Source organism: Paroedura picta, chromosome 3 (genome assembly GCF_049243985.1).
Source record: "Paroedura picta isolate Pp20150507F chromosome 3, Ppicta_v3.0, whole genome shotgun sequence".
Taxonomy (NCBI): domain Eukaryota; kingdom Metazoa; phylum Chordata; class Lepidosauria; order Squamata; family Gekkonidae; genus Paroedura; species Paroedura picta.
Genome location: NC_135371.1, coordinates 77084948 through 77373305, shown reverse-complemented (window position 1 = coordinate 77373305; position 288358 = coordinate 77084948). Strand labels below are relative to the sequence as shown.

General features: G+C 45.9%; 1 protein-coding gene and 1 long non-coding RNA gene across 5 annotated transcripts; one reads left to right on the top strand and one right to left on the bottom strand.

Moving 5' to 3' along the window:
• Nucleotides 1-96014: 96014 nt before the first annotated feature.
• Nucleotides 96015-229861, bottom strand: LOC143832287 (LON peptidase N-terminal domain and RING finger protein 3-like). Of its 4 annotated transcripts, XR_013229184.1 has the most exons (13): nt 229555-229861; nt 194417-194535; nt 162294-162416; nt 148066-148192; nt 147624-147827; nt 144722-144824; nt 142352-142466; nt 138954-139075; nt 137402-137560; nt 132529-132691; nt 128707-128853; nt 119380-122075; nt 96015-96797 (listed from the first exon to the last, which is right to left on the bottom strand). XR_013229184.1 is itself a non-coding variant. In XM_077326496.1 (12 exons), the coding sequence occupies exons 1-12, from the start codon at nt 229859-229861 to the stop codon at nt 121911-121913; spliced, it is 1854 nt and encodes a 617-aa protein (XP_077182611.1). In that variant the 3' UTR covers nt 107544-121910. The 4 variants fall into 4 exon arrangements, 3 of the variants coding, with proteins under 3 accessions (XP_077182612.1, XP_077182611.1, XP_077182613.1); XM_077326496.1 differs by lacking the exon at nt 96015-96797 and having other exon boundaries at nt 107544-122075; XM_077326497.1 differs by lacking the exons at nt 96015-96797; nt 137402-137560 and having other exon boundaries at nt 107540-122075.
• A 1035-nt stretch (nt 229862-230896) lies between these two features.
• LOC143832288 (uncharacterized) lies at nt 230897-234076 on the top strand. The gene is made up of 3 exons (XR_013229185.1): nt 230897-232715; nt 233020-233072; nt 233480-234076. It is a non-coding gene; the product is annotated as an uncharacterized LOC143832288 (long non-coding RNA).
• The last annotated feature ends 54282 nt before the right edge of the window (nt 234077-288358 follow it).

Genomic DNA, 288358 nt, shown 5'->3' with positions numbered 1-288358 from the left:
TTGTGTTCTATTTATTAAAAATAAACTGTTTGTTATACTGTTTTAAAAAAAGGTTCCAGTGTGACTCCTTAAACTCACACACTTTTCACCCCACAACCACACAACACAACCAAACAACACAGTTTAAACCCATTCACTAGAAAGGCCGCTTTTGGCCTGCCCAATGCTACAGTAAGGTACACTGAGACATAAGCAAAAATATAAACTTTATTTATTATACAAAAACCAACAGAGAACTCATGCAAAACCAAAAGCTATTTAAACTAAGAGGGGGAGTACTTGTCTGCGGGCCTCACTTTCCTTTTCCCCAGAACTGTCCTCCTCCGAGTCTGAGTGCCAGCGTCCAAAGAGGGGGTTGGTGAAGTTGGTGGTGGTGGTGGTAGGGTGTCATGGTGACCTTAATTTGAGGAGGGTTGACACTCTCCCTGTCCTCTCTTGCCTCCGTGACCAGAACTGCCCTCTCAACAAGTCCCTTGATTAGGCGCATTTCTTCTACGCTTGCACGTAGGGTGTTGTTGGTCTCTCGGAAGACCTCCTTCATTTGCCTACTCTCCTGGAGCTCAAGATCCAACATGGACTGTTTGAAAGCGGCAGAACGACACATGTCCTGCTCGCATTGCTCCAGGAAACGTTGGCCAACGTTTGTCAGAAGGGAGACACGCCTCTGCCTCGTGCGCTCTGTCTGCAGCCTCTCCTCCGCTGGAAGTGCTCCTCTAGGGACATCATGGAGGCTGGCAGGACCCAGGGGGGCTTCCTCCTCCTCTGAAATAACCTCTGTGGAAAAAAACAGAATTTGAACTATTAGTGTCAATAATACTCCCAACGCCTAGTGAGCACATGGTTACAGGTTTTGTGCTATTTGTAACAATAATACTCCCCAAAAGGCCTACTGAGCACATGGTTACAGGTTTTGTACTATTTGTGACAATAATACTCCCAAAAAGGCCTAGTGAGCACATGGTTACAGGTTTTGTACTATTAGTTACAATCATACTCCCAACAAGGCCTAGTGAGCACATGGTTACAGGTTTGCATGACTCATTGTCCTGCTGTTCTGGCTAGAAAAGGACAGTTCCCAGTCCCGCATGCTTACCCTCTCGAATCTCTCTGAGCCTCCGATGGGTAGGATGTCCATGCACCCTGCGCTCCTCCTCCTTTGTGCCCGGGATGAAATCTGTAAAAACATAAAGAGAAATGGTTTTAGGAACAAAGGGAATTACAGTAAGCTTCCACACTCACCACCAGCAACATAGAGGTACCTTCTTCTTTGTCCTCGCAAAGAAACTAGCATAACAAACAAAGCAGTCCAGATACGGCCTAGCATATTAAGCGTAGCAACGAATACATGCGAAAACAATTCCTAAACATCAGGTCAAAAAGAACACACATTTCTGCAATGCTTCAAGTGCTTACCTGAGGCAAGGGGTGTCTGCTCAAGAATGTTGGTGTCCTCACCAGGGACAATCACCAGCAGGTCCAGCGTTATGAGGTCCACCCCGCGTGGCTGTTTCTGGGGAGGAGGCCGAACAGTCCTCCCCAACGAAGTGCCCTCTCCTGGGTCTTCCAAAATGGCTGATCCCTCCACTGGAGAAGCTGGCCTCAGGATCACCTTGAGGCTCCTTCCGACTCACTTCAGCCGCCCGTCACCGTCCCCCTTGCCATAAATCTCGCGCTGGACCTCGAAATATGGGCAGGTAACACGAGCATTGCCGGACTTCTTGTTGTGCGCCATGGCTCTCATGTATTCTGCCCTCATTGTCTTTGTTTTGGAGCGGCATTCGAGGCTGGTCCTGTGGTGGCTGAGGGCTCTCATCCTGATGGCCACCTGCTCAAAAACCTCCCGATTTCGATGCAAGGATCAAAAGGCGTCCTGGATTCTCTCCTTGCCGAAGATCATCATCAGGTCCTGGATCTCTGCGTCCCTCCATGTTGGTCCCCTGCCGGTTCCCTGGATGGACAACGACTGAGAAGCGGAGTCCATAATGCTTTCGCAAGTGGCTAAGTAAGATGGAGGTGTGAGGTGCAGTATGCCACTGGTCATATACTTTCCCGCACACAAAGACAAAAGGACTTGTTGCCTCCTGATTGGATGGGGTGCAGTCGGGGAGACATACATTGGCCACCTGAGGTCACATGTCACGTTCAAAACTTCTCGGCGCGGGAACCGGAGCCGTCTCTAGTGGCCAGCTTGGTGCTCTTATTGTTTGACTTCCCGCATGCGCAGATTCGTTTACACGCGAGAAGAGCAGTATGGACATGCAGGAGCCATTTTACTGAAATGGCCGCCATTACACAACTGCATGCCGGTGGTCTACCCACAACAAGCACAACCACAGTACACAACAGTTCCCTAATCATATTCACCTGCCCAAGCAAACCTCAAGACAAAACAAGAATATGAACTGTGATCAGCGATAATTCGTTGATATGCAACGATATAATTTTTTTAAATGCTCCGTGAACGGTGACTCTGCCGGACGGAGGTCTAGCCGTTGGTGGCAGGGGTTCTAAGTTGTCGGCAAGCACAACCACAGCACAGAAACGCTCCCTCATTATATTCCCCCCCCCAAGCAAAACATAAGGCAGAACAAGATTATAAACTGCGGTCAGCGATTATTCGTTGTTACGCAACAATATAATTTTTTTTAAATGCTCTGTGAATGGTGACTCTGCTAACCGAAGGTCTGGACGATGGTGGATGGGGTTTTAAGCTGCGGGCATATTTTGGGGCCATGACGGTGTGTGCTACTGTGCTTTTCAAATACTATTGTGCTTTTCGGGTACAATTTTCGAAAGCAATCGTGCTGGAAAGCGAGGCGCTTCCTCTCTTATTCCTTGGTATCGGTGCCCGCAAAGAAAAAAAATGGTGAACAGTTTGCTGGAAGTTCAGAGGAGATAGCCAGGGGGAGGGACTTTGTTGGAACCGCAACAATGTTAATGCACAGGTCTTTTTCGCTAATGTTGCAGATTGCTTGCAAGAGTGTAGCGCTTTCCGGAGGGTGAATCCACTTTTCCCGATTTCCCTAGAAGCGCGACAACGAATCACTTTTAGCGGAACTGTTGCAGATTGTGTGCGACGTCTTGCGGAACTACAAATTTGTAGTGTTTACAATTTGCAACCCTTCTGCTACATTAAACTTGTGCAGAATGGGCCATTGTTTTGTTCAGGGGATAAAGCAGCCCTGGCCACAGATTATTCTTGTTTCCTCCCCAGAAGCGAGATTTATGGCAAGGGGGACGGTGACGGGCGGCTGAAGTGAGTCGGAAGGAGCCTCAAGGTGATCGGAAGTGAGTCGGAAGGAGCCTCAAGGTGATCCTGAGGCCAGCTTCTCCAGTGGAGGGACCAGCCATTTTGGAAGACCCAGGAGAGGGCACTTCGTTGGGGAGGACTGTTCGGCCTCCTCCCCAGAAACAATACATTAATGCATGTTTTCCCCATTCTTAACCAAAAGGGTAAAAGTGTATTCAAGGATAACAGAATATTATGTAAGGAGAAGTGTATTAAACAATCAACAAATATTAACTATAGCATGATAACTAATGCACTCTTATAGTTGAGTTGCTGAAGGCATGATAAGATGCTTCAAGCCTTCTGCCACCTTGAGTTTTGTAGTGCCAAAGGTTGGGGACTTCTGGGTCCTCTGGGTTGGGTTGTGAAGTTCATGATTTCTGTCATGAAGCAGTAATAGGTGACGGTGAACTGACCAAGCTGCAGCTTAGCCAGCCTGTAGATCTGGTATTGTTTTTGCAACCCTGGGTAGCTAATGTCTTCTGAGAAGTAGCCAAAGAACCATGAATAAGTATGTGGATTTGGGGAGTGGTACTGCACACGTCCATGGGACAGAGCCTTGGAGGCAAGCCAAAAGGCTAGAGCCTAAGTGGCTTCTTGGTTTGTGGCTCTTAGCCCACAGATCACAGCCTGTGGTTCCGTGGGATTAACCTGGAGGACGTCAACCCAAAATGCCTTGATCATTTTTTGCCTTTTATATGGAAGCTGCTTTAGGTTTCCTCTGGGAGAAAAGCAAGATAAAAATAAAATAAATAATAAGAAATAGGGATAATAAATCACCTCCTGTGAACATGTCCACCTCTGAACCCATGGATTTAACACTCACCATGTGCCCTTTTGCTATTAAAATGATACACACTTGCACTCCTCCCACTACTTTAACACACACACACGCACCTGGCAATACTTGCTTCAGGTCAGAATTGACTCTCTTCTCCATCCATGCCTCTGACTGTATGTGTAGCTAGCACAATGCAAAAGAGGCAGAAAACAGATGATGAGAAACCAATCTTGTTCCTGAATGCAGGATGTAATTATAGACATTTTGAAAATTAACCTATTCAGACCAGAGGGAAAAATAAACCTGTTTGGCAGCAGATTGCTCTTCAGGCTCTTGTGATCTATCCACTGGACTTAGAGAACACCAGGAATGCATCACCTGCTAGCAGAGAATTCAAGGAGATTAGAATCACTTTCTAGGAAATGAAATTACATTTACCCAACTTATTGTTTGTAGAGCTATTTGGCAGGCAAAGTAAGAAGAGAGTTCTGCTGTTATGAAAGTCTGGAAAGGGCTACATAGCTCTCTGCATCAATTAAAACAAATTAATTTTGGGGAGGGTGAGTTGCATTTTTCATTGGAACACATGTAATGGCATATGTATTGTTCGTGAACTCTGCAAAAACAAATCCCGTTATATGAAGTCTGAAGGGTTAACTATAGCTTGAAAGATATTTCTGCATCCCCAATTTTTAAGCATTTAATAGGACAGTAGCTCTTCTTTATTATTCCAGTGGTATTTATGCCATCCTACTCGTCTGAAAATTGGATCAACAGCCAATTATTAAAGAACATATACCAAATATCCATACCTTGTGTGTGTGTGTGTGTGTGTGTGTGTACACACACACACACACACACACACACACACAAGGTATGGATATTTGGTATATGTTCTTTAATAATTTGCCTTTTTATATAAGAATTTTTAATATAAATATATATTTGTTTCCATAAATAGGAAGTGTGTTGAAGACTAACTTTGTTAGTATCCTTCAAAAAACTCCCATATGAAGGGCTTCAAACATGAGGTTTAGAACCCCACATTTGCAGCCAGGAGGCCACAAGTGTTTTACGCCTCCGTGTGGAAACCGTGTGAGATTCTAAGCCAGGGATTCCCAACCAGGGGTCTATGGCCTTTCCCTTCCTGTCTTGATGGGTTTGGCCACAACCTAGGGAACCTGCTGTTTTCTGAGCCTGAGATTGCATGGTTTCTGAGCAGAGATTGCATGCCTACTCCCACCTTAAACCATCTCCTCTTCCCCCTCTTCAAGTCTGCTTGTTAACACGGGTGGTGATGTCTCTTTCAGTGACATGTCACTTCTGTGGGGTGTAGCAGGGAGGCATAGCTAGCTGACCACTTCTTGACATCCCCAAAGCCTGAAAAATTATTTCATGGGCTCCTCCATGATTGAAAAGTTGGAAAAGATGGTTCTAAGCAATCAGTTCCTACTCAAAATTGATTGTTAATAAATAAGGATACATTCTAATAAAACATATATGCCTGGGTACAATTAGAAGACAGATAATGAGAAGCAGCAAACCAAGCAAAATAGTTAGCAGAGGTAGATAAATAGATTTATTAAAATATGGCTACAAGCCATTTATAAAACTCACACCATTTACAAAACCATAATCCAGTAAATCAAGGTAATGTACAAATGTCCAACAATAAAAACACTTAAAACAATAGCACAGAGGCTTTTAATTTTCCCTTCTTCAGAGTCATCAGGAATCTGGGGAAAGAGGGGGATGATTATTTTATTTTCAATTCTCACATAAAGTGAACATCTGAAGATGACATGTCCTATGGTCTCCAATTCCCCAACTCCACATATACAGATGCTCTCTGCTTTTGGAGACTTTATAGTGCCCTTCAAGCAAAGCAGATGGTAAAGCAGAGCACTTCACAAGCGTAAATGAGTAGTAAATGGGTACACATATCATAATGAGCTTAACCACGCCCACCACCTTGCATACTAATTAACATATTGCATAACCACGCCCCCTGACATCACCGGAAGTGGCGTCATCATGCCCCGCCTTGTGCCCCATGCCCCGGAAGTGCCGCCATGTCACCACACCCCCTTGATGTCACCGGAAATGCCATCAACATGCCCCACCCATGTGCCCCCTGACCTGGATGTGCCACCATTCCGCCACACCCCCCCTGATGACACCAGAAGCGGCGACATCATGCCCTCTGGCCCCTGCTCCGCCCGGCCCCAGAAGTGCTGCCATTATTCCACGTACATCCCCCTCCCTGGAAGTGATAGTGTCATGCCCCCACCTTCTGCCCCCGGAATGAATTTCCACAGACCATGCTCCCGCTGCAAACGCAGCCATCTTTTTACACTCCTCATGATAGTGTTGGAAGTGACGTGCAGCCTAGACCAACCCTCCCTACTGCGTCACAACCAATGGGAATGACCAGGTACAGCCATGTGTTCCCTCTAGCGACACTCCCTGTCACCTCTGACCAATAGCAAAGAGGCTGGGACAGCCCCCCAAAGAAGTGATTTTAGGAAAGAAGCCACTTGTGCTAGCAGACACTCACCACGGCTCTTGCTGAAAACATGGAGACTCCTAGCAGGCCCTTGATGCTCAGCACAGTAGCACCGAGGGTCAAGCCTGATTGGTGCCGGATATTTAACTGTCCACCTTCGGAAAGCCATCATGTTGCCGGCCATGCTACAGATGAGATGGACTTGAACAAGGAGACTCGTAGCAGGACCCTGATCCTCACCACCCCACCACTGGTGTTGAGGCCTAATGCAAAAAGGTAATATATAAGTGATAGTGAGGATGAAGAACTTGTTCCTGCCAAGCTCCATTTTCCATCACCAGTTGTTGACCACGAGACTCAGAGCCGCATGGATTTTGGAAAGGCATCCGCAGACATATTGTCTGGAAGTGAGGAAATGTGGCAGAAGCTGCTGGAAAATTATCTGGATACACAGGCATTGATTTTACCAGAGGATTGCTCAGCACAGGTAAATTGAAAAAATGGCCACTAAAGGTGGAGGTGGGTAGGAGGACGGAAGGGGGGGGGAGAAACCCAAAAGGACAGTATCAAACATTTAAAGTAGATATTATCTTTATTTTTCTAGGCCCCCGCCATCAGCCAGCCAGAATTTCCTTCACCAAGTTCTACAGAACCAGCGCATGGCTTGTTTGTGAGAGATATTTCTGATTCCCAAATGCTAACTTTAACAGAGACCTCTCTGGAACAGGTAATTTTGGAGAGAGAGAAAAAAAGTCATTTAAAAAGTCTGTGGGGGTGAGGCGGGGGGGGGGGATATGTCTAGCATTTACCAAGCAGGATTTTTTAAAATGTGTTTGAAATCCTTTTTAACAGGAACAGCCACCAACCACCACATTGCCTATATGTATGCCAAGCGAGAGAATTGGCGCTATGAGGGAAGCTCTAAAAATGGATATTGAGGAGGTTTTGGACTTTATTCCCCCCAAAAGACATAAGGCCACCATGCAAAGCCTTTTGAGGGCCTCTGTTTATGGTATTTTAAAACATTGTACTGGAGAATATTTGCATCAGTTGTGTGAAGGCTGTTCTTTAATGTTACCTGCCCAACGTGATCACGATTGTCTCACATGGCCACCTAAGTTTTTTGATCAGAAGGTTAAGTTTATATGTGATGAGTTATGCTGTACACAAATTGCAGTTATCATAACATCCATAGGTTATGCACTAAAATGCCTAGCTTTCACTCAAGAAAATATGGATGAGATTTTCACCCTTTTAAGCACTATAGGTGATGCCGTGGACTCAAGAAAAGCACTTGAAAGAATCTGGGAAAAAACTGATAAAAGAATGTTACAGTTTGTTAAAGATTATAATAAGGATAAACACTGCAAGAGTTTTGTAACTCGCCATGGAAAATAAAACTGTGTGACACTGCTGTAATTCATGAGCAAGACATTACAACTTCTTTTACTGGCTATAAATAAATCTGTAAATAAAGAAACCATTTTGCTTAAAACACAGGCCTGTTTTTTCTTGCCTGGGCATGCCCCAGTGGAAGGAGAGGGGAATTGGTGTGGGTTTTACCATAGCTTTTCAATTTGCAAGGGATGTTAGTATAATCCTATTAGCCCCAATTGGGGGTGGGGGCTCTTATGCACACAACAGAGTATTGGAGGGAGGTTGGGATACTCAAAATTGTATAAGCCCCATTTACAGCAATAATCAAAATATAAAGGCTTACCAAAATCCAAACGCAGGCCATGTGGAACTTGGAACACATTGCTGGAGTGAGGGGGGTGGTGAGTGAAGAGTGGGTGGGGACTTGGTGGGGAGGAAGCAGAATGCAGTGAAGAAGAGGAGCATTTCCATGGAGCCTGCAAATCACCTGACGCCATCGGCCAATCATGGGACAGCTTTTATACAAAGGAGATTAGATTGTTTTAAAGGGATTAGCGCTTCTTTAGGCTTCCTCTTTCTCAGTTCCACACAAAGGAGACAGCAACACCATCTCCATAGCTTGGCTCTTTCTGGCCATTCATAGAATCATAGAATCATAGAGTTGGAAGGGGCCATACAAGCCATCTAATCCAACCCCCTGCTCAACGCAGGATCAGCCCAATGCATCCTAAAGCATCCAAGAAAAGTGTGTATCCAACCTTTGCTTGAAGACTGCCAGTGAGGGGGAGCTCACCACCTCCTTAGGCAGCCTATTCCACTGCTGAACGGCTCTGACTGTGAACATTTTTTTCCTGATATCTAGCCTATATCGTTGTACTTGTAGTTTAAACCCATTACTGCACGTCCTTTCCTTTACAGCCATCTTGTGATTTTGATGTGATGCCCCTGTTGATACAGCCCAAAATGGCATTTGCCTTTTTTACCGCTGAATCACACTGCCTGATCAGGTTTAGTTTACATTCCACAAGTACCCCAAGGTCTTGTTCATACACAGAGTTACCTAGAAGTGTATCCCCCATCCATGTTAAAATGGACACTACTGATACTGAATCTAAAGTATTGTGTGACATAAGAGATTTGGTTAACAATTATTCAGACCCTAAGGTGACTTTGGAGGCCGTGCGTAGTCTTATTGGCACCACTTTCAAAAGTTCAGAAAGTGCTGAAGCCAGTATAAGTGCTGATAGGGGGTTCAGGCAAAGGGGAGTTGGGAGGGTCATAGGGCAGCTGCCCATACACCAAAGAAAAAGCAAACACTTGAAATTGAAAAAGCTACGGCAAAGAGGAATTCTCAAATGCCAGAAAAATGAAAAAATGGTTAAGACAAAAAGAATATGAGTCTCTTAACAATGGCAGAAATCCTGATAGACCTCTGAGGAAGAGGCCCCTACTACTTCACAATTAAACATTAACAACACAACCACCCCCGTATGTGACCCTCCTCAGGAAATCCCCTTAGAACGTCCCCCACAAGAAGTTCCCCAACCTCCTGTTATGCCAAGACTTTACCTAGAAAGTCTTGGGCATTGGGAAAGACAATTGCAGTGCTTGCCAATGGATCAACATTCAGAAGTTTTCAGATTTGTTAACTTGGAGCAGTTAGGCCATCGAATGCTAGCACAGGTAGCTATCCATCAATGTATACAGCAGCTTGTGAATGAGATGGGTGATAGAGTGCAGGAGGGTGATTTAGTTCAGCTACAACTTGATGGAGGGGGTCTAACTAATCCTCTGCAATCTATGAGGAGGCCATTGGGTGGATTCCCAGCTGATGCTTTTATTAACCAGATGGCAAACCTCATGCAGAGTAACGCTGAAATCCATCTTCATGGCTCCTTGCACTTAGTTATGACTGTAATTAGAAACAGAGGTAGGAAAGGAAGACAGGTTATAAGTACTGTCTTTTACAGTGAGGTTATCCATAAGAAGAAGCGCCACTTATTAGATCCTGATAATGTAAATGGTAACTTGTGCTTTGGTAAAAGTCTTTTGGGTGTTATGGAAGAAAAACTGGTCACCATTCCAGAATTAGGCCAAAGTGCCCACCAGTTGTATAGAGATCTTAGTTTTTTCTGATGAACAGAAAATATTACCGTCTGATTTGACCGCCTTTGAAAGTCGTTTAAAGGTCAATATACGTGTTGTATTACTTAGCAGAAAAGGCTGGGAAATTTTTAGATCAGCCCCCCCCCCCCAGCATACCCCCAAACATATGTCCTCTTGCTACATGATGATCACTATTATGGGGTGAAAAATATGAAGGGTTTTTTTTTTGCAAAAGAAATTAATGTGCTGTATGTGGTAATGTTTATAGCCACTCACACAGCTTTAAGTATAGATGTCGCTTATGTTTGGACCCCTGATGCAGTCAGCATCAGCAACACCTGCAGCAGCAGGAGGAGGAAATGTGCCCTAATTGTAAAGTATATTGTAAATCCAGAGTCTGCTTAGAAAGGCTCATGGCTTTGTCAAACATATGTAAAACTAAAATGTATTGCAAATCTTGCCTAGCCTATGCCCCAAAGAAACATGTCTGCAGAGTTTGTTGTTGTAAACAATGTAAGGATGTTGTTGGAGATATTAAAAGGCACTACTGCTTCATGCCCTCTATCAAGCATTCTGAAATAACATTGACATACATATTTTATAATTTTGAATGTATGCAAGAAACCGGAATACACATACCGAATTATTTTTATACAATGGGTGTAGAGGAGTGCGATACCTGGGAATTCAAAGGAACTGACTGTGTTTCTGATTTTGTTAAAAGGTTAATTACCAAACAATTCAGGGGTTACACTTTTCTAGCCCACAATGCAAAAGGTTATGTCAATTACTTTATAATTAGACAACTTTTGGCAGAGAAGGTAGATGTGGACCTCATCACACAGGGTGGGAAACTGATGTGTGTAACTGTAAGAAGCTGAGCATCAGGTTTCTGGAGAGTTTAAGCTTTTTGCCTATGAAGCTGGCCAAAATGCCACAAGCCATGGGTTTTGTGGGCTGCAAGGGCTTCTTCCCCCATTTCTTTAACACTGAGGCCAATTCTAACTATGTGGGTCCATTACCTAGGATGGAGGATTATGGTATTGATAACATGATGGCAGGTGAGAGAGCCACATTTATTCCCTGGTACCAGGAAAACCAAGTCTCTATATTTAACCTCCAAAAAGAACTGGCCTATTACTGTCAGCAGGATGCTAAAATCCTGAGAAAGGCCTGTATCCTGTACAGGGGAGAAATTATTGCCATGTCCTCAGTTGACCCTTTTAATTATATTTGTATGTGTTTGTATGTCCATGTACAGACACATGTTTTTAAAGCCAAGCACAATTGCACTGCTGCCACACGGCCATTATCACAGACAAAGAGATTTTCAACCCCCTCTATACAGTGGCTACTGTGTCTTGAGCATAAAGAAGGTTTTGAGATACAGCATGCATTAAGAAGAGGCGAATATCAAATAGGCCCTTATTTTCTTGATGGCTATGCTGTAGTTGGAGAGCAACCCACGGCTTATGAATATGAGGGTTGTTTCTTCCATGGCTGTCAACAATGTTTCAGACCCACTAACAGAAATCCACGGACAGATTCATCCTTTGGTGATTTATACTATAGAACACAAAGAAAAGAAAGTTATTTGAAAAGCCAGAGGTTTGCAGTTAGGATCCTGTGGCAACATGAGTGGATGGACATGGTAAAGTTTGACAGCAAGCTTAGAGCTTTTCTGAGTGAGAATAAATTCCCATCACCTCTCTGCCCCAGAGACGCTCTCTTTAGGGGGGGGCGGACAAATGCTATTTGTGTATATTACAAACCTAAGGGGGGTGAAAAAATACACTACTATGATTTCACCAGCCTGTCCCCGTTTGTGAACAAGAAAAAGAAATATCCAATTGGACATCCGCAAATTATTTTTTTTTATCAAGATTTTTATTTTATTTTCCAAGATTAAAGATGATACAATACAAGTAATCTACATTGTTAATACAGAAAAAAGAAGGTTATGCTCTTCATTTAATACACTTGATTCCCCGTTTCAATCCCCTTTTAAATTATTTTCTTAAATAATTCAGGTAAGGGCTCCATTGTTCTTGAAAGGCCTCTTCTGGTCTTCCATTGACTATCAATGTCAGTTTAGCCATCTTGGCAAAGTCAGCTAATTTATTCAACCAGTCTTCTATCGAGGGTAGTTCTTGCGTTTTCCATTTCTTGGCCAATTCTAGTCTTGCTGCCGTCGTCGCGTAGAAGAATAGACTTTGCGTGTGGGTTGGGAGGCACTGTGGAGGTACACTTAATGACATAGCTTCAGCTTTCATAGGAAATCTAAGACCCCACATTTTCTGCATAATAGTTTGTATTTTTGCCCAGAACTTATAAACTTTTTCACATCTCCACCACATATGAAAGAAGGAGCCTATTTTATCATCACATTTCCAGCATTTATTATTACAGTTTTTGGCAATTTTGGCAATCACTTTTGGTGTCACATACCACCTGTAAAACATTTTATACCAATTTTCTTTAAGTATTTGACTATTAGTATACGTTGGTATTCTAGACCATACTAGCTCCCATTGTTCCATTGTCACATTTGTCTCAATATTTTGCATCCATTTAATCATACATGGCTTAACCCGTTCCATTTCTGTCTCATACCTTAATAGCAATTTGTATATTTGGCCCTGCAAGTATGGCTTGTCTTGGATTACTAAGTTTTCAAATTCTGGTATTGGAGCCTCTAGATTTAACGGTTGCTGAAACTCTGCTTTAAATCTAGATAATAATTGGTTATTCTCTAACCATTGAATTTCTACTCCTTATTTCTTTATTGTTTGTATATCCTTAAACTTGCCGGTCTTTGATATTAAGTCTTTGTACTGGAGACAAGTCAGCCTTTTCTGTTGAGCTTTCCCAAAATATGCCTCAATTGGCGATTTCAATATTGATGGTGCTGGAGATAGTCTCTTATTATATCTTGACCATACGTTCAAAAGTCCACTAATCCAGATGTTTGCTACTGCTTTTTGTTTTTGTTTTCCTGCTGGCCATAGTCTTTCATGGAAGCTGTTACCCATGGATTTTCTTTCAAATACCAATTCTCAGTTCCCGAATCCAGTCCACTATATATGTAAGTGCTGCTGCGGCTTTGTATAGTTTTAGATTAGGAACACCTTGACTTCCTCTCTCCTTCACATCTTGAAGTATTTTAAAAGCAACTCTTGGCCTTTTTCCACTCCAGATAAATTTATTGATCACCGATTGCCATTTTCTCAGCGTTTTGTCCTGGATCTCTATTGGTAACATATGGAACAAAAAGTTAAGTTTAGGCAACAAGTTCATCTTGACCGTGGCCATTCGAGCTGACCAGGACAGTTTCAACTCATTCCATCTTTTGATATCCAGTTGCATAGTCTTCCATAGTCTTTCATAGTTACCAGTGAGGAGTTCTCGGAAATCTTTGTCTAGGTAAATTCCCAGATATTTCACCCATTTGGGATTTATCTCACATCCAGTTTTTCGGTTGATGTTGTGCACGTCAAGATCTGTGGTTCCCTGTAGAACAATTTTTGTTTTATCCTTATTTATTCTATACCCTGAATAATGACCAAAGCCTTTCAGTAGTTCCAGGAGAGGTGGGATTGACGCTTTTGGATTCATGACAGTACAAACTACATCATCTGCGTAACATTTTAATTTAAATTCCTGATCATCGATTTTGATTCCCATGATCTCCTCTGTAGCTCTTATCTTGGTTGTCAGCATTTCTAGTACCAAATTGAATAACAGTGGAGACAAAGGACATCCTTGTCTTGTGCCTTTACCTATTTTGATGGATTGTTTTGTGAGCATTCCATTTATTAATATTCTAGCTTCTTGTTCCGAGTATATTTGTCTGATGAATTCCAGAAAGGTGTTACTACAATCGGTTGCTTTCAATATTTCAAACAGGAAGTCCCAACTACCATTATCAAAAGCTTTCTCTGCATCCAAGAATATGAAAGCAGCCTGCAGATTTTCTTTACGCACATAGTCTGCCACATTCAAAACGAATCTTATGTTGTTCCTCATTAGTCTTCTTGGCATAAATCCAGTTTGGTCTTGGTGTATAATGTCTCCAATACATTTTTTCAGTCTTTCTGCTAAAATTTTGGCTAGAATTTTATAGTCCACGTTTAGCAGAGAAATCGGTCTATACGAATTGGGTGAGTTCGTGTCTCCTCCTTCTTTATGAATGAGTGTTATTGAGGCTTGTTGCCATGATTTTGGAAGGGATTTTTCAGGATTATCTATAATCTCATTCAAAAGTTGAAGTAAATGTGGAGAAACAACATGTCACATCTTCTTATAGTATATTGCACTCAATCCATCTGGCCCTGGGGCTTTTTGAGCTTTTGTTGCCATTATTGCATTATTTATTTCTTGCATTGTGATTCTTTGATTTAGAATTTTCCTGCGATAATCTGTAAATTTGCTCATTGATATTTTTTGGCAAAATGTTCCAGGGTCTATATTTTGTTCTGAATGAATTGGGTAAGACATGAATGAATTTCTGCTTCATTATTATAATTCAGGCCTTCATGTGATAACTTTGTGATACTGTGCTTATGAGAGCTCTTCCTCAGTCTTTGAGCTAGCCATCTTCCCGGTTTATCTGCCCATTCAAAGTTTTTTTGTTTGACATAGTCAAATTTCTTCCTCATTTCCCCCACCTCTATGTTGTCTCTCTGTATTCTTAATAATTTTATTTGTTTTGCTAATCCTCTTGTTTGATGTTCTTGGTGTTGCCTTTCTGTCTGTTGTAATTTTTCTTTTATTTCACTCAAAGTCTTTTCCTTTCTTTTTCTTATTGTGGTGTTAAGTCGCAAAAATATGCCCCTCATATGTGCTTTGCTGGCGTCCCACACCGTGGCCAGTGAAGTGTCTGGGGTGGCATTTAGTTGGAAGAACTCTTGTAAACTTGCTTCACAAATTTGCTGAACCTTTGGATCCTCCAAAAGATAATTATTCATTTTCCACCCTCTTATTCCGACTCTTTTCACACGTAACTTTATTTTTAATGGGTTGTGGTCTGCAAAGGTGTTTGGTAGTATCTCTGAAGTTCTCAATTTGTATAGCATTTGTTTTGATGCCCAACATTGGTCCAGTCTTGAATAAGCATCATGTCTATTTGAATAGAATGTATATTGGCGCGATTTTGGATGATGTTCTCTCCAGACGTCCACTAAAGCCAGATGTTTAAAGTTAGATCTTGCAGAGGGTGGAAATGTTGAGCCTGTTTTCCTTAAAGATTTGTCCCAATATGGATCCTGGACTGCGTTAAAGTCTCCGATTATCATTACCTCATTTTCCAGTGAGTCCGAATTGGACAAAAAAAGTCCCTATAAAACGTCTCTTTAGCGTTATTTGGTGTGTATAGATTCACCAAGACAAAGTTTTGGCCGTCAGGGAGCTTAATCTTTAAAATAGAAAAACGTCCATCTGGGTCCTCGGATATAGTCTTCGCATTTATATTGGGATTTACAATATACGTCACCACCCCTCTTTTCTTTTCCTTTGCTGATACAATACATTCTTTTCCTAAACTTTTGTTTTTCAATAGATTTTGATGTCTTTGTGCAATATGGGTTTCTTGTAGGCATATTACATCACATTTAAGTTTTCTTAATTGATTAAAAACTTTCGATCTTTTGTTCGGTGAATTTAATCCAATGACATTAACTGAGACTATCTTCAAAAGCTCCATTTTTACTTTTTGGGTCCGGCACCTTTTCTTGCTACTCCCTTGTGTTCTTGTTGGCTTGACTGTTTTCTCTGTTCTTCTGCCAGCGCGGAACCTTCGGCTAGGGTATCAGCTAATTCTTGTGCTTGTTGCAGTGTTTTTATGATCCTTCTTCCTCTTGGTAAGATAACTTCCAATGCAAATGGAATTTTCCAGAAGTATCTAATGTTTTGTCCAATCAGAATTTGCCGTAGGAAGTGAAATTGTGCCCTTTTTTTTGTAATATCTCTGGTGGTAGATCTAGAAAGATCTTAACTTCTTGGTCTTCAAGGGTGAATGGATCTTCTCTATGCTTTCCTTGGAGTGCGTTCTTTACTGACTTAGATTCAAAGCCAACGAGAATATCTCTTGGCTGGTTGTTTCCTTTGGCTGCTCTAGAATTTACACTGTATGCTTTCTCAATTTTCACCTCTTCTTCCTCCAAGTAAGCTTCAATCACCTCAGTAAGTTCTTTCTTTAAATCTTCCTTGGCAAAAGATTCCGGGGCCCCTCTAATCTTCACATTCCTACTTCTCACTTCTGACTGCAGAATTTCAAACTTGTCATCTGCTTCTACTCTCCAGCCTTCCAGTTTTTCAATTTTATCGTTGTGTTCTTTTAGTTGTTTTATGTTTCCATCTACAAGTGTTTTTATTCCGTCTATTCTGTCTGAGAGTTCTTTCTTGGTGTCTTGTATTTCTTTGGAAAGTTCTTTGGATTGTTCTTTAAGTTGTTGTTTAAGCGCTTCTTCTGTGTAAGCTTTTAATTCCTTTCTTTGTTTCTCCAGGAGGTGGGCTATTTTTTTCATATCTATGCTTTCTTCTTCTGAGGTTTCTTCCAACTCTTCTTGGACTAGTTGTTGCCGTTTCAATCTTTCTAATTCTTTTTCTTTTTCCTTAATTTTTTTTGCTTTGGCAGCTGTTGACATATCCTTCTTTCATCTCCAGAAAGCTGCCACGTCAACCTTTAGTTTCTTTTTTGGTGATCTATCAGCTTTGGGGAATAGTCTATCTTTTTTTTCAGACATACATCGAATACAGGTTGTATTAGTCAGCAATTGGTTACATCACCTGGTATATGTCACTTTTAAAATTCTGTTATTACAAAATAGTATTAAATCAACATATATTATGGCAGTGGCCCCCAACCTTTTTATCACCGGGGACCGGTCAACACTTCACAATTTTACTGAGGCCCGGAAGGGGGGTAGTCTTTTGCCGAGGGATGTTGCTGCCGCTTGAGTCCCTGCTCCACTTGCTTTCCCGCCGTCCGCTGGGGGGTGGTGCCTGCAGCAGCTGCGCAGTGCCACGCCGAGGGGGAGCCCCAGCCATAGTGGCCACCAGAGAGCACCAAAGGTGAGCTGGTGGCAGAGTAGCAGGGCAGCTCCCCAGGCAGCAGCCAGGAAGGAGGACAAGGAGGAGTCACGGACCGGTACCAACTGATCCACGGACCGGCACCGGCTCCCGGACTGGGGGGTTGGGGACCACTGTATTACGGCATACCCAATATACTTTATAGCCAAGTTAGAGAAAAATAGTTATATCAGTGTTCTACCCTCCGATCCTGCAGTGCCTCCTTGATGTTCCAACTTTACTCCACTTCACTTCTTCAACCCTTCTTGTCTGCAGCGTTTCAACAGCAATAGATGGAGGACTTATCCAGGTTATCTGCACCTGCACCTTAACATGTCAGGTGACCCTAGGAGCAAAAAGAGATAAAAGTGTGTTAGGTGTGGTTTGAGAGTTAAAAAGTACAAAGAAGAAGAAGGGGAAAAAGAAAAAGTGAATCAGAGTTTAAAAAATTGCCAAAAAAGAGGATTTAAAAAGAAAAAGAATAAAAATAAAGAGAAAAATAATTAAAAAATAGAAAATGATGATAACAAAAAGGCAATGTGTTAAAAATACCAGCAACAAAAAAGGAAGAAAAAAGGAGTGTATGCTTTAATCCACCAGATTTCAGCAAAGTCCTAATAGTCTATCAGTCTCTCCGTATAAAACTTGTATGTCAGAAAAAATCTCTGGTGGTATAACTGTAGGAAGATTCAGAGTCCTAAGGGATCAGCCAGAGAAAAAAGAAAAAACCAGTAATAAAAATGACACTCCAGATAAAATTTTGCCTCTTGCACAGCTTCACTCTAATCCCTGAAGCTGTCAGTGGGAAACCGAAACTATTTTCTTCACCAGCTGTCGGTCCGTCGCTTTAATGACGTGTTGAAGCTTTCCCAAGCCTGAGTTCTCGTTCTGGCAAGCAGCTCTCGCGTGGCCCTTGTATCTACATTCCAATCTCCGGTTTGTAAACAGTGGCGAGGGGATGTTCTAGTTGTGTTAACCCCTTTTCTACCTTCTCTCACTTATCTTCCTGTCACTCTAGCTTGCTTAGATTAGAAAAAGCAGCTTTCCACGCCAAGAGTTTGTTCCAAGGGAGGAGGTGCCGGGGGAAACCCCCACTCACTGCTTGTAGGCTCAATCTGATGTCTGCCAGTTGTTTTTACTCCGGAGTTGTGGTGAGTCGAAAGTCTTGCAGGGAAATATCCAATTAGCTTTGTAGATTAAAATAAAGAGCTTTGTAGATTAAAGTGTAGAGTTAAAGAGAAAGAGAAAAGCTTTAAAATGGCGGCAGCACTTTCCTGACTCTGTTCACACTGATCTTGTGGTCCATGGGATATTAAATTCCCTGCGGATCAGAGAGGCCCCAGAGATTCACAAGGAATTCCTGGGTAGATAGTGGGTGGGTTGGCGTACCCAAAACCTGATTCTGTCAATCACAGCAGCGATTGACCCTCAGTGGAACAGGAGCTCGAAGTATTTGACCTATCAAAGTGCCATGTCTCTGCCCACCGTGTTCCCGCAAATTATTTATAAGGACTTTGCCCCATTAACTGAATACTTTGGCATTGCCAAAGTTCAGATGCACCCACTTCGAGGTCTCTTTTTCCCTGTTTTACCCTTCAAAGTGGAGGACAAACTTCTATTCCCATTGTGTCGCACATGTGCTGAGACTAATCAGAGGGTGAGATGTGGGCACTCGGCTGAGGAAAGGGCTCTAGAAGGGACATGGTGTGCTGTAGAACTGTTGAAAGCTATAGAGAAGGGGTACAGGATCATGCCAATGAGTGAGGTGTGGCACTTTGCAGAATCCTCTGAAGAACTGTTTTGAGATTATATTAAGCTTTACCTCCACCAAAAACAGGAGGCTTCTGGTTATCCGAGCTGTATAGATGATGAAAAAAGGCAAAAGACATTGCAGATTACTTAGAGAAAGAAGTGCCACTGCACGCCGATCACATAGCTGTGAACCCTGCAAAGCGGCAAATTGCAAAACCTTTTCTATATTCTTTGTGGGGAAAGTTTGTTCAGCGTTCAGACTTAGTAAACATCAGCATAGTGAGGGACGCAACCCAGCTTTTAGAATATGCCTTTTCTCCAGCCTATGATATTTTTGGTTTTGATATTATTGATGATGCAACAGCAAGTGTCTCCTGGAAACATGCAAAGATACATGTACTTTATCAGGTAATACAAATCTCCTGATTGCCTGTTTTACAACTGCTCATGCCCGCCTAGAACTTTATGATTTACTAGACAGGCTTCAAGATCATTGCTTCTACCATGATACTGATTCTGTGATTTTTGTGAGTAGGGAGAGGGACTGGAATCCTCCTTTAGGTGATTATTTAGGCAATCTTACAAGTGAGATCCCACCAGATGAGCATATCACAGAGTTCACGTTGTCTGGGCCCAAAACCTATGGATATACTCTGTCAGGGGGTAAGGCATGCATGAAAGCCAAAGGCATCACATGCAATTTTTCAAATTCTGAGCAAATAAACTTTGAAACATTGAAGGATCTGGTCCTAGATTATGGCCCAGAGCAGCCTCCTAAAGAGATCTGAGTCCAGCAGCCCTCCATCATAAGAAACAAAAATCAGTTTCTCATTGAGACAGGGCTACTTAAGAAAACCCTGAAAGTTGTTTATGATAAGAGGGTACTTGTGGATGATTACAAAACAGTGCCATATGGTTTTTAGAATGGATGTGCGTTGGAAACATCTATTTTCTGCAGTGGTGGTGTGGCCTAGCAACTGTGGCAAAAGTTTCTTTGTTAAAAACACTTTGGACAATGCCCAGCATGTACTTTCTGTAATGCCTGAAACTATGGTGTATTTTTATGGCCTTTGACAAAAATTATTCGAGGAACTCCTTTGTAAGGACTAGGGATGGGTGATTCGGGTTCGGAATCGCCCGAATCGTGTCCGATTTGGACGTTTCCGAGCCAGAAACGGTCCGAATTCGCCATCTTCCTCTAGTGGACCGAATCCCCGAGATTCGGAGATTCAGACGGCCGAATCGATTCAGGCCCAAATCGATTCGGCTGAGTCGGAGGCTTCAGGCAGTTGTTGCCTGAAGCCTCTGGTTTCCTTTTTTTTTGTGTGTAACTTGATTTTTTGCCACCTAAAATGGCGGCAGGGGGGAGGGGGAGTGAATGGCCAACCAGAATGCCTGTAGCTTTTCAGCTCAGGCATTCTGGCCACTCACAAAAGGGTTTTAATTTTTTTAATCCCCTTGTTTTAAGCCTGCCCAGGAGGAGGCTACTTAAAGCAAGAGGCTGCTTGCTGGAGCTCACTTGAGCATTCTGGCAGGCTTGCTGTGCTGCTCCTAAGCTCCCTGCTTGGTAGAGTGGCCTGCCTGCCTGCCTAGACTCATGGACCTGGCCTGTGGATTGTGGACAACTGGACATCGCTGGAGAAGACAGCGAATAGTTTGTTTTCGGGGTTTTTTCTTCTCCTTTCCTATTTTTCTCTTTTTTCCCTCCCTCTTCTCCCTCTCTCTCTCTCCTCTTTTCCAAAATTTTATGTGCATTTGGGTTTCTGGGGGTGGGGGCCTGGGGGTGGGGGGTTGGGGAATTGTATTTGCTTTTTATTGTATTTAAGTTTACTGTTTGCTGTTTTTCTTTTAAAGTATTTTGGGGGTGGGGGTGGGGTTTTTTGAAGTTGTTCTGTTTCTGGTTGCTTCTTGGGGGGTTATTTGGTTGTTTGGGGTTTTTTTCTATAGGTTTCCTCAGTTGCCACCTTTGGGCTTCATGCCCTGGGTGGCAGCTGATTGTTTGATAGTTGTAGGTGTTTTTTGGTAGGGGGCTAGTTTCAGTTTAGGGGGTGTTGTGTTTGTTCTTAGGATGGTTTAGCTGTTAGGGCCTTGCAGGGCAAGTTTTTCTTGCTAGCCATCTTTGGGGGAGTGCCCTGGGTGGCTGTTGGTAAGGTTGTTTGTTTGTTGAAGCTGTTTCTTTGGTTAGCCTAGGTAGAGGTAGCTTGTTTGGTTAATTGTTAGGGACTTGCAGGGCAAGTTTTTCTTGCTGGCCACCTTTGGGGGAGTGCCCTGGGTGGCTGCTGGTTGTTTGTTTGTAGAAGATGTTTGGTTGGCCTAGGCTTGCTTTGTTTGGCAGTTTGGGCATTGCAGGGCCACTTTTCCTCGGTTGCCACCTTTGGGGGAGTGCCCTGGGTGGCTGGCACCTGGTTGGTGTTTTAGGGATTGTTTCCTGGGGGGAATTGCTGTGTTCTTCTTGGGGTGCCCAATTAGTGACCCTTTAAATAGGCAATAAAATCCATAGTGTTAGCAGAAATTATAAAGTGCAAATATATTTTTAGAATAGATAGTTTCTTTCCTAAGTAGCCAGATAGGATTTTTATAAGAGAACAGTGAAATGGGTTCTAATTTAAAATAGTTTTAAAATAGTTTAAAAAACTTTAAACCAGCAGGGACTGTGCCTTATTGAAGGCCAGCTTTCCTGGTAGAGACAGGAATTGATTTAGAGGCCAACAGGTTTAGGGGTTCTTCTTAGCAGATCAGGTGGGGGCTTGGTGCACAAATCTGCTCCAGCCTTTCTTCTAGCTAGTAACACGCAGGTAGCTTAAAACACTTTAAAAGTGTAAAAACGTTTTTTCTAATTTTTCCCTGCTGTAGGTTAGGTAGGGCCAGTTGACTCGCAGGTGGCGACTAATCCAGTAACGACGCAACCCCAGTTTTTTGGCATAAATTTGGCCGCAGCCGTTTTATTAACAGTAAACACCCTCCAACTGAGGGTTGGCCCGATGCTAGTAAGGGAAGCCTGACCCCCAGTCAGCCATCCGGCTGACAAACTGTGCCGTGGCTCACCAGCTCCACTCCTCACTCCCAGCCGGGAGGATGGGATGCTTTGCCACGGCAACACGTGGGAAGCAGCCGGTCGGGATCCAACGGGCGTCCGCCTCCATTGGATCCCCCAACCGCCTGGTCTCCCGGGCCCCTGGCCTCCCAGCCGGGTAGGCCGCGCCCGGTTACCGACCGGTCCCTTACGGGGACCCCCTGCCCCGGGGATTCCCGTATGCAAACGGGATTCCCCGCCAAACCAGGCTCCCTACTGAGCATCCCGCCTGGCTGCGACAAGAACAACAAGGGGGGGGGTTGGGAGGGTGACCGTCCGGAGCAGTGCGGCACGAGGAATGGGGCCGCTCGCGCCTGCGCACGGCCTTTTATAGGCCGGCGCTCCGCCCCTATTCGCCCCCGTCATGTGACGGGGGCCGCCCCCGTCACATGACGGGGGCCGCCAACGTCACTGGGGCGCGCCGCCTGGGCGCCCCCGCCGCGTCAACAGCTGCCGCGGTTAAAGCCGCGGCAGCGAATTTAAACTTAGCTAGGCCCAGACAGGTTCCTTAAGTTAAAAAAAAAAGAGAGAGAGAGAACAGGAAAACTCCATAGAAGTGAGGTCAGCTCAGGGTTTAAAAAAACTAAACAGTGGGAGGTTTTATAAGTTGCAAGGTTTCCTTAGAAACAGGTGTTAGGGCAGTTAGTGGCAGGGCCTCAAATTTCCCTGTCTCTTAGAGTTAGTAGAAAAAGTTTGTCCAAGGGACCATTATTGGGAATGAAGGTCAGGCTAGGGGCCTTGGGGGAAAGGCCCTACATAAAACTAGAGGGGTGGAGGGGAGTGAGAGAAGAAGAGGCCTGTCTTGGGTTGACCTTCCACCACTCTGACCTCTGGCCGGAGTGGTGCAATAAATAGTGTCCGCAAGGGTCTTTTAATTGAGGCAGCTGCCGGGGTGCCCCCTTCTAAGGTGCATCAGGCAGGGGTCTTTGCTGGCACAGCACCCCATCGTCGGCCACTGGCTGAAGCCCAGCTAAACTCTTAATGGGATGCTGCCTTACTTCTATCTTGGACCATTTGAACCCAGACCTCACCACAATCCGGCCTCCTGGCCAAGAGGTCTGTCAGACACTGCGCTCCTTCGCAATCAGAGCTGAGGTCTATGTCCGCAACTACACGGGGGGGGGGTCCCCGCTGGATTCCGGTTATGATTATGATTATGACTATGATTATGATTATGGTTATTTAGATTTATTTCCTGCCACTCCCCGTAGGCTTGTGGCGGGTCACAACAGTCCTATCCCCATTAAAATACCCATTAAAATACTTTAAAAACAATCCCAACATGGCAGAAGCTCTCATTATTCCCACCCCTGCTATCAGAGCAGCAGGGAGGGTGGCGAGCAGATCTAACTTACTAGGTCCGGGGGGGGGGAAATGCTGGCACTCATTCGCTGACCCCGGCCTCAACCAAAAATCTGGCGGAAGAGCTCCATCTTGCAGGCCCTGCGGAAAGCTGGTAAATCCTGCAGGGATTCTATAGAACATCGGACCGCTGTTATATGAAGTACAGACTGAGGATGTTGTTCTGTGCGAAGTCGTGTCCGACCCATCGCGACCCCATGGACAATGATCCTCCAGGCCTTCCTGTCCTCTACCATTCCCCGGAGTCCATTTAAGTTTGCAAGACTGAGGATAGAAACCTGCTAAATCACCACATCAACTAGCTGTGGGATCGCCTTCCTGCTGTCGACACAGCCTTACCTCAACTCACCAATGCAGCGGCCGAGCCCAATGACAGTGAGCCAGATGACAGCCCCATGGGGAGCAACCCAGAACCAGCACCAGAGGTGCAGGACCCCCCCCCCCCCTCCCAGGAGATTCCAGAGACACTAGCCACGCCGCCTCCAATGTCACCACAAGATGATGCTGTTCCGATGACTTCTCCAGCTGTTCCTGAACTGAGGTGCATCAAAATACCTGGGGGACTTTGTCTGTACCTTGGTGGGTGCCTATCTTAGGGAGGAGAAGTGTTATGTCTATGGGCATTCGGCTGCTGATGCAAATGAGGGCTTCTGCCAGCCAAGGAACTAAACAATAAAAGGAACCTGTTAAGGCCAATCAGATCTCTCTGCTTAGAGCCAGTCGGATTGCTCTGCTTAGGGCCAATTAGAGGCAGCAGTGGGCTGCCTGAAAAGCATAAAAGTGCATGAGTTTGCCTGTTTTTCCCTGTTCAGTATTTGGAGTTTGTTGCTGGAGTTGCTAAATAAAAAGAGCTGTTCTGAAGAATCGGAGTCTGACTTAATAGCCATGGCCGAGACCAGTTTTATCTCCCAGGGGCTGGGCCCCTAAGCATGTTTAAGCTGCCTGATGTTAACATTCTGTGGGGGGTGGGTTTATAAGGGAGGAGGCGTTTCCAAATGTACAGGGGTCCCAGACTGTTTAGGGACTTGAACATCAAAATCAAAACCTTGAATACAATCCAAACTCCAATCTGGAGCAGTACATCTGGGAGAGTGGGAGAGCACTGATGTAATATGCCTTGTCTGTGATTACCACAATTTAGTTACCTGTTGAATTAAAAAGTACTTTGTTTTATCTATTCTGAATTTACTGCCCATCAATTGCATTTGGTGCTCCTAAATTCTACTATTATGGACAAGGAGAGAAAATGTACTCTATCCAGAAAATATTTTAGGGAGCAAATGTAAAAAGCAAAAAAGTAAAAACTAGAAGCAAACTTATGTGAAAATGTATCTGACTGGGCAAAATAATTGTTTAAAATGTTGTTCCAATTAAGAAGCTATTTAACCTACTCAGTACAAAGAAGAGATAAAAATCTAAATGTGCAAGTTCATCTTCTGCACAATAAGCTTATTGGAAAAAATTATATTGATGAGCTTGAACTCAATGATTTCTTGAGAACTGCCCTGCTTTGAAGCATTGCTCAAACATAAAGGGCTGCTCGAGAGTTTACAAATCCTCAAGGTGCAGTTCACTTCATTGCTACTTAGGTGCCTCTTGTGAAGGCCAGGAACAGAGGTACAAGTGATCTGGGTGAAGTACTGTAATTGCTAGACATGAATGGTAATACTCTGCAGGGCTGAAATAAGATGGGTCATTTAAAGTTCATTTTGTATCATTAGAATCACTTTCCTTGCAAACCAGAAAGAATTTTTAAATGAAGATTTGTGCCAGTGGAATTAGCAAACTTTAATGGGTATAACATTTGCAGCAAATATTCAGTTCTATTTAAAGCTGGTCAGCACAGCCAAGTCTCGAACTGTCTGATACTAATTAGCAGTGAAAGCTGCAAAATAATCCAGCACAAAAGCTAATTGATCTGTAGATCACTTTTGGAGCAAAAGAGCATACAATTTGATTTCTGGAGCTCTTTGGTACAACTGCTGTGCACTTATAATGCTCTTGCATTTTAAATGACCACAATCACTACTTACAATTAGGGATGGGCGTTTCGGGTTCAGAAACACGCGAATCGCCCGAATCGGGGCCAATTCGGATGTTTCGGGGGTGGGGAGTTGGGGAATTGTATTTGCTGTTTTTATTGCGTTAACTGTTTGCTGTTTAGTTGTCTGTAAAAGTATTTTGGGGTGGGGGATGGGGCTTGTATTGTTAAGTTGCACTGTTTCTGGTTGTTTTTTGGGGGGTTGTTTTGTTATTTTGGTTTTTTCCCCCCAGGTTTCCTCAGTTGCCGCCTTTGGTCTTCGTGCCCTGGGTGGCAGCTGATTGTTTGATAGTTGTAGGTGTTTTTCGGGTGGGGGGCTAGTTTCAGTTTAGGGAGGGGTTGTGTTTGTTCTTAGGTTGGTTTAGCTGTTAGGGCCTTGCAGGGCAAGTTTTTCTTGATAGCCACCTTTGGGGGAGTGCCCTGGGTGGCTGGCAGCTGGTTGGTGTTTTAGAGATTGTTTCCTGGGGGGAATTGCTGTGTTCTTCTTGGGGTGCCCAATTAGTGACCCTTTAAATAGGCAATAAAATCCATAGTGTTAGGAGAAATTATAAAGTGCAAATATTTTTTTAGAATAGATAGTTTCTTTCCTAAGTAGCCAGATTTTTATAAGAGAACAGTGAATTGAGTTCTAGGTTAAAATAGTGCATTCTTAATAGTTTAAAAAACTTCAAATCAGCAGGGACTGTGCCTTATTGAAGGCCAGCTTTCCTGGTAGAGACAGGAATTGATTTAGAGGCCAACAGGTTTAGGGGTTCTTCTTAGCAGATCAGGTGGGGGCTTGGTGCACAAATCTGCTCCAGCCTTTCTTCTAGCTAGTAACACTGAGGTAGCTTAAAACACTTTAAAAGTGTAAAAACGTTTTTTCTAATTTTTCCCTGCTGTAGGTTAGGTAGGGCCAGTTAAACTTAGCTAGGCCCAGACAGGTTCCTTAAGTTAAAAAAAAAAGAGAGAGAGAGAACAGGAAAACTCCATAGAAGTGAGGTCAGCTCAGGGTTTAAAAAAACTAAACAGTGGGAGGTTTTATAAGTTGCAAGGTTTCCTTAGAAACAGGTGTTAGGGCAGTTAGTGGCAGGGCCTCAAATTTCCCTGTCTCTTAGAGTTAGTAGAAAAAGTTTGTCCAAGGGACCATTATTGGGAATGAAGGTCAGGCTAGGGGCCTTGGGGGAAAGGCCCTACATAAAACTAGAGGGGTGGAGGGGAGTGAGAGAAGAAGAGGCCTGTCTTGGGTTGACCTTCCACCACTCTGACCTCTGGCCGGAGTGGTGCAATAAATAGTGTCCGCAAGGGTCTTTTAATTGAGGCAGCTGCCGGGGTGCCCCCTTCTAAGGTGCATCAGGCAGGGGTCTTTGCTGGCACTTCTGTGGGGCCTGATATCAGGCAGCCCCTCGTGTCGCTCCTTTTGCTAGTGAGGCATGGGGGCATTAGGAGAGGTTGCCTGATTTCTCCCTCGGGGTGAGCCTTGGGGACATGAGTGGCTTGTCCTTCATGTCCCCAGGCATCACCTCGGGGTGCAGAGGCCCGCCAGTCTATTCCCATTTCTCCTCCAGGATCCAGCAGGTTTCATTTGGGGGGGGGAACAGGAGCAGATGGTAGAGGTGGTGCAAGAGGGAGAGATGGAGGTGGTACCCTCTGCCCCGCCATCTCGACCCTTTCCCCCTCTCTCATCTCCTTCTGTCACCACCTCAGGATATGGTGTGTCCGGCCCAAGCTCCTCACAGGAGGCAGCTCAGAGGACTTCACAGGCTGCGAGCCAGACTGCATTGTCCAAAGGCTCCAAAGTCTGGAATTACTTCCAGACAGTGGAGGGAACCCACCTAGCAGAGTGCCAGCTCTGTAGGCAGAGGGTTAGTCGTGGAAGACAAGAGCGTCACTACACGATGAGTGGCCTCATGAACCACCTGAAGAGGCACCACCAGGCTGTCCTGCTTCAGGGGGAGAGACAGGCTGGCAGTGGGGTGCCTACGCAGGGACAACCTACCAGCATGGGGCTGTAGATTCTACCTGGGACCTCGGCCTCCAGAGCTCTCCCTAAGAGTTCTGCTCAGGGGGCGAGTGGAGTTCGAGGGAGGCAAGCGACCATGGTGGAGGTGTTAGTCCGGGCTAGCAGTGGCATGCCAAAAGGGGGGTTTGAGGCAGGGTGTCCGACGACGTGTACTTCCACTGACTATGCCGTCGCATATCCACCTGGTACACGCCTCCTAGTTGGACCATGATTAGCAGGTCAGTGTTGCCCTCTCTTTATAGGGCAGCCAGGTGCCGTATGGAGGTAGAGATGTCCTGAGATTCAGGGACCGTACACTTCACGTCAGACATATGGACGTCATGTCATTCACAAGATGCGTACATCTCGCTGACTGTGCATTAGTGGGATGTACGGGAGGTGCTGGGTGGGGTTGAGCCTGTTAGGCAGGGTGAGGGCTGCCAGGCAGGCTATCACCATGCCTTGCTGCACATCGAGCCCTTCGATGTGCGGCACAGCGCAGACAACATCGAGGGCACCATTCGTAGAATGGTAGATGGGTGGGTAGGCAGTGGATCGGGGGTCACCAAGGGCTTCTTGGTGACAGATGGTGCGCTCAACATGACCAAGGCGGTCAAGGGCATAGGCCTGAAGCACATCTCCTGTGCGGCCCACCTTCTCCACATTGTGGTTAAGGATGCCCTTGGGATTGGCTCCAAGGGAACCAGTTCATCCACCGAAGCCATTGCTTTCTGGCATCTCATCGAGAAGTGCCGGAAGATCGTGGTGCATTTCTCTCACAGCTCGTACGACATCTCGAGGCTGGAGAGAAAGCAGGTCCTGATGGGTGTGCCTCAGCACTGCCTTACCAGAGACATCAGCACACACTGGAACTCCACCTGCGCCATGATTGAGCGCTTGGTGGAGCAGAGGAGAGCCCTTGACGCCCTTGTCCAGGAGACGAGGATGTTTATGCCTGGGGAGTAGCTCACCCACGGAGAGTGGGAGATTATTTCTCAGACCATGGAAGTGCTTGGGCCCTTCAAGACTTTCACAGAGATGCTCTCGTCTGACACGGCGAGTTTGGGTCTGGTCGTGCCCATGGTCCACAAGGCACGTGTAGTGCTGGCCCCCTTCCTGGACCCGGCTCGAGGACATGCAGATGCAGTTCCAGCCATGCGCACACTTGCGAGGAGGCTTCTGAGAGCCCCTTTGAACCCCTCTGCAAGTCTGTGACATACAGGCTGGCCACCATGTATGATCCGCGCATCAAGAGCAGCTTAGCAGAGAGGGAGAGGAGCCTTCCTGAATGGCACGAGCTGCTCATTCAGAGGCTTGCCTGGTGGAAGTGCAAGGAGGCTGAGGTGTCAGGTCAGGCAGGGGAGGAAGCAGCCAGCACGTCTGCTGCTCCTCCCCCCCCCCAGCTTCTGCTGGCACATTAGCCACTGCGGGCCACCCTAGCGAGAAAGCTGAGCAGTGCAACTTCTTGCTGGGTTCCTTCAGCCCACTCCTTCTCTTGAGGGCAGCGGGTGCCCGAGGGAGGACAGTGCATCTGGGATGGTGAGGGCTTACCTCGGTGAGCTCCAGGAGTCCGAGAACGCCTGTCCCTTGAGATACTGGGCCAGGATGGAGGTGGTCTGGCCGGCCCTCTCCTGCCTGGCCCGTGTCTACCTTTCATACCCACCAACGAGCATCCAGAGCGAGCGGGTATTTTCTCATGCGAGCAGCACCGTCTGCAAGTATCGCTCCCGTCTGGCACCCGAAAGAGTCCAGCAATTGGTCTTCCTCAAGGTCAACTTACCGGCTCTTGGCCATCCAGAACTATTCTTGGAGGAGGACTGAGGTGAACACAGAATTGCTGTGACTGCATCCTCTCTGTCTGTTCTGGGTGGTGGGGATGAAAAACGCTCCCCAAAGTAAAAATTCAGACAGGACCAGTGCCCTGGCCAATCTAAATTGCCCCCTTCCCCCACACATAGAAATTCTGCAATCACCAGAGGGCCAGAGATTAAATCTGAGTCCCTCAGTAATGCCACCCATTTGGAAAACTTTTCCCAGTCCCAAAGTGACCTTAGAACTCATGTTAAACCCAAGAAGTAATTGGGCATTTCTCAGTGGGTCCCCAGGAGGAGTTTGTTGTTGTGTGCACACCGATTTGTCTTTTTGCTGCTGCCAGGGCTGTTCTCCCAAAAAAGCTCTGTCAGGGCTCTCTCAGGATGTGGCCTGAGTCGAGCAGGTGGATTAGAGGTGGTTTAAGGTGGTGGCCTGTTGGTGTTAGGTTGTTGGATTCCCCACCAGTGTCCACTGCGCCATGTGTGGACTTCTGGGGGGGGGGATGTGTCTTTTTGCTGCTGCCAGGGCTGTTCTCCCAGAACAGCTCTGTCAGGGCTCTCTCAGGATGTGGCCTGAGTAGAGCGGTTGGATTTGTCGTGTTTGAGGGCTGTGGCCCAAGCGTAGGAAGGGAAAGGTGACTGGAAGCTGCTTTGATACACCTTTGGGTTGTGAAAAGCAAGTCTTCCTCTTGCTTTGTATTTGTTAGAGGGGGGAGGCTGGATGGGAGAGCCAGTGATGAGTCCACAGTATGGATGGAGCATCCAGATTCACCTCTGAGCTCCTCCATTTGCTTTCTGAGGTTCTCCCTGGTTAGTGCGCAGGCGCCGTGAAGCTTTTAAGCTTCACTGGGGGTTTCTGGGGGGGGGTCTCCAGGCCTCCTCTGGAGGTTGACATCCCTGAGCCACTAGTGTTCCTAGTGGTGTAGAGATATCCCCTCTACAGACCAGTGCAGGGCCCCCCTTGTCTTCTGCAGGGGAACCCAGGTGAGAACTCAGTGGACCTTATTGGTTCTGTAGTTCTCACCTGGAGGCTGCTTAGACTGCCAGCCACAGGTTCCCCTGCACCTGGAAGAGAGAGTCCCTTCCTGGCCTACTGTGTTTGGAGCCAATGCAAGTCAATGGCTCCATTGACTTGCATTGGAAATCCTTCCCCCACCTTCCTTGGGGGCTGGGGGGGAGGGGTGTAAGTTGCACACCTGAAACATCTTGGGGAAATCAGGGAGGGACTTCCCTGAGTCCCCTGAAAGATTCAAGAAGATTGGACCAAAGGGTCCAATCCTAGGGGCTCCCAAAGAGGGTGCTGCTATCCGCTCCATTGGTTACAATGGACAGTCAGGTTCTTTAGGCCAGTGGTCCCCAACCTTTCCGAGGCTGGGGACCGGCAGGGCATCGGGCCGCGCCCCCGGGGACCGCGCCCGCGGATCGGGCCGCACCCGAGCCGCACCCGCGGGCCGCACCCGCGCCGCGCCCGCGGATCGGGCCGCGCCCACGTGCCGCGCCCGCGGATCGGGCCGAGCGGGCATGGCCCGCACGGGAGCAGCCTGCACGGGCGCGGCGCGGCCCTGATTCCCTCTCCCCGCCTCCCGCAGTAAGAAGATTTCCGGGCTGCAAGCTTGCGGCCTGGGAAGTTTTTTACTGCGGGGGCGGGGCGGGGAGAGGGAGCCGCGGCCCGGCGCCATGGCCTTTGCGGCCCGTCACCGGGCCGCGGGCCACAGGTTGGGGACCACTGCTTTAGGCTGCACATGTTTCTCCATAGACTTCTATGGGGAATGTTCCTTGGGAGCCCCCAGGATGGGACCCCCTGGTGCAATCTTCCTGAAACTTGCAGGGGACTGAGGGAAGACCCCCTCAGAGCTCCCTAAGAAGTTTCAGGGGTGTCAAAAACGCCATAGACCACCATATTGACAGTGTGAGGCAATGCTCTAGCAAAGCGCACTTCAGCTCGCAGGTTTCTAGTTTTAATCTAGGAATAGTGGTCTGCACATTCCTGATCTGGGGAAAGGTCAAAAGCAAACAGTGTGTAGCCACTTGCAAACTCCTCACGGTTCACTAACAAAGATCTGTCCTTCATGTGTTTGCCAGCTGCCTGAACCAGATTCATGTATTCCCTAATGCAGTTTCCAGCACCAAAGTCCAGTTGCAATGGCTTAGCAGGTATCTGTTCACCATCCATGTAGAGCACAACAAAATTGATGTCATAATGCTTAAAGTTAAATGGATTTTTATTGTGGGCCCCGCTGAAGGAATCATTATCCACCTGGCCAATCACTAACAACTTGGGCAATTGCCCCAAAAAGAGATTCTCCTGGTTGCTGACACGACTCCCTGCAGGGATGCTAAATACTTTCATGCCCACACGGTCCACAGAATATTTTGCATTAGCTGTAAAGAGTGCCTCTGCGTGGCCTAAACGGACACCAGGAGCTACTCGTACTTTCTTTACAAAAAGGGAAGCGGTCAAGATCTGTAATTTGCAAGCCCTGTTCAGATCATCCGTCATGAGGCAAAAGGAATCTTTGCTGCGTGTCAGTTTAATTTTCACACCCATTCCATTTAGCATGATTTTTTCTTGAAAAAACAAGTCACTGTGAAGGTGGCCAAGCAGATCTACTTTTCTGCTTTCAGCTGTGAAGGTGGCTCTTTTAACAAACGCCTTATTATCTCCATCCAGGGCAGTTGATTCATGTTCTCCACGGGTGTCTTTGTAAAATAGGCCTGCAGAGAACTGAGTGGATAGGGTGTCTTCACTATAATTGAGGACAGCTTCTATAAAGGCCCTGTAAGGGTAGCAGTTGTTACTCTGGCTGATGAGACAGTCCCCCAATGTCACATCCAATTGGCTAAAGAGGGCGGCGATCAGGTAATTCACCAGAATTACCCTTGCACCTCTGTCAAGGTTTATCCCATCCACTTTGACAATTTTGCAGCATAGGTAAAGCAGGGTGTTATTTAAATCCAAGTAATCTTCACCATTTCCAGTGATGAAAAACTCGAGTGGTGCTGTTTCTGACAATGTTGCTAGGGGTGGGACTTCAATATAAAGGCACTTCTCAATGCAAGTTTGCGTAAGTGCCAATTGGAAAGGGTCTAATTCAGATTTCGTGCATTCTTGTGACCCGTCATGAATAAAAGGCATTGCAGTTTAAAATATATTTCCGGGGCTCGGAGGCCGTCTTCCTACCCTTTTCTTTGACTTCCACTTCTAAGGTGGCCACTGCTTAACAGCCTTCCTTTTAGCAGGTCGTGGGGGTCTGGTAAGTTGCACACGTGATGCTTTTCTTTTAACCCCTCGCTTTCTTGGAAGGTACATGAGAAGTGACCCATCTTACGGGCAGACTCACTCTATTCAGAACAGCTTCAGAAACATGACCTACAATGTCTTTAGCAAGATTTCAGGCAGCAGATTTCACATGGGGCTTTATGAGCTCAAATCCCCTTCTCAAAAGAGGGGCAGCTTTTCGAAAAAGGCTCCGGAACATGCCCCCTACCCCTGCCCTATACATAACCGGGGCTCCATGGCAACCAGGGAGAGCATAACCGGCTTGGTTCTTGTAATAATTCCTATAAAGTTCTGGGTCTCCATAGCTTTTTAGGATGACCATCCTGGTGAGTTTAAAACAGCAGGCTTTTCCGAGGACGAAAGTGAAGCTTCACAATCACCTTACCAAAACGAAATGACACGTTCTTGTGTTCTGGTCAGTCCTAATTTCAATAGTGATGTTATCTATGTGATGATTATTCACAAGGATATAATGAGGCTTGTCACAGATGTTGTTGATACAGTCACCGGTCTCCCCACAGACAGTAATACAGCGCAGTAATGGTACATATGCATCACCCACAATTTGGTGGTCCACAATGTCTGTGTAAATGTACAATGTGTTGAACCCCCCTGTAATGTCTGCTGTGAAGCGTACTTTTTGGACAGGCTTATGCAGAACTAACCCTAAAATACGGGACAATTCTGTAGTAACTGAAAAACTGCAAGTAGATGGCACTTTTAGAGTGACCCTCCTAAGCACTCTGTCATACTCCAGGTTGCCAGTGAGTCTTTATAAGGCTGTTCATTTTCTCAACCAGATCAGGAATGCTTGAGTAATAGCCACTGGGGAGTTTGAAAGTCCAGTGCTTCTCCTTATCAAGGATTGTAAAGGCGGCATCTTCATTCAGAGCATACCAGCTGTGAGGATATTGTATCTCCACCAACCCTACATCCCAGGCCCCTGATAGGTCAATTGGCCATGCTAGATGGATGGTAAAGGCAGAAGCAGTGTTCTGTGGGAAAACCGTGGCGCACACATTGCTAGGAAGGATGATGTAAAATCCGCTGTCAGCCATTTTCTTCTGGTGCAGGCTCACAAAGGTGAGAAGCAGGAACCCAGCTGTTAAATTTATCAGGCCACCCTAACCACTTCACTAGCTGGTATTTTCTCTTGCCTCGTCCCTTTGATGCTAAGACTATTTCAATTCGATCCACTTTGCCTCCTTTAGTTTTAACTTTCTGTAACGCTTCAGGATAGAATGACCCTAGGACAGGATCTCCAGCATAATCTTTTAACCGGTACAGAGGTTTGTGGCCTCTAGGGATTACCTGTTCCACTATGAATATTTACCCCCGTGTAACTCTGCTCATATTCCTTTGCAAAAAGTCCTTTGCTTTTAGACACTCGAACATGGTCCCCTTTTTTTAAAGAAAGGCCTTTTCATTTGTTCTCACATAGTCTTTGTAAACTGTTTTCCAGACTGTCTGTGCATTAGTTGAGTTTACATCCACAGGGCGGGCCCTGATAGTCCTGTGAAAACTGTGGTTGTAACTTTGTATGAGTAGTGACAGCACGTCAGTGTATCTGAACATATTGTTGGTGGTAAACTACCACCACATTTTTGTTTTTTAGGTCCAATTGAAGCGCGCCACAATGGCAGCTTTGACTTCATTATGGGTGAAAAAGTGGTGAACTCCGTGCTGCTTTAGCACCCTGCTGGCAGCCTGGTTTAAAAACTCTTTCCCTCTATCTGTCTGGAGCTTGGCAGGAATTTGTTTATTCTTCTTAAATATATCCTTAAAGGCTTTGGCCACCCACTCCCCTGTCTTGTTTTTTAAAGGAATGCCCCATGCACATTTTGAGAGTATGTTAACCATTGTTAAGATGTACTTGTAGCCATCATTATATTTAGAAAACTGTTGCATGTCCACTAAATCAGCCTGCCACTGTGCATCCAGGCCAGAAACTATGGTCTTGTTTCTTTTAAAGCGGACCCTGGCCTGCTTATGCAGAGTGTAAGCATCTTGCTCTGAAAGCCAGGTAGTACCATTTTTTCAAGTAAGAGTTTAGCAATGCTTTTTGGCTTCCTGGAATAGTCAGCTCACACTCACTTCTCCAGGTGTATAATATATATGCCTTAAGACTCCCTCTTTGTCATGCATCTCCATCACTGCCCCCTCTTAGCACCAGAATGACCACACAAGGTTAAAAAACAAACACTTTTATTGTAACAAATCTATAGCTTCCTCTTCAGTTTCCCCTTTTTTTGTCTTTTTAGTCTTTTTCTTCTCACGTAGGGTCACACTGGTACAAAAACACAATGTGCGAGAGAGGTTCACATTAACAGGGTTACCGATGTGCAGATTGCCAAAAGCCTGGATAAAGCACTCATCAAGCTGTCCAAACAGAATAATAAACAACTGGTAAGTGTAACAGAACTCCTCAATGGACTCCCTAATTTAATTATACAACCCACAAACAAAAACACTTTTTTTTAACCTGTTTACCTGGGCATTGAATGCTTTGTCTTCCATTTCCATGGTTTCATTAAAAGCCTCGTCGTTTTCTGTGTCCTTTTGAGCCTCCTCATCTCCAGATTCCTCCACAGGATTCCGGTGCATGCAATGCAGAGGATTGGGTATCCCCAAGTCTGCCTCATCTGCAATATGGCCTGCAACAGGATGGGTTCCCCAAGATGGTAGAATTGTACTTTCAATGTTTGCAAGGCCATATACTTCTGCATTTGTAGGGCATTTGGCCATCTCGGCCTCCTCACTGAGGGGCCAGTAAACAAAATGAGTGGGAACATCCCCATCAAAGATACCTATAGTTGCTGAAGGGAGGTTAAATACCAGGCACCTCATCGCAACATTAGGTCTCAGCACGGGTGGTGGGGTTGTGAGGATCAGGGGCCTGCTAGGAGTCTCCATGTTTTCAGCAAGAGCCATGGTGAGTGTCTGCTAGCACAAGTGGCTTCTTTCCTAAAATCACTTTTTTTAGGACAAAGTTTGGGGGGCTGTTGCAGCCTCTTTACTATTGGTCAGAGGTGACAGGGCATGTTGGTAGAGGGAACACATGGCCATACCTGGTCATTCCCATTGGTTGTGATGCAGTAGGGAGGGTTGGTCAATGCTGCACGTCACTTCCAACACTATCATGAGGAGTGTAAAAAGATGGCTGCATTTGTGGCGGGAGCATGGTCTGTGGAAATTGATTCCAGAAGCAGAAGGTGGGTGCATGACACCATCACTTCCAGGGAGGGGGGTGTACGTGGCATAATGGCAGCACTTCCGGGGCAGGGGGGCAGGGGCCAGAGGGCACGATGAAGCTGCTTCCGGTGTCATCAGGGTGTGTGTGGCGTAATGGCAGCACATCCGGAGCAGGGGGTACATGGGTGGAGCATGTTGATGGCACTTCCGGTGACATCAAGGGGGCGTGGTGAAATGGCAGCACTTCTGGGGCATGGGGCACAGGTGAGGCATGATGACGCCACTTCCGGTGATGTCAGGGGGTGTGGTTATGCAAAAATGTTAATTAGTCTGCAAGGTGTTGGGCGTGGTTAAACTCATTATGATATGTGTACCCCTTTACTACTTAAATGCTCTCCTATGGTTCCTTATCTCCAGAGGCAGTGCTAACTAATTCTATCTTTACAAAAAAAATGGATAAGAGACAAGTGTTATCTGGTGTTATTGTCTGTGGACAGGGTAGGGGGAGGAAAAAGAATAATATGATTTGCCATCAAGGAGTATTGTTGTTGTTGTTTTTGTGGGGTTTTATCATTTTATCATAAGGAAGGCTGAGCATCAAAGAATTAAGGTTTTTGAACTCTGGTGCTAGAGAAGACTCTTGCGAGTCCCTTGGACTGCAAGGCGAACAAACCGGTCAGTCCTAGAGGAGATCAGCATGGACTGCTCTTAGAAGGCCAGATCCTGAAGATGAAACTGAAATACTTTGGCCACCTTATGAGAAGGAAGGACTCCCTGGAGAAGAGCCTAATGCTGGGAGCGATTGAGGGCAAAAGAACAAGGGGACAACAGAGAATGAGGTGGCTGGATGGAGTCACTGAAGCAGTTGGTGCAAACTTAAATGGACTCCTGGGAATGGTAGAGGACAGGAAGGCCTGGAGGATCATTGTCCATGGGGTCACGATGGATCGGACACGACTTTGCACCTAACAACAACAACATCATTTTATTGTAAACCAACATGAGCCAGCTGGGTTCGGAAGTGGTGGTGAATAAATCTAAATATAAATAAAATAGATAATAAAAAAGACTCAGACTGCCTTTCCGAGTCTAAAGTTTAGACATAACCCCTCCCCTGCCATTTTGATACCAATAGATACTCTAGTCCTGAACACAAACTCCAATTCCAGGCTGATGGTTTTATCCATTTTTTTGGAAGCCTGGGAGATCTTTGTTAACCCAGGTTGGTTATGCACAACAGGAAAACTCACAAAAGTCTGCAATAAATGATGTTTCAGTTTTTTGATTCTGCATGTGGCGTTGGTTTCGCCATCGAAAAGCCATCCGAGCATTTTTACCTCACAGACATGCCTGGCTGTTAGAGCCAGGCACGTCTGTGACTCCACTGCTCCATGTCCAGGGCTCCAGGTGAGAGGCCACAGGGGTGAGGAGGAGGGAGAGGGGGCACTTCCCAAAGAACTGGAAAGCACACCGTGCTTTCCAGGCCCGCAGGAATCCATCTGGCCACAAGGGGGTGGGGGGGGGGGGAAAGGGAGCGCTTCCCGGGGGCCTAGCAAGCACTCCCTCTGCCCCCGCTCGCCCTCAGCTCTTCCCGGCCACCTGGAAAGCAGCCGGGAAGCTCACAGGGAGGCCCCTTTCAAAGCCCGTTCTTACACCAATGGCTGAACGGAAAACCTATGAACTATAATTCCCCTGACACTCTGCCAGCAACATGTGTCCATCAGGTGACATTGCTTCTGACCACAGCCTACCAATGAGATCCAAAAATAATGGATGAAGTACCCTCCCACTTGAGGAAAGCTCTCTCATGCAGAAACTATAACTTCAATTTTCTATGGTAGGTAAAAACACACACACACAAACGTTTTTAAAAGGGGCAGTTTAAAAAGGAGTGGTTTAACAACATCAGTGATCTGACGACAATTAAAAACTGGGAATGCGTAACCTACCCCAGTCCAATTTGGGGTGAGCCAGTTTGGTGTAGCGGTTAGGAGTGCAGACTTCTAATCCGGTGAGCGGGGTTCGATTCTGCACTCCTCCACATGCAGCCAGCTGGGTGACCTTGAGCTTGCCACAACACTGATAAAGCTGTTCTGACTGAGCAGTGATATCTGGGCTCTGTCAGCTTCACCCACCTCACAGGGTATCTGTTGTGGGGAAAGGGAAGGGAAGGAGAATGTAAGTCACTTTCAGACTCCTACAGGTAGAGAAAAGCAGCATGTAAGAACGAACTCTTCTTCTTCTTCTTCAAGCTTCCAAGGCTGCTCTTAGCCAAAAGTATCTATCTTGGATTCTTTGACAATTGAGCTAAATGGCAGAATATGAACCCTGGAGCCTCCAGCCCATTTGTTACCATGCACCCTCCTGCGGGAATTTTAGGATTTTGTTGCCTCTCCAAACTCACAAGGAAACTTGAGATACAAACCAGGCATATTTCATTCTCTCTTGACAGGACATACTTATTTGTGTACAGAAAAATGACTATAGATACTGGACTCTTCAACAATGAGTCTCAGGGTTTGAGATTATAGTAGAGATACAGTATGTGTGCTATGGCAGAGACTGTTGTTTGCCAAGGTGGATGATCAGGCCTCTTCTCCAGTGCCCTCTGGTGCCCTGTCTTAACTACATCTTCCTGGGCACATACGGCAGCAATTAGGCAGCTTGGTAAGGGGGTGGGTCTTTGAGAGTAGTTGGGGAGGATGGGAGGGGGGGTTTAATGTTATGTTTTATTGACCTTATTGCATTTTCTGGTATGTTGTAACTGGCTAGGGCTAATGGGCTAAGACCAGCGGCATAGAAATTGATGGATGAATAGATGGATAAATTGATAGACTGACAGACAGGTCTGAATTCATAAAATCATAGAATCATGGAATCACAGAATAATAGAGTTGGAAGGGACCTCATGGGTCATCTAGTCCAACCCCCTGCATTATACAGGACACTCACATCCCAATCGCTCATCTACTGTAACCTGCCACCCCCTTACCTTCATAGAATCAGCCACTCTGTCAGATGGCTATTTAGCCTCTGTTTAATTCTTGGACTCCATCCCAAAGCATAGACTCATGACCTCCTTTTCTTTCTCTATTGTCTTCCTAAATTATTATTATTATTATTATTATTATTATTATTATTATTATTATTATTATTATTATTATTATTATTATTATTATTATTATTATTATTATTATTTCCCGCCTCTCCCGACAGGCTCGAGGTGGGTCACAACAATTAACCCCATTAAAATTCCCATTAAAACATAAATCTACTAACATGATGGCTAAAAATCCCATCCCTCCCCCAATTACCAAAGAGGTGAAGAGGAAAGGATAGGGGAGTACTGTACACTCCAAGTCCTGGGGGGGGGGGGCAATGTCCCTGATTTGCTAACCCCAGCCTCAACCATAGACCTGGTGGAAGAGCTCCATTTTACAGACCCTGTGGAAAGCTGACAAATCCCACAGGGCCTGCAGATCACCCGGGAGCTCATTCCACCAGGTAGGGGCCAGGACCAAAAAGGCCCTGGCCCTGGTCGAGGCTAGGCACGCTTCTTTCAGGCCGGGGATGACCAACCGGTTCTCACCTGCAGAGCATAAGGCCCTGTGGGGGGCATAGAGTGGTAGGCGGTCCCTCAGGTATGTGGGTCCCAACCTGCGTATGGCCTTGAAGGTTAAAACCAAAACCTTGAACTGGATCCGGGCAGCAATTGGCATCCAATGCAGCTGACTCAGCACCAGCTGGATGTGGGCCCTCCAAGATGTTCCAGTGAGGACCCTGGCAGCTGCATTTTGCACCAGCTGCAGTTTCCGGGTCAGGGACAAGGGTAGGCCTAGAGCGAGTTACAGAAATCTATTCTGGAGGTGACTGTCGCATGGATCACTGTGGCCAAGTGGTCAGGGGACAGGTAGGGCGCTAGTAGTTGGGCCTGGAGAAGATAGAAAAATGCCTGGCCCGCTACTCTCTTGACCTGAGCCTCCATAGTCAGGGAGGCTTCAATGGTCACACCCAAATTCCTAGCTTGGGGCATGATGGTAAGTTGCACCCCTGCTAGGGTGGGTAGACATGCTGCCTGTTCCCACCCCCTTCCCCACCGCCACAGTATGTCCATCTTGGAGGGGGTGAGTTTCAGGCGACTCTGCTCGAACCATTCAGACACTGCTTCCAAACATCTGGCAAATGGTTCCGGGGCAGAGTCCGGGTGGCCGTCCATTAGGACATAGAGCTGGGTGTCATCAGCGTACTGATGGCAACCCAGCCCAAAGCTTCGTACCAGCTGGGCCAGAGGGCGCATAAAGATGTTAAACCATGTGGGGGAGAAGACCACACTCTGAGGGACCCCGCAAGGGAGTCTATAGGGCCGCGAGAACTCTTCCCCCACAGCAACCCTCTGGGACCAGTTCTGGAGGAAGGAGCCTATCCAGCACAAGGCTGTGCCCCATATCCCCTACCGGCCAGGCGATGGACCAACAGTTGGTGGTCCACAATGTCAAAGGCTGCCGATAGGTCTAAAAGGACCAACATGGCTGACCCGTCTCTATCCAGCTGGCGATGGAGGTCATCCAGCAGGGCGACCAAAACAGTCTCCACCCCATGGCCAGGGCGGAAGCCAGGCTGATATGGATCGAGTGCCGAAGTTTCCTCCATGAAATTTATCTATTGTAAGTAGGGTTGTGCAGGGAGGCCCCGATTCGGACCGTTTCGAATCCGAATTGGCCCGATTCGGTCTGTTTCAGATCCGAATCGGATTGATTCGGACCAATTCGGATCCAAATCGGCCGATTCGAACCGAACCGAATCGGACCAGTCCGAATCGATTCGGGGCCAATGCAAGTCAATGGAGGCCACTGACTTGCATTGGAAAGCCTCCCAAATCGTTTCTGAAGATTTGGGGCCAATGGAAGTCAATGGCTCCATTGACTTGTATTGGAAATCCTTCCCCCGCCTTCCCCAGGGGCTGGGGGGGAGAGGGTGTAAATTGCTGAAAAATGATTTCAGAACAAGGAAATTGCCAATTTACCTGCTGAAATCATTTTTTCTCACGCTTTTGGGAGTCCATAGGATTGGTCCAATCTTCTTGAAACTTGCAGGGGAGCTCTGGGGGGGGGGGTCTTCCCTCAGTCCCCTGCAAGTTTCAGGAAGATTGCACCAGGGGGTCCCATCCTGGGGGCTCCCAAGGAACATTCCCCATAGAAGTCTATGTAGAAAAATGTTCAGACTAAAGAACCTGACTGTCCATTGTAACCAATGGAGCGGATAGGGGCACCCTCTTTGGGAGCCCCTAGGATTGGACCCTTTGGTCCAATCTTCTTGAAACTTTCAGGGAAATCAGGGAAGACCCTCCCTGATTTCCCCAAGAAGTTTCAGGGGTGCAACTTACACCCCCTCCCCCCCAGGAAAGGCGGGGGAAGGATTTCCAATGCAAAACAATGGAGCCATTAACTCGCATTGGCTCCAAACAGAGCAGGCCAGGAAGGGACTCTCTCTCCCAGGTGCAGGAGAACCTGTGGCTGGCAGTCTAAGCAGCCTCCAGGTGAAAACTGCAGAACCAATAAGGTCCACTGAGTTCTCACCAGGGTTCCCCTGCAGAGGAGAGGGTGGCCCTGCACTGGCCTGTGGAGGGGGGGGGGGGATATCCCAGCACCACTAGGAACACTAGTGGCTCAGGGATGTCAACCTCCAGGGGAGACCTGGAGATGCCCCCAGAAACCTCCAGTGAAGCTTTAAAGCTTCACGGCGCCTACACACTAACCCGGGAGAACCTCAGAAAGCAAATGGAGGAGCTCAGAGGTGAATCTGGATGCTCCATCCATGCTGTGGACTCATCACTGGCTCTCCCATCCAGCCTCTCCACTCTAACAAATACAGAGCAAGAGGAAGACTTGCTTTTCACAACCCAAAGGTGTATCAAAGCAGCTTCCAGTCACCTTTCTCTTCCTATGCTTGGGCCACCGCCCTCAAACACGACAAATCCAACCGCTCTACTCAGGCCACATCCTGAGAGAGCCCTGACAGAGCTGTTCTGGGAATACAGCCCTGGTAGCTGGAAAAAGACACATTCACACCCCCCCCAGAAGTCCACACATGGTGCAGTGAACACTGGTGGGGAATCCAACAACCTAACACCAACAGGCCACCGCCTTAAACCACCTCTAATCCAACTGCTCGACTCAGGCCACATCCTGAGAGAGCCCTGACAGAGCTTTTTTGGGAGAACAGCCCTGGCAGCGGCAAAAAAACAAATCGGTGTGCACACAACAACAAACTCCTCCTGGGCACCCACTGAGAAATGCTCAGTTACTTCTTGGGTTTAACATGAGCTCTAAGGCTCACTTTGGGACTGGGAAAAGTTTTCCAAATGGGTGGCATGACTGAGGGACCCAGATTTAATCTCTGGCCCTCTGGTGATTGCAGAATTTCTGTGTGTGGGGTGGGGGGGCAATTTAGATTGGCCAGGGCACTGGTCCTGTCTGAATTTTTACCTTGGGCGAGCGTTTTTCATCCCCGCCACCCAGAACAGACTCAGAGGGGATGCAGTCACAGTAATTCTGGGCTCATCAGTCCTCCTCCAAGAATAGTTCTGGATGGCCAAGAGCTGGCAAGTTGACCTTGAGGAGGACCAATTGCTGGACTCTTTCGGGCGCCAGGTGGGAGCGATACTCACAGATGGTACTGCTCGCATGAGAAAATGCCCGCTCGCTCTAGACGCAACAAACTCCAAATACTGAACAGGGAAAAACAGGCAAACTCATGCACTTTTATGCTTTTCAGGCAGCCCACTGCTGCCTCTAATTGGCCCTAAGCAGAGCAATCCGACTGGCTCTAAGCAGAGAGATCTGATTGGCCTTAACAGGTTCCTTTTATTGTTTAGTTCCTTGGCTGGCAGAAGCCCTCATTTGCATCAGCAGCCGAATGCCCATAGACATAACACTTCTCCTCCCTAAGATAGGCACCCACCAAGGTACAGACAAAGTCCCCCAGGTATTTTGATGCACCTCAGTTCAGGAACAGCTGGAGAAGTCATCGGAACAGCATCATCTTGTGGTGACATTGGAGGCGGCGTGGCTAGTGTCTCTGGAATCTCCTGGGAGGGGGGGTCCTGCACCTCTGGTGCTGGTTCTGGGTTGCTCCCCATGGGGCTGTCATCTGGCTCACTGTCATTGGGCTCGGCCGGTGCATTGGTGAGTTGAGGTAAGGCTGTGTCGACAGCAGGAAGGCGATCCCACAGCTAGTTGATGTGGTGATTTAGCAGGTTTCTATCCTCAGTCTTGCAAACTTAAATGGACTCCGGGGAATGGTAGAGGACAGGAAGGCCTGGAGGATCATTGTCCATGGGGTCGCGATGGGTTGGACACGACTTCGCACAGAACAACATCCTCAGTCTATACTTCATATAACAGCGGTCCAATGTTCTATAGAATCCCTGCAGGGTTTACCAGCTTTCCGCAGGGCCTGCAAGATGGAGCTCTTCCGCCAGATTTTTGGTTGAGGCCGGGGTCAGCGAATGAGTGCCAGCATTTCCCCCCCCCGGACCTAGTAAGTTAGATCTGCTCCCCACCCTCCCTGCCGCTCTGATAGCAGGGGTGGGAATAATGAGAGCTTCTGCCATGTTGGGATTGTTTTTAAAGTATTTTAATGGGTATTTTAATGGGGATAGGACTGTTGTGACCCGCCACAAGCCTACGGGGAGTGGCAGGAAATAAATCTAAATAACCATAATCATAATCATAGTCATAATCATAATCATAACCGGAATCCAGCGGGGACCCCCCCCGTGTAGTTGCAGACATAGACCTCAGCTCTGATTGCGAAGGAGCGCAGTGTCTGACAGACCTCTTGGCCAGGAGTGTCAAACGTAAGAGAACTCACAACTAGCTTCTTAATTAAAGAAAGCTTTATTGAGAAGTACTACACGCATCAAGACTGGAGAAGTCAAATCTGACCTGAATACAGATTTGCTTCTTCTTATCAATACAATTCTCCCACCCAAAACTTGAAAGTTCCCAAGGGAGGGGGGAAGGAGAGAAGAGGCACATGCAATTAAAACAGTGATACATTCTCATGGCCTTGACTGGGTGATAGCAAAACCAGACCCAGCCGAGAGGCCTCAACAAGTGATAAGAGTTACAACAACATATTTCACTTATAATTGTTAGCAAGAATATAGGACCTGTGGCAACCAGGCACCAAGCAATATAACTGTCATGGAAGAACACAGGCTAATTTATGACAGAGATTCTACAATCCTGACAAGGAGGCCGGATTGTGGTGAGGTCTGGGTTCAAATGGTCCAAGATAGAAGTAAGGCAGCATCCCATTAAGAGTTTAGCTGGGCTTCAGCCAGTGGCCGACGATGGGGTGCTGTGCTGGTGGAACAGCCACTCCAATAACCTCTGATGTCAGCTTCCATGCACTATCCTTTTGAGTGCGTCTTTGGTTGATCGCACCATCATTTGGTCAGTCCATTGGTAGATGGATGGAATGGGGTGGAAGTAATGTGTCAGATCAACAGTCTCATGGTGAAGGCACAGAATTCCTCAGAGACAAATTGTGCCCCGTTGTCCAATATCAGCGTGTCTGGCAGTCTCTGTGTTGCAAAGAAATGACCTTAGGATGTTGATGACAGTCTTGGAAGTCATCTAGGACACACTAGCCACTTCAAGCCCCTTTGAGGATGAGTCCACAACTAACAGGAATGTTTGAGGGGGCCAGCAAAGTCCAGGTGAACCCATGATCATGGGGTTCTAGTTGACTCCCATGCCTGTATTGGAGCCTGTGGCATCTGTGGGTGATTTTCCTGGCATGTGCTACAATGCTTGAGACAGTTCTCTATGTCCTTGTTGATGCCTGGCCACCACACATAGCTGCATGCCAGAGCCTTCATGTGGACAATTCTGGGGTGGCTGACTTGCAAATCTGCCAACATCTATCATTGTAGCTTAGGGGGCAACACTATGCGATCACCTCACAGTAGGCAGACAGTTGTGGGCAGACAGTTCATGCTGCCTTGTGGTGAATGGGTCAAAACCAGCTGACGGCTTCTCCTTTGGCCACCCCTTCACACTCAGTTAAAGACATAGCTAACAATCTTGTACCGGACGTAGGTGGTGGTGACATCTGAGGCATGAAGGGAAGGATGAGGGAGCTTCTCCAGCAGCAAGATGCAATATGCAGGTGAGGTTTCAGTGTTGATCCTCGGGAGTAGCAGGAAACTGAAGGCATCAGCATGACCAATGAACTTGCCCGGATGGTGCTGCAGCGTGAACTGGTATCCGTTCAAGAAGATAGACCACCCGAGAGATGACTGAAGATGGCGCCGTACTAGCCAGACTTGTGCCAGGCTCTTAAGCCATGCTGAGGGTCAGGAGCAAATGCACCTGGCAGACCTGAGCAGATATACGCAAATCTTGCTCACCAGTCACCCCAGGAACCGAGGAACGGCATCCTGAGGGTCCTACAGATCCGTGGAGACTGAGTTCTCCGGATTGCCGCGGCATGTGCTCAAGGTCATGATGGCGCCCTTGTCGTAAATAACTTTCTAAGCTTGAAACGACCAGCTGACCCTACATTCTTCCCAGATCATCTTTTACCAGACTGACAGGAGCTGGAGTCTGCAACAGTAAAGACTGTGAGTTTTCTGGTTTTTCCTTCCCCCCCCCCACAAGCTCTTCCCCCCCTCCTCAACCAATTTACAAGTGAATCCTTTCGTTGAGTGGGAGGCTCCCAGCTAAATACTCTCATTAATCAAACAAAGAGAGAGCTTAAAGAAAAGAGAGACTTTAAAGATTTGTTGGAAAGAGTTCAGTTGGGGACGCTGACTTGATACGGAGATCGACGAACTTTTAATTTTGGATCGCTCGAGCTCCCGCGAGACTTCACGAGACTTTCTGTTTATAATCTGTGACTGCCTAGAACTATGGAGAAATTAACTAAGGCACAGCTTTTCCATTTGTTATGCGAAGGGAACTCAAAGATACTGAAAGCAGTCAACAAGGTGGAAAAGGAAATCCAAAAGACTAAGAAAAAGCTTTTAGACAGAACCGACGGTTTGAAAAAAACAGCTGATGAAAACACAACTCAGCCAACAATACATCAAACGAGAATTCAATGTCTGGAAGTTAATCAACAGGAGGGGGAGAGAGCTAGGGACGTTAAAATCAAAAGCACCTTGGAAGAACTTGGGAAAACAGATTTAAGGAAGGAAAGCACCAAAAACCTGGAAGTCTATTTAGAGCAGGAAGTGATTCGGATCAACAAAATAAACAGAGTCTATTCAAAGGCGACAGCATGCAGGAGGCTATCAGGAGATATCTCTGTGTGACTAGAGGAAGAGATCCGGATTGACAAAGTATACAGAGCCTACTTAAAGGCGACTGCAAGCAAGAATCAAGCAAGAGACTTCTTTGGCCCTGACAGAAAGGCAACTAGAAATACTCTATGTAGGAACCATCAGGCGATATTATGAAACAGAATACAATTTCATTTTCTGCGACCACCTGAAGAATGTGATGAACAGTGGAGCACTCTCTTGGTTTCCTGTGGGAAAGACAGCAGCAGTAACTCTTAGGTCAGGGCCAATATATGAAGGGAACTGACTTTATATTACCTAAGACAATAATAGAATATATTCTTATAATAGATTATACTCTCATATGTATCAACAATTACTCTGCCAAGAAAGATGGTAATAACTTCTAGATCAGGATCAATATGTGATGGGAACTGAATATGTATGCTAATATGTATGCTAAAAGAGGATGGTAAACTATACTTCATATGTATTAACAAGACAGCAGCAGTAACTCTTAGGTCAGGGCCAATATATGAAGGGGACTGACTTTATATCACCTAAGATAATAATAGAATATACTCTTATAACAGATTATACTCTCATATGTATTAACAATTATTTCGCTAAGAAAGATGGTAAAAACCTCTAGAGTAGGATTAATATGTGATGGGAACTGAATATGTATGTTAAAAGAGGATGGCAAACCATATCAGCTGGTCGCTTTTTCTCTTTTACTTTTCTGTAAATGCTTATATAATAATAAATAATAAAATTATAATAATAATAAAAAAAAGATAGACCACCCCAGCATCCTAGATGACAGGATTTGCAGCATCTGCTTGTCTAGGGTGAAGAGCCCTAGTAGCGGCTTATGGTCCATAAAGACAAGGAATGGCCTCCTAAACATAAAGTCATGGAACATTTTGACCCCAGCCACAGTGGCCAGGGCCTCCTTGTCAATCAGTGCATAATTGCGCTCAGGAGCCGATAATGTGCGGGAATAAAAGGCGATGGGCACTTCCCGGCAGTCAGGATACTGATGACTCAGGATGGCCCCAATGCCATAGGGTGAGGCATCGCATGCCAAGGTCAGTGGCGGGGCCTCCGAGTAGTGTGCCAAGACATTTTCTGATGATAGTAGGCATTTGATGGCCTTGATTGCAGCTTGGTGTTGCCTGGTCCACGACCACGGCTTGCTTTTGTCTAGTGAACTGTGCAGTGGTTCTGCCACGGATGCCTTGCTCAGCAAGAATGCATGATAAAAGTTTAGAAGGTCGATGGAAGCCTGTAGTTCCATCTGTGAATGGGGTGCAGGAGGTTGCTTGATTGCCTAGACCTTGGATGGTGTGGGGTAGATCCCTGACGCATCCACAAAGAACCACAAAGAACGCATCCACAAAGAACGCATCCACAAAGAACATTAATACTGACCAACAGGCAAGAGTTGGTGGATGAGGTGAAGGAGGTGGGGACCCTAGGGGGAAGTGACCATGTCCTCATAGAATTCCTTTTGAGATGGGGAGCCAAGGAAGGTTGTAGCCAGACGCGGATGTTGGATTTTCGTAGGGCAAACTTTAATAAACTCAGAGACATGATGTCATACCATGGATGAGAATGCTGGAAGGGAAGGGAGCATGTGAAGAGTGGGCACTACTCAAACAGGAGCTATTGCATGCTCAATCAATGACTATCCCAGAAAGACGAAAACACTGCAGGAACTCTAAGAAGCCTATTTGGATGAACAGAGAACTTCAAGAGGAACTAAGAAAGAAAAGGAAAATGTTCAGGAAATGGAGGGAAGGACAGAGTTCTAAAGAAGAGTACCTACAGGTTACTAGGCACTGTAGATCAATCATCAGAAAGGCCAAAGCTGAGAGTGAGCTAAGATTGATCAGGGAATCCCATTGTAACAAGAAAAGATTTTTCAGTTATGTGAGGAGCAAACGTAAAGGAGGCAATAGGCCCACTGTTGGGTGCGGATGGACAAACTCTAATGAAAGATGCAGAGAAAGGCTTAGTGCCTATTTTACATCTGTTTTTTCCCACAGGTCAAAGTGTTTAGGCACATCTAGAGATGGCCGTAGCCAAAGGATAGTGTCTGGGTGGCAGGTTAACATGGATAGAGAGGTTGTCGAGAGGCATTTAGCTGCACTGGATGAGTTCAAATCCCCTGGTCTGGGTGAAATGCACCTGAGAGTACTCAAAGAACTTTCCAGAGAACTTGCACAACCCTTGTCCATCATCTTCGGGACCACTTTAAGGACTGGAGATGTCCCGGAGGACTGGAAGAGAGCAAACGTTATTCCCATCTTCAAAAAAGGGAGGAAGGATGACCCAGGAAACTACAGACCAGTTAGTCTGACCTCTGTTGTTGGTAAGATAATGGAGCAGATATTAAAGGGAGCGATCTGCAAACAAATGGAGGACAATTTGGTGATCCAAGGAAGTCAGCATGGATTGGTCTCCAACAGGTCCTGTCAGACCCACCTGGTTTCCTTTTTTGACCCATTAACAGGTTTGCTGGATCGTGGAAATTCATTTGATTACTTGGATTTTAGTAAAGCTTTTGATAAGGTTCCCCATGATGTTCTGATGGATAAATTGAAGGACTGCAATCAAGTTTGCAGATGACACCAAATTGGGAGGACTGGCACATAATCCAGAAGATAATGGAGCAGATATTAAAGGGAGCGATCTGCAAACATCTGGAGGACAATTTGGTCATCCAAGGAAGTCAGCATGGATTTGTCTCCAACAGGTCCTGCCAGACCAACCTAGTTTCCTTTTTTGACCAAGTAACAGGTTTGCTGGATCGGGGAAATTCGGTTGATGTCATTTACTTGGATTTTAGTAAAGCTTTTGACAAGGTTCCCCATGATGTTCTGATGGATAAGTTGAAGGACTGCAATCTGGATTTTCAGATAGTTAGGTGGATAGGGAATTGGTTAGAGAACCGCACTCAAAGAGTTGTTGTCAATGGTGTTTCATCAGACTGGAGAGAGGGGAGTAGCGGGGTACCTCAGGGCTCGGTGCTTGGCCCGGTACTTTTTAACATATTTATTAATGATCTAGATGAGGGGGTGGAGGGACTACTCATCAAGTTTGCAGATGACACCAAATTGGGAGGACTGGCAAATACTCCGGAAGATAGAGACAGAGTTCAACGAGATCTGAACACAATGGAAAAATGGGCAAATGAGAACAAGATGCAATTTAATAAAGATAAGTGTAAAGTTCTGCATCTGGGTCAGAAAAATGAAAAGCATGCCTACTGGATGGGGGATATGCTTCTAGGTAGCACTGTGTGTGAACGAGACCTTGGGGTACTTGTGGATTGTAAACTAAACATGAGCAGGCAGTGTGATGCAGCGGTAAAAAAGGCAAATGCCATTTTGGGCTGTATCAACAGGGGCATCACATCAAAATCACAAGATGTCATAGTCCCATTGTATACGGCACTGGTCAGACCACACCTGGAGTACTGTGTGCAGTTCTGGAGGCCTCACTTTAAGAAGGACGTTGATAAAATTGAAAGGGTACAGAGGAGAGCGACGAAGATGATCTGGGGCCAAGGGACCAAGGCCTATGAAAATAGGTTGAGGGACTTGGGAATGTTCAGCCTGGAGAAAAGGAGGTTGAGAGGGGACATGATAGCCCTCTTTAAGTATTCGAAAGTTTGTCACTTGGAGGACGGCAGGATGCTGTTTCTGCTGGCTGCAGAGGAGAGGACACGCAGTAATGGGTTTAAACTACAACGATATAGGCTAGATATCAGGAAAAAGTTTTTCACAGTCAGAGTAGTTCAGCAGTGGAATAGGCTGCCTAAGGAGGTGGTGAGCTTCCCCTCACTGGAAGTCTTCAAGCAAAGGTTGGATACACACTTTTCTTGGATGCTTTAGGATGCTTAGGGCTAATCCTGCGTTGAGCAGGGGGTTGGACTAGATGGCCTGTATGGCCCCTTCCAACTCTATGATTCTATGATTCTAACCCCAGGGAATTCAACTGCAGGAACAATCAGTTGACATTTCTCCTTCTTGACTTGGATACATGCACCATGGAACATGGACAGGACGGACTGGAGCCAGGAATCTAGCTCTTCTTCCGACCCACAGATCAGCACGTCATCAAAATATGGAACCACCCCAGGAAGCCCTTGCACCACCCCGGGATGCCCCCAAGGATGGGGGGGGGGGAATGAATGGCGACATGAAAGCAAAGGGCAAAGAAAAACCCATCCTTGGCCAGAGAGCGAAATTGCTGGAGATAAATGCAGTCCATATGTCATTCAGGCCTCGCTCTGCAGCCATCCTCCTGGGCTCATCTCACAATATCCCTCCTGTGCCCCCTAATATGTACCTCACAATTTGGCCTCCCACCCCCTCCCCAAAGGGCAGTCCCAGTACACCAGCTTCTTCCTTCACTGGTGACCAACTCCTTCCCGGCCATCGTCCGGATCATCCGCCTCCATTAAGTTTTGGAAAATGCCAGGGGCTGTGCTGACCGCAAACTGTAACCGCTTGACCTGGAATGCATCACAATAGTTTGTGCTTCCAGTCACAGTGCTGCCATGAACTCAGTGACAGATTCTCCCTTTAGCTGGTTTTGGTGGTAAAAGATGTCAGCAATCTCTGCCGGCTTAGGGTCGAAATCGTCCTGGATCTTCTTGACAATTGTCTCATATGCGGCCTCTCTGGGTTTGTGTAGAGCAAGCCGGTCCCAAGAGAGAGCAAACGTTATCTTTCCCTGAGCCCTTGGGGAGGGCGGTATATAAATATAATAAATAAAAAATAAATACATACATACATACATACATACATACATACATACATACATACATACATACATACATACATACATAAATACGCTGAGGAGCATGCGTCAATTCTCTGCAGGATTGATGATGTTGTTGGCTTCGAAGAAACACTCTAATCTGGAACCTAGGACTTCCTGTCCTCAGTATCATCTTCTAGAAAGGGTTCGAATTTTGGTGCGGTGGCCATGGCATGATTGTGATTGGCTGGAAGTTGGTGCCGATGCCATGACCAATCAGTGGCCCTTGTGGCTTAAGGCTCTGCAGCAAGCCCAGAAATGGCTGGACCCAGTCTCTCGGGGTTGGCATCCAAGCCAAGTGAATCAACGAGCTGAGCCCAATCTCTCTGGGCAGCATTCAGCGGAGTTGCTCCAGTGGTCCTGGCTGAGGCACCACAAGGTTCTCTTTTTCGAGAGGCAAGAGCTGGAACTGCGCTCAGCCAGTTGGCCCTTGTTGGCGGGCACCGGGCGTAGCTGAGTTAGGTCCACCGGTGGCATCAGCTGGACCATCGCTTCCCAGGGCAGCCTGCCTAGGATACCTATCCCACCTTCATCGCCAATATTAAGTGTGGGATCAGTGAACACAGACTCCAATTATTCAGAACAGCTCCTTTTATTTAGCAACTCCAGCAACGAACTCTAAATACTGAACAGGGAAAAACAGGCAAACTCACACACTTTTATACTTTTCAGGCAGCCCGCTGCTGCCTCTGATTGGTCTTAAGCAGAGCAATCAGAATGGCTCTAAGAAGAGAGATCTGATCGGCCTTAACAGGTTCCTTTGATTGGTTAGTTCCATGGCTGGCAGAAGCTCTCATTTGCATCAGTGTCCAAATGCCCACAGACATAACAAGGGCCTTTTTCGCCTTGGCTCCAGTCTGCTGGAACACTCTGCCTGAAGAGATCAGGGCCCTTCAGGATCTCACACAATTCCAGAGGGCCTGAAAAACTTTGTTCTGCCAGGCCTATGGCTGAGGTCAGGAAATGACAAAGTGAAATTCTGGCCTCCTCCCTTGAAACATCTACCAACAGAGACCCCTCCAAACTGCACTTCATGGCAGTTCATGGAGAGTATAAAGCAGGAACGGCTCTTCATGAAAAACAGCTGTTTGTTTTAAATGTCTCAAAACCATTTAAAAGAACAGCTGAATAGCTGTCAAATGATCAGCTGACTGGAAACTTCTGCTTTCTGCTCCCCACAAACAGTTGCAGGCAATAGAAAGCAGGGGGTTAAACTTTAAATGGCTCATGAAATACAAATCCACATCCTGATTTGTATGGGTTCATGGTTCAGTTTGTGGTTCAGCCACAAACCCTGAACCAACTGCAAAAATGTATTTTGTGCCCATCTCTACCTGTGAATACTAGTGCTAAAAGGCAACATCAGAAGAAAATCTTAACCTCTGTACATTGTTTGTTTTCTGCTCTAGGTTACTGTATGAGATGTGATGTTTGACTAGATAGACCAGCAGTTTGATTCATCATATATGTTCTTGTTTTCAAATATTATAAAAACAGCATATTATGAACCATTTTTTGTTATGGGCAAACATAATACATCTCAAAAATGCTACCTTAAAACTGGTGATAATGAGGAATTGCCTTTCAGTATAACCATATACATTCAGAGTTTAAGTCAAAATCTAATTGGGTTCTTGTTTACCACTTTTGCTAGGGTTTACTTTAGGATGTTCAACAGCAGCAAATAGCATGAACTATGGATCACATGTATCTCAACAAACAGGAATGAATCAGTGCCCTTGATAAAATTGCAACAAGAATAATTTTCTAGACATTGTGATGATTTCTTCTGATGTTGCACTGTATCCTCTGAGAGTCTTTCTTTGATTCTGTGATCCAAATACCAGAAAACAAAACAAAACAAAAAGGACCCTTTGGCATGTACTGATGGCCTTGGAAGAAATTATACCAAATGGGATGTTGAAAGTCCATGGGTTTAACCCTCTCAGGATGTCCTTGGTAGGAAGCATGAGTGGAGAAGATGTGGGAGTGAAGGTGGAAAAGTAGGAGGAAGGAGTAAAATCTGCTCTCAGAATAAACTCTTTTTGATTGTCAGCCTTGTCAGCAGTAAATTGCTTGTCAAGCAAGTCACAAGGGAGTAGCTAATGTCAGAAAGACATGAACAATTATTGGAGTGTTGTGCAACAGTCCTCACTTCTCATGTTCTCTGCCAACAGGCTTTGCCCCTTGGCGTCTTGTCAGCAGTCTGGGTAACCTTCAGCTGTTTCTTACTTCTAGATGTGGTATGTGGCCATATAGGTCCCTTTTATAGAGCTTGAAGTTGCAGGGTTTTTTTAGAGAGGATACTACTTTTTAAAAAGTTCTCAGTTCCATAGATAACTTAATCAACTCCTTCTCAGCCCTCCCACCTGCTGAGCAAACTGAGATCACTAACAGACTGGATCACCTAAGACAAAAACTTCTGAATACAAAAAAATGAGTTGTCTCCACAGGCGCCAGTAGTAATGCCGACACATCTGAAACTGTTTGAAATATTCATTTTATGCTTTGCAATTTTATGCCAATAAAGGTACTCTGAATCTGAATCTAGTAATGCCGACAAGTGAAACAATAGACTCTTACCCATCAGATTCAGTTCCCCCACTTCCACTTCCTCTCAAAATAGCTGCTGGAAATATTGGGAAACCCAAAAGTGTATCACTCAATTGTTCACAGACCAAAATGGAGACAGAGATTATAATAAACCAGCAGACTAACCCTGACTCCATAATATCTTCAAAAAATGGCTGTGTTTTTTTAAAATCACGATGGTGACCTTAATACTATCACTAAACTGGATTGACAATGAAAACTTTTATCCTGGAATCTTGGAGGTTGGAAGAACAAGCTCAGATTTTTAAACCTTTTTACAGGGCCATGATATCCTATGTCTCCAAGAAACCTGGTCCCAAGAATCTGATTCCCCCACCCTCCAAGGTTATCAAGCCTTTTCAGTTCCAGCAGTTTGGATCAACCCAAAGGGCCGAGGTAGTAGACGTTTAGCGATATTAGTAAATGTTGACTTAAAAGTTGATGTGCAAGTTTTAGTAAACTGTTGTTCCAACCAATTCCAGACACTTTTAATTAAGGGTCTTTATTCTGGAAATCTAGTGTGTATCAATGTATACATACCACCCAAGAGTTCCTTAGATTATGATGAGGAGAATCCCTGGGACTCCTTGGCCACTATAATGGATTTTTTGATTTACCACTATCCAAAAGCCCAGTTTATTATTTGTGGTGATTTCAATTCTCAAATAGGGTCTGGTTTAAGAGATGTAAGACCAGGCACCAATGCCCAAATTGCTCTCCATGCTACCATTCTGGACCGTTTATCAAAGGATGTAATTGTTAATAAGTTTGGCTTGAGATTTTTGGAATTTCTTTCTTTATTCGATTTACATGTTTTGCATGGTACCAATTATGACACAACCGGTGGTACCTTTACCTATCTGTCAACTTATCAGGCAAGTACAATTGACTATAATGCTATATCGCATGGTTTATTGAATTTAGTATCTTATTTTGAGGTCATTAATTGCCCTTGGAGTGATCATTGTCCTCTGAGACTATTGTTGTATACTAGTGATAATATCCTACTGAAACCAGTACAAAGTTTCCCAGAAGATGCCGTTCCAGGTTTCAGAAGAGCTAAATAGTCTGGACAACTAAACAACAAATTTCTTCAAACCTTTAGAAATTTAGGAGTCCCTGCGATTAACTATTTTACATTCTAGAAATGACGCTATTAAATGCTAAGAGATTACTGTTCATAAACAACAGACCAGTAAAAGCTATACCATATACAAGCAATGGATGGTTTGATCAAGAATACAAAGCATTCAAAAAGCCTTAGAATCATAGAATCATAGAGTTGGAAGGGACCATACAGGCCATCTAGTCCAATCCCCTGCTCAATGCAGGATCAGCCCAAAGCATCCTAAAGCATCCAAGAAAAGTGTGTATCCAACCTTTGCTTGAAGACTGCCAGTGAGGGGGAGCTCACTACCTCCTTAGGCAGCCTATTCCACTGCTGAACTACTCTGACCATGAAATTTTTTTCCCCTGATATCTAGCCTATATCATTGTACTTGTAGTTTAAACCCATTACTGCGTGTCCTTTCCTCTGCAGCCAACGGGAACAGCATCCTGCCCTCCTCCAAGTGACACCCTTTCAAATACTTAAAGAGGGCTATCATGTCCCCTCTCAACCTCCTTTTCTCCAGGCTGAACATTCCCAAGTCCCTCAACTTATCTTCATAGGGCTTGGTCCCTTGGCCCCAGATCATCTTCGTCGCTCTTCTCTGTACTCTTTCAATTTTATCTACGTCCTTCTTGAAGTGAGGCCTCCAGAACTACACACATTACTCCAGGTGTGGTCTGACCAGTGCCGTATACAATGGTACTATGACATCTTGTGATTTTGATGTGATGCCCCTGTTGATACAGCCCAAAATGGCATTCGCCTTTTTTACCCGATTCGGGCAATTCGGACGTTTCTGAATCCGAATCACCCATCCCTAATATGCACCATACAGCCATGATGTACTTGGTGAGTAGCCTAAATTTGGTTTTGGATCATTTGTGAATGGCTGTTACAGCAGGGTGGTGAACACATGTCATATTTCCCCATTTCAGCTCAGAATCACACAGAATCCCAGAATCATAGAGTTGGAAGGGGCCATGCAGGCCATCGAGTCCAACCCCTTGCTCAACGCAGGATCAGCCCAAACCATCCTAAAACATGCAAGAAAAGTATGTATCCAGCCTTTGATTGAAGACTGCCAGTGAGGGGGAACTCACCACCTCCTTAGGCAGCCTATTCCATTGCTGAACTACTCTGACTGAGAAAATTTTTTTCCAGGAAGGGTTTGGTCTCTTGGCCACAGATATTCCTCGTTACTCTCCTCTGTACCCTTTAAATTTTATCTACGTCCTTCTTGAAGTGAAGCCTCCAGAACTGCACACAGTACTCCAGGTGTGGTCTGACCATTGCCGTATACAATGGAACTATGACATTTTGTTATTTTGATGTGATGCCCCTGTTGATACAGCCCAAAATAGCATTCGCCTTTTTTACCGCTGCATCAAACTGCCTGCTCAGGTTTACTTTACAATCCACAAGTATCCCAAGGTCTCGTTCATACACAGTGTTACCTAGAAGCATATCCCCCATCCAGTAGGTATGCTTTTCAGTTTTCTGACCCAGATGCAGAACTTTACACTTATCTTTATTAAATTGCATCTTGTTCTCATTTGCCCATTTTCCCATTGTGTTCAGATCTTGTTGAACTCTGCCTCTATCTTCTGGATTATGTGCCAGTCCTCCCAATTTGGTGTCATCTGCAAACTTGATTGCAGTCCTTCAATTATCCATCAGAACATCATGGGGAACCTTATCAAAAGCTTTACTAAAATCCAAGTAATCAAATGAATTTCCACGATCCAGCAAACCTGTTAATGGGTCAAAAAAGGAAACCAGGTGGGTCTGACAGGACTTGTTGGAGACCAATCCATGCTGACTTCCTTGGATCACCAAATTGTCCTCCATTTGTTTGCAGATTGCTCCCTTTAATATCTGCTCCATTATCTTACCAACAACAGGGGTCAGACTAACTGGTCTGTAGTTTCCTGGGTCATCCTTCCTCCCTTTTTTGAAGATGGGAATAACGTTTGCTCTCTTCCAGTCCTCCTGGACATCTCCAGTCCTTAAAGTGGTCCTGAAGATGATGGACAAGGGTTGTGCAAGTTCTCTGGAAAGTTCTTTGAGCACTCTCGGGTGCATTTCCTCCGGCCCAGGGGATTTGAACTCATCCAGTGCAGCTAAATGCCTCTCAACAACCTCTCTGTCCATGTCAACCTGCCACCCAGACACTATCTCTTGGCTACTGCCATCTCTAGATGTGCCTAAACCCTTTGACCTGTGGGGAAAAACAGATGTAAAATAGGCACTGAGCCTTTCCTCATTCTCTGCATCCTCTGTTAGAGTTTGTCCATCCGCACCCAACAGTGGGCCTATTGCCTCCTTTACTTTACGTTTGCTCCTCACATAACTGAAAAATCTGTTCTTGTTACAGTGGGCTTCCCTGGCCAATCTTAGCTCACTCTCAGCTTTGGCCTTTCTGATGATTGATCTACAGTGCCTAGTAACCTGTAGGTACTCTTCTTTAGAGCTCTGTCCTTCCCTCCATTTCCTGAACATCTCCCTTTTCTTTCTTAGTTCCTCTTGAAGCTCTTTGTTCGTCCAAATAGGTTTCTTAGAGCTCCTGAAGTGTTTTCATCTTTCTGGGATAGTCATTGATTGAGCATGCAATAGCTCTTGTTTGAGTAGTGCCCACCCTTCACATGCTCCCTTCCCTTCCAGCATTCTCATTCATAGTATGACACTCATCATGTCTCTGAGTTTATTAAAGTTTGCCCTACGAAAATCCAACATTGTCTGGCTACAAGCTTCTTTGCCTCCCCATCTCAAAAGGAATTCTATGAGGACATGGTCCCTTCTCCCTAGGGTCCTCACCTCCTTCACCTCATCCACCAACTCTTGCCTGTTGGTTAGTATTAAGTTAGTATGGCTGAACCTCTTGTGGGTTCATCTACCATTTGATAAATGAAATTGTCAGCCAGGCAGGTCAGAAACTTGCATGACTGAGGACGCTTTGCAGAGTTTGTTTCCCAGCACACATCTGGGAAACTGAAGTCACCCATGATGACAAGGTCCTGACGCTTGGATATTTTCTCAAGCTGCTCACAAAGTGAGCAGGACATCCACATCCTCTCGTTAGTCAGGCGGTCAGTAGCAGACACCAACCACCACACTGTTTGTTTTCCCCTCGCTTATTTTCACCCAGATGCTTTCCACTGTAGATATACTCTCCTTCACTAGAATTTCCTGACAGGTAAGCCCTTTCCTCACATACAGTGCCACTCCTCCACCTCTTTGATCTATTCTGTTTTTTTCTGAACAGTTCATATCCATCCACTATTACATTCCAGTCATGAGAATCATTCCACCAAGTTTCTGTGATGCCTACTAGATCATACCTTTCCATCAGCATGAGAAGTTCCAGCTCTTCCTTCTTATTGCCCATGCTTCGGGCGTTAGTATAAAGCAAAGCGCCTCTCGCCGCGTCAGACCGCCCCCGAGGGAGCCTGCCGCAGCAGCGGCGTCCCCCAAGGAAAACCAGCAGAGAGGCGTCGGGGAAGGGGCTGCCCGGCCGCCGCCTCTCCGGGCCTGCGTCTCCTCGCCCATGGTCCTTCGCCTCCACCCACGGCGCGACGAGCGGACCTCAGCGACGGGGTCTGAGCTGCCTTCCCGCAGCCGGACCCACCAGCCCCAGCAGCAGCAGCAGCTACGTTCCCCGAGCCAGCCAACAGCCGCTGAGAAGCCTCGGGGAGGGGGCTGGCCAGCACGCGCCTCTCTAGCCCGTGTCTCCAACATGCTGCCCGGCCTCCTCGGCCACGCCCGCGCCTTTAACGGCCAGGAACAACGCGAAGCCGGTGAGTGTACCTCGCGTTCTCACTCGCCTTCGGAGGGAGGACTGCAGCGCCGCTTTTCGGGGGGAGGCTCTAGGAGAGGGGGTGGGTGGGACCGTGTCCCTTACCCTTCCCCCTTCTCCCCTTTCAAAGCCCCTTTTTATAATGGGGCTTTGAAACTAGTCATACAATGTAGCTGTTTCAAATATCTGGGAGTCACATTTAAAGAGACCTGAATTGGAATGCACACCTAGACACCACCTAGAAGTCATCTACACTGAGGTTAATTGGGTCTATTCTGAGACTCTACTACACAAAGGGAGGACATCTTATAGACCCAGCCCTGAAACTATTTACTAGCAAGGTCATCCTTCACCTCTTGTATGCTGCTGAAATCTGGGGTCTCAAGGAAGATATTATTACCAGCCTAGAAACTAAATCTTTTTCTCAAGTGTATCTTAGTCCGTCCAAAGATAAGATACTGAGATACTGGTCCTTTGAAAGGACAAGAAACTGGTCTGCCCTCAATTAGGGCTTGCATACATTTGGCCATTGTAAAAGTATGGAAGAAATGGAAGCATGGAACATCAAGTTCAAATTCACTTAGTGAACAATCTTTTAAGCTTTTGTTGGCCAAATATCCTTCTCGCTCCAGACTTTTAAACATTTTGTCACATTATTCCATCCCAGACAACCTGTTAAACTCTTCAGGAGATAATAACCAACTCAGAGACGGTATATATCTCAGATGCCTTGATTGATAGATCATTAATCCTGCAATCTAAAAGTTCACCCTGGTACAAACTATTCAAAACAAATCATTTGAGATCTTCCTATTTAGTCTATCTTTCAACTCATAGTCTCAGAGTAACTTTTACCTCCATGCGATTTCAAACAATGCCAACAGCTCTACTGAGTGGGCAATACCATAAAACACCTGTCCATAGAGTTTTCATGGCAAAGATACTGGAGTGGTTTGCCATTTCCTTCTCCAGTGGATCACCTTTTCTCAGAGCTCTCAGCTATGACCTGTCCATCTTGGGTGGCCCTGCACGGCATATCTCATAGCTTCACTGAGCTATGCAAGCCCCTTTGCCATGTCAAGGCAGCAATCCTTGAAGGGGCAGCGATCCTTAAAGGGGTCTTTTTATTAGGACCAACCTAATGGCTATTTCGTAACATGCAAGCTTTCAAGGTTACCAAAACTCATACTCAGCTCAGATGTTATTTTAAAATCAGGTCATGATTTTAAGACTTTGTTGTTTGGCTGCAGCAATCCCACTGTCTGCTTACTGGCTCATAATGGGAAACCAGCAGAGGATTTGAATCTGGAAAACCAGATTTGATTCTCCGCTGCTCCACATGAAGCCTGCTGGGTGAACTTGGGCAGTTCTCTCAGAATTCTCCCAGCTCCACCTACCAGTGGGGAGGGGAAGGAAAGGTGATTGTAAGTTACTTTAAGGCTCCTTCAGGTAGAGAAAAGAAGGGAATAAAAACCTTTTCTTCTTCTGAGGTAATAGCTTTCCTGTGTCCTTGTATCAGTATCATAGCACAAGGCTCAGAAGACCCAAAAAGCAGAGTGCATACTTGAAGGTAGGCAAATACAAGGCCGCTGACAGATTACCTGCACATCTGTTGCCAAACCTGTGCAGAACAAGCTATTATAGAATCAGGCAGCATTCAGCAGACAGAAGAACCTTATGAGCAATAAGTCATGGGTCAGGGCAAATCATCAATGATTCTTGTTATGAAAAAAGGGCGACAAATACAAGAATGAGTCCCAGTCGGATGGATGCTGCGGTGGAGAAAGCCACATGGTAACCTGAGTATGAACGGCATGGTTGGCTACGCTGGAGCAACCAAAGGCAGAGGCCAAAGTGGCAGCAAGGCAGAGCATACGGCATGAGAGTGCAGTCTGGGGTTTCCCGGCTGCGGCCTATCAATCTGGCAGCCGTGCCGGAAACAGGGGACGGGTCCGCCGTAGCAGGTCAGCGGCCCTGTCTGTTGTGGACATGCTGCATGGAGGCCAGCCAGAGGATGCAGCTGCCAAAGAAGGCCATAGTGGCCCAGACAGATCCAGAGGCCAAGAATGGCAGGATGGATTGCAAGGCAGCAGCGGTAGGGGCAGAGTTAGGCGCAACCATCAGCCTGCTAGCCAGAGGCATCCGGGCCATCATGGATGGCAGTCACATGGCAGCCAGGTACCTGCAGCACTGATGGCGGCCCTGGAGGCTACACCGACTCACAGCGAGCTGGGTCAGGGGGGCATATGGCAGGTGGCCTCCGTGGGCCAGAGGCTAGCGGCCAGCCAGTGGTGGCACACCCTGGCCATGGTGCACTTCCCAAGGGCCCGCTGGACAGAACACTGAAGCAGGGACTGGTGGGAGAACTATGTGACAGCTATCTGGAGCGACGACCACTGGATAGCGAATTTCCAGATGCCGCACAACATGTTACAGGAGCTGGTGACAGCACTCCACAGCAGACTGCAAAGACAGGCCACCAACATGTGAATCCCAATCCCTGTGGAGAAAAGGGTTGCCATTGCCATGTGGTACCTGGCTACGGGGGACAAGTACCAAGACATTTCCCATCAGTTTGTGGTCACCCAGTGGTGATGTCTCATCTGCAGGGGTCAGCAGGGGAAATCATCAGCGAGGTGTGTCTCACCATGGAGGCTGAGCTCTACCAGAAGATTGTTTGCCTGGGCAACAGGATCAGCAAGGTATGCCCGGTCGGCTGCAGGGCAGGCCACAGTGTCAGGATCTTTGACTCTGGAATTAAGCAACCTTGTTTTGGAACAAAAAGCCCTTTAATCAGAAGTGAAAGTATCCAGGAACATACATTGTCGGTTTGAGTTACTTCTGAGGAGCGAGGGGTTATACATAATCAAGAAGGACATAGTTAAAATTGAAAGGGTACAGAGGAGAGCGGTGAGGATGATCTGGGGCCAAGGGACCAAGCCCTATGAAGATAGGTTGAGGGACTTGGGAATGTTCAGCCTGGAGAAAAGGAGGTTGAGAGGGGACATGATAGTCCTCTTTAAGTATTTGAAAGATTGTCACTTGGAGGAGGGCAGGATGCTGTTTCCGTTGGCTGCAGAGGAAAGGACGCGCAGTAATGGGTTTAAACTACAAGTGCAACGATATAGGCAAGATATCAGGAAAAACATTTTCACAGTCAGAGTAGTTCAGCAGTGGAATTGGCTGCCTAAGGAGGTGGTGAGCTCCCCCTCACTGGCAGTCTTCAAGCAAAGGTTGGATACACACTTTTCTTGGATGCTTTAGGATGCTTAGGGCTAATCCTACGTTGAGCCGGGGGTTGGACTAGATGGCCTGTATGGCCCCTTCCAACTCTATGATTCTATGATTTTCTGTGGGAATTATTGTTCCTTCCACAGTGGGGAATAGAACAGAACCAGCCCAACAGGAATTTGGGCATCACTGCAACAGGTGGAGCCTGAAGGTTTCTTGCTATTACAATTGATCTCCAGACTACAGAAATCAGTTCCCCAGGAGAAAATAGATGCTTTGGAGGGTGGACTCTATGGCATCCTTCCCTGCTGAGACCCCCCTCCTCTCCAAAGCTCTCTCTCTCACCAGGTTCTACCCCCAAAACATCCACTTCCCAACACAGAGATGGCAAGCCTGTTTGTTACACATTTGTACTGGTCCTGAAGACAGTATGTTTGAGTGCTGATCCCTAACGGATCCCTAACCCTAGCCTCCACCCTCACATGCAAAGGGATGGGACAGAGGTTAGAAAGGCAGTGAGTGCTACCAACTCTGGCACTCCCTGCCCTTCACTTGTCAAACCTTCTCCCCCGTCCATATTGACCCTGACCCATGATGGTCAATATCCTGGTCCGCCTAGGGTCCCTCCAGTAGTCTGTCCAGAGGAAGGGGCCAATCGGCACCCTTCCTCATCACGGACACATCCCGCCTCCCAAGCCCTTACCCTTTTATTTAGTCCGCAGCGCCCGCTCACTGGCCCCAGACAAAAGCTTGGCAGAAGAACTCTATTTTACAGGCCCTGCAGAACTGTACTAATTCTGGTAGGGCCCATCTGTCTTCTGGGAGCTCATTCCACCAAGTAAGGGCCAAGACAGAGAATGTCCTGGCCCTGGTTGAGGCCAGACATACTTTTTTAGGGCCAAGGATCACTAGCCAGTGGGTATTAGCTGATCATAATGCTCTTGCGGGGGGGGGGGCATAGGCAGGAAGGTGGTCTCTCAGGTATGCTGGGCCTTAAAATTGAGTACCCAAATCTTAAACCTGATCCGGAATTCAACTGGGATCCAGTGCAGTTGCTGGACCACAGACCATATATGGGCCCTCCAAGGTGTTTCTGTGAGGGCCCTGGCCACAGCATTCTGGACCACTTAGGGGTTCTGCAGTAGAGATAAGTATAGGCCTCAATAGAGTGAGTTACAGAAGTCCAGTCTAGAGGTGACCATTGCATGGATCACTTTGACAAGGTGCTCCAGGGTCAAGTAGGGTGCTACTAGCTTAGCTTGGCAAACTTGGGGAAATGCCAGCTGCACTACCCTTGTGATCTGCACCTCTATGGAGAGTGAGACATCAAAGATCACACCCAGATTCCTGGTTGAGTGTGCAACTGTCAACTGCACCCTGTCCAAGCAGGGCAAGCATGTTTCCTTGTTTGGAATTTTCAATTGTGGGAAAGAGAAAACCTTTACGTAGTAGGACGTATAGATTGGACTTCAGGAAAGCTGATTGTAACAGACTTAAAGGTATGTTGGGTAGAGTACTGTGGTCAGAAAGACTTAATGAGATGGGAGTCGAAGAGGGCTGGGATTTTCTTAAAAATGAAATACTGAAGTCTCAATCACAAACCATTCTCTTGAGAAGGAAAGATGGAAGGAGTCTAAGGAAGCTAAGGTGGCTCCATAAACAGCTGTCAGATGATTTGAGGAATAAAAAAGAAGCAATTAAGAAATGGAAGGAAGGCCTTATTACCAAGGATGACTATAAACAACCAATAATTGTAGGGACAGTGTTCAAAATGCTAAAGCTCAATATGAGCATAGGCTAGAAAGAAGTTCTAAACATAGCAAGAAAGGCTTCTTTAGTTATATTTCAAGTAAGAAAAAGAGTAGGGACATGGTAGGACCACTGTGAGGACAAGAAAGTGAAATTATAACAGATGATGACAAAGAGAGGGCTGAACTGCTTAACTCCTATTTCTACTCAGTCTTCTCTTGTGAGGGGAATAGTGCTCAATGTGAAAAAAACATAACACAGAGGAGATGGGAATGGTGGCCTAGGATCACTGTTGAGGCAGTCCACAAAAACCTAGTTTCTTTAAATGTAACAAAATCTTCTGTGCCAGATGAACTGCATCCAAGAGTACTAAAAGAACTTACAGATGTAATCTCTGAATTTCTGTCCATTATTTTTGACACTTCTTGGAGAACAGGTGAGGTGCCAGATGATATGAGACGGGAAAATGTTCTTACAATCTTCATGAAAGGGAAAAAAGAGGATCTGGGTAACTATTGCCCTGTCAGCTTGACATCTGTAGCTGGCAAAATTTTGGAACAAATAATTAAACAGTCAGTCCTTGAGCAGCTGGAAAAGTGAGCTGTGATTTCTAAGACTCAGCATGAATTTCTCAAGAAGAAATCATGTCAGACCAACCTTATCTCTTCTTTCGAGAAAGTGACTACCTTGCTAGATCAGGGGAATGCTGTGGACATAATTTATCAGGATTTCAGTAAAGCATTTGATATGGTTCCACATGACATTCTTGTTGACAAGTTGGTGAAATGCGGTATGGATCCTAATTCTGTCAGGTGAATCGATAACTGGTTGACAGATCATACCCAACGGGTACTTGTTAATGGTTCAGCATCCTCTTGGAGAACAGTGACAAGTGGAGTTCCCCAGGGATCTGTCCTGAGGCCTGTGTTGTTCAACATATTTATAAATAATTTCAATGAGGGTTTAAAGGGGATACTTATTAAATTTGCAGACGATACTAAATTAGGAGGGGTAGCAAACACCGAAGACAGAATCAAAATACAAGATGATCTTGATGGGTTCAAGAAGTGGACTAAACTGAATAAAATGAAGTTCAATAGGGACAAGTGTAAAGTTCTGCATTTAGGAAGGAAAAACCAAACTCACCTATATAGGATGGGGGAGATTTGTTTTGGCGCTAGCGTGTTTAAAAAGGATCTAGGAGTCTTAGTAGACCATACATTGAACATGAGTCAACAGTGGGCCTCTGTGGCTAAAAATGCAAATGGGATTTTGGGCTGTAGCAAATGGAGTATCGTGTCCACATAGCAGGAGGTACCTCTTTACTCTGCTCTGGTTCGGCCTCACTTGGAGTACTGTGTTCAGTTTGGGGCACCCCAGTTGAAGAGGGATGTTGACAAACTGGAACGTGTCCAGAGGAGGGCAACTAACATGGTGAGGAGTTTGGAGACCAAGACGTATAAAAAAAGGTTGGGGGAGCTTAGTCAAAGTCAAAGTCAAACTTTATTGCACTAGGCCATAGGCCATTGCAAGATGAGATACAATAAAATTATTAAAAAACAAACACAGAGTAAAAATTACATACATTTACCCATACCTTCTGCTCATTAGCCCACAGTATTTGCCGCAAGGCCAGCTCGAATCTTTCTTGCGGCCAAAGCAAAGGTGGCAACCCTTTGTGACACAAATGGGTCCGTATTGGACCCATTTATCATGAGCTGAAGAAAATGCCCCTGGAATGATTTTATTTAAAAATTTCCTCCTTGGATCTGTATACAGTGGGCATTCCAGTAGATAGTGTGGCAAATCTTCAACTACTGGGTTCCCACAAATACAGAGAAGTTGTAACAGAGGAATTTGAGCATATCTCCCTGTCAGAACAGAAGAGGGCATTGTCTGAAATCTCAGGGCTGAAAATGCTACTCTTAGCTTGCTCACATTTATATTACCCAGATACGGGGCTCTGCTGTGATCTTTTTTAAAGGTCTTAAACCATGGTGCACACCTGGACTGCACAATTAAAGATCTGTCAATTTTTGCGTCCTGGGAGAAAACCCATTCTCTTAGGTCCTTGTTTTTTCCTGATTCTGCTAGTAAATCATCTGGGACAGTGTAGTGTGAAATAATACCATGTGTGCAGGTAGAAAGTGACCCTTTAGCTTCTATGGCAGAGTTAAAGCACTGAAGGCTAAAGGAGTTTGCAGTAGACAATGTATTCTTTTTCCACCATTTTAGCAGGGCTAGATGAGTGCGAACTCTAAAAGAGGGAAGTCCAAGCTCTGCCTTCATCAAGGTGGCCAGGGCCCCTTTGGGAAGATCTAAGACACATCTCATGAAGGTGTTCTGGATGGATTCTAGACACTGAGTGCTTGTTCCCTCCGGCCCCAAAGTTCGATGCCATACAATAAGCTGGGGGATGATTTTGGTTTTAAACAGTTTGACAGCTGGGTCTATAAGGTGTCCCCCCTTTGTATGGTAAAATCTCATGATTGTCCCCAAGGTCTTTATTGCTGATGCTTTTAGGGATGCTATATGGGCATTCTATGACAGGGTCTCAGAGAATGTCACACCTAAGTACTTGAATAATTTGCATTGCTCGATTTGGGCACCCTGTATGCTCCAAGTTGATTTTTTTTTTGTTTTCTTTTAAAGATGATGACTTTTGTTTTTTGATAGTTAATGGTTAGAGCTTCCTCCCTACAGTAATCACCCAATCTATCCAGCAGTCTACTTAGTCCAACTCTGGCCAGGGAGAAAAGGGCCATATCATCTGCATACAGCAGGACTGAGATTTTCTGCTGGCCTATAGAGGGTGCCACAAATTGTGTGCTGTCCAGTCTCTGCACTATGTCATTACTAAATAAATTAAAGAGCAAAGGGGCCAGGACACATCCTTATTTGACTCCTTTTCTGATTGGAATATCCTTTGTTGGAGAACCTGATGGTCCCACTTTAATTTTTGCTAATTTGTCAGTATGTAGTTGGCGCAATAGGTACAAAAGGTGCTTATTCAAAGTTGTCCTGTCTAGTTTCTGCCAAAGTCTCTCCCTATCAATTGAGTCGAAGGCTGTTGCTAAGTCAGCAAAAGCCACATATAAAGCTTTGGTTGGACCATTCATTCCATAAGCAGCCAGATGGTAAAGAGTTTGGCAATGATCTATTGTGGAATGTCCTTTTTTGAACCCCACTTGGTGTGGGAAGATTGCATTATTTTTATCGACCCAGTCTTCCAGTTTTTTAAGTAAATATTTACCATAGATCTTAGAAGATATGTTTAATAAGCTAACTGGATGGTAGTTACATGGGTCTGTTTTATCCCCTGTGTTCTTGATTTGTGTGAACACCTTGACTAAAATCAGAGACCACCAGTCAGGAAAGGCTTTGAAGAAGTCAGAGGGTAGCAGATCTTCCCCTGGTGATTTGCCTGAGGCCAGCACTACAATTATATCTCTGACCTCTGTTCCTGTGACCGGGGCCCATGGGGGAAGCCTTGGCATTTCAGTACCCTGTGGACTACCGTCTGTTCCTGAGAGCTGGCTTACAGTTCCAAAAATGCTTGAAAAGTGATCAAACCAAGTGTTTGCAGAGATTTGAGCTTCCAGTTGCTGATCAAATTTCTTCAGACCAGGAGTTATTAGACCCCAGAAGCGTGCCTCATTTTCCCCCTTAGTGGTTATCTCTAATTCCTTCCACATACTTTTTGCATAATCTGTTTTTTTCTTTTTGATCAGGTTTTTATATTGTACTTTTAACTTAGCTGCCCTTAGCATGTTAGATTCTCTCTTATCATATCTGGTCTGTCTCAGGCACTTTATTAACTTCATTTTGAGCTCTCTGCAATCTTGGTCAAACCAGTTGTTCTTCAAATTTTGTACTGCCCTTATCGGTTTATTGCTACTGAACAGAGGTTTGAAGAAACTAAGTATCTGATCTAAATGCAATAAAGCATCGGAATCGGTCTGTAACAGGGCTGAGCAGGAGGATTTCAGCTCTGCATTATTCAAGACCTGAGACAACCTAAGCTGCATTTGCTCAGACCACTTGGTTTTCATGTGTTTGGAAAAACCTTCATTTGCCAGGCCAGGCATTCTTGGGTTGAAAAAATCGTTATTAATTTTTCAAGATTAGTTTTAAAGCACGGTGATCACTAAATGCATTATCCAGCACCTCAAAGGACAAAACAGATCAGGGGCAACAGATCATGAGAAAGGGCAATATAGTCAACTGTGCTTGCTCGATGAGCAGCTAGATAGGTAAAACAACCTCTAGAACTATCAAGTTCAGAACCGTGCAGAATGTACAGATTAAAAAGAAAAAGTAGCTCTAAAAATCGGAGACCAGCCTTGTTGATTATTTCATCTTGTGATGAACGGTCTAAAAGATTAGCATGTGATGCTGTCTGGATGGTAACCCCCATTTGATCAGAATGCCCACAGGATCCAATCCTTGCATTAAAATTCCCTCCCAATATCAGCTGGGTCCCTGGAAACTGGTGAATCAAGGATTCAAGAAGTACAACTGGTCCCATAGTCACCTGGTTTGCCAACCAGGGTGGGATATACAAGTTTACACACAGAAAAGTTCCTAAATAGTGGCCCTTAACCAATATGACTTGAGCATAATCAAATCCCTCCTGCTTCAGATCTTCCACCTCCACATTAAGATCCACTGATATTAGGAGAGCCAGTCCCCCACTACCACGACCTTTGGAGCTGATCTTTACTGTTGGTTTGGTATAAACTAGGTATCCACTCAAGGACAAGGTATCTGGTTCCCTCACCCATGTCTTCTGTAGGAATAAAATATGAAAATCATTCAAGAGTTTTGGGAAATCTGAATCATAAAATTTGTTTCACCAGCCAGTGTTGTCAATTGTCCTCCACTATTTTATCTAATTCCCCCTCATGGTCTGAAACTATACAACCATTCCTAGGCCTGCTTTCCTGTTCAGTGCTTTCCCCGATATTAGCCATCATGCATAAGTCCTTCGGCATGCCTGGCATCCAGTAATCAGCTAGTGAGCTGCCAGTGAGAGTTTCAAGGGTGGATGAAACTTTACAGAGTGTTGAGGAAACTGTAAATGAAGGTTTATTATCCAGTGGATTGGGATTTGTAGCGGGGGGGGGGTTCCAGAGTTGGGAAAAGGATACCTTTAGGTTCATCCTGGGTGACATCCTGTGTCCGCAGGAGCTTCAAGCTTAGTTTGTTTAATCTGATGGTAATTGCTTGTTGTTCACAATATGGTAAACTGGCAAAAGAATTAAGGAGGTCCTCCTCGACACAGTTGTCTAGCTGAGCCGGCTCCAGTAAGGCTGGGCATTGCTCCATCGGTTCAGGGCAGTCATTCATATCCTGGGTAGACACTCCTTTTAGAGACTTTAGAGTCTTTCCACTGCTTGCTTTGGTTCTCCTCAGATGTAAATTTGGGCACATGGGCAATACAGTCATGTTGGCAAATACTCTAACTGGGTAAATCCCTTTACATCCCAAGTTAAATTTGGAGCGTAAAATTAGTGAGGGTATCCTTGAGGAGCTGAAGGTAAGAATATTTTTTTCCTTGATGCAAATAATTGATGGTATCAGTATTGAGGAGGTCTATTGAATCATGGTTCATCTTTAGTAAGACTCTCAGGTGATTAATTACCTGGTATTTTGAATTCCAGGGTACAAGTAGTCCTTTATAATGGGAGATGGTTAGGCAAACTTTATGTGGTTGTTAAATTAAGTTCTGAGATTGTTTATTGCCGCATGAGAGCTTGTATTCCATACCCATATTACTGGCGACATTAATGCAGTTCCCCACACTGTCCTTCTGCATGCCATCAGATACGGATCCTGAGAATTGGCCTCTTGTGGTAGGAGGGTCCTGGTGTTGTTTATTACAGGTCAAATTGCCACTGGTCAGTTGCCCAACTTGCTGGGAAATACAATTCAATTGCTTAGTTATCCAATTAATTCTATCAAAGATGAGTTCCACAGTTCTTGCAATCAGTGCAGATTGATCTCTCTGCAGCTCCAACACTCCCACTCTTCTCAGTTGCATTCTCCAGCTGCGTGTTGGTGGTAGCCTCCCTTGCTTCTTCCTGTAAAGGGGCCGCTTATCCTGGGGAGGGGATATCAGCAGCAGTCACCTTCAAATTCCCAGCTTCCTCAGATCCATCACCCAACAAGGGGAGGTAGCGATTAGTTGTTTGTATGGTAAATATGTTGTTGTTATTGTTAGTATTTGAAGTGCAAAAGTCCTCAGTTCTCATCTGCTTGCTCACAGGTAAATATCCAGGTTTCTCTGCCTCTCGATGGCGTTTACTGGCCCCCATTATTTACTGTATGCAATTTATAAAAATTATCCAAGGACTTCAGTACAAATTCGGGGCAGATATTGAGTAGGTTTCTTCACAAATTGCCTGATGCCACTCCCTGAGCTCCCGGCAAGCTGTCCCCTATCCTAACCAGGATTAGCAGTACTTACACAAACAAACTGAAGGTCAGCAGATAGAAGGTTCCTCGCTTCCCAAATGCTTCCCGGGGCTTGTAGAGTACACAATCGAGTCCTTGGGAGATAGCACACGATAAAAGACCCAAACTTGGCTGAAGAGACATAAATTACTTCAAGTAACTGCTGTAATAGTGGGTCAGACAACCCAGATAGACTTCACTGCTAAAAGATAAAAGCTGGTTAAATAATAAGACTAATTTAAAAATAGCATATGCAGACCTCTAACGATGCTGCTGCTGCTCTGATGCCATCTTACCCTCAGCTTAATCTGTTTAGCCTGGAGAGGAGACGACTGAGAGGGGCTTTGATAACCATCTTCAAGTATTTAAAAGGGCGCCATATAGACGATGGAGCACAGTTTTTCTCTCTTGCCCTGGAGAGACAGACCAGAACCAATGGGATGAAATTAATTCAGAAGAAATTCTGTCTAAACATCCAGAAGAAGTTCCTGACAGATCGGTTTCTCAGTGGAACAGGCTTCCCAGGGATGGGTTCTCCATCTTTGGAAATTTTTAAACAGCGCTGGATAGCCATCTGATGTATAGGCAGATTCTGTGAAGGCTTAATGGGGTGGCAAGTTACAGTGGATGAGCGATAGATTTGTGAGTGTCCTGCATAGTGCAGGTTTTGGACTAGATGTCTCATGAGGTCCCTTACAACTCTATGATTCTATGAGCTTTTAGCTCACTGCCTTGCTGATGTTGGAATACAGGGGACAGCCCTCCAATGGCTGATCTCCTTTTTCCTTTCTTTCAGAAACAATCTTTTGCAAAGCATTTCTATTGCAATTTTTAACTTTCAGCTTTTCACTCTTCCATTAAATGCATTTGGAAAAGCCATGAGTTATAGCAACATGTGATACCTATTCTGGGTTAATCTTTATTTGTGCTGATCTATGTCAGTAATATATCCTTAGCCCCAAGTGGGTAGCCTTGTTGGTCTGGAGCAGCAGAACAAATTGAGAGGCCAACACATTTTCATTGAGAGTATGAGGTTTCATGTGCACACACATTTCCTCAGATACAATGTCATGGAATGGAAGTAATTCTCAACTGAATATAAACAAATCCAAATTGCTGTTTTTTTCCTATTTATCTTTGGAACCTGCTAGCCATTTTCATTCTGCTGTTTGTTAATTTATTCTCACACTCCCCCTATAAATATGAATGGATTACTTCCATTTCATGATATTGTATCTGAGGAAGTAGGCAAGCACACGAAAGCTCATCTTAACTATTAGTGGATCTTGTATTTGTCAAAGAGTCATGTAGGCAGTCCTGTCTGGCCCTGGACAGCTAGCTACCCTGTGGTGGTGTCCGGGTGGTCAGCAGGCCAATCTGAACATGCCCAGCAAAGTTGGGTGCGTCCAGATTGGGCCAGCCCCTGTAGCGCCTGCCTCCAGCAGCCGGCCAAGAGGGCCAATCCAGATGCGCTGGCCCTTGGAGCTACCACCTGTAGCAGCTGCTCATGCTCCGCCAGGCCCTTCCCCAGCGACCGCCACACCACCCGAACACAACACCAATGACACACCCACCTGTGAGATCTGCCACCACTTACTGCCACCTGCACCTCCCCCAAGTCCCTGATGCGGCCCCTTCCACCACAGCATGGTCCCCCACTCCCCACGATCCACCCTCTCCCTCCTCCACATACCTGGGTGTTGCCTTCTTGGCCCAAGCTACCGCTCTTTGCCCGTGCCCCTGGTGGCAGGGTCCTCTCCATGGCCCTTTGGTCTAGGAGGTCCTTCCGCTCCTTCACACGTGCGCCGAAAGGACTCCCAGGGCCAAGGGGCCACTCTCTGCTGGCGCGCCTGGTGGTGTGGGCCTCTCCACGGCCCCTTGGCCCAGGAGGCCCTTCTGCCGCATCGTGCATGTGCCGAAAGGCCTCTCCAGGACAAGAGGCCACTCTCCACCAGTGTGCCTGGCGGGGAGGGGCCTCTCTGTGGCCCCTTGACCTGGGAGGGCCTTCCGCCACATCACAGCCATGGTGAAAGAGCTCCCCAGGCCAAGGGGCCGCTCTCTGCCAGTGCACCCATTGCTATCGCAGCAGGAAGCCTTTCCGGGCCAAAGGGCTGGTCTCCGCTGGTGCGCCTTCCCTCCCCCCGTGGCATGGCGCTGGCTGTGGCGGGAGCGAGCAGCTGTTTTGGGCGCTGAAGCACCCAACCCTAAGCCTCATCTCTGTCCCTTGATGTGGTACTCAAATAAGTAAAGGTTTATTTGATTATTATTATTATTATTATTATTATTAGATTTATAGCCCGCCACTCCCTTGCGGCTCGTGGCGGGTAATAATATCGCAAATCCCCATTAAAACCCCATAAAACAATAATAACATTGCCAATATTGCCGGCATGGCAAGAATGGCAGCTCAACTCCCCCCCTCCCTCCCACTACTAGCGGGTGGAGAGGAGGTCCTGATGATGTTTTGCTTCGGGTCCAGAACCCGAGTCCCCGGGGGAGGCATAGATCTATTATCAGCCCCGGCCTCAACCATAAACCTGGTGGAAGAGCTCCGTCTTGCAGGCCCTGCGGAACGTTGAAAGATCCCACAGAGCCCGCAGCTCTCCCGGGAGCTCATTCCACCAGGTCGGGGCCAGGACCGAAAAGGCCCCGGCCCTGGTCAAGGCCAGGCGTGCTTCCCTAGGGCCGGGAACGACCAACAGATTTTCACCCGCAGAGCGCAAGGCCCTGCGAGGGGCATAGGGCGATAGGCGGTCCCTCAGGTATGTGGGTCCCAACTCGCGTAAAGCCTTGAAGGTTAGAACCAGAACCTTGAACCGGATCTGGGCAGCAATTGGCAACCAGTGCAGCTGCCTCAGCACTGGCTGGATGTGGGCCCTCCAAGATGTGCCAGTAAGGACCCTAGCAGCTGCGTTTTGCACTAGCTGAAGTTTCCGGATCAAGGACAAGGGAAGGCCCGCGTAGAGCGAGTTACAGAAATCTATTCTGGAGGTGACCGTTGCATGGATCACTGTGGCTAAGTGTTCGGGGGACAGGTAGGGCGCTAATAGTCGGGCCTGGCGAAGGTGGAAAAACGCCTGGCCCGCTACTTTTTTGACCTGCGCCTCCAAAGTCAGGGAGGCATCAATGGCCACACCCAAGTTCCTGGCCTGGGACGTGATGGTGAGTTGCGTCCCTGCCAGGGTGGGTAAGCGCGCTTCCTTGTCCGGCCCCCTACATCCCAACCACAGGACCTCCGTCTTAGAGGGGTTGAGTTTCAGGTGACTCTGCTCGAACCATTCTGTCACTGCTTCCAAACATCTTCATGAGGAGATAGAGCTGGGTGTCATCAGCGTACTGGTGGCAACCCAGTCCAAAACTCCATACCAGCTGGGCCAGAGGGCGCATAAAGATGTTGAATAATGTGGGGGAGAGGACCGCACCCTGAGGGACCCCACAAGGGAGTCTATAGGAACGTGAGAACTCATCTCCCACTGCAACCCTCTGGGTCCGGTCCTGGAGAAAGTTCGTATCCAGCGTAACGCTGTGTCCTGTATCCCCGTGCCAGCAAGGCGGTGGACCAACAGCTCATGGTCCATGATGTCAAAAGCGGCCGACAGGTCCAGAAGAACCAGCACTGCCGACCCGCCCTTATCCAGCTGGCGACGGAAGTCATCCAACAGGGCGACCAGCACCGTCTCCACCCCGTGGCCAGGTCGAAAGCCAGACTGATATGGATCGAATGCCGAAGTTTCTTCCAAGAATGCCAGGAGCTGGTCTGCCGCGGCCCTTTCAACCATCTTGCCCAGGAACGCCAAGTGCGATACTGGGCGATAGCTGGCGGGGTCCCGCGGATCCAGCGTAGATTTCTTCAGGAGAGGGTGAACCACTTCCCCCCTTCAGCTGCTCAGGCAACTCCCCGGACTCCAGGGAGAGGTTGATAATGTCCCTGAGCTGGCCTCCTATCTTCTGGCCGCCTCCTTTGAGGAGCCATGATGGACAGGGGTCAAGGGGGCAAGTGGTCGCCCTAACCGAGCCTAGCAACTTGTCCACTTCGGATAAAGAGAGCCGTCTGAAGCCATCAAACGTCACCTCCAAAGGCGGCCAACAGGCCTCCAGTTCGTTTACTGTATTAACTGTGGCGGGAAGATCGTGGCGGAGAGACGAGATTTTGTCCGCAAAATAGCTCGCAAATGCCTCACGGCCGAGTTCCAATTTACTATTATTTTGGCGCCCCTCAAGGGCGGTAAGGGATCTAACTACCCTAAATAATTGGGCCAGGCGAGAGCTTGCAGACGCGATTTCCGTGGCAAAAAATTCACGTTTTGCCACTTTCACCACCATCTCATACGCCCTCATAAGCGTGCGATAAGATGTTCTCGTAGCTTTGTCGCGAGTCTTCCGCCACACTCGCTCCAGTCGTCTCACTTCCCTTTTTTTCTCCCGTAGCTCCCCGGTGTACCAGGGAGCCCGTTTGAGTCGAGGGCAGAGAGGACGTTTAGGGGCGATCTCATCTATAGCAGCTGTCAGGCGGGACTGCCAGTCCGCCACCAAAGCCGCTAGTGAGTCGCCAGGAGGCATCGGGTCCCACAGAGCATTCCAGAATCCAATTGGATCCATAAGTCTCCGTGGGCGGGCTAGAATGCACCCGCCGCCCAACTGGGGGGGGGGGTGGTATCCTGAGCTGGGCCCGCAGGGCATAGTGGTCTGACCACGGCACAGCTAAAGCTGTATCCAGATCCACCTCTATCCCAGCGCCGAAAATCAAGTCGAGTGTGTGGCCGGCGTGATGGGTAGGCCCAGCAACAAATTGCGAAAGCCCTAGTGTCACCATGCCCACCTGAATGCTACAGCTCTTCTTCCATGGATGTTTCAGGGCACTCACTGACTGTCCCATCCATCCCATAACAATTGGCCCAATTCCTGCCCAACTAATTATAGTTTACCCAGTCAAAAACAGGCTGAGTTTCCACAACCTCCAGAAATCATGCGATGAGGTTAAAAAAATGCCCCCCGCCCAAATCTTCCTCAACCCCAAATGGTAACCAGTTAATCCCATATTATTCCACAGGGTAGATGAACAGGCCAACAGGTGGGAAAGTCTGCTACAGGGGGAATGTGCTGGCTGAAATAGCCACTTAATCCCTATTGTTATCTGATGTGAGAAATAATAGTTGCTTTCACCCCATCAGGGTCCCATGAAAGAGGATCGATATCACAGCCAAATAGGCCATGAACTGGCTTCTCAGCTTTCCTCCCAAGGAAAGCCTTGTGGCACTTTAAAGACTAGCATACCATTCAAGTTTATTGTGTTGTGGATTACAGCCAATTTTGTCAGCAGCATTTGATGAAACTACTAACAGTTTAAACTAGAATCCAATTTTGACATTTTTTAAGGTGCCACAGGGCTTATGTTTGGTTTTGCTGTAACAGATTAACATGGCTGCCCCTTGGGAAGATTTGTCAAGCTATTTAAATTTCTTTGATCAGTCATTTTCTGACATTTCCCCTGTTTTTCCCGTTTAATGAAGTATTCATTAAAACTGACCTTCATTCTACAAGCTTATGAAATCTCTCACTTAAAAAAGAAATAAAGCACTAGGAACTGGAAAGTGAGCAATATTGCTCCCTTTTTGTTTTAAAATAAAGTTATTTTATATTTTTGGAGAGACTGAAGTAGACCATAATAGCAATATATAGCAGCAGTTCAATAATGTGTAAGTAGTGAGCTATTACGGAACAGTTGCAGATTAATTTGACTATACTTTTAACATGGAAATGCATCTCCTAACTCCCTTATCTTTTCTGGAACACCTGGCACTGTGTCCTATTTAAATTTACAACTTCAAAGCCCATGCTGGGTAGATATTCAGATTTCAATCAAAAGGATAAAAGGAAAAAAAATATTTCTGCATTTGGTCTTGGGATTTGCCTCCCCCCCCCCCCTATCCCTAGCCACATATGCATGGGCTGTCAAGTGCCTATAGATTTTGCATGCAAAATGAAAGGCATGTTTCTCAGTAATCCTCATAGCTCTGCATTGGAGAAACAGAAAAATGGTTATTCTGCTTTAAGCTGAGTGTCCTGCTGTTTTTTTAAATGCTTTTTAAAAGAAAAAGGAGAAGCAGCGCCAATGATTTGGGATGTAAATCAATTTGAAAAGGCATTTGCTGATACTGGGATGGCATGAAAAGGTTCCTGATCACAGTCAGCTGTTCACTGCCTGTGAAAAGAGATTTTGGGGACATTTTCAGCATTCCTCTGGCCTTCCTCCTTCTCTCTTCTCTGCAGTTTCTTTCTGTTGAACCACATCCTCCCAGGTCTTTGGTTCAAGTCAGGCACAATGATGAGCCAGCACCCACCCAGCTAAGTAGGATAGGTGGGTGATGTACATAGTACTACTGCACAGAAGAGTCAGGGAGCACACACAGATCAGAGCAGGTAAGCAGTGCTGTGGGAATCATGCCTATCAAGTAGTTCTGAGAGTCACAAAAGGAGCTGCGTGTTAGCCTTACCCAGACTCACCATTTAATAAGCAATCACTTTTAGCAGAGTTCAGATAATTCCACTAGCAACCTGAAGCTGAAGTGCTCTTTCCTTGTTCTGTCATCTATTTTTCAGGATTTTGGACATAATCACAGCTCTAGCTTGCTTAGGGTGTATCAGTACTGAATCACCACTGATGTACTTGACAGGGCACAGAGACATGTAAGTACATACCTGCCATTTCCAGGTTTTATTGTCTTTTTAAAATGCTGGCAGAGTGCCTATGCAGCTGTGAGGACACTGAATTGATTACAGAGTAGAGAAAGCTTTATTTATGGAACTAACAAACTAGAAAGGACAGCACAAGGATCAACCTAGCTGCCTTGATAGCCGAGAAAGAGTTCTAGACAGCTTTAGAAGAAAACCCTAAAAAACCAACAAGAACCTGTTCAGCCAACAGAGAGGTGTTAGCACATCAAAAATTGACATGTTTTCACTCTTGGCTGTAAACTATGCCATCTGGCAAGCTAAGGCTTTGTGCAGCTCCAATATGACCTCCAAGTTGGTCAGTCTTCATAAGTGTCCTGCCCCATCTGTGCTCACCCATACTTTGGAGGTATTAGATAAAAACAGAAGATGGGATGTTAAGCTCCTGTCCCCAAAGCCAGGCTGCAGCCTTAATCCTCCTGCCCTGCACCTGTTATTAACTGCAGTTAAAGAAATAGGTGATCTGATCCACTCTAGCTGAGTTAAGTGCAGTACAGACTGCCTTAGAAACTGACTAGCTTGGAATTCTTCCTCTGCTTGCTTCCTTCTAATCCACTGGAGATATCACCAGTTACATTTCTATCTTTGAATTCAGCAGACTCTTGTCTTCCCCTAGATTTTCCTCTCTGCCATGTTTCCAGAAGTTAGACATCACCAGAAGTGACATCACCCAGAAACTCCCTCTGGATGTGTTATCATGCTCTACCCCCACCTCCAAGCCAGAAATGGCCCAGCGGCCAATCCACTGGGCCAGAAACAGGGCTCGGGCAGGCATCCATGGCCCCCTGCCACCCTTCCAACACAGTTAAGTCAAAATGAGAGTACTTTCCTCTCCAGTTGATACCATGTGCAATGAGCCTCAGTCAACAAGGATTTTTATGACTGGGGCCCCTCCCCTTTCTCCATTCCATCATTGGCCATTTTGGAAGGGGGGGCAGTCATATAACCCAATAGATTTTTTAAACATTTTAAAATATAGAAAAAGTTTACTCTCACCCAATCAGCAAAACCCTTCTGGGGCTGTCAGGAAACCCCAAGTTTTCACAAAATCCCTGTCGAGAAAGCTTGCTCTGAAGTGACCAAGAAATTCAACTCAGACTGGAGCTATGCAGCTCAATAGAAAAGGCTATTCAGAGACCAGAAAGCCTATTCAGTTCTAAGTGGTTGCCATGGAATTATAACGGACATGGTAAGTGGATGAAGGGCAGAGTCATCCCCAGCCATGGCATCTGAGGAGGGCAAGCTGCATATTTTGCTTAATCTTCTTTGGGTTCCCAGTTGCAGCTTGCCTAACTTTCCTCCATATATAACACTATGCTGCCAATTACCTTGAAGGTTGCTGTTCCCGGCCCAGGAAAGAAAATGAAACAGTCTGGACACATGCAAATGCAAAATGCAAATCTAAATGCTATTGCTGGTGTGGGAACAGTCTGGACACAGACTGTTCCCACATCAGCAGTAGCATTTAGATTTGCATTTTTAAAGAGCCAGATTTTCCGCCCATTTCCACATTAAAATTTGCCTGTTCAGGTGCAGCCCTGAATTTCTGTCTGTTTTGTGAATTCCTGGTTACAGTGATTTCATCAGTCAAGGCAGAGTCTAATTTGGGGCTGGCCAATGTGGAAATGCATGCATTCAGGTTTTTCCCTGCACCTGCCATTCTGAGTCATTTGGGCATATCCCTTTCCTAATTGCTGTCCTCCCTCCTGCCCCTTCCTCCCTCTGTTCCAAAAACTCTGTCTTTTTTTTTAAGGGGGAGGGGAGAGTGATTGTGTTACAATTCTGTTTCTAAGGTGTCTTTTTTTAAGCAGTCTTACACAGCAGTGTTATGTTATTTATTTTTTATTTTGTTTATTTAGATTTCTATACCGCCCATTTCTTTGCAGCTCTGGGCGGTTTACATTGAACATTATATAATACAAATTACATGGAACGATATATAGTACCAGCAGTATGTAACATCAACTTTCAAATAAGGCATCAGAGCATTGCAAAACCACATTATAATATAAATAACAATTAACAGTAACATTGGGGGTTGATTCTTTCAGTCATGGGTTGGTTCTTTCAGTCTGGGGGTTTAGCAGCTGTTCTACGTCAGTCAGCCTCAACTGAATACCTGGTGTAAGAGCTCCCTCTTGCAGGCCCTGCGGAACTGTGGAAGTTCAGGCAGGGCTCTGATCTCCTCAGGGAGCGCGTTCCACCAGGTGGGGGCCAGGACCGAGAAGGCTCTGGCCCTTGTTGAGGACCGACGTGCTTCTATGGGGCCAGGGATCCGCAGCCAGTTGGAGGTGCCGGAGCATAGGGCTCTTTTGGGGGTATAGGCAGGGAGGCGGTCTCTCAAATACACTGGGCCCAAACCGCGTACGGCCTTAAAGGTGATTACCAGAACCTTAACCTTACCCGGAATTCAACTGGGAGCCAGCCAAGTTGTGGGAGTACTGGCCAGATGTGGGATCTCCACAATGTTTTCGTGAGAATCCTGGCCGCAGCATTCTGCACCAATTGCAGTTTCCGGATCAAGGATAATGGTAGGCCGGAGGAAGGCGGAGCCATGGCACTTGGATAGCTCGAATACTTCGAGCTCCTGTTCCACTGAGGGTCAATCGCTGCTGTGATTGACAGAATCAGGTTTTGGGTACACTAACCCACCCATAAATCTTCTCAGGAATTCCTTGTGAATCTCTGGGGCCTCTCTGTTCCGCAGGGAAATTAATCTCCCACTGGAACGTAAGCTCAGTGTGCACAGGGTCCAGCAAGCGCCGTCCGCCATCTTAAAATCTTTTTTCCTTTTCCTCCTTTTTCAACTCTGCAATCTACAAAGCTTATTTTAATCTACAAAGCTAATTGGATACCTCCCAGCAAGACCTTCGACTCACCACAACTCCGGAGTGAAAACATCTGGCAGACATCAGATCGAGCCTACAAACAGTGAGTGGGGTTTCCCTCGGCACCTTCTTCCCTGGAATGAACTCTCGGCGTGGAGAGTTGCTCTCGCTAATCCAAACAAGCCAGAGTGACAGGACTATTTATTACCACTGAGGGGGTGAAGCTGCCAAATTCCAAGATATTGAGTCATTAATCAACGCAGAGATGCAAGTGCTTTTCCGCTTCTCCGTCTTTACTTTTCCCCCCGTTTCTGGCTCTGCTTGATGCCACCTCATTTTGAGGCAGGCTAATTTTCTTTTCTAAGCAGAAGAAGGACTTAAATCAACTCAAACTAATAAGTAACAGCTCTTATTGTATCTGTTTTTTGTCTTCGAAGATAAGAGAGATTAGAGCCGTGGAATCTCGCGAGAACTAAGCTTTAGAGACATTCCTTTAATTCAAAACAGACTGTTGCTTTCGTTAGGACTCTGTAGGACCTCTACTGGCTATTTGCAAAATTGCAAATATATTTTGGAAACAACATATGCATAATTGATTAAGTCTAACAAAATTCCAAACCTGGAACATGTTTTCGTTTAAAAAATTTGCATATCTTCTAGATAAACAAACACAAGACCTGAAAGAATCTATAAATGGTTCACTTAAAAATATGCTCATGGAGTTTAAAGGCATTAAGGAAGAAGTCTCTAACAGGAATGATGAACCAATAGTAGTGGCTGATGATAGCTCTAAACAAGATGGAAAATTACCAGCAGAAGAGGAATCTGAAATTATGGAGATGGAAAAGGGGATGTCAGAGTCTTGCAGCTCAGATAAGGACACCCTACCTGAGAAGATATATAGCCACTCCAAAGCAACAATACACAAGAAAGACATATGGATCTGCGGTGAAAGCTATCGATTGAAAGGAGCTTCATGGAAAAACATCTGTACTGATATTGGAGTCCAGGAGGTACAACTGCTTCAAGATTTATCGATGTATACTCCGAGGGAAAGACTACAACTGTTCTTTCCCAGCCAAAGACCAATAGGACAGAACATTAGTCAACGGGAGCCACAAGACGTAATAAGCCTCGAAATGAGACCTCCTTAAGAAGCTTGGGGAATGGAAATGCAACACAGTGGTCGAAATTCTTTTCCTCTTTTACCTCCTTTATGTAGCCATATAGGCAATATAACTAGTTAAGAAGTTAATCTGGGGTCTAAGATCTTTTAAGTAAGCTGAATTTGTATTATTAAACCTAATTTCGCAGTGTCTACCAGCCCAAAATCAAAGCATAACTAAAAGGAGACACCTAATGGAATGGGCTTACATTATAGTGTGGGGTTTTAGATTTCCTATGATAGCTGAATTTGAATTATCTAACATATCTCTGTAGTGACTTTCAGCCTAAATTTAAAGCATAACTAAAAGGAGGTTTCTAACTGAGGAGGTGTAAATATAACTAACGAAAAATCTATTCTATTAATTAATGAAGACTCCATTTTATTATTTCTGGTATTAACAATGTATACTTATATATATTTGTTTCTCTTCTTTCCGTACAACTAAGCAGGCTTATTTTTTTTTCCTTTTTCCCTTTTTCTAGTGAAAATGTGGAGGGCTCTAGGACTACGTTAAGTATAAACTGTTTATGATTGTTAAAATTATCAGAAACTATGCAAACAAATGTTGAAATGATGGTAACAAAGTAGACTTCTCTTTTTAAATGTGGTGCAAACGTGAAAAAGTCTATAAAAAGTCTATAAGCTTTGGGTAAAAGTCCATAATATTGTAGCCAGTCTTATAATCTTAAATGGAGAGAAGAGGGTTTTTAAGATTGAAACAGGGAACCAAAATGTTTTTCCACAGTGCTTCCTAACCCACATACAGAGCTTCTTCTTCTATGCGACGACGGCAGCAAAACTAGAATTGGCCAAGAAATGGAAAACGCAAGAACTACCCTCGACAGAAGACTGGGTGAATAAACTAGCTGATCTTACCAAGATAGCCAAACTGACACTAAGAGGCCTTTCAAGAACAATGGGGCCCTTACCTGAACTATTTACAAAAGGGATTAAAAATGGGGAACCAAGTGTATCAAATGAAGAGCATAGCTCTCCTTTTCTGTATTAACAATGTAGATTGCATGTATCTCACTGTCTTCAACTCTGGAAAATAAAATAAAAACTTTCTATAAAAAAAAAAAAAAAAGGATAATGGTAGGCCTGCGTAGAGCGAGTTGCAGAAGTCCAGCCAAGAGGTGACCGTCATGTGGATCACTGTGGCTAGGTGCTCTGGGTCCAGGTAGGGCACTAGTAGCTTGGCTTGGCGGAGGTGGTAGAATATCAGCCATGCTACCTTTGTGACCTGGGCCTCCATGAGGAAGAGTATCTTTAAGCATAAGCATTGCTTTGCAGACCAGAAGAGTCAGCAAGTTTTATAGCAAAAGCACATGTGGAAAATATTGCTTGACAGGAGGGCAGATAATAGCCCGCAGGAAGAATAACATCACACCAATATTTGGAAAAGTAAGGCCACAGCTTTATTTCTCCTAGCACAGAGAATTGGCGTGGCATGAGGAAGAATCCATCCCACGCTTGCTCAGCAGACCAAGGATAATCAAGGTCTCAGATGGCGCCCTGGAGAACCAGCCTAGGCATAAGCCTATAGCATGCAAAGCTCCTTGCCATCTGAAACCCCACCCCGGGACGGCAGCTTAACAGGGATCCATCACGCGTAAGCCTCTGTCTGTCTCCCCAAACCACCTGGCAATGCGAGCCTGCCTACCCAGCCGGGTTGACATTTCACTCGCATACGTCCCGATCTCTTAATGAGACCCCCAAAGACCGAGGGAAACAGAGACGCAAACCTGTTTCCCCCCAAAAAGGATTCTCCCCATGCCAACCTGCCACTTTGAGAATAAACCATTTAAAAAACCCTAACAATAACCTCTAATACATTTGTTCGCAACAAACCCAATATAATAGGGAGAGAGGGTGGGATGCTTCTTGCTGCCGCGCTCCGAAGGAGAGAGGCCAAGCCATGCATGCCCGGCCCCTTAAATAGGCGTTGGAGACGCCCATTCTTCCCCCTGCCCGAGGAGTGCGAGGCGGCTTTATAGCATTTCCTGTAAGGCGTGTCTGAATAGATGCGCCTTATCTTCATTGCCGGGCTCGCTCGCGGGCAGCAATGAAGAGCCTGGAGGTAAGTCCCAGCTCTTAAATTGCTTGGCAGGAAGGCAGATAATAGCTTGCAGGAAGAATAACATCACACCAATATTTGGAAAAGTAGGGCCGCATCTTTATTTCTCCTAGCACGGAGAGTTGGCGTGGCATGAGGAAGAATCCATCCCAAGCTTGGTCAGCAGACCAAGGATAATCAAGGTCTCAGATGGTGCCCTGGAGAACCAGCCTATAGCATGGAAAGCTCCTTGCCATCTGAAATGCCACCCTGGGAAGGCAGCTTAACAGGGATCCAATGGGCGTAAGCCTTTGTCTGTCTCCCCAAATCACTTGGCAATGCAAGCCTGCCTACCCAGCCGGGTTGACATTTCGCTCGCATATGTGCCGACCCCCAAAGACTGAGACCCCCAAAGACTGAGGGAAACAGATATGCAAACCTGTCTCCCCCAAAAAAGGGTTCTTCCCATGCCAACCCACCACAGAACAGAGGCCATTAAGGCTCCAGTTCCCGCCAACCTCCTAAAGCTGCAGCCACTCTTCCAAAGCCGACCTCACGCTGTGTAACCATAAGTCACAGCTCCAGTCGGATAAGTGCACTCCATCTGAACGATAGAGTGCCTCAAGCTGGTGGGAAATATCAGGATGTTTAATTATAGGAACACCCCATCCCCTAAAGATTTTTGCCAAGGACTTGCTGACCCTACGCCTCCATAGGTCTACCTTTGCAGGATCAACCGCATCCCTCCAAACTCTGCGTTCTAACAACGCGGACCATAAGATCTGAGTTCCTGGCAAATGAAAACGCAATACTGTAAGGTCATCAAAAAACATCCTTATCAGTTCAAGCCCTTTTGTATGTCCCAAGTCATTTCCCCCTAAATGTATAAGTAGGATAGAAGGAGGACCCGAATAAAAAACTTCTTCTGCTACAACAGTCAGCAAGGTTGGCCACTTCGTGTTGCGATGTCCCGACCAGCAAACATCAAGGTGTTGTCCCAGTCCAAGGTCTTTTCCCCAACCAGATCTTGTAGCATACCAGCCAGCCCAGAAGACGATGCTATGCCCGATGATTAGCACCGAAGGTACCTTTTAAAATGAAACTGAAGAGAAGAGATACTAGTGACTAAGATCTGGATGTACGTATGTTTTATAAGCGGCTGACTTCCAACGTCCAACTGCCATGATCTGAGCAGGGGACCCTCCACTGTGGAAAGCCTGAGTAGCAGCACTTATGCGGAATGAGTGAATGCAAAAAAGCTTAGGTTCTAATCCAAGATCCTTTAATCTAAGGATGGCTGTAAATTGAAACCGCAGAAGGCAAGAACCGTTTTCATGAATGAATAAAGGGCCAGGAACATCGAGCCTCAGTGCTAAAAGCTCGTCTATGTTGTGCATCGGACAAGGTAAGTTGTAAGGAGATGAAGCTAAAATAACTGATGCCCCAACACCAAATTGATCAGTCTTGGACCGATGTAACCGGATGTGTAATTCTGATCCATAGGATTGAATATCATCCACAGTCAGAGCTGACCCATTCTTTTGTAACTTGGAAGCTGCTAAAAACTCACAGCATCTGAAGGCACCGTAAAATACCAATGTGAAGGAAGCACGAAGCAATACTTCTTCATAGTGGGAAAAACAAACCTTATTAAGGGCAACGAGCAACCCATTAAGCAACTGTAAAGTTATGGGTCTCCTGGAATCGGAGGAACCAGGGGTTAATCTCATCCACCCTTCTACCACCCATTTTGCTAGAAATGAAACACTTGGATCCCAATGGCCCATAACTTTACTAAAAAAGGAAAGACTGGCTAAATGTATTCTCATAGATTTTGGTGGCACGCCTTCCGCTTTAAGATGTGCTAAATAATGTAACAATCTGGGCTCATCCAAAGGAAAAGGGGGCAAATAACCCATAGCAATAACCCATAGCAATTGCAAATTTAAAAAAGGAATTGAAGGCTCACCAGTAAGCTTGTTGTGTAGAAGCTGCCAGTGAGCCCATCACCCCTTCCAGTATTAATCGTTGCCAAGGCTCCAAAGATCATCTGGAAAGGCTTCTGGATCTCTGTTTGCCTCGGGGACCAGGTTGAAAAAATTTTCTTTTTGGAACCAAGAGAGGGCATCAGCGACATCATTACACATACCTGGAATATGCTTTGCAGTAAATTGAATGTTATATTCTAAGCAAGTGAGCACTAGATGTCGCACAAGTCTCTTGACCCTGTCCGAGCGAGATGTCTGTTTATTCACAATACGGACCACTGCCTGGTTGTCACACCAGAAAAGGACCTGCTTGTTTGTAAATAAATCCCACCACAGATGTGGCCAACGGTGGGCACACCATTGATTCTTGTAAAAAACTCCCAAACCCAAACTGCCAGCCGCATCTGTGTGGACTTGCAAATCCAAACCAGGGTTTAAAACAGTTTTCCAGATGGAAACCCCATTAAATTTTTGCAAAAACTGCAACCAAACGTCAAAATCTGCTTTAATACCTTTTGTAATTCTGATGAAATGATGTGGGGCCCTAATTCCAGCCGTTGCTCTGGCTCACCGAGAACAAAAAACCCTACCAGGCGATACGACTTTGCAGGCAAAGTTAAGATGGCACAGCAAAGTTTGCATCTGATTTAAGGTGGCTTTTTTTTACTAACAATCATGGCTGCTAAGAGACTGTGCAATACAACAAGCTTATCTTCAGGTAAGCGGGATGTTCCTATGATTGAATTGAGTTGAATGCTTAAATAGGTAATCTGGGACGTGGGACTTTCTGTTTTGTCCTGAGCCAACGGTACCCCTAGTTCATCAGCTAGCATCTGAAAAGACGCTAAGCGCTCTGCACAAGCAGGCGAATTTGCGGGGCCTGCAAAAAAGAAGTCATCAAGATAGTGAGTGATCTGATGAAACTTGTTCTTCACAGCCCATTCCAAGAAGGTACTGAAAGATTCAAATGCCACACAGGCTACAGAGCAGCCCATCGGCATTGCTTTATCCACGTACCAATATCCATCAAACTTGAAACCTAAAAGGTTAAAATCCTCAGGATGGACTGGCAGTGGGCAAAATGTAGACTGAATGTCGCATTTTGCCATAAGTGCCCCTTGACCGCATGCTCTGACTATATTCACTGCATGGTCAAAGGGGGCGTATTTGACCGAGCAAAGTTCAGGTGCAATGGCGTCGTTGACTGTTGAGCCTTTTGGGTAAGACAGGTGATGAATTAGCCGAAATTGACCCCTTGCCTTTTTTGAAACTACTCCCAATGGGGAGACACGTAAATTACTAAATGGAGGGGCTGAGAAAGGACTGGCTATGTGTCCTGCTTCACATTCCTTCCTAATTTTTTCCCTAACAATCTCAGGCATCTCCTTAGCTGATTTTAGATTGGGGCCATCTGTAGCCATACGTAGTCCTGTAAATGGACGAGGTGTTGGCGTCCTTCTCAGGTAAAATCGACTCCCACCTGGCGGCCCATTTCGACCAATTGGCCCAGTTCGCCCGGATCCTCGGTAGCTTCCTCGCTCTCGTCCGGGTTGGATGGAGAGGGCGATTTCCCAGTCACCCCCACAATGCCTACCTCGGGGCTCGGGCATGGTGGGGTTCGGTGGTCGCTGGCGTCCGGGGTGGCCGTTAGAGGCACCGTAGTCGCACCATCCTCTGCCCGTTCCTCGATGGGGACGTGGATGATCAGGTGCTGGCGGCCTCCGTCCGGGGACTGCTCCACGATGTCTGACCCTGAATCCTCCGGGGTTGCCGCGGCCATGGGTAGCGAGGCTCCCCAATGGATGGATTAACAGGGAGAAAAGGTTATTATCAATTTGTCAGGAATCAGGCTGAGCCCAGCCTGTGGAGCCCCTGTTGAAAGCGCATTCGAAATCCAACAGCCGGTTGCAAGTTCCAAAAGTAGCTTTATTAGGCAAAGTCCACAGTATGCTTAAGCAGGCAAAGATCTTCCTAAGCAAAGACCTTGATAATAACAAAGTACAAGGGGAACAAGAGGGGTAGTTATAGGGTGCACCAGGTAGGGGCAGGGGTTGAAGGCTTTTTCGGCGGGAGAGCAGAAAGGTGGCAAAAACAAGTCGGTTCTCAGGCGGCCAGATGGCCAGGGATCTTATCAAGCGGTTGGCACTTTGTTGAGACTTTCAGCTGTCTCCGCAAGGACACTTACAGTAAGATTGATACATTCGGACGGAGCCCTCTCCCGCTGGGAAAGGAAGGGAGTGGAGTTCTCAAAGGACAGGTTTATTGCTTTACGGCCTTGGCTAGAGGCAGCCGGGGGAAGTATAGAGGTGTGAGAACGTGCAGAGCCGAGATGGCATGAATCGGGGTTCATGACACAAGGAGCCTTTCAAAGTCTGGACTGACCGTAAGAACTTAGAAGTCCTGAGAAAGCCGCACTGCCTTAATGCAAAACAAATCTGGTGGGCAGAGTTTTTTGCCCACTTCAATTCCAGGCTTACCCAAATTCCAGGGAAAACTAACTTTCACACTGATGCCCTGTCCCAGAGGCACACAGACGAAGATGACATGGGGAAAAGGGTAGATATGGTTTTCAACCCCCAACACCTGTGTCTTATGGTGCAAACCCAAAGCCAGACGAAGGGTGGGAGTGACCTGGGGAAGGGGCCCCAGGGAGAGGATTTGGTAGAGCTCAAGGCTGCTTTGAAAGATGACCCAGATCTCCCTTCCCTATCCAGCAAGTTGAAGGAGCACCAGGGACTGTGGTATGCAAGTGACCTGTTGATCTGCCACGACAGCAAAACAGTGGAGCACTTCGGGTTCCTCAAAACCTGGGGCTTGCTCTGCTACCAGTTCTGGTGGCCCCGGTTCCACAAAGATGTGGAAAACTATGTAAGGGGGTGTCCAGTGCGCATCACAGCCAAGTGGGAGGCTGGGAAGCCCTAGGGGTTACTCAAGCCCCTGAAGGTGCCCGGGCCACCTTGGGAAGTCATTTCCATGGATTTCATCATGGACCTCCCCTCCCAGCTCAGGGAAGATGCTTATCTAAATGGTGGTAGACCTGTTCTCCAAGCAGGCCCCTGCAAAGGCTTGCCTTTATCCCCTGCAAAGGCTTGCCTTCAGCTCAGGAGCTAGCAGAGATATTCATTGTGCATGTGGTATGGTTCCACAGGTTCCCCTGCAAAGTGATATGTGACCGAGGGAGGCAGTTTGTCGCCAAATTTGGGGGACTCTAATGGACTTGGCTGGGGTCACCCGCGGTTTGTGCACCGCGTACCACCCAGCCACCAACAGCTAAACCAAGTGGATCAACCAAGTATTGGAACAATACCTCAGGTGTTTTTGAACTATCATCAGGACAATTGGACCCAGTTATTATCTCTGGCAGAGTATGCATACAACAATGCACCGCATGTGAGCTTGGGCCGCCCCCCTTTGAGGTGGTTCATGGTTTCATGCCCTGGCCATTTCCAGCTTTCACGCAGCCACTAGGGAAGGCTGCGGCTCTTCCTCCGGGAATGGACGAGTGGGCAGCAAAAGTCTGAGAAACCTGGGGGGAGGTTTTGGAATCCCTGGCTAAAGCCAAAGCGGATTTCAAAGTTTGGGTGGACAAAAAGCACCAGCCATCCCCACCCTACTCAGTGGGGGACATGGTGTTCATCTCAAAGCATTTAAAAAACAGGTGGCCTTGTAAAAAACTGAGTTACAACTTTGTGGGCCCTTTCAAGGTGGTTGAACTTGTGAACGAGTTGGCGGTGAAAGTAGAGTTGCCCACCTCCTACAGAAAAGTACATCCCGTCTTCCATGTAAGCTTGCTGAAGCTCGCATCCCCGCCAGACAAGTGGCATCCAACTTGCCCTCCACCCCCTCTGGTGATAGTGGGGGATGACACCTACTGTGAGCTGTCAGACATAGTGGACTCTCGAGTTTCCAGGAAGCGGCTGCAATACCTGGTGGCCTGGAAAGGGTTCCCAGATTCTGACAATGAATGGGTAGACACTGAAGATGTCAGCACCCCTGTCTTGTTAAAGAAATTTAATGAGAAGTTCCCTGACAATCCTGGCCCAGTGCCTCTTATCCAGGGTGGGTGAAGGGGGAGGCTTGAAGGGGGCAGGGTATCATGAACCCCAGTCCCTGACCCGAGTTTCACCTGTGTTCCCTGAGAGCCACCCGAGCTGTTGCCATAAACCATAAATCGCCTGTTGGTCCCTGTCCTCCCTTTGCATACTAAAGCATTTGCCATTAGAACGTGTTATCTTGTCCTGCTCTCAATGACCTTGCTAGAGTCTCTGAAGCCTCAACACTTGTAGTAATTACAGATGGCCCTGCTGGGAACCAGTGTATTTTCCAACCTTTGCTTGTAGATGCCTTAGTATTAGTCTTTGAATAAAGCTTCCTTTTGGATCTCACAAGCCCTGTGGTCTCGAGGACTGGCTTTGCAAGGACTTGACTCAGCTGTCTTCTGCCTAGTTCCTGACACCATCATCCATTCGCTCCCAGCCTTTGGATTGTAGATTGGTCAGGGACCACCCCATAGCATATTTCTGCAGCTGGATTGTAACAATCAAATCTTAACTTTCTTTCCCTTTGTAGTTTAAGGCAACCTTTGTACTTCTCTAGATTGTCTACTTTACAAAAAGAAATCTCATAAGAGCTCTTGTGAATTTTACAATGCACTTGCCTATTCCAGCATCCTGTTTGCAACCTCAGAAAATCTGATGCTTCTAAAATGCCCACTTGCAGGAAATTAAAGAAATTGTTTTCCATCTCCCCACCAGTTCCTAGTCTTCAGAAATGTAATATCTTTGATTATGAGAGCTATTGATAGATGTCTGTTACTGATTTGGGTGAAAACTTTAACAGAAATGACTTCAGCACACATTGATTGGAGCTGATTTTTAAGTGGATTTTAAGTTATATTTTATTATGACCATGACGTATAATTTTAAGGTTTTACACTGCCTGGAGATGAATGTTAGATAAATGAGTAAACAGGCAGGTATGGACTGCAATTATGGCATTTATTTTGCAGTGACTAAAAGCCAAACCCATTTCTAACATACTTAGAATGTTTTTTGTCTATCATTTAAACCAGCAGTTATCATCACAGCTCATTGCATTGAATTCTGTGTATGAATAATACATTGTGGAAAAAAGTATTTGCTTTTGTCTGCCCAAAATCTTCTTCCAGTCAATTTCATTGGATGACTAACTGTACAATCCTACACAGACTTATTCCATTGACTATTTTGGATTGATGATCTTGAACAGTACAACCCCTTCACCTATCTTTCAGAATCATAGTGAATACAGAATACAGCAGGAAAAATTAATGGATGCTGCCTCAAAGGAAGGGCAAAACAAAAGTAAACAGAGATGCTTCAATTCATGTGTTTATGTACTAGGATAACAGAAGGACAATCTATCGGAATCAACTTTCTCAAAACTATACATAATTTATAAATCTTTATCAATGAGGACACCCCACCCCCCAGTCCATCTTGTTCAGCATCCTAGTTCTCAGTTGCTGGATAAACATTTACAGAAAACCTACTGATAAGGTAGTTTGACCTGAATCCATTGTTTATCAGCTTCTTTGGGTACCCCTCATAGTACAACAGAGATACACTTCAGATAGGTCCTTGGCTGTGCAAGGAGGGAAAGTGACTGCAATCCTCCATTTGTATTTCTGGTTCACTATAAGCAACACTGGTCAATCCAAACATATGGCTACACAGAGTGCTTTGTATGACAGAAATAGGCCAACTGCCAGGCTCTTTGGGGTTGTCAAGAGACTTAGCGAGAGATCACCTGTCACAGGGGTAATGCAATCATTTGGGCAGTCAAACAGAACAGGAAATTCGTGCCCACCGGAGCACAGCTGAAACAAAGGAATGGGACTACACCTGTATGAGTGACAGATCTAAATAGCTATTCTGTATTGTTTCACCTTAATGTCTCTTCCTAGTGCTTCTAGCAGCTAATAACTGCACATCAAAATCCTATTTACAAAGGGTACTCCGTATCTGGACTTCCCCTCCCAACCAGAATACCCACAGACATGCCCAAAGACTACCTCCAGAGGTATTCCTAGTGACCTATTAGAGTTCCTTTATCAAAATCTAGTTCACCCACTAACAAACATCCATTTCTTTGACCACTGCCTTCCTGAGCACATCTTTTGTTTTAGGACTTCTGTGCCCTAAATCTAGCCCTCAAGACTTTAATTTGCTATAAAAAGAGAGCGGAGACAAACATTCTCTGTTCTTATACTGAGCCCTACTTTATGCAAGACCCAGCTTGCTGGACTTCTTCTGGAACCCTCTCCCTTGATATGTCGGATGATAAAATATGTTTTTCATATGACCCAATTCTCCCTCTTTCATACCTGATCATCTCTTTCTCTGTATAATCAAGCTTAAACTGTATGTATGTTGCTAGACACCATTTTTATTTGTTTTAAATAAAATTCCTTTATAATAAATTTTAGAACTGCCTCTAGGATTTCTTGCCATATACAAAGGTGGAGGACCTCACTGCCTCTTGCAGTGCTTATTAGTCTCCTAGAATTGCTAATTTCCCCCATCATTAATTCAGGAGACAGGTCTATTTCCACTACCAAGAGAGAAAAACCTCTATCAATTTTATTTGCTGCATGACTGATTTTATAGATCCCTATGATGTCACTGTTAGTAGTCCCCCCTCCACCCCCAAAAAAGTCTCAGATTCCTTCACCTTTCCTCATAGGAAAGGTGCTCTTGTCCCTTAGCCATTGGTTGTCCATTGTTGCTGTTTTTCCCACTTTCTAAAAAAGATACAGCAACCAGAACTTTATATAATATTTCAAATAAGGCTGCACCATAGATCTATATAGCACTGTTACAATATTGGCTTTTAAAGTTTTCAGTTCTTTTCCCCTTTCACTGCTGCCACTCCCTGACTGGCTTTTCATCATTCTAGCCACCAGAATCCCAATATCTTTTCCCACTTATTCAAAGTCAAATACCTTTATTGGCATAATAACAGAACAGAACATGTATATAAAAAACAAAGCAGTTCAGATCCCAGATCACTTGCAGAAAATCCCATGGAGGAATTTTGCAGTGCCTTCGGTTACTTGAGGATTGTGATTCAGTAAAAGTGCCTTGCTAGCACTGCTGTTGAGGGACCGTGGATCTTGCTTGCCCGCATGAGAGGATATATGTAACATTCTCTAAGATGATTGTGTTTCTCACAGAGGAGGAGAACGTGCTCCACTGACTCAGGTTTCTTTTCGGGACATGACCAGAGTCTGTCAGCATATTGGATTTTAGCATATCGACCTCTTGTCACTGCCATTGGTAGAAGGTTTAGCCTTGCTAGCATAAAAAAATGCTTCAGGGAAAATGATTTTAAAGATGTAAAGTACTCTGGGATCCTTCTTGCTGGGGAATAGATAGATGGGAGAGCATGTTCTGCATGCTCCAGCAATAGTGTTCTGATAGTCAATATCCAAGATAGAGCTTGCCCTGTTTGGCACAGTTGTATTTAGCCGCTAGATGGTAGAGGGTCAGGGGATGATCTTGACTTTCCCGTCATAAAACCAATCTGTTCTATCCCCATCTTAATAGCTGACCACTCCACTAATCTGGATCTAAGATGGCTAGCATAGATTTTACCAGGGACAGAAAGAAGATTGATAGGTCTGTAATTTGCTGGGAGATTTGGGTCACTTTTTTGAAAATTGGGATGACTACTGATTATTTCCAGGAGGCAGGGAAGGAACCGCTGGAATTTATTTTGGTGAAAAGAGAAGCAAGGAAAGAGGCCCGATAGTTAGCAAATTTTTGAAAGATTTCTGGTGGGAGGCCATCAGGGCCAGCCACCTTGCCACATCGGAGTTTGGAAATGAGTTCTCTGATTCCATTTTCTTCGACTGGAGACCAGTGGGGAGACCCAGGTGTTAACAATTCTTCATTCCCATCAAGTGGCAGATTGGAATCATAGAAGACTTTGGAGAAATGATCCTCTTATTCTCCATCAGTTCATCCCCCATCATCACACATTTAAAGTTGAGGGTGTTCCAATATGTATCATACTTTCCAACCTAGAACCTCATTCATTCCACTGCTGCCCACTCATCCAATTTAGAGAGTTCTAGTTTTGTATTCACCATCTTGAGTGATTTGGTATCACTTGAAGACTTGGCTGCCATATTGCTCACTTCCAATATCAGATCATATCTTTAACCGCTCCTGCGGTTAAATAAAGCCCTAAGGGCTATTGGGGAGGAGTTAGGGCGGTCTCTGTCCATGATAAAAACTCAGAGGAGTGAATCAGGAGCCACAAAGTGGCTCCTGATTCGCCCCTCCAAGTGACACTCAAGGGACAAGCGGCCAATGGGGAGGCTCGCGAAGTGCCTTCCCATTGGCCCCTCACCAGGACCAAAATTCCATTCACCCAGCCCAGTCTGGCTGCCAGTCTGCTCCTGACCACCGCAGGGAGAGGAGGTCAGCATGGCTGCCAAGGGGGATAAGAATAATAGAATCATACAATCATAGAGTTGGAAGGGGCCATACAGGCCATCTAGTCCAACCCCCTGCTCAACGCAGGATTAGCCCTAAGCATCCTAAAGCATCCAAGAAAAGTGTGCATCCAACCTTTGCTTGAAGACTGCCAGTGAGGGGGAGCTCACCACCTCCTTAGGCAGCCTATTCCACTGCTGAACTACTCTGACTGTAAAAAAAAAATTCCTAATATCTAGCCTATATCGTTGTACTTGAAGTTTAAACCCATTACTGCGTATCCTCTCCTCTGCAGCAAACAGAAACAGCATCCTGCCCTCCTCCAAGTGACAACCTTTCAAATACTTAAAGACGGCTATCATGTCCCCTCTCAACCTCCTTTTCTCCAGGCTGAACATTCCCAAGTCCCTCAACCTATCTTCATAGGGCTTGGTCCCTTGGCCCCAGATCATCCTCGTTGCTCTCCTCTGTACCCTTTCAATTTTATCTACGTCCTTCTTGAAGTGAGGCCTCCAGAACTGCACACAGTACTCCAAGTGTGGTCTGACCAGTGCCGTATACAATGGGACTATGACATCTTGTGATTTTGATGTGATGCCTCTGTTGATACAGCCCAAAATGGCATTTGCCTTTTTTACTGCTGCATCACACTGCCTGCTCATGTTTAGTTTACAATCCACAAGTACCCCAAGGTCTCGTTCACACACAGTGTTACCTAGAAGCGTATCCCCCATCCAGTAGGCATGCTTTTCATTTTTCTGACCCAGATGCAGAACTTTACACTTATCTTTATTAAATTGCATCTTGTTCACATTTGCGCATTTTTCCATTGTGTTCAGATCTCGTTGAACTCTGCCTCTATCTTCCGGAGTATTTGCCAGTCCTCCCAATTTGGTGTCATCTACAAACTTGATGAGTAGCCCCTCCACCCCCTCATCTAGATCATTAATAAATATATTAAAAAGTACCAGGCCAAGCACCGAGTCCTGAGGTACCCCGCTACTCACCTCTCTCCAGTCTGATGAAACACCATTGACAACAACTCTTTGAGTGCGGTTCTCTAACCAATTCCATATCCACCTGACTATCTGAAAATCCAGATTGCAGTCCTTCAATTTATCCATCAGAACATCATGGGGAACCTTGTCAAAAGCTTTACTAAAATCCAAGTAAATGACATCAACTGAATTTCCCCGATCCAGCAAACCTGTTACTTGGTCAAAAAAGGAAACCAGATTGGTCTGGCAGGACCTGTTGGAGACAAATCCATGCTGACTTCCTTGGATCACCAAATTGTCCTCCAGATGTTTGCAGATCGCTCCCTTTAATATCTGCTCCATTATCTTCCCCACAACAGAGGTCAGACTCACTGGTCTGTAGTTTCCCGGGTCATCCTTCCTCCCTTTTTGAAGATCAGAATAACATTTGCTCTCTTCCAGTCCTCCGGGACATCTCCAGTCCTTAAAGAGGTTCCGAAGATGATGGACAAGGGCTGTGCAAGTTCTCTGGAAAGTTCTTTGAGTACTCTCGGGTGCATTTCATCCGGACCAGGGGATTTGAACTCATCCAGTGCAGCTAAATGCCTCTCGACAACCTCTCTATCCATGTTAACCTGCCACCCAGACACTGTCCTTTGGCTATGGCCATCTCTAGATGTGCCTAAACACTTTGACCTGTGGGAAAAAACAGATGTAAAATAGGCACTAAGCCTTTCTGCTTTCTCTGCATCTTCCATTAGAGTTTGTCCATCCGCACCCAACAGTGGGCCTATTGCCTCCTTTATTTTACATTTGCTCCTCACATAACTGAAAAAGAGAGGCTGCACCAGCCCTTTTCGCCCCAAGGCTGTCCTAAGTGTCATGTACAACTGCAAATTGCCTCAGAACCCTGATAGAGCTGACAGGAGGCTGCAGAGTGCTCCCCCTCCCCCTCCCTTCAGGCCTACTGTGAGGAAGCCTTTAACAGCCCCTGACTGAGGGGAGGGAGATGTTTCTGAGAGCAACACAGTTAAGCCTCAGGGCATGGGGGTGCGCATTCCTTTTTGGGGGGATATCTCCTTCTGCCAAACGGCTGACAGGGAGGCCACAGAAAAGCCCCTTCTCACTTAAAATACTGCTCTGGCCGGGGGTTGAACACAGCCAAACCATGTCTCTTCCATCTTCGCAAGGTCACTGCACAGCATTATTCTGCAGAAGAAATTGACTCTTTTGTTGCCTGCTTCATCTGCCCAACAACCCTGTGCAGTAGGCCTCAAGTTTTTCAATTCAACAACAACTTGCGTGGGAGGCCTTAAATGTTTCTTCTCTACCACAACCCTGTCCAAAGTAGCCCTTTTTGCCTGGGGAGCTGATCTTTACACTCTGCAGGTGAGCTGTAATTCCAGGAGCTCTCCAGGCCCCACCTGGAGGTTGGCTACCCCTGGGATGGAAATATTCCTGGAGGTTTGGAGGTGGGACTTCAAAATTGTACAATGCCTCAGAGTCCAGCCTTCAAAGGAGCCATTTTTGACTGCAGTTGGTAGGGAGTGGTGCAGGGGTGTCCCTCCTGGCCTATGGATTATGGCCAGCCCTTACCAGCAACTGTATGTATTCTGGGACGCAGATAGGCAGACAGATCAACATCAGTCTCTGTGCACAGAGAGTCTTCCTCTTAGGGTTGCCAGATTCCCTGTGAGGCTCGCTACCCCACCTTCCTCATGGGGAGTCTGCTATGGGGAGAGAAAGGGAAGACGATTGGAAAGTGCTTTGAGACACCTGCCTGCTGGGGCACTGCAGCCCATTCCCAGTTCTCTCAGATCTCTCACAACCCCACATACCTCACAGGTTGACTATTGTGGAGAGACGAATGGAAAAGGTATTTGTAAACTGCCTTGAGACTCCTTTGGGTAGTAAGCAACAGGGTACAAAAATCCGTTCTTCTAAGGAGCAACCATGAAAGAAGTATGTGGGCACATAACATTTTATCAACAGTAAAAAAATGGAAAAGAAGAAACAGGGTGGACACCTGTGTACTAATTCACACAAGAAGGGAAATGACGCAGAACTGGGAGGAATTGGTTGCCATATAATCTTCCCTTAAGAAATGTCAAGTGCAGTAAGAACTCACAATGGACTTCTATGAAAAGAAAGTTTTATTGATGAGTTACTTCAGTCACCTAAACTGGTGAAGTCAAATCTGCCCGTTAATACATTTGCAGACCCTTTTCAAGAGAATTCTCCCGCCCAAAACTTGAAGGTTCCCAAGGGAGGGGGGAAGGAGCACCAGGTACAATAAACCAGGGAGTGTTACTTTTCACACGTCCTTGGGCTGCCCGGCGCTCACTGACAAGATAACTGTTTTTGTTACAAAGAGCAGGCCTTGCTGGCCGGTTCAAAAGACAAATAGTTCACAGCAAATCATGATAGCAGGGTACAGCAGACAAGTTTCGATTTCAGGCAGACAGCTAAATATAATGGGCCGAGGTTACACAGAGACCCTAAAGTGAAAGGTAAAAGTAAGGCTAAGTAAACATGGAGAGACTCAGGCTAATATAAAGATTCATGGCAGACAGCAGGCACTGATCCTGACATTCCTCCGTTCCAAAAAGGACCCCCCACCCTTCATCCCGCATCCACAGGCTTAGGGCATAAAGGAAAGGCACGATGGAAGGCGCGGAGCAGCCGAGGGGCTTTGACATCAGAGGCCCACACCCACTCCCTATCCCCCATGGGGAAGTCTTTCCACTCCATCAAATACTGGAGGTGACCCTTGTGTATATGGGAGTCCAAGATTTTGTCAACTTCATAGTGTGTTTCCTTATCGATGAAAACTGGAACAGGTGATGACCGGGGAGGGTGCCAGGTGTCCGGCAGAGGGGCACGTTTCAGCAGGCTGGAATGAAAAATGGGGTGCACATTCCTATAAGTCTTAGGCAGAGCCAGTACCACTGTCACATCATTTATCAGTTTGGTAATACGAAACGGCCCCACAAATTTGGCCCCCAGCTTGCGGGACTGCTGACAGTGAAGGTTCTTCGTGGACAAGTAGACCTGATCCCCCACCACCCAGGACGGGTTAGCCGCCCGCTTCTTGTCAGCTTGAGCTTTGTAAGCCTGTTTAGCATCGTCCAGAAAGGAAATAATTGTGGGCCAGGCTTTGGAAATCTCTCCCGCCCATTTCTGAATATCCGGGGCCTCTGAGGAGGCCAGTTCCTAAGTGGGTACAGCCAAAAGATCCATGCCATAGATCACCTTAAAAGGGGATGCCCCAGTAGACACATGAACCCCATTATTATAAGGAAACTCGGCTAGCGGGAGTAAAGACACCCAGTCATTTTGTTGGTGGTTAATAAAGCAACGGAGGTACTGTTCCAGGATTTGATTCACCCTTTCCGTTTGGCCGTTAGACTCAGGGTGGTACCCAGAGGTAAGCGCCTGCTCCACCCCCAGAAGTTTCAAAAGCTCCCACCAGAACTTGGCAACGAACTGGGAGCCACGATCCGAGAGCAGCCTCCTAGGAATTCCGTGTAGTCTATATACGTGGGTGATAAACAAGGATGCCAGCTTGGAGAAAGCATTAACAATTACCCAGATCACATTTTTTCCATGACTCAGGGGCAGGTCAGTTATAAAATCCATTGTCACGTCTGACCAAGGGCAAGACGGTGTAGGCAGCGGGTGGAGCAACCCCTTTTTCTTCCCCCCCCCCATGGATTTAGAAGTGAGACACACAGGGCACCCCTGGACATATTTCTCCACATCTACCCGCAGAGCGGGCCACCAGTAATGCCGCCGGACTAGGTGCAGGATTTTTACGAATCCAAAGTGGCCAGCTGACTTGGAATCATGGCACGTTAAAACCTCCCCACTGGTTCCTTTGGGGACGTATAAGCGATTGTCTTTCAAAAACAGGCCATCCTTCTCCTCTAGCGATGAGTGCACCGCCGGGAACTCCTCATCAGAAAGGACGTCCTTCTGGACCTAACCCCCAGGGACGGGAATCCCACCCTTCGCCTTGCTGCGCGTCATGGCTACCAATCCCAACCGGGCGGGCATGAACACCATGTCCACCAATGGGTCGCACTTACTGTTCTACTGGGGGAGGCGCGAGAGCGCATCTGCCAAAAAGTTCATTTTCCCCGGCAGATGCTTGAGAGTGAAATTGAATCTGGAGAAAAACTCCGCCCACCCCATTTGCTTGGCGGACAGGAAACGGGGCTGTTTGAGAGCTTGTAAGTTCTTATGATCAGTCCAGACCACAAACGGGACTGCCGCCCCCTCCAGCCAGTGTCTCCAAGTGGCTAGGGTCAATTTGACAGCTGCAGCCTCCTTCTCCCAAATTGCCCAATTTCTTTTGGGGCCTGAAAACTTTTTTGACAAGTAGGCAATGGGGTGCAACTTGCCATTCCCCTCTTCTTGCAGGATCACAGCCCCCATTGCTACGTCCGAGGAATCCACTTGGACCGTGAATTGCTTAGCGGGGTTTGCATGCGCCAGCATGGGCTCAGAGGTAAACAACTCCTTCAATTTGTCAAAAGCTCCCTGACAGCCCTGAGTCCAGTTCAACGGGGCACCCGGGCGCTTTGCTGCTTTTCCCCCGTCCTTGGTTTTCAACAAGTCAATTAGGGGGAGGGCCAAATTGGCGAAGTTGGGGATAAAGGTTCTGTAGAAATTGGCGAACCCCAAGAAGCTCTGGAGCTGTTTGCGTGTTTTGGGGGTTTCCCATGCTAACAAGTCTTTTACTTTCCCCGGGTCCATCTCTATACCCTTACTTGAAACACGGAACCCCAGGAATTCCACAGAATCACGGTGGAACTTGCACTTGGAGAGTTTAGCAAACAGTTGGAGCCTCCGCAGCACCTCCTTGACCAAAGACACGTGTTCAGCAAGGTTGTCTGAATACACCAGAATGTCATCAATGTACACCCGGACCCCTTGTTACAATAAATCGTGAATAATCTCATTAATCGTATTCATGAACACGCCCGGAGTACCGGCGAGGACGAACGGCATGACAGTGTACTCAAATTGGCCCAAAGATGTGTTAAATGCCATCAAATACTCATGCCCCTTCTTGATACGCACTCTGTAGTAGGCCTCCCGCAAGTCCAGCTTCGTGAATATTTTTGCCCTCCCCAAATGTCCCAATAAATCCTTGATGAGGGGCAAGGGATAGGCATTACATGTGGAAACCGTGTTCAACCCTCGGTAATCCATGCAGAGGCGCAAAGAGCCGTCCTTCTTTATGAAAAGAACAGGCGCAGCTAATGGGGAAGTGGCAGGTCTGATAAAACCTCGCGCCAAATTCTTGTCCAAGAAGTCCCTCAATTCACGTATTTCCCTGGGACTCATGGAATAAAGCTTGGCTTTTGGGAGTGGCTCCCCCGGTTTAAGTTCAATTGCACAATCAGTCTTGCGATGGGGAGGCAGTTGATTACACTCAGTCTCTGCAAAAACGTCCCCAAAGTCCCGATACTCTCTTGGCAAATCGCTAGCCCTCGCCTCCGCCACTGCCACCATGACGGGGGCTGGCCCCGCAGTCAGCGTGGGCCGCCGGTGACGCTTACAGCCCGGATCCGAGAACCTCACCGACCCCGTCTTCCACTTTACTGTGGGATCATGTTCCCGCAGCCAATCCAACCCCAGGACACACGGGAAAGCCGAGCGGGGGGCCACCACCAGTTGAATTCGCTCCCAGTATTGGTCAATGTCCAGTTCTATGGGGAGCGTCTTAACGGTTGCCTCCCCCCCGGGGCACATTTCCCATCCAGCTGTTTGATGCGTAAGGGTTTCTCCAATGGCTCTTTGCCCACCCCCAAAGTCTCGGCCATAGTGGGGCTCACCAAAGTTTTGGTGCAGCCCGAGTCCACTATGCACTTGACCCCCACTTGCTTCCCAGAGTCTGAGTCAGTTAAGGTGGCCGGTAGGAGGACTAAAGGGGAATCACTCACCGAACTTTTGCCCCTGACCAGGACCTGCTGGCAGGGCGTTCTTACAGCAGGTCGCCTTCGTTTCCCGACTGCTCACTCGAATTCGATTCTCCCACCGGACTGCTGTCACTGGAATACACGGTGGACGGGGCAGCAAGGATCGAATGACTTTCTTGGTCGCGGTTTTCCAGTGCTTCCCTTGGGGCGGCCCTCACCCGCGGCCGCTGCTGCCTTTTTCGCCGAGCACTGTGCAAGGAAGTGCCCGGCTTGGCCACATCCCAGACACAGCCCCTTCTCCCGGCGACGGGCCCATTCCGTTGCATCCACCTTCCCCTTCTGGGTTGGCTTTTTGGGTGTGGAGGTCTTCGGGGCCGCCTTCCCTTTTCTGCCATCCAGCCCCACCGCCAACAGCAGCCGATGCTTGACGTCTCCAGCCAAGCGCACCCAGCCCATCACGGTCTTCGGGTCGTCCAGGTGCAGGCATTTTCGAGCCAACCTCTCATTCAGGCCCTCATGGAACGCTTGCACGCGCTGTGGCTCGGTCCATTCCGATACCGACGCGGCCAACTTCCGGAATTCCCAGGAGTATTGAGCCACCGTCTGTGACCCTTGCTTAATTGCCTTGACCTTGCTCTCTGCCATCTCGCACTCGAACGGATCCACAAACATTTGGTGCATTGCCCTCATGAAATGGTCATAGCTCTGCACCACCCTGGGATTGTAGCAGTAGAGGTCGATGAACCACTTCGCTGCTTTACCATTCATGCAGTCTCCCAGGAAGCAGATGCATTCAGCATCATCTTGGAAGGTGAAGCCCACATCCATCATGTACGCTTGGAGATGCACCAGGAACCCCGGGAATGCCACGGGGTCCCCTGTGAATCGGGTCTTAAAACAGTAGGCTCGGCGAATCTCTGCGCCCCGGAGCTGAGGAGGCAACCTGCCTGGTGGGGCATTTGCCCAGTCGTGAGCTGCCCCCCTTGGTTGCTGCCTGGCTTCTCTGTCTCGCAGGCGCGCTCCTCGCCCTGCTCCCACGCCTGCTACTGCTGTAGCCGCTGCTGCAGCCACTGCTGCAGCCGCCGCCGCCGCTCCAGCTCCAGCACCTTGGCCCCCACTATCTCTGCCGTCGTCTCCATATCCCCCTTCGAGTGCTCCCGCCGGCGGCTCCGCTCCTCCGCCGGCCGCTCCGGCGCCTTGTACAGGTGCTTCCTCATCTTCCGAGGAGGAGTGATGCGCCACCGCTTGGGTGCCGTGGGACCCGATCCTGGCCCCAATCCCAGCAGAGGGACCTGCCGCCACCGCCTTGTGGTCTCTGAGAGCTGACTGTGCCCCAGAGGATCGCCGCACTCCAGGTCGCCCAGCGGTTGCCTGTAAATCCCGGAGGAGGTGCCTCGCCTCATGCTGGGAATCCGGCCCCAATTCACCAGACACCGAGTGCAGCCAATCACCCACATGGCTCATCTGAGCCTGCAGCTCTTGGACTTCCAGAGCCACCGCCGTCCCACGGTCTGGCACCCCCACGGGCAGGTTCTCGGGCCACAGTTTGTCACCCATCGGCCGGTCGTATCTGGACAGCCGCTTATGGTCCGTGACATGCTGCTCCAGGAACTCAGCGTGCCCTGGGTGAAGTCGCTCAGGGCCTTCGCCATCCCGAAGGCTCCGCTCAGGCCGAGGGATCCCGATGCCGCAAAATCATCTTGGATGTCACACGCGTACATCTCACCCTCGTCTTCCTGATCAGTATAAAGAGAACCTTTGTCCTGCATGGTTTCAGGTGAAAGGTGTTGTGAGATTTGACTTTATGTCAAGTGCAGTAAGAACTCACAATGGACTTCTATGAAAAGAAAGTTTTATTGATGAGTTACATCAGTCACCTAAACTGGCGAAGTCAAATCTGCCTGTTAATACATTTGCAGACCCTTTTCAAGAGAATTCTCTCGCCCAAAACTTGAAGGTTCCCAAGGGAGGGGGGAAGGAGCACCAGGTGCAATAAACCAGGGAGTGTTACTTTTCACACGTCCTTGGGCTGCCCGGCGCTCACTGACAAGATAACTGTTTTTGTTACAAAGAGCAGGCCTTGCTGGCCGGTTCAAAAGACAAATAGTTCACAGCAAATCATGATAGCAGGGTACAGCAGACAAGTTTCGATTTCAGGCAGACAGCTAAATATAATGGGCCGAGGTTACACAGAGACCCAAAAGCGAAAGGTAAAAGTAAGGCTAAGCAAACATGGAGAGACTCAGGCTAATATAAAGATTCATGGCAGAGAGCAAGCACTGATCCTGACAAGAAGAGTCTCCAGTCTGATTTTCCCTTCACATATCTGAGGACATGGCCCTGGAAAGTTCATCTGTAACCACTATGCCACAATTCCTAAAGGTCAGTCCTCTCCCACACTCAATGAACATTCCACAGCACAGGTTCTTGACACCCATATCTTCACACTCATACCCTCATTTGCCACCATGCCACCACAACCTCCCACACAACACACACATTCAACCCCATGCCCTTACAAACTGGACAACTCCTCCCCTTCCTCTTCCCACTGCCAAGCTCTAGCGTTCATTGTATTCTTGGATACAACGGGCTTTGCCCCTAGTATGAAAAAATAATGTAGCACTGCTCCCAGTACTGAACTTATGAAACCCCACAGCTCACTTTTCCGGCAATGCAAGAACTGTCCATCTATTCCTGCTGATTTTTTCTCTCTTTAACATTTTTATGTCATGGGATAACTTAGTAGTCTTTGGAAAGAACTTGTCAAAATCTTTTGTAAGTCCAAATCTTTGGACGTCCAACTATTAGAATGAACCACAGTTCTGATCCAGCATGTCTATTAAATCACTTTTATGCACAAGCTTCAGAGAATCACAGAATCATAGAGTTGGACGGGCCATACAGTCCATCTAATCCAACCCCCTGCTCAACGCAGGATCAGCTCAAAGCATCCTAAAGCAGGGGTAGTCAAAATGTGGACCTCCAGACCTTTATGGACTACAATTCCCATGAGCCCCTGCCAGCATTTGCTGGCAGGGGGTCATGGGAATTGTAGTCCATGAACATCTGAAGGACCACAGGTTGACTACCCCTGTCCTAAAGCAACCAAGAAAAGTGTGTATCCAACCTTAGCTTGAAGACTGCCAGTGAGGGGGATCTCACCACTTCCTTAGGCAGCCTATTCCACTGCTGAACTAGTCTGATTGTGAACATTTTTTTTCCTGATGTCTAGCCTACATCGTTATACTTGTAGTTTAAACCCATTACTGCACTTCCTTTCCTCTGCAGCCAACGGAAACAGCATCCTGCGCTCCTCCAAGTGTAAAGGTAAAGGTAAAGGTAAAGGTATCCCCTGTGCAAGCACCGAGTCATGTCTGACCCTTGGGGTGACGCCCTCTAGCGTTTTCATGGCAGACTCAATACGGGGTGGTTTGCCAGTGCCTTCCCCAGTCATTACCGTTTACCCCCCAGCAAGCTGGGTACTCATTTTACCGACCTCGGAAGGATGGAAGGCTGAGTCAACCTTGAGCCGGCTGCTGGGATTGAACTCCCAACCTCATGGGCAAAGCTTTCAGGCGGCTGCCTTACCACTCTGCGCCACAAGAGGCTCTATGAAGATAGGTGACAACCTCCAAGTGACAACCTTTCAAATACTTAAAGAGGGCTATCATGTCCCCTCTCAACCTCCTTTTCTCCAAGTCCCTCAACCTATCTTCATAGGGCTTGGTCCCTTGGCCACAGATCATCCTCGTTGCTCTCCTCTGTACCCTTTCAATTTTATCTATGTCCTTCTTGAAGTAAGACTTCCAGAACTGCACACAGGAATGGGAAGGAATGGGAAGGCGACTGTAAGCCGCTTTGAGCCTTCTTCAGGTAGGGAAAAGCAGCATATAAGAACCAACTCTTCTTCTTCTTCTTCTTCTTCTTCTTCTTCTTCTTCTTCTTCTTCTTCTTCTTCTTCTTCTTCTTCTTCTTCTTCTTCTTCTTCTTCTTCTTCTTCTTCTTCTTCTTCTTCTTCTTCTTCTTCTTCTTCTTCTTCTTCTTCTTCTTCTTCTTCTTCTTCTTCTTCTTCTTCTTCTTCTTCTTCTTCTTCAGTACTCCAGGTGTGGTCTGACCAGTGCCGTATACAATGGGACTATGACATCTTGTGATTTTGATGTGATGCCCCTGCTGATACAGCCCAAAATGGCATTTGCCTTTTTTACCGCTGCATCACACTGCCTGCTCATGTTTAGCTTACAATCCACAAGTATCCCAAGGTCTCGTTCACACACAGACTTGCCTAGAAGCGTATCCCCCATCCAGTAGGCATGCTTTTCATTTTTCTGACCCAGATGCAGAACTTTACACTTATCTTTATTAAATTGCAACTTGTTCTCATATGCCCATTTTTCCATTGTGTTCAGATCTCGTTGAACTCTGTCTCTATCTTCCAGAGTATTTGCCAGTCTTCCCAATTTGGTGTTATCTGCAAACTTGATGAGTAGTCCCTCTCATCAAGTTTATAGATAAAAGTACCGGTCTGAGCGCCGAGCCTTGAGGTACCCGACTACTCACCTCGCTTGAGTCTGATGAAACACCATTGACAACTCTTTGAGTGCGGTTCTCTAAACAATTCCCTATCCACCTAACTATCTAAAAATCCAGATTGCAGTCCTTCAATTTATCTATCAGAACATCATGCGGAACCTTATCAAAAGCTTTACTAAAATCAGGGTGTGGCTAAAGATGTCGTCCTGAGGGGACTGCAGTGCAATAACTGGAGCTTGAGAGGGGTCAATTGTGGAAGCAATTGGCAGAAAAGAGGAGGGGTACGCAAACCCCATCTCACTTTTTCTACCCAGGAAGTCCTAGTGAACTCTTGGGGCCGTCCCCAATCCTTTAGGGAGTTCATCTCCCCGGATTACAGGCTGTCAGCATTTCAGGGCAAGAGGACGACTGGCCATTTTCTTTCTTGGACTTTTTTTTCTTTCTTTCTCTCTTAAATGAAACTGCTTTAACCCTCTTCTACGATTTATTTACTGCAAGTGAATGCGGTGGACTGGGTGGAGTACAGCTTCTGGAAGCCTCAATGAAAGTCATTAATCAATGCTCTTATAAACAACAGCAAGTAATAAATCTGAGCTGGGCTCTGCGCCGGGCTGCTTTTCACCTCTCTTTCCCTCCCCCTTTCTCTGCCTGAGCATTTAATAACATAGCCACCTCAATGGAGCAGGCTAATTTTCTTAAGTAGAAGAAGAAGCCTTAGATTAACTAGCTAGAGCTTTTACAGCAGTTGTTTTGGTTTCTGGAGATAAGAGCTGTGATTGGGAAGATCTTGCGAGAACTTTGCTCCTGGACAATACTATTGGCTTCACTGACTTCAAAACGTCATTTAATGGTGCCAGGAAATTCTGATATGCGACCAGCTCTTAAAGGACACCTTTTTTGGCTATACTAAATTCAACTTGCTGAAAAGTTTCTGTTCAAGTGCTTTAGTTCTGAACTGCCCTGTTTTTAACCTTCGTGCTGTTTGTTGGTCTTTTGTTCCTTTTTCATTGTACACTGAAGAAAGTTGGAGGACTAAACAGACTTTTGGTTTTGCCTAGGACTGTATAGGACCTCTCCTGGCTACTTGCAATATTGTCTGAGCTTGGCTGCTGACTTATAAGCCTAAAACATGTCTATCTTAAAAAGCATGGCCCATTTAATAGAGAAACAAACCCAAGATTTTAAAGCATTTACAGAAGATTTGCTTAAGAATATTTTCAAGGAGATCCAAGACGGCAAGGAAGAAGTTTCTAACAGGATTGATGGACCAATAACAGTGGTTGATGACAGCACTAAACAAGGTTGGAAATCATCAGCAGAAGAGAAATCTGAAATTTTGGAGATGGAAGAGGGGGTGTCGGGTCCTCGCAAAAAACATAACTTCCCAGATAAGGACACCTTTTTTAAAAACCCATGCAGCTATTTCAAAGCAACAGTACACAAGAATCAACCAAAAGATTACTTTAAATTGAAAGTAATCAATTTAAAGGAGCTTCTCAGGAAAAAAATTGTACTGATACATTTTGGATTGGAGTCCAGGAGGTGGATCCTTCAAGATCCATCAGTCGACATTCTGCAGAAAAGAGTACAACTGCACTTCCTACGCCAAAGTCTAACTGGACAGAAAATAAGTCTACAGGAACAACAAGGTTCAGTAAGCCTCGATATGAGACCCCCTTAAGAAGATTAGGGAAGGGAAAGGAGAAGTAAAGGGAAGGGGGAACAAGGTGTTTGAAATCTTTTCTTTATTCTTCTTCTGTACTCTTTTAAGGCAATATAATTATAAGTGCTGGAAATGTCATGATAAAGTGTGGGGGCGGGTTCCCCTCTCTTTTTACTTTATTAGTGTATTGTTATAGGGCCAAAGTTCATAACTGTTCTACAAGAAATGTTCAAAGTATTTAATTCAAACCTGAAAATATGGTGTTGAATATCTGTCAGGAAGGCTCTTCGACTGTGTTAAAAAACTAATTTTCTATGAAATCACTACAAGGTTACATTAATAGCCAACAGAAAATTAGTTGAAGAATCCCAAGAACTGTGGAAGTATAAAATGTTTTATAGGTGGTATGTGACACCAAAAGTGATAGCTAAAATTGCTAAAAACTATGATAACAAATGTTGGAAATGTGGTGATAAAGTAGGTTTCCTTTTTCATATGTGGTGAAAATGTGAAAAAGTTTATAAGTTTTTGGCAAAAGTTCATATCATTGTGCAGTAAATGTGGAGTCTTAGATTTCCTATGTAAGCTGAATCTATGTTATTAAGTATATCTCCACAGTGCCTCCCAGCCCAAACTCAAAGCTTAACTAAAAGGGGACACTTAATGGAGGGGGTTTAAGTGTAATAAATGAAGACTATATTTTATTGTTCTTTGTATTAACAACTTATACTATCCATCTTATTTCTATACTAGGGGCAAAGCCCGTTGTCTCCAAGAATACAACAGGCACTAGAGCTTGGCAGTGGGAAGAGGAAGGGGAGGAGTTGTCCAGTCTGTAAGGGCATGGGGTTGAACGTGTGTGTTGTGTGGGAGGTTGTGGTGGCATGGTGGCAAATGAGGGCATGGGTGTGGAGATATGGGTGTCAAGAACGTGTGCTGTGGAATGTTCATTGAATGGGGAGAGGACTGACCTCTGGGAATTGTGGCATAGTGGTTACAGACGAGCTTTCCAGAGCCATGTCCTCCGATATGTGAAGGGAAAATCAGACTGAAGACTCTTCTTAGGGGAAGATTACATGGTAACCAATTTCCCCCAGTTCTGCGTCTTTTCCCTTCTTGTGTGAATTAGGCCACATTCACAAATGCCCCTCTGCCCTAATACACATGGGGTAGTCACAGTACACAGCTGTCCACCCTGTTCCTTCTGTCTCCCATATTTTCACTGTTGGTAAAATGTTATGTGCCTACATGCTTCTTTCATGGTTGCTCCTTAGAAGAACGGATTTTTGTACCCTATTGCTTACTACCCAAAGGAGTCTCAAAGCGGTTTACAAACACCTTTTCCATTTGTCTCTCCACAATAGTCAACCTGTGAGGTATGTGGGGTTGTAAGAGAACTGGGAATGGGCCGCAGTGACCCAGCAGGCCTCAGGTGTCTCAAAGCATTTTCCAATCGGCTTCCCCTTCTCTCCCCATAGCAGACTCCCTATGAGGGGGGTGGGGTAGCGAGCCTCACAGGGAAGCTGACAACCCTAAGAGGAAGACTGTCTGTGCACAGCAGTCTTGACCTTAGTAAGGTTTTTTATACTGTTTTTTTAATTTGCCAGGCCAAGATTATTTGCCAGTTACTATTTCAGTTACTATGTGTCTCCAGACATTTACTTGTTCTCTATTTACAATTTCAGGCTGTAAATATTTATTTAGATCTTCCTGCATTTTCCAGACTCACAGGACTGATGCTGTTCTGCCTGTCTGCACCCCAGAATACAAACAGTTGCTGATAAGGGCTGGCCATAACCCATAGGCCAGGAGGGACACTCCTGCACCACTCCCTACCAACTGCAGGCAAAAATGGCTCTTTTGAAGGCTGGACTCTGAGGCATTGTATGATTTTGAAGTCTCACCTCCAAACCTCCAGAAATATTTCCAACCCAGGGGTAGCCAACCTACAGGTGTGGCCTGGAAAGCTCCTGGAATTACAGCTCACTTGCAGAGTATAAAGATCAGCTCCCCAGGCAGAAAGGGCTACTTTGGAGAGGGTTGTGGTAGAGAAGAAACATTTAAGGCCTCCCACATAGGTTGTTGTTGAATGGAAAGACTTAAGGCCTACTGCACAGGGTTGTTGGGCAGATGAAACAGGAGACAAAAGAGCCAGTTTCCTCTGCAGAATAACGCTGTGCAGTAGCCTCAAATCTGCAGAGAGTGGCAAAGAAGAAAGACACATAGCTTGGCTGTGTCTAACCTCCGGGCAGAGCAGTATTTTAAGTGAGAAGGGGCTTTTCTGTGGCTTCCCTGTCAGGCAACTGTTTGGCAGAAGGGGAAAGTCCCCCCACTCAAAAGGAAGGCCCTGAGGCTCTCCTGCGTTGTTCTTGTAAAGGCCTCCTCCTCTCAGTCAGGGCCTGTCAGAGGTTTCTTCCCAGCAGGCCTGAAGGGAGGGAGGGGGAGCACTCTGCAGCCTCCTGCCAACTCTGTCAGGGTTCTGAGGCAAAGTTACAGTTGAGCATGACAGTTAGGACAGCCTTGGGGCAAAAGGGCTGGCTCAGCCTGTCCAAGCCTCTGTTCTCATCCCCCTTGGCAGCCCTACTGACCTCTCCCTGGGGAGGTCAGGAGCAGACTGGCAGCCAGACTGGGCTGGGTGAATGGAATTTTGGTCTGTCCTGGTGAGGGGCCAATAGGAAGGCACTTTGCGCTTCTCCCCATTGGCTGCTTGGCCCTGGATGGACACTCGGAGGGCCCAATCAGGAGCCCTCCAAGTAAACGACATCAACCAAGTAAACGACATCCAAGTAAACGACATCAAGTAAAATCCAAGTAAACAACATCAACCGCATTTCCACGATCCAGCAAACCTGTTACTTGGTCAAAAAAGGAAACCAGGTTGGTCTGACAGGACCTGTTAGAGACAAATCCATGCTGACTTCCTTGTTACGATTTTCAAAGAACTCCAAAAGGTAGTTGTGGTAATACATCCTTGTGTAGACCTTACGGTGATTTTCCCTCAGCAGACTTTGCTCTCCTATGTGCTTAATAATTCTGTCTTTAATAACAGTTTCTGCTTAATTTACTTGGAACAAATGCTAGGCTGACTGGCCTGTAATTTCATGGATCCTTCTAGACCCGTTTAAAAACTAGTGTAACATTTGCTAGTTTTTATTTCTCTGTGCTGCAAGAAGTGGACGATCCCAAAAACACAACAAAGTTTAAAAGAATATGTCCAATGGCTTAATCAAAGTTTAAGATTCTCTGTTATCTCTTTATTTCCACCTGGACTCTGCCAAAACGGTCTCTAGATTATTCTCCGTTTTCAGTGTTTCCATCAGTGGCAAAACGAATCCTCATTTAGTGAAAATAAAGAGATAACAGAGATTCTTACACTTTGATTAACCATTGGACAGATTCTTTTTTTCCTTTGTTGTTTTACTTTTTGTTTCTCTTGTACAGAGGCTGATTTTAGTGACAAGTTGCATGAGCTGGTTAGTAGATCAATTATTTCACATTTGAGTACTCTATGAATCCTTGGATAAATGCCCTCCAGTTCTGGAATCCTATTCATCCTTTATTTGTCCAGCAGTTTTAGAATTTTATCATCACTTTAATTTGAGCCAGCTCTTCAGAAACCTTGAACAGTGGTTCCTGTATGGACATTTGAACATACAAGGGATGCGTTGCCATCTCCCAGTCATCTATAAGCAATCCTTTCTCTCCTTGTCATTCAGCAACCCAAATTGTTCCCTGCCCATTCCCCTGATTCAGATATATTTAAAGAAAAGCAATCTGCTCCACAAATTCATATAACGCATCCCCAAAGTCCTTTGACTTACCATAGGTTCATTCAGGATAGGTAAATAGTCAGGGTCTGACATAGATGGGCCAGGCTAGCATGATGTCAGAAGCTAAGCAGAATCACCCTGGTTAGTATTTGGATGGGAGATTACCAAGGAGATTACGGTGCAAAGACAGCCAAAGATAAACCATCTCTGAACATCTCTTGCCTTGAAGATTATATAAGGTTGCCATAAGTTGTCTGCAATTTGACATCACTTTCCACCAACAAGTTTACTTAGGACAAGAAAGTAAGAAACAAATATCCCTGTCAAAACTACTTTCCCCTCAGCTCACCTCATGTGTAGGATGCTTTTTTAGCAATTGAGAAGAACCTGGGTGTTCCATCTTACCTGGTATGAAAAACGTAAGCAATTTATTTGGAGTATGACAAGAGGGAAGGAAAAGAGGCCTCACTGTAATTATAGATAAGCAACCAAGCATATCATGCTATTAACATTTGCCTGATTCATACAGGGAAAGAATGGAAAACTGTATTTTTCTTTAATTCTTTTAAAAGGCACTTTTCAAGCCCATGGCATTGCGGGGAGGAAGTGTCGCTCTGTTTTATATTGACTGTATTAGAAAAGAGCTGAGAGTACAGTTAAAGTGGAAGAACAAAGAGACAGCCTTTGGCAGCCTGTGAATTTCTAATTTTTAATGCTCATTTTGCCTCATTTTGAAGCACTGGCTATTGGACCTTTCGTACATGAAAAGAAAATTTCAAGGTATTTGGGGAGAAGCAACCACTCAAAATCTGAGAGGCTTTAGAATCCTACAGCACTGACCTTTAAAAGTTGCAAATTGGCAGTGAAATGCTGTATAAGAGAAACTGGTGAACCAGTCACTCAGAACCAAGTCAATTTATTGGAGATAGAATACATAAATATACATATATCTTACTTCCTCAATACATTTCTCAGCAAAGGCAACACTGTAAAGTCCAGGTTCTGCACTGTCCAAGCAAGTAACTTCAGTAAATATACCCTGTTCTATCCAGAGAGATCCACATCAACCTTCCATGTGCTTCTGATGCATAAGCACATCTGGATGTTCATCCAAGCCCTGTTGAGCTAGCTGGATATGCTTTTGAGGCATTTGGGTTACAGCAGAAGTGAAGCATCAAAACACATTTTTCACACAGAATCCTTTCATCTACAAATCCAAGCCACACACTGTTGCACACAAGTATGTGCTTTTGACCTCAAGTAGACCAGGGTCATAGCACAGGCTTTGCAGGTCAACTGCTTGAAAAGTTAACCTCCTCCTTAAAGCTACAAGATGTCCTTAAAGATACAAGAACAAATAAACAATAGCTTGGAGCCCATTCAGAACCTTTTCTTCAGATGTATCCTGGCTCTTCCAAAAGGGTCCCCTGCAGCCCTGATGAGGGCAAAGCTTGGTTTTCCCTCACTTAAAGCCCGTGCCCACTTAGCTATTCTGAAATCTTGGAAGAAAGACATCACAACTAAATTAGATTCTTTAAGCCATCAACATTTTAAGCTCTTATTGAGCAAAGACAGGACTCTGTCTGATTTTTTCACGCTATACCATACCAGATGACTTACTGCATACATCAGCCAATATTTCTGATTTACGTGATTGGGTGTTCAAAGTTGACTCACTGATTGACCACTCTTCAATTCAGCTATCACAATCAGCCCCATGGTATAAAACAATTAAAAAAGACCATTCTAGAGCATCATATTTAGTAAATATAACAACACGTAATCTTAGAATGGCCCTAACATCTTTGCGGTTTGAAATGATGCCATCAGCCATGCTCTCTGGGCGATATCTCTGAATACCCACAGCCCAACGCATGTGTATATGTGGAAATCCATCTGTGGAGGACCTGCCCCACTATATTTTGGCTTCTTCCCTGTACTCCGAACCCAGGGGCAAATTCCTTGCCAAGTTATTACCAAACTCACACCCTATTTCTGATTTTAACAAAGTCACCTATCTGTATTCAGATGTCGACCCCTATATCTTATATAGGGTGGCACTTTTTGCTCTGGCTGCCAGGAGGATTCGAGCTAATGCATTTTTACAGGAGCCTCCACCTTGACACACCATTTTATCCCTTTTATTGTAACTTAGTAGTCCATGTTTACATTTTTAGGTACACAATATTGGAGAAATATTGTTTTATTTATTGATATTTGTGCCATATTGTTTTAATTGTGTTTTGTAATGGCCTTTGGCTACATACAATAAATGTTATCATATCGTATCGTACAAGATGTCTGTTAATTTATATTTCTTATGTTTTGTTGTGTCTCAGTCTGAAGGATGTGCCAATAGTAATGAAATGAACTGGTCTTTTTCAGCTTTGTCTCTAACCTGTACCAGTCCTATGATCTACGGTGTAAGCATATTGTTGTCTTCTGCAACCTAGGATACTGGATGGAAGCCTTACTGAGATCTATGCTGCTCTTCTTTCATCATGGTTCATTCAATTTTTTAAGTTTGAGAACAGATTGATGGTTTATGTGGCATAGGACATAGTTGCCACTACTATCCCCAGGAGGCCCACAAATAGGTCAGTCTTAAGAGACCTGCAATTTTTGCTGCATCCCAGAACTATGTTGGAAATTTACTGTCTTTGCACATTTTCATTTCATAACTATGATAACTCATAGTTCTTTGTGAATTTATCTAATTTTCTTCCATTGCTACATAAATTAGTGGCCATCACTGCATCCTGGGGTAGTTCATTCCAATTATGAATTATGAGATATGTAGTACTTTATTTATCCTGAATTTACTCTTGATCAACTTCAGTAGGTGAAGCTGAATTCCACTAGCAAGAGGCAGAAAATTTCTACCCATATATTTCACACCCCGTGCATAATGTTATTATGTCCCCACTTAATGATGTTTTCTTTAAACTGAAAGCCAACAAGCTCCTTAACATTTTGGTGTAGAGAAGCTGCCCAAACTGCTTGGTCATTTTAACTGCCCTTTTATAGATCTTTCCCAATTCTACAGTAGCATTTTTGAGATATGGTGTCTAAAACTATACACAGTAAAATCAGCCCACCATGAGTTCTATACAGGGAAACAATGTTTCCACTCCATTTTGTTTCCACACCCTTGACTAAAAGTCCCTAGCAGTGTAGTGGTTCAAACACTAGACCATGATTTTTTTTTTTATACTACCCTTCTATACAGCTCAGAGTCACCCAAGTTTGAATCCATGTGCCATGGAAGCTTGCTGACTTTAGACCAGTCATTTTCTCTCAGCCTAACCTACCTTACATTCTTGAGAGAATAAAATGGAGATGAGTAGAAGAATGCAAGCCACTTTAATTTCTCATGGTGTCACACCCCCGCTGCTGCCTCCCGGCTCCCTGGGGTTGCCGGAGCAACCAGGGTCAGCAGCCCAGCCAGATCTGAGTAATGAGGTGGACCCGGGGGAGGGATGTTCCTGGCAGCTGGCAGATAACAGACCTCAACAGGAGGACACCTCAGACCCAGAAGAAGTGGCTGTACATCTGAGACAAAGCCAAAGGTATCGGGCTGACAGAACGCTGAAGGAGTCAGAGATTGCAGGCGAGCTGTCAGAAGCGATGGGGTTCAGCTGGACTCACGCTGGGAGAGGAGGGCTGAGTCATCCTCATTAGATGGGCTGCATTTAGGGAGACAGAAACAGCTAGCCAGCGTGGAAGCAATCTCTGCGACTACCCCCTGGACCGGCTCTGCTATCATGACCTGCTGCTTAATCCTTGACCCCCCTGGCTTCGGACCTGACGACAGCTTTTGGTAAAGTGATTTGGCATGGTTAACTCTCGCACTTTCTGGTCTCAGACCTTCGGACTGTTTGACTACTCTTTGCCTGGCTCTACGTTGTTCTTATTATCTCCCGGTGACTTGGCCTGAACGTTATCTCCATCTGGGCTGGCCGCCCAGGCCTCACCGAGGCAGCTGCTACCAGGTATGGCCAGCTAGGGCAGCATACATGGGAAGAGAAGAAGGGTATAAATATATATTTAAAATCTGAACAGAATTTGCCTTTTTCATTGCTGTTGTATATACAACAGACGTTTTCATTAAGCTATTCCCTGTAACTCATAAGAACTCTTTCCTCACCAGTGTATGTATAAATGCTAGGAAGTATTGCCCCGGAGTACATCATCTTACATATAATCAAACTGAACCCCATTTGCCCTATTGCCGCTCCATTTACAGAGGATTATTTGGATCTACCACTCCCCCACATGGATCTCACTATCCCAAATTATCTGGAATCAACCATAAACTTGGCCATTTTGCTATGTATCCATGATTCCAGCTTGTTTATGAACAAACTAAATAGCACCAATCCCTCTTGCTTAACTAGTTCTAATCCACTCATCTACACACAAGTGTGTGTTACCTGATTACTTAACAGCTGATGACTTACAAGGGGAGAAGTGCCTTGAGAACAGGAAAGCTGAAGAATCATTACACCTGTAGCAATTGATTCATTCACTCGTACAAGTTCCTGAAAACATCTCTAAGTTAATAATTCTATATTAACTGTAATGGATCCATAAACAGCTATCAAATGATTTGAGGAATAAAAAAGTGTCATTTAGGAAATGGAAGGAAGGCCTTATTACCAAGGATGACTATAAACAAATAACCAATAATTGTAGGGACAGTGTTCAAAATGCTAAAGCTCAATATGAGCATAGGCTAGAAAGAAGTGCTAAACATAGCAAAAAAGGCTTCTTTAGTTATATTTCAAGTAAGAAAAAGAGTAGGGACATGGTAGGACCACTGCGAGGACAAGAAAGTGAAATTATAACACATGAAAATGAAGAGAAGGCTGAACTGCTTAACTCCTATGTCTACTCAGTCTTCTCTTGTGAGGGGAATAGTGCTCAATGTGGAAAAAACGTAACACAGAGGAGATGGGAATGGTGGCCTAGGATCACTGTTTGAGGCAGTCCACAAACACCTAGTTTCTTTAAATGTAACAAAGTCTTCTGGGCCAGATGAATTGCATCCAAGAGTATTAAAGAACTTGCAGATGTAATCTTTGAAATTCTGTCCATTATTTTTGACACTTCTTGGAGAACAGGGGAGGTGCCAGGTGAATGAAGGCAGGAAAATATTGTCCCCATCTTCAAGAAAGGGAAAAAAGAGGATCTGGGTAACTATCGCCCTGTCAGCTTGACATCTGTAGCTGGCAAAATTTTGGAATAATTCATCAGTCAGTCAGTTCTTGAGCAGCTGGAACAGAGAGCTATGGTTTCTAAGACTCAATAAAGGTTTCGCAAGAACAAACCATGTCAGACCAACCTTATCTCTTTTTTCGAGAAAGTGACTACCATGCTGGATCAGGGGAATGCCGTGGACATAGTTTATTTGGATTTCAGTTAAGCATTTCATAGAATCATAGAGTTGGGCCATACAGGCCATCTAGTCCAACCCGCTGCTCAACGAAGGATCAGCCCAAAGCATCCTAAAGCATCCAAGAAAAGTGTGTATCCAACCTTTGCTTGAAGACTGCCAGTGATTCCACATGATATTCTTGTTGACAAGTTGGTAAAATGTGGTATGGATACTAATTCTGTCAGGTGGATCAATAACTAGTTGACAGATTGTACTCAACGGGTACTTGTTAATGATTCAGCATCCTCTTGGAGAAGAGTGAGAAGTGGAGTTACCCAGGGATCTGTCCTGGGGCCTGTGTTGTTCAACATATTTATAAATGATTTGGATGAGGGTTTAGAGGGAAAAATTATTAAATTAGATGATACTAAACTGGGAGGGGTAGGAAACACAACTGAAGACAGCAACTGAATACAGGATGATCTTTTTTTTTTTTTAATAATAATTTTATTGTTTATTATTATATAAAGCATTTACAGAGAAGTTGTAAAGAAAAAGCGACCAGTTGATATGGTTTGCCATCTCTTTTAACATAGATATTTAGTTCCCATCACATATTATTCCTAATCTAGAAGTTTTTACCATTTTTCTTAGCCAAGTGATTGTTAATACATATGAGAGTATGATCTGTTATAGGAATACATTCTATTATTATCTTAAATGATATTAGGTCAGTCTCCTTCATAAATTGGCCTGACCCAAGAATTACTACTGTCGTCTTGTTAATGCCTATAAAATATGGTTTGTCATCCTCTTTTAGCATACATATTAACATACATATTCAATTCCCATCGCATATTAATCCTGATCTAGGAGTTATTACCATCTTTCTTAACAAAGTAGTTGTTGATACATAGGAGGGTATAATCTATTATAAGGATATATTCTATTATTGTCTTAAATGATATAAAGTCAGTTCCCTTCATATATTGGACCTGTCCTAAAGGTTACTACTGCTATTTTTCCCACAGGAAGCCAGGAGAATACTCCATTGTTCAGCTCATCTTTCAGGTGGTCGCAGAAAATGAAATTGTGTTTTTTTTCCATAGTAGAGTATTTCTGATTGTCCTTCTGTCAGGGCCAAAGAAATCTCTTACTTGATTCTTGCTTGTAATCGCCTTTGAGGGGGCTCTGAATCCTTTGTCAATCTGGATCTCTTCCTCTGGTCGCACAGAAATATCTCCTGATAGCTTCCTAGTTGCTGTCGCTTTTGAATAGACTCTTTTTATTTTGCTGATCCAAGTCATTTCCTGCTCTGAATAGACTTCCAGGTTTTCGGTACTTTCCTTCTGTGAATCTGTTTTCCCAGGTTCTTTAAAGGTACTTTGGGTTTTTACATCTCTGGCACTCTCTCCCTCCAGTTGATTAACTTCCAGACATTGAAGTTTCACTTGATTTACTGTTAGCTGAGCTACGTCATCAGCTGGTCTCTCCGGACCTTGGGCTCCATCCAAAAGCTCCCCCTTAGTCCCACGAATTTCCTTTTCCAGCTTATTGACTGCTTTCAGTATCTCTGAGTTTCCTTTGCATAACAAATGGAAAAGCTGTGCCTTGGTTAATTCTTCCATAGTTCTAGGCAGTCACAAACTATAAACAGAAAGTCTCGTGAGGTCTCGCGGGAGCACGAGCGATCCCAAATTATCAGTTTGTCGATCTCCGTATCAAGTCAAATCCCCCCACTGAACTTTCACCAATAAATCTTCAAAGCACTCTCTTTGTTTGGTTAATGGGTATAATTAGCTGGGAGTCTCTCACTCGGCGAAAGAAAGAATTCGCTTGTGAATTGGTTGAGGGGGGGAGGGAAGAGCTTGTGGGAGAAGAGAGAGAAAAGCCAGAAAACTTTCAATTCTTACTGTTGCAGATTCCAGCTTCTGTCAGCTTCTGCTCCTGTTGATCTGGTAAATGATGGTCTGGGAAGAATGTAAGGTCAGCTGGTCGTTTCAAGCTTGTAAAGTTGTTTGCGACAAAGACGCCATCGTGACCTTGAGCACAAGCCGCTATTAATCCAGGGAGGTCTTCCTATCTCCCCACGGATCTGTAGGACCCTCAGGATGCCGTTCCCGGTTCCTGGGGCGACCGGTGAGCAGATTTGCGTATCTGCTCAGGTCAGCCAGGTGCAGAAGCTCCTGACCCTCGGCATGGCTTAAGAGCTGAACAGAAGTCCAGCTTTTTTTTATGGCGCCATCTTCAGTTCTAATACAGGATGATCTTGATAGGCTTAGGAAGTGGGCTAAACTGAATAAAATGAAGTTCAATAGGGACAAATATAGAGTTCTGCATTTAGGTAGGGAAAACCAAATACACCAATATAGGATGGGGAAGACTTGTCTTGGCAGCAGCATGTGCAAAAAGGATCTAGGAGTCTTAGTAGACCATACATTGAACATCAGTCAACAGTGTGACTCGGTGGCTAAAAAGGCAAATGGGATTTTGGCCTGTATCAAACAGAATATCGTGTCCAGATCACGGGAGGTGATAGTACTGCTTTACTCTGCTCGGGTTTGGCCACACTTGGAGTACTGTGTTCAGTTTTGGGCACCCCAGTTGAAGAGGGATGTAGACAAACTGGAGCGTGTCCAGAGGAAGGCAACAAAGATCGTGAGGGGTTTGGAGACCAAGACGTATGAAGAAAGGTTGGGGGAGACTGGTTTGTTTAGCCTGGAGAGGAGACGACTGAGAGGGGATTTGATAACCATCTTCAAGTATTTAAAATGCTGCCATATAGAGGATGGAGCAGAGTTGGTCTCTCTTGCTCCGGAGGGATGGAAGAAATTCCTGACAGAGCAGTTTCTCAGTGGAACAGGCTTCCTTGGGACGTGGTGGGTTCTCCATCTTTGGACATTTTTAAACAGAGGCTGGATAGCCATCTGACGGAGAGGCTCATTCTGTGAAGGCTTAAGGGGGTGGCAGGTTACAGTGGATGAGCGATAGGGTTGTGAGTGTCCTGCATAGTGCAGGAAATAGGACTAGATGACCCATGAGGTCCCTTCAAACTCTATTATTCTATGATTCTATCTCATGTTGCTCTAGATGCTTATGTAGCAGCTTTGCTATTTTATCTGACAGATAAATCAGAAACTTTTAGTGGGAAATTATTCATTTTTAAAAAACATTTTGTGATGCGATATTCCTTCCTTATGCACTCAAGCAGATATTTCTGCAAAACTAGAGCTTTTGGAGCTTGGTGAGGTAGAAGACTTGATGTGTCAGCCCAAAACCTGTGATATTGTATAAGAAGGACAGCAAAATATGGAGTTCCTTTACTAATAAACTGCTAGCACCCTCAATTTGTTTTCTACAATTTCTTTGAAAAGTGTTCTGTTCTACAATGACACCTAGTGGAAGTAAACTTCATTGCAAAATCAGAAATGGAATAAATCCCATTCAAATGAACAAGGAGTCATATTTAACCCAAGGTATAAAATGTAACTGATACCCAGCATGATTTTTTCATATACTCTTTGCTTCTTGCCACTTTAATTCTCTCTATCTCATGAGGGCATAAACATGCAACTAGTTTTGGACTGCACAAGCATCTATCAGCTAGAAAAGGAGAAAGTGGCTATATCTCATACATATTTGCAAGCCAGGTCAAGGCAACAAAGTACATAACATGAAACTTTTAAAGATCATATGGAAATGACAGCATGGCTAAAATTCAATTGCACATAAATGCTGCACTGAAAATATAATTTGACAAGAGAAAAATAATTAGAATAGCAGGGAATTTTTTTAAAGGTACCAAAGGAATTCAAATGAATTCCAGACAAAATGGAATGATTACAACACTTTTCAACCAAGAACAGCTCACTTAGTGTCACAGAATAATGAGAGATCATATAGCTGAAAGAGGGCAATCTTCTTTTAGAGGCTGTTCCACATCCTTCTGCATTTACAGTTTTTGAAACAGAGAAAAGAAGGAAGTCACGCAGAATTTAACATGAAAGTGGGTTCGAAAGGCTTGGGCCACACTCCCCTGCCACAGGGAAGGGTGGCCAAAAGAAGCCATGTACTGCAGCAGAGCAGAGGTGAGCCTGGCAAAGGGAGAGCCAGTGTGATATAATAGTTAAAGTGTCAGATTAGGACCTTGGAAACCCAGGTTCAAACTCCCACTCACACCATGGAAGCTTGGGCCAGTCACACACCTTGGTTGACCTTGGGCCAGTCACATACTCTCAGCTTGACTTGTCTGTGAAGATAAAATAGAGGAGAATGATATAAACTTTGGGTTCCCACAGCGAGAAAGGTGGTGTAGAAATACAACAAACATTTAAGCAAGCTGCTGGAGATTCCTTCTGCTTTGCAGCTGGAGGTAGAGACTGGGCTTCTAGGTACTCAGACATGGAGGGGAGGGGATTATGTTTACCTGGGTGTTTGTGTCTTTTCTGGCCCCCACTCTTAAACAGGAGAAGTCACAACCACCTCCTCTTTGTCCTGAAGCTGAGAGGATTTAAATAGGTCCTCGTAGCTTTTATGTGTTCCACCTCCTATTGCTTCAGGGCTTTGTATGCCTCTTCGTATGCAGTTGGGTCCTTGCCCCCTCGTTGTCCTCTTCCAAGTCAATCAGACCGCTGGCTGGGTATCCACCGCCTGGCTGGATTGAGCCCTCATGCCTCATTGAGGTACAACTGACAGAGCTCTAGCTTCCAGCCAAAAGGCACTTTCCTATTTATAGGAAGCTGTGCATACATATTTAGATACTTGCTTCTACTTCCTATAGTACCAGGAACTAGCAGTAGCAGCAGCAAGTAACAAAGATTCACACATACTACTTGCTGGCAGAATGTCCTCCTTACCTATAACTCCACAGTCAAGTGAGACTTCACCACTAATTGTCCTAGTACCATAGTCTCTTTCTTCCTAACAGATGAGGCTGAATTGAAAACAACCAAGCTGTCTCAGTGGTTGCCCCTTTAAACAGATTGTATTACATGGAACAGATAGATACATATCCATGGATAGCATGAGAATCTGAAGTTAGACATACTAACAGAGATGCTGCAACTGTCTCACACAAACTTATCTAAAAATCCACCAAGGTCTGCTTAAGTATTTAATTCCAGACCTAGACAGGAATGTTTGCACACTGAAAATGATCCCAGTATTGACCCAAACCTTTAAAAGACATCTGACATTGCAAAGTGCGGTAGTCTCACTGGTTACCACTCTTACTCAGCAAATCTCCTAATATCGTTAATTCCCCCATCATATATTCAGGAGACAAATCTATTCTAGGTAACATTGCCACATGGGAACATGCACGGATTCTTAGGACATCTGGATGTCAGAAAAATAAATAACTGATATAAGCCTGACAAAATGGGCAGAGAGACTGATTAATTCAAATTATATCCTAACAGTAATTTCTAGATATCTTGGACTAATAATTAACCCTACTTAATACTTACATAGCACTTTCAGTGTTCAGAGCACTTCATATACATGATCATGTAATCCTTACAAAAGTTCTATGAGGTAGGGTATAATCAGGCTCCCCATAGGAAAATGACTACATTCAGACTGGATGGTGTACTGTTTTGAATTCCATACTAGGTCCTGGGAGGCTCCCCAGGTTTGACTCCCCTTTCTGCTAGGGAAGGCCACAGAATCACCTTGAGCCAGTTGCTTAACTGACTTCATAGGGATGTTGTATGGATAAAATAGGAGAACTATGTGAGCTGCTCTGGATCCCCACTGGGGAGAAAGGTGGGATATAAATTAAGGGAATAAAAATAAATACTGCATGTGGGAGGCTGAGAAACAGTGGCTTCTATAAGGTTATTTAGTGAATTTGCTCACAGAAAAATTACATAGGGAGCAAAATTGTCAACCACGTAAGCCACCGTTGGCTTCCCCCTCCTACCAAATACTCCTAACCACCTCTCCCCAAACCCATATACTTCCCAGTCCTGTAGTTAATCATCAAGTAGTCAATCTCAAAACCTTGTGTTGGGAATAATTATTTTAAAGTCTGTGGTTAATTACCCTGAGCCAAGCAGGAAAGTGTGGTACATAAATAAAATATTTATTTAATTTAAAAAGTATAAATTGTAAATAAGCCATTACGCTTCTTGACTAAGGTCACCCAGCAGAAGGAAAATTTAAACCTGGGTCTCCAAGGTCCTAATCTGACCGGATCCAGTTCAAACCATTTTTTAAGCCTTCCAGAAAGATCATTTTAGCAATCGCAAAAAGGCTATGAACACATCTGTAACAAAACAGTAAATAAGACTCAAATGTAACAACCTTTCCTAAAGATGTTTATTTTCTAAATATCTAGCATGCACATAACTCATAGATAAAATCCAAAATCTAGGACTCTGTGTTTATACTTAGCGAATCAGCTATTTCTTCATTTGGTGAAGGGCAGTCAGGTGGCACGACAGATTTCACTTCTAGACTTATTGTCTTTTATGCCTAACAAGGTCAATTAAAGACTGTGTGTTGATAGTATACCAACATTAATGGAACTAGATACTGTTTCATACATGGTTTCAGTTTACTGATTCCTTGCCTATTGCTGGGGTTAGTTCTACAGCACACAGAGAACAAAAAGAAAAACAAAAAACTGAAGGCTTTACCCCAACCCCACCAAGAAAAAATGGTGGAGGATACAGCACAGAATTCATTTGCTCTTTCTGTGCCATAGCATTCTTCCGAAGATGACACTGGACAGCTAGCTGCTGAATTCGCTGCTTTCCAAAATCATATTCAAAATATTCTTCAGCTGAGTAAGTCGACTCTTCAGGGATGTGTCAGAAAAGATGGCCAACTTGCGGGTCACATCAAGGGACAAGGTTAATATAAGCCACCAGCACCACGCTGGTCCATCAGGAGACGCCTGGTAAGGAGGTATAAGAGTACATGTAAGTTCATTGTGCCAGAGTTTCTCTGTCTTTGCACATTCTGCTAGGGCAGCTGAACTCCACAAGAATTAAGGCTTAGTTCCTGAACACTGATTTGCATACAGAGAGAATTAGTGCGTCAGTTGGTGAGATTGGATCTCTCCTCCTTCCCTTGCTATCAATACTAGGAGATATTCCACTTGTATCTCCACTATTGGGAATGACAGGAGAAGTGAGGCACCAAAGAGGCACAGAACAATTTACGTTCAAGGCCCCCCTCAATCAGTCCATCATAAATGCTTTTCTCCAGCCCTAGTGTGTGCACCTATGAGCTAGTTTTATAGACATGCTTCATTTTACATAGATTCCTCAATATTTAGCACAGGACTAAATTGTTTAAATATCAGTACTATTCATCAGTATTTTACACTGAGTTAAAGTTCTAATAACTAGAAAATGGAATTAGTGAGGAATGGAGAAGAATAGTGTCCAAAATATTGGCTATTTGTAAAAGAAGCAGAGTCGATGATATTTCCTCATTGTGGTTTTATATATATCAATACCGTAGCAATGCTTAGGGAAGTTTGATTGCTGGGATGTTTATAGTCCATACAGCTGTCATATAGTGTTAAATTAACTTCCTAATCAATGCTTATAGCATTGCGATAATTTTCCCCCTTAAAACAGTGCTAAACACTCATCAGAAATCATAATGGATATTCTCTTTTCTTTCAGGGTTGTGATTGCTACTGATATCATTTGAGAATAAAAATAAATGTTATTGTGGCTGAGTAGCCTGTGCATCACCCAAATTTATTTCTGTGTTTTAGAGACAATTTAGAGAGCCTCTTGTGGCGCAGACTGGTAAGGCAGCAGACATGCAGTTTGAAGCTCTGCCCATGAGGCTGGGAGTTCAATCCCAGCAGCCGGCTCAAGGTTAACTCAGCCTTCCAAGGTTGGTAAAATGAGTACCCAGCTTGCTGGGGGGTAAACGGTAATGACTGGGGAAGGCACTGGCAAACCATATTGAGCCTGCCATGAAAACGCTAGAGGGTGTCACCCCAAGGGTCAGACATGACCCGGTGCTTGCACAGCGAATACTTTTACCTTTACTTTTACAGAAACTAGTAGTGCAAACAGCCAGAGCAGAAGTCCATGAATTGTCCACTCACTTGTTGGCTCTACAGGCCAGAAGGTTAAATATCTATCGAGACAGGTATGATCAGGTATGCCCATACAGTAAATCCAATATGCTTGATTATTGCTTTGGAATGCAACAGGCACATTGTTTGGTCTTGCATACAGATTGGGCAGCCTTGTACTCATGGGCTGCCTTACAAACAACCCAGGGTGAAACAATAACTTAAACTGGTATTGGGACCAGCTTTCAGAAAGCATGTTTCACTGTACAGAAACATATATTTCTCAGGCCATGTCCAATTCACTAAATTGTGTACGGCTCAGAAGAAATTTAAAATGTGATAACATGATAGTGAACATGATAAAAAAAGAAATGGAAAAAAATACTGTGTTTTCTTTTTAGCAATTTAAATTCTGACAGCTGTTTCCAGGCAATAATTTACAAACTATATTCATAAATCATTTTATTGTTTTAGTGTTTGGCTATTTTTAAATGCTCTTCTAAAGAGGGTTTGGTAAAAGGACTCTAAAAATAACTTAACAGAACAAAAGACCAAATATATGTCTTGCTCTTGCTAAACTAAATTAAAAAAAAATTAAAAACTGCAGATTTTTTAGAAAGTTGTACTTGAACTTATATGTCTATGGAATTAATGTAGGGTGGTCTCAGAGCACAAATCTCAAATAGCTATGAGCAAGTCACATGAATGATTTATTAAAAGTTTCCTGTTTCCATAGTTATGCCAGCTTTCTTTAAGAGCAGATGACCTGTTTACCCACAATACCAAACTCTTTATAAAATCTTGTCAAGCATAAGACTTATCTATTCCTTACAGTGTTTAAAGAGATGTAGTACTATAACCTTAAGGTGATAAGAAGGATTATTATTATTATTATTATTATTATTATTATTATTATTATTATTATTATTAATTGGGTTTATTTCCTGCCATTCCCCGTAGGCTCGTGGCGGGTCACAACAGTCCTCCCCCCTTAAAATACCCATTAAAAGACTTTAAAACAATCCCAACATGGCGGAACTTATTATTCTCACCCCTGCTATCAGAGCGGCAGGGAGGGTGGGGAGGAGATCTAACTTACTAGGTCCGGGGGGGGGGGGATGTGTCAACTTGATGGGATTAGAAACAATACATCTGGATGGATGGGAACATAGCTAACAGATAAAGATGGAAAAAATTAATTTTATAAAAGTAAATACAATAAATCACCCCACACAAAGAAAAAAGTTCCATCACTATTTTTTTTAAACACAGAGCATATTTAATCTTTTGACAGCACATGTGATGTCACATGATTGACATTGAACATAGCATTAAGGGTCAACTGTACTTTTCCTGTTCCAAATATAAAGCTAGAAAAGTCATACTTGTTATTGTAGAGGGTGCTTTATGAGAATTAACAAGGAATGACAAGGTAAGGAAATAAGCTATATAATGATCAGAGGGGGGAAAAAACAAAATTCGTATATTTGTCTGTGCCCCACAATTAAGAAAATAGATGGTGTTTAGGAATCTGATAAAAGTCATAAAATCTACTGAAGGAGAATTTTGGAAAATATTAGCAAAGGATATGAATATGGTTGAGATATGTATTTTTAGAACTTCAGGGACAGAATAGCAGGACTAACATGATTCTTGAACACTTTAGAACTTGAGTGAAACTCTGAGAAGCTGGGTGTTTCCTAAATCCTATCACATTTTTGTCTCTTCCTTCTTGTTAAAAATGATGATAGGTTCATAATTAATTTCAGATAAATGACACTGGCGCTGAAAATGAATAAATGGAATAAGAGAAACTGAATTTATTATTACTAGCAGAAAAACCCGCTGCAGTGTGCAATACAGCAGGCCCTAGTGGGGTTGGTTGTTTGGGGGTGGGGGGTTGGGGGAGGCAGTGGGGGGTTGGAGCATCCTCCATGCCAGGTTTGTGGGTTCACATTGGCTAAGGTAGTGGGGCAAGTGCGGGGCAGTGAGAGGAGGTGGATCTCCTTATCACAGGAGTGGGGGTGGAGGGTATGCAGCGTACCTTCCGTTCCAGCATCTGTGAAACAGGGTAGCTTGGGACGGAGGATGGTGCGTAGCACCTATAGTCAGTGGCATGCTCAGTGTTTTGGGGGGGCAGGTGATGGGCCCTCCATCAGTAAAGGGGCATCAGCTGGCAGCCTATGTTGCAGGCCCTGCAGCACTATGATTGCTCCTGTCCTGTGGCACCACTGGCCAAGGGGAGCGGCAAACTGGCGGAGAAGCGTCGCTCTGGGCAGCCAGGCTCATCTGTGGGCTGGTTGTCAGGCAGGCAAGTGGGCGGCCAGGGAGGGCGTGAGCTTTAGGGGCCAGCCCAATCAAGTCTAGGCAGTTTTCATGGGGCTGGACACGATCCACCCACAAGCCCATTTCATAAATATTTAAGGGAACCATGGATAAGGATTACAGGACTCAGTTCTTAGAAAAAACAGCCTTTTGCTGTTTTTTCCCCAAGATATTTACAGGATATAAGAGCTGTACTTTGTACATTAATTAACTTGGTGGCATATAAGAATAAGAAGCAAAGGTGGATAAGAATATTTTAACTAGAAATTAACAAACTGGAAGTTAAACAAGATCAATTAAAACACATAGGCTACTCAAACAAGAGCTATTGCATGCTCAATCAATGACTATCCCAGAAAGACGAAAACACTGCAGGAGCTCTAAGAAGCCTATTTGGATGAACAGAGAACTTCAAGAGGAACTAAGAAAGAAAAGGAAATGTTCAGGAAATGGAGGGAAGGACAGAGCTCTAAAGAAGAGTACCTACAGGTTACTAGGCACTGTAGATCAATCATCAGAAAGGCCAAAGCTGAGAGTGAGCTAAGATTGGCCAGGGAAGCCCATTGTAACAAGAAAAGATTTTTCAGTTATGTGAGGAGCAAACGTAAAGTAAAGGAGGCAATAGGCCCACTGTTGGGTGCGGATGGACAAACTCTAACGAAAGATGCAGAGAAAGCAGAAAGGCTTAGTGCCTATTTTACATCTGTTTTTTCCCACAGGTCAAAGTGTTTAGGCACATCTAGAGATGGCCGTAGCCAAAGGATAGTGTCTGGGTGGCAGGTTAACATGGATAGAGAGGTTGTCGAGAGGCATTTAGCTGCACTGGATGAGTTCAAATCCCCTGGGCCGGATGAAATGCACCCGAGAGTACTCAAAGAACTTTCCAGAGAACTTGCACAGCCCTTGTCCATCATCTTCAGAACCTCTTTAAGGACTGGAGATGTCCCGGAGGACTGGAAGAGAGCAAACGTTATTCCGATCTTCAAAAAAGGGAGGAAGGATGATCCGGGAAACTACAGACCAGTGAGTCTGACCTCTGTTGTGGGGAAGATAATGGAGCAGATATTAAAGGGAGCGATCTGCAAACATCTGGAGGACAATTTGGTGATCCAAGGAAGTCAGCATGGATTTGTCTCCAACAGGTCCTGCCAGACCAACCTAGTTTCCTTTTTTGACCAAGTAACAGGTTTGCTGGATCGGGGAAATTCGGTTGATGTCATTTACTTGGATTTTAGTAAAGCTTTTGACAAGGTACCCCATGATGTTCTGATGGATAAGTTGAAGGACTGCAATCTGGATTTTCAGATAGTTAGGTGGATAGGGAATTGGTTAGAGAACCGCACTCAAAGAGTTGTTGTCAATGGTGTTTCATCAGACTGGAGAGAGGTGAGTAGCGGGGTACCTCAGGGCTCGGTGCTCGGCACTTTTTAACATATTTATTAATGATCTAGATGAGGGGGTGGAGGGACTACTCATCAAGTTTGCAGATGACACCAAATTGGGAGGACTGGCAAATACTCCGGAAGATAGAGACAGAGTTCAACGAGATCTGAACACAATGGGAAAACGGGCAAATGAGAACAAGATGCAATTTAATAAAGATAAGTGTAAAGTTCTGCATCTGGGTCAGAAAAATGAAAAGCATGCCTACTGGATGGGGGATGCACTTCTGGGTAGCACTGTGTGTGAACGAGACCTTGGGGTACTTGTGGATTGTAAACTAAACATGAGCAGGTAGTGTGATGCAGCGGTAAAAAAGGCAAATGCCATTTTGGGCTGTATCAACAGGGGCATCACATCAAAATCACAAGATGTCATAGTCCCATTGTATACGGCACTGGTCAGACCACACTTGGAGTACTGTGTGCAGTTCTGGAGGCCTCACTTCAAAAAGGACGTAGATAAAATTGAAAGGGTACAGAGGAGAGCGACGAAGATGATCTGGGACCAAGCCCTATGAAGATAGGTTGAGGGACTTGGGAATGTTCAGCCTGGAGAAAAGGAAGTTGAGAGCGGACATGATAGCCCTCTTTAAGTATTTGAAAGGTTGTCACTTGGAGGAGGGCAGGATGCTGTTTCTGCTGGCTGTAGAGGAGAGGACACGCAGTAATGGGTTTAAACTTCAAGTACAACGATATAGGCTAGATATCAGGAAAAAGTTTTTCACAGTCAGAGTAGTTCAGCAGTGGAATAGGCTGCCTAAGGAGGTGGTGAGCTCCCCCTCACTGGAAGTCTTCAAGCAAAGGTTGGATACACACTTTTCTTGGATGCTTTAGGATGCTTAGGGCTAATCCTGCGTTGAGCAGGGGGTTGGACTAGATGGCCTGTATGGTCCCTTCCAACTCTATGATTCTATGATTCTATGAATGTTCCTATGGAAGCAATGAGATATTATTCATCCTATTTAAGACAAAGGCATTTTGTAAAAGGACTGACTGGCAGATGAGGAGGTAGAAAACAGCCTGCTAGTTCTAGTGGCAGGAGGGGAACATCTCACTGACTTCTTTTCTCTTCCTGCTTATACAGTGAATGAAGGCTTGGGTGTGTCCAGAGGCATAAGACAAAGACCTGTTCTGAACATGGCAACTTTTAAAGGCAACTTTATACTTCTGAATTATCCAATGAGGTAATATGCCTTCAAGTTTTAGAATTTTGGAAGAAGGAAGTCAGTTCAATGGCTTTCAAGCCTCACCTCAGCTACCTCTAAAGAAATGCTAATAGGTCTAGAGAGAGAGAATGGGATTGTCAAGCTTCCCCCCACCCCAAGCAGCGAACAGAGATTTGGAGGTATTAAGTACTAGAAGGATTTCAGGAAGAAACAGCTTTTTCAATAAATTACAAATTCCCTAGTATACTCTCAGAGATAATCGGAAACTAACTCAACCCATTTCACAGCAATCTTCTGAGGTCAGAATGGCAACTGCAATCTTTGTGATCCCTCATCCTTCCACCAACAGACTACTGACTTAATTATCTGTCATAGTATGGATCATGTTGGGTTTTTAAACACAAAAAAATTACAAAATGGAGGAGGGGAGCAAAAAAAGAATGGGTACTTCTGACAAATGCACCTTATACTTATCCAAGCCATCTGACCCTTAGTTCTACTTATCTAGATCATTGTGCGTTGACCATAGGCAGTACTCAATGTATCACATACCTGTATGTCCTCCTCTTTCTCAGGAAGGGGGCCATAGTGCATCAAGCTGCGCCTAAAGGTCATGTAGCCATTTTCATAAAACCTCTGTGTTAGGTCATATGTGCAATCATGCAAATTCTGGAGCTCAGTCAGTTCTTCTCCTTCCACCTGCATGTATTCGGCAAGATTCAAGTTTATTTCAACTATACTTTTCTCCAAAGACTCAAGAGGCTTATATTTCAAAATTTAAAACAGACCATCCACATTAAGAAAAAGAGTTGGTTCTTATATGCTGCTTTTCTCTACTCCTAACCACTACATCAAGGTAGCTCTTAAAAGGCTACACAGATAATAAAATCTAGATAGCGATTCTCCAACTGATGTGTATTGTATATAAGAGATATCTAATATGGAGCCCACATTGAGAAATATTGTTCAAGAGCCACCACTCTCAGTGTTGCCTGCATCTCATTCAAAGTACATTCCCATGTGTTAAGCAGGAAAAGAGTGTTGTCCTGAAGAAGAAGAAGAAGAAGAAGAAGAAGAAGAAGAAGAAGAAGAAGAAGAAGAAGAAGAAGAAGAAGAAGAAGAAGAAGAAGAAGAAGAAGAAGAAGAAGAAAGGAGGCAATAAAGGAGGCAATAGGCCCACTGTTGGGTGCGGATGGACAAACTCTAACAGAAGATGCAGAGAAAACAGAAAGGCTTAGTGCCTATTTTACATCTGTTTTTTCCCCACAGGTCAAAGGGTTTAGGCACATCTAGAGATGGCCGTAGCCAAAGGATAGTGTCTGGGTGGCAGGTTAACATGGATAGAGAGGTTGTTGAGAGGCATTTAGCTGCACTGGATGAGTTCAAATCCCCTGGTCCGGATGAAATGCACCCGAGAGTACTCAAAGAACTTTCCAGAGAACTTGCACAGCCCTTGTCCATCATCTTCAGAACCTCTTTAAGGACTGGAGATGTCCCGGAGGACTGGAAGAGAGCAAACGTTATTCCGATCTTCAAAAAAGGGAGGAAGGATGACCCGGGAAACTACAGACCAGTGAGTCTAACCTCTGTTGTGGGGAAGATAATGGAGCAGATATTAAAGGGAGCGATCTGCAAACATCTGGAGGACAATTTGGTGATCCAAGGAAGTCAGCATGGATTTGTCTCCAACAGGTCTGGTTTGGGCTGATCCTGCGTTGAGCAGGGGGTTGGACTATATGGCCTGTATCGCTCCTTCCAATTCTATGGTTCTATGGTTCTATGATTCGAAGAAGAAGAAGAGCTGGTTCTTATATGCCGCTTTTCTCTACAGTCGCCTTCCCTTTCCTCTCCCCACAACAGACACCCTGTGAGGTAGGTGAGGCTGAGAGAGCCCTGATATCACTGCTCGGTCAAAACTTATCAGTGCCGTGGCGAGCCCAAGATCACCCAGCTGGCTGCATGTGGGGGAGTGCAGAATCGAACTAGTGTGCCAGATTAGACGTTCGCACTCTTAACCACTACACCAAACTGGCTCTCTTTGAATGAGAATCAGGCCATACTGTGGGCTCAATTTTAGACCTTCTTATATACAGTATATATCAGTTGGAACATCACTTTCTAGATTTTTTGTACCACCTAGTAAGCCATGTTATAATCTGATACTATACAAGTGCATTTAAACTTGTTAGACCACTGACAGAGACCCCTTAGGGATCGAAACGTGTATTTTTTGTTCCTTATGTATTCTCTGTTATTGCTGATTCTGTATTATACAATATGTACAACTGAGATTTTATCAAAGTTTTGAACTTTTATTATGTGCACGCAATTATTATAATAAATATTTGTATTTTAAACAAAACATTTTTTTGCAGTTCAACCTTTAGTTTCCTAGCTTTCTTGTCAGGCTGGGTTTCTGTTTCCCTTTTTGGTTTCATACCTGATGCTTCCGTATTGGTAACACAAAATAAGCCAGAAGCAGACAAGTGCTACTTGTTATTGTATCATACTTTAGATGTTCATGGACATTCCTAATAACAATGGTCTGGACAACAACTAATTTATGTCAATGAATCTGTATAATGTTGATGTTCATTATAACATAACAACCATTTGCTGAATCAGTCACTCAAAATTTTTCTCCCTCACCTACACAAGCAAAACTGTTCTATCCCCATAATTTTTAAGACCACATGCATTAATTACTAGATCAGTGAACCACATCTTTGGCAAATTAATCTGCAAGGCCTAATTTTACCTAAAAACCAAGAATTAACAACATACTTCATTTCAGGAAATATTTTCATTTTGCTTTGTTACAGTAACAAAGAATGAAAAAATGTCTATCCTCTGGCTTCTGTGTATTCAGTTGCAAATCTTTCCCCTTCCTTCCTACCTTAAAACAGTATCTTTTAAAGCAGTGGTCCACAACCTTTCTAGGGCTGCGGACCGGCGGTGGTGGGGAGGGCGATCGCATGGCCGCACATGCCATGCATGTGCGGCAGGTCCGCGCATGCGTGTTTGCGCCATGTGCGGCAGGTCCGCGCATGCTTGTTTGTGGCTGTGCATGGTGCAAATGCGCATGCACGGACCTGCCATGTATGCACACTGTGCATGCACGGACCTGCTTCCCTCTCCCCCCTTCCCACAAAAAGAAGCTTGCCAGGCCGCAAGCTAATTGGCCGCTTTTGCGGCCGATTTGCTTGCAGCCTGAGAAGTTTCTTACTGCGAGGGTGGACAGGAAGAGGAAGCTGTGGCCCGGTGGTTGGGGACCACCGTTTTAGAGAACCTGTCCATAAATATGGAGATGTAAAGACTTGATGGAAAAAACAAAAAAAATGGGAAAACACATTCCTGCTGCTGGGGAGCACTAAAAAAAAAAACCCCTAATATTGTAGACAAAACAACAGCAGTGTTTTTTCTTTAAATGTAAATAATTTTGACAACAATATGATACAATGTGTTTAAAGATACATTATTTAAAAGATTAGTTCAATTGGGTAGCCTGTTGATCTGAAGCAGCACAACAAAACAAAATCAGAGTCCAGTGGCACCTTTAAGACCAACAAAGGTTTATTCAAGGTGTGAGCTTTCGAGTGCAAACATATCTGAGCAAGAGTGCTTGCACTTGTAAGCTCACACCTTGAATAAATCTTTGTTGGTCTTAAAGGTGCCACTGGACTCTGATTAAAAGATGAGTGTTTTTATTCAAACATGCTGGATCATCCTATTTATTGTAACCCTGAGCTTCTGTCCAAATGTAAAGAGTTTTTGTTTTTCTATCTTAAATGTTTATTTTTTCCTATCTCTCAGATTGCAATGGTAGTATATAGTGCAAAGGTTTGTCTGTCAAGTTTTAGATATACTTGCAATTTTTCTTACAGAAATGTCAAATAGTACAATTTTATATGCTAAGGTATAAATGATGCATTTTATATTGTTTGAACAGTAAAGAGGGGTTAAGTTTGACAGGAAATTAACTACTGCATTTCCCCCAAATTTTTGTTTGTTTGATTTCTGGAAATGTTACATCTCTAATTAAAACTCATCTATTAAAAGGCAGACTATCAACTAAAATAAACTTTTAGTCTGTTGACAGCCCTTCTTGAATTTTGCATCTCTCCTCAGAAACTGCAACCAACAAAACGTTCCTTGTTATTATAGCTGGGTTTGCAATGTGTCAGACACGACTTCGCAACTAACAAAAACAGTGACTCAATAATATGAAGGACTATTACTTGCAACCACCATACAAGGCAGTTCAGGTGTTATATCACTAGTAGTGTGTTGATTTTCTGCCAATGAGGCTTTTCATCACCATGTTAATTTGTTATGGCCATTACTGCTCTGGAAAGCCCATAAGGCAAGATTCACCTTTTCATCTTCCAGATATTCAATATCAGCAGTGTTGTAACCATCCTTGTGGCCCCGTCTCAAAACCCGGAACCGCCGCTTGCCTGTGGTGTTCACAAAAGATCGACCATCAGGGAGAAAATCTATTTTCTGAATCTCCAACATACAGCCATAATCAGCAAAACTGAGGAGAAGCACACAGAGAGAAGATAAACTGAAGAGTCATGTTTACAGGTTTTTTTAGGCCCCAAAACTGAGCTATACTATGTGGAATATATTACTCTCGCATGAGTTCTGTGTCATTTTGGGAGGCTAGAAAGCATCATTACCACTGTTAGAAAGAGAAAGGGACAGATAGGAACAAAGAAAATGTACAGTCTTGCCTTTAAGCCACAGGAATTCATTTTCTTCAGTACAAAAGGTTCAATAAAGCTGTTCTGGCTACAAACTCTGCACCTTGTGAATGCAATTGTTAAAAGGTCACTGATCAGTTCCTCATGGATCTTTACATCTGGGTTTGAGAGCCAAGTCTAGCATTTGATTACAAGAATGCCATTGTGATCTGGGAAAGAAAAGCCAAAACTTACAGGAACTGGTTATAAGAAACAGAAATGATGGGGACCAGGTGTAGGATTCATGATAAAGAAGAACCCTTTGTGTCCCTTATGTATTACTAGCAGCAACATTAACCAACAGAGGAATGAAAACACATCTGTGGATCATTAGTGAGTACATAATAATGAATACCTTAAACCAACTGTGAATAAACTCCCAATAGATTCACATAACAGTGCATACCCCATTGTATATTTCCAATGAAGAACACTACTATCTTTGGAGGAGGGGAGCAATCTTCAATACTCATCCCATTGCTACCCTTCTCTTTACCCTTACTAACTTACCATTTAAAAAATCAGGAGAGGAACTAAATAGGAATGGAAGGAAGGATCATGTAGGGTGAAAGCCAAAGACTACACAAATATTGGTGGGTTTAGAAGAGTCAGCACCATATTGAAATGTGAATCAAATTACAATTTGCTTTTAAACTGAACTTCTAGTATTCCTGATCAGTAAGGTGTAACCAGAAATGGTGATTTGATTGCTTCAGCATATGCAATCTATGAAGAAGATGACTGCAGTCCAGGAAATAATCTACTGAATTTCAAAAAATCTATATACATATCATGACTGTACAGCCCGACAAAATACCAAAGGTTCTGACGGTTCTGATATTGGTGGAATCCCCCCCCCTTTCAGGGCCAATTTCAGCCCTTACTTAGGATTCTGTACCCCCCCCCCCTTCATTTCAGGCCTGCTGTGAAGAGCGCCTCTAACAGACTCTGACTGAGAGCAATGCAAGAGATTCTCTGGGCAAGCACAAGCATTCCTTTTGAGGGGAAAAAGCTTTCCACTTCTGCCTAACTGCTGGTTCACAGGGAGGTCATAGAAAAGCCCTTTCTCACTTAAAATGCTGCTGTGGTCGTCCTCCCTTCTGGAAGGAAGACAAGCTATGTATGTCTCTTCTCCACCACTCACTAAACATTTGAGGTCTACCACGCAGGGGTGTTGTGCAGATGAAACTGGATGCTGTTGTGGGAGTTTCTTTTGGCTCCTGTTTCATCTGAACAAAAACCCTGTGCAGTAGGCCTCAATTGTTTCATTTCCACAACCACCTGTGTGAGAGGCCTCAAATGATTCTTTTGCACAACAGCCCTGTCCACCCTCCAAAGCAGCCATTTCTGCATGGAGAACTGGCTGACCATGAGCTTCTAGCTCACCACCTCAGCGATGCCGGGATTAGAGGGACTACCCTTCAGTGGTTTATGTCCTTTCTCCAGGATTGCGAACAGAAGGTAGCACTAGGAGAGCTCATCAAACTTCCACCAACTGGCTTGCGGAGTCCCTCGGGGGGCAGTGGAGGTTTGGAATGGGTTACCTCCTATATGCTGATGACACCCAGCTCTTCTTCCTGTTGGATGGCCACCCTGACTTTTCCCCAGAAACATTAGCCAGCTGCCTGGAAGCAGTGACAAGGTGACTCAAGCAGAGTGGTCTGAAGCTCAACCCTTCAAAGATGGAGGCCCTGTGGCTGGGCAGGAAGCATGCCTACCCAACCTATCGGTGGCCCACTCCACCAGGAACCTAGGTGTGATTCTTGATGCCTCCCTCTCAATGGAAACTCAGAAAAAAAGGAATGACAAGGCAAAATGATGCAGTAATCCTCTCTGTATTATTAGTAAACATCCAAATAATTAGTCAATCATAAAGAGTCAACCAAAACAGGATCCTAGGTTAAATAACCTGCTTTCTGTCTATCTTCATGAGTGGTTGCTCTGCAGAATAAATAAACAAGTTGAAAGTATACCCATGCAAACTTTCAAAAAACCATAATTCATAATTTTACAAAGCTACAATAAGTTATCCACCTGTGCTTCCAATGTAGTTATGTTATAATGATAGTAATATGCATCACATTGGCAAATGCTCATCACAGTCTGGGGATTTCATAAAGTGCCCATGAGGGCTACCATCAATTAGCATTTAAAGAGAAGCTGGCAGTTAAAGGTGTGGTCAATTAGTTAAAGGCCATCATTTGTACATTAAAACAAATAAACAAAACTGAGTTTTACAAAAAACAATTGTAATCAATGTTAACATTAACATTAACAAGACCCCACGGCATCACAGTATTCAGATGATGAATGAAGAATGTTTCCCGTTGTTGAAGGCGACTCTTTATGACTTACTCTTTATTTGGATGTTTACTAATAATACAGAGAGGATTACTATATTATTTTGCCTTGTCATTCCTTTTTTTCTGAGTTCTCATTGAGGAATCCACGGTTCTATACTTGATTGGTGATATATCCCTCTCAATGGAGGCTCAGATCACAACAGTAGTGAGGCTGGCATTTTATCACCTTCATCAAGCCAAACTACTAACGCCCTACTTGGCCCCAGAACACTTATCCACAGTGACCCACATGGCAATCACCTCTATACTGGACTTCTGCAACTTGCTCTATGCAGGACTGCACTAAACCTTGATCCAGAAACTACAACTGGTCCAGAATGCAGCTGCCAGGATCCTCACAGCAACACCTCAGAGGTCCCTCCAGCAGTTGCGCTGGCTTCCGGTTGAATTCCAGATCAGGCTGAATTCCATATCAGGCGTAAGGTTTTAGCTATCACCTTTAAAGCCACACGTGGTCTGGGCCCAGTATACCTGAGGGATCCCCTCTCTGCCTACACCTGAGCTCCCAAGAGACAGCAGGGCCCTGATGGAACTTGAACAGTTCCACAGGGCCTGCAAAAGGGAGCTCCTCTGCCAGGCATTTGGTTGAGGTCGACCTGAACCACTGCTTCCAATTGCCTCCCCACCTCGAGCCTCCCTCCTCCAACCACAATTTCAAGTGGAGTTAGCTTGGAAGTTCACATACAAAGGGTTTACAGGAAAATAGATACTGAGACTCTGGGGGGAATTAGGTTTTCCAGTTCTATTAGGTAACTAAGGGCAAAGCCTGTTATATCCAGGAATACAACAGGCATTAGAGCTTGGTGATGGGAAGAAGAAGGGGAGGAGTTGTCCAGTCTGTAAGGGCATGGGGTTGAATGCGTGTGTTGTGTGGGAGGTTGTGGTGGTGTGGTGGCAAATGAGGGCATGGGTGTGGAGATATGGGTGTCAAGAACCTGTGGTGTGGAATGTTCATTGAGTGTGGGAGAGGACTGACCTTTGGGAATTGTGGCATGGTGGTTATAGATAAGCTTTCCAGAGCCATGTCCTCAGATATGTGAAGGGAAAATCAGACTGGAGGCTCTTCTTAGGGGAAGATGACATGGCAACCAATTCCTCCCAGTTCTGTGTTCAATGTCATTTCCTTTCTTGTGTGAATTAGGCCACAGACACAGAAATGTCCCCCTGCCCTAATACACACGGGGTAGTCAGAGTACACAGGGGTCTGCCCTGCTCCTTCTGTCTCCATTTTTTTAATGCTGATAAAATGTTATGTGCCCACATGCTTCTTTCACAGTTGCTCTTTCCCCAAAGGAGTCTCAAAGCAGTTTACAAACACCTTTTCCCTTCATCTCCCCACAATGGACAACCTGTGAGGGATGTGGGGCTGTGAGAGTTCTGAGAATCAGGTGTCTCAAAGCAGTTTCCAATTGCCTTCCCTTCCCCCATAGCAGACTCCCCGTGAGGGAGGTGGGGTAGAGAGCCTCACTTGGAAAATGGCAACGCTAAGAGGAGGTCTCTCTGTGCACAGCAGTCTTGACCTTAGTCAGGTTTATGCACACCTAGGTAGTGTGGAATTCCAGAACATGAACTGACACCAATCTGGAAACCTTACCTCCTCTGTGCAATGTTTTCTTTATCTGAAATAGGTCAGGGGGTGCTAGGTGGATGCGGGGACATTACACACTCTTGAAGTTCTACTTCCAGACTTCAAGGAATATGTTCAGACCAGGGACAGCCAACCTCCAGGTGAGGCCTGGAGATCTCCTGGAATTGCTGGTCATCTCCAGGCTATAAAGATTAGCTCTCCAGGCAAAAATGGCTACTTTAGAGGGGTGACTGTGTAGGTTTAGGGATGCCAGCCTCCAGGTGGTGTCTAGAAGTCCCCTGGAAGTACATCTTATCTCCAGGTTAGGCTGAAGGGAAAGCAGTTTTATCTGCACAACAACCCTGTGTGGTAGGCCTTAAATCTACAGAGTTGCTTGGCTGCATTTTCCCTCCAGCAGCGAGGCCAGCCACAGCAGTATTTTAAGTGAGAAGGGGCTTTTCTGTCAGCCAACTGTTTGGCAGAAGGTGAAAGCTTCCCCCCTCCTCAAAAGGAAAGCATAAGTACCCCCACAGACTCCCCTAAATTTAGGACTTACAGGCCTAAAGGCTTACCTCTTCCCATTCTCAGATATACACATGCCAAACATCTTTGTGCCAGTCTCCTGACACCTTCGAATCATAAGGCGATAGCGAGGCTCAAACACATGAAGAGAACACACAATGCCTGGAAAGGCTAGTGTGCACACAAAGATAGGGATATTCTTTGTCAGACTGCAGTGGGGGGAAAGGAAGACACACGATCACATTACTAGTCGTATGAAGACCTGAGGAAGCAGTAACTTAAGTGGCTTATTTGTACCTTATGAATGAAGTACTCACTTGTCTTTCAATGTGTTATACCCCATAAAAAGCTATATGGCTGCAGCACTATGTAACTGGCAAAGGTTTGTATGGATAAGGATAGATGGATTTTCTCTTTCCCTTCATACACTGTTTTGATCACCTAGCATATTTTCCTTGAATTGGATCCTATCCACTTTTCTACTCAATGTCTCCCGACTGCCACCGTCACCACAACCCCATCCTTCTTGGACACAGGACTTCTAGCATAATCTTTCAGTTGGCAGAAGGGGATTGTCCTCTCTTTCACCAGTAGAGAAGTTGATAGGATCCATCCCCTTATGTTGAAAGAAATAAGGTTATCTAAAATTGACCCTGTGCATACCATCCTCACACTTCTTAGTATTTACAAAGGAAAAATTACAACATGGAATATGCAAATACTAATAACTGTATTTTAGTACTGTATTTTATGTGCATGTGCCTTGCATTGTTGTAAACTTCCCTGAATCCATATGGGGAGAAGCAATATAGAAATGTAATAATGATGATGATAGAGGAATAAATAAGAATATTGGCGATTTAACCAGATACTCTTGAGGTTGTTTGTTTGATGTTTTTGTTCAAGGAATCATACAGTAAGGGGTGACACATAATAGCATAAGTGCAGAAAGAAGGGTCATACAAAACAAACAATGATGGGATGCAACAGCTCATTTAATAAAAGAACAAAAAGAAAATCCTTAAATTTGTGAGACCATATGACTATCACATAACATTTCTGCATGTATGGTATTTGGTATGCTGAATATGTTTCTTAGAATAATTTCCTCAGATCATAAAGATGTCTCCACTGTCAATGCTCTTCAATATAAAGGACGATCACCAATTTACTAGCTAGAAGCTCCAAATAAATAGCCAAATACCGTGCCATAGCATGCAAACTATGACAAAACTGTGCTACTGGAAATTTGCCTTAGATAATCTTGACATTTTTAATAGTTTTAATGTTTTAAATGTTTGATTTTAAGTGTTTTTATTGTTGGACATTTGTACACTACCATGAGTTGCTGAATTATGTTTGTGTAAACAGTGTGAGTTTTGTAGTTGGCCTGGAGCCGTATTTTAATAAATCATCATCAAGCTGGAAAACATGGCTGATTACTTTTAAGTTTTAGCTTTGGGTGCACTACCTAGAAGCTCCATGACAAGGAACTATTCCTGCAAACCACTGGAAAAAAATACAGCTAGATAAGAACCCCTCCCATTTCTATAACATGCTGATACAAATATGAAAAGATTTTCCTCTAATGTTTATATTTACTTGGAGAGTTCAGCCATCTCAGTCTGGTGGATCTGCTTCCTGTCTGCCAACTGTGAGGGAAAGATGGTCGACATGAGCTCCTCCAATACTACTGTTGTACTGTACTTCCGAGCCTTCAGGTACTGGAAGAAATTTTTTAAAAAATTAAAGAGAATGGACCCCTCTCTAATGGCTCCCCTTCCTTAAAAGTTACGTCATGTCCTAGTTTTGACAACAAAGACTACAAACCCCCAGGTCAGCAGGTTTTCAAATAAAAATGGAGCTAATCCTCTGCAGAAACTTTAAAAGGTGGCATTCTTGGAGGAAACTTCGGTGCTCGATCCATATCAGTCTGGTTTCCATCCTGGCCACGGGATAGAGATGGTGTTGGTCACCCTGCTGGATGACCTCCATCGCCGGCTGGATAGGGGCGGGTCGGGAGTGCTAGTTCTTCTGGACCTGTTGGCTGCCTTTGACATCGTGGATCATGAATTGTTGGTCCATGGCCTGGCCGGCACAGGGATACGGGGCACAGCCTTCTGCTGGATACGCTCCTTTCTTGAGAATCGGACCCAGAGTGTTTCAGTGGGGGATGAATTCTCGCGATCCTACAGACTCCCTTGTGGGGTCCCTCAGGGTGCGGTCCTCTCCCCCACATTGTTTAACATCTTCATGCGCCATCTGGTCCAGCTGGTACGGAGCTTTGGGTTGGGTTGTCATCAGTGCGCTGACACCCAGTTCTATCTCCTCATGGACAGCCACTCACTCCCCCCCCTGGAACCATTCACCAGATGTTTGGAAGCAGTGACAGAATGGTTCGAGCAGAGTCGGCTGAAACTCAAACCGTCCAAGACGGAGGTCCTGTGGCTAGAGGTAGGGGGTGGGGTCAGGAAGCGCGCTTACCCACCCTGGCAGCGGCGCAACTTACTATCGTGTCCCAGGCCAGAAATCTGGGTGTAACCATTGATGCCTCCCTGACTATGGAGACGCAGGTCAAGAGAGTAGCCGGCCAGGCGTTTTTTCACCTTCGCCAGGCCCAACTACTAGCACCCTACCTATCCCCCGAACACTTGGCCATGGTGATCCATGCAACAGTCACCTCCAGAATAAATTTCTGTAACTCGCTCTACGCGGTCCTACCCTTGTCCTTGATCTGGAGACTTTAGCTAGTGCAAAATGCAGTTGGCTAGGGTCTTCACTGGCACACCTTGGATGGCCCACATCCAGCCTGTCCTGAGGCAGCTGCATTGGTTGCCAATTGCTGTCTGGATCCGGTTCAAGGTTTTGGTTTTAAGCTTTAAAGCGTTACGTGGGTTGGGACTCACATACTTGAGGGACTGCCTATCGCCATTATGCCCCCCGCAGGGCCTTACACTCTGCGGGTGAAAATTTACTGGTCGTTCCCGGCCCCAAGGAAGCGTGCCTAGCCTCAACCAGGACCAGGGCCTTTTTGGTCCTGGCCCCCTGACCTGGTGGAATGAGCCAAGTATGCAGAAAAATCACTTTAGCCTCCCTTGTGCCCCCATTTGCAGATTAGGTGATCTTCAGTTGGGAGTCTCATTTGTCTATTAGAATATAAAATACGTAACTAGGAGAAAGGACTGGAGGTAGATAGCTAGGTGCCAGCTTGTAAGAGAACCTGTAACTCCTTTTTCTCTAGACTTGTGCAACTCACTCTATGCAGGGCTTCGCGTGAGATTGATCTGAAGACTCCAACTGGTCTCCAAATGAAGATTCCAAATGCTCCAGCATTTGTTCTTACATGGACCCAGTGGAGGGTACATATGACACCAGTCCTTGGCTCCAGATTGGAGACCGGATTAGATTTAAGGTCTGGGACCATCATAACTGTGGAACAGTCTCTTCTACTATGGTCCACATTTCAAAATCTACTCAGGGTCCCCGGCCCCAGAAAGGTTAGACCAACCTCAGCCACGGCATGGGTTATTCAGCCCTGGCCCCAGCCTGGGAGAATGCTATGCCAGTTGAGACCAGGGCCCTGTGGGGCCTTAATCAGTTCCACAGGGCCTGCAATTCATCCATAACATCCATAACATTTAATCAGCTGGCCTCCCCTGACGTACATCATGGGAAGACACATCTGACCCCAAAAGGATATCTTCCTTAATATTTAACTAGTGATGGATGGGCATTTGAAAATTTTAATGTAAATTATGATTTTTAATTGAAAAGTATTTTGTGAATTGAAGTTACCCATCCTGAGCCTTGTGCAAAGGGCAGGTTAGAAAAATAAAGATTAATATTATGATTATACTAGAATTATAGCCCATTGTAGCTGATACAACGGGTGCTAGTGGGGGGGGATAGCAAAGAGACAGGGTGGTAGAAAGGAAGACAGTGATTAAGATAGAGAGAGCCTGGCATTGGGAAGAGGAAGGGGAGGGGTTGTCCAGTCTGTAAGGGCATGAGGTTGGATATGTGTGCTGTAGAGGGGGGGAGTTGTGGTGGTGTGGTGACAAATGAGGACATGGGTGTGGAGAGATGGGTGTCACGAACCTGTGGTTTGGAACATTAGTTGAATGTGGGAGAGACTGACCTTACGAAATTGTGGCATAGTGGTTACAGATGAGCTCTCAACAACCATGTCTTCAGATATGTGAAGGGAAAATCAGACTGGAGACTCTTAGGGGGAGATTACATGGCAACCAATTCCTCCCAGTTCTCATTTCCCTTCTTGTGTGAATTAGGCCACAGACACCGAAATGTCCCCCTGCCCTAATCCACATGGGGTAGTCACAGTACACAGAGGTCCACCTTGCTCCTTCTGTCTCCATCTTTTTACTGTTGATATAATGTTATGTGCCCACATGCTTCTTTCACTGTTGCCCCTTAGAAGAAGAGTTGGATTTTTGTACCCTACTGTTTACTACCAAAAGGAGTCTCAAAGTGGTTTACAAACACCTTTTCCCTTCATCTCCCCACAATATACAACCTGTGAGGGATGTGGGCCTGTGAGAGGTCTGAGACAACTGGGAATGGGCAGCAGTGACCCAGCAGGCCTCAGGTGTCTCAAAGCAGTTTCCAACTACCTTCCCTTCCTCTCCCTGTAACAGACTCCCCGTGAGGGCGGTGGGGCTGAGAGCTCTGAGAGAACTGAGAATGGTCCACAGTCACCCAATAGGCTTCAGGTGTCTCTGAGCAGTTTAAAATCACCTTACCTTCCTCATCCCATAATAGGCTCCCTGTGAGGGAGGGCTGCTAGGGAAGGCGGCAAGTGTAGGGGCTGGCCTGATCAGGATGCTGTTCTGGCCGCACCCTAATTGGCCAGTATTCAAGCATAAACACCCCAGAGGGGCGTTTCACAAATTTATAGAGGAGCTATGGATAAGGATTGTATTTAGAAGAGGTTTCAGGCAATTAGAAATGCCCTTTCCCTCATGCTGCTAGGTTCATCTTACCTCTCTCAGACTCTGCTTGCAAAGTGGGCAGTTGGGCCTGTGGTCAAGGCTGCGTTCCACACACTCTTTGCAGAAAGTATGGCCACATGGTGTCGTTACTGGCTCAAAGAACATACTGCAAACCAATGAGAGGAAGAAAAAGATGAAGTGGCAGGTATGTATTATTAGGCCATTGAAGGAAGATCTAGCACTCAAGTAATGAGTAATGAGCATCCTCCAGGATCTGATGGCTTTAGGCATAAACTGTAATATGCAAAAGCAAGGAAGCTTTCCCAAGTAGAAGTTTGAAAACTTCCCATGAGGAATGTAAAAAATGTCATAATGGCCTTTATTTGATAACACTAATTCTGTTGAGTATTTGAGATCTGCAGCATGACTATCTGAGTTTTGCACTGAAAGGGAAAAAAGAAGAGTTGATTTTTTTATACCCCACTTTTCACCACCTGAAGGAGTCTCAAAGCAGCTTACAATAGTTTTCCCTTCTGCTCCCTACACTCTGTGAGATAGGTGAGGCTGAGAGAGCTACTGTCAGGACTGCTCTGTGAGAACAGAACTATTAGGGCTGTGATGAACCTAAGGTCACCCAACTGGCTGTGGAGGAGCGGGGAATCAAACCCGGCTTGCCAGATTGGAAGCCATCACTCTTAACCACTACACGCTGACTCTCCTGCATGGTATCTTTTACATAGAATGATGTCTTCTGCTTTCCATAGCTACTACTGGCTTACATGAAGAACAAATTCATTGACTCCATACTTATTCATTGACTCCATACTTATGAATGTAGATATCTGTTACCAAAGAAGGGATAATTTTGCCAACCTATCTCCATAGTTATTCCCAATTTATAAGGGGTTTCTACTGTCATCAGCTGCATGTTCAAATCTCAGGGACATGATGAGATCTTGTGGGGAGAGACCATGGCTGGGTGATAGAGGAGACCATAGATTCAGTCTCTAACATTTCCAATTAAAAGGGCCTCAGGGAACAGTTGCTAGGAAATACCTTTCTCTGCCCAAGAACCTAGAGAGCTGGTGCCATTCAGAATGACAATAGTGAGCTACATGAGCCAAGGATTTGGTAAAGACATTCAGCTATCCAGATTGTTCAAAGACTAAATCTGTCTGGTTGGGAATCCAGTGAAAACTCTAGTCAGGGTAGAATGCTCTCTTACAGGGATGGTTGCTTTCTACAGCATACATTCTCCTCTTTCCACCCAATGGAAACAGATTGGCAGGCATAAAACAAATCTGCGTGCAACAAGAGCACAGCAAGAGATCTGAGCTCTGTTCAGGATCCCAGCTCATAAAAACAATTTGGTCTCATGTGACAGAGGACTGCTCAAGTGTGTCCTTTAGATCTGAAAAAATATACTTAAATACAGCATGTTGTCTAGGAAAGGGCCAAAACTCAGGGTCGCAGCAGAGGCTTCACATAGATATGATCATGAATAAAAGGTAAAAAGGTAAAGGCATCCCCTGTGCAAGCACCGAGTCATGTCTGACCCTTGGGGTGACGCCCTCTAGTGTTTTCATGGCAGACTCAATACGGGGTGGTTTGCCAGTGCCTTCCCCAGTCATTACCGTTTTACCCCCCAGCATTTGGTAGACCTCATTTACCAACCTCGAAGGGATGGAAGGCTGAGTCAATCTTGAGCCGGCTGCTGGGATCGAACTCCCAAGCTCATGGACATTGCTTCAGACAGCATTTCTGCTGCTTACCACTCTGCACCACAAGAGGCTCCTATGATCATGAATACCTCTGCTTAAAAGAATTCAAGATTCACAGTATTAAGGCACCTTTGGCCCTAAAAAGCTGCTTTACATTATTAAACTAGGCCAACGATTGTCATTACCATATAAGACCATGCCTGCCAATCACCTTCCTGCAGTCTTGTAATGATGTAGCATGAACTATCTTAGGGAGGGGACCATGGCTTAGTGATACAGCTTGTTCCTCTTTGGCCATGTTTTCCAGACAATTCCAGGACAAAAGAAAGCAACTTCAGATTCTCCAGAAAGTATGCAGAAAACCTTTGGTTCAGTCTCTGGCATCTTCTTCTTCAGATATATTTCTCTAGTTAATCCCAAAAAGCCAGTGCTTGTCAGAGCTAGACAGACAAATAGTCCTATATTGTATATGGCAGGTTCATATTTACATATAACCCCCTAATTCTTTAAACCCCCTAAGACAAGAATGGTCAGTAGGCTGATCTCAAAGTACTTTTTACAAAGTACTTTTTCTAATCAAACCCTCTTGAATTCTACCATCTATCTTTTGCCTACAAAGTTGCATTCGTGATTGACAAAGTATTTACACCAGGGAATATGGGTAAACCGTCAGCTGCTAATATCACAAAAAAAAACAAACCGTATACAAAGAGAACACTCCAGGTCTGATGTACTCAAATGGCTCTTAATGTCCTGTGTGGACTTTGCTCCTGGTGTTCCTGCTTTTGCTCCCTTCTCAGTATCTAGATATAAAAAATAAAGTTTGGTTTTTTTTTTAAATTAGCCTCACGCATCATTCTTTTCTCCACCATATCCCAGCATCGCTAACTCATTTGGGAAGGACAGTTCTATCATAATGGCTTTACACATAAGCAACTGGAATACAGAAATCAGAGAAGAAAAACAGAATGAACCTATGTTCTCTTGGTTTTCATCCTAGAGATTGTAAGGCCAATTTTGGTCACAATTCACAATTCAATGGCAAGTGAAATTGCACAGCAAAAGTAACTTGATACACAACAACCAAGTGGAAATAGTGTGAGGAGATGGTAAGGGGTGGGACAAGCTAGATGACTGGGCAGCCACTGGGCAGATGGCTAATCAGCCTGGAGGAAGACACAGGCATCAGCCATACAGGTTACCTGATTGGCCTGTAAACGTTTATGCCAAACTCCTCCCACGACACTTTAGTCCTTTTATTTATATAATAATAACTAGGGGCAAAGCCCGTTGTATCCAAGAATACAGCGGGCGCTAGAGCTTGGCAGTGGGAAGAAGAAGGGGAGGAGTAGTCCAGTCTGTAAGGGCATGGGGTTGAATGTGTGTGTTGTGTGGGAGGTTGTGGTGGCATGGTAGCAAATGAGGGCATGGGTGTGGAGATATGGGTGTTAAGAACCTGTGGTGTGGAATGTTCGTTGAGTATGGGAGAGGACTGACCTTTAGGAATTGTGGCATAGTGGTTACAGATGAGCTTTCCAGAGCCATGTCCTCAGATATGTGAAGGGAAAATCAGACTGGAGACTCTTCTTAGGGGAAGATTACATGGCAACCAATTTCCCCCAGTTCTGCATCATTTCCCTTCTTGTGTGAATTAGGCCACAGACACTGAAATGCCCCTCTGCCCTAATATACATGGGGTAGTCACAGTACACAGATGTCCAACCTGTTCCTTCTTTTCCATTTTTTCACTGTTGATAAAATGTTATGTGCCCACATACTTCTTTCATGGTTGCTCCTTAGAAGAACAGATTTTTGTACCCTATTGCTTACTACCCAAAGGAGTCTCAAAGCGGTTTACAAACACCTTTTCCATTCGTCTCTCCACAATAGTTAACCTGTGAGGTATGTGGGGTTGTGAGAGATCTGAGAGAACTGGGAATGGGCCGCAGTGCCCCAGCAGGCCTCAGGTGTCTCAAAGCATTTTCCAATTGTCTTCCCTTTCTCTCCCCATAGCAGATTCCCCATGAGGGAGGTGGGGTAGTGAGCCTCACAGGGAAGCTGGCAACCCTAAGAGGAAGACTCTCTGTGCACAGCAGTCTTGACCTTAGTAAGGTTTTTTATACTGTTTTTTAATTTGCCAGGCCAAGGTTATTTGCCAGGCCAATAAGTCATTTCAGTTGCCATGTGTCTCCAGACTTTACTTGTTCTCTATTTACAGTTTCAGGCTGTAAATATTTATTTAGATCTTCCTGCACTTTCCAGACACCCAGGACTGATGCTGGTCTGTCTGTCTGCGCCCCAGAATACAAACAGTTGCTGGTAAGGGCTGGCCATAACCCATAGGCTGGGAGGGACACCCCTGCACCACTCCCTACCAACTGCAGGCAAAAATGGCTCATTTGAAGGCTGGACTCTGAGGCATTATATGATTTTGAAGTCCCACCTCCAAACCTCCAGGAATATTTCCAACCCAGGGGTAGCCAACCTACAGGTGTGGCCTGGAGAGCTCCTGGAATTACAGCTTACCTGCAGAGTATAAAGATCAGCTCCCCAGGCAGAAAGGGCTACTTTGGACAGGGTTGTGATATAGAAGAAACATTTAAGGCCTCCCACACAGGTTGTTGTTGAATTGAAAGACTTGAGGCCTACTGCACAGGGTTGTTGTGCAGATGAAGCAGGAGACAAAAGAGCCAGTTTCCTCTGCAGAATAACGCTGTGTAATGGCCTCAAATCTGCAGAGAGTTGCAAAGAAGAAAGACACGGCTTGGCTGTATCTAACCTCCCAGCAGAGCAGTATTTTAAGTGAGAAGGGGCTTTTCTGTGGCCTCCCTGTCAGGCAACTGTTTGGCAGAAGGGGAAAGTCCCCCCCCCTCAAAAGGAATGCCCTCAGGCTCCCCTGTGTTGCTCTCTAAAGGAAAATGCCTCCCTCCCCACAGTCAGGGCCTGTCAGAGGCTCCTTCGCAGCAGGCCTGAAGGACCTCTTGTCAGCTCTGTCAGGGTTCTGAGGCAATTTGCAGTTGGACATGACAGTTAGGAGAGCCTTAGGGCAAAAAGAGCTGGCGCAGCCTCTGTTCTCACCCCCCTTGGCAGCCCTACTGACCTCCTCTCCCTGAAGTGGTTAGGAGCAGACTGGCAGCCGGACTGGGCTGGGTGAATGGAATTTTGGTCTGTCCTGGTGAGGGGCCAATAGGAAGGCGCTTCACGCGCCTCCCCATTGGCTGCTTGGCCTTTGAGTGGCACTTGGAGGGGCTCCTGATTCGCCCCTCCGAGTTTTTATCACGGATAAACCCTCCGAGTTTTTATCACCCGCCCTAACTCCTCCCCAATAGGGCTTTATTTTATAACCGCAGGAGCGCTTAAAGATATTTATATAATTTATTTATATTTATATTCTCATGGTTACAGATATGACCAAAAGTCTTAAGCATAAAACCGATAAATCATAAAAGAATAAAACAATGTTATAGAACAGCGGTCCCCAACCCCCGGTCCGATGACCGGTACCGGTCCGTCGATCAGTCGGTACCGGGCCGTGGCTCCTGCTCATCCTCCTCCCCGGCTGCTGCCTCAGGGGCTGCCCTGCCATTCTGCTGCTGGCTCACCTTTGGTGCTCTCCGGCGGCCGCCATGGCTGGGGCTCCCCATCGGCGTGGCACTGAGCAGCTGCTGCGGCATGGTACCGACAGGAAAGTAAGCGGAGCAGGGGCTCAGGTGGCAGCGACATCCCTCGGCAAAAGACCCCCCCCCGGGTCTCAGTATAATTGTCAAGCGTTGACCGGTCCCCGGTGATAAAAAGGTTGGGGACCACTGTTATCGAACATGACAAAACATACAAGAGAAATATACTGAAGATGAACGTACATATATCTTCTAAAATTCTTAAACATATTGGATAAAATGAATGAGTGGACATATATAGTTCTCATACAGGCAAGAAAGAAATCTCATTTCAGCCGCATTTTCGTAGACCACAATAGTTCATAACAGGATAAAATAGACAAGATCCTTGCCAGTTATATGGATCTGTAGATATCTTCGATCTCACCTTCTTCCTTTTTTGCAGAAACACCAGATATAGACTTCTTCCACAAACACTCTGGCAGGGAAAGTGATGCCAGGTTCTGGCTAGACACAGTTTCTTCCTGCCAAACATCTTGTCTGTCCTTTAAATCCTATGTAATAAGTTAAAAACAAAACAGGATGTAACAAAATAACCATTCCTCATCATACTTCAATATGGGTTTTCCTTTTTTTTCACATGGCTCTCTTTAACCGAAGTGGACAAGTTGCTAGGGTCAGTGAAGGCAACAACTTGTCCCTTAGATCCTTGTCCATCTTGGCTGCTTAGATTGGGCGACAAGAAACTGTGAAACTCTCCCTAACATCGGGAGAATTTCTCGGGAGCCTAAAGAGGCTGTGGCGCACACTCTACTGAAAACAACATCGCTGGACCCACAGGACCCTGTCAGCTACTATCCAGTCTTGCATCTCCCGTTTCTGGGCAAGGTGGTGGAGCGGGCTACAGCAGACCAGCTCCTAGCATTCTTGGAAGAAACTTCAGCCCTTGACCCATACCAGTCCGGCTTCTGACCTGGCCACGGGGTGGAGACCTCAATGTTTGCCTTGGTGGATGATATCTGGCACCAGCTGGATTGAAGCAGATCAGCCATTCTCATGTTTTTAGATCTGTCAGCCGCGTTTGATGTGGTCGACCACGAGATATTGGCCCACTGCCTTGCTCGGGCCAGGATAAGGGGGAACGCACTAAAGTGGCTAGTCTCCTTTCACCGGAACTGGACACAGAGGGTTGTGGTGGGGGAGAAGTTGTCAAGTAGGGTTGGGTGCGGGGGGAGGGGGAGGGGAGGTGTGGGTGCACTGATGCCCGCCGGTGTGCTGATGCTCATGCCTCCCCCCCACATGGCGCGGTGCTCGCTGTGCCAGGAGAGAACGGACGCTTCAGGCGCCGAATCGCCCAACCCAAGTTATCAGCCCCTTCCTGGCTCCCAAGTGGAGTGCCACATCTATATGTGCCCTCCAGCCCAGCTGGTCCGGGGCTATGGGCTGGGTTGCCATCAATATGCAGATGAGACCCAGCTCTACTTCCTAATGGATGGCCTAGGGATACATTTGCCAGATGATTGGAAGCAGTGGCTGGATGGCTCAGGCAGAGTTGCCTGAAACTCCACCCCTCCAAGATGGAGGTCCTATGGCTGGGTAGAATGGGGCAGGACCAGGAAGCGCGCCTCCCATGCCAGGATGGGGTACAATTAACACCAGCACCAGTAGCCAGGAATTTGGGTTTGACCTTTGATGCCGCCCTTTCCAATGGAGGCTCAGGTCACAAAAGTAGCCCGGACGGTGTTTTTTCATCTGCGCCAAGTGCAGCTACTAGCGCCCTATCTGCCCTCCGAACACTTGGCTACAGTGATCCATGCAACAGTCACTTCCAGACTAGACTATGAGGGTATGAATTTACTGTTTGTCCCAGGCACCCAGGATATATGCCTGGCCTTGGCCAGGGTTTTTTTTAGCTCTGGCCCCAACCTGGTGGAATGAGCTCCAGGAAGAGCTAAGGGCCCTGTCAGAGTTGTCAGCTTTCTGCAGGGCCTGCAAGACAGAGCTCTTCCACCAGCCACACGACTGAGGCCAGAGCGGTACCCATTGTTGCCATCTGAGGATTTCTAACTTGTGGCAACTAGGTTCCTCGTTCCCAGGTAGAGCGTTTGACCCATGCAGAACAGGGGAATGGGCTGGTATTTTATTGCTCGCCATCTTGTTATGTTACTATTATTATGTTATTGTATTAATGGGATATTTTAGGGGATTTTATTGTATTTTATTGATTTTATAAACCACTGCAAGACATTTGAGAGTAGTAGTATTTACATATAAATAAATAATTTTTAAAAATATGTATTTTCTTATATTCACCCAGACCAATATGACTAAAGTTGCTAGCTTTGGGATTGACCGCATGTCCTCCAGATCCCCATCCTTTGTGGCTTGTGGAAGTGGGCAACAAGGGGATTCGGAAGTCTCTCAGGAAGAGCGTAAAACACTCCCTTTCTTCAGAGACATTCCTGGAGCATCTAAAATAGGTGGTGATTTGGCCTTTACTGAAAAAAGCATCACTTGATCTGCTGGATCCTACCAACTATAGACTAGTCTCGCATCTAATGTTTCTGGAGAAGGGGGTTGAGCAGGCAGCCAAGGAACAATTACAGGCATTCCTAGAGGAAGAATTGGTCCAGGATCAATTCCAGTCCAATTTCTGGCATGGCCATGGGGTGGAAAGAGCTTTAGTCACCCTCACAGATGACCTACGGGGCAGCTGCACTGATGCAGATCAGCACTCCTTGTGTTACTGAATCTCACAGTAGCATTTGAAACCGTCAGCTATAAGCTTTTGGCTGAGATACACTGGGATACAGGGACCAGTTGTAGGGTGCCAGAGAGCATGATTCTCCTCAATATTATTTAACTAGTTTCAAAGCCCATTTATAAAAACGGGCTTTGAAAGGGGAGAAGGGGGAAGGGTAAGAGACACGCTCCCACCCACTCACCTTTTCCAACCCCCCCCCCCAAATGCGGGCCGGCGCCCTTCCCTCCCAAGGCGAGACAGAACCCCAGGGCCACTCACCGGCTTCGCGCAGCTGCTGTCTGGTAACAGCGCGGGCATGGTCCTGGAGTGGGCAGAAGGCCAGGGCGGGCTGCAGAGGCGGCGGGCAAACGGGCTCCTGGTGGGGCGAGTGTTTTCGGCGGTGGCATTTTCTCACATTTTCCCAGCGTCTTGGTGACGGAAAAGGCCAGTGAAGCGGCTTCACAGCGGCTGGGCTCACAAAGTGCCTGCGAGACGTTAGGGCGGCCGCAAGGGAGCCCCTGGCGGCAGGCTGACGCAGCGAGAGGCGCTTCACGCCTCTCAGCGTGTCAGGCTGCCGAGCAGGGAGCCCCCGGCAGCCGTGCAGAGCGCGGCTGCCAGGGGCTCCCTTGCGGCCGGCCTGATGCGTCAGAGGTGCTTCGCGCCTCCGACGCGTCAGGCCAGTGGCAAACGGAGCAACTGCGAGCCGCGCAGTTGCTCGTGCTGGGAATCGGAGGGACCAATCGGCAGGCGCGAAGGGTCCAATCCGGACCCTTCCTCATCACGGACACTTCCCGCCCTAGAACCCCTTAGCCTTTTATTTAGTCTGTGGCGCCTGAGGCGCCACGGGCGGTTTAAAGATATCTATATGTGCCATCTTGCAGAATTGATCCAGAGGGATCAACCAGGGTGCCACCAGTATACTGATGACACCCAGCTCTATCAATTGATGGGAAATTGGCTAAATACACCACAAAATGTGTCAGGACAGGTATCTGGAGGCCTTTGGCAGAGTTTTTGAACTCACATGTCCTGTGATTGGGGAAGACAGGATAGAGGAGGAATCGTGCCTCCCTTGCCTTGATGGAGTGCAATTAACAGTTTTGCACACCATCAAGAATCTGGCAGTGACGATTCTCTGAAAAGCTTGGAAATTCCAAGCTCCTGGTCCATGGAGGGGTCGAATCGTGGCCGCAATCGACAGAAGTGAGTTTGGGTGTGCTAACCACACATTTTCTGCCCAGAAACCCCTCAGGATTCTCTAGGGCCTTTCTGATGTGGTTCAAAAGCACTGTGTGACCTGGTTCCCAGGAGAGCCTCCACAATTTTCCTAGCTTCTTCTCTTTACTTCTTTCATGTTCACTTATTTTTAATCTAAAAGTAGATTTGAAACTCCCCATGAAGATTGGCAGTTATCCACATTGAATTACTTACGGTGCCAGACCTAGAGCAAAGGCAACTGGCAGTTTTGTGATTAGATCAATGGAACAGTGAGTGGGGAATTCCCCAGATCTTACCTCCCCCTGAGACGAACACTGGGTGTCTTAGGAGGCTTCCTAGACTGGAAGTGAAACAACTTGAAAGGGAGAGCAGGGAGAAAAAATGTTATAAAGGGCTCATATGGTCTATCCAAACAGTTAATACTGTCTCTGGATTTCAACCGAGCAAAGGAAACGATAAAACAAAGAATCCTAGATATCCATCGCCAACAGGATTTCAATCAAGTAAAAAATCCACTTTTTCCAATGCCTCCACTTAATAATTTGTGGCCATTACCTTACTTATCTAATCTTGTTTTCCCAGTACATAGGAGATCATTTACTCTCTTAAGATATAACATGCTCCCATCCGCTTTTAGGGAAGGCTTATTCAAAAAAAATACCCATCTGTGATCGTTTATGCATCTGCCAAGATGGGAGCATTGAGACATCTAAACATGTATTACTCCAATTTAGGCTATACGATCAATTCAGGGGAGAACTTATATCTTCCCTACAGAATAAGCCTAATTCAGAGGCAATCACAGACATGTTGTCAGACAAAAGCATGGAAATAACTTCTGTTGTGGCCAGATTTGCTTGGAGATCAATCAAAACAAGGAAGAGCTGGTTGGATTCGGAGCAACTTAGGTAGAGATAGTCTCAATTGCTTGAGATAATGCTTTTGAGTTTTAAAACCAGAATGATTCTTATAGCTGGAATGTTTTATCTTTTATAATATTTAAGTTATCAATGATTCGTTTATCTGGTTAATGCCAGATGCTTTTATGTACCTTGTAATTTGACTACTGGTCTAGTACCGTAATAATAAAGATTTGACTTGACTTGACTGTTATAAAGAGTGTCTTACTGCGGTTGTTTGCCTCTCGGAGATTGAAGCGCAGATAAGAATGTTCTCGCGGAAGTTAGCCCTTTGCCAGCAGGAGAATTCTGTCTAAAGGCTTCATTGTATCATCAAAAAGTGCCTGGTAGCTGCAGTTATATGGTGAAAATAGTTTCGATTTCATATCAGCAGTTTCAAAGATTTGCTGGATTGACGTGTGACTTCGTTGGATTAAATTCTACAATTGGACCACATTTATTTTCTTTAATCCAGTCCTATATATTTTTTTCTTTTTCCTCCCTATTTTGGGGATGTGAGTTGTTGGACATATTTCTACAGTTGCTGAACTAGTCTTTGAGACTCTGCTGCCACCCGTTGGAATAGAAAATAATTACAGCCATTTAGTTTTTTTATTTTAAGTGAACTGTCTTTCCTTTCCTTTTTCTAAATTCTGGATATATTTGGGACCTATTTTGCCTGCTTTTGGTTTTTCTTTTTGTTTATTCTGTTCCCCCACCCTCGTTGGTACACTCTTTTCTTTTATATTTTACATTACTCTCATTTTTATTTTTATTTTATTCTTTTCTCTTGTTGGAAAATGCAATGGTTACTATTTTGGGAACTCTCGTATTTTTCTTATAATATTTTTCTTTTAGTTGGCTTTTTCCTTTCTCCTGGATTTTTCAATATTTTTGCCTTTTTATCCCCCAGTCTCACTTTTTGCTTTCTTACTCCCCTTTGGGATTAAAAAAAAAACTTTTGGAATTATTTATGTTTAACATAACTTCTTTTCTTTTTATTATCAGGTTAAGCACATAACTGAAGTGCCTCATGTTACAAGGAGGTACTGCAACCTAGTTGTGATTTATGAGCCATCAAGGAGGCAGTACAGAACACTGGGGTAGAATTGCAAACTGTGGCTTAACCATCTTGTTTGATTGGTTGAAAGTTATATACTGGGTATATCCCAAAATACAGTTGATATAATATCATATTTCTATAATTAACTGACTGCTAATTAATGTGGTCTGCAAATGATGTATGTCTGAGAAAAGAGATAGAAATCTCCCAAAGCCAAATAGGTCACTGAGAAAATTTTTTACGGTTGACGTAAAGACTTCTTTTGAAGACAAAAGAAGGAGATGTCAGTGACTGCCAAAGCAAAAAAACTCAAAGATAAAGAGAAAAAATTAGCAAGGTTGAAAAAACTACAAGATAAAGCCGATATGGTAGAATCGGAATCAGAAGTATCAGAGGAAGGAGAAAGTATAGACATGGCAAAGATAGCTCACCTATTGGAGAAACAAAGCAAGGAACTCAAAACGTCTACAGAAGAGGCGCTTAAATATCAACTGAAAGAGCAATCCAAGGAGCTTTCTAAAGAATTCCTAGACTGCAAGAAAGAACTTTCTGATAGAATAGACAGGATTAAAACACTAGTAGATGAAAACACAAAACAACTCAAAGAACATAAGGATAAAATTGCAGAACTTCAAAATTGGAAAATAGTAGCAGAAGAGAAATTTGAAGTGTTTGAATCTGAAGTACGAGGAATGTCCAGATTAGGGGTGCTCTGGAGTCGTTTAGCAAGGAAGATTTGAAAGGAGAACTGACTACAGCAATAGAAAAATATCTAGAGGATGACGAGATACAAGTTGAAAAAGCATATATAGAGTACACTCGAGAGCTGAGAAAAGGAACAATCAACCAAGTGACATTTTAATCAGTTTTGAGACAAAGTCTGCAAAGTTCGCATTCCAACAAAAACACAGAAAAAACCCTCTGGGAAAACCAAGAAGTCAAGATCTTTCAAGATCTACCATTGGAGACACTCCATAAAAGAGCACAATTTTATTTACTTCATCAGATTCTGATTGGGCATAACATCAGATATTTCTAGATAATTCCATTTGCATTGGAAGTCATTTTACCAACCGGAAGAAAAATTATAAAAACCATAAAAGCAGCACAAGAATTGGCAGACACTCTAGCCAAAGGATCTCAGCTTGAAAAAGAACAGAAAAAGCAGTCAAATCAACAAGACCCACACAGATATCTGGATCAGAAGCTATACCAAAGAAATAAAAATGGAATCATTACACTCTCAGATGCTAGCAGCTTTGTTTTGGTGAACTTTTACGCTCCCAATAATGCCAAAGAAACTTTTTATAAGGAATTTTTTGCACAACACTTGGGACTTATTTGAGAACCTAGTAATGATAACTGGGGACTTTATGCAAGAAATAAATGATGCCATAAATGCAGTAAAAGTTCAAAGAGCCTCAGGACCTGATAGGTTAAGTGCAACCTACTATAAGAAAATGGGATACATGATTTCACCCTTTTTGTAGCAATTATTAAATGAAACTATAGATCAACCTGAGAAGTCTCTTCCAAAATCCTGGCAACAAGCTTCCATAGCACTTATTTATAAAGAAGGTGGAAACGTGACATCACCTAACTCTTATAGAACAATTCCTTTGTTAAATGTGGATAACAAAATTTTGGCAAAAATCTTAGCAGAAAGATTGAAAAGATGTATCGGGGATATTGTACATCAAGACCAAATGAGAAGTAACATACAATTTGTTTTAAATGTTGCAGAGTACATACAAAAGGAAAAGCTAAAAGCTGCTTTTATATTTCTGGATGCAGAATATGCTTTTGATAATGTTTGCTGGGACTTTTTATTTGAAACTCTAAAAGCATTAACCTGTGGAGATATTTTTTTTATTTAATCAGACAGATATATTTAGATCAAGAAGCAAGAATCTTGGTGAATAGAGTGCTCACAAAGCAGCCTATCAAAATAAACAAAGGTACTAGGCAAGGATGTCCATTATCTCCATTATTATTTAACTTGGTTTTAGAAATGTTGGCAACCAGGCTTCAAAACACAAAAGAAATTACGGGAGTGAGGATTGAAGTAAAGAATTCAAATTGAAATTCTATCTCTGCACCCAAATTTTTGGCTTTTATTAAAATCTCTGGTTTGAAAGCAAATGTGCTTTACACTGAATTTTGAGATGTCCAAGATCATCATTGTTATGAATTATATGTGTGTATTTCAATTGGTGAAAGCTAGATGTGCCTTCTATTTTTGGATGAAAAGGGATAATGGAGAGGAATTTGGAGAGGAGCCAGACAGTTGGCAAGTGAGGAACTGGAACACTTTAATATCTCAAGCTACAAAGGACTGGCGTGGCTGTGGCAGCTGGTCTGTGGGCAGTGGGGGCAGCATTGTGGCTGTGTTCTGGCCTATGTTGGCCCGTGCAGACTCCCCTGTTTATCAGTACGGAAAAATGCTCCGCGGTCGCTTTAATGCTTCGCGGTTCGTTCTCCTGCTACCTCTCCTTCTTCCCCGCCTCCTCTCACTAACCCCTCCCTGGAGGATCAAGATCAGTGCCTCTGCTGTTTTTAAGTGTAACAACAACATCAGAGGGAAAGAAGATTGTTTTGCCCTACCTCCAGCACCATCTCCTGTCTGATGAGAGAACTTCTCCATCTAAAAAATTTATTTAGTTGGAGGACAGGATTTATTTTTCCTTAAATAGTTAGGCAAGGGGTAGAAGGCCAGAAGAGAGAATCTGGGTATCCAGCTGGATCCTTGACACATCACCCCCTTGGATAGTAGTTTTAGATGTAGTTAGTTGAGGGTGGGTTGAGGGGTGGTTTTTGTAGGAGGGGCTGGGATGGGAGGATTGTTAGCCAGCTATTGGATATTAGTTAGATTAAGGACTGCTCTATACGGTGGGTTATGGAAGAGAGTATGGTACTTTCGGGGCAAGGCAAACATAGCTGAGGGAGGAGATTCAATAATAGGGGACCAACAATGTACGTAGGTTCAAGAATGCCCCTATTATGGAATTTCCATAGTTGGTGGCCTGGTCAATATGGACATTGCCCTTCAAATCTCCATCCCATCCCCAGGTTCATGGGAGAGAGGGCTAGGGTGGAGCCAGTGTTGATCCTATGCAATGCCATGTCAATTAACAATAAGAATATCTTACAAGAATATTTTGCAAGGCATGAGGCTGACCTGGCTTTCGTGACCGAGACCTGGGTGCGTGAGGATGAGACATTCACCCTGATAGACCTGGCACCACCCGGGTTCTTGGTCCTGCATCAATCCCGGCTCAAAGGGAGGGAAGGGGGGGTGTCAATTCTGGTCAGAGAGTCTTTCTCCTTCAGGGCTCTCCCTGTGCCAACAATTACAGGGATTAAGTGTGTCAGTCTTGGGTGGGAATCAGTCAAGAACATGGTGATCACCCACTGCCCCTCCAGATTCCCTGCCAGGCCTGCTGGAGGTGGTGTCTGCTTGGACGTTGCAGTACCCAAAGCTTTTAGACGCGCTGTCTCCAAGACTTGGCCTGCATCTAGTGTCAGCCATGGAGATACTAGGGTTCTTGCAATCAGTTATGGTCCCACCCATCAGGCTGACCACACCCTTGATTAGATTTTTGGTGCATGTGTAGCGGTAGATCTGGTGGTGAATAACATCATTCCATGGTCAGACCACCATACCCTGAAGGCTTGACTGAGGATACCAACCCCTCCCCGTTTGGGTTACGTTTGGGAAATACCCCGTTTGGGTATTTCAGTCCGCCTGCAGAGACTTATGGATCCCAAGAGATTCCTGAATGCTCTGCAGGACCCCATGCCCTCCGGTATCTCGTTTACGGCCTTGGTGGAGGACTGGCAGTCCCACCTTATGGCCGCCATCAACAAGATCATAGAATCATAGAAACATAGAGTTGGAAGGGGCCACACAGTCCATCTAGTCCGACCCCCTGCTCAATGCAGGATCAGCCCAAAGCATCCTGAAGTATCCAAGAAAAGAGTACATCCAACCTGTTTGAAGACTGTCAGTAAGGGGGAGATCACCACATCCTTAGGCAGCCTATTCCACTGCTGAACTACTCTGACTGTGAACATTTTTTTCCTGATAATTAGCCTATATCATTGTACTTGTAGTTTAAACCCATTACTGCGTGTCCTTTCCTCTGTAGACAACGGAAACAGCATCCTGCCCTCTTCTAAATGATAACCTTTCAAATACTTAAAGAGGTCTATCATGTCCCCTCTCAACCTCCTTTTCTCCAGGCTCCTGGGCACCCTCTCCACCTTCGCCTCAAACAGGCTCCTTGATATTCCAAGGAGCTTCGGGAGAGGAAGAAGGAAGTCAGATGGCTTGAGCAAGTGTGGAGGAAGATTCGCGACTAAACTTTAAGGACATATCATTAAGCATGTTTGTGTAAGTCAATCTATAATATATTTTGTAAAACGTATTACTTTGATCAGAGTCAGGGTTAGAAGGAAGAGTGGTTGTAAACAAGAATTTTTATTGTAGCTTATTTAGATTCAGGTGAAATAGTAAGCAATTTGTAAAGAAAATATAGATGAGATAAGTAATTTTATGTTGAATGGAATACATGAGGAGGACCGTTATGAATATTGGTTTGTACTTGTTTTCACAATTCATACAAATAAATACTTTACAAATGAAAAAAAAAAACTTTAAGGACATATCATTGCACGCTTATGAAGGCATATGAGAATTCAATTAAAGCAGCGAAACGTGACTTCTACGCCACTGAAATCGTGTCTGCAAACTCTCACCTGGCACAATTGTTTAAGGTGACTGGGTCACTTACCGCCCTCAAGGAAGGGAAACAAACGATTAGGGAACTGGATCTGAGCTGTGCAGCATTATCAAGCTATTCTGCAGACAAAGTCCTGTCGCTTCACTGTGACCTACCTGCCACGATTGATACAGTTAGTGAACTGGGATCTCTGTGGCCGTTGAGGGGGTTAGTGTTTGATGGTTTCAGGCGATTCTCTGTAACCAAAGTGGACAAGTTACTGGGTTCACTGAGGGTAAACATTTGCCCCTTGGATCCCTGTCCATCTGGGCTGCTCAAACCGGACGACAAATGGATAGGAGGCCCCTTGAGTGAGATTGTCAACCTCCCCATAACATCTGGAGTTTCCTGAGGGGCTCAAGGAAGCAGTGATAGGCCATTTACTGAAAAAGCCATCTTTGGACCCACGGGACCCTACCAGTTACCGCCCGGTCTCGCATCTTGCGTTTCTGGGTAAGGTGATAGAGCGGGTTACGGCGGACCAACTCCTAGTGTTCTTGGAGGAAACTTCAGCCCTTGACCCATACCAGTCTGTCTTCGACCCTGGCCACAGGGTGGAGACCGCCCTGGTTGCCCTGATGGATGATATCCGGTGCCAGCTGGATCAAGACAGTTCCGCCATTCTTGTGCTTTTAGATATGTCGGCTACATTTGATATGGTTGACCACGAGCTATTGGTATACCGCCTTGCCGGAGCTGTAATAAGGGGGTAATGTGCTCCAATGGCTAGTCTCCTTTCTCCAGAACAGGACACAGAGGGTTGCTGTAGGGCAGGAATTGTTGAACCCTTGTGAGCTCCCTTATGGGGTTCCGCAGAGGGCAATACTCTTTCCAATACTTACTCAACATCTATATGCGCCCTCTAGCCCAGCTGGTCTGGAGCAATGGGCTGGGATGTCACCAATATGCGGATGACACCCAGCTCTACTTCCTAATAGCTGGACAGACTTTCCCCCCCCCCCCCCCGATACATTTGCCAGCTATTTGGAAGCAGTGGCTGGATGGCTCAGGCAGAGTCATCTGAAACTCAACCCCTCCAAGACGGAGGTCCTGTGGCTGGGTAGAAATTGGCCTGACTAGGAAGTGCATCTCCCATGCCTGGACGGGGTGCAATTAACATCTGCACCAGCTGCCAGGAATTTGGAGGTGACATTTAATGCCTCCCTTACTAGGGTGGCTCAGGTCACTAACGTAGCTCGGACGGTACTTTGCCATCTTCGCCAAGCCCAGCTACTAGTGCCCTATCTGTCCTCGGAACACTTGGCCACAGTGATCCATGTAATGGTCACTTCTAGATTAGACTTCTGTAACTCGCTTTACACGGGCCTACCCTTGTCTTGGATTTGGAAATTACAGCTGGTTCAAAACACGGTTTTCAGGGTCCTCTCTAGAATAGCGATCCCTAACCTGTGGGCTGCGGACCACATGTGGTCCGTCGACTAATTGGAGGTGGGATGCGAAGGATGCCTTCTCTCCCCCCCCCGGCCCTTTACTTCATCCCCCCCTGGCCCTTTACAAGACACTTTGGGTGTCATTGTCTCCCATCACTCCCAGATGGGACTATCACGTTGCAGAGAAACAAGCTCAGGGTTCCCATTGATTTGTCATTGTCATGAGTTAAAATTTCCATGAAAATAAAATGTTCCTTATGTTCATTGTTGTGGTGTGTCTGTATCTTATTTTGAAGGGATGTTTAAACAGTACCATAGCAATCAGAGAGCGTTAGGGCAGTGGTTGAGAGTAGAGGAGTAAACTACTTCCCCGCCACCGGGCCTCAGTAAAATTGTCAAGCGTTGAGTGGTCCCCGGTGATAAAAAGGTTGGAGAACACTGGTATAGAGGTTAGAAAAGGTTAGATAGAGGAGCAATCAATTTGGAACTAGATGGGTAGGTGGGTAAACAGGTTAGGCTCGAGAAGTGGGCTAAATTGAATAAAATACAGTTCAATAGGGACAAATGTAAAGTTCTGCAATTAGAATAATAGAATTATGAAATCATAGAATCTGTAAACAGCCCGTGGCGCCACGGGCACCACGGACTGAATAAAAGAGTAAGGGGTAGTGGGGAGGAGTTAGGGCGGGACCGGTCCAGGATAAAAACTCGGAGGGGCCAATCAGGAGCCGCGAAGCCCGTCCCGCCCACCCCTGACGTTCTCCAGGCTTCTGCCCGGCCGGGCGCTCCCTCGGCGCGGCGAGAGAGCGCCCGGTCCGGCAGAAGCCCGTCCCGCCCACCCCTGACGTTCTCCAGGCTTCTGCCCGGCTGGGCGCTCCCTCAGCGCGGCGAGAGAGCGCCCGGTCTGGCAGAAGCCCGTCCCGCCCACCTCCGACGATCTCCCGGCTTCTAAAAGTGCCTATTCCAAGGTAAAATTTGTGACTGGCACTTCTAGAAGCACACTATTTCAATGGGAGAAATAGGGATGCATGGGTAGTTAGGTGGAGCCATACAAGATAGCAAGACAGAGAGACAGAAGGAGAGCTGGAGACATACAGGCAGAGAGAAAGAGAAAGAAAGGAGAGACACAACAGTACCAAGGAAGGAAGGCAGGAGAGAAAGGGAAATTAACGGATGCCAGACAGAAACGCAGACAGAAAGTCAGCAGGTTAGAAGATACAGGGATGCATGACAGACAGAAAGGAGATTAAGGGATGGATGGATGGATGGATGGATGGGGGGCATGATATAAGGATAGAGGAATAGAAGGATAGAGGGAATGAAGACAGCAAGACAGAGAGAGAGGCAGAGAGATACAGAGATAGAAACAGAGAAAGAAAGAAAGATGCAGAAAGGAGACAAACACCCAGCCACCAAGGACACTCCACCCTTTCTAGCGCCCGTTGTATTTAAACATACAACGGGCTTTAAATCTAGTTATAGAATAATAGAGTTGGAAGAGACTTCATGGGTCATCTAATCCAACCACCTGCACTATGTAGGACACTCACATCCCTATCGCTCATCTACTGTAACCTGCCATTCCTTTGCCTTCACAGAATCAGCCTCTCCGTCACATGCCTAACTAGCCTCTGTTTAAAAATGTCCAAAGATGGAGAACCCACCACCTCCCGAGGAAGCTACTGAGAAACCGCTCTGTCAGGAACTTGTTTTGGATGTTTAGATGGAATTTCTTTTGAATTAATTTCATCCCATTCATTCTGGTCTGTCCCTCTGGGGCAAGAGAGAACCATTCTGCTCCATCCTCCATATGGCACGCTTTTAAATACGTGAAGATGGTTATCAGATCCCCTCTCAGTTGTCTCCTCTCTCTCCTGCATTTAGCGTTGAGTGGCCAGGATCCTCACAACACCATGGAGGTCCCACATCTGGCCCATTCTCCACCAACTGCAGTGCTTGCCAGTTTAATTCCGGATCAAGCTAAAGATTCTGGTAATTACCTTCAAGTCCATACGCAGTTAGGGCCCAGTGTACCTGAGGGACTGCCTCCCTGCCTATGCCCATCAAGAGCTCTACGCTTCACCACAACCAACTGGCTGATAGTCCCTGGACCTAAAGAATGGTCTCTGTCCTGGTCCTCACTTGGTGGAATGAGCTCCTGGAGGAGATAAAGGCCCTGATGGAGCTAAAACAGTTACACAGGATCTGCAAAAGGGAGCTCTTCCACCATGCATTTGGCTGAGACCAGGAACCACCAACAACATTTGAAGGGCACCTGCTTCCTCCCTCCCAGAACTCCATCAGTGCGCTCTGCTCCTGGACCTGTTTGCATTGTTGCACAATAGCATTGTTTGCACTGTTACTATTATCATTTGCTAGTATTAATGTTACAGTTATTTATATGTTACGTTTCTTGTATTGTTTATAAGTTTTATGTAAACTGCCCTGAGCCTCTGTGGAGGGCAGTATATAAATATATAATAAATAAACAAAAAAGCAAACAAATGGAATGTAATGAATACGTAGAGATAAATCACTATTGTTGTTTAGATGTGTTTACCTTTTCTATCTCATATTGAGCAGCAAAGAATCTGGAATTCAGTGTGAGGCAATGCTGGAACTGCTTCAGGGCTTCTGATTTGCGACCCATCGCCAGGAGTACCTTTCCCTTTCGGAAAAATACCTGCAGAATCATGAAGAACACATGTTTTAAAACATTTCCTTACAAACTTTCTGAAGCTTGATCTTGTGTCTTGCATTGTCTGTGGAAACTATAAACTATGCACATATTCCAATTATACATAAACCAGATTTAAAGCCCGTTATACTTACAATGCGCGCTAGAAAGGGTGGATGGGAGCCGAGAAGCACACCTGGGGCCTCTTCCCACCCTCCCCCCGGTCTCAAGGAGTTCCATGCTTTCCTGATCCAGCTTCAAGGTGCAGCATGGACACATATTTCGGGATGATGAGGAGCGAGTGTGCTTTGCAGGTGATTGCATGGATGGTGAGGTGGCTAATTGGTTTATCAGCCTCTACAAGTATGCGCCGATGAAAGTGAGTAGGGATGAGCGATTCGAGTTCGGAAACGCCCGAATCCCCCGAATTGGGGCCGATTCGGGTGTTTCCGAGCCAGAAACGGTCCAAATTAGCCCTCTGGCTCCCTCTAGCGGTCCGAATCGCCCAGAGTCGGCGATTCAGACTGCCGAATCGATTCGGGCTGAATCGATTCGGCTGAGTCGGAGGCTTCAAGCAGCCGTTGCCTGAAGCCTCTCTGGCTGTCTTTTTTTTACTTTAGTTTTTGCCGCCTAAAATGGCGGCGGGGGGAGGGGGGAGTGAGTGGCCAACCAGAATGCCTGTAGCTTTTCAGCTCAGGCATTCTGGCCACTCACAGAAGGGTTTTTATTTTTTAAATCCCCTTGCTTTGTAGCCTGCCCAGGAGGAGGCTACTTAAACCAAGGGGCTGCTTGCTGGAGCTCACTTTGAGCTCTGGCTGGCTGGCTGGCTGTGCTGCTCCTAAGCTCCCTGCTTGGTAAAGCGGCCTGCCTGCCTGCCTGCCTGCCTGCCTGCCTTCTGGACCTGGCCTGTGTGGAGCGGACTGGACTTCACTGAAGAAGACATCAATAGTTTGTTTTAGGGTTTTTTTTCTTCTGCTTTCCTATTTTTCTCTTTTCCCCCTCCCTCTTCTCCCTCTCTCTCCCTCTTCTTTTTAAAAGTTTAATGTGCCTTTGGGTTTCTGGGGTTGGGGGCCTGGGGGTGGGGGGTTGGGTAATTGTATTTGCTTTTTAGTGTGTTTATTTTAAAGTATTTGGGGGGGGGGTTGAAGTTGTTCTGTTTCTGGTTGTTTTTGGGGGGGTTGTTTGATTGTTTTGTTTTCTTTTTAGCGGGTTTCCTCAGTTGCCACCTTTGGGCTTTGTGCCCTGGGTGGCAGCTGGTTGTTTGATAGCTGTAGGTGTTTTTTGGTGGGGGGCTAGTTTCAGTTTAGGGGGGGTTGTGTTTGTTCTTAGGTTGGTTTATTAGCTTAGGGCCTTGCAGGGCCAGTTTTTGCCAGCCACCTTTGGGGGAGTGCCCTGGGTGGCTGCTGGTTGTTTGTTTGTAGAAGCTGTTTGGTTGGCCTAGGCTAGGCTTGGTTTGATTTGGCAGTTTGGGCCTTGCAGGGCCACTTTTGCTTGGTTGCCACCTTTGGGAGAGTGCCCCGGGTGGCTGGCAGCTGGTTGGTGTTTTAGAGATTGTTTGTTTCCTTCCTGGGGGGGAATTGTTGCGTTCTTTTTGGGGTGCCCAATTAGTGACCCTTTAAATAGGCAGTAAAATCCATAGTGTTAGGAGAAATTATAAAGTACAAATAACTTTTTAGAATAGATAGTTTCTTTCCTAAGTAGCCAGATAGGATTTTTATAAGAGAATAGTGATTTGGATTTTAGGTTAAAACAGTATTTTCTTAATAGTTAAAAAAAATTTAAACCAGCAGGGGCTGTGCCTTATTGAAGGCCAGCTTTCCTGGTAGAGACAGGAATTGATTTAGAGGCCAACAGGTTTAGGAGTTCTTCTTAGCAGATCAGGTGGGGGCTTGGTGCACAAATCTGCTCCAGCCTTCCTTCTAGATAGTAACACTCAGGTAGTTTAAAACACTTTAAAAGTCTAAAAAGGATTTTTTTTTCTAATTTTTCCCTGCTGTAGGTTAGGTCGGGCCAGTAAAAGTTAGCTAGGTAGGACCAGACAGGTTCCTTTAGTTTAACAAAAAGAGAGAGAGAGAGACAGAGAGAGAGAGAAAACAGGAAAACTCAATAGAAGTTAGGTCAGCTTAGGGTCTAAAAAAACTAAACAGGTAGCTGGTGGGAGGGTTTTATAATTTTCAAGGTTTCCTTAGAAACAGGTGTTAGGGCAGTTAGTGGTAGGGCCTCAAATTTCCCTGTCTCTTATATTACAGACAGTTAGTAGAAAAAGTTTGTCCAAGGGAACATGAGTGGGAAGAAGGAAGGTCAGGCTAGGGGCCCTGGGGAAAAGGCCCTAAAGAAAACTAGAGGGGTGGAGGGGAGTGAGGGGGAAGGAAGCGTCCTTCCCCCCACCTGAGAAGAGGCCTGTCTTGCGTTGACCTTCCACCACTCCGACCTCTGGCTGGAGTGGTGCAATAAAGAGTGTCCGCAAGGGTCTCTTTATTGAGGCGGCTGCCGGGGCGCCCCCTTCTAAGGTGTGTCAGGCAGGGGTCTTTGCTGGCACTTCTGCGGGGCCTGCTGATCAGGCAGCCCCTCGTGTCGCTCCTTTTGCTAGCGAGGCATGGAGGCGTCAGGAGGAGTTGCCTGATCTCTTCCTCGGAGTGAGCCTTGGGGACATGAGTGGCTTGTCCTTCATGTCCCCAGGCATCACCTCGGGGGTGCAGAGAGCCCTGGAGGAGATTGGTGAGGGACTGGCCCGCCAGTCTACTCCCCTTTCTCCTCCAGGATCCAGCAGGCTTCAGTTGGGGGGGGGGACAGGAGCAGATGGTAGAGGTGGTGCAAGAGGGAGAGATGGAGGTGGCACCCCGTGCCCCGCCATCTCGACCCCTTCCCCCTCTCTCACCTCCTTCTGTCCCCACCTCAGGACATGGTGTGTCCGGCCCGAGCTCCTCACAGGAGGCAGTTAAGAGGACTTCGGAGGCTGCAAGCCAGCCTGCGTCATCCAAAGCCCCAAAGTCTGGAATTACTTCCAGACAGTGGAGGGAACCCACCTAGCAGAGTGCCAGCTCTGTAGGCAGAGGGTTAGTCATGGAAGGCAAGAGCCTCACTACACGACTAGCGGCCTCATGAACCACCTGAAGAGGCATCACCAGGCTGTCCTGCTTCACGGGAAGAGACAGGCTGGCAGTGGGGTGCCTGCACAGGCACAACCAACCAGCATGGGGCTGGAGAGTCTACCTGGGACCTCCACCTCGAGAGCTCTCCCTAAGAGTTCTTCTCAGAGGGCGGGTGGAGTTGAGGCAAGCAACCATGGTGGAGATGCTTGCCCGGGCTGGCAGTGGCATGCCAAAAGGGGGGATTGAGGCAGGGTGTACGGCCACGAACCATGACCTAAGGGTCAAGGGTACCCCTTTTGTCTGGCTGACGACATGTACTTCCACCGACTGTGCCGTCGCATATCCACCTGGTACACACCTCCTAGTCGTACCATGATTAGCAGGACAGTGTTGCCCTCTCTTTATAGGGCAGCCAGGTGCCATGTGGAGGTAGAGATGTCCCGAGCTTCAGGGACCGTACACTTCACGTCGGACATATGGACGTCATGTCATGCGCAGGATGCGTACATCTCACTGACTGCGCATTGGTGGGACATACAGGAGGTGCTGGGTGGGGTTGAGCCTGTTAGGAAGGGTGAGGGCTGCCGGGCAGGCTATCGCCATGCCTTGCTGCACATCGAGACCTTCGATGTGCGGCACACGGCAGACAACATCGAGGGCACCATTCGTAGAATGGTAGATGGGTGGGTAGGTAGTGGGACGGGGGTCACCAAGGGCTTCTTGGTGACAGATGGTGCACTCAACATGACCAAGGCGGTCAAGGGCATGGGCCTGAAGCATATCTCCTGTGCGGCCCACCTTCTCCCTCTCGTGGTTAAGGATGCCCTTGGGATCGGCTCCAAGGGAACCGGTTCATCCGCCGAAGCCATTGACTTCAGGCATCTCATCGAGAAGTGCCAGAAGATCGTGGCGCATTTCTCTCACACCTTGTAAGACAGCTCGAGGCAGAAAGTAGGTCCTGATGGGCGTGCCGCAGCACTGCCTTATCAGAGACGTCAGCACACGCTGGAACTCCACCCGTGCCATGCTTGACCGCTTGGTGGAGCAGAGGAGAGCCTTAGACGCTCTTGTCCAGGAGACGAGGATGTTTATGCCTGGGGAGTGGCTCACCCACCAAGAGTGGGAGATCATTTCTCAGACCGTGGAAGTGCTTGGGCCCTTCAAGACTTTCACGGAGATGCTCTCGTCTGACACAGCGAGTTTGGGTCTGGTCGTGCCCAAGGTCCACAAGGCCCATGTGGTGCTGGCCCCCTTGCTGGACCCAGCTCGAGGACGTGCAGATGCTGTTCCAGCCGTGCGCGCGCTTGTGAGGAGGCTTCTGAGAGGGCTGGACAGCCGCTTTGAACCCCTCTGCAAGTCTGTGACATACAGGCTCGCCACCATGTGTGATCCGCACATCAAGGGCAGCATAGCAGAGAGGGAGAGGAGCCTTCCTGTATGGTGCGAGCTGCTCATTCAGAGGCTTGCCTGGTGGAAGTCCAAGGAGGCTGAGGTGTCAGGCCAGGCAGGGGAGGAAGGAGCCAGCACGTCCACTGCTCCTCCCCCCCCCAGCCTCTGCTGGCACATCAGCCACTGCGGGCCACCCCAGCGAGAAGGCTGAGGAGGGCAACTTCTTGCTGGGGTTCCTCCAGCCCACTCCTTCTCTTGAGGGCAGCGGGTGCCCGAGGGAGGACAGTGCGTCTGGGATGGTGAGGGCTTACCTCGGTGAGCCCCAGGACTCCGACAACGCCTGTCCCTTGAGATACTGGGCCAGGATGGAGGTGGTCTGGCCGGCCCTCTCCCACCTGGCCCGTGTCTACCTTTCGTGCGCGCCAACGAGCGTCCAGAACTAGCGGGCATTTTCTCATGTGAGCAGCACTTTCTGCGAGTATCGCTCCCGCCTGGTGACCGAAACAGTCCAGCAATTGGTGTTCCTCAAGGTCAACTTCCCGGCTCTTGGCCATCCAGAACTATTCTTGGAGGAGGACTGAGGTGAGCACAGAATTGCTGTGACTGCATTCTCTCTGAGTCTGTTCTGGGTGGGGGGGATGAAAAACGCTCGCCCAAGGTAAAAATTCAGACAGGACCAGTGCCCTGGCCAATCTAAATTGCCCCCCCCCCACCCCACACACAGAAATTCTGCAATCACCAGTGGGCCAGAGATTAAATCTGGGTCCCTCAGTCATGCCACCCATTTGGAAAACTTTTCCCAGTCCCAAAGTGAGCCTTAGAGCTCAAGGTAAACCCAAGAAGTAACTGAGCATTTCTCAGTGGGTGCCCAGGAGGAGTTTGTTGTGTGCGCCGATTTGTCTTTTTGGTTGTTGGATTCCCCACCAGTGTCCACTGCACCGTGTGTGGACTTCCAGGGGGGGGGGGATGTGTCTTTTTGCTGCTGCTAGGGCTGTTCTCCCAGAAAAGTTCTGTCAGGGCTCTCTCAGGATGTGGCCTGAGTAGAGCAGTTGGATTAGAGGTGGTTTAAGGAGGTGGCCTGTTAGGTTGTTGGATTCCCCACCAGTGTCCACTGTGCCGTGTGTGGACTGCTGGGGCGGGGGGATGTGTCTTTTTGCAGCTGCCATGGCTGTTCTCCCAGAACAGCTCTGTCAGGGCTCTCTCGGGATGTGGCCTGAATAGAGCAGTTGGATTTGTAGTGTTTGAGGGCAGTGGCCCAAGCGTAGGAAGGGAAAGGTGACTGGAAGCTGCTTTGATACACCTTTGGGTTGTGAAAAGCAAGTCTTCCTCTTGCTTTGTATTTGCTAGAGGGGGGAGGCTGGATAGGAGAGCCAGTGATGAGTCCACAGCATGGATGGAGCAACCAGATTCGCCTCTGAGCTCCTCCATTTGCTTCCTAGGGCTCTCCCGGGTTAGTGCATAGGCGCCGTGAAGCTTTACAGCTTCACTGGGGGTTTCTGGGGGGATCTCCAGGTCTCCCCTGGAGGTTGACATCCCTGAGCCACTAGTGTTCCTAGTGGTGCAGGGATATCCCCCCACAGGCCAGTGCAGGGCCCCCCTCTCCTCTGCAGAAGAACCAAGGTGAGAACTCAGTGGACATTGGTTCTGCAGTCCTCACCTGGGGGCTGCTCACTGCTGCCAGCCACAGGTTCCCCTGGACCTGGGAGAGAGAGTCCCTTCCTGGCCTGCTTTGGAGCCAATGCAAGTCAAAGTCTCCATCGACTTGCATTGGAAATCCTTCCCCCGCCTTCCCCGGGGGCTGGGAGGGAGGGTGTGTAGGTTGCATCCCTGAAAAAGTCTTCCCTGAGCCCCCTGAAAGTTTCAAGAAGATTGGTCCAAGGAGTCAAATCCTAGGGGCTCCCAAAGAGGATGTCCCTATCCGCTCCATTGGTTACAATGGAGTGTCAGATTCTTTAGGCTGAACATATTCCTTAGGCTGAAGCCCATTGTAACAAGAAAAGATTTTTTAGTTCTGTGAGGAGCAAACGTAAAGTAAAGGAGGCAATAGGCCCACTGTTGGGTGCGGATGGACAAACTCTAACGAAAGATGCAGAGAAAGCAGAAAGGCTTAGTGCCTATTTTACATTTGTTTTTTCCCACAGGTCAAAGTGTTTAGACACATCTAGAGATGGCCGTATCCAAAGGATAGTGTCTGGGTGGCAGGTTAACGTGGATAGAGAGGTTGTCGAGAGGCATTTAGCTGCACTGGATGAGTTCAAATCCCCTGGGCCGGATGAAATGCACCCGAGAGTACTCAAAGAACTTTCCAGAGAACTTGCACAGCCCTTGTCCATCATCTTCGGAACCTCTTTAAGGACTGGAGATGTCCCGGAGTACTGGAAAAGAGCAAACGTTATTCCGATCTTTAAAAAAGGGAGGAAGGATGACCTGGGATATTACAGACCAGTGAGTCTGACCTCTGTTGTGGGGAAGATAATGGAGCAGATATTAAAGGGAGCGATCTGCAAACATCTGGAGGACAATTTGGTAATCCAAGGAAGTCAGCATGGATTTGTCTCCAACAGGTCCTGCCAGACCAACCTAGTTTCCTTTTTTGACCAAGTAACAGGTTTGCTGGATCGGGGAAATTCGGTTGATGTCATTTACTTGGATTTTAGTAAAGCTTTTGACAAGGTACCCCATGATGTTCTGATGGATAAGTTGAAGGACTGCAATCTGGATTTTCAGATAGTTAGGTGGATAGGGAATTGGTTAGAGAACCGCACTCAAAGAGTTGTTGTCAATGGTGTTTCATCAGACTGGAGAGAGGTGAGTAGCGGGGTACCTCAGGGCTCGGTGCTCGGCACTTTTTAACATATTTATTAATGATCTAGATGAGGGGGTGGAGGGACTACTCATCAAGTTTGCAGATGACACCAAATTGGGAGGACTGGCAAATACTCCGGAAGATAGAGACAGAGTTCAACGAGATCTGAACACAATGGGAAAATGGGCAAATGAGAACAAGATGCAATTTAATAAAGATAAGTGTAAAGTTCTGCATCTGGGTCAGAAAAATGAAAAGCATGCCTACTGGATGGGGGATGCACTTCTGGGTAGCACTGTGTGTGAACGAGACCTTGGGGTACTTGTGGATTGTAAACTAAACATGAGCAGGCAGTGTGATGCAGTGGTAAAAAAGGCAAATGCCATTTTGGGCTGTATCAAAATCACAAGATGTCATAGTCCCATTGTATACGGCACTGGTCAGACCACACCTGGAGTACTGTGTGCAGTTCTGGAGGCCTCACTTCAAGAAGAACGTCGATAAAATTGAAAGGGTACAGAGGAGAGTGACGAAGATGATCTGGGGCCAAGGGACCAAGCCATATGAAGATAGGTTGAGGGACTTGGGAATGTTCAGCCTGGAGAAAAGGAGGTTGAGAGGGGACATGATAGCCCTCTTTAAGTATTTGAAAAGTTGTCACTTGGAGGAGGGCAGGATGCTGTTTCTGCTGGCTGCAGAGGAGAGGACACGCAGTAATGGGTTTAAACTTTAAGTACAACGATATAGGCTAGATATCAGGAGAAAGTTTTTCACAGTCAGAGTAGTTCAGCAGTGGAATAGGCTGCCTAAGGAGGTGGTGAGCTCCCCCTGACTGGAAGTCTTCAAGCAAAGGTTGGATACACACTTTTCTTGGATGCTTTAGGATGCTTTGGGCTGATCCTGCGTTGAGCAGGGGGTTGGACTAGATGGCCTGTATGGCCCCTTCCAACTCTATGATTCTATGATTCTATATTTCTCCATAGACTTCTATGGGGAATGTTCCTTGGGAGCCCCCAGGATGGGAAACCCTGGTGCAAGCTTCCTGAAACTTTCAGGCGACTGAGGGAAGACCCTCCCAGAGCTCCCCTGCAAGTTTCAAGAAGATTGGACCAAGAGGATGGGACCTAGGGGCTCCCAAAAGCGTGAGAAAAAATGATTTCAGCAGGTAAATTGCCAATTGACTTGGCCTCCATTGACTTGCATTGGCCCTGAATCGATTCGGACCGGTCCAAATCGGCTCAAATCGGCCGATTCGGATCCGAAGGGCCGATTCGGATCCGAAACGGTCCAAATCGGCGCCTCCCTGCACAACCCTAAAGGTGAGGAACTATGAATGTTTCGTTCGGGCCATGAGGGAGCGCTTCGAGGATCCTTTTGAAGCAGAGACGGGATTGGAGAACCTGAGAAGTTTGAAGCAAGAGTCACTGTCGGTGGCCCAGTACACCCGAGAACTTAAGAACCTCATGGCTGATTGGGTGGAGGCGCAGAGAGGTCAAGCCTATTGGGAGAATATACTTGTGGAATTAAAAAAAATGTTAAAATTTAATTTTGAAAAAAACCCAGTTATTTCTATTGATCCTTTTGGAGGGCAGGGACCACAAAGATCATAGAGTTTTATTTATGTATGCTACTTCTGCAGCTAGAATTGTTTTTGCTTCTAAATGGAAGAGCCCTGATATTCCCTCAATTGAAGAGTGGTTAAGAAAACTGGCGGACTATGCTGAAGTTGCCAAATTGTCTGCCATCTACAAAGATCCCGATCTTGGAAAATATGCAAAGCAATGGACATTGTTTTTGAATTATATGAAAAAAACTATCCAGACTTTGCGAAGATTTGTAAAATTTAACATAGCAACAGCAGGTTCTAAGCATAGTTACGTCACAGATTTAGGTTTACTTTTTTATTTGTTAGGACTAGGAGAGAAGTCTTGAATGTATATTTGTATTTATTTGTGATTGAATGTTAGATTGATGAATTTATGGATTAGTGATGGGTATGGATATTTTGTTTAATATCACAATAAAATATTTGAATTGGGGGGGAAGGGCCTTCGCATGTATCTTGTGAAGAAATGCCTGAAAATGGATGATCCGGAGACAGTGATGGGATGGGTCCGGTTGGCAGGCGAGGTGGAGAAGGGAATGCGCCTTGTCACTCACTTGGAAGGCGAAAAGGTGAAAAGTGGGAAGAAATCGGGGAATCCAAAGAAGCCTACTCCAACAAAGACACCCACAACAGATGCCGTTGAGTGAGCCCAATGCCACGAGAAGGGCTTGTGCCTAGGGTGTGGAGGCCAGGGCCATTTTCTTGCTGACTGTCCGCCTAAGAATCCCAAGATGTCCGGTGCGGAGCAAGAAAAGTCCACTGGCAAACCAGCGGGGAAAGTCGCTCCAGGAACTACCAAGACCCCAACAACTGGAAAGAAAATGGTGAAGGTGCTTCTGACTCCTCTGTTGGAACAACTGAACTACACGTACTCCTCAAGTGGCACTGAGGATGGGAATAATTTGTCAGGGCTTTTGGGAAAGGAGGAAGACCTGCCGTGAGACAGCCCCGTCGGCAGGTCGGAGGCAGGGGCAAGCATTCTGTAACTCCAATTCCCCTATTTCTCCTCCCAGTGACTTTGACAGTGCCACGGACAGGGAGGAAAGTGGGGGTTCAGGGAATTTTGGACCGTAGTTGCACCCGGACTATTATAAACCTGTCACTAGTGAAGGGGGAGAGCCACTATGGAAACTGCTCAGATTTGCCCAAATGGATGGGAAATGTTTGAAAGCGGGGGAAGGTTGTGTCCCGGACTCTCCCCATAGACTTGGAGATTTCTGAACACTGAGAGTGGATTCAACCAGTAGTGGCCCCCCGCACTACGTTCTCATTTGTGTTTGGATTGGACAGGTTACATAAAGATGACCCCAGTGTTGATTGGAGGTCCTGGGTTCTCCGATTCGATGACCCAGGATGCCAGCACCATTGCCACCATGCCGCCCTGGGGTGTCCCGCGGAAGGGCGGAAAGAGCATGCTGCCCTATACCAGGCTTGCCAAAGGAGTACTGGGACTTGACGGAAGTGTTTGAGGAAAAAGAATGTGATCAATTGCCCCCCCCATCGGAAAACAGATTGTGCCACCGAATTGAAACCTGGGAGCTGTTGCCCAAAGCAAAATTGTATTCAATGAGTCCCAGAGAAATGACTGAGTTGTGTGCATTTTTAGACAAGAATCTGGCGCTGTCAGGATCAGTGCCTGCTCTCTGCCATGAATTGTCCATGAACAGGGGTTACCCCATCTGTCTATATTCCACTATTCTTTTCCTGGTTTTCTATGTAACCGAAGCCTCTTCTCTGTTCCCATATTATCATGATTTGTAGTGCCCGCTCTGAACTGTTGGTGCTTTGATCCCTGCTCGCTGTCTCTGCTTTCTGTAACAACATTGTATCTTGTCAATAGGCCAGTCCAAGGACGTGCAAATTGTTGCACTTCTGGCAGGATGCCTGGGCTGACACCTGGGATTGAGGGCACCCCTCCCCTTGGGAACCTTCAAGTTTTGGGCGGGAGAATTGTATTGAAAAGGGCTTGCAGTTCTATTGTGAGGTAGATTTGACTTCTCAAGTTATAGTGACTAAAGTAAACTTCCATTAAAGCTTTCTTATTATAGATGTTTTGTTGTGAGTTCTTTCAGCGCTTGACATTTAATCCGGTCAACAACATCCCCTATGGCTGCACCAGTGCTGTCTGTGAAAAAAAAGATGGCACTTTGCGGTTGTGTACTGATTATAGAGGCTTGAATGCTGTGTCTACTTCCAACGCTTCTGCCCTTCCTTTGATAAAAGATCTTCTGGGCCACTTGGGGAAGGGAAAGATCTTTACAAAATTGGATCTTCGAGAGGCATATTATAGAGTGAGAATTAAGAAAGGGCATGAATAGTTTATTGCGTTTAACACCATCATGGGCCAGTTTGAAAACGCCATCAAGTCGTTCGGATTGGCTACATGCGCCCAACGTGTTCACAAATGTGATAAATGGAGTAATACATGATTTACTGTATAAAGGGGCCCTGGTTTATTTGGATGATATTTTGCTGTATTTAAAGGATCATGTGACTTTGGTGAGGGAAGTATTGCGGCGCCTCAGAGTGAACCAGCTGTATGCCAAACTATCAAAATGTGAATTTGACAAGAAGAATGTTCATTTCTTGGGGTATCGTGTCTCTGCTGAAGGCATAAAAATGGACCCTGGCAAAGTCAGTTACTTGCTGGTGTGGGAACCCCCTAAGATGCGCAAGCAGTTGCAAAGTTTCCTAGGGTTCACCAACTTCTACAGAACGTTCATCCCCAACTTTGCGAAAGTGACGCTGCCTTTGACAGATTTGTTAAAAACCAAGGGAGGGGGGCACAAAGTGGCGATGCCAAATGTGCCATTATGTTGGTCGGAGGACTGTCAGTTGCCGTTTGAGGTGCTTAAGACACTGTTTACAAGTGAACCCATTTTAGCCCATGTAGACCCCAGAAAATGTTCACGGTGCAAGTAGACTTGTCCGATGTGGCACTGGGGGCAGTAATTCTGAAAAAGGGAGGAGATGACTGTCTGCATCCATTAGCGTATATTTAAAAGAAGTTTTCTGACCCTGAAAAGAATTGGGTGATTTGGGAAAAATAAGCGGCAGCTTATTGAGGGAGCTGCAGTTCCTTTTGAAGTCTATTGAGGGGTCTGAAGTTCCTTTTGAAGTCTAGACTGATCATAAAAACGTGCAAGATTTTTTTAAATAGTTTCAAATGTTATTTATAATCCATTAAATAAAAATACATTTAGCAATCTCCAAAATTACATGTTAGTAGATTATATTACATTTACAAATAATTCCCAACTGTATTTGTTGAAGAGTATACAAAAAAAACATTAATTCTCCTATTCAAAATTTCACTCCATTCTCATTTCCCCTTATAAACCATAAATCATAACCAATAGTCATAAATCCACAACTATACTTTTTTCTAATATACTGTATCCATAAATTCCATTTTATCTTAAAGTCTGCTATTTGTTTATCTTAGACATAAGTTGTCAATTTTGCCATCTGAGCGATTTCTAATGTTTTCAACTGCCAATCAAATATGGTGGGCATCGCTTAACTTCCAGTTTTTTGCCCAGACTATCCTTGCCGCGGTTGTCAAATATCTAAATAACTCTCCATATTTTTATCTTTTTCATTTACCAGAAAACCTAAAAGATAAGCTTCAGGATTTAGAGCTGTTGTTATGTGCGAAGTCGTGTCCGACCCATCGCAACCCCATGGACAATGATCCTCCAGGCCTTCCTGTCCTCTACCATTCCCCGGAGTCCATTTAAGTTTGCACCTACTGCTTCAGTGACTCCATCCAAGGGACTCGCAAGAGTTTTCTCCAGCATCAGAGTTCAAAAACCTCAATTATTTGACGCTCGGCCTTCCTTATGGTCCAACTTTCGCAGCCATACATTGCAACTGGGAAGACCATAGCCTTGACTAAACGCACTTTTGTTGGTAGGGTGATGTCTCTGCTTTTTAGGATGCTGTCTAGATTTGCCATAGCTTTCCTCCCCAGGAGCAAGCGTCTTTTAATTTCTTTGCTGCAGTCCCCATCTGCAGTGAACTTGGAGCCCAGGAAAATAAAATCTGTCATTATCTCCATTTCTTCCCCATCTATTTGCCATGAATTGAGAGGGCCAGATGCCATCATCTTTGTTTTCTTGATGTTGAGTTTCAAGCCAACTTTTGCACTCTCCTCCTTCACCCGCATCAACAGGCTCTTTAGTTCCTCTTCACTTTCTGCCATTAGAGTGTTATCATCAGCATATCTGAGGTTGTTGATATTTCTCCCTGCAATCTTGATCCCAATTTGTGACTCCTCTAATCCTGCATTTCTCATGATGTGCTCTGCATACAAGTTAAATAGGCAAGGCGACAGTATACAGCCTTGCCAAACTCCTTTCTCAATTTTGAACCAGTCAGTGATTCCATGTTCAGTTCTCACTGTTGCTTCTTGACCTGCATATAAATTTCTCAAGAGACAAATAAGATGCTCTGGTATTCCCATCTCTTTAAGAACTTGCCACAATTTGTTCTGCTCCACACAATCAAAGGCTTTAGCATAGTCAATGAAGCAGAAGTAGACGTTCTTCTGGTACTCCCTAGCTTTCTCAATGATCCAGCGTATGTTGGCAATTTGATCTCTAGTTCCTCTGCCTCTTCGAAATCCTGCCTGTACTTATGGAAGTTCTCGGTCCACATATTGCTGGAGCCTAGCTTGTAGGATTTTGAGCATAACTTTGCTAGCATGAGAAATTAGTGCAATGGTGCGGTAGTTTGAACATTCTTTGGCATTGCCCTTCTTTGGGATTGGAATGTAAACTGACCTTTTCCAATCCTGTGGCCATTGTTGAGTTTTCCACATTTGCTGGCATATTGAGTGTAGCACTTTTACTGCATCGTCCTTTAAGATGTTGAATAGTTCAACTGGAATGCTGTTACCACCACTTGCTTTATTGTTGCTCAGACTTCCTAAGGCCCATTTGACTTCATATTCCAGGATGTCTGGCTCCAGGTCAGTAACTACCCCACTGTGGTCATCAGGGATGTTAAGCTCGCTCTTGTATAGTTGTTCTGTATAATTTTGCCACCTTTGTTTAATCTCTTCTGCTTCTGTGAGGTCCCTACCATTTTGGTCCCTTATCATACCCAACTTTGCATGAAACGTTCTCTTCATATCTCCAATTTTCTTGAAAAAATCTCTGGTCCTCCCCATTCTATTGTTTTCTTCTATTTGTTTGCACTGTTCATTTAAGAAGGCATTCTTATCTCTTCCAGCTTTTCTCTGGAATTCTGCATTCAATTGGGTGTATCTTTCTCTTTCTCCCTTGCCTTTCACTTCCCTTCTCTCCTTAGCTATTTGTAAAGCTTCCTCAGACAGCCATTTTGATTTCTTGCATTTCTTTTTCTTTGGGATGGTTTTAGTTGCTACTTCTTGTACAATGTTGCGAACCTCCGTCCATAGTTCTTCAGGCACTCTGTGTATGAGATCTAATTCTTTAAATCTATTTGTCACCTCTACTGTATATTCGTCGGGGATATGATTTAGTTCATACCTGAGTGGCCTAGTGCTTTTCCCTACTTTCTTCAATTTAAGCCTAAATTTTGCAACAAGAAGCTCATGATCTGAACCACAATCAGCTCCTGGTCTTGTTTTTATTGACTGGATAGAACTTTTCCATCTTTGGCTGCAGAGCACATAGTCAATCTGATTTCTGTGTTGACCGTCTGGTGATGTCCATGTGTAGAGTCGTCTCTTGGGTTGTTGGAAAAGAGTGTTTGCTATGACCATTGTATTCTCTTGACAAAATTCTACCAGCCTGTGCCCTGCTTCATTTTGTACTCCAAGGCCAAACTTGCCTGTTATCCCGGTTATCTTTTGGCTTCCTGCTTTAGCATTCCAATCCCCCATGATGATAAGCTCATCATTTTTTGGCGTTGCTTCTAGAAGGTGTTGTAGGGCTTCATAGAACTGATCAACTTCATCCTCTTCAGCAGCAGTGGTTGGGGAATAGACCTGGATCACTGTGATGTTGAATGGTTTGCCTTGGATTCGAATTGAGATCATTCTGTCATTTTGGGGATTGTATCCCAAGACTGCTTTTCCTACTCTCTTATTGATTATGAAGGCTACTCCATTTCTTCTGTGAGATTCTTGTCCACAGTAGTATACCTGATGGTCATCTGAATTAAATTCACCCATTCCTGTCCATTTTAGTTCACTGATTCCTAAAATGTCGATGTTCAGTCTTCTCATTTCTTGTTTAACCACGTCCAGCTTACCTTGATTCATGGATCTGACGTTCCAGGTTCCTATGGAATAAAAATCTTTACAGCATTGGACTGTCTTTTCGCCACCAGTTACTTCCACAACTGAGCGTCCTTTCGGCTTTGGACCAGTCGCTTCATTCATTCTGGCGCTACTCGTACTAGCCGTCTGCTCATCCCCAGTAGCATATTGGACACCTTCCGACCTGAGGGGCTCATCTTCCGGTGTCATATCGTTATGCCTATTGGAACTGTCCATAGAGTTTTCATGGCAAAGATACTGGAGTGGTTTGCCATTTCCTTCTCCAGTGGATCACCTTTTGTCAGAGCTCTCAGCTATGACCTGTCCGTCTTGGGTGGCCCTGCACGGTATAGCTCATAGCTTCACTGAACTACGCAAGCCCCCTTGCCACAACAAGGCAGCGATCCTTGAAGGGGGGATTTAGAGCTATGAAGTCCTTAAAGATTTTTGAGATTTCTTTGAGGATATCCTGCCAAAAGTGTCTTGCTCTTTTGCATGTCCACCACATATGAAACATTGTCCTTCTCACTTCCCCGCATTTCCAACATTTATCTGATAAGCTTGTATTCATTTTTGATTATTTATGCAAAGTCATGTACCAACAAAAACACAATTTGTAATGTTTTCAATAATATAATACTCCACATTTTTTGCCAGGTTTCTAATGGAATGTTATGACAAAGATTCTTTGACCACCTCATCTTCCGTATACAGTAAAAAACATAATTCATACATCTTCTTGATTAAATGATTATCATCTTTACATAAATATAACTCTAATTGTGATTTTTCCACTTCAAATTCCCATAGCTTCCTATCCCTTACATATCTGTCCTTAATCTGTCTATATAGCCACCAGTCCACATATTTATATTCTTGTACTAATTTCTCGTGAGATTTAATTCTAAACTGCATTATCACTTCTTGGGTAAAAGTCTCAATTATATCCCTATAATTTAAACATTTAGTTTCTAGTGGTGCTTGCCCTCTGAATAGAGCTTCCTGTGGTGACAACCATAATGGAATTTTAGAATATAATTTCATTTTATACTTATTCCAAACCTTAAATAAAGCAAATCTTATAACATGATGTAAAATTCTTTATTTGCTTTCTCTTTTTAGTACCATAGATATGCGTGCCAGCCAAACTTCAAACCTGCACCTTCTAATGTTAATAATCTCTGATCTCTTAAAACTATAAATTCCTTTATCCAAGCATCATGCATCAAAATAATCCATAAATTTGGTTATGTCTGTCCTCCCGTCTTTTTAGCATCACAAAGAATTTTTATTTTTATTCTAGGTTTTATCACTCTCCAAACAGAACTTGCCAAATCCTTCTTCCAACTTCTGAATGGCTTATCCGATTTAATAATTAGAATATTCTGAAACAAATACAAAAATTTTGGCAAAATATTCATCTTTATGGAGGGTATTCTACCCATAAAAGATAAATTGAGAGTGTCCCATTTTTAAAAAATCTTTTTAAACCTCTGTCCAGAGCTTCTCATAATTATCGTGGAATAAACTCAAGTTTGTACTAGCAATATTAAAACCTAAATATTTATAAGTTTTAACTATCTGACATCCTGTTTTCCCTTCTAAACCTTTCTGACTCTCCTTATCCATATTTTTCACAATTATTTTTAATTTGGTTTTATTTATTTTTAAACCAGGTTCCTTTTCAAAATCTTTAAGCTTGCCTAATACCACATCTATACAATCTAAAAGATCCTCCAAAATCAATATTAAATCATCTGCGTAGGCCCTCAATTTAAAGATCTGTTGTTTAATTTTCAGACCTGTAATATTTTTGTCTTCTCTTATGTCTTGATTAAAGACTTCTAAAGCCATAATAAAAAGTCAAGGTGAGAGTGGGCAACCTTGCCATGTTCCCTTCTAAATATTAAATTTCTCTGTAAGCTCACCATTTACTATCACCTTTGCCCACTGTTCTTTATAAATCTCCCATATCCAATTTATAAATGTACCACCACATTGCATCCTTTCAAGCAAACTAAATAAAAAACTCCAATCAACAGAATCACAAGCTTTTACCATATCAACAAAGAATAATGCCAGTTTTTTATCTGGTCTCAGTTGGTAATATTCAATTACCTTTAGTATTATTTCTAACTTGTGTACCAGGTAGAAAACCCACCTGGTCTTCATGTATTATCTTAATCAATATCCCTTTCAGCCAATTATACAGTATATTAGTAAAGATTTTATAATCTATATTTACCAAAGAAATAGGCCTAAAATTTTGCACCTCATGTGTCTCCAGTTTAGGTATAAATGTACTATGCGCCTCTTTCCAGGAATCTGTGATACCATCAATTATAATCTTGCTCATTGACTTCTTTAAGGTTATTAGTATTTCTTCTTTAAAAACCTTATAATATGCACTTGATAACCCATTAGGTCCCGGAGCTTTACCATCTTTTAGATTGTTGATTGTGCTTATAATTTCCTCTGAAATTATAGGCTGATTTAATAATTCTAACTGTTCTGAGTCCAATTTCAAAATACTGTTTTTCTAAATATTTTTCTTTTCTCCCTAGAGATGTTCTACTTCTCATATAATAACTTTAAATAAAATTTTTTAAAAACTTAATTTTTTCTTCCTCCAGTAATATATTCCCATCTTTCTTTAGGGCTGTAGTCAATTTATTTTGTTGTTTCTTCTTTAATTTCCAAGCGAGCCATTTGCCTGGTTTATTTCCCAGTTCAAAATATCATTGTTTTACTTTATTTAACTGTTCACCTAATCTGGCCATCTCTAAGAGTTGTTTTCTTAATAGCTTTAATTGTTGTATTTTTATCTTTTGGTTTTTCCATCAACATTTTTTCCTTGTTTTTTATTACCTCTTCTAATTTCTGCCTTTCTTGATCTTTAAGCTTTTTTAATTTATAGCTGTGGGTTATCAATAAGCCCCTCATGTAGGCTTCACTTGTATCCCACACCGTTTTCATTTTGGTATCTTCCTGCATATTTAGTTCAACTAAGTCTTTTAGTTTCACTTTACAATGTTTCACAACTTCTTCATGTAATAATAGACTATCCAACATTCGCCATCTTTGATTACTTTTCCTTCTCTTTGACTTCAAGCTCATTAGTACAGGTCTATGATCTGATATTAATCCCAGTAGTATCTCTTCTTACATCTAAAACAATATATTTCGTAACCCAAATCATATCTAATCTGGACCGTGAACTATGTCTCTCAGAAAAAAAAGTAAAGTGTTGCATAGTTTTATTATTATTCCTCCACACATCCACCAATCCCTAATTACCAACCAAATAAAAAAAAACTCAATAGTAACTTCCCTCATTCTCTTCCAATATTCCCATTACTTAATCTCTTATCTAATTTAGGTTCAGTTACCCCATTTAAGTCCCCCATTCAAATAATGCTAGAGTATAATAAATTTGACATTTCAACGGCCAAATTCTCAAAAAATGTACTTTTACTTTCATTTGGTGCATATATCCCTACCACCAGTGTTTTGATATCATTTATTTCCACTTCTAACATTATAAATCTTCCATCTTTATCAGATTTTATTAAACATAGTTTCAATTGTTCCTTAACATATAACACAACACCATTTCTTTTCCATTTTCATTGCTGACACAAAATCTAAACCCAAATACTTATTAACTCAATATTTTTTACAGGTTCCTTTATACGTTTCCTGTAAACAGATTATTTGGAAATTCCCCTTTTTCAAAAATCGGAACATTATGTTTTTCTGGATCATTTAAACCATTCACATTCCAAGTATTATATTCATATCTTTATTACATAACATAAGTAAGTTAGTTTTGCTCTGTTACAAGCAGACCAATGTTTTAATTCATCTCTTTTTTATATTTCTTTAGGAAGTCTCTTGCTTTCTGTTTGTCTTTGATCTTAACTTCCCTACATTTAAATTGGAATGAAATACCTTATGGTATTTCACATTTAAAATATATCCTAATTTTTTTCAACACTTCAGTTATGAAACTGTATTCCTTTCTCAATTTCAAAATCTTTGGTGGCATTTCCTTCAACAAAATAATCTCCTTCCCATCCACTTGAAACCTCTTTTCATAATGTGCATGAACTACAGCATCCCGTATAGATTTCTTAACAAAATTTATAAGAATGTCTCTTGGCAAAAATTCTTTCTTTAGCATATTTTGAGGGCCGTACTCTTCTATATGTATCATCTCCTTCCAGCTCTTGCAATGAATGCAGTCTTAAAAGTCTTTCCTTTTGTTTCACTTCTATCCACATTCTTCACTGATTTTCTCTCTCCTCCAGGCTTTCCATCCAATCTTCTAGACTATCCAGTTTTTCATTGACAATTTTAAAGTCTTCTACTAGTTGAGATATGCCATGTTCCAGCCTTGAAATCTTTGCTGTCTCCTGTTTATTATTGCTTAAATCTTCATCGATTTTATTTACTTTTCTATTCATGTCATTTAAAGTCTCAGTCATTTGTGTTAATTTTGTCATCATCTCCTGCATATTCACTTTATCTGGCGTGCAGACAGCAAACTGCATTTGTACCTCCTTTTTTTCTCAGTGTCATTATTCCTTTTTGATAAATAGTAACACCGTTCAAAAGTTAATAAGGCAACAACCAGAATCTTCTGTAACGTCTGTGAATTTATACACCAGCTTTCCTTTTTTTAATATACACCCTTCCCCCTTTCAGTTTCACCTTCAGCGTCTTAATCAGGAGTGGGGTGTTTTAATCAGCCTTCAGGAAATAAGAATCTAGCTCAGAGGAGTTAGAAAGATTCTTCAACAATACAGCCTCTACTTTACATTTCAATTGTTTAATCACTTGCAAGCTTTAAAGCAACCCCGCACTCTCTTAGCAAAGCAAATGCGTTGGGCTGAGTTTTTCTCTCGCTTCAGCTTTACCCTATTTTCTGGCTGATGCACTGTCGCACCTCCCACAATATGAATTTAAGAAAGAGCCATTGGTGGATAGAATCATAGAATCATAGAGTTGGAAGGGGCCATACAGGCCATCTAGTCCAACCCCCTGCTCAATGCAGGATCAGCCCTAAGCATACTAAACCATCCAAGAAAGTGTGTATCCAACCTTTGCTTAAAGACTGCCAGTGAGGGGGAGTTCACCACCTCCTTAGGCAGCCTATTCCACTGCTGAACTACTCTGACTGTGAAATTTTTTTCCCTGATATCTAGCCTATATCGTTGTACTTGAAGTTTAAACCCATTACTCCATGTCCTCTCCTCTGCAGCCAAAAGAAACAGCATCCTGCCCTCCTCCAAGTGACAACCTTTCAAATACTTAAAGATACTGTCTTTAGTCCCTCCCAATTGGGGCTGCTTGCAGTCACACACAGCCAAGCCAAGGGAGGGGCCCCCTCCCCAGGGGGACGGCTTCAGAAGGACATCACCGCGGACTCTTGAGTTTGCCCACCGCCGAGAACTCTTGCAGGAGAAGGAGGGGTTGTTTTGCAAGGGGGAAAAGCTGTATGTGCCTGGGGCTGTCAGGAATGATGTTTTAAAACTCTGTCATGATTCAAAGATTGCAGGGCATTTTGGTTTTGTGAAAACCCTGCACCTAGTGCGCAGACATTGGTGGCCTTCTTTGCGCACTGACATGGAAAAATATGTACAAAGCTGCACTGTTTGTTTGTCCTCCAAACCGGCGGGAGGCAAGCTGAAGCTTCTTTTGCAGCCAATGCCTACCCCTTCTGCACCTTGGAAAGAGATTACCATGGACGTTATAACTGACCTTCCCCCTAGTCATGGGAAAACTGTCATCTGGATAGTAGTGGATGCTTTTTCAAAACAAGCTCACTTCATCCCTTGTGCTGGATTGCCTTCTGCTCCTAAACTAGTCTCCTTGTTTGTAGAACACGCATACAAACTGCATGGTTTACCGGATAAGTGCCTCTCAGACAAAATAAGTAAATATATTGCCAAATTCTGGTGGGAGCTTCTGAAACTGCTTGATGTGGAACAAGCCCTGACGTCAAGTACCATCCTGAGACCAATGGCCAGACCGAAAGAGTAAATCAGATCTTGAAACAATATTTGCGCTGCTTTATCAATCATCAGCAGTCAGACTGGTTGGCCCTGTTTCCCCTGGCTGAGTTTGCCTATAATAATGGAGTACATTCGTCCCCCTTTAAAGTGGTGTAAGGGACTGACTTAACAGCAGTACCCACTTGGGTGCCAAATGAGGAGTGTGTAAAAGATTTAAAAAGTTGAGCTGCTAACATTGCTTCTACCTGGCCTCTTATTGTGAACCATTTGAAGAAAGCTAAATGGGACTATAAAAAATATGCCAACAAAAAGAGGTGTGCAGCTCCTTCTTGGACTGTGGGAGACTTGGTGTATTTGTCTACAAAAAATCTTCATTGTCAGCAGTCATCACGCAAGCTGGGTCCTAAATTTGTGGGGCCTTTTAAAGTCATATGCAATGTGAACCCTGTGACTGTGGAACTTGCTTTCTGTACTTATAGACATGTTCATTCTGTCTTTCATTCTAGCTTGCTGAAAAGAGCCCCGCCTCCAGACGACTGGCATCCTGCTTCAGCTGCTCCTATTCCTGTATTCATGGACAAGGACACACATTATTAAGTGAATCAGATTTTGGACTACCGATGGCATAGGGGGAGGCTCTAATATTTAGTAGACTGGAAAGAATTTCCTATGAGGGACCGTCAGTGGGTGGAGACCAGGAATGTGCAGGTGCCAAAATTGATGATGGAGTTCCATCGTAAATTTCCTTTGTGTCCAAGGCCTGCTGAACATGGTTATTTAATGGGGAAATTGTTTTTAGAAGGGCGGAATGTCAGGATTGCATGATCACTGCCATGATTTATGCTTGACCTGAGTGATTCCATCTTGTATCAATGTATGCTTGTTTCACTTTTTGTGTAACCCTGAACTGTCTATGTAGTGATTTAGTTATTGTAACAATTATGCTAGAGTGTGTTATCTCTGAGACAAGAAGCTGTGTAACATTCAAAGCTAAGAAGACCCAACTATGACTTCTGGCTGCGAGCTCAAACTGGCACCTAAAGGAGGGGGCTTTTTGCTTTCTGGGAAAATGGTCAGCTTTGGGCGGGAAAATGAACCAGTAAGAGTGAATGCATTTTGTGTATTGATTAGATTCAACTATGGATGTCTAGGTGTTTATTTGGCTTTTATTAGGCATTTATTTGGCTTTTAGTCAGGGGTTGATGGTCTGTTTAGGGGAGAAATCTTATTTTTGTATGACAAATAAGCACCCTATTAAGTTCCCATCGTTACTAACGGCCATGTGGAGAGGTGTTCTGTGTGTGGAAAGAGCAGCCTCTTATTAAGTATTTTATTTTCTGCTAAACATCTACCAAAAAGTCATCTCTATTTACCTGACATATACAAACAGTACAGGCTTGGTCTAGCAACTTTCCAAATAAGAGACAATACTCTTCAAAGCTTGTGTTCCCTTTTTAATTTGTTTATAGGCAGTTGGAGTTTAAAGAACCTGTAGGAGAAACCACAGTGGGGGGCTAGGCATTCATCAGTTCACAAAACAGTTGCCTCAGTGCCACATAGCGTCCCCCTAAAGGGCTGTATCTGGGGGGGGGGGGTGAATGTAGTGTAACATATAATATCTGTTGTGTGCATAATTCAAAGGCATAAGAAATGGCTTGAGCAGTGGGCTAAACTAAATAAAATGAAATTCAATAGGGACAAATGTAAAGTTCTGCATTTAGGTAGGAAAAACTAAATACACCAATATAAGACGGAGGAGACTTGTCTTGGCAGTAGCATGTGCAAAAAGGATCTAGGAGTCTTAGTAGACCATACATTGAACATGAGTCAGCAGTGTAACTCGGTGGATAAAAAGGAAAATGGGATTTTAAGCTGTATCGTGTCCAGATCACGGGAGGTGATGGTATTGCTTTACTCTGGTGAGGGGTTTGGAGACCAAGGCGTATAAAGAAAAGTTGGGGAAGCTTGGCCTGTTTAGCCTAGAGAAAAGACTGAGAAGGTATCTGATAACCATCTTCAAGTATTTAAAAGGGTGCTATATGGAGGATGGAGCAGAATTGTTCTCTATTGTCCCAGAACGAATGGGATGAAATTAATTCCAAAGAAATTCCATCTAAACATCCGGAAGATGTTCCTGACAGAGCGGTTTCTCAGTGAAACAGGCTTCCTCGGGAGGTAAAGAAAGCTAAATGGGACTAAATGGGAGGTGGTGGGTTCTCCATCTTTGGAAATTTTTAAACAGAGGCTAGATCTGACAGAGAGGCTGATTCTGTGAAGGCAAAGGGGTGGTAGGTTACAGTAGATGAGTGATAGGATAGGGATGTGAGTGTCCTGCATAGTGCAGGGGGTTGGACTAGATGACTCATGAGGTCCCTTCCAACTCTATTATTCTATGATTCTATATATCCTAAAGGAAGCAGTGGAGGAGATGTGTAATTGGCATAATTAGAATAGGAACTTCCTGGTATTTTTCAATACCTCCAGCATCCTGATTGGGTCAATTGGAGACCGAAACATTGGCCTACCTGAAGGTTTCTTCTCTTCAGTGGGGCGAAGTCCTCCACACTGGTTAGGTCACGCCTCCAACTGCTCCTTGCAGGGTAATGCAAATTAGCAAGCCTTCTGGGATCGTGGTAGGCTGACCCCTCCAGGCCTGGAATAGCAAAGCTCCAACCAATAATGTTCTTATCCAACCAACTTGATGAATCATTTAACTTCTTTAATTATTGAACTTAAACATGAACAGCAATATTAACATGAAAACCAACTTTTCATAACATATCTGCTTTTCACCAGTCTTGCAACACAACCTATTGAGGAGGGTAAATATATTGGAGGACTTCGCCCCACTGAAGAGAAGAAACCTTCAGGTAGGCCAATGTTTCGTTCTCCTTCAGTGGGGGAAGTCCTCCACACTGGTTATGTAACCAAGCTAAATAGGGTGGGCTTATGTATATACGTCTTACAGATTCAACCTGCCACCTGTTTCAAGACTCGTCTGCCAAAGGTTACCAATTCCTCTTCCAGAGCCTCAATTTTGTAATGCCTCACAAAAGTAGTAAAGGAGGACCATGTAGCTGTCCTACAAATCTTCTCAATCGAGGCTCTGTTTCTAAAGGCTGCCGAGGTGGCTGCAGCTCTGGTTGAGTGCGCCGTGATATTCTTTGGACAACTCAACCCTTGTGAATCATAAGCCTGCCTGATACACAGTCTTATCCACTTGCTCACTGTAGACTTTGATACCTTATTACCTATGTTAGTTGTGCCGTAAGCCACAAATAAGGCCTCTGTTAATCTAAAGGCCTGAGTCCTTTTGATATAACATCTCAGTGCCCTTCTGACATCTAATTTGTGCCAGTTCTTTTCTGTCTCCCCTGAAGGGTTTGGAAAAAATGACGGAATCACTATTTGTTGGTTCAGATGAAACCCTGAATTGACTTTTGGCACAAAGGAAGGATCTGTACGTAACAAAACAGACCGTTTACGGAATATACATAGATCTTTGGCAATTGATAGGGCACCCAGTTCAGACACCCTTCTTGCTGTTGTAACCGCAATCAAAAAGGCCACTTTCCAAGACAAGTACTTTAATTCTATCGATTTTAGGGGTTCAAATGGACATCTCGTAAGCGCCTGAAGCACCCTTGAGAGGTTCCATGTCGGAAACCTATGTTGGACAGGCGTTGCTAATTGAGCCGCCCCTTTGAGATATTTTCTGATCAGTTTATTGTTTGCAAGGCCTTTTAGACCTTTGAACTCCAACACCGTTACTAAGGCTGACACCTGACGTCGCAGCGTATTAGGCCTTAACCCTTTACTTCTACCATCATGTAAGAACGCCAAGATATCTTTATAAGACGGCTTCATCGGGTCCAAATTGCGGTTCTGTGCCCACTTTTTAAAAGTCAGCCAGGTATAATGATATATTCTCCTGGTTGCTGGACGCCTAGCATGAAACATTACATCCGCAATCTCTTTGGGAATGCCAGACTCTACTAGCGCTTCCCTACCAATTTCCATGCCGTCATTTTTAACCACTGAGGATCTGGGTGCCAAAGTGGCCCCTGGCTTAACAGATCCGGAGTCACTAGCAAGGTCCATGGTTTCTCTACTGATAGTTGTATTAAGTCCAAGAACCATGGTCTCCTTGGCCATCAGGGTGCCAATAGTATTACAGTTGCCTGATCCTCTCTGATTTTGTTCAACACTTTGTTCAACAGTCGAGTTGGGGAAACACATAGAGAAGCCCCTTCGGCCAGTTCTGGAGAAGAGCGTCTATGCCTTCTGACCCTTTTTCCGGAAACCTGGACATGAATCTGTTCACTTTCTTGTTTTTTGCTCTGGCAGACAGATCCATTATTGGATTTCCAAAGCAAAGGATGATCTGCTGGAACACTTGATTGTTGATTGACCACTCTGTCGGATCCACATCCTTGTGGCTCAGCCAATCCGCCATCACATTCTGGGTGCCTTGAAGATGCTGAGCCTTCACTCCTTGGACGTGGCTTTCTGCCCACTGGCATACCATCACTGCCTCCTTGTGTAGCATCAATGCTCTTGTGCCCCCTTGTCGGTTCACATGTGCCTTGGCTGTCACGTTGCCTGTTTTGATTAGGACATACTGGTCCTGGAGTAGATCCTGAAAAGCTACCAGCGCCAATCTGATGGCCCTTAACTCCAACAGATTTATGCTGTAGGTGGACTCTGTTTTTGTCCACTTTCCCTGGACCATCTGGTTTCTGCAGTGCACTCCCCAACCTCTGAGGCTCACAATGATTGGCACTGGCTGAATAAATTTCACTCCCTTGGTCAGGTTTGCCTTCGAGCACCACCAGTTTAAATCCTTTTTCAGTCTCTCTGAGATGAAGATCATTTTGTGTCTTTTCTTGATGATCTGACATTGAAATAGTAGTAATGTCCATTGTAGTGGTCTGAGGTGTAACCTTGCCCAGGGAACTGTTTCTATGGTTGCTATCAAGAGGCCTAGCAGTTGTGCCAAGAGCATCAAGTCCACTTTTTTTGTCTTGCAAACCTTTGACACCATATCCTTCACCTTCCTCACCCTGTCTGGAGTCAGGAATACCCTGGCTTGTTTGGTGTTGATCAGAGTGCCTAAGTGAATCAGCTCTCTGGATGGTGTCAGATTGCTCTTCTGAAAGTTGATCAAGAACCCATGTTCTTGAAGTGTGCGTACTGTAACCTCTACACTCTTCTGGGTTTCCCTGAGGCTCTCCCCCCTCAGCAAAACGTTGTCCAAATACGGATAAATGTGAACAGCTCTTTATCGAAGAACTGCAACCAAAGTCACCATCACCTTGGTAAAAACTCTTGGAGAGGAAGAGAGGCCAAAGGGTAAAGCCTTGTATTTGGTAATGCTTGTTCCTGAAGGCAAATCTGAGGGATTGTCTGGAGGTTTGATGCATTGGAATGTGTAGGTAAGCTTCTTTCAAGTCTAAAGATGCCATGAAGTCGTTGACCTGAAGTGCCTGTAGAATGGAACGAAGGGACTCCATTCTGAACTTCTGTTTTATGACAAATAGGTTTAGTTCCTTTAAGTTCAGAATTGCCCTCCATTCTCCTGACTTCTTGGGCACAATGAACAGTATTGAATATACGCCCTTGCCCCTCTGAGATGTTGGAATTTTCTCTTTCGCCCCAATGTCCAGGAAATGTTGAATAGCTTCCTGTACTAAAGAAGCTTTCACTTCCTCTTTCGGTATAGGGGACGACACAAATTTGCGGGGAGGTGTCTGAACAAACTGTATCTTGTAGCCGTGCTCCACAACTGACAGGACCCACTTGTCTGAAGTGGACTTCTGCCATGCAGGAAGAAAATTCTGAAGCTAGCCTCCTATTCTGGTGTCATGCTGTAGATTTTTTGGATGCTGTATTTCCATCCCTTTGTTTGTTGGGTTGATACTGGGGTCTCTGGTATCTAGACTGGTATGGGAAAGAACGTCTCCCTCTGAAACTATCTCTCTGGGTACTTTGAGACTTGTACGAACGAAAGGACTAAAAGGATTTCTTTTTGAATTCCTTGTCCTTCTGAGAAGTTGATGGCATTGCTTTTTTCTTCTCTTTGGTCTCAGTAGCACCTTCCTCTTTGTCTAGCGCACCTTCCCCAAAAAGAAGTCTGCCTGAAAATTTTTCCGTTGCCAGATTAGATTTTGATAGGGTATCCACTTTCCAGTGTTTAAACCAGAGATTACGCCTGGCTACTATATTGCCCCCTGTGTCCTGGCTGAGAACTGCAATGCATCTTGTGAGGCATCTGCAGCAAACTGGCAGGCTCTTTTGATCTTTAAAAGAGCCCTTCTCAACCTTAGGGGGTCTGGCTCTGGATCTTGCAACAAGTCATCAGTCCAGACTACTGCCACTCTGGCAAAATTATAAAGAACTGCATCTGCCCTGATAGCTAAGGAGTTGGCTTCATGAGCTTTCTTTAACACAGTCTCATTTTTTCTGTCTACCGGATCCTTTAGGACGTTATCTCCATCTTTGGTTAGTACTGCTCCTGATAACATAGCCACTACAGGAGCATCGGCCAGTGGTATTTTTAGATCCTGCATGGTTTCATCTGGAAGCATATAAAATCTTTTGGCTACAGAATGCAAGGATATCCCACTACCAGGAATTGCCCATTCAGCTCTCATGACATCTTCAAAGTCATCAGCAAATGGGCATACTGTCAGCTTATTGGGGGGCTTCTTGAAACCTCTTGCATCCAAGTTAGCTGATCTCCTGGTTTTTCCTGAGGCCGAACTGGTCACAGTCTCCTCATAATTGAGACTTTTAGTGACCTTTTTCAAAAGTTTTTGAAAATGTTCTGCTTGAAAAAGTCTGGAGGAGACTTCTTTGCAGTCAGAATCTGTCCCTGACCATTCCCCATCCTCCTTGTCTGATGCCACTGTAACTGATGTAGCTGCTGACCAAAGATCCTCCCTTTCTGACTCTGAATGTTGAAAGGTATGTCTGTCCCTTGTGTGAAGTCTCTTTGGTCTCCTGCTAGAGGAAAAGGCTGCTCTCCTAGATCTTAAAGAGGATCTTTTTCTCTTTCTGGATCCCCTCCTCTCTCTAGTGGATGAGGAATCCATATCTTCACTTGGGCATGGAGAGGAACTGGACTCCCTCTGTCTATTTTGGGAGGATGGGAGGGACTTTTCTTGCACCCTGGCTGCAGTCTGGGTTTGTGGAGGAGCAGCTAATGACTGTGGAATCCACAAAGTCTGCCATTGTTCCCCCCCCCCCCACTCTGCCAGTGAGGGTGCTAAAAAGGCGGGAAAAACCGGCGTGCTGGTGTTATCTGCAGTCACCACATTTTCTGCTCTAGCAAGGGAGGTTTGTAGAAAGAGGGGCCCCTCTACCCCACCTCCCAGCCCAGCCACAGTTCCTGTTACAAACACATTACCAGCCTGCTCTTGTAATCTCTCAGTGCTGATCCCGGGTGTGGCTGTATTCTGGCCGGGGGGGCCGTCATGTCTCTCAGGCAGAGGGGGCGCGGTCGCCTCTGACTGGGCGATTTCTTTCCCTCCCCGCTCAAGCCTGCAGACGGAGCTGGAGAAGATGAAAGCTGCTTCCCTGAATTCAGCATAGCCGACCGTTTCTGGGCTTTTGCAGCCTCTTTCACCTCCAATTGATTTGACCTTTCCTTCCTTCTAGATTCTGCCCCCGAGGCTGTTTTCCTCTTAGTGGAGGTATTTTGCATATTCTGTTTGCTTTTTGTTTTGCAGATCAAGGAGCTCAGCTTCTAAGATCCTGCTCGGAGCTTGCAGGGCAACAGGACTGGAGGGTTCAGCCTACCATGATCCCAGAAGGCTTGCTAATTTGCATTACCCTGCAAGGAGCAGTTGGAGGCGTGACCTAACCAGTGTGGAGGACTTCCCCCACTGAAGGAGAATTCCTGCTCCTTTGAGCACACTTCCTCTCTGCTTGGCTCCAAGAACAGACAGAATGAAGACAACTGATCAGTTAAGTAGTTAGGACTCTCTCTTCTCTTTCTATACAAAGTTGTTTGTCTTCACAATATAACTATTTTATTCTTTTAAGCACATCTTTGCATATTTAAATTCTGTCAACAAAATGTAACACACTCGTAATTGGATGCCATGACAGTGAATCCAGTGTTGCTGGGCTCAGCCAGATCACCCATCTGAAACATGTACACATTAGAAATAAGCTACATCATGGAAAATTCTGTTCTATGGTTAACTGTGACATTGTTTAGGCTGATGGAGAATTGCATAGGAAAACTGGTAATAGTAAACAAAGAGTTTTTTGAAGGCATGACATCCATTTTCTTTTTGTAGAATGCCCACTGGCTCTTTAGATTATAATGAACACTGAAGAGAAGCAACTTGCAATCCTCCAAGTCCTGACCAACTAGGATCCTTGGAAAGGTTCATTATGTTATACTCTGATCTACTCTCTCATTCTATGGTGACCCTCCTTTCTGACGTGTTGGCATTGATGATGCATCTACTTGCACAAGAATGAATGTCCCCTTCTTAAGAAAGCTCACCAACATAGAATCTAATCTCTCTAAATGTTCTTTCTATATGGGTTTATATTTAACGTTATTTGATTTTAATATGCATTTTTATATTTTTAGTCTACTTTTACATGTACTACCTATCCCAACTCTATTGCACAATTTAATAAAAAGATTGTTTCTAAAAATAAAAATAAAATACGGACATATTTTTAGCCTTCTTAACCTACAAGCAATGAGTTTTAAAGAAATTCAGGGGACAGAAAACTAGATACCCCTGAGGACTTTTTTTACCGCAATAGAATTGATTAGACCCACTAAGTTTAACGCAAAGTGACATCTTCCATATTTGAAACTTCATTGACAGATTTGGTTTATGATTTCCTGACTATGATCCACCCAACAAAGCTGCCAGAAGAATTGTCAAGGTCAGGATTATAAGTGTACCTATATCTTTGTTTAGCAACAATTGTACTGCCCTTCTAACAAAGTGATGGCAAGTTAGTGTCACAATAATAGTAAATGAACGCATTCCGTTATATTCGGAGCAGAATCATGTTCTCTGCTGTCCTACAAACTGTGATGAGAAAACAAAAACCAAGAATCCCTTGACAATCTATGATATTTCCCCCATTCTTTAGTTGTACAACATTGATGCTGCACAACAGTTGTTCACCCCTGCACTTATCCATAACTTTTATGGGTTATGTAATAAAAGGCAGGAGAAAGGATGCTTGCTACATCTGTGAGGCATTATGAAGTAGCTGAAATTGTGCAGAGGAAAGAAGAAGAAGAAGAAGAAGAAAAAGAAGAAGAGAAAGAAGAAGAAAAAGAAGATGAAGATGAAGATGAAGAGTTGGTTCTTAGGAACCGTTTATGCACTGGGAACTTCACTGCCCCAGCTCTCATGCAGGAGCACAAATCGGGGATGGATGAGGTGCACTAGGCCAAATGCTCCCCCGTGTGGGTGCAGAAAGAGGTGGGGCAACCTGCCATGACTAAAACTCCAGCCTGCAGAACAGCATGAAACCTCCAGTGCATAAACAGTCTTATGCTGCTTTTCTCTACCCAAAGGAGGCTCAAAGCAGCTTACAGTCACCTTCCCTTTCCTCTCCCCACAATTGACACTCTGTCAGGTGGGTGAGGCTGAGAGAGCCCTGATATCACTGCTCGGTCAGAACAGTTTTATCAGTGCCGTGGCAAGTCCAAGGTCACCCAGCTGGCTTCATGTGGGGGAGTGCAGAATCGAACCTGGCATGCCAGATTAGAAGTTCTCACTCCCAACCACTACACCAAACTGGCTTAGGTTATGTTAAGTGCACTGCAAATGCAGAATTGAAAGAAAATCAGTTTTACCAATTTTAAGAGGGTATAATGAAAGAACAGGGTCAGAAAAATGGCCAGGATATTGCAAGCAGAAACAGAAAAGGACTTATTAGTTGCGAAGTCGTGTCCGACCCATTGCAACCTCATGGAAAAGGACTACACAGTAACAATTGTATGAGGGGAAAAAACGTGTAATGTTAATAGAAAAATATTTTTGGCATATCTTACAGTATTCCTTTATTATTGGATATATGCAAATCAATATTTTCAGTACCAATATACTGGTATATTTTAGACATGTATTCAGCATCTCTTTGTTTAAAACGTTTTGATATATCTGTAAAATTATACTTACACTGTTTTACCATTTCCAGAATTACAAAATGGAAGTCTTTTTCTCTGTGTGATTGTGTAACAAAATTTTTTATCAATGGGGTCTCTATATTTCTATTTTTAATACTAGATTTATGTTCTGATATTCTAATTTTTTATTTTCTAGTAATGGACCCAATATAAACTTTACTGCATATGCATTCCAACAAATGCACAACATTTTGACTGCTGAAATTGATCTTGTTCTCAGAAAAACCACAGACTCTCAGTATATACAGTAGAAATTCTGCAGAGAATATGTTCTGATATTTGCAGGAAAGAGGAGGTGTCCGAGTTCACAAATTAATTTGGGAGTCATCTTACCGAACTATACTAATTTAGTTCAAAGTATAGATAGTTAAATAACACTAAATACACTAACAGAGGAAAGAATAGTTTCTTTTCCAATAAGTTAGAATGTTTACTAAATTTGACTACACTTTGGTGAGCTAGAAGTGTTGCGCATATATTAATATAAGTTTGCTATCACTGGGCCAATATATAGAGGTACAATTATTTTCAATCATGTACTTAATGTTGGAATTGTTGAAATGTGGAAGAAGGAAAATAGTGTTGTTGTTTTTTAATTGTATTTCTATTCATTACTAGATAATAAAAACACTACTCATCTTGGACAACAACATAACTGCACACCAAACTCACTTCACATTCTCCTGGTTCTTGAACACACAGCATCTCTAAATCCTTCAGGGCCTCTGGATATTGCTGCAAAGAGATATGCACTTCTGAACGGCACATTCTCAATTCATGATCATCTGGAGCTAGAAGGAGAAGAAAAACATTCACAAATCATCATCATTATCATCATCATATAATCATAACACTATATTATTTTGAAGTTGCATAAGGCCAACCTAAGTGACACAGCTTGAATAAAATTCCATCGTGAAACAAAGTGAATTCTTATTTACAAGTCTGAGAGCTTGACAGTTAAACAGTTCTCACAGTTTGGTGGTACTCATTACCTGTCTCACCCAGTAGCCAGAATGGACACAGACTCTGCTGGTGCTGCGGGCGCCCCTGCTACAAGAGAAGTGAGCAACACAGCTGGTGCAGCTGGCACGGGCGGTGCAGCTGGTGCTCCGATCCAGCTGGTGGGAGCCACACCAACTGCTCCTGACAGGAGATCTTGGATTCCCTACTTGACCGACTACAGATCGGTCACTGAGTGCTCGGTCACTGCCGTGGGGTTACATTGCTCCACCCAGATATGTCACCGAACATAGAGAATGGTATGGACCAAGCCGCTACAATGAGGATATGTCCGGGTGGCCGTATGTCAAAGGCAGACAGACTCACAACTAGGCTTCTGTATTAATAGAAAGCTTTATTGGAAGTAGTTCTGAACACTCTAACGTCTGAAGTCGAAACTGATCGATACATAGACAGCAAGCAGTTATCAATGCATTTCTCCCGCCCAAATGTCCCCACTTTCTCAGGGTGGAATTACCCCTCACCTCCAGGTGCCATCCTGGGCTTCCTGCCAGACCGTCTCTGGCGTCCTTGGTGGAATCGGCACCCTTCTTTGTAGATAACAAAGTGCAGAGCAACATATGCAACTAGGTGTCACAGCAGGAGAGAATACACATTGTGTTGTGAAATAGCTCAGGGTCATAAAAGGGGTTACAAAGGTTCTACAAACACACAATCTACAAAAGATGGAGTCTCTCTGGACAACCTCGAAGCATGGCAGAGATCAGTGGGCTGATCCTCACACCGTATGGGTGACCTCGAGCCATCCCTGATGTGGAGACGGCGGCAACCCACAAAATCATCAAATTGAGGAACCACATGGAGTGGATGGCTGACTGGATCACCGTGATTGTGGACAAAAGGGACAAAGAAGCCCAGTGAGTCACCCGGACCTTCCTGGCCGAAATGGGCAGGACTTGGTCTAGGGCAGAGGCCAAAGTGGCCTGTCCAGGAGCGCCTCAACCAGGGGCTGGTGCTGCCGACCTGAGAGTGGGGGGCAGGACTGGAGCAGCCACCCCAGCCAGCAGCCCCGCAACAACCAGGAGCTCCGACAGCCCCAACTGGGAGCCCCGCAGCAACCACTTTCTGGCCCAGAATGGGACCCCCATCAGCAAGTGCGTTGCTTCCAAGTAAGGTACTACGGCTCTCCAGAAAAACTAGTCCATTTCATGATTCAGCTGCAGGGCTTTGTGATGGATTACAATTTCCTGTTCCGGGATGGAGCGGACCAGATTCGCTTTGTCGGAACTGCCTTGGATGGGGTAGCTGCTGAGTGGTACATGAGCCTGTTTGACTACACAGCTCCAGAGGGGCATGATTTTGACCTCTTCCTACAAGTCTACAGGGAGCGCTTTGAAGATCCGCTGGCGGCTGATCTGGTGGTAGAAGAACTCCACAACCTGCACCAGGGATCCATGATGGTGTCAAAGTATGTGGGAGCTTTCCAGCAGTTGGTTGCTCAAGTCCTGGAGTGGTTGGAGGCCAATTGGGTCCATGCTTTCCGGGATGGGCTGCGCTGAGGTCTCCTTCAGCAGTGCCTGGGCCAAGCGCACCCATCCACATTGATGGGTTGGATTCAGCTGGCGGGGAAAATAGAGGCCCAGATGCATATCCTGATGATGGTGGACAACTGTGATGCAGGTGAGAAGGCATCAAAGAGCCCCAGCAGCCTGTGTGGACTGAGAAACATCAGGAAGCCTTTGAGAAACTCAAAGCTCTGTTTACCTCTGAACCCATTCCACAATATGTCGATCCAACGAAGCCGTTTATGGTCCAAGTAGATTCAAGCTATGGGGGCTGTGACACTATAGAAGGAGGGGGGAATGGGCATTGGCACCCCATGACCTATATTTCAAATAAATTTAATGAGACTGAGCGTAATTGGGCTATTTGGGATAAGGAGGAGGCTGCTGTAAAATTAGCACTCTCTATGTGGCGGTATTGGTTTGAAGGGGACCCCACTCCGTTCGAAATGTGGATGGATCATGAAAACTTACAAGTGCTGTGCCAGCCCCGAACTCTGATGGCCAAGCAGATTCGGTGGGAGGACTTTTTCTCCTGTTTCTCCTTCACCCTCAAACATTTGCCAGGCAAACTGAATTTTTGGCTGATGCACTGTCACACCTGCCACAGTATGAGAGTAAGAGGGAGCCTTTGGTGGACTCAGTCTTCGGCCCCTCCCAACTGGGCTTGGTGGCAATGATGTGCAGTAAAGCAACAGTGGAAGGGCCCTCTCTCAGAGTTTCATGAAAACCCTGCACTTAGTGTGTTGTCATTATTGATGGCCCACGGTTAGAGGGGACGTGGAGAAATATGTGTGGGGTTGCTCCACGTGTATCATGACTAAAAACCCCGTGGACAAACCTAAGGGGTTGCTACAGCCTCTCCCATCCCCAAGCGGACCCAGGAAAGAAATTTCTATGAACTTTATCATGGATTTGTCCCCTAGCCAAGGAAAGACTGTGATTTGGGTTGTTGTTGATGCTTTCTCTAAACAAATCCATTTGATCCCCTGCACCACCATGCCCCCAGCCACCAAGCTAGAGAAGGAGAGCATTATCTCAGGAGCTGACTCAGGAGCTGACTGCTAGCTCCACCTGCTGCTGAGTAAGCCTTTGTGCTATAAAAGGCTCTTGCTTGCCAAAGGAGGCAGTCTTTGGAGGAGCTGGGGGGAAAATAGTATTATCTCAGGAGCTGACTGCTAGCACTGGGGTAAACTGAATAAAATGAAATTCAATAGGGACAAATGTAAAGTTCTGCATATTATATACCAATATATGATGGGGGAGACTTGTTGTGGCAGTAGCATGTGCGAAAAGGATCTAGGAGTCTTAGTAGACCATACATTGAACATGAGTCAGCAGTGTGACTCGGTGGCTAAAAAGGCAAATGGGATTTTGGGCTGAATCAAACGGAGTATCGTGTCCAGATCAAGAGAGATAATGGTACCGCTTTACTCTGCTCTGGTTAGGCCTTACTTGGAGTACTGTGTTTAGTTTTAGGCACCCCAGTTGAAGAGGGATGTTGACAAACTGGAACCTGTCCAGAGGAGGGCAACAAAGATGGTGAGGGGTTTGGAGACCAAGGCGTATAAAGAAAGGTTGGGGAAGTTTGGCCTGTTTAGCCTAGAGAAAAGACTGAGAAGGTATCTGATAACCATCTTCAAGTATTTAAAAGGGTGCTATATGGAGGATGGAGCAGAATTGTTCTCTATTGTCCCAGAACGAATTGGATGAAATTAATTCCAAAGAAATTCCATCTAAACGTCCGGAAGATGTTCCTGACAGAGCGGTTTCTCAGTGAAACAGGCTTCCTCGGGAGGTGGTGGGTTCTCCATCTTTGGAAATTTTTAAACAGAGGCTAGATAGCCATCTGACAGAGAGGCTGATTCTGTGAAGGCAAAGGGGTGGCAGGTTACAGTAGATGAGCGATAGGGATATGAGTGTCCTGCATAGTGCAGGGGGTTGGACTAGATGACCCGTGATGTCCCTTCCAACTCTAGTATGCTATGATTCTATGATTCCCTGTTTATTCATTACGTGTATGAACTACATGGTTTGCCAGTTCGTTGTTTATCAGTTCCTTGCCATGTTTTCGTGGGAGCTTTTGAAATCTTTTGGGATGGAGCAGGCACAGACTTCGGGGTATCATCCCAAGACCAATGGACAAACTGAACAGATCAATCAGGTCCTAAAACAGTACTTCGTGTTTTTCAAACGATCAACAGATGGATTCGGTGTCTTTACTCCCTCTGGCTGAGTTTGCATATAATAATGCATTCTGCTACTGGACTGTCCCCTTTCAAAGTAGAGTATGGCACAGACTTCTACGTGCTCCCACCTGGACTCCGACTCCTGAATGTCCCGTGGATCTGAAAACTTGGGCTAACCATATTGCAGCTGCCTGGCCAGCCATTGTTCAAACCCTTGAGGCAGCGAAAGAGAGTTATAAACAGCAGGATGATAGGAAACGCCGCCCTGCCCCGGAGTGGAAAGTGGGGATCTGAGATGTCACCAACCTTCCTGGAAATTGGGTCCCTTCAAGGTTGTGAGGGTGATTAATGCAGTGACTGTGGAATTGGAGTTGCCTAATGTTATGTGGGCTGCCACCCCTCCATCAAAGGCTGGCGCACCCGTGTCAACCCTTCCTGACACTCCTGAGCAGACCCTGGCACCAGAGAGAGAAAAGCCAGGTCAAGCCTTGCAAAGCATAATGGGAGAGCAACTAAAACCCACTTCTGGCTCAGAAGCAGGACTTGGAGTTAGGCTTCCCCCAACTTGCTTGCAAACAAAAGAGGAGTTTGTCAGCACACCTGGCAAGTACAGAGAGACAAAGGCACCCCACCCAAGACTCCCCTCCAGCCAGCCAAGCACATTGTCTTGTAAGGGGAACTGGCCACTCTCTTTCAACACCAAATCTAATCCAAGATTTGGTCTTTGTCTTTTCCCTTACCACTATCCCCAGGCACAAGCAATCATCCAGGATTTGCCAGAAATGGGCCATCAGCCCTTCTAGACAGGAAATATTTCTTCATATTCCCAGCAGCTAGTTTCTTTGTCTCAGCAACCCGTTTCTTTGTTGGGACCCGGCTCCAGCCATCAAACTCTTTGTCCAAGCCCTGAACAAGGTAGGATCAGCCCCCTATCACCTCAGGTCACAAATTTCCTTTAAATATTGGGCTCCCACAGCCACAAAATGCAGTCAGTTTCCAGGCTACAGAAACTCTGTCCGACGTTCGTCTTGGTCCCTCGTCCGTCGCCCCAAATTGCTTCCCTGGACCTCCGGAACTCTGCTCCACCCAGAAGACAGGTAGATATCACATCCAATCAACCCTTAGTATAGGTTCCTCCCCTATAAGTCTTTTCCTTGTGTGCTAGTGGCTAGGAATGTACATTTCTATGCTAGAGTGTGCATGTGTTGTCTTTTGTCTAATTAGTGTGTGTTAATAAAATCCTTTCATGTTTAGATCATTGTCTACCTTGGTTCTATCTCAGTGACATAATTACCCAGTAAACTGTGCAATACAAGGTCCCACGTTACGCCACGCTGCCTCTTGCTAGCTCTACTAGCTGATTCCCCACAACTAAATTTAGACACGTGTCCTTACAGACACGCATTTGGCGTAACAGATCTGGTGGATCACGCGGGCAATTGCCCCAGGGCTTTTATTCCGTGGTAAAAACAGAGGTGCAACTACCTCGGTTTAAAACCTCGGTGACGTAGGGGAAAAGTCTCTGAGTTGAACTAGTGGCTTTTGTTGTGTGAGTGTGTTTGCCAATTGCTGTTGTGTGAATTCTGGGTGGGCTGTTTTCCGTTCCCCTCCTTCCCTTCAGTACTGCAAAGCCTGTTGGCCGTGGGCTAAAACGGTGTTCACTTGGAATTTTTGTTGTGGGTTTTGACTGTCACTCTGTGGGGACCCCACATCTTTCAGACCCACTGGTTGTCTCCCGCCACAGTAGCGTGTGATAGGGAACCCCGCCCTCACGCATCTGACCTTCGCTAAGGCAGAGCTGAGGTTTGCCCTTTCATGTGCTGTATATACCATGAATTAGGGCTCCTCTTCCTCCTCTTCTGATCACGAGCTGTAGATACCGTGAATCAGTCGAGGTTTGCAGGTGCTCCTCCTGACTTCGGGCACTCCCGTTAAGTGCAGGGCAAGAAAGGACACCGTGCCAACCCCCCCCCTTTTTTTATGTTTCCTCCTGTTCATGTGCTGTATATACCGTGAATCAGGGCTGGTGCAGGCTGTAATCATTCTGCAGAGACAGAGGACACAGGCCTGGTCTTTCCTTTGCTGCATACCGGAGCTCGGTGCCAGCAATCTTTGGGTTAATTCTTGGGTGTGTTGCCTGTAGGATTTCCCCTATCTCTTTGAGTGTTTGGGTAACTGCTGTCATAAGGGATGGCTGCAAAGATTGTTCTTGCTGAAGCCTTTCAGAACAAGGACAGGGTAGACCAGCTGACCAAGTGGGTCATGTCAAAGGGGCGCAACCCCTGGAAACCTGGGTTCTTTAAAGACCCAAATCCCCTGGAGAAACTTACAGAGACTTTTCAGTCTTACTGTGACTCCAGGAGGCTGAAACTGGGAAGTGTGAGTACCCACGCTGCCTGGGGTCTCTACACTGCGCTGCAGGACAGTGTGGCACAGATTAGAGAACTCCAAACAGCGTTGGAAAGTAAAGATCTTGAGAGAGAAATCGGGGAGCGAGATGCTGTAATTAGCAAGCTCCACCAAAAAATAGAACAGTTGCAAGGAGAGAAATTTGACTTGCTCGTGGACAAAAACCACTATGCAAATCTGGTACAGGAGAAAGATCTCCAGTGCCAACAGGCTCTTCTGAGAGCAGAAGAGGCCTCTGCTAAGGTGAAAGAATTGGGCAAGCTGCATGATCAGGCACAGAGTGCAGCACAATTTCTGGCTAGGGAAAAAGCAGCACAAGTCTCAGCCATAAGCCATGATGCGTGCCGCCATGAAATTGAAAGTCTGAAGCAAAAATTGGGGCTTCAGACTGCTCTCATTGCAACTGTGCACCCCGAGACGCTCCCTGCCCTGCCAGACCTGTCTCACACAGAGCAGGTACTGCCAGCAGAGGCTGTCTCACATCCGCCAATCCACCTTGATTGGACGGAAACCCCCACTCCGGTCCATCCTGTCCAGCATGAGACAGTCCGGAGGCACATGGCAAACGGCCGTGTCGAGGTTACCAACCAGGAGAGAGTCATGATTTGGAAGCCTCATGAAGTGAAGGCTATTGGTGACCAGTTGGGCCCTCTCAACAGGGACACTGGCGTGCAATGGCTGTATTCAACCCTAGAGCAGTACCCCACTGCCAGCGAGGAGGATCTATGCCAGTTGGTAAGGGTGTGTGCTACTGGACCAGACGCACAAGCCTTACGGAATGGCCTACTCCAACGTAAAATGGCACAGTTAGGTCCAATGAATTGGGCCCGTGAAATAGCCAAGTTGCTATGGCCGGGCCAATCAGCGGAGCTACTGTTCCTCATGGACAAGCAAGGCCCGGATGAGAACCCTGAAAGCTATTCAAGCCGCAAGTGCTTCCTTGCGCAGTTAGCTGAGAAGGTTCAGGCAAATGCCCAGGGTATATGGAACTTTAATGTAGACAATTTTAAGACCCCGTTCTACAATGGTCTCAACACCAGAACAAAAATTGCTATAGGCTTGTTCAACCCGACCAACGTCACTTGGTATGCGCTCAAGGAGAAGGTACGGCTTGCTGGCGACCTTTTCCGTGAGGCGGCCTATGCTCAAGGTTCTCGAGTCAAGCATCCCAAGAAAGGCTCCCAGGAATCAGTGCAGGCGGTCACTTATGCCAACAGTGGCCCCCATTTGAAATGTAGAAGAAACAGGAGACACAGCAGCTTTGGAGCAGGGAAAAACCTCTCTGGCCAAAGTGCAGAGTTTTCCCTTGGCACCCAAACTGCTGTGCCTCCCCCAACACCTCTTGGGAACCCTCAGCAGGCAGTTCCCTCTGCCCAGAATCGGTCTCAGCACCCGGAAACCTTCCTAAGGAGATACTTCTGGGCCGGGCTCAAGGAGGCCAGATTGGACATGGCCCAGTTCAACAGGCAGCCTCTGAGAAAGCTAGCCCTTGCCTATGGGAAGCTTACTGCCCACTCGGCAGAGCGCCCACAGCCACCTTCCCCTGCCCAAAACAGGGATAAGACACAGAGTGGTTTTTCTTATAGTAACTTCCCCCAGAACAATCCCAAACCTAATAGAGATTCTGCCTCTCAGCAGCAGAATAAAATTAGTGACCGGATTTTTCTGTGGCGGGAACTTAGAAATACTGGGGCAGACATGACCCAGTATGATAACCAGCCTACATCTGTGCTCATGTGTGCCTTTGTGAAGGCCATGAGGAAGAGGAAAACCAGGGAAATGCTCAGACCTGAGCCAGAGATGGAGGTAAGAACTAGGCCCACAGAAATTTCTTCTGAATCCCCTAAGGATTGGCAGAAGGAAATAGAGAAATTTAAAACTCTTACCCAGAAACAAGATCTAGAAATTAAAGATCTTAATGAGAAAAACAAGGAATTCCAGGGTGAACTTTTAAAAGTAAAAACACATTTGCAAAATGTGCTGGATTTCCAAAGCCACACAGATAATAAATTGAAAAGAAAATACAGCAGATCCAGCAACCCAGCTTCACCTCTTGTCTTTAAAGAAGAGAAAATATTCTCAGTTCCCACATCTCAGAGTCAGGAAGGAAACCCTGCCTCTGAACCTGTACAGAGTTCCAAAATCCAAGTTCACAATAATTGTTCAACATGTGTGCTTCCATTTTTACTTTTAAACCTCCAAATTTTAAATTTGGCTGCAATTGGTAGAGCCTCCACTGATAGTTGCATTCACACTGAAACAGCTACTATTTTGCAATCTTAAAACAGACTCTCTTTGTCTAACTGCCTTCCTAGGCACTCAGGCCTATGACTCATGCCTTGCTCTCCCCCAGGGAAGCAAATAATCTACATAACTAAGGAACTTTAACAGCACAGAAAGTATTCTTTCTTAAATCAGGAAAGGAAGAAGTTTTGTTGCTTTAAAGACCGACTCCCACCTCAGGGAAGCAAGGGGGGGAAGTCACAGATCCTCTTTGGGAAATGCGTCCTTTACAGATTTTTCTTCCCTTTTACATTTTGTCTTTTTATTTTTAATTGGCAATTAGAACATATTCTTTTTGTCATTTTTTTTGTTTTGAATTAAAATCTAGCTTATCAGCCAGCCAATAAAGACCTTCTGCCCATGCACAGGAACAGTCTTTCCCTTTAAGGATACCAGGTTGCTCTGCCTAAGAATGGGAGCATCTGGTTGAAGTATTTCCATTGTGTCCAGTTCAAGGAATGGAAAGGACAATCGGACAATCAGGAGGATTGCGCCACTGAAGAGCCCCCGGAGGTCAAACCTCCAGCCCCCACCACAACAGTGGTGGTCAAACAACTCTCACTGAGCAATTCAGGAGAGCCTGCTTTGGAAGGTGTAGCAGAAACCTTCCTCCAGTTTGATCCAGGGTAAAGGAAATAGGGACAAAGACCTTGCCCGCTCTCGGACGCGAGGGGGGGAGAATACCTTACACAGCTAAATAAATGTATCCATCTGATTAGCCCCAATTGGCATGGATGCTTCCCTGATGGATGTAGAACTGATGCCACCTCTTGACTGGCCAAACCAGTCCAAAATTCTCTGGATATTGTTGTAGAAGTACAGCACTCCATGAACGCAACGAGTGAATGTTTCCCTGGCACTTGCATGTGCGCAGGCTCACTCTATTAATTTGGCCCTAGTCACGAACTAATCAGACCTAAATCTGAGGGCCACATTAAGTAAAGCAGTTCATGATGGCAACCCTCATGCCGAATGAAGCTGCCCTATTTGATTGGTGGGCTCTCTTGCATGTCAAGATCGAGCCGGGATTGCTCCGCCTGTTCGTGGTGACAGTAGTTCCACAGGAATTTTTCCAAATTCACCCTGTAGTTCTTCTTGGACTTCTAACTCAGTCCGGAGACATTCTCTATGTTAGCCACTGGGCTAGGATCTCTCTTCTATGGGTTGGCAGACAGTCAATGTCCAAGGTTGCCAATACCGGAAGAAATAAGGCCTCATCTGTGACAGTGAAGCCCTAGAGGCACATCACCCGTGCCTTGCCCACACCAAAAACTGATCAGGAAAAATGCTCTTTTGGACGTGACCCAAGAGCATAATTCGGCCATTGGTTATCACCGGATCCAGCCCATGGCACCATTATTTAATCACTGTTTCTGTAACATGTACTCAATCCATGAATGGGTCTTCACTTACACCGCTCTCCTCTGGACGAAGCAAGAGCTCCCATATCTCTCCTGTCATCCTGGGACTTGGTATGGAACCCCTCCACAACCTCCTCATGCATCCTGCTCTTTAGAAAACCCTGGAAGCAGTGAAAGCAGCTGGAGACGCTGCCATCCTGATCATCACTGATAACGGTAACCAGATCTCCACTTTAGCCACCAAGATTACTAACTTGGGACATCACCAGTGGTAGGAATCCCTCCTAAGATGGTCGAGCAATGCTACCAGTGCCATCAATTTCAAGATGCACCCCATCATCATCCTCATCTGCCAGATCACCCTGGTCATTTTCTGCCTCTCCTGCTGGGCAAAGGGACAATTCAACAGACTGTACCTGATTGCCTCGTACCCATAATGGACCCTTGGTCTACTCTGCACCATCTACTGGCTGCTACTGAAATTCACCTCCTGACCTGGAGTTGGCTTTGAACTATTATGCTTCCTGCTTTTCCCCTGCCTGGGTATTCCGGGAAGATACCTCCTGCAGCCCCAAGGACTATGGACTCTGCTGTGAACTGTTTTCTGTCTTTCACCAGCATAGACAGGATCCCTCCGTTCCACTGCATTTTTCTTGCACAGCTGTGGACCTGCATCACCTACAGCTGCCTTTCCTGTCTACCAACTCAAGATGGTGATGGAATAAAAATTCATCTTTGATTGGAAAAATTTTGACTCTAGCCTACACATGGACTGGACTGACTAGCAGCAAAGCAATTGCAGCTGCTAGCGCTACCGGATTGGACATTTGATTTAAAGGGAAAGATGCCTAACCTCTTTCCCTCCATGAGAATTATGTATTTTATTTCATTTACTGTTTTTGTATTGTTGTATTGATGTGTATGTGTGTGTATTTCCCATTAGGATTTAAGCATTTTAATGTAATTTTAATTAATGATATTTAGAATAATGTTTTATTATAGATTGTATTTGTAAGGTAGATTGCTGCCCGCATGTTAGAAATAACTGCCCAAACCTGTCATAAGGAAAAAGATTCAGTTTTCACTTTGCCAGCACATTTCCACAGTCACCTAAAAGGGACCAGCCCTTAGCTCCTAATACTATATTTGCTTTTAATTTGGCTTTGATAGAGTAGGAAGTTTTTCTAGTGGCAAGAACTGGAAACCTACCTCACCCTCCCAAAAGTCTTTCTGACTATTTTCTTTTGTGGACAGTTTATCTTTGCTTACATGTGTTTTGGTCATTTGTGAACGTTCCAAAGAGTTCCACTCTTTGTAGTTCCCAAATGAAGGGGGGGATTGTTATGTGGGCTGCCACCCCTCCATCAAAGGCTGGCGCACCCGTGTCAACCCTTCCTGACACTCCTGAGCAGACCCTGGCACCAGAGAGAGAAAAGCCAGGTCAAGCCTTGCAAAGCATAATGGGAGAGCAACTAAAACCCACTTCTGGCTCAGAAGCAGGACTTGGAGTTAGGCTTCCCCCAACTTGCTTGCAAACAAAAGAGGAGTTTGTCAGCACACCTGGCAAGTACAGAGAGACAAAGGCACCCCACCCAAGACTCCCCTCCAGCCAACCAAGCACATTGTCTTGTAAGGGGAACTGGCCACTCTCTTTCAACACCAAATCTAATCCAAGATTTGGTCTTTGTCTTTTCCCTTACCACTATCCCCAGGCACAAGCAATCATCCAGGATTTGCCAGAAATGGGCCATCAGCCCTTCTAGACAGGAAATATTTCTTCATATTCCCAGCAGCTAGTTTCTTTGTCTCAGCAACCCGTTTCTTTGTTGGGACCCGGCTCCAGCCATCAAACTCTTTGTCCAAGCCCTGAACAAGGTAGGATCAGCCCCCTATCACCTCAGGTCACAAATTTCCTTTAAATATTGGGCTCCCACAGCCACAAAATGCAGTCAGTTTCCAGGCTACAGAAACTCTGTCCGACGTTCATCTTGGTCCCTCGTCCGTCGCCCCAAATTGCTTCCCTGGACCTCCGGAACTCTGCTCCACCCAGAAGACAGGTAGATATCACATCCAATCAACCCTTAGTATAGGTTCCTCCCCTATAAGTCTTTTCCTTGTGTGCTAGTGGCTAGGAATGTACATTTCTATGCTAGAGTGTGCATGTGTTGTCTTTTGTCTAATTAGTGTGTGTTAATAAAATCCTTTCATGTTTAGATCATTGTCTACCTTGGTTCTATCTCAGTGACATAATTACCCAGTAAACTGTGCAATACAAGGTCCCACGTTACGCCACGCTGCCTCTTGCTAGCTCTACTAGCTGATTCCCCACAACTAAATTTAGACACGTGTCCTTACAGACACGCATTTGGCGTAACACTAAGATTTATAAAAAGTTCATCCTGTTTTTCATTATAGCCTTCTCAAGTAAGCTCCGCCTCTTGATCAGTGGCACCCTGCCTCTGCTGATCCCATTCCCATCTTTGTTGACAAACCAACGCATTATGAAGTTCGGCAAATCCTAGATAGCATCATGGCAAGCTTCGGTATCTGGTGGACTGGAAAGAGTTCCTCATGGGGGACAAGGAGTGGGTGAAGACGGAGGATGTCAGGGCTCCCAGGGGGTTCCACCAGGCAATCCCGTTGAAGCCTGCCCCAGCTGTCAGTAGTTGAAGGGAGGAATTGGTTGGAGGGGCAGACTGTCAGAATCCTCTGGTTTCTGCCATGAAATTTATGTTCTGGGTCCATCAGACTGGTTTTAGCCTTTCTGTAATCATGTTGGAATTTGTAACCATTTTCATATTCAGTCTTCTTGTTAGATTAGGCATCTACCTCAAAGTCAGTGCTTTCTGCCCAGTTATCTGTGCTGGCAGGGTTCCTGGACTCTGCACCTGGGTTTTATGGTATTATGTCTTGCTTGCTACTGTGTATCTAATGGCTGCTGGAGGGTGGGAAACTGGGGGTCTATCTGTACTTTCCTGATCTGAATTTGCCAGAACTGTCTATGATGTCCTACGTGACACAGCTTGAATAAACTTCCATCTTGAAACAAAGTGGAGTCTTATTTACAAGTCTGAGATCTTGACAGATTTCTGGCTGGCATGGCAAGTTGCCAGGTAGAAGAGGAGCCTGTCCCTGTAGAGGCCCACTGCCATTAGTTCCTGGGTGGGAGAGTAGCCAGCCCCAGCATAGCCCCACTGTAGTGCGTTGCCTCTTGGCCAGGGGGGGGGACAAACTCCAAGTCTGCAACACAGCCGAGAACCCCTTGCCCCCAACGCCAGCATCTGCACAAGGCTGCCTCCTACTTGGAGGAAGCCCCTTGAAGACAACCTGCCACCTCCTGGCCAGACCTCAGCAGGGGGGGATGGACTTTATGCCCACAAAACTGCACTCAAAAGCCATCAGCACCTTCCCAGGCCTTACTCCACCCCCAGGGAGGCTGGCAGCCATGGGTGCAGCCTTGCTGCACAGAGCCACCTGGCTGCACCTTTCCAACCCCTCCCAGCTACTGGTGCAGCATTCACTCAGAACCAGACACATCTGCATCACCTGTGCCTTTTCCACCCCTGGGGGAGCCACCAGGCATGGGCACGGCATTACCACGTGAGACTAGGGGTGCTTCATGCCACCGGCTCCCACCTGTCTGACTCTCCCAAGGGGTTCTTCCAACCCAGAGGAAGGTTGAAGATGTGGCCAAATCCTTCCTGCATGGGTCCTGTCATGCCACAAGTCGCCCGTGCCACCACGTTGCATCCTCTGGCCTTTAGGGGCGGAAGGTGCAGGAGCTGACTTTACTCAGAGCCAGCCATGCCCCGAGCTGCCTACGCCTCTTGCCTGCTTCCTTCAGCTCCCAGTAAGCTGGTGATGAAGGTGGGGCCAGCTCCCACAGGACAACCTGCTGCCACCTGCTCCAATACTTGCCATGGTCCACCACTCTGCTTCAACAGTGGGGAGAGTGCAGCCTACCTCTTGGGGCATCGAAAACCCTAGGGCAAGGAGTGGGGAAAGGTGCCTAGCACTCATGGTATTCCTGTGTACAATGGGTTTTACTGCTAGTAATAATAATAGTCAGATTTAGTGGAAAATGGATTGCATCAGAATATCATGGGGAACCTTATCAAAAACTTTACTAAAATCGGGGTGTGGCTAAAGATGTTGTCCTGAGGGAATTGCAGTGCCAGAATCAACAAGGGTGTACATCAAGTAACAGATGTAAGCAACAAAGCTGTCCAAAGTCCAACAAATTAGGAAATTAGTAGCACTGCTATTGTATGTGAAGGGTCCTTTAATTAGTTACAGTTCTCCATTAGTCAACATAACCGCCTGCCTAAACTCAAGCCATTCCCCATATCCCTAGATCAGTACCCACAGTCTTCAGCTAGAAATCTACAATAAACGCTATATGGAAACACATTTATAGTTATGTTATAACCCCCACTCTGCCACAATCACATAGCTAGGCTTGTTCTCTTTTTCATTAATTACCATACATACTTGAGTATAAGCCGAGTTTTTCAACACATTTTTACACTGAAAAAGCCCCCTTCTCGAGTATATATGGTAATTTATTTAAACAGCCTGCTGAGGCTAGCCAATCATTGCAATGCATTTTGCATTTGCAATGCTGAGGAAATTAGCCTACAGGAAAGCATGTTTTGGGGAAAAAACATTTCTTGGCTAAGCATAGAAGGTATTTTCTTTTTGACAATCTTCTGTGTTTGGCCAGGAAAGTATATAAGGCTAAGGGTCTACTTACCTGCCTTCTGTTGCTGGCCTCCTGGCCTGTGCTGAACATTGGAGGGTTTGGGGGGTGCTTTCTTCTTTTATCTGAGGGGCAGCATTGTTTGACTTTTCTTCTGGGGCTTTGTTTCTTTTAAAAGTTACAATACAATACAATACAATACAATACCTTTATTGGCATAAAGCAGATAAGCAGGATAAACAAAGTTAGTCAGGATACGTCAGACAGTTTAAATTTAAAAACCGAGGACAGAAATTCAGCCATAATAAAAGTGACGTCGGCATCCTTATCACTCAGTAAAAATTGGCAAAACAGGTCTCTTGAATGGTTTCTCCATTTTGGTATAAGAGGTATGATATGCCTTCTCTGTTCAGTGAACAAGGGACAATCCAGTAAGATGTGTTGGATGGTGTCAGGAGAACTTGATTCACAGGTGCATAGTCTGTTTTCGAAGGGGATCTTGGCAAATCTCCCTTGTAATACTTTGGATAGAAAGGAGTTAAGCCGAGCAAGCGAAAACGCTCTGCGATGGAGGGGATTTGCCAAGTTATGGAAATAAGCCGGCATTATCCCGTGCTTCACTTGGAGACCAAGCGCACAGGGAGAGCAGATTGCTGGCACAGTGGGATGGATTTTTTGAAATTCCTGATCAAGTAGCCTTTGTTTGATCTGGTACATAATGGAGGATTCATTCAGAGATAAGATGTAATCGTAGTCAATGCCAATTTGTTGGAGTGTAGTCAGGATGGTAGAGAACCATTTAAATTTAAAAGTGTCTCTCAGTAAACAGGCCAATAGACTATCTGATCGAACCCTAAAATGCAGTTTTAGCCAATATTTAAAGGTGAAAATCCAGGCCTTAGTTTTGAGAAGATTGTGTCCAGTTTCAAGACATAAAGAGGAGTAAGGGACGCAATTTGGAGTTCTCAAAATCTGCCGGAAGAAGGCAGACTGTAACCTCTCTATGTTTTTGTTAAAACCTGAGATCCACAGAGGGATACCATATAAAATTTGGGGAAGAATTTTAGAGTCAAACACACGACAGACAGCTGGGACAAACTGGGGAAGTGACCATGTCCTCATAGAATTCCTTTTGAGATGGGGAGCCAAGGAAGCTTGTAGCCAGACGCGGATGTTGGATTTCCATAGGGCAAACTTTAATAAACTCAGAGACATGATGAGTGTCATACCATGGACGAGAATGCTGGAAGGGAAGGGAGCATGTGAAGGGTGGGCGCTACTCAAACAGGAGCTATTGCATGCTCAATCAATGACTATCCCAGAAAGACGAAAACACTGCAAGAGCTCTAAGAAGCCTATTTGGATGAACAGAGAACTTCAAGGGGAACTAAGAAAGAAAAGGAAAATGTTCAGGAAATGGAGGGAAGGACAGAGCTCTAAAGAAGAGTACCTACAGGTTACTAGGCACTGTAGATCAATCATAAGAAAGGCCAAAGCTGAGAGTGAGCTAAGATTGGCCAGGGAAGCCCATTGTAACAAGAAAAGATTTTTCAGTTATGTGAGGAGCAAACGTAAAGTAAAGGAGGCAATAAGCCCACTGTTGGATGCGGATGGACAAACTCTAACGGAAGATGCAGAGAAAGCAGAAAGGCTTAGTGCCTATTTTACATCTGTTTTTTCCCACAGGTCAAAGTGTTTAGGCACATCTAGAGATGGCCATAGCTGTCTGGGTGGCAGGTTAACATGGATAGAGAGGTTGTCGAGAGGTATTTAGCTGCACTGGATGAGTTCAAATCCCCTGGTCCGGATGAAATGCACCCGAGAGTACTCAAAGAACTTTCCAGAGAACTTGCACATCCCTTGTCCATCATCTTCGGAACCTCTTTAAGGACTGGATATGTCCCGGAGGACTGGAAGAGAGCAAATGTTATTCCAATCTTCAAAAAAGGGAGGAAGGATGACCCGGGAAACTACAGACCAGTGAGTCTGACCTCTGTTGTGGGGAAGATAATGGAGCAGATATTAAAGGGAGCGATCTGCAACCATCTGGAGGACAATTTGGTGATCCAAGGAAGTCAGCATGGATTTGTCTCCAACAGGTCCTGCCAGACCAACCTGGTTTCCTTTTTTGACCAAGTAACAGGTTTGCTGGATCGGGGAAATTCGGTTGATGTCATTTACTTGGATTTTAGTAAAGCTTTTGAAAAGGTTCCCCATGATGTTCTGATGGATAAATTGAAGGACTGGAATCTGGATTTTCAGATAGTCAGGTGGATAGGGAATTGGTTAGAGAACCACACTCAAAGAGTTGTTGTCAATGGTGTTTCATCAGACTGGAGAGAGGTGAGTAGCGGGGTACCTCAGGGCTCGGTGCTTGGCCCGGTACTTTTTAACATATTTATTAATGATCTAGATGAGGGGGTGGAGGGACTACTCATCAAGTTTGCAGATGACACCAAATTGGGAGGACTGGCAAATACTCCGGAAGATAGAGACAGAGTTCAACGAGATCTGAACACAATGGAAAAATGCGCAAATGAAAGCAAGATGCAATTTAATAAAGATAAGTGTAAAGTTCTGCATCTGAGTCAGAAAAATGAAAAGCATGCCTACTGGGTGGGGGATACGCTTCTAGGTAACACTGTGTGTGAACGAGACCTTGGGTACTTGTGGATTGTAAACTAAACATGAGCAGGCAGTGTGATGCAGCGGTAAAAAAGGCAAATGCCATTTTGGACTGTATCAACAGAGGCATCACATCAAAATCACAAGATGTCATAGTCCCATTGAATACGGCACTGGTCAGACCACACTTGGAGTACTGTGTGCAGTTCTGGAGGCCTCACTTCAAGAAGGACGTAGATAAAATTGAAAGGGTACAGAGGAGAGCAACGAGGATGATCTGGGGCCAAGGGACCAAGCCCTATGAAGATAGGTTGAGGGACTTGGGAATGTTCAGCCTGGAGAAAAGGAGGTTGAGAGGGGACATGATAGCCGTCTTTAAGTATTTGAAAGGTTGTCACTTGGAGGAGGGCAGGATGCTGTTTCTGTTGGCTGCAGAGGAGAGGACACGCAGTAATGGGTTTAAACTTCAAGTACAACGATATAGGCTAGATATCAGGAAAAAAAATTTCACAGTCAGAGTAGTTCAGCAGTGGAATAGGCTGCCTAAGGAGGTGGTGAGCTCCCCCTCACTGGCAGTCTTCAAGAAAAGGTTGGATACACACTTTTCTTGGATGCTTTAGGATGCTTAGGGCTAATCCTGAATTGAGCAGGGGGTTGGACTAGATGGCCTGTATGGCCCCTTCCAACTCTATGATTCTATGATTGCCTTTAAGGAAGAAAAACCAGTTTAGATGGGTAATGGAACAGTTAGCCTGCAAAGTAATCCTATTTCTGTGCTTGGTCCAGTGCAAATTATGTTGGAAGGTGATTCCTAGGTATTTGAAACATTTGACCTGCTCAATTTTATGACCACCAATGCGCCAGTTTGAGGGAGACCACTTCTGTGCAAAGAGCATCACTTTGGTTTTTTTAAAGTTTATCGATAGGTCATTGAGTTGGCAATATTTGTGGAAAGCATTCAGATATCTATTCAGACCAATTCTGGAATGGGAAAGCAAAACGGTGTCATCAGCATACAGAAGAAGTGGGATTGGCAGTTTATCTAGCTTGGGTGGATGACCATTTATGAGTCTTAGGGTTTTTGGGAGATCATGTAAAAAGAGATTGAATAAGTGAGGAGCAAGGACGCAGCCTTGTTTAACTCCTCTCAGGATGGGGATTTGATTAGTTAAATGACCCTTTTCAGTCAGTTTAACCTGACAGGTATTGTTGGAATGGAGGTTCACTAGAAGTAGTAATAGGCACGAATCAATATTAAGGTTTTGCAATTTTCTCCATAGTAAACACCTGGAGATAGAATCGAATGCACCCTTGAGGTCAACAAAAGCTACATAGAGTTTCCTCCTACCTGTATGGAGATATTTGTCTGCAAGAGAATAGAGGGTTAAGCAGTGGTCTAAGGTGGAACAGTTTTTAGTGAAGCCAATTTGTTCAGGACCTATTAGGTCATTTGAAGTCACCCAATCTAGTAGCTTAAGTTCTAGATGTTTGGCATACATTTTGCTGGCAATGGATAGAAGGCTAATAGGGCGGTAATTTTCTGGAGAGCTGGAACCACCTTTTTAATAAATAGGCACAATGATTGAGTTAAGCCAGGATTCAGGGAATATTCCCGATTGGTCGATGGCTGTAAAAAGGACAGCCAGGAGTTGTTTCCACCAGTTAGAGTTTAGTTTAAATAGTTCAGCTGGTAGACCATCAGGCCAAGGAGATTTGCCTAATTTTAATTCTTGGATAAGGTTTTGAATTTCATCTAGGCTAACAGGAGGACAGCTAGGAAGAGAATCAGCAGAGGGTAGGCTGAGATGATTGTTTTGGATTGGGGAGTCAGCAAAAAGTGTAGAAAAATAATTGTGCCATGTTTGGGAAGGGATGGAAGATTTAACTGGCCTGTTGCTTTCACCTAAGTAGTTTGCGATCGTTTTCCAAAAAGAGCTGCTGTTGTTAGATTTAAATGTTGCTAGAAGATGGTCCCATTTTGCCTGATAATAAGAGCGCTTCTTAGTGTTTATTAAAGATTCATAGTGTCTTTTTTGGAGTGTATAGTTTTCTAACAAAGTGAGGTCTTTGGACAGATGAGCTTCATGGAATGACTTCCTCAGAGCAGCCTTTGCACTGAGGCAATCATTATCAAACCAAGAAGAAGGTCGGGTTGTAGTAGATCTTAGGGGTAGGGCCTTAGTTCTGCAGGCCAAAGCAATTTGGTCAAATGTTCTTAGAATCTCAGAAGGGGAACCAGTTCTAGTGATATCCTGTTTTAGGTTAGTCATCTGAGCAGAGTTAAGGAATAGGGTGAATTCACTGCCAACTTTAGGTGACCATCTAATTCTATTAAGGATCATAGTGTTTTCCAGGGGAGAGGGTTGAGTTTGGTCTGGAGTAACAGTATAAAGGGTTTGGAATGAGAGCTGGAGTGGTAGATGGTCACTTTCGGTGCATGAGCTTATTGACAGAGAATAAACTGATGCGAAAAGATTGAAAAAACATAAGCTATAGTCAAGTACACTCCTACCACGGGTTGTGCAAAAAGTGAAATCCTTTGAACCGGGAAATTGGTCGAGACCATTTAGAACAAGCAGATTGTGTGCCAGACAGTATTTGATCAATTTGAGATCTGCCCTATTCAGTGTAACATCCGAGGATGACCGATTGAAAGAAAATTGAAAAGGTATATGATCTTCAATGTCAATCCCCAGGGAGGAGGCTAGGTCTGAGTTAGACGCGCCTATGCGAGCATTGAGGTCTCCCATGACAACTAAGTGGGCCGTGGGAAATTGGCCTTGGGTTGTTAGGGTGAATTCTGAAAGTTTGGACCAGTTATCATTCAGTTCACTCTCAGTTGTAAATGGGGGTAAAAATGTGTTAATCAGGATGATATGGTAGTCCGCAGAGAGCGACAGCAGAATAGCTATAGCAATCAGGGGACAAGACCCTAAAAATAGGCTATTGAGTCCTGAGTTGGCTTTGACAAAACATGCCAACCCAGCTTTACAACGACCTTTGCGATGGACTCTAGTTGCAGGAGAATGATAAACTATAAAATCTTTGAAGTTGGGAGCATCAGCTGACCAGGTTTCTTGAAGTAAAATGCAGTGAAAATTAGAAAGATAATTAATAAAGTCTATGTCACTGCATTTGTTAGTCCAACCTGCAACGTTCCACGAAATAATATTGAAAGTGCTATCAGTTGGCCTCTGGGCTAGTCAGTTCTGATTGGAGATTTGGTCCAGACAAAAGTTGATTTTTACAGTTCTTTCTTTCAGAGTTTTGTCCTGGGGGGGGCACTGTTGTAATTAGAGTTGTCTATTCTCCCAGTTTGGTAGCTGTTGTAGTAGGCTGCCAACTTGTTCTGCTGTTCTAATCTGGTTTGCTGGCCTGGGGGGCACTGTTTGGTTCTCCTGCCAGAGCTGTTCTCACAGAGCAGTTCTGTCAGAGCTCTCTCAGGGTGTCTGGAATGAGGAGAGGATGGGAAGGTTATTGTAAGCCACTTTGAGACTCCTTTGGTTAGTGAAAAGTGCGGCACAAAAACCAACAGCTATTTATCCTCTTGACTTTTCTGGATGGGAGAACCTGTGATGATGGAGCATAGATTAAAAACTTCAGCCACCCTGAGCTCCTCCACTGGAGGACAGTAAAGTAGGTTCACACAACAATCCTGCTGAGGATTATCCTCTTTTGCATTTACAGAGCTAGTTAATGTTTTTCTTTGAAATAAATATTCAAAAACATTTAACCTACAGATGCCTCAATTAATGTAATTTTTTATTTTTGAAATTTACCTGTAGCTGCTGCGTTTCCCACCCTCGGTTTATACTCGAGTCAATAAGTTTTCCCAGTTTTCTTTGTGGTACAATTAGGTACCTTGGCTTATACTCGAGTATATACGGGACCTTGGCTTATACTCGAGTAATATATATATTAGGCATTCTTAACATTGTTGATCCTGCAAGCAGTTGTGAAATTTTGGGAAATGACTGTGGGCACTGCTACAAAATGACTACTACAGGAACAAATCCAATCACAAATTGGCTGTTGCATAGAATGTTCATCTGTGAACTCTGATCTTCCAGAATAACTAAAAATTCCAAGGCCAGGTTAAGTCGTTACAGCATCTACAGCAGTCAGGGGAAGAAATCAGAATTCAGATAAGAAGGTAAGTTTTCAAAGTGAAATGATTGCTTTCTCATAAAAATTCTAAACCAGTTAGGAAATGTCCACAGACTAAAGCCAGCAAATGTGGCCCCACTATTTATTTAGAAATAAAATATCCTAATTACAGCACAGCCAATTTTCTTTTTCTTCAGTCATGACTTTTTTCAAACTATTATGAAAAAACTATTATGCAAGCACACAGTTGTGCAGCTCAGCAGAATCTGACACTGCTTATAAACTCTGTGCTTTTGAGGGCACAACCCATGGCTTTCTGGATTAGAGAGATATAGATAACACAAGAAAACAGTAAACCTAAATGAACAGCGTACGTGACACTTGGGCTGTAAACAGAGCCCCGCTCCCACCAACCAGTAAGTTTCCATAATAAAGCACCAGACTGCATTTGCTGTAGTGATTCACTTATCAGTACTTCAATAGTAATCCACTTATCTGTGCAGCAGAAAAATGGTTATACAACCACAGTTCCCATTGCAGAGATGTTAGAAGGCCAAGAAGCAGACTATTATTTGCTAGGGCTCATATTCTTCACTGGCAGAAAATCAACTAAAAATCTGAGTCTTGTTTTTAACTTTAAAACATAACTAAATCGTCTTGGAGCCTCTCATTAAAGTAGACATCTTGTTATCAGCCCTTACTTGGTAAATCCATAAATCCTAAACTCTAAAAACAATAGCTGTCATAACTTACAGGAACATCCTGTGGTCTCAAACAGACCTTACTCATCTCTAAGTGCTGTTAATTATACTCCATACTAGTAATTAAGCCCGCTGTACCTAAAATACAGCGGGCGCTAGGCATGGGAGCCCCCGGCAGTCGCGCGGAGCGTGGCTGCCGGGGGCTCCCTTGGTCGGCGGCCTGTTGGGCAGGGAGCCCCTGGCAGCCGCACGGAGCGCGACTGCAGGGGGCTCTCTTGCTGGCGGCCTGACACATCGGAGGCGCTTCGCACCTCCCAACGCGTCAGGCCACCGGCAAAGGAGCAACTGCGAGCCGCGCTCCGTGCGGCTCGCAGTTGCTTCGTTGCCAGGGCGGGAATCGGCCGGGCCAATTGGCAGACACAAAGTGCCTCCCGAATGGCCCGGCCGATGGTCTGTGCGGAGGAAGGGGCCAATCGGCACCCTTCCTCATCCTGGACCGAGTCCGCCCTAACTCCTCCCACAAAGCCTTTACGGCTTTATTTAGTCCGCGGCACCGGTTGTGTTCAGATAAGAGGCAGAGAAAGCTTTGACCTCACATTTATAACACAAAACATTGTGTATGGACCAACGCTTACATACACACTGAAATGAGGTAAGTTGATAGCATGGGAACAGCTCTAATTGTATGTTAACCCACAAGCGCCAGTTAAGACTAAATATGTTACGCGTTGATGGAATGTGAAAACTCAGAACTGCTCCATGTCATGCTATATTAAATACTAAGGACAAAGTCCGTTGTACCCCAGAATACAATGAGCGTTAGGATCTCCAGGCGAAGGGAGGGAAGGAGGAAAAGGGATAAAGGAGGAGGAAGGAAAGAAGGAAGGGGGTAAAGGAGCGGGAAGGATGGAAAGAAAGGGGTGGGAAGCTCAAAGGCAGTACAGGCAATGTTGGAGCTCCCTCCCCCCTCCCAGCCTTCATGCAGCATGCTAGCATCCAGGCAGTCTGGGCCAATGTGTGGGTGTGTGGGCAGGCAGGCAGAGGGTATGGATGGCTTCGTGGTCACCCCAGACCTCCCTCCCTATAGCAGCTGGGCTGCTGCATGGAACCAAGGCAGGGGATCAGCTCCACCTGCCAGCCACCACCAGGCAGCCCTCCTGGCGGCAGGCCAGCACTCACCCAGGCTGTGCATCCAGGGGCTGCGGGCTGGGGGCTTAGGCAGATGAGCAAGTGGTGGGGATGGCTTTGCAACTGCCCCAGACCCCCACCCCCTCCCTGCCTCCCCATGGCAGCCAGGCTACCTCATACTGAGGTCAGGGCTTACCTCGCCCCAGCCCCTGCCCACCAGCTGGCTGGCCTCTGCATGGCAGGCCAGCACCCACTCGAATGTGCAGCTGGCCGATTGGGCAGCTTGGAGGTGGGCTGGGCCCCGGGCAGGCAGGCAGGTAGCAGTGAGGACTCACATCACCGCCCCCTTCTGTCCCAGGTTCTTGGCAGTGGCTGCCCCCCTCCCCCCGCTGCAGTGCCAAGGCCAGGCCTGGCAGCTTCCCAAGCTAGGCAACGCCACGAGTGGCAGCAATCCTGTTTTCCCCACACACACGCGATGGAGACCAGGGCTGGCCCCCTCTTCCTCCCAGGCCCAAGCTGCTGGCTGGGCAATTGCTCTCCCCTCAACCATGATCCCAGGCCTCCCATCCCTCCTTCCCAGCTCACTCACCAGCAGGTTCAGCTCCAGGTATCAGCACAGGGCTGGCACTTTTTCTATGTGGAAAAATTGGAGGGGGATGTGACCAGGGGTCGGACAGCCTACCTGATTGGCCATTAATTGGACTGATGGCCAATCAGTATCTGATGAGTCCCAGCTCCTCCCACCTTCCCTTTCTGGTTTTATTTATGGTACAGAATAAATAAGCCCTAGCCCACCATGCAAACTGGGGATGTCTATAACACATCCATGCAAGATCAATAATGGAAACGGAGGATAATGGCAATGTAACACGCTTTGTCTCTTTCCAAAATCATGCCCAAACACTTGATGGTAGGCACCAAGGTTAACTGTGCCCTGTCATACACTGGGAGTAGAATCACTTGCCTTTCTACGTGCTAACTCAGAGGACTTCCATATTGGCTAGATTCAACTTCACTCAATTCCACTCAAGCCATAGCTCCCAGAGACCAGATTGTCTGAGAGTGTTTTGTCGTCCATTAACAGAAAAAGCTGGGTCTCATCAGTGTACTGGTGACAACCCGGCTCCTAACTCCAAAAGCTTCCAGTTTCAAATGCCATTAGGCTTTCTGAGGGCATGTTCCTACAAAGGGGTTCTTCAGAATGACCAAAAAGGTTTGCCTGGGGGTCTATGAGCAGTAAACGTCATTCTTCCCTTCAAGCCTTCCTGTAGTGAAGAGATTCTGAATGAATGTAAGCAGATAGCTACCACACTTCAAAAAAAAAAAGTGGAGCATTTTGTGGCTAAGTGATAGAACAACATTTTTTCATGGAAGTCCCAGTTTCAGTCTGTCATCTGGCTCAATCCAAATCAGTGTCATGCATTCTAGAGCCTTGAACACAAGACCTCCCCAAACCCATGAAGGAGTTTAGGCTTCTTTGATAGCCCCATCTCAAGAACATAGTAAGATGTTGCTTGTACAACCCCTAACCACCCCTTAAAAGAACATGGTAAGGCTGTTGTTGACTATGCTTCTTCCACAGAAGCAGCAGGTACATCTAGGAAATATTTAATCTCATTTCTGTCTTCCTACTCAGGATCATTCATAGGTTGCCTCTGTTTCATTCTGATTCTGAACATAAGTATGTTCAAACAGAGAAAAGATAATGCATGAGTGACATATTCACATTCAACCCTTAGAATTTGACTGATAAAGTTCTATACAGTCAGTAAAAACAAGACCAGGAGCTGATTGTGGTTCAGATCATCAGTTGGACTAGATGGACTGTGTGACCCCTTCCAACTCTATGTTTCTATGATTCTAATTGAAAGAGTTTTGTGGAAAACAATAAGCATTGCTTAAATATCACTGTCAAACACATTTAGTGCTGTATGTAGAATAATACTTGGACAAATTAAAAGGGCGGGGGGGGGAATCCAGGGCATTTCCGCTCATCATTAAAAATAGTGTTACACCAGCTGAGTGGCATAATGCTACATAATAATAATAAACCTTCATTGGCATAAAGGCATAACGCTACATATAATCACACCTCCTGGCCCTTCCTCACCATTTCTGCTGTCACGCTCTTCTCAGACAGCATTTCGTGTTTCTCCCCCACCACAAATGCCACTGGAAATGGCAAAAGAGAGCAGTGTAATTTATACGCAACTCTCTTCCTCCAGTCAATCAAGCCAGGTAGCCAATCCCCTTTCTCCATGCCTTAAAGGGCCTGTGATGCCCACTAATTGTTTTAAACAATGAATAGTTGTCCATTAAAATGCCTATGCATCTAATCATAGATGCATAGTGCTTCTCTATTGCCACCGCTTATAGAATCACGAGCCTTGCTTCTTTTAAAAATAAATCTCATTCCTGATTGGGGGGGAAGCTTAGAGAGGCATGCTCTGTGCTACAACTTTGGTGTAAATATTTTTCCCCCTTTGCCTCCACAATTGAACACCTATTTATTGCTCCAGGCAGTTCACTTAAAAAAAAAAAGACTCCCATCCCCAGGAGAAGGGAGAGGGAGGCGGGTGCGGGGGTGGGACACTAGACGCAGAGATAGCACTTCTTTGCCTCCATATATATTTTTTTGCTGGTGGCCTGCTGGTTGCTCTCTGCTAGGTAGTGCTACATATAATCCCACTTTTTGGGAATCCCACTTTTTAGGATTCACCAACTAACGCTTTAAAATGGAGGATGTAGCCGGCTGTTTACTGCTAAGATGCTGCATATTGGCGATGTCATATGAAGGGGCCAGAATACAAGTACAACAAAAGGTAAGTATCTCACTATTTTTAAAGAGTGCGGAAATCCCCCCAGAGAACAGAAAGCTCATCATATACGAATATATATTGTCATTCTATACTCAGTAACTTTTTATTGACATAAAACAAGTGTAAAACATATAGAAATAGGACTTAAAAATGCAACGAGATAATAAAATAGGCCATGGGGTTACATAACCAAACAGATCTTAAAATGAGCTATAAAATATAGAATACAAAATAGGCAGCATGTTATAAAAGTATCTTAATTAGGACTATAATGGTTACCTCTGGATCTCTGACAGACAGCAGGAATTGCAAGGTCATAGACTTACTTACAGAAGGCCTCTCAGCAAGGCAACAAAACTATCATCCCAAGTTTGGTGGCTAAAGATGTCATCCTGAGGGGATTGCAGTGCAATCACTGGAGCCTGACAGGGGCCAATTGTGGAAGCAATTGGCAGAAAAGAGGAGGGGTACGCAAACCCCACCTCATTTTTTCTACCCAGGAAGTCCTAGTGAACTCTTGGGGCCGTCTCCAATCCTTTAGGGAGTTTATCTCCCTGGACTACAGGCTGTCAGCGTTTCAGGTCAAGAGGACGACCGCCATATTCTATCTTGGACTATTTTTCTTTCTTTCTCTCTCAAAAGAAACTGCTTTAACCTCCTCTATGATTTATTTACTGCAAGTGAACACTGCAAGTGACTGAGTGGAGGACAGCATCTGGCAGCCTCAATGAAAGCCATTAATCAATGCTTCAATAAATAACAGCAAGTATTCTCTCCGAGCCGCTTTTCGCCTCTCTCTTTCCCTCCCCCTCGCTCTACCTGAGTAGCCACCTCGATTCAGGGCAAGCTAATTTTCTTAAGTAGAAGAAGAGGACTTAGATTAACTAGCTTTTATTGCAATTGTTTTGGTTTCCGGAGATAAGAGCTGTGTCTGGGAAGATCCCATGAGAACTCTGCTCCAGGACGAGACTATTGGCTTCACTGACTTCAAAACATCATCTACTAGTGCCGGGAAATCTTGATGTGCGACCAGCTCTTAAAGGACTGGCTATTTGCAAAATTGTCTGAGATTGGTTGCTGACTTATAAGCCTAAAATGTGTCTATGTTAAAAAGAATGACACATCTAATAGAGAAACAAACCCAAGATTTGAAAGCATTTACAGAAGGTCTGCTTAAGAATATTTTCAAGGCAAGGATGGCAAGGAAGACGTTTCTAATGATGGATCAATAACAGTGGTTGATGACAGCACTAAACAAGGTGGGAACTCATCAGCAGAAGAGAAATCTGAAATTTTGGAGATGGAAAAGGGGATGTCGGAGCCTCGCAGCCCAGATAAGGACACCCTTCTTTAAAAGGCATACAGCCATTTCAAAGCAACAGTACACAACTAAAAGATACATGGATCTGTTTTGAAAGTAATCGATTTAAAGGAGCTTCTCTGGAAAAAAAATTGTACTGATATCGGAGTCCAGGAGATGCAACTGCCTCAAGATTCATTGGTGAATATTCTGCAGAAAAGAGTACAACTGCACTTTCTATGCCAAAGTCTAACTGGACAGAATATAAGTCTACGGGAACCGCAAGATACAGCAAGCCTCGATATGAGACCCCCTTAAGAAGACTGGTGAAGGGAAAGGAGAAGCAATGTTTGAAATCTTTTCTTTATTCTTCTTCTGTACACTTTTATTTGTAAGTGCTGGAAATGTCATGATAAAGTGGGGGGGGTTCCCCTTTTTTTCTTCTTTATCAGTGTAAAGTTCATACTGTTCTACAAGAAATGTTCGATGTGGTGTTGAATATCTGTCAGGATGGCTCTTAGACTGTCCCAAGTATAAAATGTTTTATGGGTGGTATGTGACACCAAAAGTGACTGCTAAAATTGCTAAAAACTATGTTAACAAATGTTGGAAATGTGGTAATAAAGCAGGCTTCTTTTCCTAAATGTGGTGGAAATGTGAAAAAGCTTGTAAGTTTTGGGCAAAAGTTCATACTGTTGTGTAGTTAATGTGGGGTCTTAGATTTCCTATGTAAGCTGAATCTGTATTATTAAGTATATCTCCACAGTGCCTCCCAGCCCAAACTCAAAGCTTAACTAAAAGGAGACACTTAATGGAGGGGGTTTAAGTGTAACAAATGAAGACTATATTTTACTGTTCTTTGTATTAACAACTTGTACTGTCTCATTTCTATATTTCTATCTTTACGAAAATAAATAAATAAATGAATGAATGAATAAATAAATATATAAACTATCATCCCGACATCGCTCATATAAGGGGCAATCTAGCAAAATGTGTGAAATGGAATCAGGACAGCCAGAACTGCACAGGCAGAATCTCGCCTGATATGGGATACAATTAAACCTTCCCTCTAAAACCAACGCGTAACCTTTCATTCGAGCAAGAAGACAAGCTCTTCTCAGGGGTGAAGCATCAAGAAGTAGATATAGATGTAGATATATAGGCATAAAATTTCTCTGCATAGCGACGCCAAAGAATGCCGGGGAGAAACTCAAGGTTGGGTAGGCATAAGCTCCTGATACTCATGGTCCAATAATCTGTTTAATTATGCATTTTTCTTCCAGAGATAGTAGGGAGTTCAAATCAATACCAATGGAGGCTAATTTAAAAGTAGCTTTCCAGGCCCTTGTCTCTACTTTAACTTGGCCAAATTCAGCACAGATGGCATGATAGGAGACACAGTTGGTAACCCCTGCCATTTGCCTATAAAAAGTAGATTAAACACCCTCAACAGATTTATTAAAAATAGGGGGGCCATTCTATACTTAAAACCTGTTGTGGCCAGTGGGTAAAGCATAAGCTGGACGGCAATAGTCAAAAGTCTCCAGGTAAGCAGTTTGCAGCCTAGAGTCACTGTCTGAACGCACCCATGAGATTCAGAACCTACTCAGGATGTAGCCTTGTTTTTCTGCTCTAGGATCATGGGGCAGCAGAAGGAGCACCCATGCAGTTTTTGGGAGCAAAGCCATCAATAGAGGGCCTGTCTGTCTCACTGCTGGAGCCAGAAACAAAAGTCCCTTACAGCAGGAAAAATAGGGCCCCTGCAAACATTTTTAACCGCAGAAGTCCGGGATTCATTTTGGCAGCTTCATAATCTGGATAACCTATAGTTTGGATATAGAAAATTGAGTAGCTAATCAACACATTTTCAGCCTAGACAAAATTAATGGGGAAATAAAACTTTTTTTCATGAAATGCATGCTATGAATACTCTTGTAAGGAGATACAATGGTCTATGCAGGAAGACCATTATTAAATCAGTAACTGATAGCAATCTTCTATCTGGCTGCATTACTCCGGAAATATATTATCTGCTATTAAAAGTCATTATTGTGTCATTAAATTATGCTAATGAATAAGGAAAAAACTAGAATATAATTTAGATGGGTGGAAATGATATGGTATAACGTTGTTAGGGGCGAAGTTGTGTCCGACCCATCGCGACCCCATGGACAATGATCCTCCAGGCCTTCCTGTCCTCTACCATTCCCCGGAGTCCATTTAAATTTGCACCTACTGCTTCAGTGGCTCCATCCAGCCACCTCATTCTCTGTCGTCCCCTTCTTTTGCCGTCAATCGCTCCCATCATTAGGTTCTCTTCTCCAGGGAGTCCTTCCTTCTCATGAGGTGGCCAAAATATTTGAGTTTCATCTTCAGGATCTGGCCTTCAAAGGAACACTCAGGGCTGATCTCTTCTAGGACTGACTGGTTTCTTCTCCTTGTAGTCCAAGGGACTTGCAAGAGTCTTCTCCAGCACCAGAGTTCAAAAGCCTCAATTCTTTGATGCTTGGCCTTCCTTGTGGTCCAACCTTCACAGCCATACATTGCAACTGGGAAGACCATAGCCTTGACTAGACGCACTTTAGTTGTCAGGGTGATGTCTCTGCTTTCTAAGATGCTGTCTAGATTTGCCATAGCTTTCCTCCCCAGGAGCAAGTGTCTTTTAATTTCTTTGCTGCAGTCCCCATCCGCAGTGATCTTGAAGCCCAGGAAAATAAAATCTGTCACTACCTCTATTTCTTCCCCATCTACTTGCCAGGAATTGAGAGGGCCGGATGCCATGATGTTAGTTTTCTTGATGTTGAGTTTCAAACCAGCTTTTGCACTCTCCTCCTTCACCCGCATCAAGAGGCTCTTTAGTTCCTCTTCGCTTTCTGCCATTAGAGTAGTATCATATGCATACCTGTGGTTGTTGATATTTCTTCCTGCAATCTTAATCCCAATGGTATAATGGTATAATGTTAGTCTTAAATAAATCGAGTTCAGAAGATTTTTTTTCAAAAGCTTATTTCAGTGCTATCTAGCTCCTTAGATACTCCTATTGTATATAGAACTAATACAATTGCTGGACACAATAAAAGATGCTTTGCTGCATATTTCTGACATAACCGCAAATTCAGCTTCTATCAGCAAACAATAAATCAGTTTATTAATGACATGTAATTGAGAAATATTTTCCATTGGAACTCAAGATTACTTTATTGGGTTAATTCAGCCAGCATGTAATCACCAGAAATAGTTTGTTCTGCAGTTACTTACGACTGCAAAAATGGCAATAGCCACAATCTGTAAGAAGACAGAGGGAGTTGTTTTAATCAGAACCTGCTCAGGATGTAGCCTTGTTTTTCTGTTGTTTTAATCACATTGTGCTGCTGATAAAGCTGCCATGGTAGAAAAGTCAAAATAAATAATTCTTATAGTTTGATTATGTTTCATTAACATTTGATACTATTTATTACTTTTTGGGATAATAAGATACAAGGTAAAAAGGCTTTCTTTTTGTGTATTAATTTATATAATTTGTCTCATTTTGTTTGCCTGTACTATCTGCTAATGAAAAGGACAAAATACATGTTAGAATCAAGCAAATGTGTCTGAAAGAATGTTATTTGGCTTGGAATCACTGGAATACTCCTGCACATAAAGGAATTTCATCCTGACTTTACTGCCTCCCCACTCCTGCTGTAGACCCAAATTCTAACCCCACCCCCCAAAAAATCATATTGGGGATCAGCATTTAGAGTGACAGTGGGAGGGGGGGGGAGACAGCAGATCTCTCATAATGAAAGCTCAATTTTACTCAATGCTGTTAATATACAGAATACCAGTTTGGTGGAGTAGAGAAATATGAGACTGGCAACATACACTTGGTGGCCATGCTCTGGGATTCCTCATGACACTTTGCCAGATGATTTTGGTTTAGCCCAGTGATTCCCATGGGTGTCAAGTCTTAGTGCTATGCAGGGGGGAAAAAAGGGGGGGTAGCAGGTATACCTATATTTGCAAACTATTGCATCCTCTGCTATCATAGCATAGTATTTTCAGTATTTTCCATTGACAATGGAAGACAAATAATGTAGGGAACAAAAGAAAGTGTACTGTTTGGACAGAAGCATTTTCATACAGCCATAATGTGTCAGACTACCAGTATATTTGGATATCAAGTTATTTATAAGATTGAAAACATAGAAAACTTCCACAGTTCCGCAGGGCCTGCAAGAGGGAGCTCTTCCACCAGGCATTTGCTTGAGGCTGACCAACTTAGAACACCTGTTGAGCCCCCAGACTCCATGACTAAAAGAACCCAATATTACTGTTAATTGTTATTTTATATTATAAATGTGATTTTGTAATCTTTTAATGCCTTATTTGAAAGTTGTTGATGTTACAGTCTATATATCGTTCCATGTTAGTCATATTATATAATGTTCAATGTAAACCGCCCAGAGCTGCAAATAAATAAATGCCTACGATATATAGGAATTATTACATAAAGCTATAAATTTTCTTATACAGAAATTTTCACACTACGCATTTTGAGTAAAGTGTTGGCTTAGAAAACATTTCATTCCAAGCAGAATCAGAATAGCAGATTGTTTTTCTTCAGTGCTCTCCCAAAGGAAAAAGTTGAAAAGTTTCCCCCTCTCCAAATCCAGGTCTCCCCCCCCCCACCATGCCTTCACATCTCTGTTGTCATCATATGTGGAGTGCTTGACATGAACCTCTCAATATTTCACTGCTGGCCCCAGCTCTCATCGGAGCCTTGCTGACAGATGCCACCCGCTCTTGAAATTCAAAATTGCTCACAGGCTCTACACTGGAGACCCCATGACCAATTGTTCACAGTTCTAAGTATCTGGACATGAACTATATAAACTGGAAGGTGTGTTCATTTCATTTTTTCAAAAAAACAACCGCCATAAAAACCATTATTAAGATTTGATTTCCAGCCCTATTTTAGTATTTCATAAAGTAACTGAACCAGAAAGCCAAATAGTTCAATTCTAACCACAATTATGGATATTTTAAGTCACCTAACATGCTAAATGTTTGAGACAAGAAAAGTGAAAATAACTGAAAAGACCCTGCAAGCCCAGCTCTAACTTAGAGCTCAAGGCTGTGCTTCTTGCCATTTTTATCAAGGACATTTAGCTGAGTGATGTTGGTGCCAGTAAATAATACATGAAAATTATGAATACAACCAGAAAGCTTTACGAAGTTGTGAAAACTGGAGACCAGTTTAGAGTTTTCATGCAAACACTCTTGCACTTTATCAGAAGACTATATTCTTTAAGTTGTAAGAGTTCTTCATCAAACAGGTACAATCAACAAGATCCACTGGGTTGCTTCCATTTTCTCAAAGGCTGTGCGTCTTTAACAGTAGCTCCTCCAAGCATGAATATGCAGAGAATAGAAAAGCAGCACCTCTTGAATGTCTGCCTGTGATGTGGTTATAAAATCAACTGAGTCTGTCTCAGAGAAAGGACAATGACTGTAAACAGACTGGACTGCAGCAAATTATGTAATAACTCTTCCTAGAACTTGGCAGAAAGGGTTATGGTTTTTCATATCAAAATGTTAATCTTTTCTAGAGATTACCAGCATGTCCAACAAGGCTTCTCACTTGCACATGATATCTACATAAGTATAGGCAAAAAGGAAAAGATTTCAAGGAGTTTGATTTTCATATTTTTTCTGATGTGAAAATATTCAGTTCCACTTCTCCATAGTGGAACCTTTAACAAATGCCCAACTAAAGTGAACAAACCTTTGTTCCACCCTCTGAAAAGACCCAGTAAATGCTAAATCATTTGTGATGTTATGCTCACGGCAATCTGCATTTCCCAGCCCATAGCTCCATAACAAACCTAAGACAGATTCTAAGGCTAGATCTACAACTGAGGTGTTATCTATACTGTACGGGAATTAAGTATTCTTGCAGCATATATGCCTCTCAGATTCAGACCTAACCCTCATGTTTGAAAATGATGATGCTCTCACTGCTCCAAAGGGTTAGGGGCCCTTGTTAAGCAAATCCCTCTTTTGAGTCAAGTCTTGTAATATACACAATTAGCCAAAGAGCCACTACATGCATAAATGCAGTGTGCACTAGCAGGGCAGTGTTTGGTGGAGGGGAGGCAAGGTGAGAGAGGTGAAATGGGTAGTGGTCTCCCAGGCCCTCCCGAACCGTACCTGGGTAAAGCGGGGTGGGGACGGCAGCACAGGGTGGGCAAGCAGTCCTCAGGTGGGCTGGCAGCGGCAGAGGGAGTGCAGGACAATGGGAGGGTGGCCGGGGACAGCGTGGGCCGCGAGGCATAGGAGGCTGATTGTTCCCAGGGCCGGTGGGGTCCTATAGGGACCGGCGGCTCCTCTGGATCAAGTGGCGGGTGGGTCTGTGAGGCAGTGGGGCGGATGCTCCAGGGACCGGCCCAATCCAGGCCTGGATTGGCCTGTGCAGGCAGAAGCGCAGGCCGGACACCCAGAGGTGTCCTGGACAGTGTTCCTCCTAGGCTGGCTTTTCACAAATATTAGAGCCAGCTTATGGTTAAGATGAGTCTGAGGGCTTTGGCCATGAGGTTCTCAGAACTGGTAATGATTATCATCACTATGCTTCCCTCCTTGTGTGCTTGCTTACAAAACACCACCTGAGTTTGTAATGACAAATCCCACAGGTGTTTCAGACAAGTGAGACCTAAAAGACTTTTTTTTCAGTTGCCACTTCTCAATTTGGTTAACCATAACTAGATCTCAGGCTAAAGTTAAACATGTTTCCCCCCTAAGAATGGCTTGGCAGCCAAGTCCAGCTTTCTCCCTTGCTACATTTCCACGTCATATGGAACTTAACCTGTTTAATTTCTGCCTCAAGCAAAGGCCCAAAGATGCCAGAAGGAAAAAAGACAACAGCTTTAATACTCAGAAAGTCAGTCAAGTGGAGAAGAGCCTTTTATGGGCAATACACAGTTTTATAATACTGAACCTCTTCCTAAAATGAAGCCAATAAAGACCCAGGCGTCCTCACACACTCTTGGGCAACTCACTAAATTTCCAACAACCTTGATTTATAAGTATTTATTTAAGAAACAAGTTTAATGTTCTTCTTTATATCTTTTCAGAAGAACCAAAAACCACTTCATGTCCTCTGCACTTATCATTAAGTTTGACAGTAATTTTTTTTTCTTACTCACATAGCCCAACGATTAAAAAATTCCAAAAACTCCCCTCATAAAGGATACAGAGATTTGTCAAGCGCACTTGTCAGTCATTCCCTACTACTACAATCATTGCCACTTCAGGCCATACCGATCACTGCTACACAAATTATATAATGCTACTTTTCCAACATAAATTAGTTATTTGGTGGGAAATAAGAATTCCTCTTAAAAAGGTATGACATGCATATATGTAGACCACACCAAACCCACTTTCCTTACAAAGGACTTCTTCCACAGCATGCGAATAACTCTGCTGCAGACTTCTCAAAGGCTGTCCTTTGCCGCTTATACAATGGGGTATGGTGGCAAGTTGCATAACCATCAACTGCTGGGGTTTGAACAGACCAACCTGGAGTCCAGCCACTGACTTCCGAGCCCGCCTAGGCTTTCCGTGACTTTCCATTGCCCCAACAGTTAAGAAGCATCCTCAGGGGAGACCCAACTGCTTACCGAAGCCGACTCCTTTCTGGAGGGCTTGCAATGCCCCCTTGCAGTCTCCGATCCTCAGCAGGGCGGTCAAGGCGCCTTTCAGCCTGGCCACTCGGGTGCCTTTGTCCACGCATTTTTCCAACAGGTCGCCGAGCAGGACATTGCACTGCACAGTCCTCGAGCCTAGGAGGAAGAACTCGTCCCCACAGACGCAGCACTGGGAAGGTGACTCTCCGGTTAGGCACCTCCGGCAGAAGGAATGGCCGCACGACACAGTCACCGGCTCCCACAGGGCTAAGTGGCATGAGGGGCAGAGGAAAAGCTCCATGGCTTCTGCTCCCAAGAGCTGGGCTGGAAGGGGGTGGGGTGCGCCTGCCGGCGGGAGGCTACAACCAAGTTCTCCTCGCGAAAGGAATGCCAGCAAGGAGAGGGGAAAGAGTGCGCGGCCGGCCGTGGAGAACCTCGCCTCTCTCGCCCACTGACCCTGCCTGCTGCGGATACTGGACCGAGAACCTCAGTCGCTTTTCCTTCTTGGGGCTTTCGGCAAAAGCAGGAGCCAACGACACTACTAGGCTCTTAAAGGCGCACACGACTGGCTAACTTTTTCTGCTCCAGGAGAATGGAGAGACGAGGGGGGGGGGCTTCTGGTTTCACTTTCCTTTCCGTCTAATCGGCCGCTTTGCTGTGCTTTCCCCTCGGCTCAAGCTACAGGACTAGCCTGCGCTGGGCTTCTTTAAAAGCCACGCAAGGGAAACCCGGGGCTGGCTGACCTTGCGTCCCTCTCAGGACCTCCGACCCATCCGTCCCGCTAGCTGCGAGTGTGAACTGGTGCCCGGGGTAAGAAGGCGCCCAGTCCGGAGTTGCGGCTTGGCAGGCTTGTCTCCTTCAAAACCGCGTTTCTGCCGGGCCAGCGGCTGGCCGAACGCGATGCCGAAGAGGTAGGCTACTTTGCTCAGCTGCTGAGGCGCTTCGATTCCTCCTCGCCCGTCCGGGAGCGGAAGATACCCGCGCGGGTCACTTAATGAGCAAGGGGGGGGGGGGAAGCAAAGAGAAGACAACAGGTACACGGATAACTTTTCCGTCGCAACGGCCCTTCCCTTTCCTGCCTTCCCAATTTCTCCTCCTCCGCCCGCCCCTTTCCTCTACTTCGAAAGGAGCCTTCGCGTCCACACGCGCGCAAAACTCCCCGCACATTACATAAAACCCGGAGCTGACCCATGTGATGGGAGTCAGGAGCAGTCGGATTGGCTGCCGCCTTGAGCCCGCCCTTGTCGTGAAAGTCGCTGCGGACAGTGTTTCATAATCTCCGAAGTGATCGGGTGGGGGCGCGGCTGGAAGGAGCCGCCCCGCCCGGCGGAGCATCGCGCCCGGCGCCACTGGCGTCGCGTCTCGGAAGGGCCTTCCCCAAACAAGGAGACCGCCACCGCTGACGCCTCCCGAGGGTGGGGTGGGGACTCCTTTCTGCCTCCGGGCTTTGCGTGCTTTGTGCCGTGACTTCACGAAATGAAATGTGGTGGCATCTCAGAGACTTACGGACTTTGATTCCGACATACATATTTTTATCCGTTTCATCAGATGGCAGGACTGCATCTTCACTTGATATTGAGTAACGTAACCGATCTTTAGAATTGCAATTACAGGGAGAAAAGCAATCGTGTAAAATTCAGCTCTTAATTCAGAAGAAGCTCTGTTCTTTTATACCCCACTGTTCACTATCTGAAGGGGTTCCAAAGTGGCTTACAAACACCTTTCCCTTCCTCTCCCCACAGTAGATAACCTGTGAGGTAGGTTGGGGATGAGAGAGCTCTGTGATCTGGCTGGCCCAAGGTCACCCTGTTGGCTGCTTGTAAAGGAGGAGTGGGGAATCGAACCCAGTTCTCCAGATTAGAGTCCTCCACTCTGTAACCACTACACTGCATTGGTTTTATTTTACAAATTTTATATCTCATCCATCTGCACTGGTAAGTTCCACAAGCAGTACAAGAAATCAGGAAACCATTCACTAGTTATCCTAAACGACAATATTGGTAATGAGGGGGCGAAAGGAGAGTCACAATGAGATAAGTAGGTTTTGAGTCCAGGAGCACCTTAGAGGACTTCCTGGGTATTAACTTTGTCGAAGCTCCCTGGCTTTCACACTGGAAAGCTAATATTCTGAAACTAGGCATGCCAGCCTCCAGGTGGGACTTGGGGATCCTCAGACATTACAGCCCATCTCCAGTCGGCAGAGTTCAGTTCCCCTGCTTTGGAAGGTGAACTCTATGGCATTATATCCTCCTGAAGTCTGTGTCCTCCCCAGGCTTCATCCCCAAATCTCCAGGAGTTTGCCAGCCTGGCAACCCTACCTGAAACTCTTGTTGCTCTCTAAGGTGCTACTGGACTTCAATCTAACTATTCTACTGCAGACCAACACAGCTGTCCTCTGCAACAGTGATACGGATCCCAAGGCTGTAATCCTAAAAAAACACCACTTTCCTGGAAGTTAATAAAATATTTCTGAGTACACCTGCTTAGAATTGCTCCCTCGGGCTTTGTGAAAGTGAAAGTGATCAAAGCTCCTTGATCAAAACTTTTATTTCTATAAATCATACAGATTGTATCAAATGAAGATGCACAGGCAGTAGGCCCTGTGCAGTTATCTGGAAATAAATCTTTTTGAATTCGGGAGGCAGGGTCCAAGAACTACGGAAGTACGCATTGTGCCTCAAGCCTGTGTAGTATGTGGAAGAAAATTTTGTTGGCAATCTGAACTATTCACTCGCCTATGTATGTACACATTACATGGTTACACGTGTTGTGCGCACAAGAGATCATTGCCGAGGAGGAAGCGTGGCCTTGGGACAAAGAACCTAATTGCGCACCGAGGTTTGAAAACCACCCGTGACTAAAGAAGTCCAATCAAAGCATCCCTGATGGGCTGTCATCCAATCAGGAGTCTACAATCCCACCTTTATGGAGAGGAAGACAGCAACAGGAGGACAAAACCCACTGGGAGAAGCCTCGAGGTGGTCAGGCAGGCTGCTCCCTCGCGAACAAAGCCTTCCCAGCAGGATGTTCCAGAGGAGGAATTGGAAGAATCCAGCCGTCTCTTCAGCCCCAGCGGTGGGGATCGGAGATCAACCTTCTGGCCATCATCCCCTGCGAGGAGGAGAGCATTTTCCAGCAAACACCCCTCACTTTGGGTAAGCTTGCTTCTCAGGGTGCCTTGCTGGTTGGGTTTGCCTTTATGCAGATATTGACAGATAACATTCGTTTAAATGTTTATTTGTTGCCACTACGTTCCTTGCCATCCTTGGCAACTTGCTCTTTCATGAGTATTCACTGTGACTGAACTTTTGGACTTGTTTGAGATGGTCGCAGTTTATGCCTAATTGAGATCTTGATCATGCTTTTCCATGCATACACTGCGCCATGAGACGTCCAGTCATGGCCATCTGCAGGGATGAGAGTGTGCCTTAGTGATCTTTTTTTTTTTCCTTCCTACAGTTTCTCCCCCATGGAAGACCGGGACAGTGACTCTGGCACCTCAACAAAGATAGGTGGCTATTTCTCTGCTAGTCATGGGAGGGAGAAGGTTTGGACTGTGTGTTTTTTCATTTATGCAAGAGCACTGACCTGAACACAGTGGAAGGAGGGTTTCCCGTGGGGTGGTGAGTTTGAAAGTACCCATTAACAACATCCTGTTGTTGTTTTTTGCCACAAAACAATTTAATTGTCCCAACAGAATACATCAACACAGAACAGCTAAGGGCTCCCAGGAGAATGATTTCAAAATTAGCAAGGGAGATGCCAGGAGGTATGGATGTAACAGGTCCTCCTTGGTATTCATCTGGCCCACTTCACTGATCTCTTGTTGAATGATAACGGGGGGGGGGGGGGAGTTTTGGCTGAGAGTTGTCTATAGATATTTTTTTGGGTGTGTGTGTGCTGTTTTCTGTGTTCACAGATGAACAGTGAGAGGCAGATCATGGAGAGGAGGGGGCGGCCAAACCACAGCTGAAGGACCTAGAAGAACATGTCCAGAGAGGAGCCATTTTGGCGGAGGAGAGACTGGAATGTGAATGCAGGAGACAAAGGCGTGTCTCCCTATCGACCAATGTCAGCCAGAGCCTCCTGGAGCAGGCGGAGGAAGATATGAGGCACTCACGTGCCTTTGAGGAGTCCATGCTGCGCTGGGACCATGAAGGTTTTGCAGAAGGTTTTCATGTCCTGCAAAAAGTCCCTCAGAGGGACTGTGGACACTATGAACAGGCTTGGGGACCTTGTGGAAAGGGTGGTTGTGGTTATGCAGGCCAGAGAGGTCAGGGAAAGTACAAACCCTCCACAAATAAATGTAAACCTGACCCCCCCCTCCACCACATACCCACTCCTTCCTACAGTGTGGCTACACAAACCAGGCAGAGACTGGCCCAGGGAAAGAGGAAGGTGAAGCCCAGGGCCCTGTATTCCCCATCCTAGATGCCTCTAGATGCCAGACACCCTGTTGTTATTTAATAAATGAAGTTGACTGTTGTTTTGGATGCTGCCTCTCGCGTTCCTCATTTCTCTGGGGCTCGGGGAGTGTCTAAGATTGTGTGATGTCCTATCAAGGTGGTCAAATGATAGGCAGGATTGTTCCTGCAGCAGAACTCTTACAGTCATGAATCCTGAAGTAGCGTTTGTTTTTTGTCCTGGAGGTATGTCACCATGGATTTGCAACTTGGTTCCATGGAGGGACATATAAGGGGAGACAGAACATTTAAAATGAAACTTGTATGTGGTTGCAGTGGGGTGATGGCTGCCTAATACTACATTGGTTATTAAGCTCTATCGCTAAATTACATTACAGCACCCCTATCCAAACCCCCAAAGGTTCACGTTTACTGATCTCCCCATGCGCCTGCTGTGTTAAAGCAAGATTACTAGCTGTTCGATGGCTATGAATCTTAACTTATTTAGCCAATAAATATAAGATAAAAAACACTCACCCATGTGCCTGCGCTGCTCGAGTGGGGGCTTCCCTGATGCCTCCCAAATCAGCATCATTTGAATGTGGAAAGGGGTTCACCCACTCACCCCAGTGTTCCAGGCTGCTCAAGAAGTCTAATTTTATCCTCCTGGATTTTGTGCACACCTGCTCCCAGGTGCACATGTAGTCTTTAGCCTGCATCTTTTTAGCCAGGACCATATAGGCCCCCTTTGTGTGGGTGCTGGCCATATGTTTTTCAATGCTCTTGGAAGCGAGGACAAGTTCCAAGAGTGCCTCTGCCTCAGATTTCTGCCAGAAGTTGCCCTTCCTTGGCAGAGGCATCTTGCAGAATGACGTTTGAACAACAAGAGAGTGTTACTTCATCTCCCCCCTTTTAAAGTAGCAAATTGCTCTTCCAATGGGATGAGCCTTGTTGACACTACACAGAAAAGGCGTTTTACAGCCACCCAGAACTGCCTTGGAAAACACAGCTCTGCAAGAGCTTGCCACCTTTAATTTATTTTGCAGTAGCGCCCTTCTAGTTTATGCTTTTCTCCTGATGGTGATCATCCTTTCTCGGTATGCCAATGTCTGAGCCATCATCCTCAAAACGGTGGCTCGAACACGTCCAGCAGGGACGAGCATCTGAGCCAACAAGGCAAAAATGATGTTCTCCACTGCCACGTTGTTCTGAGAACAAGCAACAGGAAAGGGCGAACAAAGTGGGAGGTCGGCCAGGTGTATGTGTGGGTGCCTCTACGTGGGTAATCTGTGGGCATGCCTTGTGGCCGTTACTTTCACAAAACTTTTTTTGGGGGGGGAAGGAATTTACAAAAAATAGTTCTCTGTGAAGCAATGAATGTAAACATATTTGTTGACACAGGTGTTTTTGGATAAAAAAATTTAAAGGGGAAGGGGCTTTTGAGAGACATGAGGGCAAGTCTCCATTTCATTGGCTCTTCTGTTTGATTGATGGCCAGAGGCAGACAGAATCAGCACAAATTTAGAGCACCTTGTTTGCAATTCCTTAAGATCAGAAACATGTGGGTAACCAAAAAAGTGCTACAGGGGTCATGACTTTGCCACTACAATTTGCTGTGTGCAAAATTCTAAATTCCACTACATATTGTAGTGGCTCAGGCTGCCATGGTCATCCAGCAACATTGCCAGATGTGCGGAATGGCCCTTGGATTTTGATAGCATTCCAAATCGGTGCTTTAAACAACCATTTGTGTAGAGTAATTGACACCTATATTTTTTTCTGAATGTGAAATTGATTTGATGTGTTTTCATGTATACACTTATAATCATAGTGGATCTTTAGCTTCAGCATTCAAGTTGCACATTGTCCTGTAAAGCAGTGGTCCCCAACCTTTTTATCACCGGGGACCGGTCAACGCTTGACAATTTTACTGAGGCCCGGGGGGGGGGTAGTCTTTTGCTGAGGGATGTCGCTGCCTGAGTCCCTACTCCACTTGTTTTTCCGCCAGCACCCCTGACTTCCCGCCACCTGCTGGGGGGGGGGGCGCTGCCAGCAGCAGCTGTGCAGTGCCACACCAAGGGGGAGCCCCAGCCATGGCGGCTGCTGGAAAGCACCAAAGGTGAATCAGTGGCAGAGAGTCAGGGCAGCACCTGAGGCAGCAGCCGGGGAGGAGGATGAGGAGCCGTGGCCCTGTACTGACTGATCCACAGACCGGTACCAGTCTCCGGACCGGGGGTTGGGGACCACTGCTGTAAAGCACTAAAGAAGTTCTTAAATGTAATTTCAAATAATAAACCATGCAGATTGGGGGAATTAAGCATTAAGAAGCTGACATGTCACAAAAAGAAAAGTGGAGGTTAAATAGAAAGGAGGCAGAATATTATTACCTAAAATAAAAAAGTCTTTGCAGTAGGAGCCTGTGTCATATAGACTGAAAGCGTTATTTAAATTAATAAGTTATTTAAATTAATACGAATATTGTTACTTGCTGCTTGTTTCAATTAGTAATATAGTGACCCATAAAAAAATACATACACAATCTTAGTTTTGCATAGTATTTTTAATGCAATAAAGTGTGAGAGTAGATGGATGAGGGAGAGAGCCATTCAATAAAATTACATATGTACCTGGTTCATAGTATTCAGATCCAACAGATTCATTCTCTTTATTCTCACCCCTCCTCAATCATTTGAGCACACTTCAAGTCTTCCAGATCTGAGAAGCAGTGTACCAAACTCCAGTTCTTTGTGATGTTTGAATGCAGATGTTTGGGTGAGTTGATCCATACTTGCATTATCTAGGACAGGGGTAGTCAAACTGCGGCCCTCCAGATGTCCACAGACTACAATTCCCATGAGCCCCTGCCAGCGTTCGCTGACAGGGGCTCATGGGAATTGTGGTCCGTGGACATCTGGAGGGCCGCAGTTTGACTACCCCTTATCTAGGATTCTAAAACTCAGTTTAATACAAGTTTAGATCTCCATGAATCAGTTTTATGTTTTACCTGTACTTCAGTTTTGACAGGATATTTGGGCTTCAGCCAGTGGGACAGCCAGAAAAACAGTTGGCCACGTAGGCAATATTATATATCCTTCATAAAGGGGGAAACTGAGTTTTAACAGTCATCAGGGGATTGTAGTCAATCAGCTCTCTAACAAATGCCATTGTATGAGGCACATGTTTTAAACCACATTTGTGTAATGTGTAAAGTCTTGGAAATCCAAAGCTTCTTAGGGTAGAAAAAGAAACATTTTAAAAAGATCAACCTAGTGTTTGGGGCAAATACATCCGGTCTTCTGGAAACTTCAGAATTGTAACTTCTATTAAGTAGTGCACTGGGCGGATTGTTCCCATCTTGCAGTTGTTCTAAGCAGAAGGAAGGCTTTTTACATACATTACCTGAAGGAGTCCCAAGTGGCTTACACACACCTTTCCCTTCCTCCCCCACTACAGACACCCTGAGTGATGGATGGGGCTGAGAGAGCTGTAAGAGAACTACTCCATGAGAACAGCTTTAAAACAACTGTGACTAGCCCAAGGTCACCCAGCTAGTTGCATGGGGAAGAGTAGGAAATCGAACCCAGTTCTCCAGATTAGAGTCCACTGCTCTTTAACCACAATACCATGCTAGCTCTGATCTGAAGTCTTTAACTTTCCAGTACCCAGTCCCAGTAAGAACAAAATTTAAGTACCAGCAGTTGCATTGATTGATTTTACAGATTTTATATCTCATCTGTCTGCCTTCATGGGGACAATGCTTTATGCGCATTCATCCCCTCTTTCTCGTGTTTTACTTTGGGGGGAAGGAAAAGAGGGGCTGTGGCTCAGAGGTAGGGTATCAGCTTGGCAAGCAGAGGATCCTAAGTTCAATCCACAGCATTTCCAGTGGAAGGGCTTAGATAGCAAGTGATATGAAAGACCTTTGCCTGGCGTTCTGGAGCGCTGCAGACAGTTTGACTACACAAAACTGACTTTGATGGAACAATGGTATGATTCAGTATGGCTTATTATCATATAGAGCTAGGAATTGCAACATGCATGCCGACAGGGGGGAATCTAGAAACATGGAATTATTATTATTATTATTATTATTATTATTATTATTATTATTATTATTATTATTATTATTATTATTATTTATTTATTTCCCGCCAATCCCTTGCAGCTTGTGGCGGGTAACAGCATCCCAGAATCCCCATTAAAACCCAATTAAAACAATAATAACGTTACCAATATTACCGGCATGGCAAAGAACGGCAGCTCAACTTCCCCCCCTCCCACTACTAGCGGGTGGAGAGGAGGTCCTGATGATGTTTTACTTCGGGTCCGAATCCCGAGTCCCCGGGGGGGGGGGGGCGTAGATCTATATTATCAGCCCCGGCCTCAACCATAAACCTGGCAGAAGAGCTCCTTTTTGCAGGCCCTGCGGAATGTTGAATGATCCCGCAGAGCCCGCAGCTCTCCCGGGAGCTCATTCCACCAGGTCGGGGCCAGGTCTGAAAAGGCCCTGGCCCTGATCAAGGCCAGGCGTGCTTCCCTAGGGCTGGGATCGACCAGCAGATTTTCACCCGCAGAGCGCAAGGCCCTGCGAGGGGCATAGGGCGATAGGCGGTCCCTCAGGTATGTGGGTCCCAACTCGTGTAAAGCCTTGAAGGTTAAGACCAAAACCTTGAACCGGATCCGGGCAGCAATTGGCAACCAGTGCAGCTGCCTCAGCACTGGCTGGATGTGGGCCCTCCAAGGTGTGCCAGTGAGGACCCTAGTAGCTGCGTTTTGCACTAGCTGAAGTTTCCGGATCAAGGACAAGGGAAGGCCCCGCGTAAGCGAGTTACAGAAATCTATTCTGGATGTCACTGTTGCATGGATCACTGTGGCTAAGTGTTCGGGGGACAGGTAGGGTGCTAGTAGTCGGGCCTGGCGAAGGTGGAAAAACGCCTGGCCTGCTACTTTTTTGACCTGCGTCTCCAAAGTCAGGGAGGCGTCAATGGTCACACCCAAATTCCTGGCTTGGGACGTGATGGTGAGTTGCGTCCCTGCCAGGGTGGGTAAGCGCGCTTCCTGATCCCGCCCCCTACGTCCCAGCCACAGGACCTCTGTCTTGGAAGGGTTGGGTTTCAGGCGACTCTGCTCAAACCATTTCGTCACTGCTTCCAAACATCTGGCGAATGGTTCCGGGGGGGAGTCCAGGTGGCCGTCCATGAGGAAATAGAGCTGGGTGTCATCAGTGTACTGGTGGCAACCCAGCCTGAAACTCCGTACCAGCTGGGCCAGAGGGTGCATAAAGATGTTGAATAATGTGGGGGAGAGGACCGCACCCTGGGGGACCCTACAAGGGAGTCTATAGGAGCGCAGGAACTCATCCCCCACTGCAACCCTCTGGGTCCGGTCCTGGAGAAAGGAGCATATCCAGAGTAATGCTTTGCCCCGTATCCCCGTGCTGGCAAGGCGGTGGACCAACAGCTCATGGGCCACAATGTCGAAAGCGGCCGACAGGTCTAGAAGAACCAGCACTGACGACCCGCCCCTATCCAGCTGGCGACGGAGGTCATCCAACACCGTCTCCACCCCATGGCCAGGTCGAAAGCCAGACTGATATGGATCGAGTGCCGAAGTTTCTTCCAAGAATGCCAGGAGCTGGTCTGCTGCGGCCCTTTCAACCACCCTGCCCAGGAACGCCAAGTGCGACACTGGGCGGTAGCTGGCGGGGTCCCACGGATCCAGCGTGGATCTCTTCAGGAGAGGGTGAACCACTGCCCTCTTCAGCTGCTCAGGGAACTCCCCGGACTCCAGGAAGAGGTTGATAATGTCCCTGAGATGGCCTCCTATCTTCTGGCCACCTCCCTTGAGGAGCCATAATGAACAGGGGTCAAGGGGGCAAGTGGTCGCCCTAACCGAACCTAGCAACTTGTCCACTTCAGATAAGGAGAGCCATCTGAAGCCATCAAACGTCACCCCCAAAGGCGGCCAACAGGCCTCCAGTTCATTTACTGTATTAACTGTGGCGGGAAGATCACGGCGGAGAGACGAGATTCTGTCCACAAAATAGCTCGCTAATGCCTCACGGCCGAGTTCCAATTTGCTACTATTTTGGCGCTCCTCAAGGGCGGTAAGAGATCTAACTACACTAAATAATAGGGGCCGGGCGAGAGCTTGAGGACGCAATTTCCGCGGCAAAAAAATCATGTTTTGCCACTTTCACCGCCATCTCATACACCCTCATAAGCGTGCGATAAGATGTTCTCGTAGCTTCGTCGCGAGTCTTCCGCCACACTCGCTCCAGTCGTCTCACTTCCCTTTTCTTCTCTCTGAGCTCCTCGGTATACCAGGGAGCCCGTTTGAGTCGAGGGCAGAGAGGACGTTTAGGGGCGATCTCATCTAAAGCAGCCATCAGGCGGGACTGCCAGTCCTCCACCAAGGCCGCTAGTGAGTCGCCAGGGTCCCGCAGAGCATTCCAGAATCCAATTAGATCCATGAGTCTCCGCGGGCGGGCTATAATGCACCCGCTGCCCAACTGGGGGGGTGGTATCCTGAGCCGGGCCTGCAGGGCATAGTGTTCTGACCATGGCACAGCTAGAGCTGTATCCAGATATCAGCCAGATCCACCTCTATCCCAGCTCCGAAAATCAAGTCGAGTGTGTGGCCGGCGTGATGGGTGGGCCCAGCAACAAATTGTGAAAGTCCCAGTGTTGCCATGGATGACACCAGGTCTCCACCATGGACTGAAGGGGGCACGTCCGCGTGGACATTGAAGACGCCCAGGATCAAGAGCCTAGTGTACTGCAACGCCCAGGTGGCCGCCGCCTCCAGCAGGCGGGGCAGGACATCTGGCGGTGCGTTGGGCGGACGGTATACCAACCAGTTAGCCACACTCTCGACCGAGTCCCATCCAATACCGACACACTCCACTCCACTGATTTCCGGCGCCAGGAGAAACCTGCAGGTGAGGACCTCTCGGACCACAATTGCCAACCCCCCTCCCCTCTTATGGGTCCAGGATTGGTGAAGGACCGAGTAACCTGGTGGGGCTAGTTGCACTAAGTACAGATCATAAAAGACCCCATGATAATAATGATTACAAAATTTTTTAAATTGTTGTTGTTGTTGTCAGGCATTCAATCATGTTGGCGATCCCATTGCACAGCTGTCGGCATGATCCTGTATCACCACCCTCAGCTGTGCAGTATCCTGGCTGGTATCTATTTTGATCGTGTAACCCCTGCATTCTTTGTCAGCCTGGTTTCCTTTTCCCACTTACCGATCCTAGCATAACAAAAATTGAGTCCAATAGCACTTTTAAAAACAACAAATATTTATTCAAGTTGTGAGCTTTTGAGTGCATGGACTCTTCCTCAGACTAAATGAACAACCATCATAACTATAGATATATAAAGCAAAATAAATTGTGGCAAATTAGTAAACTGTGTAATAATATCCAAATTAAGCCATATGATGCCATCCTTATCCATGGTTCCTCTGTATATTTGTGAAACAGCCGGGGGGGGGGGGGTGGTGGAATGTGTCCAGCTGTCCAAGTTGGAATAGGGCCAATCTGATTGGCCCTGCTCCTGCAGCTCCTGCCCTCTGTGCTTAGACTCTAGCCTCTTTGCTCTCAGATGCACCTCAGTGCCTGGAGCTAGCAGCAGGTAAGGGAAGAGGGCCCTGGGCAAAGGTTCATGGTGGAGGGCCTGCTAATGAGGGCCTCTTGGCCTGCTAAGCAGGGCCTGCTATTGAGGGCTTCCTGGCCTGCTGACTACCTGCTATGGAGCTCTGTCCCAGGCCTGCTAATGAGTTGGCCAGCCCCTGCCTACCCCACTTGATCTGGCTGTGAGCTGCAGCCCAAAGCCACCTTAAGCTGCCTGGCCAGGGGCCAGGGGAGGGAACCCTTTCAAGGCCTATTCTTAGGAACGGGCTTTGAAGCTAGTATGATAATTTTTTGCTAAAGTAGGTAATCAGTCCTTTTGAGTTCAGTTGTAGTTCACAAAAACTTTGGAGAAATAAAACTGTCCATGTTTGTAATTAATGGCAGACACTTTCCCAGTTGTGAAAAAAAATAGTTAAAAGAGACTAGTTGCTGACCCCATCTGTCTCCAAGTGTGGAAGCATCCTTGCATGTGACAAGCTGTGCTGGCAACTATCTTGTCCTGAGACCAGAGAGCTAAATTAGAAATGACATTACATATTACTAACGTCACATTACAGTCACATTGTCCGAAATAAAATAAATTTTTAAAAAGAGGGGATTGTAAGGAATGTGCATATAAGAGTTGAATGAGGTTAGCATGCATGTTGTTGTTATGTGCGAAGTCGTGTCCGACCCATCGCGACCCCATGGACAATGATCCTCCAGGCCTTCCTGTCCTCTACCATTCTCCGGAGTCCATTTAAGTTTGCACCTACTGCTTCAGTGAATAAAATAATAGCATGCATAGTGGGATAAAAACCCTATGTCCTTGCTGAGTCCAGGGTATGCCTTTGTTTTGAGTGTTGTAATAACTTGCAGTTCTGCAATCTCTAGTCTTCCATATTAAGGACTAAGGGAAGGCTTTCTCGACCAGGATTTTTAAATATATTTTTAAAAATTTGTTAAATGTTCATTGGGTGATAGAACCATATATGGTCATGTGGACCCATCCGCCCCTCCCAAAATGGACAGCGACAGGCCTGGAGGGGGTAGGGAGGGGCCGCAGAGCATATACACAGCTATGCTTCCCCAACATATTCTGCACCACTTCCGGGGTTTCTCAAAGACTGAATTCAAGGGTTTCTCGATGGTAAAAAAGATGAGAAAGGCTGACTTAGAAACAGACAAATTTAGAAACTCTTGGCTGTTTTTTCATTTGGGGGATAAATAAATAATGTCATAGCATACTTCTTGATTGTTTCTGCTGATAATAGCCTTGAATGTCCTCAGATATTTAAAATCAATATTCAAAATTCAAGCTGAAATTGTCCCAAGAATTTTAAACACTTAATGTTCCAATGTTCCTACAGGGAGGGGGGGGAAGCACTGGTTCTGTTTCTTGTTCATATCCACGCTTTCATTATTTCATCTTCCTTCACTGAAAGCATGAAGTTTCCTAGCAGGACTCATGCCAGCAGAACATCAGTACTCAGCCCTCTTCATTCATCTCTAATGAATTACTGTGATAATTAGATATTTAGAGATATAATGGCAAAGAAGTAATTGGAACAAATTGTTTCTGGTAAGGTAAAGGTCTTTATGTAACAACAAAGAAGGTTCTCTCTTCAGAAGGTGAACCCATCATTTAAGGGACCTGCAGGCATTAACTGTACTTATCATCCAGATTAACTTCCATCTTTATCTGCTTCAGAAGAAATCCCCCTTTCATTCATAATTTGTATAATTAGATTTAACCACATTGGAAATGAATCCAGAGAAATGACTAGCCCAGAAAAACACTGCCTAGCTCTACAAGGAAACTATCTAGATCAGTGGTTCTCAACCTGGGGGTTGGGACCCCTTTTGGGGTCGAATGACCCTTTCACAGGGGTCATGGCAGGGTGAGCAGCTTGGCCGGGGGGGGCACCACCACTGTTGTCGCTCCTCCTCCTCAACACAATTTTTGTTCTTCCAAATCATTGGTTTTCATTACTCGTTTTGTACCCCAACCTTCTCTCCAAGGGGGTCCAAAGTGGCCAAATGTTTGTCTGTCTGAAGCAGTGGAAAAGAGCGAGATCGGCATAGTGGGACAAGAGGCAGAACTGAACTGAGAATCCCCAGAAAAAAACCTATTTATATACAATCACGAACAATGGATCTTCATGCAATTGGTCAATTTTGGTTTAATTTCTGTGAAAGAACACTTGCATAATTTTATGGTTGGGGGTCACCACAAAAGGAGGAACTGTATTGAAGGGTCGCAGCATTAGGAAGGTTAAGGACCACTGATCTAGGTGCATAGTGATAGTCCTAATAACCATAAGTGGACTGGTGAGGCCCTTGGCATTAATTAAGATAAATTTTGTTAAGTTTCATTATTTCAGAATACCCAAAGTGATTTGCCTCAAATTTAAAAACAACCACAATTTTATATATTTATAAAATATATACTCATGATGTCACCCACATACAGCATCTGGACAGCTGACAGTTTGCTACATCCTCCAATTTAAAGTACAAGTTGGGGAATCACATAAAGTGGATTCACCACCCCAAAAAGCACTAGCGACCAGAATACAACCAACAGAAGGAAGGTATGGAGGCTCAAACATGCTAAAATTGCCTATTTCGTCCCATCCTTGCACCAGCCTCCCTCTCCCTTGTTCCTGAGGATGGGAATTTCTTTTTTAAAATGGCGAACATCCTGGAGCAAAGAATAGGCATACACGCATGTAGGCGATGCCAGAAATAAAAGAATATTTTTTTCAAAATTGTAACACAAAGCATGCCTCACGAAAGTTTTTTCCTCCCCTACCCCCCCCCCCCGCCAAATCAGGAACAATCTTAATTTTTAGATGTATCAAAGGACTCGTGATCCCATAGGGGAAAGTCGAAGATGGCGGCGGTGTGAGAGCAACTAATTAACGCTCCTCCGATAAGTCCCTACAAAGCCTCTAAAAACCTGTTTGTAGCTGTTTTGAAAGCAGCAAAATATCTTTTTGACCTTGGCTGCTACCACACAGTGAATTTTGTTAATTGCAGTTATCTGCAGCTGCTGGTTATGGCCTTATTGCTCTGCGGTCTGCTATCTCTGTTTGTTGAAACATCAGGACGCTGTTTTACTTGAGCCTACCTTGGTCATTTGTGGAGGAGTCGTCGTTTCTTCTTTCTGTTCCTGCTGCCGGTGTTGCTTCGTCCTTCTGTTACTGCTGCCGGTGTTTACTACCTTTGGGCTACAGGTTGATGCTTGGAGCTGCAGACTGCAGACCAGGCAGGCCTCGTCCACTGAGGTAGTGGGCACTGGGATTGCTGTGATTGGCTTGTTGCCAGCTCTCCGTGAGCCTGGCCCTCTCTTGCCCCTGCCGCTGCTGTTGCTGCTGTCGACTGTGCTGGGAGAGTTGGAGCTGTGGTCCGGGGGCCAAACCCCCACCGCCAGATAAATAGAGGAGAATGAAGGCGAGGACGCTTCCACTTTAAGATCTGAACTGGGAGTGAAGAGTTAGCTCCTTTGGACACCACCTAGTGGCGGCCGGAAGAACTACAAGGACTTGGTCCAGCTGAGAACCGCCTCTGCACCATCTGGTGGCCAAGCGAAGAACACCTGCCTACTGTATTTTTTGTGGTTGCCTGGACTGGCCATTCTTCGACATTAGGGGGGGGGGGGTTAGTGGATAGGGATTTTTACCCAGAGAGAAATAGAAAGGGCAAGACCAGTGGTGTTAAAGGAGCGAACTGGAAGGGCTAGAGAGAACCCCTTATAGGCGGGATCTTGCCCCTAGAGTGTAGCTCCTGACTCGCCAGCTGCTACTTAGATTAGGATGGACGGGAGGGGAGGGCTGGGTGGGAGTAGTACTAGGGAAGGGCGGGCTAGGGTGGGTTAGTGCAGCTAAGCGGGGGGGAAGAAGTATGCAGGAGGTTAGTGGTTTGTTCTCTCTGGGGTGCGGGAACATGGAGAGAGAGGTCCAAATAAGGGGGGGCTTGCACTGGGGTCAGGATTCCAACAATCACTGGCCAGGGGCACTATGGCTGGGGGAGGAGGTTGGACAAAAGAAGAGGTGGAAGCACTGGTGTCCCGTATAGGACCCGGCCGTGGAGACACGGCCGGCGCCCTGGGTGTGCTCGATCCCCTTCTAACCTCCGTCCCATCCGCAGGAATGTGAGGGTGGAGGCTAGGGAAAAGGGTCCAACATTGGTCTTGTGCAACACAAGGTCGATTAAGAACAAGGCCTCGACTCTGCAACACTTCATCGCGGAGTCGAAGGCAGACCTTGCTTGCGTGACCGAGACCTGGGTGAGGGAAGGCGAGTCAGCGGCCCTGAAAGAACTAGCCCCACCAGGATACTCGGTCCTTCACCAATCTCGGACCCACAAGAGGGGAGGGGGGGGTGGCAATTGTGGTTCGGGAGGTCCTCACCTGCAGGGCTCTCACAGCGCCGGAAATCAGTGGAGTGGAGTGGAGTGTGTCGGTATTGGATGGGACTCGGTCGAGAGTATGGCTATCTGGTTGGTATACCGTCCGCTCAATTCGCCGCCAGATGTCTGATCCTTTCAGTGGTGGTGGCTGGGAGCAGATTCTAGGGGTGACGCAGGGAACGGTAAGTAGGGGCGGCACAAACGGTGGGTGGGAGCAGGAAAGGGACAGCCGGGGTCTGGTCGGGAAGCTGGGAGAAACCACGAGCCAGCCCCAGGGGCAGCACTGTGCCATGCGCAATGGGGCGAGGCTGTTCCCGGGGCCTGTTGGAGGGTCGGAAGGTTGGTGAGTGGGGCAGGGGTTTGCGTTGGGGTGTGGGGGAAGGGCGGGGGCAAGAGTTGGCAGGGAGGTGGTGTAAGACCGGGACAGGTGGGTGCGTGGATTGCTGGGGTGGCGTAGGGGGAGGTCGAGGGAGATGGCGACAGGTGGGTGGGCAACCGGGGGAATGGGGGGAGGGGTGGTGTGTTTCAAGCGTTTGGGTGGGGGGGAGATGAGGACAGGTGGGTTGTTGGGAGGGGGGAAACGTTTGGCGAGCAGTGTTGGTGGGAGGGGGGCGAGTTGGGTGGGGGGCTCCAGAGCTTGGACGGTGAATGTTGGGTGGGTAGCACGGCAGGGGGGCTTACCTTGTCGGTCGCAATGACAGCAGGGCTCATAGGTGGCTGGCAAGTGGCACAAGGTGTCCCTCCATGGGTGGCGGCGCCACAGCCTGGTGCCTCCAGGCAGGCGGCTGGCTGCGGTAGTGGTGGGCAGGTTGGCAAGCGCGGCCTGGGTGGGAGGCTGGTGGGGAGACTTGGGAAGGCTCTTTGCCTGGCCTCCCCCTCCCCAAGCAAGGTCCATGTTTCGGCAGTGAGAAAGGAACAGGGCCGCCGTGTCTTCGACGCAGTGGCCCTGCTCCTTTCCCCATGGCGAACCATCTGCATGGCCAGGCCACGGCAGGCCAAGTGGCCAATGGGGAGGCACGCTGCATCCCCCTCTCAATTGGCCACTTGGCCCCTGAGTGGCACTCGGAGGGGCCAACCAAGAGCCGCTCCTGATTGGCCCCTCTGAGTTTTTATCACGGACAGGCCCCGCCCTTTCTCTGCCCTCACAGCCCTTTCTGCTTTATTTTATCCGCTCCGCAGGAGCGGTTAAAGATGTAAGCCTACCCATCATAGCTCCAGTAAGGGTAGAGGTACTGATAGGAAAAGGGATGCTGGTCAGGGTTTAAATCATATATTGTGTGGAAGACCTCTTGATGTATTCATAATTTCAAAGCCCAATGTGAATGAAGGATATGGTGCTGGAAAGAAGAGGTTTACCATTTTTTCCCTGTGCCAGGTTCCCAAGAGGAGTCCTTCAATATAAATTATTGGCATTTCACTGGGCTTCTCTGGTTGTGGAAATTCAGTTGATGTCACTTACTTGGATTTTAGTAAAGCTTTTGATAAGGTTCCCGATGACGTTCTGATGGATAAATTGAAGAAGTGCAATGTGGATTTTCAGATAGTTAGGGGAATAGGGAATTGGTTAGAGAACTGCACTCAAAGAGTTGTTGTCAATGGTGTTTCATCAGACTGGAGGGAGGTGAGTAGCGGGGTACCTCAGGGCTCGGTGCTCAGTCTGGTACTTTTTAACATATTTATTAATGATCTAGATGAGGGGGTGGAGGGACTACTCATCAAGTTTGCAGATGACACCAAATTGGGACGACTGGCAAATACCCCCAAACAGGGGTCATCAACCCCCGGTCCGCAGCCCGGTGGTGGGCCACAAAGGCCACGGTACCGGGCCGCAGCCATCCACGCCTGCCTTCCCCCGCCGGCAGCAAGAAGGAAGGGAAGAGGCAGGCGCAGCTGCCGGCATGGCGGTGACGCAAACGCGCATGCGCGCTATTGCCGCGCATGCGCGTTAGCGCCCCCTAGTTGCACAAACGCGCACGCACAGTTGCCACACATGTGCGTTAGCGCCACCTGGTGGCGAAAACACACATGCACGGCAAATGTGCGTGCGCGTTTTCGCAGCACCCAGGCCGTCGGCTCTTCCCTCACTGCGGAGGTGGTCCCTGACCTGAGAAAGGTTGGGGACCGCTACTCCAGAAGATAGAGACAGAGTTCGAGATCTGAACACAATGGGAAAATAGGTAAATGAGAACAAGATGCAATTTAATAAAGATAAGTGTAAAGTTCTGCATCTGGGTCAGAAAAATGAAAAGCATGCCTACTAGATGGGGGATACGCTTTTAGGTAACACTGTGTGTGAACGAGACCTTGGGGTACTTGTGGATTGTAAACGAAACATGAGCAGGCAGTGTGATGCAGCGGTAAAAAAGGCGAATGCCATTTTGGGCTGTATCAACAGGGGCATCACATCAAAATCACAAGATGTCATAGTCCCATTGTATACGGCATTGGTCAGACCACATCTGGAGTACTGTGTGCAGTTCTGGAGGCCTCACTTCAAGAAGGATATAGATAAAATTGAAAAGGTACAGAGGAGAGAAGACGAGGATGATCTGGGGCCAAGGGACCAAGCCCTATGAACATAGGTTGAGGGACTTGGGAATGTTCAGCCTGGAAAAAAGGAGTTGAGAGGGGACATGATAGCCCTCTTTAAGTATTTGAAAGGTTGTCACTTGGAGGAGGGCAGGATGCTGTTTCCGTTAGCTGCAGAGGAGAGGACACACAGTAATGGGTTTAAACTACAAGTACAACGATATAGGCTAGATATCAGAAAAAAATTTTTCAGTCACAGTAGTTCAGCTGTGGAATAGGCTGCGTAAGGAGGTAGTAAGCTCCCCCTCCGTGGCAGTCTTCATGTAAAGGTTGGATACACAATTTTCTTGGATGCTTTAGGATGCTTAGGGCTGATCCTGCATTGAGCAGGGGGTTGGACTAGATGGCCTGTATGGCCCCTTCCAACTCTGATTCTGTGATTCTGTGATACCCCTGAACTTTTCACCACTCAGGGAAGCCTGGGATCCATTGCAAGCAGTCCTGTTTTAGGATATAATGAGAGTTGAAGAGGAGGGGGACTGATGATAATATGAATGTTCTGTGCAAAAGTTATTCAAAAGATTTCTACGGTCTGTGTTTAAAAACTTAGTGTAGCCATACATGCTGGCAAGACTTTAATTTTGCGAGGAAATAATCACCCTACCCCCATTTCTGTGCTTTAAATCAGCCACTCTCAATGGGGGCCATATGGCCCCCTGGGGGACCCTGACACATTTGAAAAAGACCACTGACTGAGAAATGTGAGAAGAGGAGCCCAAAGGATTTCAAGGGGGTCCAGATAACTGTAAAAATGAAATACCCTTTTTGTCACGTAGGACATCATTAGTTGATAGAAAGTTTGATCTTCAAAGGAAAGAAAAAGAAATCACGTAATCCATTCCCTTGTGTGTACTTGAATGAATGCATTTTCAGGACGGGGGATGAACACACATGCTTTTCTTGGTCAAATGTTCTAGAAATCTATCTCATGTATTATATAAGACTACGGGCAAGGCCCGTTGTATCCAGGAATACAATGGGCACTAGAACCTGGTGGTGGGAAAAGGAAGGGGAGGAGTTGTTCAGTCTGTAAGGGGATGGGGTTGAATGTGTGTGTTGTGTGGGAGGTTGTGGTGGCATGGTGACAAATGAGGGCATGGGTGTGGAGATATGGGTGTCAAGAACCTATGGTTTGGAATGTTTGTTGATTGTGGGAGAGGACTGACCTTTGGGAATTGTGGCATAGTGGTTACAGAGCCATGTCCTCAGATATGTGAAGGGAAAATCAGACTGGAGACTATTCTTAGGGGGAGATTACATGACAACCAATTCCTCCCAGTTCTGTGTCATTTCTCTTCTTGTGTGAATTAAGCCATAGACACCAAAATGTCCCCCTGCCCTAATACACATGGGGTAGTCACAGTACACAGGTGTCCACCCTGCTCCTTCTGTCTCCATTTTTTCACTGTTGATAAAATGTTATGTGCCCACATGCTTCTTTCATGGTTGCTCCTTAGAAGAAAAACTGGATTTTTGTACCCTGTTGTTTACTACCCAAAGGAGTCTCAAGGCAGTTTACAAACATTATTTCCCTTTGCCTACCCACAATAGACAACCTGTGAGGTATGTGGGGCTGTGAGAGGTCTGAGAGAACTGGGAATGGGCCACAGTGACCCAGCAGGCCTCAGGTGTCTCAAAGCAGTTTCCCTTCCTCTCTCCATAGCAGACTCCCTGTGAGGGAGGTGGGGTAGACAGCCTCACATGGAAGCTGGCAACCCTAAGAGGAGGTCTCTCTGTGCACAACAGTTTTGACCTTAGCAAGGTTTTTTATACTGCTTTGTTATTCGCCAGGCCAAGCTTGAAATAATCACTTCAGTTCCCATGTCTCTCCAGCCATTTACTTGTTCACTATTTAAAGTTTCAGGCTGGAAATATTCTTTATTTAGATCTTCCTGTACTTTTCAAACTCACAGGACTAATGCTGGTCTGTCTGTCTGCACCCCGGAATACAAACAGTTGCTGGTAAGAGCTGGCCATAGCCCATAGCCCAGGAGGGACATACGCGCACCACTCCTTCCCAACTGCAGTCTGCAAGCCTCTACCATAGTATCTAGATTGCTGCTCATCTCTAGATTATAATGATCAGCTTTGCAGGCAAAAATGTCTCCTTTGAAGGCCAGACTCTCAGGCATTGTACAATTTTGAAGTCGTACCTCCAAATCTCCAGGAATATTTACAACCCGGGGGTAGCCAACCTCCAGGTGGGATCTGGAGGGCTCCTGGAATTACAGCTCATCTGCAGGCGAGCTCCCCAGGCAGAAAGGGCTGCTTTGGTTGTGGTGGAGAAGAAACATTTAAGGCCTCCCATATAGTTGTTGTTGAGTTGAAAGACTTGAGGCAAATGGTTGTTATGCAAATGAAACAGGAGACAAAAGAACCTCCACAACAGCATCCAGTTTCATCTGCAGAATAACCCTGTGCAATCGGCCTCAAATCTGCAGAGAGTTGTGAAGAATAAATACTCATGGCTTGGCTGTGTTTAACCTCTAGCAGCGAGGCTGACCACAGCAGTATTTTAAGTGAGAAGGGTTTTTTTCTGTGGCCTCCCTTTCAATCAATGTTTTGGCAGAAGGGGAAAGCTCCCCCCCCCTCAAAAGGAATGCCCACATCCATGCCCTCAGACTCCCCTGCATTGCTCTCGGAAACACCTCCCTCCCCTAAGTCAGGGGCTGTCAGAGGCTTCCTTCACAGCAGGCCTTAAGGGAGGGGGAGGGAGAGCACTCACCAGCCCCCTGCCAGCTCTGTCAGTGTTTTGAAGTAAAGGGAGGGTGAAGAGTCCGGATTGCCCGTGGCTGGATTGGGTGGGCAGAATTTTGGCCCAAAGAAAGGGCCAAAGTCCTGATTTGGAATGACCTGACAGGCCACACCCACTCTCCACCCACTTAGCCCTTAGCAAGTTATTATGACAGGTTTCTTGACAGCCCTGGGAGGATTTCCTGAATGGGTGGGAAATAATTTTTTGTAAAAAAAAAACAAAACGTTAAAACTTTTGTCAGGTGATATGATCATATATGGCCATGTCAATCTGTCTTCCCTCCCCAATTGTCCAATCAGGCCTGGAGGGGATGGGGAGGGGAGGGGCACCGAGTGGGCGTGTACACAGCTATGCTTCCCCACCACATTCTGCACAATTCTACCACTTCTGGGGTTTCTCGAAGCCTGAAGAATGTTTCAATTGTAAAAAAGTTGAGAAAGACTGGCCTAGCTCATTGCACAAGCATCCAGCCTACTGCAGGGGGACATGGGACCTGAGAAAAGCTCCTAAAAGGGCTGTAGCCAAACAAAGGTTGAGAATGGCTCCTCTATATAATGAATTGGCTCAGACAACTGAGAGCACGTGGAGAGAGCTACTGGGGAGAGTTGCTGCTGACCAGGTGAGGCTATTGTTCTGCCTGGGTGAGGTGAGGTGATTGCTGGGTAATTGTTGGGAGGATTATAAAGGGCTGCTCCTCACCAGAGGCGCGAGCCGAAGGGCGAGAGACAAAGGGCTCTTGGTCTGGGGTTCTTGGCCGAGCAATTAGAATCAGTAAATTATATTTCCCTAGTACTTCCACTGCCTAGTCATTCCAATGGACCTCCAGGACACTCATCCCATCATCTGCAGTGAGTGTGACACGATTGCCTTCCTCCCAGAAGACAAGATGGACTACAGCTGCCCCAAGTGTAAGCTGGTAAGACTTTTGGAGGAAAAGATTAGGGGATTAGAAAACAGAATTTTTACTCTGACCCAAAGTAAGAAAGGGGAGGAGTTCATAGTCCAGAGCTCTGCAACTTGGAATAAAGAGAATACAACCAGTCCTGAAGAGGATAAGGAGATTGACCACAATAGGCAGCCTCTGCAGGCAGTTCGGAAAAAGACTGAACGGCGAAGGGCGAGACAGTTCTCAGGGCCTTTGGAGCTCCAGAATAGATTTCAGGCCCTTGCAGAGGAGGTGCAAGGATCAACAAGGGAAGAGGTCCCAAAACAAACTCTAAGACAAAGGGAAGAGGCCACGGGGACAGAAGGAAATGGAGTTGAGAAGAAAAAAAAAAAAAGGAGAGTACTGGTAATTGGAGACTCCCTGCTAAGAGGAATGGATCGCCATGTGGCTGGGCCTGACCCTCTAACCCGAGAGGTGTGTTGCTTGCCAGGGGCGAAAATTAAAGATGTTTCAGAAAGGCTGCCCAAACTCCTCAAATCTACGGCATTTGTGATGGTCCATGTGGGAATGAATGACATGTCCCTGAATACAATCGCTCCTATTAAAAAAGACTATCAAGATCTGGGGAGGAAGCTCAAGCAAATGGGGGCACAAGTGGTATTCTCTTCAATGTTGCCTGTCAAGGGAAGAGGAATGCGTTGGGAGAGGAAGATAATGGAGGTGAATCAGTGGCTGCGTAGTTGGTGCCGGCAGGAGAGATTTGGTTTCTGGGACCATGGGATAGGCTTTCTTGAGGAAGGCCTACTAGCACCTGATGGACTGCACTTATCGAAACTGGGGAAGAATGTGTTTGGCAGGAACCTGGGGAGATTCATCAGGAGAGCTTTAAACTAAAGCCACTAGGGAAAGGAGACGATCAACATAGGGAGTGTATGGAAGGAAAACGATCGGAGGCAGCCCAACCAGCAAGGCCAGCTCATAGGGAACCAAAAGTAAAAGGATTCAGATGTCTTTATACTAACGCCCGAAGCATGGGCAATACAAAGGAAGAGCTGGAACTTCTCATGCTGATGGAAAGGTATGATCTAGTAGGCATCACAGAAACTTGGTGGAATGATTCTCATGACTGGAATGTAATGGTGGATGGATATGAACTGTTCAGAAAAAAAAAAAAATAGATCGAAGAGGTGGAGGAGTGGCACTGTATGTGAGGAAAGGGCTTACCTGTCAGGAAATTCTAGTGAAGGAGAGCATATCTACAGTGGAAAGCATCTGGGTGAAAATAAGCGAGGGGAAAACAAACAGTGTGGTGGTTGGTGTCTGCTACCGACCGCCTGACCAACGAAAGGATGTGGATGCTGCACTTTGTGAGCAGCTTGAGACAATATCCAAGCGGCAGGACCTTGTCATCATGGGTGACGTCAATTTCCCAGATGTGTGCTGGGAAACAAACTCTGCAAAGCGTCCTCAGTCATCTAACTTTCTGACCTGCCTGGCTGACAATTTCATTTATCAAATGGTAGATGAACCCACAAGAGGTTCAGCCATACTGGACTTAATACTGACCAACAGGCAAGAGTTGGTGGATGAGGTGAAGGAGGTGGGCACCCTAGGGGGAAGTGACCATGTCCTCATAGAATTCCTTTTGAGATGGGGAGCCAAGGAAGCTTGTAGCCAGACGCGGATGTTGGATTTTCGTAGGGCAAACTTTTTAATAAACTCAGAGACATGATGAGTGTCATACCATGGACGAGAATGCTGGAAGGGAAGGGAGCATGTGAAGGGTGGGCGCTACTCAAACAGGAGCTATTGCATGCTCAATCAATGACTATCCCAGAAAGACGAAAACACTGCAGGAGCTCTAAGAAGCCTATTTGGATGAACAGAGAACTTCAAGAGGAACTAAGAAAGAAAAGGAAAATGTTCAGGAAATGGAGGGAAGGACAGAGCTCTAAAGAAGAGTACCTACAGGTTACTAGGCACTGTAGATCAATCATATGAAAGGCCAAAGCTGAAGGTGAGCTAAGATTGGCCAGGGAAGCCCATTGTAACAAGAAAAGATTTTTCAGCTATGTGAGGAGCAAACGTAAAGTGAAGGAGGCAATAGGCCCACTGTTGGGTGCGGATGGACAAACTCTAATGGAAGATGCAGAGAAAGCAGAAAGGCTTAGTGCCTATTTTACATCTGTTTTTTCCCACAGGTCAAAGTGTTTAGGCACATCTAGAGATGGCCATAGCCAAAGGACAGTGTCTGGGTGGCAGGTTAACATGGATAGAGAGGTTGTCGAGAGGCATTTAGCTGCACTGGATGAGTTCAAATCCCCTGGTCCGGATGAAATGCACCCGAGAGTACTCAAAGAACTTTCCAGAGAACTTGCATGACTGAGGACGCTTCGCAGTTTGTTTCCCAGCACACATCTGGGAAATTGAAGTCACCCATGATGACCCATGATATTGCCACCTCCCTGGTCACCAGCAGGCCACTGGGGTGCTCAGGAGAACCTGGTGGATGTCAGATATACCCAAGCATGCTTGCCTTGTGGCCGGATGGCCACAAGCAGGCTAGATCCCTTTTCCCATGCTGTCCAATGCTGTGTTTAATAAAAGCTGTAGCCAGTTTTAAGCCAAAAAAATGTTGCAGTATCCTTTATGGCGGGGACGGTGTTCACCTGCAAAGCAATAATACAATGGTAATTGTAGACAATGTAATAGAATGGTAAACAATGAAACCTTGAGTCAACTATATGTATGTTACCATCTAAAGCATCTTTAACACTTAGCTGCTCTTATAATATTTGAGCAGCGGCCTCCTGGGTGGAGCTGGTGCAGCCTCTGTTTCTGGTCCACGGGCCAATCTGGATGCACAGGGAGAGGAGTTCGGTGGGCCTGGGGGGAGTAAAGAAAGGAGTTCCCTGTCTGAAAACACATACTGAGCCTTGGAGAGGCCGTGGCAGGCCTTTTTGGGGGCAGGGAGGAGGGCTGGCAGGAAGGCTGCCAGGTGTGGAGGGGAAATTAGCTTAGGGCTAATCCTGCGTTGAGCAGGGGGTTGGACTAGATGGCCTGTATGGCCCCTTCCAACTCTATGATTCTATGATTCTATGAAATGGGCTCCCACCACCACACCCCCATGCAACAAACAGGCTTGCCATAGCCTCTCCAAGGCTTGGCAGGCATTTTCAGGGCAGAGGGCAATTTTGGATGGAACTCCATGCCTCCCCCATCTGGCCCCCAAAACGCCTGCCGAACCTTGGAGAGGCCGCGGCAGGCCTTTTGGGGGCAGGAGGGAGGGCTGCCAAAATGGCCTGCTGAGGCTTCTCTGAGACACGATGGCCATTTACAGGCAAGGGGGCAGTCCTGGAAGGAACAAGCCAACAACATTAGGGGGCTGTGACAGGAAAAGTTCCTTGTGTGGAAATGGTATATGGTTCCTAGTCACTATTTCCTTAGTTCTTTCAATCGATTTGTGCCTTACAGCAAGCTCCATGTCATCAGCATAAGCAGACTTCCTGGCTATTGCCTCAGAAGCATCAGAGGTGTATAGTTTGAAAAGAACTAGAATGAGGACCGAGACCTGGGACAGATAAGCTATTATTCAGCTTCTTTTACTTGCTGATTGACCCATAATTACTTGGAAAGATCTATCGAAGCATGTTATTTAGAAGTTGAAACTTGTAAAAACTTGTACAGCAGACCATCGATCCAGACTGTATCATAAGAGGCAGTCACCTACAGTAGTGTCAATCCTGTTGTACTTGGAGATGAAATTGCTGCCATTGGGTCAGGATCAGAGACCAGGGCTTCCACTTACAGAGCAGCCATTCAGGCTTTGCTGTGATTTTGCCAAAACTTTGTTGCAAAGCAGGTTCAAGACAGATTGAAGAAAAGCTGGGGAACTCCCAAATCTGCATGAATGGAGCAGGATGCTGTGAGGCAGCAGGGGAGGGGGATGAGGATACTTCCTCAAAGCACTTAACTTTTAAGGAAGGATGTGAAAGAACTCCAAGCTCCACCTGGAAGTTGGTAACTTCGCTATCATGGTGACAATGATGTTATCCATTCAGTCATGTCCGACTCTCAGCGATTCTATAGGAAAGTTTTTGCCATGCGTTTCTGTCAATGACTGCTTTTAGTTGGTTCATGGTCATCCCTGTATCAGCTTTGATCGAGTCAAACCAGCGGATCCTTTGGCGACCACGTTTCCTTTTACCACTGACCATGCCGAGCATTAATGATTTTTCTAGTGAGTTTGATTGCATGATGTGTCCAAAGTAAGTGAGCTTTAGCAATAATATCTTGCTTTCTAATGACACAGTTGGTTTGCTCCTCTTTAAAACTAACTGGTTGGTAAGTTTGGCTGTCCATGGTATTCACAGCATTCATCTCCAGCACCATAATTCAAAAGCATCTGTTCTCCTCTCATCTTCTTTCTTCAGGGTCCAGCTCTTGCATCCATAGGTTGTTATGGGGAAGACAAAGGCGTTAACTAGCCAGCACTTTGTATTAAGGCTGATATCCTTACTCTTCCACATTTGGTTCATACCTAACGTTGCATTCCTTCCCATTGTTATTTGCCATTTGATTTCACTGCTACATCCACCACTTTGAGTGATCATAGAGCCAAGAAAGATGAAATCATCAATACATCCAATGTTCTCATTGTCAATTGTGACTTTGGTGCTGCTGCCAGTAGTTGTCATGATCTTGGTCTTTTTGTAAGGCATCCCACAGCTTCTTGTGATCAATACAATCAAATGCTTTAGAATACTCAATAAAGCTTAGATAAATGGCCTTTTGATATTCATGGTTTTTTTCAAGAATCCAGCGCAAATTTGCAATGTGGTCTCGGGTACCGCAACCATATCAAAAACCAGCCTGGACATCTGGTAGCTGAGTATCAATCATTGATTTGAGATGGATCTAGATGATCTTCAGTAAGATTTTACTTGCGTGGGAGATCAGGGCTATAGTTCAATAGATTGAGCAGATGTGAGCATCACCTTTCTTTAAATATGGGATAAAAACAGACCTTTTCCAGTCTATTGGCCGGGTGCCAGTTTCCCAGAATTTTTGGCATAATGCTGTGATTGCTGCTGGTAGAACAGATCTGAGTAGTTCCACTGGAATGTTATCTGTGCCAGGAGCCTTATTATTTGGGAGCTGTTTCAGAGCCCAGATCACTTCTTCTTCCAGTGTAGGTGGTTCCAATTCATGTTGGGTGTTTTTGGCTGGTGACTGAGGCACCTTGGTGTTGTGTATAATTCTTCTGCATATTGTCACCATTGATCCTTGATGTTGGTTTGGTCAGTCAAGTCTTTTCCATTCTTTTCTTTGATGGTCACTTTACAAGCAGTGAGAGTGCTCCGAACTTGTTTCACCTGAGCAAAGAGACTTCTGGTGTGGCCTCTAGTACACTCCTGTTCTTGTTGCTTGCATCGTAGCGCCCAATACGCTTCCTTAACTTGTCTAGCAGCATATTGAAAATCTGCATTTATCCTCCTGAATTCATCTGATGCCAGCAGCTTTTGCTTCTCTTCATTTTTCAGCAATTTTGATGGTGTCAGATGTTAACCAATTGCATCTTCTTCCCGGCTTCTATGATATTAGACTGAAATTCTTGCCACAGTTCCTCAGGTAGTTTCTCAGTAGTATCAAGCAGTTCGAATTTGTTCGAATTTGTTCTTCACGTCTGTGTCCTATGTTGGCAGAATCCTGGTGACATCAAACTTCTTTGAGGATACATTTTTCTTGATATTACGTAATCTGACTTTCAACTTGGCTCATGATCAGAGCCACGATCTGCTCCAGTAAATGTTTTTACTCCTGGAATGGAGGTCCGCCATCTCTGACTACAAAGGATAAAATCAATCTGATTACAGTGTTTGCCATCTGCAGATGTCCAGGTGTATAAACGGCATTTCAGTTGTTCATAGAGGGTGTTAGTGATAGTTTGTTTTCTTGACAGAACTGGATAAGTCTGTCACCAGCTTCATTTCGCTCACCTAGTCCAAACCTACCTCAGATGCCCTGTTCTTCATTTCCAACTTTGGCATTGAAATCCCCAATAACGTATATCATGTCCTTTTTAGGCAACTGTTTCATTGTTTCATGCACTTTTGCATTTCATTTTCATCAGCAGCCGTGGTTGGTGCATACACTTGTACAACAGCTGTGTTCATTGGCTTTCCCCGAATTCGGATGGACATAATTTGGTCATTTACTGGTGTGTAACTTTCGACTGAACGAGCTGTTATCATATTTGCAATAAGGGCAGACAGGACTTACCCTGGGTGCAATTTGCCGCTGCGGGGAAGCAGTCACTTAAAGAGCACACAGGGAAGGGGACTACAAGTCCCATAAGCCCCTGGGGGTGGCAGCAGTGCTGATTGGTGTGCCGGGAGGTAAGGGAGCGAATCAGCTCCTCCCACCTTCTTCCTGACACCCCCTATAGGGAGGAGGCAGAAAGGCATAGGCCTCTTTCCCTCTTCCCTGCTGAAGGAGTTGGAATGGCTTTGCAGGGCTCCAAGTGCAGCCTGCATTGAGGGCCTGCTGAGGCGATTGTATCACTGAATTCTCCCTCCCAAAAAACAATCGGACTGGCTCGATGCAGGGAAGATGGACAGAGCATGGCCTCACATGATGCCCCAGCCCCCTTATGGCACCAGGGGAGCCCGCAGGCAGGAACAGGAGCGGGCAATTGAGGCTTCTGTCCCAAGGGCAGCCGCGGGGGGTGGGGGGAGGCTTCTTCAGGGAATGTTCCCCCAGTTGTGGATGTCTCCAATTTGGGGGTAGGAGCTCCTTCCACGGTGCCCATCAGGGCTCCAGGCACTTGTTATAAGCCAGCACCAGGTGGGATTACCACAGTTGTGGGCTGGTGGACAGGCTATGCCCCTGCCTTATGGTGGGAATAGTGGTTGGTGGCAAGGATGAGAAAACCCTTATTCTAATCAACGGGGGGCTCCATCGGGCCATAGCCTATGGCACTGGGGAGGGGGTGCCCATCCTGGTTTATCCCAGGTCGGGAACCTATTGGCATGGCAGCAGCCTGGCCTGCAAACGGCCTGACCTGCTGCTGGGCTGCGATCCACATGGCCCCACCTTCGTTTGAGTCAGCAGAGTGTTGGGGTGGGTCAGCAATCATGCCAGAGCTTGGCAGGTTTGTCGGTATGCCCAGATCCAGGGGATTCAGGGTCTTTTGGCTCGCATCCTGGTTGGTGCATACACTTGTCCAACAGCTGTGTTCATTGGCTTTCCCCGAATTTGGATGGACATAATTTGGTCATTTACTGCTGTGCAACTTTCCACTGTACGAGCTGTTATCATATTTGCAATAAAGGCCACACCATTTCTTCTGATGCTGTCATGACCAGAATAGTAGACTGTGAAGTTTTTGGATGGAAAGTGGCCATTGTCTGTACAGTGTAGTTCACTAACGCCAAGCAGACTGATGTTGAGATGGCTTATTTATTATTTCACGATATCCAATTTTCCTTGCGACATTCAGTGTACATTCTATGTTTCAATCCTTCTGGTTTTCTTTTGGCTCAGGCCTCTGCATTCGCTGTCGGCTACATCAGCAGCTAGGTGTTCATAAATCCCAGGTTACTGGTAGACAGCTGTCTCCCTTCCCCAGTGGCTTGTTTAGTACTTCATGGCCGGGGGGCAGGGGCGGGGGCTACCACTCCATACCATAGTTGACATACTTTCCATAGAATTTTCTTGGAAAGAAAGATGTGGTGGGTTGCCATGTACCTCCCCGTGCCTTTGTAATTGGCCTGTGGGTTGTGATCTCTGCAGTTTACCCACTCACCACTTTGAGGAATACAGTAGGACTTTGAGGGGGGGCTATCATGGTAGTTGCTGCCATTTGCCCTTCAGCCTGAGTGAGAACCAGGCTAGTGAAGCAAAAGTGAATGAGGTGACATGTTTGTAGGAGGGCAGTTACATGTGATATAAGTCAAACAATTCCATCAATGCCTATTACATATATTAAAACAACAAAACAAAATCAGAGTCCAGTGGCACCCTTAAGAACAACACTCAAAAGCTCATGCCATGAATAAATCTTTGTTGGTCTTAAAGGTGCCCTTGGACTCTGATTTTGTTTTGTTGTGCTGCTTCAGACCAACACAGCTACCCACTTGAATCTATTACATATATTGTAAGTCTGTTATACTTCTACTTGATGCAGTGTTCAGAAGTAAATCCTGCAATACCATCAAGAGTAAAGCCTGCTGTCAACCACATTTTCTGTGGGATTTTCTGTCTAGGGATAATTACTGTGTATCTCTCTTAAGGGAAAGCTCAGTGTGATATGTTGGAAAATTAAGCAAGGATAGCTGGGTGGGAAAAACGTAGCGGGAAACATTGCACGCAAGGGAGAAGAAGGGAAAGGAGGGGGATAAACAAGAAATCAGGCAGAAAATAGTAGTGGGGAGAAAATGGTAAGGGATGAAACTTGGGGGGAGGGAAGGGGAATTAGGCATTATCAAATCCCACAGATATCACCCAAATTAATACAAACTAAATTGATCATCCAAATCATGACCCTCTCTAATCACCACAAATCAAGCCCCATAACCCTACCAACCATACCCCAATTAATAACCATAATAACCTGAAATGAAATTCAGCCTTAAAAAGTGCCCTTTCCCCCTTCCATCCCACCTGAATGGGACCAAATAGAATGTACACAACACCCTAGTAACAAATTCATTCCAGATTGGGTAGCCCTGGGGTGTCATAATAGACAATCGGAGTCATCCCTCTGGAATCCAACACACCTGAAACAACCAAAACCAATCAACCACCTGAAATAGAAAAAGCTAAAGGATCCAAAGCCAAAGCAACCAAACAAGAAACAAGAACCAGAGCACAACCCTAGAAAGTAAGCAGTTGACAACCCAAGGAGGAACACAACATCAGACATGGACATCTCTCAATCATTGAGCCCAAATAAGGGCACAGTAACAATAAGGGGGGACCCAAGGGGGTCAGGGATTCCAATAATAAGGGGAAGAGGCAGGGACAGCGGTTGGAAGAGGCTGGACAATAAAAGGGATTTGAGAAATTACCACGCTCAAACTCCTTCTAACCTCCGCCCCATTTTGGAAAACATGGCGGCTGCACCGGACGCCGGGGCTTAAGGCTCCACCCGGGGCTAAGATTATGAGTGCCAAAAAACAGCAAGGCACTCTCCCCCATGCAATTGCTGGGGGTTGGGGACTAGCTTATACTTCCCCCACCTCTTTTCCGCGAAAATGGACTGGGCACAGAGTGCAGAGCAGCGGCAAAAACAGCAGCGAGAGGGACGATCACAGCGGCCTAGCTTGCTTAACTCCACACCGGGCTCGCGTTGGAGGCCTCCCCAGCGGAAAACACCTTGGCTGGCAGAAGGGGACCGGCGGGAGCCACAGGGTAAGTTGGGCCGAAGCAGGACGGGGGCTGTCGGGATAGAGGTCCACGTGGAAGACCTTCGCTCCCCCCCCTCCTGTGGATCACACACTCTCTGCCGTTATTGAGAGTCCCCCAGCACGCCCCCCGACAACATTGTGGCTGAATGGGCAGAAAAACGGCATGAGGAAACCACAAGCCCACTGGTGAGAAGACCTGCTCCCTACCTGGCCTCGGAGTTGACTTGGCCCCCTTGTGCGGATGCGGCGACGAACTGTGGCGGCGGCGGCGGAGGAGAGCGGCCTGAGAGCAGCCTGAGAGTGGCTGGAGTCCCGGAGCTGGTTGCAGGAGCCGGGAGACAACCAGGGAGCCTGCAGGAGGTTCCAGCAGGCGAGGAGAGGGAGGTCCGAGGTGGCATTCTGACCCATTCGCGCCGGCGGGGCAACCAAGGAGCCCTCACCGGTGGAAGTGTAGCCTGGAGGATAGAGAAGCCTTGCTGCTTCTCCTTTAAGAGCTGGAATGAGACTGAAGGAGCTGAAACCAGGTCTCTGACTGCCACCTAGAGGCAACCGGAATATCGCCCAGAATTAATTCTGGCTCTTGCCTCTTAAATTCCATCTGGTGGCCACGACAGAAACAGCACTGAACCTGTCTCCTTTTTTACTCCCTTTTATTTCTGTTGTCTTGTTCTGACTGGCCTTCTGGCAACAGTTCTGTGCTGGGCGGAGGGGGGTGATTGGGGGGTCGTCACTGAGAGAGGATGAGGGATAGAATTAGGCTCAGCTGAGTTGGGGAGGTTGACCCACCAGGCAGAGTGAACCCCTGTTTCAGGCGGGATCTCGCTGGGTGGCTAAACCCACCTCACTAGCTGCTAGGGTAGGTGGGGGAGGGGAGGGGGGTTGGGAGGGACTAGATTAGAGTGGGCCAGGTGAGTTAGGGTGGGTGGAGTGCAGCTAGGGAAGGAGAAGCTAGCTTAGGAGTAGTAGGACCCTCTCTCGGGGAGCGGAGAGTGGGGCTATGGATGGGGAGTTGTTCCCTGGGGGGGGCCAAACTGGGGCCAGGATCCCAATGATCATGGGCCAAGGGCATTATGGCTGGGGGACGAGGTTGGACAAGAGAAGGGTTGGGTGCGCTCGATTTCCTTCTAACCTCCGTCCCATCCCCAGAGATGTGAGGGTGGAGACTAGGGGAGAAAAGGGTCCGACATTGGTCTTGTGCAACGCAAGGTCAATTAAGAACAAGGTTGCAACTCTGCAGCACTTCATCACGGAGTCGAAGGCGGACCTTGCGTGCCTGACCGAGACCTGGGTGAAGGAAGGAGAGTTGGTGGCCCTGAGAGATCTGGTACCCCCAGGCTACTCGGTCCTCCATCAATCTCAGACCCACAAGAGGGGATGGGGGGTGGCAATCCTGGTCCGGGAGGCTTTCGCCTACAGGGGTCTCCCGGGGCCGGAAATCGGGGGAGTGGAGTGTGTCGGTATTGGATGGGGCGCGGTCGAGAGCTTGGCTATCTGGCTGGTATATCGTCCGCCCAACGCCCTGCCAGATGCCCTGCCCCGCCTGCTGGAGGCGGCGGCCGCATGGGCGCTGCAGTTTCCCAGGCTTTTAATCCTGGGTGACTTTGATGTTCATGCGGACGTGCCGTCCTCAGGACTTGGCGGAGACCTGGTGTCTTCCATGGCAACGCTGGGGCTCTCGCAATTTGTTACCGGCCCTACCCATCACGCTGGCCACACACTCGATCTGATTTTTGGTGCTGGGATAGAGGTGGTTCTGGATGCAACCTTGGCTGTGCCGTGGTCAGACCACTACGCCCTGTGGGCTCGGCTCAGGATACCACCCCCTCCCCAGTTGGGCGGCGGGCGGATTTTTGCCCACCCGCAGAGACTTATGGATCCGATTGGATTCCGGAATGCTCCGCGGGACCCAATGCCTCCAGGCGACTCACTAGCGGCCATGGTGGAGGACTGGCAGTCCCGCCTGACGGCTGCTATAGATGAGATCACCCCTAAACGTCCTCTCTGTCCTCGATTCAAACGGGCCCCCTGGTATACCGGGGGACTCCGGGAGAAGAAAAGGGAAGTGAGACGACTGGAGCGAGTGTGGCGGAAGACTCGTGACGAGGTTACAAGAACATCTTATCGCACGCTTATGAGGGCATATGAGATGGCGGTGAAAGTGGTTAAACGAGAGTTTTTTGCCACGGAAATCGCGCCCGCAAGCTCTCGCCTGGCCCAATTATTCAGGGTAGTTAGATCACTCACCGCCCTTGAGGGGCGCCAAAATACTAGACAATTGGCACTCGGCTGCGAGGCATTTGCGAGCCATTTTGCGGATAAAGTCTTGTCACTCTGTTGTGACCTTCCTGCCACAATTAATACAGTAAATGAACTGGAGACCTGTTGGCCGCCTTTGGTAGTGAGGTTTGATGGCTTCAGCCGGCTCTCTCTTCCCGAAGTGGATAAGTTGCTGAGCTCAGTCAGGGCGACCACTTGCCCTCTTGATCCCTGCCCTTCCTGGCTCCTCAAGGGAGGCGGCCAGGGGATAGGAGGCCAGCTCAGAGACATCATCAATTCCTCCCTAAGTTCAGGGGAGTTTCCTGAGCGGCTAAAGGGGGCAGTGGTTCGCCCTCTCCTAAAAAAAACCAACGCTGGACCCGCAGGACCCTGCCAACTACTGCCCAGTATCGCATCTCGCGTTCCTGGGCAAGGTGGTGGAGAGGGCTGCGGCTGACCAGCTCTCGGCATTCTTGGAGGAAACTTCGGCACTCGATCCATATCAGTCGGGCTTCCGTCCTGGCCACGGGGTGGAGACGGTGTTGGTCGCCCTTTTGGATGATCTCCGTCGCTAGCTGGACAGAGGTGGGTCGGCCATGTTGGTGCTTTTGGACCTATCTGCGGCCTTGTGGATCACGACCTTCTGATCCATCGCCTCGCCGGCACGGGGATACAGAGCACAACCTTGCACTGGATACACTCCTTTCTCCAGAACCGGACCCAGAGGGTTGCAGTGGGGGAAGAGTTCTCGCGTCCCTACAGACTCCCTTGTGGGGTAACGCAGGGCGCAGTCCTCTCCCCCACGTTATTCAACATCTTTATGCGCCCTCTGGCCCAACTGGTACGGAGTTTTGGGCTGGGTTGCCACCAGTACGCTGATGACACCCAGCTCTATCTCCTCATAGACGGCCGCCCAGAACCCTGGAACCATTCGCCAGATGTTTGGAAGCAGTGACTGAATGGTTCGAGTAGAGTCGCCTGAAACTCAACCCCTCCAAGACGGAGGTCCTGTGGCTGGGAGGCAGAGGGCAGGACCAGGCAGCACGCTTACCCACCCTGGCAGGAACGCAACTTACTATCGCGCCCCAGGCCAGGAATTTGGGGGTGACAATCGATAACTCCCTGACTATGGAGGCTCAGGTCAAGAGAGTAGCGGGTCACGCGTTTTTCTATCTTCGCCAGGCCCGACTACTAGCGCCCTACCTGTCCCCTGACCACTTGGCTACAGTGATCCATGCGACAGAAACCTCCAGAGTAGATTTCTGTAACTCTCTCTACGCTGGCCTACCCGTGTCTCTGATCCGGAAACTCCAGCTAGTGCAAAACTTAGCTGCTCAGGTCCTCACTGGTACACCTTGGAGGGCCCATATCCAGCCTGTGTTGAGGCAGCTGCATTGGTTGCCAATTGCTGCCCGGATCAGGTTCATGGTTCTGGTTTTGACCTTTAAGGCTATACACGGGTTGGGACCCACATACCTGAGGGACCGCCTACCGCCCTATATCCCCCGCAGGGCTTTACTCTCAGGGGGGGGGAGAATCTCCTGATCGTTCCTGGCCCTAGAGAAGCGCGCCTGGCCTCGACCAGGACCATGTTCTTTTCGGTCCTGGCCCCTACCTGGTAGAATGAGCTCCTGGGTGAGCTGCGGGCCCTGCAGGATTTACCAGCTTTCCGCAGGGCCTGCAAGACGGAGCTCTTCCGCCAGGTTTTAGGTTGAGGCCGGGGTCAGCGAATGAGTGCCAACATTCCCCCCACCCAGACCTAGTAAGTTAGATCTCCTCCCCACCCTCCCTGCCGCTCTGATAGCAGGGGTGGGAATAATAAGAACTTCCGCCATGTTGGGATTGTTTTAAAGTCTTTTAATGGGTATTTTAATGGGGATAGGACTGTTGTGACCCGCCATGAGCCTACGGGGAGTGGCAGGAAATAAATCTAATTAATAATAATACTAATAATAATAATCTCAGGCCACTAGGGTGAGGGCAAAGGTGAACAACCCACCTCCAACACTGATGCTGTGCAACGCTAGGTCCATCAACAACAAAGCCTCCACTCTGCAAGCATATTTCGCAGAGCAGGGGTTAGACCTGGCATGCCTGACGGAAACCTGGACTAGGGACGGTGAAACAGTCGCCCTTAAAGAGCTAACCCCTGCTGGGTTCTCCGTCTACCATCAGTCACAGACTGTGGGGCAGGGAGGGTGGGTGGCAATCCTAATTCATGACAACATCTCCTTCAGGGTACTCTCTGTGCTGACAGTCCCAGGAATTGAGTATGTTGGCCTTTGGTGGGGCACAACCGAGAGCGTGGACATTTGGCTGGTGTATCACACGCCCAATGCCCCTCCAGATGCCCTGCCAACCCTGCTAGAGGCGGCAGCCGCCTGGACATTACAGTTTCCTAGATTATTAATCCTGGGGGACTTTAATGTCCATGCGGAATTGCCGTCCTCTGGCAATGAGCCCGACCTGGTGTCATCCATGATGATACTAGGGCTCCTGCAATTTGTTGCTGGCCCTACCCACTAGGTAGGCCACACCCTGCATCTGATTTTCAGTGCAGGGCTGAGTGTGGATCTGGTCCCAGCTACTGCCGTGCCATGGTCGGACCACTATATCCTGAAGACCCGGCTTAGGCCGCCACCTCCCCCAGAATCTTTAGCCAGATGCCTGGAAGCAGTGACAAAATGGATCAAGCAGAGTCATCAGAAGCTCAACCCTGCAAAGACGGAGGTCCTGTGGTTGGGTAGGAAGAGATCATGGGAGGAAGTGCGCCTGCCCACCCTGGACAGTGTGCAGCTCCTAGCAACTTACTCTACCAGGAACCTGGCCGTGATCCTGGATGCTTCCCTTACAATGGAAGCTCAGGTCACAAGGGTAGCATGGCTGGCATTTTACCACCTCCGCCAAGCCAAACTACTAGCACCCTACCTGGAACCAGAGCACCTAGCCACAGTGATCCATGCGATGGTCACCTCTAGACTGGACTTCTGCAACTCATTCTACACAGGCCTACCCTTATCCTTGATCCAGAAACTACAGCTGGTGCACAACCAGGATTCTTGCTAAGACATCATGGAGATCTCATATCCGGCCGGTTCTCCCAGAACTCAGCTGGATCCCGGTTCAATTCTGGATTAAGCTTAAGGTTTTGGTAATCACCTTTAAGAACATATGCGGTCTGGGCCTAGTGTATCTGAGAGATCACCTCCATGCCTATACCCCCAGAAAAGCTCTATGCTCTACCACTTCCAACTAGCTATGGATCCCTGGCCCTAAAGAGATACATCAGATCTCAACAAGGGCCAGGGCCTTTTCAGTCCTGGCCCCCACCTGGTGGAATGAGCTCCCCGAAGAGATCAGGGCCCTGCCGGAACTTCCACAATTCCGCAGGGCCTGCAAAAAGGAGCTCTTCCACCAGGCATTTGGTGGGGGCATCTGACCCATAACATCTACAGGTGCCCCCCCCCCAGACTGAGAGATCGAACCTGCTGAGGGAGTGTCAAAGTTATTGTTGAAGTACTGTTCTAGTTGGTGTGTTGTTATTGTTATACTGTTATACTGATTTTGATAGTGTTCTATGTAAATGTTCCAAAATGTTTTATGTAAACTGCCCAGAGCCGTGGGGAAGGGTGGTATAAAAATCTAAATAAATAAATAAAATAAATAATGCTAGTTACATAAAATAGCTGAATGTGCATACCCAAGATCTCACTTAAGTAATTATTAGTTCACGTGCTGATTATTTATTTCCTAACTCCACCCTTTAGTGCCTTATGTAACCTAGCAATTTGATTAATATATCCTGATTCTTTCCCACACAGCTTGCTTGGTCCCTTGCATTTAACATATGTTACTTGGAAGATCGGTCAAAGAGGAAAATGAAGGGCATCTGACTGTTATTTAATCTTGCGACCACATTAAGCAACTGCTTGGCCCCCAGTTACCTGAAGAAAGCAGTGCTGCTTCCAGAGAACTAAAACTTAACTTTTAATAACATGAAGTTTCTAAATTAAGATGCTAGAGCTTCTTTCACAGACCAGAATTTAAAAGGTTTAACTTTAACAGAGAGCTAAAATTTGGTGCACCCAGTATGAAACATCTTACTTATTAGGATTATATGAAAACTGTCATTTTTACTCTCTCACTTGAAACAGGAAATCTTCTCTATAGTTACTCTGTCAGAACAGGGAAAGCTGAGCCACCTATGAGCTAAAGATGTAGGAGTCTTTTCTCCAGACTCTTGAATCAGACTCAGAGAAGGAGAGTAAATGTGAAAAATGAAATATCAGAAAAAGATTGTGCAGTGCTAGTTTGACAGTCCTTAAATTTGGAGCCCTGAAAATGTGTTACGATACACAAACCCACCATTTCCACAGCTCTGCCAGGTAGGCGTGTTTCAGGAGAGTGGTAGGCTTGGGCAAGGGAAACATAAAACAAAAGGTTGAAGTGTGAATCCATATATACCCAGGTACCAGTGCCACTGGCCACATAGACTACCCAGACAACTAGAGAGACTGAGGGACTAAGCCTTTAGCCCTTCCCAGGTCTAAACAAGAAACCAGTCTTGTAAGGTTGCACACTTTGTGGATCTGGGGGAAAAGGTAAAAGACCTGGGAGCACCAGTTATACAATACAATACAATACAATACAATACAATACAATACAAAACTTTTAATGGCATTCACTATATAAAACAATATACAAATCGGTTCTGTAATACAAGTCTAAAAAACTTGCCTTACAACAGGCAAGGGAGCAGCAAATACAAAAAGATGAAGCCAATGACATTTACTTCTTTACCCTGTGGGTCATTACTATAGATAAAAACTTGGCTACCTGTTCAGTGGTCTCCGAGCAATTATTGATAAGCATCAATTCAAGAGCCCTGCCATCTGAGACATTAGGGAAGGGTAGAAATGGGGAGATCAAGTCAGAACGTTTGTTGTTATACAACTCACATTGCAGAATGATATGGCAAACTGAGTCTGGTTCTGTATGGCAATACTTGCAAATTCTTTCATTGCGGGAAATTCTCCTATACCTGGGAGAACCAGTTGTGTGTTTTTTTATAGATTTTTATTTTTATTTTCCAAGATTAAAGATAATAGAATACAAGTAATCTACATTGTTAATACAGAAAAAAGAGAGGTTATGCTCTTCATTTAAAACACGGAGAACCAGATGTGTTTTAATCAGTCTTTCCTGCAAATGGCTGTGGCTTAGGAAGAGAGAGAAAAACCATGCAAGTAAATGACTGGCTATGTCACTGGTGTCATTGGGAAAGGTTTGAATTTCTGGATCATGGTCTACGATGTCAATATGAGGGGCTACTATCAGGCGATGGTGTGCACCTCACAAGGGATGGAAAAAGTATTTTTGGGAGAACCTTTGCACACCTGGTGAAGAGGGCTTTAAACTAAATCCAAAGGGGAAGCAAGATGTAAATTCAGAACCTAGTGTGATGGCAAGAACTGAACATGGGAACATTGCAAAGCAACAGGGAACAGCACATAAGTAGGGAACTACTAACTTGCAAGTGAGTTCAAAAGCCAAGACCATGGGGCACACAAAGGATGGATTAATGCACAGAGTATGGGAAATAAGCAGGAGGAACTAGTAGTCCTAATAGAGGAAGGGTGCTATGACCTAATGGGAATCACAGTAACTTGGTGGGATAATTGGAGTACTAGAATCAAGGGGAACAATATATTCAAAAGGGACAGACAAGTAAAGAAGGGGGGAGGAGTAGCAATATATGTTAAGAATCTTTATACTTGTGAAGTAATAAAGGTACCAGAGCATGACAGTTCAGTTGAGTGTATTTGGGTAAATATAAAAAGAGTAAGAAAGGAGAATTGTATTATTGTGGGGGTCTGGCTAGGCCACCAAGCCAGTCAGAGTATTAAGATGAGATAGTCCTAGGCCAAATTACACAATTCTCACAGAGAGGGGAAATAGAGGTCATGGGTGACTTCAATTACCCAGATATCTGTTGGAAGACCAACTCTGCTAAAAATACAAACTTGTTGATTCCCTAACTTGTCTTGCTGACAGCTTCATTTCCCAATAAGTAGAGAGAGGAATCAGGGGGGTCTGCTATTTTAGACTTTATTGTCATCAATAAGGAAGAACTGGTGGATGAAGTGGAAGTAGTGGGCACACTTGGTACTAGCAACCATGTGATTTTGGAATTTGCAATCATGGGAAAGAAAAAACCTTTAGGACCACACCATAGGACCACTGCAAGGACAAGAAAGTGAAATTGTAACAGATGATGAAGAGAGGGCTGAACTGCTTAACTCCTATTTCTCCTCAGTCTTTTCTTGTAAGGGAAATAATGCTCAATGTGGCAAAAATTTATCAAAAGAGGGGGGATGGGAATGGTGGCCTAGGATCACTGTGGGGGCAGTCCGTAAACACCTAGTTTCTTTAAATGAGACACAGCGTTCTGGGCCAGACGAATTGCATCCAAGAATACTAAAATAACTTGCAGATGTCATCTCTAAAGCTTTGTCCATTCTTTTTGACACTTCTTGGAGAACAGGTGAGGTGTCAGATGATTGGAGGCAGGCAAATGTTGTCCCCGCCTTCAAGAAATGGAAGAAGGGGGATCACGGTAACTATTGACCCGTCAGCTTGACAGCTGTAGCTGGCAAAAATTTGGAACGAATCATCAAACAACTGAGAGCTCGTGGAAGGAGCTACTGGAGAGTGTTGCTGCTGACCAGGTGAGGCTATTTTGGTGACTAGGTGAGGTGATTGCTGGGAGGATTAAAAAGGGCTGCTCCTTGCCAGAGGCGCGAGCGGCTCTTAGTCTGGGGTTCTTGCCTGACCAACGAGAGGATGTGGATGCTGCACTTTGTGAACAGCTTGAGAAAATATCCAAGCAGCAGGACTTTGTCATCATGGGTGACTTCAATTTCCCAGATGTGTGCTGGGAAACAAACTCTGTGAAGCGTCCTCAGTTGTGCAACTTTCTTACCTGCCTGGCTGACAATTTCATTTATCAAATGGTAGATGAACCCACAAGAGGTTCAGCCATACTGGACTTAATACTGACCAACAGGCAAGAGTTGGTGGATGAGGTGAAGGAGGTGGGGACCCTAGGGGGAAGTGACCATGTCCTCATAGAATTCCTTTTGAGATGGGGAGCCAAGGAAGCTTGTAGCCAGACGCGGATGTTGGATTTTCGTAGGGCAAACTTTAATAAATGCAGAGACATGATGAGTGTCATACCATGGACGAGAATGCTGGAAGGGAAGGGAGCATGTGAAGGGTGGGCGCTACTCAAACAGGAGCTATTGCATGCTCAATCAATGACTATCCCAGAAAGACGAAAACACTGCAGGAGCTCTAAGAAGACTATTTGGATGAACAGAGAACTTCAAGAGGAACTAAGAAAGAAAAGGAAAATGTTCAGGAAGTGGAGGGAAGGACAGAGCTCTAAAGAAGAGTACCTACAGGTTACTGGGCACTGTAGATCAATCATCAGAAAGGCCGAAGCTGAGAGTGAGCTAAGATTGGCCAGGGAAGACCATTGTGACAAGAAAAGATTTTTCAGTTATGTGAGGAGCTAACGTAAAGGAGGCAATAGGCCCACTGTTCGGTGCGGATGGACAAACTCTAACGGGAGATGCGGAGAAAGCAGAAAGGCTTAGTGCCTATTTACATCTGTTTTTTCCCACAGGTCAAAGTGTTTAGGCACATCTAGAGATGGCAGTAGCCAAAGGATAGTGTCTGGGTGGCAGGTTAACATCGATAGAGAGGTTATCGAGAGGCATTTAGCTGCACTGGATGAATTCAAATCCCCTGGACCGGATGAAATGCACCCAAGAGTACTCAAAGAACTGTCCAGAGAACTTGCAGAACCCTTGTCCATCATCTTCAGGACCTCTTTAAGGACTGGAGATGTCCCGAAGGACTGGAAGAGAGCAAACGTTATTCCGATCAAAAAAGGGAGGAAGGATGACCCGGGAAACTACAGACCAGTGAGTCTGACCTCTGTTGTGGGGAAGATAATGGAGCAGATATTAAAGGGAGCGATCTGCAAACATCTGGAGGACAATTTGGTGATCCAAGGAAGTCAGCATGGATTTGTCTCCAACAGGTCCTGTCAGACCAACCTGGTTTCCTTTTTTGACCAAGTAACAGGTTTGCTAGATCGGGGAAATTCGGTTGATGTCGTTTACTTGGATTTTAGTAAAGCTTTTGACAAGGTTCCCCATGATGTTCTGATGGATAAGTTGAAGGTCTGCAATCTCGATTTTCAGATAGTTAGGTGGATAGGGAATTGGTTAGAGAACCGCACTCAATGAGTTGTTGTCAATGGTGTTTCATCAGACTGGAGAGAGGTGAGTAGCGGGGTACCTCAGGGCTCGGTGCTCGGCTCGGTACTTTTTAACGTATTTATTAATGATCTAGATGAGGGGGTGGAGGGACTAGTTTGCAGATGACACCAAATTGGGAGGACTGGCAAATACTCCGGAAGATAGAGACAGAGTTCAACGAGATCTGAACACAATGGAAAAATGGGCAAATGAGAACAAGATGCAATTTAATAAAGATGAGTGTAAAGTTCTGAATCTGGGTCAGAAAAATGAAAAGCATGCCTACTGGATGGGGGATACGCTTCTAGGTAACACTGTGTGTGAACGAGACCTTGGGGTACTTGTGGATTGTAAACTAAACATGAGCAGGCAGTGTGATGCAGCGGTAAAAAAGGCAAATGCCATTTGGGGCTGTATCAACAGAGGCATCACATCAAAATCACAAGATGTCATAGTCCCATTGTATACGGCACTGGTCAGACCACACCTGGAGTACTGTGTGCAGTTCTGAAGGCCTCACTTCAAGAAGGACGTGGATAAAATTGAAAAGGTACAGATGAGAGTACCCGTCCTCCGGTCCGTCGCGTGTGCTGAGCCCAGCAGAGTTGGCCCCCTTTGTGTGGGATGGCGGGCAGTGGCAAACTGGGGCGCGGAGAGGCTGTGAGAGGTGGGCGGGCGGCGGAAGTCGCGCAGAGTAAAGTAGGGAAATGGGGAATCCCGCGCATGCCTGGTGTATCTCCAGGGCCAGAGGGCGGGGCGGGCGTGGGGGAGAGGGACCAGGCATGCGCGGGATTCGGCGCATGCCTGGTTTAGTCTGTGGTAGTTCAAGCCAGCGGGCGGGTCGTGCGGGCTGGGCGCAGCCGTGGCTGGGATCGAACGTTGTGGTTTGGAAAGCAGGCGACCAGGGGCAGGGTAAGCTGGCTGGGTGGGGCGCAAGCGGTTTGGGTGGGAGAGGCCGCGATGGGGGATCGCGGCGGCGAGGCGTGGGACTGGGTGGGAGGTGTTGTCTAGAGGGGGGAATGGTGGCGGCAAGCGGGGTAGTTAGTGGGTCCGGAGAGGTGGGAGGGTAGGTGTTGTGGGGAGTGGCGCGGGGGGGCTTACCATTCTTGCCGCGGCAGTGTCAGTGGATCGTGGCAGGCGCTGTGTTAGAGGCAAGGGCGGAGAGGGCAGGCTGTGTTGGAGGCCTGTGTGGAGTGTCGAGAAGGGCGGCTGGGTGGCGGCGGCGAGACGTGTGGCTGGGCGGGTGGGAAGGAGCAGGGCTTTGTCGGTGTCGTGGGCTCCTTCTCTCCCGGTAAGTGTAATGCTTCGCCGGCAAGAAAGGAGCAGGGCCGCCGCGTCTTCGACGCGGCGGCCCTGCTCCTTTCCCGCCGGCGAAGCATCTGGGCAGTGAGACCAGGGCGGGCCAAGTGGCCAAAAGGGAGGTGCACTATGCGCGCCTCCCAATTGGCCACTTGGCCCTTGAGTGGCAAGTTTTTATCACGGACAGGCCCTCCCACAGAGCCCTTAGGGCTTTATTTAATCCGCTCCGCAGGAGCGGTTAAAGATGATTCTATGATTCTAACAGATCATACCCAAAGGCTACTTGTAAATGGTTCAGCATCCTCTTGGGTAACAGGCATGGGACTAGCGCTCGACCAGCCATTTTCCGACTTGCTCAAGGTCAATTTTGCCGTCTCCTGACATCTTCTCCACCATGGACCCTGTAGACAAGGCGTCGGAGCTTTCCTGTTCAGAGGGTAGCAGGGAAGCAGGGACAACTGGACTGGTGCGGTATCTCACAGGCGACGTCCAACCTGGCAGGGTTGGCAATGAAGGAGTGCCTCGGGGAACAGTCCGTGCAGTGCCCACATTATCCACCACTATGAGGTGTTCTTGGGACCCCTTCCCGACTTCCTCTTTCTCTGCCGTGATGTAGGCCTTCCTCCGTCACTTTTGGCAAAGATACGCAGCTCACACAGCTCTCCACAGCAACAGTTTATTCAGCATCAGTTCATACTCCCAAGTGTTTCCTCCAAACTGCACCAGCCACCACTCTTTCCTTTTCCCCTCATATTCCCCTGTGCTGACTCCACCCCCTTATTTAGTCACACTCACTCCATTCTGACCTCGCCCACCTGGCTCTAAGCCCCATTGTGTGTCTTTCCCTCAGCTGTGTTCATCCTTTCTTTCCCCTCTAGCAGTCTTCTTTCTTCTGCTGGGCATTCAGGAAAGTTTATTTTACTGTCTTCTAGGTTCCATCGCACTCGGGACCTCGGTCTGGCCCTTCGTGCGAGTGGCAGAGCTGGGGAGTCTACTGTAGTTTTCTCCAGCTCTTCACCCTGCTTGTGGGCTGATGGAGAAACCTCTTCCCAAGCCTTCCTTCAGCTCTCCAGAACAGCCTATTTCCCTTGGTAAGTATCTTTTGCTCTGCCTTTATCTCTCTCTCCCTCATTCTCCCTCTTAGCCTTCCCAACTTCCCCTCTATCTGTCTCTTTGAGTCCGGGCGGGCTTTGGAGTTTCTTCTGGCTCCCTGCGGCTGTCCCTTGATATCCTGGTTGCAGAGTGGGGTTTTTCTCTCTGGCTACGCCTGTCCCGCCTGGACAGAGTGACAAGTGCAGTGCCCCAAGGGTCTGTTCTGCAGCCTGTGTTTTTCAACATATTTACAAATGATTTGGATGAGGGATTTGAGGGGATACTTATTAAATTTGCTGATGATACTAAACTGGGAGGGGTAGCAAACACAACAGAAGGCAGAATCAGAATACAGGATCATCTTGATAGGCTCGAGAACTGGTCTAAACTGAATAAAATGAAATTCAACAGGGACACATATAAAGTTCTGCATTTAGGTAGGAAAAACTATCTGCACCAATATATGATGGGGGAGACTTGTATTGGCAGTAGTATATGCAAAAATGATATAGGAGGTTTAGTAGACCACACATGGAGTCTACAATGTGACTCGGTGGCTAGAAAGGCAAATGGGATTTTGGGCTGTATCACATGGAGTATTGTGCCCAGATCACAGAAAGTAATGGCACCGCTTTACTCTGCTCTGGTTCGGCCTCACTTGGAGTACTGTGTTCAGTTTTGGGCACCCCAGTTGAACAGGATGTAGACAAACTGGAGCATGTCCAGAGGAGGGCTACAAAGATGGTGAGGGGGTTGGAGACCAAGACATATGAAGAAAGGTTGGTAGAGCTTGGTCTGTTTTGCCTAGAGAGGAGACGACTGAGAGGGGATCTGATAACCATCTTCAAGTATTTAAAAGGGTGCCATATAGAGGATGGAGCAGAGTTGATCTCTCTTGCCCTGGAGGGTTGGACCAGAACCAATGGGATGAAATTAATGCAAAAGAAATTCTGTCTTAGCATCTGAAAGAAGTTCCTGACAGATTCTCATTGAAACAGGCTTCTTCGGGAGGAGGTGGGTTCTCCATCTTTGGAAATTTTTAAGCAGAGGTTATCTGATGATTCTGATTCTGTGAAGGTTCGAGGAGGTGGCAGGTTACAGTGGAAGAGCGATAGGGTTGTGAGTGTCCTGCATAGTGCAGGGGGTTGGACTAGGTGACCAAGGAGGTCCTTCTAACTCTATGATTCTATGATTCAATAGATGTATCTCAAAAACTTGTTACTTAAGTAGCTGTACTCAACTTGAGTCAAAGTACTATATTCAGCTTGAAGCCTCCCAAATTCAAGAACACACAAAAGTATAGCAAAAGTGTTTTTTTTAAGGATGCGTTGGAATATAAACAGAGAGCAAAGAACAGTGAGAATAAAATAGCAATGCTGGATAACTAACCTAGATACTTATGAACAATAGTTTTTTTTTCTAATCCAGAGGTTCCTAACAAGGCAAAGTACAAGGTAATGTCAGAGTCCAAAGTCAACAAGTATCCAACCATCATACTCCCCCTCAGTGTCCCCAGGCAAGTTGTAAAGGGCAAAACTGTTGCAAAAAATCTATTCCCTTAGCAGAGTTACTGTAGTAAAAATTAGCAGAGTTATTGTATAAACTAGTAATCAAGCCCGCTGTATGACCAATACAGCGGAGGCTAGGTACTTACAGTCTTGCGGGTGCTCCGTGGCGGCAGCCTGACAGTGGGGCCTCCCCCGGGCGGCTGTCTGTCGGCGGCGGCTCTCATGGGCGACGGCCTGACATGGCAAGAGGCGCTTCGCAGAGGCAGAGGGCAGGACCAGGCAGCACGCCTACCCACCCTGGCAGGAGCGCAACTTACCATCGCGCCCCAGGCCAGGAATCTGGGGGTGATCATCGATACCTCACTGACTATGGAGACTCAGGTCAAGAGAGTAGCGGGTCAGGCATTTTTATATCTTCGCCAGGCCCGACTACTAGCGCCCTACCTGTCCCCTGACCACTTGGCTACAGTGATCCATGCGACAGTCACCTCCAGAATAGATTTCTGTAACTCGCTCTACGCCGGCCTACCCTTGTCTCTGATCCGGAAACTCCAGTTAGTGCAAAACGCAGCTGCTAGGGTCCTCACTGGTACACCTTGGAGGGCCCATATCCAGCCTGTGCTGAGGCAGCTGCATTGGTTGCCAATTGCTGCCTGGATCAGGTTCAAGGTTCTGGTTTTGACCTTTAAGGCTATACATGGGTTGGGACCCACATACCTGAGGGACCGCCTACCACCCTATATCCCCTGCAGGGCTTTACGCTCAGTGGGGGAGAATCTCCTGATTGTTCCTGGCCCTAGAGAAGTGCGCCTGGCCTCGACCAGGGCCAGGGCCTTTTCGGTCCTGGCCCCTACTTGGTGGAATGAGCTCCCGGGTGAGCTGCGGGCCCTGCGGGATTTACCAGCTTTCCGCAGGGCCTGCAAGACAGAGCTCTTCCACCAGGTTTTTAGTCGAGGCCGGGGTCAGCGAATGAGTGCCAGCATTCCCCCCCCCTGGAACTAGTAAGTTAGATCTCCTCCCCACCCTCCCTGCCGCTCTGATAGCAGGGGGTAGGAATAATGAGAGCTTCCGCCATGTTGGGATTGTTTTTAAAGTCTTTTAATGGGTATTTTAATGGGGATAAGACTATTGTGACCAGCCACGAGCCTACGGGTAGTGGTGGGAAATAAATCTAATTAATAATAATAATAGTAATAATCTTCAGTATCTGGTCTTCTAAGGAGCAGTCAGGGCTGATCTCCTCTAGGACTGACCGGTTTGTTCAGCTTGCAGTCCAAGGGACTCGCAAGAGTCTTCTCCAGCACCAGAGTTCAAAAGCCTCAATTCTTTGATGCTCGGCCTTCCTTATGGTCCAACTTTCTCAGCCATACATTGCAACTGGGAATACCATAGCCTTGACTAAACGCACTTTTGTTGGCAGGGTGATGGCTCTGCTTTTTAGGATGCTGTCTAGATTTGCCATTGCTTTCCGCCCCAGGAGCACGTGTCCTTTAATTTCTTTGCTGCAGTCCCCATCTGCAGTGATCTTGAAGCCCAGGAAAATAAAATCTGTCACTATCTCCATTTCTTCCCCATCTATTTGCCCGGAATTGAGAAGGCCAGATGCCATGATCTTTGTTTTCTTGATATTGAGTTTCAAGCCAACTTTTGCACTCTCCTCCTTCACCCGCATCAACAAGCTCTTTAGTTCCTCATCACTTTCTGCCATTAGAGTGGTATCATCTGCATATCTGAGGTTGTTGATATTTCTCCCTGCAATCTTGTTGTTAATAATATTTTTATTTTTGTTGTATATATAGCGCTTACAGAAAGAAAGAGAAAAAGAAACAACCAGCTGAGCTAGTAATTATTGATACATGTAAAGGTATAGTCTGTTATTATCTTAAAGTAGAGAGAAAAATGAAAGAAAATAGCCAAGTAATTAATACTTATAAGGGTACAATCTATTATTTTCCCAAAGAATATATAGTCAGTTCCCATTGTATATTGGCTTTAACCTAAAGGTTACTGCTGCCTTTCCTAAGAGAGACCAAGTAATTGCTCCACTGTTCATCACATTCTTCAGGTGGTCACAAAAGGTGAAATTGTGTTCTTTTCCATGATGTATCTGCTGGCAGGTCTTGAAATGTTAGTGTTTCTATCTTATCAGGTCGCACAGGGATATCTCCTGATTGCTTCCTGTGTGCTGTCGCCTTTGAATAGACTCTGTTTATTTTGTTGATCCAAATCACTTCCTGTTCTAAATAGACTTCCAGGTTTTCGGTGCTTTCCTTCCTTAAATCTGTTTTCCCAAGTTCTTCCAAGGTGCTTTTGATTTTTACGTCCCTAGCTCTCTCCCACTGCTGTTGATTAACTTCCAGACATTGAATTCTCATTTGATGTATTGTTGTCTGAGTTGTGTTTTCATCAGCTGTTTTTTTTCAAACCTTCGGTTCTGTCTAAGAGCTCTTTCTTAGTCTTTTGGATTTCCTTTTCCACCTTGTTGACTGCTTTCAGTATCTCTGAGTTCCCTTCACATAACAAATGAAAAAGCTGTGCCTTAGTTAATTTTTCCATCGTTCTAGGCAGTCACAGATTATAAACAGAAAGTCTGGTGAGGTCTCGCGGGAGTTCGGGCGATCCAAAATTATCAGTTGGTAGATCTCCGGATCAAGTCAGCGTCCCCCACTGAACTCTCTCCAACAAATCTTTAAAGTCTCTCTTTTCTTTAAGCTCTCTCTTTGTTTGATTAACGAGTGTATTTAGCTGACTTGCCTCCTGTTCGAAGAAAGGATTCCCTTGTAAATTGGTTGGGGGGCGGGGAGGAGAGCTTGTGGGGAAAAAAACCCAGAAAACTCACAGTCTTTACTTTTGCAAACTCCGGCTCCTGTCAGTCTGGTAAGAGATGATCTGGGAAGAATGCAGGGTCAGCTGGTCGTTTCAGGCTTAGAAGGTTATTTACAACAAGGGCGCCATCATGACCTTGAGCACATGCAGCGGCGATCCAGAGAACTCAGTCTCCACGGATCTGTAGGACCCTCAGGATGCCGTTCCCCGTTCCTGGAGCGATCGGCGAGCAAGATTTGCATATCTGCTCAGGTCTGCCAGGTGCATTTGCTCCTGACCCTCTGCATGGCTCAAGAGCCCGGCACAAACCAGGCTAGCAAGACGCCATCTTCAGTCGTTCCCTCCCTCTCCCTGCAATCTTGATCCCAATTTGTGACTCCTCTAATCCCGCTTTTCTCATGATGTGCTCCGCATACAAGTTAAATAGGCAAGGCAACAGTATACAGCCTTGTCGAACTCCTTTCTCAATTTTGAACCAATCAGTGATTCCTTGTTCAGTTTTCACTGTTGCTTCTTGACCTGCCTATAAGTTTCTCAAGAGACAAATAAGATGCTCTGGTATTCCCATCTCTTCAAGAACTTGCCACTATTTGTTGTGCTCCACACAATCAAAGGCTTTAGCATAGTCAATGAAGCAGAAGTAAATGTTCTTTTGGAACTCCCTAGCTTTCTCCATGATCCTGCGTATGTTGGCAATTTGATCTCTAGTTCCTCTGCCTCTTCGAAATCCTGCCTGTACTTCTGGAAGTACAGTACAGAACATCAATAATTCCTTCTTTGAACTTCTCTCTTGCTATTGCTATTTTGATTGTGACATGCTTCATCCCATTCTTCATGTTCTCGCCTTTGATCATTGTGATACAGAGTGCATTATCCTCATACATTGTGACTGGCTTAGGTTCATCTATGCCAAAGTCCTTCCGTAGACCTATTATCCATTCAAGTTCATTGCAGGCGTTGCAGGCTACTATGCCTTCTACCACTGCAGTTGATCCAGCTATCAGATTCTGTCTTTTACTGGTCCAGTTGATCAGGTTTCTGCCGTAGAAGAACAAATATCCACTTGTAGACCTTTTCAAATTTGACTTTATGCCAGTTTGTGTCCATATATCCCACTTGTTGTGGTTTTGCACATGGTGATATCACTTCAAATCTGCGCTTTTGTTGAGATACTTTGCCATTCTTATTACAGCATTCCAGTCATAGTGATCAGGAGAGTTGACTTTTCTTCTCAAGATCCCTACTACAGCTGTAATGTCAGGTCTGGTAACATTACTCAGGTATAACAACTTTCCAATGGCTTCTCTGTATGCCTTGTTGTTATCTAGTGGTTGTCCTGTAGGTAAGGACATGTAAGCTGTATCTAATGGAGTGCCAATTCCATCTTCTTCTTTGATGCCCATTGACTTAAGAAAGTCCATTATTTTGTGTCTTTGGCTAAGTAGAAATCCACCATCTGTGGTCCTTTCCACTTAAATTTCAAGGTAGGTATTTATGTTGCCTAGTTGCTTGACTTCAACATGTTTATTCAAGCATTCAATAATTTTTTTTGTTTCCTCTTTGTTTCCACAGCATAAGAGTAGATCATCAACAAATACAAGTATGTATTGATATTGTCCATTTTTAATTCTGGAGTAAGGACATGGTTCTGTTGCTCCTTGTTTGAATCCTTGTGCCTTGAGTAGGCGGTTGAGGTTCTCATTCCAAGCTCTAGCTGCTTGCTTAAGTCCGATACTTTTGTGCAGTTTGCACACAGTTCTTGGATCCATAAGTTCACTCCCAGGTGGTCGATCCATGTAGATTTCTTCAGTTAATTCTCCATTGAAAAATGCTGATTTGACATCCACTTGCTCTACTGCCATCTTTCTTGATGCACCTATGCTGAACAGCGTTCTTATTGATGTGTAATTGACAACAGGTGCATAAGTGTCAGTAAAGTCAGTTCTATATTTCTGGGTATATCCTTTTGCTACTAAACGTGCTTTGTATCTGTCCACGCTTCCATCGGGTAATCGCTTTATCTTGAATACCCATTTGCATCCGACTGTATTCCTTCCAGCTGGCAATTTGGTATATGACCATGTTTGGTTGTTGCGAAGAGAATCAAGCACTTCATCCACTGCATCCAGCTATTTGATCCTTTCACTCATTGGAAGATTCATCATCTCTTCCCCTGTTGATAGTTCACACTGATCTGGTGCTTTGACTTGACAAGTTTAACATTTTGCAGGTATTCCTTTATTCTGTCTTTTTGACCTCCTCACAGCAGGTGGCACTGTCACATCTGCTTCTTGGGTTGCCCCTTCCGTTGGGCATTATCATATAGTTCTGTGTCTTCACCAGCAAATGGCACTTGTTACCCGAAATGCTCTCCCACGCGTCCTGTGACACGCGGGTTCAAGTTGTGGGGAACAACTGGCTTAGCTTTGTGAGAGGTTGGGTAACTTAGTGTTACAGGATCGTTACCAATGTCTACGAGGTAAATTACACCCGTGAAAGGACTCAAGGTGGACAAGTCAATATGTTGCAAAAATAACAGTCTTTATTAAAGTAAGAAAAACAATAAAAAGCATAAAATACACTAACACACTAACATACAGTCTGATAGGGAAAGTAATATAGAGTGGGGACAAGAGGTTCAGTATAGTTACCTTCCGTAGAGTAGAGATGCAAGAGAGCAGCGACACGTCCTGAGTGAAGGGAGATTTCCACGGGTCCCAAGGTGGAAAAACTCAAAGTGACGGTCTCAGGCCACTATTTTTATGGGGTCCCAAAGGGGAGGGGACCTAGGACTGGGGCGTGGGCAGTGTAGGTGATTGTACAGGAGGGGTGCATGTGGGTGGACATGCGGTGTGCATGTGATGGGGTCTTCCCAGGGTCACTGCATTGGGAAATGTCCTTGCCAGGACAGGAGATGGGTGTTAATGGCTCTAGACAAAGAGTGACTTAGAATTTCAGCTCAGCTTATTGTTAAGCCAGATGGCTACAGCGTGTCAATGGGGCTAGCTTTAAGTGTTTGAGGAAGAGATTCCCCTGGCAGACAGGCTTAAGTCAAGAGAAAAAGAGATATGCCCAGGGTCCCCGGGGCATACTGGCTAGAACCAAATCACTCTGTCAATAATACAATGGGGTGTGGGGGGGGGGGTCGAGAGTAGGGCATGGAGGCACATGGATTTCCAATGTAGACTTGCTCCCAAGTCTAAACTGTTGCACTGTGCTATAGGTTAAGGAGTACAGGGTGCCAAGGCATAAGGCAGGGATCCTGCCACGTGTAACATTCCCCCCCTTCTGTAGTGAATTATATGTCCAATTTATTCACTACAGAATAAATTCACTACTCTGTTTCAAGTGTTGGCAAAGGGGGAAATTTATTCTGGAAATTTAGAAAGAGAGAAGTAATGCCATCTTCTGCTACTATAAAAACTGGTATGTACCAAAAACTGTTGGCCAATTAAAAGCAAAAAGCAAATTTTGGTGTGACATGGGGGAAAGGAGGGCTGCAGCTCGCGTTTTTCTCTTTACTTCTACCATTAAAACTAGAACAGAATCATTCTTAAGAGGGTCTCCACCATAACAATAAGCTGAGCTGAAATTCTAAGTCAAGGCTGCCTGAGCAGGCTAGACTACATTGCGTGTGGTCACAGTGATTACATTCAATTTCTAAGTGAGCAGAAAATGCGAGCAATACTCAAGCATTTGCTAAATACATAAAAGAAAAGTCAATAACTAAATATCTTATTCATAAAACTACATGACTATGAAGCAAACAATGTGCTACATTGTAATACCAATATAAATACATTTTATATAATAAAGGAAGCATCTTTGTATGGAAAAGCAGGAAGTGTTAGAGGTGGCAGTCACCTTCCAGATACATACATAAACATAAGCAAACCATTCCCGTTCCCCCCCCCCTTCCATCCCACCCAAGGGTCTTCTTGGCAGGCTGGTAAAGGTGCTGGATGCCCCCCCTTGCTTCCCAAGGAACGGTGGCGGAAGGTCTCCCGGGAGGGTGGCACCAAATGTATGGTGCCACAGGGTCCATGAAAGGGGAGCCTTTGGGGCAATCCGGGAACAATTGGCAGCTACGGCAGGGGTTGATCTGTAGCGGGAAACAAACTGAGAGGTTTGTGTTATGGATTCCTGGGGGTCGGGAACCCGGGGAGCTGGATGGGGGAAAACAAGGGAGTTGGGAGCCGATCGGGTGTTTTTCGGCTCCTGGGGAAATGGAGAACGAGGTGGGGGTTGTGAGGCGGATCGAGGCTGGCGCCTCCGTGTCCAGGCGGGGCGGATGCAAATCCAAGCACTAGGCAGCCGGGATATGTAAATGGGGGCACAAATTAAGATTTTTGGAAAAACAATTCCAAACTGTTTAAAAACGGGAAACGGAAAAAGAAAAAGTGTTGCAGCGAGTTTTTGTCCTTTGGCCGGTCAAACGGACCCGGTTGCAGGGACTCACTGTAAAAGAAAAGTTACTTGGTAAGCAAGGGATGTTGCAGCCGTCCGGCATAGACCATCTCGGCTGGGTGCGTCCGCGAGACAACCGGCTTTTCATAGGGGCTCCCGGGGTCCCCGCGAGCAAAAGGGGACCCGCCCTACTTACCAAAGTAAAAGGCAGAAAAGGGCAAAAAACAGGATCCAAAAAAAAAAAACAAGCTGGGTGGCTTGTCTGACACAAAAAGCAAAAAGAGGTACCTCCTCCCGGGCGGGAGTTGGGAACCTAGAAACAAAGGTGGCATGTAGCCATACGGATGCCAGTCTCCCGGCAGGAGGTGGCTTAAACAGGAGGATTCTGGGCTCTCAGGCAAGAGGGGAGCTGAAGCTCGTTGACTTGCCGCTTGACCCAGTAGGTCAGAGCAATTAAGGCTATGATTAAGAGAATCTGAAAGATTAGGATCAGAATGAAAGGATACATCATGAGATTGAAGATTCCGGTGGCGTGACTAGACCAGCCCAAAAGGCTTTCCCACCAGGCGTGATTTCCTGCAGAGGCTATCTCTGCAGACAGGCTCGCAATTCTCTCCCCATTGTGCTGCACATTGAGGATCGCGTCTTCTTCTGCAGCTTTTACGTTTGCAAGAGTAGCCTGTTGATCCAGATGATGCAAAAGGCTTTGGATTAGCTCGAGTCCTAATCCAAGGGAAACAGGGGAGACAGAATGGAATCGTTGCGGGGCAACTACCAGGTCCTTCCGAGTCCAGAGAGGGACTACGTAGGAGAAATCACATCCAGAGACGTGCATGATCTTGCAAAAGCAGCGGTTAATCAAAGGAATCATTGGCTGTACTCGCTTAAAGTTCAAAACTATCGTAGGGCATGGGGTGCACACACAAACACAGCCTTTGCCTACATACAGGACAGTTGTGCTGTTTTCTTGGGCTATGTCTTAAGAGTATGAGCCCAAGTGATCCTTTAAAGGGGCGAGACACGGATGGTGCAGTTCGAGCGCCTGGCTATCACATATGAATCCAAGGGACTCTTTCCTCTCACACCCTTCCACATTGATGGTCTGCCAGCCGAAAGACGTGGCTGCAGCCCACCGATTCCTGTCCCTAGAGTAAAGAATATCTTCACCTGGGGTCTGCAGTCCAAAGGGAACTACAGGATGAATAGCGAGAATGTCTTCAGAAGACACAGTAACTACAAAGAGACGGAGGAGCTGGGGTTCAGCTTTTGCATCTACAAGCTTCCACTATGCACTTAAGGAAGCTTCCTGCGGCGTGAGGATCGATTCCAGAAACTGGGTCACTTCCACAGGGATGTGCCCTTCGGCAGAGTGCCGGATCAAATCTTCTGTCAGGGCCAAATTAATGGCATGAGCCTGAGACCAGGCTAACGCCAAAGAAATGTTCTGCTGAACTCCGGTAACAAAAGTGTGAAAGTCTGATTCTAAGACATGTTCCCATGTGAACATGATGGAACTGATTGCCTGATCTACCTGAGCGAGGGTAGAAAGAGATTGCTGGACGGGTTTCCCCAATTTTGAGATGCGGTTGGCCGAAAAAGACAATTTATTGGCCAGGACCTCGATGTTAGCCACGTCTTTAAGAGATACTCCGGCGCCAATAGGAGCTACCCAATCAGAGAGGGATCTTTGGACACGTCCAAAATGCTGTTTGGTCTGCCAAAAGTTGAGCTATCTAGTAATACTCTTGTAGCTAGGCATGAGAAAAGGAGAGCATTCCGGTAACATAAAGCAGTGGTCCCCAACCTTTCTGAGGCTGGGGACTGGCAGGGCATCAGGCCATGCCTGCGCTGGCCGTGCCCGCGGGCCGTGCCTTCGGGCCGCGCCCGCGCATCGGGCCGCGCATGTGTGATGCGTGGCCCGGCTCTGATTCCCTCTCCCCGCCCTCCCGCAGTAAGAAGCTTCCCGGGCTGCAAGCTTGCGTCCTGGGAAGTTTTTTACTCCGGGGGGGCGGGGAGAGGGAGCCGCGGCCCGGCGCCATGGCCTTTGCGGCCCGGCACCGGGCCGCGGCCCGCAGGTTGGGGACCACTGACATAAAGGACGTGTCTAGTCCTCGTAAGTCAACCCTCACCTCCTTAAGGGAAAGTTGGGGGTTCAAAATTACAGTTTCGCTAATGTCCCTTTTAACTACATGGGATTCTACTACAGGATAAGTCAGGTTCCTTAGGGCTTCCGGGTTTTGGATCAGGGGGTCAAACTGCAGATGCGCAGTGCGATCAAAGTCCAGAAAGAGTTGATAAGTCCCGTTCAGGTGTGGGACTTCCAAGACAAGCTTTCCAAGGAATTGGAAGGAAATGACAGATGATGCCTTATTGCAAGGCGAATGAGGCTTAAGCACTACCCAATCAGGCGGACCTGAGTGGAGTAAGTCCTTTCTGGTCAAGGTCCATTCTTTCAGCTGCCAGTCGGTAATAGAATGATTACTTTGGGTTCCGGAGGGATCAATGAGGCTAGCCGTCATGTGATCGCCGTTCCGGTGATCCCTAGAAGTGCCTATAGCTATGACAATTCTTAAAGGATCCCCAATATTCCATACCGCTGCAGAGACAATTGCCATCTGGCACCGGGCGGTGGAGCCCAGCCCAGGTGAAAGAGCCTCCCAAATGCTGGCATCTGCGTTAAGCAGAGGCAGGCACAGAAATGAAGAAACGTTGGGGTGGGAGCTGTTTCTTGTGGCGCAGAAAAGATTCAGATGTCCAGAGTCTTTATCAATACAGCGAGCAGAATAGGGAAAGCCACACACACTTGCATTCAAAACTGGGTACAAAAGATATTCATCAGACAGAAGTCCTGGAGGCTTCAAGCGTCCGTAAGGATTAAACATTTTACAGACCAGATTTTCTACGGGGGGACTCCGGGTATTGCAGTCCCATAGGGGAATCACTATTTCCTGCTGGGGGAGAAGGGGTGGAGCAGATGCTCCCAGAGAAAGCACAGAGAAAGCTAGAAAGAGGAACATACCTGCTCCTAGTCTCGGTGTGTGTCAGCGATGAGCAAGCAAATAACCTGGAAGGGAATAGGGGCGGTTGGTGGGGCTATACACACAGGCTTAACTGGCCTTGGGAAAGGAGCTCCCTCCCCCCTTGCGTTCAAGAGAAAGGAAGGCCTTTGCCGTGCTCACACCGATCCTGGAAATATTATCCCGGATCCAAGGCTAGGAAGGTCTCGGCGAGATCCTCCACTGGGGCTGCCTCTTTACGAGGGAGTGAAATCTGCCAAAGGGCAACGGGTGCAACCGGGGCCGCTGTCTCTGGATCGCCGGGCGGTTGCGCATGGCTCTCCAAGATGGGTTCACCTTTCCACTCCTTGAGCTGCGAGCAGTGGAAATACTTCAACCAAACGCTTCCCTTTCGGGGTAAAGCGACCTGATACACAGCAGGAGAAATCCTTTTAGTCACGGGAACAGGTCCCAACCATTTTGCAGACAACACATGTTCATTTTCTGAAAACTTTCGGTACATGACGAGCTGTCCCACCTCCCATTGTCTGGGATTTCGGACCCAGCCCAGTCCACTGATCTCTGGGCCTGTCCCAGATGTGCGGCTACGTCTCAGTGCACGAGGGCAATTTCTGAAAGGAGATGCCTAACCCACTCGTTATTCACTGTCACAGCTTCCAGGATGGAGGGAAGCTGAGTATCAAGCCACAGTGTCTCAGGGAGGACCATTTTGCGGCCAGTCATGACCTGGTGGGGGCTATATCCGTGAACTGCTTTTGTCCCTTGGATCGCCATGAGGACGATCGGGAGTTTCTCGTCCCAATCCTTCCCAGAGAAACGAATCATCTTCCGCAGAGCCTCCTTGAGGGTGCCATTAGTGTGTTCGATCCCTCCCAACGCCTGGGGATGACCCGCTATATGGAACCTTTGCTGAATGCCAAGGGCTTTACAGAGTTCCCAAATTACCTCACCGGTAAAGTGAGAACCTAAGTCTGAATCCAAAAACCGTGGGATCCCGAAATGGCTGAACACGTTGTTAAAACAACACACATGCAGTGGTTGCGGCAGAGTTCGTTTTGCACAGGAAGGCTTCGACCCATTTACTGAATGGACCGATGATAGTTAGGCAGTGCTTGTTTCCCCACGGTGTCAGAGGCAAGGGACCGATAAAATTGATCTGTATGCGCGCCCAAGGCCCCTCAATCCGCTGGTGCTGGATTGGGGCTTTGGGGCCGGATTGGTCAGCATTGACCATGGCACAGGTGAGGCAGTTCTGAACCCACTGCTCTACTTCCTGGCACATGGCAGGCCACCAGCCGGTTTCTTTTACCCGTTCTAGGGTGGCTTCCTTGCCTCGGTGCCCTTGCTCGTGGGCAAACTGGATGAGGTCTGCGCGAACCTCTAGGGGTACAAGCCACTGTAGCTCCTCGTTGGAGCTTTGTGCCCAAAATATCCCTTCCTTTTCTACAATGGTAAATTTACCAGTCGGGTCTTTTCCTGCTTTTGCAAGTTTGCGGATCTGTGCGTCTCCTTCCTGGAGGGTAGCCAGATCTAGCAGTGATGACTGCAGGCGCTTTCGCTGCCTGGTGACAACAGGGTTAACTGGGTCAGCCAGAGGAGGCGCCGGGAGAATCGTTCCGGGATCTTGCCAAGCGGCTTCCTTGGCTAGAGAGTCAGCCCTGTGGTTCCACAGGTTAACCTCTGATGCTGACTTCTGATGTCCCTTAACATGGGTGATCCATGTACTTGCAGTTCTGGCTTTGATTAGGTCTGCGATTCTTAACCATTTCTCTTGATCGGCTATAATTTTCCCATTAGAGTTCCTTCCTTCATTCTCGAGCCAAATTGGCAGCCAAACGGTGGCTGCTTTCGCAGTCCAATCTGAGTCAGTGTAAACCGCAAGGGGACAGTCAGGGGCCTCAAACACTAAAACTACTTTTAGAGATTCCACTTCTGCTGCCTGGCTAGAATGGGGGCGTGCACTGCCCTGTAAAACAAAGGAGTCGTGGA

What these genes read in the sequence shown, in the direction of transcription:
- LOC143832287 (XM_077326496.1), bottom strand. Translation starts at nt 229,861, where the DNA reads ATGGAGCTTTTCCTCTGCCCCTCATGCCACTTAGCCCTGTGGGAGCCG. An exon ending in CCAGAAAGGAGTCGGCTTCG is followed by an intron (nt 194,536 to 229,554) that starts GTAAGCAGTTGG and finishes TTCTCCTTCTAG; the next exon opens with CTCCAGATGATCATGAATTG. An exon ending in GCAAGCAGAGTCTGAGAGAG is followed by an intron (nt 139,076 to 142,351) that starts GTAAGATGAACC and finishes AATTTCTTCCAG; the next exon opens with TACCTGAAGGCTCGGAAGTA.